This window comes from Solanum verrucosum, unplaced genomic scaffold (genome assembly GCF_900185275.1).
Source record: "Solanum verrucosum unplaced genomic scaffold, falcon-dt-bn FXZP01000085.1, whole genome shotgun sequence".
In the NCBI taxonomy this organism is placed as follows: Eukaryota; Viridiplantae; Streptophyta; class Magnoliopsida; order Solanales; family Solanaceae; genus Solanum; species Solanum verrucosum.
Genome location: NW_026019839.1, coordinates 839,270 through 1,127,627, shown reverse-complemented (window position 1 = coordinate 1,127,627; position 288,358 = coordinate 839,270). Strand labels below are relative to the sequence as shown.

At 35.4% G+C, this 288,358-nt stretch overlaps 10 protein-coding genes, 1 long non-coding RNA gene and 2 pseudogenes across 13 annotated transcripts; 6 read left to right on the top strand and 7 right to left on the bottom strand.

Moving 5' to 3' along the window:
* Nucleotides 1-20,471: 20,471 nt before the first annotated feature.
* LOC125815681 (endoglucanase 25-like) lies at nucleotides 20,472-29,172 on the top strand. 2 transcript variants are annotated; one of them, XM_049495226.1, is made up of 6 exons: nucleotides 20,472-21,060; nucleotides 21,143-21,453; nucleotides 21,681-22,136; nucleotides 22,235-22,370; nucleotides 22,454-22,626; nucleotides 28,506-29,172. In XM_049495226.1, the coding sequence occupies exons 1-6, from the start codon at nucleotides 20,688-20,690 to the stop codon at nucleotides 28,905-28,907; spliced, it is 1,851 nt and encodes a 616-aa protein (XP_049351183.1). In that variant the 5' UTR covers nucleotides 20,472-20,687; the 3' UTR covers nucleotides 28,908-29,172. The 2 variants fall into 2 exon arrangements, with proteins under 2 accessions (XP_049351183.1, XP_049351174.1); XM_049495217.1 differs by lacking the exon at nucleotides 28,506-29,172 and adding an exon at nucleotides 22,881-23,568.
* On the bottom strand, nucleotides 23,053-29,011 carry LOC125816022 (uncharacterized). The gene is made up of 2 exons (XR_007442202.1): nucleotides 28,882-29,011; nucleotides 23,053-23,256 (listed from the first exon to the last, which is right to left on the bottom strand). It is a non-coding gene; the product is annotated as an uncharacterized LOC125816022 (long non-coding RNA).
* Nucleotides 29,173-30,364: 1,192 nt separating the features above from the next.
* On the bottom strand, nucleotides 30,365-31,814 carry LOC125814215 (receptor-like protein kinase HERK 1). Its single transcript, XM_049493678.1, has one exon. The coding sequence runs from the start codon at nucleotides 31,812-31,814 to the stop codon at nucleotides 30,675-30,677; it is 1,140 nt and encodes a 379-aa protein (XP_049349635.1). The 3' UTR covers nucleotides 30,365-30,674.
* Nucleotides 31,815-93,146: 61,332 nt separating this feature from the next.
* On the bottom strand, nucleotides 93,147-93,692 carry LOC125814205 (uncharacterized). Its single transcript, XM_049493666.1, has one exon. The coding sequence runs from the start codon at nucleotides 93,690-93,692 to the stop codon at nucleotides 93,147-93,149; it is 546 nt and encodes a 181-aa protein (XP_049349623.1).
* Nucleotides 93,693-117,954: 24,262 nt separating this feature from the next.
* LOC125814197 (uncharacterized) lies at nucleotides 117,955-120,860 on the bottom strand (annotated as a pseudogene).
* Nucleotides 120,861-139,228: 18,368 nt separating this feature from the next.
* Nucleotides 139,229-144,308, top strand: LOC125814186 (putative late blight resistance protein homolog R1A-4; annotated as a pseudogene).
* A 958-nt stretch (nucleotides 144,309-145,266) lies between these two features.
* LOC125815932 (uncharacterized) lies at nucleotides 145,267-147,666 on the bottom strand. Of its 2 annotated transcripts, none has more exons than XM_049495509.1 (2): nucleotides 147,160-147,666; nucleotides 145,267-145,500 (listed from the first exon to the last, which is right to left on the bottom strand). In XM_049495509.1, the coding sequence occupies exon 1, from the start codon at nucleotides 147,647-147,649 to the stop codon at nucleotides 147,164-147,166; it is 486 nt and encodes a 161-aa protein (XP_049351466.1). In that variant the 5' UTR covers nucleotides 147,650-147,666; the 3' UTR covers nucleotides 145,267-145,500; nucleotides 147,160-147,163. The 2 variants fall into 2 exon arrangements, with proteins under 2 accessions (XP_049351466.1, XP_049351472.1); XM_049495515.1 differs by lacking the exon at nucleotides 145,267-145,500 and adding an exon at nucleotides 146,204-146,232.
* On the bottom strand, nucleotides 145,267-270,660 carry LOC125815944 (uncharacterized). Its single transcript, XM_049495527.1, has 3 exons — nucleotides 270,154-270,660; nucleotides 268,262-268,364; nucleotides 145,267-145,372 (listed from the first exon to the last, which is right to left on the bottom strand). The coding sequence occupies exon 1, from the start codon at nucleotides 270,641-270,643 to the stop codon at nucleotides 270,158-270,160; it is 486 nt and encodes a 161-aa protein (XP_049351484.1). The 5' UTR covers nucleotides 270,644-270,660; the 3' UTR covers nucleotides 145,267-145,372; nucleotides 268,262-268,364; nucleotides 270,154-270,157.
* Nucleotides 164,385-167,248, top strand: LOC125814177 (uncharacterized). The gene is given in 2 exon segments (XM_049493634.1): nucleotides 164,385-167,082; nucleotides 167,085-167,248. Coding segments are annotated over 2 exon segments (2,862 nt in total).
* Nucleotides 180,064-181,200, top strand: LOC125814166 (F-box/kelch-repeat protein At3g23880-like). Its single transcript, XM_049493625.1, has one exon. It carries the CDS (start codon nucleotides 180,064-180,066, stop codon nucleotides 181,198-181,200), a length of 1,137 nt encoding a protein of 378 aa, XP_049349582.1.
* On the bottom strand, nucleotides 212,735-234,509 carry LOC125814156 (homeobox protein knotted-1-like 2). The gene is made up of 3 exons (XM_049493616.1): nucleotides 234,104-234,509; nucleotides 213,668-213,897; nucleotides 212,735-212,896 (listed from the first exon to the last, which is right to left on the bottom strand). The coding sequence occupies exons 1-3, from the start codon at nucleotides 234,507-234,509 to the stop codon at nucleotides 212,735-212,737; spliced, it is 798 nt and encodes a 265-aa protein (XP_049349573.1).
* On the top strand, nucleotides 249,048-254,379 carry LOC125814131 (putative late blight resistance protein homolog R1A-4). Its single transcript, XM_049493584.1, has 3 exons — nucleotides 249,048-252,994; nucleotides 253,070-254,245; nucleotides 254,343-254,379. The coding sequence occupies exons 1-2, from the start codon at nucleotides 249,048-249,050 to the stop codon at nucleotides 254,232-254,234; spliced, it is 5,112 nt and encodes a 1,703-aa protein (XP_049349541.1). The 3' UTR covers nucleotides 254,235-254,245; nucleotides 254,343-254,379.
* A 9,590-nt stretch (nucleotides 270,661-280,250) lies between the features above and the next one.
* LOC125814120 (F-box/kelch-repeat protein At3g23880-like) lies at nucleotides 280,251-284,592 on the top strand. Its single transcript, XM_049493575.1, has 2 exons — nucleotides 280,251-281,095; nucleotides 284,332-284,592. The coding sequence occupies exon 1, from the start codon at nucleotides 280,251-280,253 to the stop codon at nucleotides 281,046-281,048; it is 798 nt and encodes a 265-aa protein (XP_049349532.1). The 3' UTR covers nucleotides 281,049-281,095; nucleotides 284,332-284,592.
* Nucleotides 284,593-288,358: the final 3,766 nt, after the last annotated feature.

The following is a 288,358-nucleotide window of genomic DNA, read 5'->3' as shown; positions in this document are numbered from 1 at the left end:
CTACAATAATTCAAGATTTCTAAAGTTCACAACCTAATTAAAGTTCTAAAATCCTACAAAAATTCAAGTTTATATCTAATTTCTAGAATTTCTAAGTTGAAGAATTTCCAAGTTCAAGATTTTCTAAGTTCAAGAATATAATTCAAGTAACCCAATTTTCAACAACAATATAATACATATAAACACAAATACAATGGCAAATTAAAAAATTCAACTAATCTCTAACTTCTAGCTAGCTTCTAATTATTTGTTAGTTCTAACTTCTAATACTTAATTTACAATCATATTTAAAAATCCTCAATTTTTCTAACTTCAACTTTCAAACTTACTAAATTCAAGAACTTCTAAGTTGGAAATTTCTACTAATCTAATTTCAACTTTAACTTCAAAGTAATCTAACTTTCATATACAATTGAATGTTTTTCTAAACAGTCAAACATACTAAATTCAAGAATTTCAAAGTTGGAAAATGCAACTAATCTAACTTCCAACTTCTAATTATTTGTTAGTTCTATCTTCTAATACTCAATTCACAATCATATTTAAAAAACCCCAATTTAGAAGAAAACACTAAAATAAAAAATTTCTAATTCTCTACCTAACTAACAATAATCAAATATACAAATTAACAATTGAATAACACAATCCATCAAACTAAAACAATATACTAATTTATAACAAATCAAATATTACTAGAATTGAAAAAAAATAATTAAAACCCTAACCTTAACAAGCTAAGGAAAAGAGGCAGTGGGGACGACGGGTCGTGCGCGGCGCCGACGGGACTAATGCTCAAGGAGAGAAGGGCGACGACGGTGTGGGGTAGCAGCGGCGGCGGCGCAACAGTTTGGTTTTAGAGAGAAGGGAGAGAAGAGAGAGAAAGAGAGATGGGAAAATGGGGGAAAACCCTCTTTTTGGTTCCACATAATTTAAAAAAAGCGACGGACAACGTCTCTTTGTCTGTCGCTTTTTTAAAAATATTTGACTAAAAAGCGACGGACTAAGAGACATTGTCCGTTGCTTTTTAAAAATGTTTGACTAGATATTTTGACCAAAAAGCAACGGACTAAGAGAAGCCGTCCGTCGCTTTTTAAAAAAACTAATTAATAAAATAAAATGAATTAAAAACGACGGACAATGTGGTTATTTTTTAATTTATAAATAATTATTTTTATTAAAAAGCGACGGACGGCGTCTCTATGTATATTAAATAAATAATTATTAATTATATATATATATTTAGCGCAAAAATCTGTGAAAAAAGCGACGGACTAAGAGATGCCGTCTGCCGCTTTTTGTAAAATAATTTTAAAAATAATTATTTTTATTAAAAAATGACGGACAATGTGGCAAATGGCATCGCTTTTTTGGAGCGACGCAATCCGTCGTTTTTTGGCAGTTTTTTAGTAGTGTTATGATTAAAATCTGTGGTTACTTTTTAGTTTTTACTTCTTATTTTTTTTAATTCACTTCAATTTGCATTAATCATGTTTTAATATTGACTTTGTAAGATTGTCTTCAATTCTTTGAGGAGTTTCCTTAGGCATTTCAACCTCAAACTAATTAAATTATCGAATAATTAAATTTTAAAAGACATTGTCTTAACTTTGAATGTTTTCTAAATAGTAACAACCACTACAATATTGATGATTTAAACCTATTTTTGTAATTAAAAGTAATATGAAATATTACACAAGTAAAAATGATAAATATTTTTACTATCTTTGATAGTTTGTGTAACAATTGAACATGTTTTCAAAAATTATATAAGATCTTATCTAAGATATAAATATTTGTGGTGTTATGTAACGTACAATAATTTATATATGTCTATTCGTGTCTTACGCATTATTATAACATATATTATAAAGTAAATTTTAAAAAAATAATGGGGTTATATATATATATATATATATATATATATATATATATATATATATATTAAAAAATCTAAATATAACATAAAATCTCTTTTTTAAAATTTGGCTTTAGGCTTTCCTATTCGCTTGAGTCCGGTTAACATTATTCGTGGAGTTTAGTCCACAATTTTCAAAAATTAAATTCCTATATTCCTGACCACAATTGTGGAGGATAGGGTTTAGTCTAAATTTTCAAGAATTAATTCCTTTATTGGTAACCACAATTGTGGAAATTCAAGAATTAATTCTTGTACGTAAATCACAAGTAGTTCATGGAAGCTACTAGAAGAAGAAGAAGAGAGATTCTATTATTGAGCTTAAGGTCTAAAAAATACAATGAAGAAGAGCATGTATTTATAGCTGCTTCTATAACTAATTATTGGAAGAGTTGGTTACAACAAACTTTAACAAAAAAGTCTATTTTGCCCTTAATGCTCTTAACCACCTTTTAACTACTTAATCAACTAGCTAATCTGCTAATCTAATAAAGTCTCATTACTCCCCTTCAAGCTAGGAGGGGTAAAGATGTTCAACACACCTAGCTTTGATAACAAATACTCATGTTAACTTTTGGACAGCCCCTTTGTCAAGACATCTGTTGGTTGTTCTTGTGTTGGTATATAGTTCACTTTGATTTAGCCCTGTTGTATGCTTTCTCTTATAAAATGGCAATATATTTCTATGTGCTTTGTCCTATCATGGTAGACTGTATTTGCAGCAATTTGTATGGCTGTCTTACTATCACTATATACTTGTATTGGCAACTGCACTTCAACTCCTACTTCTTTTAGCATTCCAAGTAACCATACTAGCTCAGACACAGTAGAGGTAAGACTCTTATACTCATCTTTAGCTGAGCTCTTGGAGACTGTGGTCTGTTTTTTTGCTTTCCAAGACACCAAAGAATTGCCTATCTTAACCATGTAGCCTGTTACAGATCTTCTGGTGAGTGGACAAGAGGCCCAATCTGCATCACAAAATGCAATGACTACCTCATCTGAAGAATTAGTCAATAGTAGACCCTGTCTAGGTTGCTTCTTAAGATATCTAACTACCCTTAATGCAGCATCCATGTGTGACTTCTTTGGTTGCTGCAAGAATTGACTTAGAGTCTTGAGTACTGAATGATATGTCTTGTTTTGTCATGTTTAGATATAATAATTTCCCAATCAGTTTTTGATATGTTGTCTGATCTACCAACTGACCTTTAGAAGTCTTCTTGTTTTTCATTTGCTCATCATACTGTTTTGATGTTAGTTTGACATTAACATCAATAGGAGTTCCTGCAAGTTTGGCTGCTGACATTCCTACTTCATCTATAAGTTTCAAAGTGTATTTTCTCTAATGCATACGTATACCTTCTGCTGATCTAGTGAACTCAATACCTAAGAAGTATTTTAGCTCCCCTAGATCCTTCTTCTTAAAGGCCTTTTGCAACGCCTATTTTGTCTCCTCTATCAACTTAAGGCTGCTACGAGTGATCAACATATCATCTACATATACAAACACAATTACTATTCCAGCCTCTAATTTGTTAATAAACAAGGAGTAGTCATATTGACTCTGTATGAACTTGAGATTAACAAGAGCTTCAGTCAACTTGTGGTCCCATTGTCTTGGTGCTTGTTTAAGTCCATACAAAGACTTTGTCAGTCTACATACCTTTTCCCCTTGACTGACAAAACCTTGAGGAAGTTGCATATAAATCTCATCCTCCAGATCACCCTGGAGAAAAGCATTAAAAACATCCATCTGATGGATATGTCACTGCCTTGAGGCTGCAAGTGACACTATGAACCTACAATCACTATTTTAACAACTGGAGAGAAAGTCTTCTTATAATCAATACCCTCGTGTTGACTATATCCTTTGGCAACCAACTTTGCTTTGAATCTTTCTAATTCACCTTAGACTTGTACTTAATTCTGTATACCCATCTGCATCCTATAGGCTTCTTGCCTTGTGGTAGATCAGTAACTACTCAAGTATTGTTGCTCTCTAATGCCTGAATCTCAGCTTGCATAACATCTATCCATCTTTGATCTTTAATAGCCTTTGAATATGTAGCAGATTTCTTTAGAGAGGAAGTAGCTGCAATGTAACACTGATAAGGAGGTGAAAGGTGACTATAACTCATATAATTGCACATAGGATACTACACCTTTTTCTGAGTAACAAAAGCATTCATCCATGTAGGTGTTTTCTTATGTCTAGTAGACCTTCTGATGTCAGTTGATACAACAACTTCTTGACCCTCCTGACTAGGACTTATACATGTGTTATTATCAGTAGATGAACCTCTTAACTCATGTACCTCTGAAAACTCACCTTCTACATTTGTAGAATCACTTGAATTCTTAACAAGATGTGATACAATTACATGATCTTGGCTCCTCCCTCATAGCCAATTGATACATGATTTAGGTGATACAACTCCTGAAAGCTTACATTTGACCTTTTCAATGCATCTGTGAATATTTGTTGCCTACCAGGTGATTTTTCCTTTGAGAAAGGAGATATATCTTACCTAAATAATACATATCTACTCACGAAGAAAACTTTGTTAGTAAGATCAAAGAGTATGTAGCCTTTTTGCGTTTCTGAGTATCCCATATGAACTGCAGACTTGGAATTAGACACAATTTATCATGTTCAGTAAGAATTTTGGCAAAGCATAGACAACCAATTGTCTTCAGATGAGACAACATTGGTTTGTTACCATATAATCTCTCAAAAGGAGTTTGATAGCCAATCACACTACTGGGAATTTTGTTGATAATGTAGGATGCAACTAGCACACAATGCCCCCAATATTTTAGAGGAATTTGTGCTTGAAACCTTAGGGCACTTGTAGACTCAAGTAGATGTCACTACTAAAAAACTGCCAAAAAGAGACGCAGTCCGTCGCTTTTTTGGCCAAAAGCGACGAAAATGCGATGCAATTACTTCCATCATTTTTTGGCTCGACGTTTCCAAAAGCAACGGACTGCGTCACATTTTATTTTTTTTTTGAATTTTTTTTAACAAAAGTGACGGACTCCGTTGCTAAATTTTAATTTTTTAAAAAAATTCCAAAAGGTGACGCATTCCGTCGCTTTTGGGGAATTTTATTTTTGAAAATCCTAGAAAAGCGACGGACAAAAGGACCCTAACCGTCACTTTTCTGGAATTTATTTTTTCTAAAATACAGAAAAGCGACGGACAAAACCACGTTGTCTGTCGCTTTTTCTGTAATTTCTTTGACAGCATGCTGCCCCACCTGCAAATTCAATTCAACTCGAATGTACACTATTCGGCACAATCAAACACACACAATTATAAAAATCTACACAAAACATAAAACAAGAAACTTAAAATAACATTCAAAAGCATCTAAATCAAAATTTAAAGACTTATAATTTGTTTCAAAATTTCAAAAAAATCATAAATGTCCAGAAATCTAAACTAGGGAGTGGGTTCTACACAATCATCCTCATCATCAGTACTGTCGTCGTCGGTGTCATTGGGAGCCGAAGTAGTAGGTCGACGAGTAAGGTTCATGGCTTGTTGTTTGATTTGTTGAACGGTCGCACTCATGCTTTCTTGTTCAACTACTCTTCTCCGCTCCGACTCTGCTAGTGCCGTGTAAGTTTAGCTATTTTATCCGACATAGCACTCATCTGAACATCTCAAGTGCCTCGGCTTGACGTGACGATCCAATTCCTTCTAAGCTTGACTGGAGTCGTCTTACATTGTTTCGAGAGCCTAGACCATAGCATCTATCCTTGTGTGTCCCCCCTACCACTTTTTCTTTCCAAATCTGGGTTGACAGTTCAGGTGTCAATTGGACCGAACTATCTAGATTTTAGCGACGTACTGGTGAAAGTCATTCTGCATATTAAATATAAAAATTGACATAAATATATATATACATATCATAAATATATTCACTATTAATATATATTATTCATATTAAATAACTTACAAAAGTTTGTTTAGCTCTTTCCTCCACCCACACATTCGAATCCGACTCATTTTCTTTCTTCCTGACATGAGTCTTATTGAAAACCTCCGATTCAATGGGAGTGCGTCCTAATTATTTTTCCTATAAATAAAAATGGAAATTTATAACGATATATATCAATCAATTAATTATTTATTTAAAAGTTTGAATTCAAACTTACTATCTCTCTTGCAATTGTTCCAACGGACTTTGCACCTCCGGTGTGCAACGAGCCACCCTTAAGACTGCCTCTAGCCTTATTGGCTTGGTCTGATATTGCCTTAAACTTATCTGTGTTCCAATACAGACCCAGTTCATCAAAAACATGATGTAACATCCAATCTGGACGTTCAACAGTATCCCGAACTTTCTTTAGCCAAGCAGACAGTCTGGCGGATGCCTTCCTCTCAAATGTGGTCGTAATGACATGATTGTGCCTCGGCTCCCAAGTACACATAGTCTGAATAAAAAAATTGAATAACGTTAATTAGATCGATAGTAAAAAAAAAGTAAAGTATACTAAACTTAACTAGAAAATATATACCTTAAAGTTATTAAACATCGTCTGGCGTATACTGTTTGGGATCTCGCTCCAAGAGTGATGAGCCTGTGTATAGAGTCTTCTAACACAGTCTTTTAAAGCCCGAACAACATCATTTGCCGGATGCCACCTGCAAAACACATAATAAATATATTAGTTTATGAATAATATATTAAGTATAAGAAATAAATAAAATAAACTAACAAATAGATAACAAAATAAACTTACGATGATCCATCCGGCTCAATCATGACTCTACCAAGTCTGCCCTTCTGGCCAGGAACTAGATGAGGCATCTCATCTGGAGTAGCACTAGGTGTAGCTGTAGCTGAGGGTGATACATCAGGATGCACATAACGTTGAGTCAATGGAGGCGTATCGGCCATAGTATCTGACTGCTCGCTACTAGAATCTCTAATCCTCATGGCAGATAACTGAGGAGATGTACCTGTGGGATATGGAGTACTTGCCGATAAAGGTCGTCCTCGACGAATAGCCTATAAAGATAGGTCCTCGTAGCGTACTGAAGGCAATGCCTGTGAAGTAGAGGAAGCACCGACTGGTCGACGGTAATTAGGATAATATTGCCGAGGATCCACCGTACCAAATGAAACAGCAAGTATATAAGTATCATGGCTGATGCGCTCTAGCGCAGAAGAAATAGATCCTGCAATATCCTCAAGATCTATGGGTCTCCTAGACTTTTTCTTTTTAGCCTGTTTAGTTTGGTTAACTCCAAGTTACTCGCGATGTCTATCATTGTCATCGCCTGATGACATCTGTATGCAAATTTACATGTATAATATATATAAATTAATAAATTCAATAAAATTATCAAAATACAGTAACTTACATATATATACTAACTAGCTTTCATTCTACACTATTCCTCCTCACTTGTTTCAATTCTATCATTCTCCCATTCTTCCTCCTCAGTTGTTTCATTTACATTATCGTCCCATTTTTCGTCATCAAATGATTCATTTTTCTCATTCTCATATATTTCTTCCTCAACATTTAGTATCTCATCATCAAATACTTCTTCTAATATGTGTTGAGGATGTTGTAGTGTGGTTTCCAATTCAACATCAACTTGTTGTTGAACAATTGCAACATCATTTTGATACGCCACATCTAAGACATTGTCAATTTCTTCCCACATGCTTACTTTTTATAACAACTCACCAATTAGCTTTGTCTCTACGCAATGGATATAGAGCGTAATACACTTGTTTAGCATTTTGTGCAATGATAAAAGGATCATAACTTCTGTATTTCCTGGTGTGCTTAACTTCAATTATATTATGTTGATGGTCCACCTTTGTGCCTCTATGTGATGGGTCAAACCACTCACACCAAAACAATACAATCTTCTTCTTAGGCCAACCTAAATACCTCACTTCAATAATCTCATGAATGACACCATAATATTTAATAGTTTGACAAGTACCATCAACATCACCTTGTATGTAGACATCGCTATTATTTGTTTTCTTGTTCCTAGGAACTTCTTCAGTTTGAAACTTAAACCCATTGACACAATACTTATTCATTGTCAGTACTTGAGATTTCGGTCCAAGTGCTACTTCTTTCACTAATTGCAAATGTTGGACACTTGAGTATTCATCGTAAACTTACGTGATTTTATTTCAAGTAATATAATTTAGTATAACATGAATATATTATTAAATACTTAGTGATTGTACACTTACATAGTTGTATAGCCATTTGGAAAATTTTGTATAGATGGCTTCATTACCCCATGTGTTTACGAACAAGCCGATCAATTTATATTCAAGTATTTTGTTAGTTAATGATCACTTATTAGTATGTAATTTAATAACATATTTTTAACATTTACTTGACATATGGTTGAATCTCTAGACAATTAAGCAAAATATGTGTCACAACTGATTGCATTTCCATATCAGTGAAGCCTCGCTTTCCACGCTTTTTAGATCCTCGATCATTTTGATTAAAAATTGATATCGGTGGAAATAAAGGATCAATATCGCCTTCATCATTACGATTGGGCCTGTTTCTCCTACATGACACATCATCACCAAAGTAATAAGAATAAAAGTCACCAGTTTCTCTCCCAATATGACCTTGAACAAATGATTCTTCGATCCTTCCCCTTTGCTTAATTGTTTGCTTCGAATTGCCAATTTTTCTGCATGTATATATGTATATATATGTTGATATATAAAAGACTTGGCGAATATATATAACTTAGTGAATATTTCAAATGGATACCTCTCAAATGGATACATCCATCTTGTTTGAACCAGACCTTCGAGGCGGGCCTCTTGTACAAGGTGAATTGGAAGATGCTCCATCACATCAAAGAAATCACATGGAGATATCTTCTCCAACTTAGTAGTAGTAACAAGAATATTTTCCTCCATCCTGTCGAAACTACTCTCCAACAACTTTCCAGAACACAAATCTTTTAAAAAATGACTTATTTCTGTGATTGGTTTTCATATCCTTTCGGGTAGATGGCTAAAAGCGATAGGAATTAAAGTTTCCATGAACACATAACAATCATGACTTTTCATACCTATCAATTTTCCTTCATTCATATCTGCCACTTTCCTAAATTCGAAGCATAGCCCTCCGACATCCTCAAATTTTTAACCCACTCAATAATTTCACATTTCTCATCTAATGTGAATGAAAAGCTGGCTTTGGGCTTAACTATTTTACCATTCTATAATTCCTGCAGCCATAACTTTTTTCTCCTACAATATTCTTTTATGTCCATTCTAGCTTTTGGATTGTCTTTTGTCTTACCCTTAACATCCATCACTGTGTTAAACAAATTGTCAAAGTATTTTTTTCAATGTGCATCACATCAAGATTATGTCGTAGCAGATTGTCCTTCCAATACGGCAACTCCCAAAATATGCTTTGTTTGATCCAATTATGTTCAACACCATATCCAGGAAGTCTAGAAGGTGAAGCTTCTGTAACTTTAGGTAATTGAGAAACTCTCTCCCAAATTTGATGCCTTGTGAGTAATGGATATGGGGGGTCACTTTCAACCTTATTTTTCCTAAATGCATTTTTCATCTTTCTAAATTCAAGGTCCATTGGCAAGAACTAGCGCTGACAATCAAATCATGTATTTTTTCTGTCATGCTTTAAAGTGAATGCCTTACTATTTTCCATGCAATACAGAAATGTTAGCTTTCCAGCTGTCATCCAACCAGACAACATCTTATATGCAGGAAAATCATTAATTGTCCACATTAAAGAAGCACGCATAACGAAATTCTTCTTAGTTGATATATCATAAGTCAAAACGCCTTCAAACCACAATTGTTTGAGCTCATCTATTAATGATTGTAGATAAACATCAATCAAACTTTTTGGATTACGGGGCCTTGGAATAACACAACTTAGAAAGATGTAGGGACTGGTCATGCACATTTCAGGAGGAAGATTACACGGAGTAAGAAATATCGGCCAACATGAATAAGGCAAAGCATTATTAGAGAATGGTGTGAAGCTATCTGAACATAACCCCAATCTAACATTTCTTGGTTCACTTGCAAAATCAGGATATATATTATCAAAATGCTTCCATGCTTCACCATTAGATGAATGAGACAAGACACCCGGCGGCCTTCTATATTCACGATGCCATCTTATATGTGGGGCAGACCTCATCGATGCATACAACTTCTTTAACCTAGGAATGCGAGGTTGATAATGCATCGCCTGAACTAGGACCATCTTTCCAGCCGGAGTCCTCTTATAATGAGCATGTCTACAAAACTTACAATTTTCTAATTCACTATCAGTCTTGTAAAACAACATGCAACCATTAACACAACAATGAATTCTATCATACGTCAATCATAATTTGGACACCAAACGCTTTGCCTGATAGAAGTTCTTTGGTATGTTAAACTCCGGATTAACTAGTTCACCCAAAAGATCAACCATTGACTCCATAGCCGCATTAGAAACATTCCAATCTGATTTAATATTCATTAATCTAACCGCAACTGACAAGGCAGAATGCAGACTCCCTTCGCATAGTGGACAACTAGACTCTTCTAATTGATCATAGAAGTGTCTTACTTTTTCATTAGGAGTTTCATCAAAATATTATTCTGGTTCCATCCCACCTTGAACCCCGAAAGCATCATTGATCATTTCATGAACCCTAACCTGTTCAACCCTAATTTGGCCATATGGTGCAACCATATTATATACATCCACGGGCATCGAATTATAAAACATACCATCCAATCCATCACTTTCTCCATGATCAATCCATACAAAATATCTAGGCTTAAATCTATTACAGTATAAATGAACCATAATTATATCTGGTTTAAAAAATTTTAAGCACTTACATGCACTACAAGGACACCTAACCAATCCATTATTCTTGAAAATGTCAAGAGTCATTGTATGCTCAATAAAATTTTTAACACTGTCAATAAACTCATGTTTCAAACCAGCACCAGTTTCATAATGCATATTATACATCCACAAATGATGATCCAACTACAAAAATATAGATATTCAATTATATTATAAATAAAATTTAATAATAATTTTACTAGTAGAACTAGTTTAGTATTGACTTAACCACATTATTTATTTTAACTTATTTAAACAACTTAACAACTTTAACTAGTTTAGTTTAGACTTAATACAACAACTAAATCCACCAACTAAACCACATTATTTATTTTAACTTATTTAAACAACTTAACAACTTTTTAACTTGAACTAGTTTAGTTTTGACTTAATTCCAACAACTAAATCCATCAACAAAACCACATTATTTAATTTAACTTATTTAAATAACTTAACAACTTTATAACTTTAACAACTTAACAACTTAACAACTTTTTAAAGCTATGTGTCAACACTAGATGGACACAAATCGATCTTGCAAGAAAACCAATTTTGTCATCAATAGGATCAACTAGTGTTGGTACTTATGCTTAACAAATATATTATTTCTAAATTTAAAGCTAAGTGTCAACACTAGATGGACACAAAGCGATCTTGCAAAAAAATCAATTTTGTCATCAATAGGATCAACTAGTGTTGGTACTTATGCTTAACAAACACATTATTCCTAAATTAAAGCTTAATATCAACACTAGATGGACACAAATTGATCTTGCATGAAAATCAATTTTGTCATCAATAGGATCAACTAGTGTTGGTACTTATGCTTAACAAACACTCGATGGACACAAAAAAATTATCACAAAATTAAAGCCAAGTATCAATACTAAATGGACACAAACACATTATTGAAAACAATTGTACTTGAACTTTAGAAATTTAGAAGCACCAACCTTATCTCCAACTTTGATGAAAGAAGCAATATAGTCTTGTATCATCTTTTTTAGATGTTGAGCTTCCTCAGTTGCCTAGCATGAAGAGTTCTAAAATTAGTTAAATATATATTCAAGTTTTAATAAGTTGAAGTTTTCAATTCAAGTTCATATCTAATTTCTAAACTTAATTAGTTATATATTCAAGCTAATTAGTTCCAAGTTCAAGTTCTAATTTCAAGTTCAAGTCTAAGATCAACTTCAAATTCTAAGTTCACGTTCTAAGTTCAAGTTCAAGTTCTAATTTCAAGTTCAAGTTCTAAGTTCAAGTTCAAATTCTAATTTCAAGTTGAAGTTCTAAGTTCAAGTTCAAATTCTAAGTTCAAGTTCAAGTCTAAGTTCAACTTCAAAATATGCTTTGTTTGGTCTAATTAAGTTCAATTAGTTCAAGATCTACAAAGTTAAAGCTTAATTAATTAATTAATCAATACTAATTATTTAAGTTCAAATTAAGTTCAAGTTCTAGTTAATTAGTTGATCAAAATTAAGTTTATATTAATTCCTAATTAAGTTTTCAAGTTATTATAAATTAATTAAGTTTAATATAGTTCTAATTAATTATATTAAGTTTAAATTAATTAAGGTCAATAAGATTTTCAAGTACTACAAAATTCTAATTAAGCTTAAATAACATCCAAGTTCTAATAAGAGTAAAAATTAAGTTCTAATAAATTAAAGTCAACAACATTTCAAGTTCATATTCCTAATTAAGTTCAATTTATAGTAAATTCAAGTTATAATTAATTATCAGTTCTAATTAAGTTGTAATTCAAATCCCTAAAATTCCAAATTCAAACTATCTAGCTAGTGTCCCAAATTCAAACTATTAATTAGTCCTAAAATATCAAATATAATTCAAACTATTAGTCCTAAATTCCAAATTCAAACTATTCTTAAAATCACAAATTGAAAGTACTCCTAGAATTCAAAATCAAACTAGTTCTAAAATCCCATATTCAAACTATTAGTAGTCCTAAAATCTCAATAATAATTCAAACTAGTCCTAAATTCCAAATTCAAACTAGTCTTAAAAATCACAATTCCAAACTAGTCCTAAAATCCCAAAATCTAACTTGTGCTAAAATCCTAAATTCAAACTAGCTAGCTATTCCTAAATTCAAACTAATAGTTCTAAAATCTCAATAATAATTCAAACACTAGTTAGTCCTAAAATCCAAAAATCAAACTAACTCAAATAATACCCAAATTCAAACAACTCCTTAAATACCCTAATTCAAACTAATCTTACAATCCCAAAATCAAACTAATCTTACAATCCCAAAATCAAGAAATACCGAAATTCAAACAAATCCTAAGATACCCTAATTCAAACTAACCCTAACATTAAAATTTTCAATTCACAATCAAGAAACACAAACTAACAATCACATAATCCCTAATTCAAACTAACAATCAATAAATACAAAATCAACAAACAAATTACAATTAAATAACTAACAAAATCAAATAAATAAAAAATAATTGATTTTTTTCATAATAAATAAAACCCTAACCTTAAAGGAGAAGGAGAGAATGAAGAGAGAGGGGAAGGAGGCAGCGGCGGCAGCGACAGATCCTGACGGACGGATGGTGGCGGCAGCTCCTGACGGACGTCACGACAGCTGCAGCTCCTCACGGGCGGATCGACGGCGGAGTGGAGAGAATGAGAGGAGAGGATTTGAGAAATGAGAAATGGGGGAGAATGGAGGAAAATTGAGTCTGTATGTAGCAAATATTTAATGAAAAGCGACGGACAACGTCTCTAAGTCTGTCGCTTTTCATTAAATAGTTGACCAAACAATTTGACCAAAAAGCGACGGACATAGAGACGCGGTATGTCGCTTATTTAAAATATTTGACGAAATAATTTGACCAAGAAGCAACGGACATAAAGATGTTGTCCTTCGCTTCCATAAAAAAATAATTAGTAAAATAAAAAAATTCAGAAGCAACGGACGGCGTCACTATTGTTAAATTTATATATAATTATTTTTAATTAAAAGCGACAGACAACATCTATATTTATATTAAATAAATAATTATTAATTTTATATATATTTGGCGCAAAAGTCCGCGGAAAAAAGCGACGGACAGTGTGGCAAATGGCGTCGCTTTTTGGAGCGACGCCGTCCGTCACTTTTTAGCAATTTTTTAGTAGTGTGCCTGTGTTTCCTCTCAGCAACCCCATTTTGCTGAGGAGTATATGGACAAACCTCTGATGAACAACTCCTGATTTCTTAAGCATGGTTTCACAAGTAGAGTTCACAAACTCAGTACCATTATATGTCCTTATTAGTTTAACAGTCTTGGCAAATTGGTTTAGAACATATTGCATAAACATTTGTAAAGAAACACTAACATCATATTTATGCTTTAGAAGGAACAACCAAGTCATTCTTGAAAAATCATCCACTATAGTGAGAAAGTATTTATTGTCATCAAAAGTAGTTGTATTATATGGACCCTAAAGATCAACATGAATCAAATCAAAACAAGCACAACTTTTGATACTACTAATAGGAAAACTGAGTCTTGTTTGTTTGGATCAATATGGGCAGACTAGACACTTAGACACCTTACACTGGCTTTCTTTATTCATATCAAACATCTTAGCAAGTACTACAGAAGATACATGTCCAAGTCTTTGATGCCATAACTCTGTGTCTGTGGAAACTTGAGGAATAATCAGGGCTATATCTTTTTTATCACTGGCATGACCTTTTGTGTACAGACAACCTGCTTCTTCACCAATTTCCTTCACCTTCCCATTGTAAAGTTCCTGGAAAACACAGAAGTTAGAGAAGAAGGTGACTGAGCATCCTAATTCCTTAGTTAGTTTGCTGACAAACAACATGTTATACTTGAAGTTAGGTAGGTAGTACACATTGGAGATAATACTTTGAATAGATAAAGCATAAGAACCCATATGTGTTACTTGAGCAGTCTCCCCATTAGGTAAGTATACATCTCTAGGAATCTTTAGTTTTGATATAGAACCCTTGATAAACATATTTAGATGAGCAATCATATGATTGATAGCTCCAGTATCTACGATCCATACTTTACTAGCACCAGAAACAAGTAATTGTTTACCTGCATTATGAGCAGCAAGTGTGATACTATAGTCAGATGGGGCAAGGTCTATTTTCTGGAATATGATCATATTGGTCCTTTGTGAAAGTGAAACCCTTCAATAGCTGCTTAACATTCAATTCAGCTTGACTCACAGGCTTAGAGATACTAGAGTTGCCTATCACACCATGATCAACCTACTTCTTCCCCAAATTTGGGACATGCACATTAGTATTCATACCATATGAGAAATAAGCCTGACCAAAGTGAGATTGGCCAGAGTTGAAGTCTGATGAAGTACCTTCGACCTTCATTTTTTACTTGAAGGCAGCTGGATACCCTACAATCTTGTAACAGTACTCTTTGCTATGACCTTTACATTTGCGGAACTCACAAACTAAAACTGAATTCTTCTTGAACCTCTAACTCACACCTGAGGTAGTACCAGTTTTCGAATACATAGCCATAGAATCAATACCAATAGTGTTCATCCCCATGCTGCTGGTGTGAGACATCACAACTTTTTGACTCTCATCTCATACTATCATTGCATAAATATGATTAATAGTAGGTAAATGATCTAACATCAAAATTTGACTCCTGGATTGATGATAGGACTCATTTAATCCCATCAAAAATTGATACAACTTCTGCCTATTCATATGAGCTACAAAGTCTTTTGATCTATCACAGTTATAACAAGGATCAGGAACTAATACTTCAAACTCATCCCACAAGGATTTAAGCCCTGTATAATACACAGAAACTGAATGAGTACCCTGCTGCAGTGTCACAATATCTTTGTGAAGACTATATGTTTTAGAACTATCCACCCTATCAAATCTCTTCTTCATATCAGTCCAGACTTGCAAAGTAGTAGAAGCAAAGGCAATACCACTAAGAAGTTGTTTTGACACTGAATTCATCAGCCAAGATAACACAATGACATTTACTCTTTCCCATTGCCTCCACAGCTCTTCACCATAAACTTCTTTTCTACAAGATCCATCAACTAACCCTATCTTATTCCTTGCTAACAAGGCTACTGTAATAGATCGATTCCACAAGGTGTAATTCTCAACACCAAGCAATTGAAAAGGGATAAGACTGACTCCATTAATAGCAGTAGGACTCAGAAATAAAGGATGATTGTAGTCAATACCTTGAGAGGATACTGAATTTGAAGACAGGGGGGAACAACTAACAATTTCTCCATTGTTTAAACCTTGAGCCAGATCTACAACTGCTCGAACAGAAGACAGATCAATAGTACTTGTTGTGGAAGAAGATCAAAGACAATTGAACACAGATATGACTATAAATTTGCAAATCAACTGAAAATAAGATGAATCTGTGAATTGAACTAAGCAATTCTTTGATTCTTCAACTGAATCGCCTATCACAATTATCACTGTGTATGGCTCTGATACCATGTACGTAAATCACAAGTAGTTCCTGGAAGCTACTAGAAGAAGAAGAAGAGAGATTCCATTATTGAGCTTAAAGTCTAAAAAATACAATGAAGAAGAGCTTGTATTTATAGTTGCTTCTGTAACTAATTATTGAAAGAGTTGATTACAACAAACTTTAATAAAAAAGACTATTCTGCCCTTAATGCTTTTAACCACCTTTTAACTCCTTAATCAACTAGCTAATCTGCTAATCTGATAAAGTCTCATTAATTCCTTTATTCGTAACCACAATTGTTTTAATTGATAAGAAAAGATTTAAGAGAAAATTCTTCAATATGATCAACGCAAATAGAAAAATATATTCAAAAATCTAAATCATCATCACTATATTTTTCGTATTTACAAGAGACCACTCTAATTTGTAAAGAAATAATAAGAAATCAAAATCAGTATCAATAACATCATGTATTGATTTGACGTAATTATTAAAAGTGACATTTTTAAAAGTATACTATTATTCATGTCTACCATATATACTATTCTCATTGGAAGTTAAGATGTCCATTTTCCGTATAGGTATTGAGGTGATGAGACACCATCTTCCTTTCTTTAATATGACCCTTTTGGTTATTAATAATAATAATAGTTAATGGATAAAAAGAACAATCCCCCATGTGATTAACTTAAAAAAAATCTCAAAACCAACCACCATTAGGTGTGGAATATATCATACTAAAAATAAGTGCATGCATATGAAACGGATTCCATGATTCATTATTATGTGTAAATATATGGTGATTCTTTTTTACATCATATTTTTTAAAAGGAAATTGAGATGGTCATTTTCTTCGTATATACTCCCTCTGTTCTTAATTACTTGTCCATTTTTAAATGACACACCTATTAAGAAATCAATAATTGACATGGTGAGTTTCCTATTTTACCCCTATTAATTATGAAGTGGATGAATTAAAAACTTAGTATTTTCAAGAAGTTATACCTTTTTCAAAGTAATTAATTGAGGGTATAATAGGTAAAAAAAATGTTCTTTCTTGATTTGTCAAAATAGACAAGTAATTAGGGACAACTATAAAAGGAAGTGTGGACAAGTAATTAGGAACAGAGGGAGTAATAACTATTGAGAAGTAAGGCATCATCTCCTTTTCTTTGTGTCCTCTTTTAGTTTATTAAAAGAGTAGGTATGAGAGTTACTCCACAATTTTATATGCTAAGAAAAAGAAAATAACATCGCAGGTAGACATAATATCAATGATGATGACGATACTAATAAAATTTATCAGATATTTATATTATATCAAGTCATTTAGTTTTAGTCGTTAAAAAGTTTAAAGTGAAAACATATAAAAGTATATTAACCATTATCAAGTTATAAAAAGCCTCATGAATGAGGGTATAATTGTATTTTTCGTACACCCCAAACATTGTCATGTCCTTGTGTTTCTTTCCCATTTCCCTTTATATTCTTTAGGTTTTGTATTATATTGTATTATTTTAATAAATATAATATTTGAATAAATTATTTTAATTTTCATTGTTACATAATATTATAATCAATTATTTAAAAGACAAATCTACGAAAAAGAATAAGATATTGATTAGAATTATTATAAAAAGAAAGGATAAATTTCTTTTTTTAGATAATATTAAGTAAAAACAAAATGAAAAAAAAAAGTAATGACACAATTATATCAAATCAATAGTTACCTAAATTAAAACTTTTATCACTGTTATAATTAAAATAAATATTATATTTAAGTTAATAATATAATACAATAGGTAACCAGCATCCAAACAAGCTGTTAAAGTACTATATTACATTTTGAACCAATGAATTATATAGTTCCTGTACTGTCGGTGGAACAAGTTGCACCTAAACTAATAATGCAACCAAAAAAAAAAAAAACGTCTGCTAGTTCACCTGTAAATTTCCATTTTAGCCCTTCTCCTTACTGGCCCTTTCATATGTCGGCCAATAGTTAGGTATTGAGGTGCGATCGCTCCCGTGATAAATCTCACAGTTACGATCGCACCAGGTTCGCAACAACAAAAACAAGACAAATATGCTATTTAATTAAAAAATATATTTCAAATCTATTAAATTATTAAATTATTTATATAGAATTGTTTTAATTAAATGTTGACCGAAGTCAAATTTAAATTTCTTAAACTTTAAATTTTCCTCTTATTGTATCGAGAGCAGTTGAATTCCTTGATCCGCATGGTTTGAGATTGATTTGTGCATTTATTAGTGAAGCTTTATAAAGTTGTTTTGAAATTTATTTACACTTAAATATTTTATTTCAAATGTTAAAAATTGTGTATTAATTAATTTTTTTTTTTATAGATCAAGAGATACGTGCATGGATTTCTTAACAAATTTTTGTCCTAACAATACGTGCATTATTATTTGGTATAGAGGCTTCGTATATAGTGGTATGCCGGGTTGTAATAATGGAATTGTACATTGTTTAATTTTAAAGAGATACAGTTAAATTTGTACGCGAGATTTAAAGGACACATGGTTTGGATTGATTAAAATGTGAAATATATTTAAGCAAGAAAAGCTGTAAATAAGAAGTAACCTAAGATAAATTGTCTGAATTTAATAATATTGAACAAATGTGTTGCTTTAGCCTGAGTCTAAATGATATCTTCGATGGTAATATCTCCGAACAAGCTTGATAAATGTTCAAAATGGATGAACGAGTAATGATATTAATAAGTTCTACTAAAATGAAATTCAAGTATTCAATCAGAGAATTTAATGATTTACAATGTGGTGATTTTACTACTTTTATAGGGATGAATTAGCAGGAGTTGATGGCAAAGAATTATTCCCTCTTAACACATATTAAATAATTAATTAAATTATATTTAAGAATAAAAAGAATAACACCCGGCATTAATATGGGTTAATTTTGAGCAATTTTATCTCTAAAGTCGAATAAGCAAGTGGTGTATAAAAAGAAAACTGCAAGGATATTTGAAAGCAAAAGAGTAATAAAAATGTCGGAAGTACTGATAAGTTAATCAAACATTAATAAATATATATGTTAGTGAATCTCATGTATGAACTACTCAATACTTAATTAAACATAAGTTTTTTTATTTTATTTTAAAACTAGTTTTAAGAAAAGTGATGAAGTTGTGATTATACACATTATTTATAGTATATATTCTATTATATTATGTACTGTATTATTTAAAAAATTAATATTCCTTCAATTGCATTAATTTCAATTTATATAGCTTAATTTAAATACACAAAACTTAAAATGATTAAAATATTTTTCATATCTTAAATATTACTACTATATTTATATGATCGTAATTTTTTTGAAATTCAGATTATTTAATAGATGATAATATTTATGTTATTATTAATATTTGTACTTAAAATTGTATCATTAGATAAAGAGATAATATTGAAAAATACACTTAAAGTATCATGTTTTTGTATGTTTTATATCTAAACTACTAGATGTTTATTTTTTCTATCTAAATTATTACTATCAACTATCTATCAGAACACCCTGAAGTTTACTAGATCAAGTGTTTGGACACAATTGTCAAAATAATGTATGACAATTTACTTTGCCCATAGAACTTCATCCACGTGATAACTGAATCATTAATTCACATACATGTTTTAAAAAATAGTTGGTGACAGTTCAGATATGAAACATAAATACCTGATCATGTAAAAAAAAGTAATAATAATTTGTATATATGAGATAAATTTTAAAACATGATATTTTAGGTTTTTTCTTACCATTATCTCTAATTAAAAAGAATGAAAATTATTGATTGAATTTAAAATGGCATCATCCTATAAATGTACTCCTTCCATTCAATTTTACTTTATCTATTTTAAATTTTACACACCCTTTTAAGATATAATTAATGATCAGTATAAGTAATTTATTACAATATAATTGATGTGTTGCGATAAATCTAGAAAGTTTTTCATTCTTTATTTAACTTGCCAAATTAAAAGACCACAAATAAAATAATATTTTTTTTCTTACAAGTGAAAGATCATTGTTTTTAGTAGAGTGGAAACTGAATGAAGGGAATCTAAATTAATAGCTAATTTTACACTCCAATTAAAGTAGGAAGCAAAGAACCATCAAAGAGGGTCAGCTTAGCTATAGTGTCTTTGTCTACTAGCACAAGTGTCGGTGTCGGTGCCTTCAACTGTATATTTCCCACCAATATTCCAGCTTCATATACTCCACAACTCCATTATTACCCACTAACCTCACCCACTTTACTCTTCCTTTAATAATTTATCTCCCTCCCTTCACTACTGTTGAGCTCAAACAATCAACAATTCTCATTCTCTGAAAACTGTTTTTGTTTCTCAGTATGTACGGGAGGGATCCATGGGGAGGTGCATTAGAAATTAATGCAACAGATTCAGCTACTGATGATGATCGGAGCAGAAACTTACAGGATTTTGATAAAGCAGCTTTGTCACGAAATTTAGATGAAACGCAGCAAAGTTGGTTATTAGGTCCTACAGAGCAAAAGAAGAAGAAATATGTAGATCTGGGTTGTATTATTGTTAGTAGAAAAGTATTCAAATGGACTGTCGGTTGTATTATTGCAGCTGCACTTATTGCTGGATTTGTTACTCTTATTGTAAAAACTGTACCTAAGCACCGACACCATAATCCTCCACCAGATAACTACACTTTAGCTCTTCGTAAAGCTCTTATGTTCTTCAATGCACAGCGCTGTAAGTTTTTTCCCCAATTTTTTTACGTGATTTTAGTTATTTGTTGAGGTTTTGATTTGATTTTGTGTTTGATTTTTGACAGCGGGGAAACTTCCTAAGCATAATAATGTGTCATGGAGGGGGAGTTCAGCTCTGCAGGATGGCAAATCGGATGGTTCGACTACGTTTAAGAATTTGGTTGGGGGTTATTATGATGCAGGAGATGCGATAAAGTTTAATTTCCCTCAATCTTTTGCTTTAACTATGTTGAGTTGGAGTGTGATTGAGTATCCTGCAAAATATGAAGCTGCTGCAGAGCTCACTCATGTCAAGGATATTATTAAGTGGGGGACTGATTATCTCTTGAAAACATTCAATTCGTCAGCTGATACCATTGATCGAGTCGTTGCACAAGTAAATCTCATTCATTACATTGATTCATGATTTTATAATTGTTCTGTTTTCATCAATTGATAGACTAATTTATGCATGATGTTGATCACGCGTTTGGCATTTTGAAATACTATATTTAATTGACAAAACGAAATCAATGATTGCATGTGTGTTGTTTCTTTCAAAATCTTTGAAAAAATGATCATGCATACTTGATCTCATACAAGGATTTGTGCTCTGTTATATAGGTGGGGATAGGGGATACTTCAGGAGGACCAGATCCCAACGATCACTATTGTTGGGTGCGTCCAGAAGACATTGATTATCCACGACCTGTAACTGAATGTCACAGTTGCTCGGATCTTGCTGCCGAGATGGCTGCTGCTCTGGCTTCTGCTTCCATTGTATTTAAGGATAACAAGGTGTACTCACAAAAGCTTGTTCATGGTGCTAGAACTTTGTTCAAGTTTGCCAGAGAACAGCGTGGTAGATACAGTAGCGGAAATGAAGCTTCAATTTTCTACAATTCGACTAGTTATTGGGATGAGTTTGTGTGGGGTGCATCCTGGCTGTATTATGCTACAGGAAATACTTCATATCTTCAGCTTGCTACAACTCCTGGTATCGCCAAACACGCTGGTGCTTTCTGGGGAGGTCCTGATTATGGCGTGTTCAGCTGGGATAATAAGCTCTTTGGAGCACAAGTAAGAACATATAGTCTCTCTTTGTATTAAAGCAATGCTTTTCATTTTGTATGTTTTTGTATTGTATTGAACCAATGCTTTTCATTTTTTGTTATTAGGTGCTTCTAAGCCGTTTGAGATTGTTCTTGAGCCCTGGATATCCTTATGAAGAAATTTTGAGTACATTTCATAACCAGACAAGCATAGTCATGTGCTCTTTCTTGCCATTCTTCACTTCATTTAATCGAACGAAAGGTAAGCATCTTTAATCTAGTTAGCATGTAAATTGTTTTGCGGAGTTTGTGGGAAGTCAAATATAAATTGTTGGGTGTTTGCAGGTGGGCTGATAGAGTTAAACCATGGAAGGCCTCAGCCACTTCAGTATGTAGTCAATGCTGCCTTCCTGGCTACCTTGTATAGTGACTATCTTGCAGCTGCCGACACCCCTGGATGGTATTGTGGACCTCATTTCTACTCCACTGATGTCCTACGTGAATTTGCACAGACTCAGGTTAAATGAAATTCCCCTTTTTATTTTGGTTTTTTATTACCTCAGTTATGCTAATAGTTGTGTGAAATATTACCTATACATGTGAAAAAATTATTCCAAAACTAATTTTAATCCCTTTTGGCCCGTGGGAGATTAGTTGGAGATAAGTTTCTCCAACTCTATAGAGTGTAAGCATGTCCTTATTACCTAGCTAAATTTTGATGAATATTAAACCATTTCTGTCATTAACTTGGTTTTTCTTCTTTGACTTTTAGATCGACTATATCCTTGGCAAGAACCCCAGGAAAATGAGTTATGTTGTTGGCTTTGGCAATCACTATCCAAAACGTGTCCACCACCGAGGCGCATCAGTTCCTAAAAACAAGGTCAAGTATAATTGTAAAGGAGGATGGAAGTGGAGGGATTCATCTAAGCCTAATCCTAATACTCTTGTTGGAGCCATGGTTGCTGGGCCAGACAAGAATGATGGTTTCCATGATGTTCGTACTAATTACAATTATACCGAGCCAACACTTGCTGGAAATGCCGGTTTGGTTGCAGCCCTCGTAGCTCTATCTGGAGATAAGAGTGTTGGAATTGACAAGAACACGATATTCTCAGCAGTACCACCCATGTTCCCTACTCCACCACCTCCGCCAGCTGCCTGGAAACCATAATTTGCTGATCGTTGCTTTTATCAACCCCAGTCTTTTGTGTCCATAGATTCATTTTTCATAATGTGGTTGATAGGATTCTTGCTCAGAGAAGTTTGAAGCAATCCAAGAAACAGGATGAGCACCTCGAACGTACAAGCTTTGGCTCAGGCTGGTCTAGAATCTAGATGTAGAACTCCCTTTTTGAAGAAGTGCTCAACGGCTTGTTTGTTATTTGCAATGTATCAATATACACAGTTTGTATGTATGTAACAAAGCAAACCAATGATATACTCATTGTAAACTGGAACCTGAACGGCCTCAATATTTGTTGGATAAGTTTTCAATAAATGTGCCACAGTTATGTGATCTTGATCTAGTTACATTTGTGAACACATAATTTTTTATCCAATTTAAGATGTTGCACCATTTTTTAAAAAATAAAATGAGAATGCGGAGAGGAAGAAAAATACTGAAAGCAATTTTGGTAATAGATTGTAGCTGTTTTTGTTGTGAATCAATTTTCATAAAGGTAACACTCAATCTTTCTGTGTATAGTTTAATATCACGATTATAGTTTTGTGATCAATGCTACATATATACTTTGATTGCATTGTAAAAATAAAATAAAAATTACTACATACCTTGATTGGATCATCTATATTATGGTCCGGAGTGAGGATGATTTTGAACTGATGTTTTATTCCTATGATTTGGTAAATATTTGCTTACCACAGATTTGCTGAGAGGAAAAGGAATAGGAGACTGTATTTGCTATACCAGTTATATTTCTGCAGAGTATCAATTGAATCAAATCGTCATTTCTATGTAGAAAAGACATCTTTGAAAAAGCTGGAGATTAGAGCATTTTGCTAAGTTGCAAAGTTGAAATTGGTACTACAAAGGTTGGGAATTTGTCTTCTTTACAATGGGGTAGGCATCAGCAGGAGAGTATCACTTGCTAATGAGAGTAGTGTATAACGCGAGGGTTTCGTCAAATAAATGTACTTTTGCTTACCTGGTTCTTTGACAGATTAACCATTGCCATACTTTCAGATATCGTATGGCAATAAAGAGATCAAATAACAAGCTTTAATGTTACATTTTACTTTATTTCATAGCCACTAATTCTGCAGTATTACACAGTATCTCAAACACATCAAACATCTAGGGACATGTGAGGGACCGTCTCTAAGAGATCCCAGAAGAGGTACACAATGGCAACTTTCGTTTGCCTGTTTACAATAAGAGAATGGATCACCATGTTTTTGCTTCCGCAAGGTTGCAACATGATGAGGGAATATAGGTATCCCAGAGGCTCAAAATTGTTCCATGTTTTGAAAGTGTCTTTTTGCTGACAAGATATTAATAGAATGATTTTCTACGTACGAATAACTTATTAGAAACCATATACAACATGTGAAACAATCGAACACACACAATAGAATGAAGAGAGGATCCACAGGTAGAGCAATGCAGTTTTCAAAGTTTACTTTCTATATAAAACTCAGAAATTTGTAGAATAAATTGTTAGAAACACATTAAATCAATCTTCTTATGATGCATGAACAAACGTGGAATTAACGAACACTTAAGGATGGTATTTACCACTTTCACTTAGATATCCATCCTCGGACTTGATCAATTGTGAGAAAACCCTACTCATCCCCAGACTACTGTTTGATCATCAAAATTTGAATTCTCCATCTGAGCAGCAGATAAATTGGCATCAACATGACTGATACTGTTTTCTTGTGAAGAGCTCTCGCCAACAGAGATGGTACTGTTTTCTTACGAATCATCTTGAATGACAGGTTCTTGGAGATGGAGTGCATACTCTAGATTCCACACCACATGACCCATAGATGGCCTATCTACCTGATAACCAGCTAAGCATTTCTCCATTGTTTCTCCAAACTTCCTGAGGGAATCTGGTCTTATTTTGCCAATAAGATTGGGATCTATGATATGTTCCAGTTGTCCCTTCTTCTGCCACTTCAATGCCCATTCAGCCATGTGGACCTGATCCCTCGGAAGAGATGGAGTTACGACAGGCCTAGCAGAAAGAACTTCACATAAAACAACACCAAAAGAATAAACATCAGATTTTCCTGTCGGTTCTTGCCTCCTAAAATATTCGGGGTCAAGGTAGCCCATAGTTCCTTTCACGTTTGTGCTAATATGAGTATCAAATTGATCAAGCTCATGCATTGTCTTGGATATTCCAAAATCAGTAATTTTTGCCACAAAATTCTCATCAAGCAATATGTTTGTAGACTTGACATCACGATGTATAACTCCATTGGTATGAAGGTAGTGCAGACCTCTTGCTACCCCAATGCATATCTCCAGCCTCTGCTCCCAGCTCATACTGGGTAGACGTAGATCTGACCCATACAAGTGGCTCCTGAGGTTCCCATTCTCCATGTACTCATAAATTAGAATCATCTCATTACTTTCATCACAGTATCCCATCCATGAAACCAGATGCGGATGGCGGAGCTGTGAGAGCATTTCAGTTTCTGTTCGGAACTCTTCAATACCTTGTCGAGACTTAGGATTACCCCTTTTCAAGGCCACCCTTGTGCCATCACACAGAACACCCCTGTAAACCTTCCCAAAGCCACCCATTCCAATGAGAAATTTGTCATCGAAGTTGTTTGTTGCTTCCTGCAAAGCTACAAAAGGAATTCGACTACTTTCAACAGGAATCCGATGATTCAAGTTAGAAGCATCATTTATGGATGTTGTTTCCTTGGAATGCTTGCTTCCCATAAATAGATACAGGGAATCCAAATCTTTGAACTAGGCAAGCTACTCCTCACTGTTTTATTAAGCAAAAATCAACAACTCACAAGAAGTAAATCTCATAGTGTCAAAGTTGAAAACATATACATATACAAAAGAAATGAGCCCTAAGAAAGATCTAGAACAATTGCAACTATAATAGACTTTCACACGAAAATCACAAATATGTGAACACAACAAAAGCTTGAGGAAGCTGTAATTTTACCAGAATAGTGGAAATTTGGAGAAGACGAGAAACTGAGAAGTCTTTTCTGTGCAGCGGGTCTTGGATAGTTATTGTGCGTCTCTCTCTTGGCTAACTGTATAGTGACTATCTTGCAGCTGCCTTCCTGGCTACCTTGTATAGTGACTATCTTGCAGCTGCCGACACCCCTGGATGGTATTGTGGACCTCATTTCTACTCCACTGATGTCCTACGTGAATTTGCACAGACTCAGGTAAATGAAATTCCCTTTTTTTTTGGTGTTTTATTACATCAGTTATGCTAATAGTTGTGTGAAATATCATATATCATATATTATACTATAAGTGGGAAGCCACAAAAGTAAAAGTTGAAATACTATTTTACCCCTATCTTAATTCAAAATATTATAAAATATCTAAACAATTAAATAGTGAATAATAATTATATCATATCATATTATATTAAATACTAAAAATGAAAAGGTGTTTTACAAGGCATTTTAAGAATGTCTCTCCATTCTCCATAAGTGGTGTTTTACTGCTCCAAACCATTGAAGAATTCGAAAAGACTTGCAACAAATTCAATATGCTACATCCATTTAAAGGGTGATTTTTTAAAGTAAAAAAACGTAGTCTAGCTGCTTACATTCATAATTTTGAAAGCCCAAAAGTTTCTTCTTATTAAAATCACTTTGAAAACTGTAATCTATCAATTTATAATCAGTTTGAAAATTAATTACACCCCTCTACATTCTATTAAATCTCTACACCCCCCTTTATATCTTATGTTGTCACTGCTAAAAAGGAAAATGTTCTCTTCCAAAATTGAGAGAACTACTCCTCCAAGACTACACAATTTTAAAATGTAAAAAGGCCAACAGAAAATTGAAAAAGGTAACTTTCCTACTTCTTGTAGTGTTTATTTAAATTTGGCTTACTATTACTTCTTAAATTTTACAGTGCTTGATATATATATTTTTTTCCCTTTCTAAACAATTCTATATCGTTTCTTGAATAAATGTTGTTTTTTGCCAAGCTCATACTGTAGAAATGTTATGACAATTGCATTAATTTTATTTATTGATCAAATTTCATTGTAAGAATATATGATCTTTTTCTTTGTTTCCCTCATTCAGTTCATAGAGATGATCCATATTGTACTTGAAGTTTTAATTAATTATTGTAGCTATTTTATATTTCAATTTTATAAATATTGCCGAGTTTGTTTGGCCATAACATGATTTTACTAATAAAAAGCACAATATTGTGTTTCAGTATGAAGCTACTTTTATTTAACATTGACTTCTTTGATACAACAGTTTGGTTGAGTATAAAGCTTTTTCTTATTCTTTCGGATGCACTAATTTTTGCAGTGCAACGAGCCTGAGAATTTAGCATCACGAGATGGGCAAACTTTGAACTATAGAGAAGATGAAAACAAGTTTTATATACCTATTTCGGAAACCTTTTGGCTAAAAGAAAAAGTGTTACAAATTTGATGCCTTTGAAGTAGAAAAATTTATGCGAGTAAAGGTTCAATCTATTTTTTTGACATGAGTCGATCGAGAAAGAGAGCTGCCATCAAGCCTTTAAATTGTTATGACGTTGCATAGCTTCAATCAAGATGCATGAGTATTGACATACTAAAATATTTAGATTTTTCTATTCAAATATGTCTTTGTTGTGGTTTGCAATTTTCTATTTCTCTTTTAAACGGTGACATTCATTAGGGATTGAATCCCACAATAAGTAAATTTATATTTATTGGTAATTATAGATTAATGTATCAAATATATGAAATAAATTTGCTATACGAATGGATGGACCAAAATTATACATGCATCACATTTTTATTGGCTTGTGGTATATGTACACATCATGCTTAATTGTCTAGCTAAATTTAGTTATGTTATTTGACAATCTCAAACTGTATTTACAATCATGTCTGAGCTTGTATGTTTCAAATGAAATTTTGTGCAACTTACCAATATATGTGTTGCTTATATTACTTTAAAAAATGTGTATCAATGCATGGGATACACGTGCAGAGCACGTGTTCAGAAACTAGTTACATATATACATGTGAAAAAATTATTCCAAAACTACTTTTAGTCCCCTTTGGCCCGTGGGAGATTAGTTGGAGATAAGTTGCTCCAACTATATAGAGTGCAAGCATGTTCTTATTACCTAGCTAAATTTTGATGAATATTAAACCATTTCTGACATTAACTTGATTTTTTCTTCTTTGACTTTTAGATCGACTATATCCTTGGCAAGAACCCCAGGAAAATGAGTTATGTTGTTGGCTTTGGCAATCACTATCCAAAACGTGTCCACCACCGAGGCGCATCAGTTCCTAAAAACAAGGTCAAGTATAATTGTAAAGGAGGATGGAAGTGGAGGGATTCATCAAAGCCTAATCCTAATACTCTTGTTGGAGCCATGGTTGCTGGGCCAGACAAGAATGATGGTTTCCATGATGTTCGTACTAATTACAATTATACCGAGCCAACACTTGCCGGAAATGCCGGTTTGGTTGCAGCCCTTGTAGCTCTATCTGGAGATAAAAGTGTTGGAATTGACAAGAACACGATATTTTCTGCAGTACCACCGATGTTCCCTACTCCACCACCTCCGCCAGCTGCTTGGAAACCATAATTTGTTGATCGTTGCTTTTATCAACCCCAGTCTTGTGTGTCCATAGATTCATTTTTTCATAATGTGGTTGATATGGGATTCTGGCTCCGAGAAGTTTGAAGCAACCAAGAAACAGAATGAGCACCTTGAACGTACAAGCTTTGGCTCAGGCTGGTCTAGAATCTAGATGTAGAACTCCCTTTTTGAAGAAGTGCTCAACGGCTTGTTTGTTATTTGCAATGTATCAATATACACAGTTTGTATGTATGTAACAAACCAAACCAATGATATACTCATTGTAAACTGGAACATGAACTGCCTCAATATTTGTTGGATAATTTTCAATAAATGTGCCACAGTTATGTGATCTTGATCTAGTGACATTTGTGAACACATAGTTTTTTATCCAATTTAAGATGTTGCACCATTTTTTAAAAAATAAAATGAGAATGCGGAGAGGAAGAAAAATACTGAAAGCAATTTTGGTAATAGATTGTAGCTGTTTTTGTTGTGAATCAATTTTCATAAAGGTAACACTCAATCTTTCTTTGTATAGTTTAATATCACGATTATAGTTTTGTGATCAATGCTACATATATACTTTGATTGCATTGTAAAAATAAAATAAAAATTACTACATACCTTGATTGGATCACCTATATTATGGTCCGGAGTGAGGATGATTTTGAACTGATGTTTCATTCCTATGATTTGGTAAATATTTGCTTACCACAGATTTGCTGAGAGGAAAAGGAATAGGAGACTGTATTTGCTATACTAGTTATATTTCTGCAGAGTATCAATTGAATCAAATCGTCATTTCTATGTAGAAAAGTCATCTTTGAAAAAGCTGGAGATTAGAGCATTTTGCTAAGTTGCAAAGTTGAAATTGGTACTACAAAGGTTAGGAATTTGTCTTCTTTACAATGGGGTAGGCATCAGCTGGAGGGTATCACTTGTTAATGAGAGTAGTGTATAACGCAAGGGTTTCGTCAAATAAATGTACTGTAGCTTACGTGGTTCTTTGACGGATTCAACCATTGCCATATTTTCAGATATCGTATCGCAATAAAGGGATCAAATAACAAGCTTTAATGTTACATTTTACTTTATTTCGTAGCCACTAATTCTGCAGTATAACACAGTGTCTCAAACACATCAAACATCTAGGGATATGTGACGGACAGTCTCTTAGAGATCCTAGAAGAGGTACACAATGGCAACTTTCGTTTGCCTGTTTACAATAAGAGAATGGATCACCATGTTTTTGCTTCCGCAAGGTTGCAACATGATGAGGGAATATAGGTATCCCAGAGGCTCAAAATTGTTCCATGTTTTGAAAGTGTCTTTTTGCTGACAAGATATTAATAGAATGATTTTCTACGTACGAATAACTTATTAGAAACCATATACAACATGTGAAACAATCGAACACACACAATAGAATGAAGAGAGGATCCACAGGTAGAGCAATGCAGTTTTCAAAGTTTACTTTCTATATAAAACTCAGAAATTTGTAGAATAAATTGTTAGAAACACATAAAATCAATCGTCATATGATGCATGAACAAGCGTGGAATTAACAAACACTTAAGGATGGTATGTACCACTTTCACTTACATATCCATCCTTGGACTAAATTAATTGTGAGAAAACCTTACTCATCCCCAGACAATGAGAACCAACCATGTAGCATCTACATCGAGAATTCAAGTATTGTATACGTCATTAGTCCGATCCTTTGTAGGAACTACCCGTAATAACGAACTTGCAAAATGGATCTGTTTATCATAAAGAGATTCGTCGTTCCTGACCCTGCTTCACCGTGTGATCATCAAAATTTGAATTCTCGATCTGAGCCGCAGAAAAATTGGCATCAACATGACTGATAGCATTGACTTGTGAAGAGCTCTCGCCAACACAGCTGGTACTGTTTTCTTCCGAATCATCTTGAATGACAGGCTCTTGGAGATGAAGTGCATACTCTAGATTCCACAACACATGTCTCATAGATGGCCTATTTACGTCATAACCAGCTAAGCATTTCTCCACTGTTTCTCCAAACTTCCTGAGGGAATCTGGTCTTATTTTGCCAATAAGATTGGGATCTATGATTTGTTCCAGTTGTCCCTTCTTCTGCCACTTCAATGCCCATTCAGCTATGTGGACCTGATCCCTCGGAAGAGATGGAGTTACGACAGGCCTAGCACAAAGAACTTCACATAAAACAACACCAAAAGAATAAACATCAGATTTTTCTGTCAGTTGTTGCCTCCTAAAATATTCGGGGTCAAGGTAGCCCATAGTTCCTTTCACGTTTGTGCTAATATGCGTTTGAGTTTGATCAAGCTCAGTCCCTGTCCCTGTCTTGGATATTCCAAAATCAGTAATTTTTGCCACAAAATTCTCATCAAGCAATATGTTTGTAGACTTGACATCACGATGTATAACTGCACTGGTATGAAGGTAGTGCAGACCTCTGGCTATCCCAATGCATATCTCCAGCCTCTGCTCCCAGCTCATACTGGGTAGACGTAGATCTGACCCATACAAGTGGCTCCTGAGGTTCCCATTCTCCATGTACTCATAAATTAGAATCATCTCATTATTTTCATCACAGTATCCCATCCATGAAACCAGATGCGGATGGCGGAGCTGTGAGAGCATCTCAATTTCTGTTCGGAACTCTTCAATACCTTGTCGAGACTTAGGATTACCCCTTTTCAAGGCCACCTTTGTGCCATCACACAGAACACCCCTGTAAACCTTCCCAAAGCCACCCATTCCAATGAGAAACTTGTCATCGAAGTTGTTTGTTGCTTCCTGCAAAGCTACAAAAGGAATTCGACTACTTTCAACAGGAATCCGATGATTCAAGTTAGAAGCATCATTTATGGATGTTGTTTCCTTGGAATGCTTGCTTCCCATAAATAGATACAGGGAATCCAAATCTTTGAACTAGGCAAGCTACTCCTCACTGTTTTATTAAGCAAAAATCAACAACTCACAAGAAGTAAATCTCATAGTGTCAAAGTTGAAAACATATACAAAAGAAATGAGCCCTAAGAAAGATCTAGAATAATTGCAACTATAATAGAAGCTTCTACATGAAAATCACAAATATATGTAAACAAAACAAAAGCTAGAGGAAGCTGTAATTTTACCAGAACAGTGGAAATTTGGAGAAGACGAGAAACTGAGAAGTCTTTTCTGTGTTGCGGGTCTTGGATAGTTATTGTGCGTCTCTCTCTTGGCTAACTGTATTGTGAGAGAAGCCAAAAGACTTCCTTGTTCATCATTACTTTCTATATCTTTCGTTTATAAAATCAATAAATAATTTACTATTTTGTGTCAGTTTTATCCCTTTTACTAAATAGTATTTCATCTATTTCATATTAATTGAATTGTTAGATATTTTTTATTTTTTATTTTTCAAATTAACTTAATTGTTCAATTTTCAAGACTATTTTAAGATATTCTTCCAATTTTACCCTTCATTTGAATTTTCAATGTGTTGACTTCAATAAAATTTAATTAATGTTTAGTTATTTTAATTATGAATTTGACAATAATTAATAAGGGTAAAAATAAAAAATTGTGTTCAATTTATGTCTAATCTACTTTTCCTAAAAGGTGTAAAACACCTAAAAAATGATCTTACAATCAATACTTTGGTTCAAAAATTGTCCTTATAGTCAATATTTTGGTCCAGAATGCCCCATAATTACAAAATGGGTCAAAAATGTCCTTTTCCGAATAAATATATATATTTTTTCTTTTTAAACACGTCTTCTTGTTTTCTTTCTTCTAAAATCACTTTAACAAATAATAATGTAGGAAATAATTTTTTTCTTCTTAATCTCATTTTATCAATTAATTCTTTAATAACTCCATGTACCCTTTGGACATATAATATATATAAGATCATAATATATCCATCATTAATTTATATTTATATAATGATTAAAAAATAAGAAATTTTTTTATTTTTTATTTTTTCTGAATTGAAGTAAGATAAACATTTGCTAATTTAAAAAAAACATTATTAGAAAAAGAATGTGTTAGAAAAAAAGTAATAATATATTTATTTGAAAAATGAGCATTTTTGACCCATTAAATAACAATAAAGACATTTTTGGACAAAAGTATTGACGGCAAGGGCATTTTTTGATCAAATTACAAACGGAGGACATTTTTTAACTAAAGTATTGACGATAAGGACATTTTTGAGCCAAACTATAAACGGGGGGCATTTTTGTTCCTTTCACATAGTTTAAGGGCATTTTTTTTTACCCTTTTCCTACATTTAGTAAAGGTAATTTAGTAAAATTACTTATATAATTTACTACTTAATTTATGTATAAAGTCAATAATAAATAATCATTGTTGTAGGAGTACGTGAGATTATTATAGATACCTTTTCTCATATTTGGGTTCGAAACATTTAACTCCCTCATGATTTGTGGTATTATGGTTATCTTTTTTATTTAAATTTATTTATAACAATTTCTTAAACTTACTTATTACTAATAATGTATTTCCTCCGTTTAAAAAAGAGTGACCTGGTTTGACTTGACACGAAGTTTTAGAAAATAAAGAAGACTTTTGAATCTTGTGATCCTAAATTAAAGTTATGTCAAATGTACTAAATTGCCCTTCAATCTTGTGGCTTTAAACATGCCACGTGGAAAACTGAAATTAAAATGTTACCAAAAAAGGAAAGAGGTCATTCTTTTTTAAACAAACTAAAAGGGAAAGGAGGTCATTCTTTTTTAAATGGAGGGAGTATAAATATCACAATTGGAATAAATTATTACTCTTTGTTTGATTAATTTTATAAACATAGCAAAACACTGAGGGGTTGTTTGGTTATTGTATAAGAGACATCTTATTCATGAATAAAAAATTGCATTGCTTTACTATATTTGGTAGAAGTTTTGTATTAGGTATAAAAGTCAACATAACTTGTACCATGTTTGGTTGGTAATAATTTAAATATTGTATAAAAGTTATTCATGTATTAATTTATACGGTGTTTGGTTGCATTTTTTGTAGTCCTACATAATTAATACCAACATAACTTATGAGGGAATCTATGTAAAGTTATGCAGGGTAGAAGGTGAGATAAGTTATGTGGTATTAGTTATACATGTATTAAAATAATAAATTACATATTTACCCTATTAATTTATTTTATTTTTTAAAATTGGAAACTTTACTGCTTTCCTCTGTATGTTTGTTGTTTTTATTTCTTTTTATATAGACCATTTTCATTTCTTTTAATTTATTTTATTTTTTTTAATTGGAAACTTTACTGTTTTCCTATCCACGTTTGTTGTTTTTATTTCTTTTTATATATAGACCATTTTCATTTCCTTTTATATACTTACAGTTTTTATTTATTTATGCAAATATAAATATTTTTTTAATATTAGAAATTTGATTGTATATCTTTTGACGGTACATGTGCTAATCAAATATTAGCATTATATATTATTCAATATATTCCAGCATGTATTATTATTTTGTAAATAATATATATTAATAATTTACAGCAAGTTTAATATTCAATAGTTAATAATTCGTAATCTCTACATATAACTAAATAATACCTGCATAACTAATATTCGCATAGCTAATACCCGCATAATTAAACCCAACATAACTAAACCCTGCATAACTCTAACCAGTAACCAAACGGCCCCTCATTTTCCTTGATGAACTTAAAAGTTCAGCAGATTTATCACAGAATTTGTCCAATGTTGATGATGCAGAAATGGCTATGAACTTGAACTTAAGACGCAACTGAAAATGTGAGCCATTAAGGGTGTGTTTGGTAAATGTTTTCTAATTTTCTCATGTTTGGTTGGGTTAAATGTTTTGGAAAATGTTTTCCAAATCAACTCATTTTCCTCAATTTTAAGGAAAATGACTTCCCTTCAAAACTTAAGGAAAACATTTTCCAAAACTCTCTTCCAACTTCCAATTAAAAAAAAAATTGTTGAAAAAATCAATTTATTTGGTCCCTACCCTCAAACCAGCCCCCCCACCCCCACGCCCAACCACCCCCCAAAAAAAAAATTAAAGTTTGTTTTTAAATTCAATATTTTTACCCCACCCTCACCCCTACCACCACTCCTCCCAAAAAAAATATTAAAAGTTGTTTTTAAAAGATATTTCTAATTTCAATTTTTTATTTTTTTACACCCCCCACCTCCTACCCTCGCCCCCCCCCCCCCCCCCCCCCCAGCCTCCTATCAGCCCCCCACTCCTTTCAAAAAGAAAAAAATTTAAGTTTGTTTTAAAAAAATATTATTTCATTTTTTCACCCTTTCCCTTGACCCCCCTACCCAGCCCCCCTCCCCACTCCTCAAAAAAAATTTAAGTTTGTTTTTAAAAAATATTTTCGACTTCAAAATTTCATTTTTTCACTACCCTCGACCCCCCACTCACCCAACCCCTACCAGCCCCCCCAGCCCCCCAAAAAAAATAATTTAAGTTTGTTTTTAAAAAATATTTTTAACTTTAAAATTTCAATTTTTCACCCCTACCCTCGACCCCCCACCCACGCCCTACCAGCCCCCCCCCCCACCCCCTACCAGCTCCCCCACCCCCCAAAAAAAATTTTAAGTTTGTTTTTAAAAAATATTTTTAACTTCAAAATTTCAATTTTTCACCCCTACCCTTGACTCCCACCACCCCCTACCAGCCCCCACCCCCCAAAAAAAATTAAGTTTGTTTTTAAAAAATATTTTATTTCAACAATTATTTTCTACTCTAGTAAAAATAAAAGAAATTTTTTAAAAACATTTTTCATTCATAAATCAAACACTAAAAATATTTTTCGGAAAATATTTTCTACTCACCAACCAAACATGAGAAAATAAGTCAAAAATCAACTTGTTTTCCAAGAAAACATTTTCTAGGAAAACATTTTCCATGGAAAACATTTTCCTTCATACCAAACACACCCTAAAGAATGACTATGCTTGCTCTTTGTAGACCACAATAGCTGCCTTGATGGCCCGAGCTTCTATATGTGATTGAAAAGAATTGACTTCTTCGAGTGCAGACTAGGGGTTCTTCTAACCTAAAAAAACTAGAATAAGTTTTCTATACCACACTTGTCAACCAAGTATTGAGAAAGTTCGGTTGTACTGTAATTTTAACCACAGAAATGCAGTCTAACTTTGATTTGCTTGAAGGTATCTGCTCACGCGTCAATATGTATTTATCGAATTAAATTTTAATAAGTTATAAATTTGTTCTAACATAATCGTATAAGTTCTAGCATAAAAGTATTTGTTATCTAATATTCACGTAAGAAATATGTTTCTAAATTGCTTTCGATGTGCATATGTTTCCAACAGTATGTGATATATGTAGATGCACAAATCAGTTGAGCAAAGATTTTTTTAAGTTTGCTTTTGTTTTTCTACCTAAGAAAGATTGATATATACGCTAGAATCTTGAGAGCTTTCTTATAATTAGTACAAAGTAAAAGAAAAATATATGCATATAAAGTTATTTAAGGCTTAAGTCTTATGTAGCCCATTAAAGTTGTCCGCATAATTCATTTAAACATCTCAATAGACCCTATTTTCTATTAGGCACTCCAATCTTAAAAAATAAATACCTATTAAAAAATTTTCTGATACTTTTAGTCAAAAAAAGAAAGTGTGTGTAATACACATGTATATGATGTGGCAAAATAATAAATCAAATGAAAAGCACGTGACATTTTAATTTAAAATAATTATAAAAATGAATTTTTAATATAAACAAGTCAAAATTAAAAAAAAAAGATGATTTTCAACTTGAATTTTTTTTAGAAATTATACACCCCTCACCCCACCCCGACCCCAAGAGGCCCCTTTCTTCCTTTTTCCTAACACTCACCCTTCTTCACCATTGCTAATTCTTCATGTTATGTATGAACTTTACTATTTTTATTTTTCTTTATGCCTTATTTCTTATTCCCATTTAAATTGATAATGTTTCTTAAAAGATTTGTTCTTCCTTTGTTTATTTTTATTTTGCTTTTTTTTTTCTTTCTATTTTTGCTTCGATTTATGGGGAAGAGGGGCATGGGTCGGGGCTAGTGTGGGTGGGGGAGGTGAAGAAGGAGAGAGAAAATATTTGAATGATGATCTCCATTTTTTCGGTAAAGAAGATGTGGATGGTGATCTCTATTTTTTTGGCAAAGAAGTCGTAGGTAATAATCTCCATTTTTCCGGCAAAGAACTGTGGATGGTGAACACCATTTTCTTTCGGAAAAAAAATGACGGAAGTAGTTCTACATCTACAAAATTAATAATACAATGGTATTTAGGTGTCTCTGAGATTTCGGTCATAATCTAGGGGGTACTTGTGTCTTATCCCACAAACATTTGGTGGCATGTTGGACCGTTTTATTCAATATTAAAACAACATAAATCCACTAGTTTAGGTCTTAATTACTATTATTCACGATAGTTTCGATTATTACTTCTTGTACTACATTTCGTTGGTTGGATACATGTATCTTAACTCAACAAATACATGTATCCGAGGAATTGGCAAAGCATGATACATGTTTAATTAAAGATTGTAACTAGAATGCTTAATTTAAGGAGGAAATCACTTCTTTAACAACTTTTGAGTGTATCGATTCTAACAACGTTTTAAAAAAATTCTAATTTCTTCTATTTATTTTTCCTCTAAGTTTTGAGATTTTTTTCTTTAATTTTTCATATTTAGAGAACAATGTGTATCTCACACTCTAATTGATTGTTACTTTGTTGAATATTCTAATAAAAGTATATTGTTGTTTTTGAACTAGATACAAACCTTCATTTGAAAATCTTACATAAATCAAAATCATTAAGTATATGGATTAGGATACGTGTGCTTAAATAATGTATTTGATTCATGCACCTAATTTCATTAGCTGTATTTAATTTGTTATATACGTGTATTTGATACATACTTCGTGACTTAGATGAGTTAATTATGTAACAGCTACATGTAGCATATAGCATATACATGTATTTGAAACTTGTTATGTATCTGAAGTATGTATCCAATTATTCGATACTAATCTTTTCAATAAAATTTAAATTGATAAATGTGCATTTTGGATTTGGTGGGTCTTCGTTATGCTAACTGCGCCAACAATGAATTTGTGATTGTCGTAATTCCATAAAAGTGTGATATATCTACAACGATCTCATTAAAAATGACCAGATACATGACAAAAACGTCTCATATTCGGATCCAACTGATGACACTATGTTTTTCAATAGAAGTCTTTGTTAGATCCTCCTGGAGCACGGTGAACGTGCCTTAATTGATGCCAATGCCTGCAAAAAACTTGGATAAGATTGGGCAAAGACTAATTAAGATGAAGGTGCAGCTATGCTTCTATTGCAGGCATGCCCCCTTTCTCTCATGGAATCAAATTTTGCCAACTTCTATACATACATTTTCTGATATTCTAATATTTTCCTTCTCAAAGGTTTGAAGAGGCGGCCAATGCTTTCTATGGAGGCATCCAAATCAACCTTGTAAATAAGGATCTACGGCTTGACTAGAATTTGAAACTCTTCAACACGATCTTCTTTGGAGAAGACATAGTTAATCGATCGAGGAAGAAAACAAACCCTAGAAGTGATAAACAGAGAGAAAACGGTTGCGTTTGTAAAAGTTAAAGTAACATGTTAATTGTGGAGTTTAAATGTAAAGATAATTAATTCGTCCTAATTTTACACAATGTGGGTATTTGATTATATCTTTAATAATAAATAATTTAAAAGTAGAGATAAAATTAGTATATATGGTAGTGATGTATGTCTAATAAAGTAGTTTTTCGATTAATCAATCTACATATCAATCTAGCCAATCGGCCCAAAAAAATCAAAAAACAAGGAGCCCAGCCCACTCGAAACCTTCTATATATAATAAAGAAAGTAACCTAACAACATCCGCCTCTTTCTCATTTTCCTTTTTCAATCCTGTCTTCAAGATGTTTCCTTTCGATAGTCTCTGATGCCTCACACTTCGCCGCCTCCTTCTGTGGATCTGTTTTTGTCTTGTACTCCCTTTCTCCGTCTTCTGCAACTTACACAAGAGCATTAACTACTGAGAGGTAATCGTTCTTCCTTCCTTTCCTTCTTTTCTTGTTCATTCTGTGTCATTTTACCTTCCTCTGCCTTTGATTAGGAGGTAATGTGTTGTCCACCGATTCTTGGAGTTCATGGAGATATGGCTGTCAGAAGTTCACAATGTGATCATAAGTTTGTCTTCCTCCTTTTTGCTTATGCTTCTTACTCCATTTAGATTTGTCCCATCTCTGGACTGTGTGAGCGGTTTTTTTGCTGCATACCAATTCTACTTGGATTTCGTGTTGACCTTTATGCTTGAAAGTTAAAGATGACGTTGTAGCCTTGACTTTTTGGTGAAAGTTTTTGTGTGGTAATATAGATTAGCAAATTTTTTGTTAAAGCATAAGTAATGACCCCCTTCTAAGGGCGCACACGTGCACACACACGTTTGCTACTTGCCTTCCTTTCTTGTTTATATCCTAGCTTCTAGATCCTCATATGGCATAATCTGCTTAGCTGTTATTAAGGCTAGGCACCGGATCGAAATGAACCGGTATCGTACCAAAACGAGACGGTTAGATCGGGTTGTTGATCGGTATCTGGATGAATCGGACCGAAATTATCGGGATGGAGGGTCGGTTCCATCCCGTCCCACTATATACCGAGATAGAATCGGGATGGATCGGAATGGACCGGAACGGAACGGGATGGGACAAACGGGTCAACACATATAGCTATTTGAAAAAATAATTTTTTTTGAGTTATTTTGAATTACAAATTATGAATGTTTTTTTATTTTTCTAAGTTTAATAGTTTATAGTATTTAAGTTTTAAAATTTATAATGTAATTTTACTTAAGTTTATTTTAAAGATATATTTTTTTTAATTTTTACTTATATAAGTTTGTAAGTTAAGTTTAATAAAGTTTTTTATTAAAAGTTTTTGAGCTTATGTTATAAGTTTTCAAGATTTGAATTTTTGAAGTTTATAAGTCATTAAGTTATACTTATAACTTGTAATTTAAATACCTTAAGTTTGTAATTTTAAAAAATTAAAAAAACAAAAAAGAAATGCTAATAAAAGTATAAAACAATGACACAAATACTATTTTAAATTTTAATTAAAAATAATTTATCGGGATCGGACTGGACCGGAACGGAACCGGGATGAACCGGTACCGGTATATCATGATACCGTTTCGAGTACCGGTTCAATATATCCCATTCCATCCTGAATACTACCGGATCGGAACGGACCGGAATGGTACCGATACAACCTGGTCCGGTGCCCATTCTTAGTTTTTGTCCTGATGTTTGGATTATGTGCTTTGTCAGTATTAATGATGCGCGCGCACACACATGTTTGCTACTCGCCTTCCTTTCTTGTATATATCCTAGCTTCTGAATCCTCATATGGCATAATATGCTTAGTTTTTATCCTGATGTTTGGAATATGTGCTTTGTTAGTATTAATGATGCATTTTCCTATTGTTGGTAACCTTGTAAAATTTCGGAATTCTTATATGTCTATATGATTAATAACTAGATTTGCAGGAACTATTCAAGAAGTTGATAAAAATATATCCCCAATCTTTTAAATTGGTTTTTTTTCTCCTTATTCTTTTTTCCACTTGTCATCTTTAGAATATCTTTAAAAGTGATCAACTTTTAAAAGTGTTAACAATCCAAAATTTTAGATTGTATGATATCCTAAATGTTGACATAGATCTAGATCTATAAATCTATACCATATATGAAATTAAATGGTAATGACTTTTCCCTTTTAAATATTGTATGTTGTGATACAATATTTGACTTTAAGAAATGGACATTGTTCCATAGATTCCTTAGAACTCACAGTAGAACGAATTTGTAAAAAAATAAATACTAGAAGATAAAACAAGAGAAAAAAAAACATTTTTTGATTTATAAACTTTGACAAATAATTATAAGAAAATAAAAAGTGCCTCTCCATATACAACATAGAGTAATTATTTACGTACAATACAATGTTAAGTCGCACAAAGTTATACACTTTAAATAACAATCAATTCCAACACAAATCTATATAAAAACGAAAATAAAAATGTTAGAATATGTATATCAAGATACACCTAAATAAAGAAACACAGAATAAAAAAATTAGGACATAAGTATTAATATATTATAGAGAAATTTATTCATTCAAAAGATCATTAAAACCAATAGTATATGTAAAAAATTACAAAGGTTTTTTTATTTCATTATAGTTGTTACAAATATACAAAAATGATTTTTCTATTAGATTTGAGAGTGAATTATACAAATAAAATAAAGAAATAAAAAGATAAGGGTACTACGTTTGTTGACAACTTTTTTTCATTTGGAGATTTCTTGGTCCTATAAATATAGACATATTTGCTCCTTATTTTTTCACCATATCTCAAGATTCAAAGGTGCTTTTCTCTCTTTGTCCTTTCATTATTCACATATACTTTGTTAAAGGAAGTCTATCTTCCGTATAATATGAAAGGATAAAGAGAGAAAAACACCTTTGAGTCTTGAGATATGGTGAAAAAATAAGGAACAAATATGCTTATAATTATAAGACTATGAAATCTCCAAATGAAAAAATGGTCAATAAAATAGTACCCTTATCTTTTTATTTATATATTTTGTTTGTGTAACTCACCCTCCAATCTAATATAAAATTCATCTTTGTATATTTTGTAAGAACTATAATGAAGTAAAGAATAAATTATAATCTTTTACATATACTATAGGTTTTAATGATCTTTTGAATGAATACAATTTCTCCATATATATTGAAACCTACGTCTTAAATTATTTTATTTTGTGCTTCTTTATTTAGGTGTATCTTGATACATATGTTCTAACTTTTTTTATTTATTTTTTATATAGGTTCATGTTGAAATTGATTGTTATCTGAAAGTATATATTTTTGTGTGACTTTACGGTGTACGCAAATTATTACTTTTGTTGTGTATGTAGAGGCACTTTTATTTTCTTGTAATTATTTATCAAAGTTTATGATTCAAACATCATTTTTCTTCTCTTGTTTTATCTCTCTTTACTTTTTTCACCAAGGAGTCTATAGAATAATGACCATTTTTTAAATTCAAATATTATATTACAACATATAAAATAATGGAAAGGGAAAAATAATTAGCATTTAATTTCATACATGATATATATATTTATAGATCTTGATTACTTGATTACTTGATTTAATCTTTCTTTTATGGCATAGATCCATTAAAATTTGAGATATTATACCATTTGAAATTTAGTTTGTTAACACTTTAAAAAGTGAAAAATCACTTTCAAAGATAACCTAAAGAATAAAGGTTATTCTCTTTATTTTGTTTCGTATATTTATATTTAGTTTGTAAATAATATTAGTTATCATATAACCATGTTAAAAATTATAGATTAATTTTACTTGGACATTTTCAATTATAGCAAATCCTTAAATATATATTTTTTGAAATCATTTATGACGAGACAATTCAACTACCTAAAATCGAAATTACTTATTGTGAAAAAAAGGAAAGTCTTTAATCCTTTTTCTTAAGCCTAAAAAAGATTTTCAAATGTATACTTCCCCCTATTCATCTTTTTCTTTATCTTTATCTTCCTGTTCCTTTTTTTTTTTTTTTTGCATTTAATCAATTAAACATAATTTGGGTTCAAATTAAACTTTGTTATATGAGTAGGCAAGAGATGGACAACATTCTTAGATTTACTATATATTTAAATAGTAGAATATTTTGGGTCGAACTAATCATTTTTTAGTTCAAAACAATTATATATGTCAAAATATTTATCATAGAAAAATTAAACTGGGTCCTCTGCTAAGGTCTTAACGGACCTCCATGAAAAATTTCGGCCATATGGTTTCGGAAATTCTGCATCATAAAAAATCCATGGACTATAGCACACGAAAATTGGTAAAATCTGCATTTACCTGCTTTGGGGCTCATTGAACTTGAAAATGCGCACATTTTCCCCTCAAAACGAACAAGGTCCACTGCTAAGGTCTTAACAGACCTCCATGAAAATTTTTGGCCATTTTGTTTCGAAATTCCGCATCACAAAAAATCTATGGACTATGACACACAAAAATTGACAAAATCTGCGTTTAGCTGCTTTGGGGCTCGTTTGAACTTGAAAATAAGTCTGTTTTCCCCTCAAAACGAACTGGGTCCATTGCTAAGGTCTTAACAGACCTCCATGAAAAATGAACTGGGTCCTCTGCTAAGATCTTAATGGACCTCCATGAAAAATTTCGGCCATATGGTTTCAGAAATTCCGCATCATAAAAAATCCATGGACTATAGCACACGAAAATAGGCAAAATCTGTGTTTACATGCTTTAGGGCTTGATTGAACTTGATAATGCGCACGTTTTCCCCTCAAAACGAACAAGGTCCATTGCTAAGGTCTTAACAGACCTCCATGAAAAATTTCGGTCATTTAGTTTCGGGAATTTCGCATCACAAAATATTCATGGACTATAGCACACGAAAATTGGCAAAAACTGTGTTTACATGCTTTGGGGCATGTTTGAACTTGAAAATGCGCCCGTTTTACCCTAAAAAAGAACTAGGTCCATTGCTAAGATCTTAACGGACCTCCATGAAAAATTTCGGCCATTTGGTTTTAGGAATTTCGCATCACAAAAAAATCCATGGACTATAGCACGCGAAAATCATCAAAATCTGCGTTTACCTTCTTTAGGGCTTGTTTGAACTTGAAAATGCTCCTGTTTCCCCTCAAAAGTAACTGGGTCCATTGCTAAGGTCATAGCGGACCTCCATGAAATTTTTTGACCATTTTGTTTTGGGAATTCCGCTTCACAAAAATTCATGGGCTATAGCACATGAAAAATCGATAAAATTCGTGTTTACCTGCTTTGGGGCTCGTTTGAACTTGAAAATGCACCCGTTTTCCCCTCAAAACGAATTGGGTCCATTGCTAAGGTCTTAACGGACCTCCATGAAAAATTTCAGCCATTTTGTTTTGAGAATTCCGCATAAAAAAATGGACTATAGGACACAAAAATTGGCAAAATTTGCGTTTACCTGATTTGGGGCTCGTTTGAACTTGAAAATGCTCATGTTTTCCCCTCAAAACGAACTGGGTCTATTGCTAAGGTCTTAATGGACCTTCATGAAAAATTTCGGCCATATGGTTTTGTCACTCCCCGAGCCTATACCCTGGGCGGGACTGGCACTCGAAGACCATTGCTGGCCCCAAGCGAACCCTTGGTCTGGCTTACTTAACTCAGCGGAAGACTTAACTCATCACATACACATTCATGAAGCAACTAGAATGTTATAAAGGAACATTCACCTGGCCATAAAGGCAAACTCAAGTCTTTAACATATGAAATGAAAAGTAAAGACAATTGAATTGACTAACTGACTGCCTATCTGTCTATGAAGCTTCTAAACAATTGAGATGGATGTCAGGACAGGCCCACGACATCCTAATGAACTAATACTAAAACTGAAAATAATAAATAAGAGTCCTCTGGAATGCAAGAAGGCTCACCACCAGACTCTGAATTGTTCACTGGATCAACGATGCACCGGATGCCGATCCTAGTTACCTGTGTCTGCATTATAAGACGATGCAGACCAATTGGCATCAGTACATTGAATGTACGAGTATGCGAGTTGGAATGCTAAAATAATATAGGCTAGAAAGAATCTGAGAGAAACTGAAGAACTTACCTGGCTCAACTCAACCCAACATGACTGAACTAATTTCAATATAAAGCAATTTAAAAGCAAGTGCAATATAAAGAAAAGTTGTTTAAACACATGATATCAACTCTGTGTGTATGCAAAGATACAAATAACTCTGAGATGTATTTAAAAATATAATGAACTGATGTATATAAAAAATACAATAACCTCTGTGGGAGTTTCTCTAACCGATAACAATCACATAAGAGCTGTAGTGATGATATAACGATCTACCTCACGCTGCCAGCGCATCCTATACCCGGCCAAAGGTATAGGACCTGAACTGCCTAATGGATCCACTAGTCTATTGCGAAAAGAGTTCATCTAAAAGTATGACCCTTTTCTACCCATGGTGGCTACAAGGTTTTATGGTGACGTGAGTTATCTGAACTCATGCTCGTCCCCAATTCGGTGCTTAATACTACTCCCATAATATACTAGCTCTTATGTTTTAAAAATATACTTCTTCGGTGATTTAAGATTAGTGCTCAAAAACTTAGCTCAAAGGCTATCTTGGAAATCTCAATTTCCCTGCTTGCTTCATTTAGAAAACTATTACTCTTTTATGAAAACTTGCCCAAAAGCTCTTTGGAAATCTCAGTTTCCGTTCTTATTAAAATGTGAAAACATTTTTAAATCTCTTTGGGAATACATAGTCCACATATACTTCTTTGAAGAGAAGATCTTCAACTTTACATCTGTACTGAACTCAAAACTGAAGTCTTAAAACAAAGTTAAAACATTTGTGAAAAACTTTTGACAACTTTAAGAACTTATCTTAACTTGACTCTTGACTTTGACCTTAACTGCTCTTGACTTGACTCTTAATTGATCCTTGAATTGAATTATGGATTCAAGGATTAAGATTTGTGATTGGAAATATCTCATGTTGCTTAGGAGTGGTTTTAGATAGCTAAACATGAGAAAAGACCGAAAAATCAAAATACAAAAATGGGTCCGCGACGCGATGGTAACCTTGTTCAATTGATAGTAGTCTATACACATCCTAAGGGAATTATCTTTCTTTCTTACAAACAGGACCGGATCACCCCAAGGCGAGACACTTGGTTGAATAAAGCCTTTCTCTAAAAGGTCTTTCAACTGTTCTTTGAGCTCTTTCAACTCTGTTGGTGCCATTCTATATGGCGGAATAGATATAGGTAGCGTATCTGGAACAAGATCTATACCAAAGTCTATCTCTCTCTCAGGAGGGACACCGGGAAGATCATCTGGAAAGACTTCTGGAAACTCATTCACTACTGAAACTGACTGAATAAGAGGTATTTCAACACTTGAGTCATTAACTCAGACTAAGTGATAGATACACCCCTTAGAAACTAACTTCCTTGCCTTAAGGTACAAAATGAAACGACCCTTAGGCACTGCTGAATTGCTTTTCCACTCTAAGATTGACTCATTTGGAAACTGAAACTTGACTACGCGAGTTTTACAATCAACTGAGGAATAACATGCATAAAGCGAGTCCATACCAAGAATGACATCAAAGTCTACCATGTCTAACTCAATTAAATCAGCCATGATACTCTTGTGATTGACGAAAATGGGACAATCACGATAGACTCTCTCTGCTAGAATAGACTCACCAACAGGTGTGGAAACACTGAATGGTTTACTAAGTTTCTCAGGAATAACATCAAAATTTATAGCAACATAAGGAGTTACAAAAGACAAACTCACTCCTGGGTCTAGCAAAGCATAAACAGTAAAGTCAAAGACTTGAATCATACCAGTGACAACATATGGCGAAGAATACTCTTGCTCTTGGCGATTATTAAGAGCATACAAGCGGTTTGTTCCTCCGCCAGTACCAGAAATAGCTCTTCTAGATGCAGTCCTATCTAGTAGAGCGATTGAAGAAGACTGGGCTCTATTGCCCCCATTACCCTGCTTGTTCTTTGGACACTCTCGCATGAAATTCCCACTCTAACCACACTTGAAACAACCAGTGGAGCCCTCACGACAAACACCTGAATGGTTCCTACCACACTTGGCACAGGCAGGAGGCTTACTACCCCCTTGTGCCACACTGCCCTGAGAATAGACAGGCTTAGCTCTAGAATTCTGACCATAGTACTCACCCTTACTCTTAGGTGCAGGTGCACTAACAGATGATGGAGCAGGTCCCTTCTGCTTTTGTTGGAAAGACGACCGGTTGTCATTACTTTTCTGCTGCTCGGACTCATTCCCTGTCTTAGCCCTCTTGTTCTTGAACTCTTCTCTATCTCTCAGCTTTTCTTCCTCTACCTGCTGCACATAGACCATCAACCTCAAAATGTCCATGTCCCCAATAAGCATTGCTGCCCAGCCCTCTTTGCTCTATAAACGACCCAAACCAGCAACAAACAAACTCATCCTACCCCTCATGTCCGCAACCATTTCAGGAGCATAGCGAGACAGTTGGTTGAATTTCAACCCATACTCATACACACTCAAAGAATCTTGCTTAAGTGTGAGGAACTCACGTACCTTGACCTCTTTCAGTTCCCGGGTAAAGTAACTCCCCAAGAAAACCTCTTCAAAACATGCCCAACTCGCAGGTGGTGCATCCTCAGTTCTACCCCTTTTCCACTGATCAAACCAAGTCCTAGTAACATTCTTCATCTGATATGCAGCTAGCTCAACTCTCTCAGTATCAACAATATGCATCACATTGAACACCTTTTTCAGTTTCTCAATGAAGTTCTCTGGATCCTCTGCAGTGCTCGAACCAGTGAAACTTGGAGGGTTCATCCTCAAGAACTCACGAATCCTTGAAGTGTCAGCCCAGGCTTGTCAAGCACCTCTTGGCTGACCAACCTGGTTAGTCACAGCTTGACTCAGCATCCTAATTGCCTCTCTAAACTCAACATTGGTCACTTCCTTTGAGGTTGCACTTCAGGTGCATTGGGTAACTCTTGTTCCTCAACATTTCTCCTAGCTGGACGACCCCTGACTGCTCTTCATGGAGGCATAGTTATCTGAAACATGCGCAAGCACGAATTAGAGGGAAACTTTTAGAGATCAAACTCTACGCACGAAATGAGTGTGAAAGAAGTGAGATAGTTCCTAAATGTTGCAGCCTCTTAATTATAGATGTGGCGCGCTTCACACCGATAACTAGGACTTTACATGCACGACTTCACAGACTCCTTAGGACTCTTGAACTTTGTGCTCTGTCACCACCCGAGTCTACACCCTGGACGTGGCCAACACTCAAGAACCATTGCTGGTCCCCAAGCGAACCCTCATCCTGGCTGACTACAAGCGGAAGACTAACTTAAGCATGCAAACGCTTAAAAACTGAATAACTTCAAATACTCAACATTAAGAAAATCTGAACAATACTAAATAGATAACTTTGAATAAAAATAATATATTCAACTCGCCATAAAAAGGCAACTTAAGTCTTTAAAACATTTAATAAAATAAATGAAAAGACTTCTGAAACTCTACTGTCTATCTATAAAGCCTCTAAATGACAATAATGGAAGTCAGGACTAAACCTACGACCTCCTAACAACTGAAAGTAAATGAAATCCTCCGGAAACAAGGAGGCTCACCATAGCTAACTCAAACTCCCGGATGTATCACAGAAGCTTTTGTTGATGATCCTGAATACCTGTGTCTGCATCATGAGAAGATGCAGGCCGAATGGCTTAGTACGTGGAATGTACGAGCATGTAAGCGAAATTCTAAAACATAACATAAGCTTGAACTTCATAAAAAGGAAACATACTTACCTTTTTTCAAACTCACTCAACTCAAGGATTACTCAAAACTACTCAAACTTACTCAAATCAAGATATGATATTCAACTCTGGGTACTCAACTCTGGATACTCAACTCAATATGACTGAACTCATTTCAATATAAAGCAATTTAAAACATGTGCAATATAAAGAAACAAACTGTTTAAAAACATGCTGTCAATTCTGTGTGTATGCAAGGATACAACATAACTCTGAAATGTATGTAAAAATACAAATAATTGTGTATATAAGAATACAATAACTTCTGTGGGAGTTTCTCTAATCGACAACCATCACATAAGAGCTATTGCGATGATACAATGATCTTCCTCACGCTGCCAACAAATCCTATACCCGGCCAAAGGTATAGGACCTGAACTACTAAGTGGATCCACTAGTCTATTGTAAAAAGGATTCATCTAAAAAGTATGACCCTTTTCTACCCATGGTGGCTACATGGTTTATGGGGGCTGTGAGTTGTCTGAACTCTCCCCCATATCGGTGCTCAATACTACTCCCAAAAATATACTAGCTCTTATGTTTTTAAAACATACTTCTTTCTGCTGATTTGAGATAATTTCTCAAAAACTTAGCCCAAAGGCTATCTTGGAAATCTCAATTTCCTCTCTTGCTTCATTTAGAAAGCGATTACTCTTTTATGAAAACTAGCCCTAAATCTCTTTGGAAATCTCAGTTTCCGTTCTTATTTAAATATGAAAACATTTATAAACTCTTTGGGAATACTTAGTCCCCATATGCTTTTGAAGAAAAGGACTTCAAACTTTTCTCTTTACTCTTTACTGAACTCAAAGCTTTTAAGTCTTAAAACAAACTTTAAACATTTGTAAAAGACTTCTTAAGATATGGTTCATGCCGAATTATGGACATGAACGACTCAATGCAAGGTTTTCAATAACCATAAATAGAACTCAATACTTGGAACTCAAGAACTTTAATGATACTACTCATCTCAAGATTTTTCGACTTATAATGTTCATACGGAATTATGGGCTTGAAATATTCAACTCAAGTACTCAAAGATGCTTCTCAAAAGGGATTTGGAACTCAACACTTAATGGCTTAGAACTTGAAGATACCACTTCTCTGAAAGATGCTCAATTTACGAAGTTCATGCGAAATTATGGGCATGACACAACTCGACTCGATGATCTACATAACTATATGGAACTCATGTATACGACTCTTCTTATTCTTTGACTTACTTCCTCATGACTTAGTTCAACTTGATAGTTGATCTCAAAGGATTCACAATTAAACTCAAAGGCTTTCTTGAACTCTACTCTTAACTCTCTCTTGAATGTGAATTATGAATTCAAGAGTTATGTTTCATGATATGAAGGATCTCGTGATGACAAAATAGATCATGAATACATTCTCATCATTCTCGTACTCACTTGCTCGAGTCTTGCAACAAGTTACTAGAAGTTGTAGAAGACTACTCAAAAAGACAAACAAAGGGATTTATTGAAAAATGTTCGAAAGAACCCATAAGACTTGACTTTCAACCCTACATTGAATGTGATATATGAATTCAAGGTTGTGATTTGTGATAGGAAAGATCTCTTGATGCTTAGGAATGATATTAGATAGCTAAACATGAGGAAAAAAAAATTTGAAAATCAATATTTGATAGTGGGTCCGCGACGCGGAGAGTCTTTTAAAATTTGGTTTCAAAAACGTCTTTTGAGGCAGAACACCTCGTGTCAGCTCCGCGACGCGAAACAGAAATTCCCAAATCTAGGAAGTGTCTGCGCGACGCGGAGGGGGTTCCAGATTTCGAACGCCGAAATTTCTTCTTCATTTTCTAACCCCAATTTGCCTAACTTTGATTTTTTTTCTCAATCTCTCTTTAGATTTAGATACCCATCACAAGAACACAAGAATCTAACTCTAATAACTCTATAAATCGACACAATAACCTCAAGAACTCCTCAATCTCAGCCCAATTCAAGAATGAAAGCAATTTCATGAATACATAACAAGAACATCGAAGCTTCAACTTTGTAGAACGAATTTAACGCTAAAACTAACATGATTGACGTGTGGGTGAACAAACCGAACACTATGAAAGCTTACATACCTGAAAGAATTATCTTCTTGAAGCAACTTGAAGGAAAATCTGGAAAGAAGAACCCTAGCCCTTAGCTTTTCTTGAATTTCTTAAGCGTAGAATCTTTGGAGTGGAAGATAGGGTTTTGATTTGAGGAAACTGATTTTCTACACGTTTAGGGCAATTTAGATGACCTTCTAAGGGTTTTTAGGACTAAAATACCCCTAAAGAAATAATTAAAATGAGCTGGGAGCGGAATTATTTTTCACCGGGCAGTGAGGTCCGTGTTGGCTCCGCGTCGCGGAGCTATCGTGGAGCTGCTGCCCGGTTTGCGCAACGTTAGTAAATCCGTCATAACTTTTTACTCAGAGCTCAAAATTGAACAAACTTAGTGGCGTTGGAAAGAGGACTCGAAGGGCTTTAATTTAACATCTTATGGGTCTCCTAAATCATAGTGTAATAAAAGTTATGTCCATTTGAAGTTGACCCAAAACTTTAAGAAAACTTAGGAATGACTTGAATGCTTTTCTCTTTCATTCTTCTTGAAACTTAAGGTGCTACATCTAGTGACCTTACTACTCAAGAAATTTTATATTCCTTGCGAAATCTCACTCACTACGAAGAACGGTTCGAGTCTTAGTTCGAAAAAGTTTCTGGGGTGTTACAATATCTCCCCCTTAGGTCTAAAGCTAACACTTGAAAGTTATGGACCTATTCCACATTGAAAACTCAATTATGCTATCTAGGTACACCTGTAAAATCACTAACTTAATTGGAACCTCATATGATAATATACTATCCCGGCACACCTCTTAATGCTCTTGTTACTCTTGTGACTTAACCACACTTCACTGCCCTTATCTAAAGGTTAGGGTCTCTCACTTGCATCACTCATATCTATTGCAGCTAATCACCTCAATTTCTCACCTACTCTATGACAAGTCTTCTAGATCAAATCTCATGACTAACATCATCACCCTCATGTTACCATTCTTTTGATCATGACACTCATCTCAAATTCAAGCTTAAAGTTTATTACTAAACCCGAATATCAATATGATTGCTCGCCTTCTATACAAACTCACCACTACTATGCGCAAATTTTAGAATCACTCGTCCACTAGGACCTTATGACAAGTAGTTAATCGTCACCTCTTAGCCTTCATACTTACAATTACTATCACCTTCGACTTCGCAACATAAGTACTATTCACTCATTCACTATACATCAATGCCTAATTAGTTCCATAATACTTTGAATATTATGGGCTCTCGCTCAAAATCATAAGCCTAGATTAGATCTTTCACCTCATGAATACTCATGTTCTTATATTCAACATTTACACCTGGCCATTTTCTACACAATGACATTTCATCACCAACTCCTTTCTAGCTATAACACACTCTACCTCCTATGATGGAATCTTCACAACTCATCACTTCTTAGTCTACCCATAAGGGAAAACTCCTCATTACTAACTTACTAGGTGCATGACTATAATAACATAATATGCCCCATCACTATCTCCCTTTGCATAGATCTCTATACCTCTGCATACTTTCCTTTAACTCTGGGCTCTTTCACTACTACTGCTCATCATCTCGTAACTCATGCCATCTTTTTGGGTGAAAATACTACTTAAGCTCTAAGCATACCTCTTAAAAAGGATCTCAGCTGAAACAAGGCTTAGGGAAGAGAGTACAACTCACTTTTAGCTCAAACACACGATTCAAATGAATATGGGTGCATTCCTCTGAAATTGAATACTTAACTTACTCGTGGGCTTCTCTCAAGCCCCTCTAGAGTCTCATGACTTTCTCAAGACTCTTGCTAAGAACAACTCATCGACAAAGAACTGACTTTGCTTTTCAACCACCTTTAGTATGATGGGTAGTCGAAGGAATAAGAGAACACACAAGTTAGAATAAGTCTCTACGACATAGCTCTATTGCACGATTTAGTATATGAAAAAAAGGGAAACTTTTCTTAAATGTCTGTAGTCCCTCATTTATAGAAGTGGGGCCCTCACAACCATAAACAAGATCCTACCTGAACTGCTTAATGAATCCACTAGTCTATTGCGAAAATGGTTCATCTAAAAAGTATGACCCTTTTCTACCCATGGTGGCTACATGGTTTTATGGTGACGTGAGTTATCTGAACTCATGCTCGTCCCCAATTCGGTGCTCAATACTACTCCCAAAATATATTGGCTCTTATGTTTTATAAACATACTTTTCTGTGATTTGAGATTAGTGCTCTAAAACTTAGCTCAAAGTCTATCTTGGAAATCTTAGTTTCCCTGCTTTGCTTCATTTAGAAAGCTATTACTCTTTTCTGAAAACTAGCTCGAAAGCTCTTTGGAAATCTCAGTTTCCGTTCTTATTAAAATGTGAAAATATTTTTAAATCTCTTTGGGAATACATAGTCCCCATATACTTCTTTAAAGATAAGATCTTCAACTTTACATATTTACTGAACTCAAAACTAAAGTCTTAAAAGAAAGTTAAAACATTTGTGAAAGACTTTTGACAACTTTAAGAACTTATCTTAACTTGACTCTTGACTTTGACCTTAACTGCTCTTGACTTGACTCTTAACCAATCCTTGAATTGAATTATGGATTCAAGGATTAAGATTTGTCATTGGAAAGATCTCATGTTGTTTAGGAATGATTTTAGATAGCTAAACATGAGAAAAAATCGAAAAATCAAAATATGAAGGTGGGTCCGCGACGCGGAGGCATAATTTAATTTTGGCTCCGAAAACATCTTTTTGAGGCAAAACACCTCGCTGAAAATTCAAATCTGGGCACTAAGCGCGCGACGCGCGGCTACCCTCTTATTTCGTCCGACTAAATTTCTTCTTCGTTTTCCAGCCCCAATTCACCCAAACTCGATTCTTTTTCTTAAATTAATTTTAGATACAAATACCTAGCAATTGAACTTAAGAACCTAACTTGAAGCGACTCTATAATGCAACGTAATGAACTCAGAAACTTCCCAACTCAGGCAAATTCAAGAACAATATATGAATTCAAGAATATGCATCAAGATCATCAATATTCAAACACTTTTTAGGACGAATCCAAACGGAAATAATATGCTTAGCACGTTGGAGAACGATCCCAACGTTATGAGAACCTCACATACCTGATCGAAGCAAATCCTTAGCGAAAACACCAACGTTCTTGATGAAATTGCCCCTTTCTCCTTCCTCTTTTCTCTTCTCCTTTCTCCTTAGCCCTGTCGTGAAAATTCTGATTTTCTAAAACTAAGTTCTGAATTGACCCATATTAAACTCCAAAAATTGGATAAAAATATTAGGGCAATGAAAAGACTAAAATACCCCTTAAATTTCCGGATTGGACATTTCCTTAATCCAACAGCCCAACTTCCAAAGGTCATAACTTGCTCATACAAACTCGGAATCGCGTAAACTTTGTGGCGTTGAAAAGATCATTCCAACGGTTTTCCAACCATATCTGGAACTACACCTAACTCATCTTGAGCTAGAAGTTTTGGCCATCTGAAGTTGACCAAAAACTCAACTTTAACTTACTTACAATTTTCCAGATTTCCTTATACTTTCCAAAAATAACTATTTCTAGATTTTAAGCTTCTTTCTAGTTGCGGGATGTTACAGGTTTCAAAAATTCCGCATCACAAAAAATCCATTGACTATTAGCACACGAAAATTGGCAAAATCTGCGTTTACCTACTTTGGGGTTCGTTTGAACTTGAAAAATGCGAACGTTTTCCCCTAAAAAGGAACAAGGTCCATTGCTAAGGTTTTAACAAACCTCCATGAAATTTTTTGGCCATTTTGTTTCAGGAATTCCGCATTACAAAAAATTAATGGACTATAGCACACGAAAATCGACAAAATTTGTGTTTACCTGCTTTGGGGCTCGTTTTTGAACTTGAAAATGTGCCCGTTTTCCCGTCAAAATGAACTGGCTCCATTGTTAAGGTCTTAACGGACCTCCATGAAAAATTTCGGCCATTTTATTTTGGGAATTCCGCATCACAAAAAATTCATGGACTATATAACACAAGAAAATCGGCAAAATCTGTGTTTACCTGCTTTGGGGTTAGTTTGAACTTGAAAATGCACCTGTTTTCCCCTCAAAACAAACTGGGTCCATTGCTAAGGTCTTAACAGACCTCTATGAAAAATATTGGCCATTTTGTTACGGGAATTATGCATCACAAAAATTCCATAGAATATAGCACATGAAAATCGGTAAAATCTGTGTTTACCTGTTTTTGGGCTCGTTTGAACTTGAAAATGATCTCGTTTTCCCTCAAAATGAACTGGGTCAATTGCTAAGGTCTTAATGGACAACTATGAAATTTTTTGGCCATTTTGTTTCAGGAATTTCGCACCACAAAAAATCCATGGAATATATCAAGCGAAAATTGGAAAAATCTGCATTTACCTGCTTTGGCGCTCGTTTGAACTTGAAAATGTGCTCGTTTTCCCCCCAAAATGAATTGGGTCCAATGTTAAGGTCTTAATGGACCTCCATAAAAAATTTCAGCCATTTTGTTTTGGGAATTCTGCATCACAAAAAATCCATGGACTATAGCACACGAAAATTGGCAAAATCTGCGTTTACCTATTTTGGGGTTTGTTTGAACTTGAAAATGCGCACGTTTGCCCCTAAAAAAGAACAAGGTCCATTGCTAAGGTTTTAACAAACCTCCATGAAAAATTTCGGCCATTTTATTTCAGGGATTCCGCATTACAAAAAATTAATGGACTATAGCACACAAAAATCGATAAAATTTGCGTTTACCTGCTTTGGGGCTCGTTTGGACTTGAAAATGTGCCCGTTTGCCTCACAAAACGAATTGGGTCCATTGCTAAGGTCTTAACGGACCTTCATGAAAATTTTCAGTTGTTTTGTTTCCAGAATTACGCATCACAAAAAATTCATGGACTATATTACACGAAAATTGGCAAAATCTGCGTTTACCTACTTTGGAGCTTGTTTGATCTTGAAAATGTGCCCGTTTTCCCCTCCAAACGAACTGGCTCCATTGTTAAGGTCTTAACAAACCTCCATGAAAAAATTTGGCCATTTTATTTTGGAATTACGCATCACAAAAAATCTATGGTCTATAACATATGAAAATCGGAAAAAATCTGTGTTTACCTGCTTTGGGTATCATTTGAAATTGAAAATGCGCCCGCTTTTCCCTCAAAACGAACTGGGTCCATCTCTATGGTCTTACCGTACCTCCATGAAATATTTCGGCCATTTTGTTTTGGGAATTCCGCATCACAAAATATTCATGGACAATAGCACACCAAAATCGGCAAAATCTGTATTTACCTGCTTTGGAGCTCGTTTGAACTTGAAAATGCGCCTGTTTTCCCCTCAAAACGAATATGGTCCATTGTTAAGGTCTTAACCGATCTCCATGAAATTTTTTGACCATTTTGTTTCGGAAATTCCGCATCACAAAAAATTCATGCTCTAAAGCACGTGTAAATCAGCAAAATTTGCATTTACCTGCTTTGGGAATTGTTTGAACTTGAAAATATACCATTTTCCCTTCAAAACGAACTGGGTACATTTCAAAGGTCTTAACAAACATCCATGAAAAATTTCGGCCATTTTATTTCAGGACTCCACATCAGAAAAAATTCATGTAATATAGCACACGAAAATTGAAAAAATCTACATTTACCGACTTTGGGGATCGTATGAAGTAGAAAATGTACCCGTTTTCCCCTCAAAACGAACTAGGTCCATTGCTAAGGTCTTAACGGACCAACATGAAATTTTTTGACCATTTTGTTTCAGGAATTCAGCATCATAAAATCTCTATTGACTATAGCAAACGAAAATAGGCAAAAATCTGCGTTTACCTGCTTTGTGGCTCGTTTGAACTTGAAAATGCCCCCATTTTTCCTCAAAATGAACTGGGTCCATTGTGAAGGTCTTAATGGACAAGTATGAAAAATTTTGGCCATTTTTGTTTCGGGAATTTCGCACCATAAAAAATGCATGGACTAAATCAAACGAAAATTGGAAAAATCTGCATTTACCTGCTTTGGCACTCGTTTGAAGTTGAAAATGCGCTCGTTTTCCCCTAAAAATGAAATGGGTCCACTGCTAAGGTCTTAACGGACCTCCTTTAAAAATTTCGATCATTTTGTTTTAGGAATTCCGCATCACAAAAAGTCCATGGACTATAACTCACTAAAATTGGTAAAATCTGCATTTACCTGCTTTAAGGCTCATTTGAACTTGAAAATGCCCCCGTTTTCCGCTCAAAACAAACTGTGTCCATTCATAAAGTCTTAACGGATCTCAATGAAAAATTTTGGCCATTTTTTTTGGAAATTCGGCATCACAAAATATCCATGGACTATAGCACACCAAAATTGGCAAAAATCTGCGTTTAACTGCTTTTAGGATCGTTTGAACTTCAAAATACACCTGTTTTCCCCTCAAAATGAACTAGGTCAATTACTAAGGTCTTAACGGACCTGCATGAAATTATTTGGCTATTTTGTTTCGGAAATTCCGCATCACAAAAACTCCATGGACTATAACATATGAAAATCACCAAAAATCTGCATTTACTTGCTTTGGGGCTCGTTTGAACTTGAAAATGCGCCAATTTTTCGTCAAAATAAACTAGGTCCATTGCTAAGGTCTGAACGGACAACCATGAAATTTTTTGGCCATTTTGTTTCGGGAATTTCGCATCACAAAAAATCCATGGACTATAGTACACGAAAATCGGCAAAATCTGCATTTAACTTCTTTGGGGGAAGTTTGAACTTTAAAATGCTCATGTTTTCTCCTCAAAATGAATTGGGTCAATTGCTAAAGTCTTAATGGATCTCCATGAAAAATTTCGGCCATTTTATTTCGAGAATTTCATATCACAAAAAATCCATGGACTATAACACACACAAATCTGCAAAAATCCAGCTTTACCTGCTTTTTGGTTTGTTTGAACGTGCAAATGCGCCTGTTTTCCCCTCAAAACAAAGTGGTTCTATTGCTAAGTCTTAACGGACCTCAATGAAAAAATTTTGCCAATTTATTTCGGTGATTCCACATCACAAATAATCCATGGGCTTGAGCACACCAAAATTAGTAAAATCTAGATTTACCTTCTTTGGGATCGTTTGAGCTTGAAAATGTATCTGTTTTCCCCTAAAACAAACTAGGTCCATTGCTAATGTCTTAACGGACCTCAATAAAAAAAATTGGCCATTTTGTTTTGAGAATTCTGCATCATGAATAATTCATGGACTATAGAATAAAAAAATCGGTAAAATCTACATTTACCCGTTTTGGGGATCATTTAAATTTTTAAATGCACCTATTTTCCCCTCAAAATGAATTAGGTCCATTGCTAAGGTTTTATCGGACCTCCATGAAAATTTTTGGCCATTTTGTTTCGGGAATTCCGTATCACAAAAAATCCTTGGACTATAGCACACGAAAATTGACAAAATCTGCATTTACCTGCTTTGGGGCAAGTTTGAACTTTAAAATGCCCCTGTTTTCTCCTCAAAATGAACTGAGTCTATTGCTAAGGTCTTAATAAATCTCCATGAAAACTTTCGGCCATTTTGTTTCGAGAATTCCGCATCACAAAAAATTCATGGACTACAACACACAAAAATCTGCAAAAATCCATGTTTACCTGCTTTTGGGCTTGTTTAAACTTGCAAATGCGCTTGTTTTCACTCAAAACAAACTAGGTTTATTGCTAAGTCTTAACGGACCTCAATGAAATATTTCAGCCATTTTATTTTGGAAATTCCGCATTACAAATAATCCATGGGCTATAGCACACCAAAATCAGCAAAAATCTGCGTTTACTTGCTTTTGGGCTCGTTTGAACTTGAAAATGCATTTGTTTTCCCCTCAAAACAAACAGGGTCCATTTCTAAGGTCTTAGCGGAGCTCAATAAATTTTTTTGGCCATTTTGTTTTGAGAATTCCGCATCACGAAAAATCCATGGAGTAGAACACAAAAATTGGCAAAATCTGCGTTTACCTGCTTTGGGGATCGTTTAAACATGAAAATGTGCCCGTTTGCATCTCAAAATGAACTGGGTCCATTGCTAATGTCTTAACGAAACTCGATGAAATATTTCAGCCATTTTGTTTTGGAAATTCCGCATCACGAAAATTTCATGGATTATAGCGCACAAAAATTGGCAAACTCTGCGTTTACCTGCTTTGGGTTTTGTTTGAACGTGAAAATGCGCATGTTTTCTCCTCAAAACAAATTGGGTCCATTGCTTAGGTCTTAACGGACCTCCATGAAAATTTTTGGTCATTTTGTTTCGAGAATTTCGCATCACCAAAAATCCATGGCTTATAGTTCACGAAAATCGGCAAAATCTGCACTTACCTGCTATGGGGCTAGTTTGAACTTTAAAATGCACCCGTTTTCCTCTCAAAATAAACTGGGTCCATTTCTAAGGTTCTAACGGACCTGCATGAAAATTTTTGGCCATTTTGTTTCGAGAATTTCGCATAACAAAAAATTCATGGACTATAGCACACGAAAATTGGCAAAATCTGCATTTACCTGCTTTGGGGGAAGTTTGAACTGTAAAATGCGCCCGTTTTCTCTCCGAAATAAATTTGGTCCATTGCTAAGGTCTTAATGGATCTCCATGAAAAATTTCGGCCATTTGTTTCAAGAATTCCGTTTCACAAAAAATCCATGGTAGCACACAAAAATCCACATTTACCTACTTTTGGGCTTGTTTGAGCTTGCAAATGCGCCTGTTTTCCCCTCAAAACAAACAGGGTCTATTGCTAAGTTTTAACAGACCTCAATGAAATATTTTGGCCATTTTATTTCGGAAATTCCGCATCACAAATAATTCATGGGCTATAGCACACCAAAATCAGTAAAATCTGCGTTCACTTACTTTTGAGCTCGTTTGAACTTGAAAATGCATTTGTTTTCCCCTCAAAATAAACGTGGTCCATTTCTAAGGTCTTAGGACATCAATAAAAAATTTCGGCCATTTTGTTTTGAGAAATCCGCATCACAAAAAATCCATAGACTATAGAATACAAAAATGGGAAAAATCTGCGTTTACCTACTTTGTAGATCGTTTGAATATGAAAATGTGTCTGTTTTCCCATCAAAATGACTTGGGTACATTGCTAAAGTCGTAACAGATATCAATGAAAAATTTAGGCCATTTTGTTTCGAAAATTCCGCATCACAAAAAATCCATGACCTATAGAGCACAAAAATTGGCAAAATATGTGTTTACCTGCTTTTGACTCGTTTGAACATGAAAATGCGCTCGATTTCGTCGCAAAATGAAAAAGGTCCATTACTAAGGTCTTAACGGACCTTCATGAAAAATTTTGGCCATTTCGTTTTGGGAATTTCGTATCACAAAAAATGCATGGACTATAGCACACGAAAATAGGTAAAAATCTGCGTTTAACTACTTTCGGTCTCGTTTGAATTTGAAAATTTGCCCATTTTCCCTTCAAAATTAACTGGGTCCATTGCTAAGGTCTTAACGGACCTCAATGAAAATTTTTGGTCATTTTGTTTTAGTAATTCCGCATCACAAAAAATCGATGGAGTATAGCACCTTAAAATCGGTAAAATCTGTGTTTACCTGCTTTGGGGCTTGTTTGAACTTGAAAATGCGCCCGTTTTTCCTGCAAAACAAACTGGGTATATTGCTAAGGTCTTAATGAACCTTCATGAAAAATTTCAGCAATACAGTTTTGTGAATTCCGCATCACAAAATATTCATGGACTATAGTACGTCAAAATTGGTAAAATCTGCGTTTACCTGCTTTGGGGCTCATTTGTACTTGAAAATACGCTGTTATCCCTCAAAACGAACTGGGTCCATTGCTAAGGTCTTAACAAACCTTCATGAAAATTTTTGGTCATTTTTTTGGAAATTACGCATCACAAAAAATCCATGTATTATTAGCACACGAAAATCAGAAAAATCTGTGATTATGTTCTTTGGGGCACGTTTGAACTTGAAAATGCGTCCGTTTTCCCCTCAAAATGAATTGGGTCCATTTCTAAGGTCTTAACGAACCTTCATGAAAAATTTTGGCCATTTATTTTTGGTATTTCGCATCTCAAAAAATCCATGTCCTATGCACACGAATATTGGAAAAATCTGTGTTTACCTTCTTTGGGGGTCGTTTGGACATGAAAATGCGCCAGTTTTCCTCTCAAAATGATATGGGTCCATTGCTAAGGTCTTAACGAACCTCCATGAAATTTTTTGGCCATTTTGTTTCGGGAATTTTGCATCACGAAAAATCTAGGGTATAGTACATGAAAATTGACAAAATCTACATTTACCTGCTTTGGGGCACGTTTGAACTTGAAAATGCGCCCGTTTTACCCTTAAAATGAACTGGGTCCATTGCTAAGGTTTTAACGAACCTGCATGAAATTTTTTGGCCATTTTGTTTCGAAAATTTCGTATCACAGAAAATCCATGGACTATAGCACTTGAAAATTGGAAAAATTTGCATTTACCTGCTTATGAGCTCGTTTGAACATGAAAACGCACCCATTTTCCCGTCAAAATGAAGTAGGTCCATTACTAAGGTCTCAACGGACTTCCATAAAAAAATTTGGCCATTTTGTTTCTGAAATTCCGCATCCCAATAAATGCATGGACTATAACACACGAAAATAGGTAAAATGGGGATCGTTTGAACTTAAAAATGCGCCTGTTTTACCATCAAAACAAATTGGGTCCAGTGCTATGGTCTTAACGGACATCAATGAAATTTTTTGACCTATTTGTTTCGGTAATTTTGCATCATAAAAAATCAATGGACTATAGCACCTGAAAATTGGCAAAATCTGCGTTTACCTACTTTAGGGCTTGTTTGAACTTGAAAATGTGCCTGTTTTTCTTGAAAAATAAATTGGGTATATTGCTAAGGTCAGGAAATAAATTGGGTATATTGCTAAGGTCTTAACAGACCTCCATAAAAATTTTGGCCATTTAATTTTGAGAATTCTGCATCACAAAAATTGCATAGACTATAGCACACGAAAATCGACAAAATCTGCGTTTACCTGCTTTGGGGCTCGTTTGAACTTGAAAATGCGTCCGTTTTCCCCTCAAAATGAATTGGATCCATTGCTAAGGTCTTAACGAACCTCCATAAAAAAATTTGGCCATTTTTTTTGGAATTCCGCATCACCAAAAATCTACCTACTATAGCACACGAAAATGATAAAAATATGTGTTTACCTTCTTTAGGGATCGTTTGAACATGCAAATGCGCTCGTTATCCCCTCAAAACTAACAGGGTCCATTACTAAGGTCTTAACGGTTCTCCATGAAAAAAAATCGACCATTTGTGTCGAGAATTTTTCCTCACAAAAAATTCATGGACTATTGCACACGAAAATCGGTAAAAATTTGTGTTTAACTGCTTTGGCGATAGTTTGAACTTGAAAATATGCCTGTTTTCCTCTCAAAACGAACTGGGTCCATTGCTAAGGTCTTAACGGACCTCCATGAAATTTTTTGGCCATTTTGTTTCGGGAATTCCGCATCACAAAAAATCCATGGATATAGCACACGAAAATCGATAAAAATCTGCGTCAACTGCTTTGGTGATAGTTTGAACTTGAAAACGTGTCCATTTTCCCTTCAAAATGATTTGGGTCTATTGCTAAGGTATTAACGGACCTCAATGAAAAATTTCGGCCATTTTGTTTTGGGAAATCCATATCACAAAAAATTTATTATCTCTAGAACATGAAAATTGGCAAAATCTGCGTTTACCTGCTTTGGAGCCTGTTTGAACTTGAAAATGCACCCATTTTCCACTCAAAACGAACTGGATTTATTGGATCTTAACGGACCTGCATGAAAAGTTTTGATCATTTTGTTAACGTTTACCTACGTTGGGGATCATTTGAACTTGAAAATGCGCCTGTTTTTTCCTAAAAACGAACAAGGTATATTGCGAAGGTTTTAACGGACCTCCATGAAAGTTTTGGCCGTTTAGTTTCGGGAATTTCGTATCACAAAAATCCATGGACTATAGCACAGAAAAATCGGCAAAATCTGTGTTTTCTTGCTTTAGGGCTCGTTTGAACTTGAAAATGCACCTGTTTTCCCTTTAAACAGAATTGAGTCCATTTCAAAGGTCTTAACGGATATCCATGAAAAATTTCAGCCATTTCATTTCGAGAATTTTGCATCACAAAAAATCGATGGACTATAGCACACGAAAATCGGCAAAATATTCGTTCACCTACTTTGTGGCTCGTTTAAACTTGAAAATGCACTCGTTTTTCCATCAAAATGAACTGGGTCCATTGCTAAGGTCTTAAATCCATCGGTTATAACACACCAAAATCGGCAAAATCTTCGTTTACCTGCTTTTGGGCTCGTTTGAACTTTAAAATGCTCCCGTTTTCCCCTCCAAACAAACTGGTCCATTTATAAATCCCTAACGGATCTCCATGAAAATTTTGGTCATTTTGTTTCGGAAATTCCGCATCACAAAAAATTCATTGACTATAGCACACGAACATTGGCAAAATCTACATTAACCTATTGTGGGGATCGTTTAAACTTGAAAATGTTCCTGTTTTCCCCTCAAAATGAACTGGGTCCATTTCTAAGGTCTTAACAGACTTCCATGAAAAATTTTGATCATTTTCTTTCTGGAATTCCGTATTACAAAAAATCTATGTACTATAGCACACAAAAATTGGCTAAATCTGTGTTTACCTGCTTTGGGGGTCGATTGAAGATGAAAATACGTCCGTTTTCCCCTCAAAATGAATTGGGTCCACTGCTAAGGTTTTATCGGACCTCCATGAAAAATTTCGGCCATTTTGTTTCAGAAATTCCACATCACAAAAAATCCACGGACTATGCGCACGAAAATTTGCAAAATTTGCCTTTACCTGCTTTAGGGAATCGTTTGAACTTGAAAATGCGCTTGTTTCCCCTTAAAACGAATTGGGTCCATTGCTGAGGTCTTAACTAACCTCATAAAAAAATTCATCCATTTTGTTTTGAGAGTTCCGTATCACAAAAAATCCATGGTTTATAGTGCACGAAAATCGACAAAAGTTGCATTTAGCTGCTTTAAGGCTCGTTCGAACTTGCAAATGCTCCCGTTTTCTTCTCAAAACGAACATGGTCCATTTCAAAGCCTTTACAACCTTCATGAAAAATTTCAGCCATTTTGTTGTGCAAATTTCGCATCACAACAAATCCATGGACTATAGCTCACGAAAATCGGCAAAATCTGTGTTTACCGTCTTTGGGGCTCGTTAGAACTTGAAAATGCACTCGTTATCTCCTCAAAATGATCTAGGTCCTTTTCTATGGTCTTAACGGACCTCCATGAAAAGTTCGGCCATTTTGTTTTGGAAATTCCACATCACAAAAAATCCATTGACTATAGCCCAAGAAAATCGGCAAAAATCTATGTTTACCTGCTTTAGGGTTTGTTTGAACATGAAAATGCACCCGTTTTCCCCTCAAAATGAACTGGGTCCATTGCTAATGTCTTAATGGATCTCCATGAAAAATTTCGACCATTTTGTTTTTGATAATTCTGTATCACAAAAAATCCATGGACTATAGCACATGCAAATCAGTAAATACCTGCGTTTACCTTCTTTGGGGCTCGTTTGAACTTGAAAATGCACATGTTTTCCCCTAGAAACGAACTGGGTCCATTGCTAAGGTCTTAACGGACCTTCATGAAAAATTTCGGCCATTTTGTTTCGGGAATTTTGCATCACAAAAAATCCATGGACTATAGCACACCAAAATCGGCAAAATCTATGTTTACCTGCTTTGATGCTCATTTGAAATTGAAAAATGCGTCTATTTTGTAACAACCCAAAAAATTCGTAAGTTGAACTAGAGCCTAAACGTAAGGTCAAAAGCTATTAAATGGCTTCTCCTAGGTTAATAGACCATTTAAGCATGCTATGAATATTTTTGGAGTCAAGTGCCAAGCAAAAGGGGCAAGCCAAGGCCAAAGGCCAAGGCTGCCCCAAAATGGAGCACACTGCCTCAAGCTCCACGACTCGTGGTCACTTCCATGGCTCATGGAAGGCCTCGTGGGCATGAGGTAGCCTAGATACTACCTCAAAATCGACGAGCAAGACCACGTGGTGTGGTTCACTTCACGACTAGTTAAGGTGCTCGTGAAGTTACCTTGGCTCATGGGTATTGTGGCAATGTGGAGGAGCTACTGGTCAAGGGACCACAGATATCACAACGGGCAGTGGTCCCCTTGACGAGGGGGAGGGCGGCTTGTGAAGTAGCTCGCGAACATGCCTTAGCATTTGAAGGCAAGACTTGGGGAGCCTTGCCATGACCTCAAGACCACGACCTCTACCACGACTCGTGGTCATGAGGACGGATCGTCAGAGGTCTCGTGGTAATGCCTTGGCCTCATGGGGAGGTTGGCATGTTAGGGGAGGCACTTCCTAAGGGACCACGGGCACCACCACGAGCCGTGGTTCCCCAAACGGACCGTACAAGTGGTCGTGAACCTGGACGGGGTCCTTTAATGAAAGTCTTTTAGGTCATTTTCTTTTCAAGTCCAAATAAAATGGGGGTGTTTTGGGTATTTCTAGGGGTAGTATATATATATTGTTTTTAAGTCAAAATTCACAAGACTTGGTCATTATTCACAAACACCCAATTGAAATAAAAAACATCCCTCATCTCTAAAAATTTCTCTCCTTAGACTCAACATGAAGAAAAGGTATGGTGCATACTGACCATTCTGCATTGAGGTATTTGATGGCGAAAAAGGATGTCCGAACAAGAACTTCTTGCAGTGGTTTTTGCATTCAAAAAATTTCGTTCCTATTTGCTTGGTACTAAGGTCATCGTGCATACTGACCATTCTGCATTGAGGTATTTGATGGCGAAAAAGGATGCAAAACCACGATTGATTAGATGGGTATTGTTGCTGCAAGAGTTTGATTTTGTGGTAAAAGATAGAAAGGGAACCGAAAATCAAGTTGCCGACCACTTGTCCAGATTAGAGGAAGAGGCCATGCTAAAGCTTGGAGATAGGGCTGAAATTAATGATGCTTTTCCAGATGAACAGGTATTGGCTGCTTCTAATGATTTGATTCCTTTGTTCGCAGACTTTGCTAATTATTTGGCAAGCGACAGCCACCCGATTTGTCTTTTCACCAAAGAAAGAAATTTATGCATGATGTGAAGAAATTCTTTTGGGATGAACCTTATTTGTATCGTAGTTGTGCTGATGGGATTATTCGTCGCTGTGTGCCTGAGGTTGAAATGTTGAGTATACTTGAAGCATGCCATTCATCACCCGTTGGTGGGTATCATAGTGGTATTCGGACTGCACATAAGATTTTGCAGTGTGGATACTATTGGCCTATCATCCACCAAGATGCTCATGATTTCTCCAAGTCTTGTGATCGTTGCCAAAGAGATGGAGGGATTTCAAAGAGGCAAGAGCTCCCTATGAATCCCATACTGGTGATCGAATTGTTTGATGTATGGGGCATTGATTTCATGGGCCCATTTGTGAGTTCATATGAGATGAAGTATATTCTGATCGCGGTTGATTATTTATCGAAGTGGGTGGAAGCAGTAGCACTCCCCAACAACGAAGGTAAAAGTGTCACCGTATTCTTGAAAAAGAATATCTTCTCCAGATTTGGTACACCGAGGGCTATTATTAGCGATGGAGGCTCTCACTTTTGTAATAAGTTGTTCAAAACACTACTTGAGAAATATGGTGTCCGTCACAATGTAGCCACTCCTTATCATCCACAGACTAGCGGTCAAGTTGAGGTGTCCAACAGAGAAATAAAGCAGATATTGGCGAAGACTGTGAACGCCAATCGAACAGATTGGTCAAGGAAGCTTGATGATGCTCTATGGGCATATCGCACTGCATACAAGATCCCCATAGGTATGTCGCCTTACCAACTTGTATATGGGAAGTCTTGTCATTTACCATTAGAGCTAGAGCACAAGGCCATGTGGGCAATGAAGAAGTTAAATTTGGATTGGGGCACTGCATCTAATCAAAGGATGAATGACTTGAACGTGCTTGATGAGTTTCGCCTAAAAGCTTATGAAAGTTCAACCTTATACAAAGAGAAGATGAAGAGGTTTCATGATCAAAGAATTGAAAAGCGAGAATTTGTGGTTGGTGATCGTGTGCTGCTATTCAACTCTAGGTTGCGCTTGTTTCCAGGCAAACTCAAGTCCAAGTGGACTGGGCCATTTTTGCTCACAAAAGTGCTCTCGCATGGAGCGGTTGAGCTTGAAAATAAGGATGGAACAAGGTTTGTGGTGAACGGGCAAAGGATCAAGATCTATCTGGGAAATGCTGAAACTGTGCAAGAAGTGATCGAGGCCTGCAATCTTGATGAAGTCTGAGTAATCAAGATACCTGCGTCGTGCCGCGACGTTAAATCAAGCGCTGCTTGGGAGGCAACCCAAGATGTAAAATCTAGCCAACAATAGGGTTCTGTTTTCCATTATGTAGTTTAGCTTTCTTTGATTACTTGCGTCTTTGTATCAATGTAGGTAGGGGTTTCAGTATTTTAGTTCTTAGTGTTGGCTAGAAGTAATATAGGGTCCGTGTCTAAAAAGTGTCCAGAAAATGTAAAAAAAATAGCCTATTGGTTGCTACATGTGCAGGTACACTATGCAAGAAATCTGCAGAAAATGGTCTGGTGCAGAGGTCTACGGACCCCATCGACGGTCCGTCGATTGATCCACGGACCGTCAATGGTGTCGTAGATCCCAGGTAAGTCCTAAAATTGTCCTAGTATAATTGTGATCTACGGACCCGATCTACGGACCGTAGATCGACTCACGGACCGTAGACGGGGTCTCGTGAGTCCAAACCCTACAGTTGACTGACCCGACCCGGACCCCCATTACTTAAAACCCCCATTGTTTCAAATCATTTCCCTTCCCTCTATTACTCCCAAAACCGTTTCACCCACTCTTTAAACTCCCCAAATCACTCCATAACCACCACATAATATCCTCCCTTCCATATATTCCCAAAACCCTTCCATACCATAATCAACCCACTCCATAATCTGACAAAAAGGTCCGGTGTTTGGTTAGTGACGAATAGGTACTCCTTGGTCTTGCTAAATCATAGTATCATCACGCAATCACCCCATCCTTGTTGCTTGTAAGGTAATAGACTTTCTTTTCACTTTGAATTTTGATTTATAGATTGAATATAAGGGTCGGGAGTGGGTCTTGACCTTGGGTAATTGTTAGATGAAATTGCATGATAAACTTGAATAGTACAATGCCTTGGAACGATAGATAGTGATTGTATAGCATTAATTATAATGTGAGTTTATGTGATCGTAAATACTATATGCTAGTTTCGACTTAGGGTTCCACATCTAGTCTAAATTGTTGGGTATAATAACAGTCGGAATCTTAAGAATGACGAACTAGCATATTTTAAGTGTGTGTATGCATGATTAGGTTGTGTTAATGTTGAAACCAAAAGCCAAAAATGTATGATACCTGGCACTGATGGCTTCCACGATACCCCGTCTACGGACCGTAGATCCATCTACGGACCGTAGATGGGTTCGTCATTAGAGGCACCTGCAAATTGTCACCAAGTGTAAAACCACGGAGGTGGACCACGGTCCGTAGATCCATCTACGGACCGTTCTGCACTTTCGTGGTTTCCATCTGCGACCTACATTTCGACCCCCTGATCCACGGAAGAGATCCACGGACCGTAGATCAGTCTACGGACCGTAGGTCTCCTCCGTGGATGAATTATGTAGCATCTGTCATATTTTTTTGTGGACTTAGTTTAGGGTCGTTACCAACTCTAATAAGTTCTTTTGCTGCATATGGTTAGTTTTGGCACTAATGACGTTCCTGCAGGTACGATGGCACCCAAGAAGATGGTCACCTACTCGAAACGGGGCAAGTCCAAATCGGTTGCCCCTAGCTTCCGGTTGATTGATGAGGACACCGAGAACGACTCTGACCCGCATATGTGCCTCTCAACCCTAGGCCTCTCGCGCAGCACCCAGGAGCACCCCCCGGAAGGTGATCCCGACGTAGTCACTGTCTCCCAGTCTGATGAGGAGCACACACTGATCGGGTCACCAACTGGGGCTGCTTCCAGTTCGGAGGGACCTATGTCCGATCCGAGTCTACCATGCCTCAGGCTCCCAGTCTGCCCACTCTTCACAATCAGAGTTGTCCATGCTACAGGGTCCAACGCCAAATCGTCCACAGGGTCTGGAGAGAATGACCAAGCAGCCTCGTCTGATGAGGCAACTAGTTCAGAGGCCATTCCTGCACCAAGGAATGATGAACCCGCTCCGGTAGCAGGGGAGCTGAATAGGTGGTGTGTCGAGGGTCAATGGCAAATCTATCGGGATGCAAAGATGGTGAATGACAAACAAAAAATGGCCCGATTAATTCAAGAGGAGCGCAGAGTCCTCACGGGGAGCTTGCATACTGTGCCAGATATTCACCGGCTGTTCAAACTTCACAAGTGTGACTGGATGGCTCGAGACCCAGGGACGTATAGCGAGGAGATTGTCCGGGAGTTCTATGCTTCCTATGCTGCCACTCTCCGCGGTCCATTTCCAAGCGGTCAAAGCCACTAGCTCAGGCCCCGCTCACTTCCACCTTGGTTCGAGGGTGTCCGGTGGACATATCACCCGCCACCATTAGCCGTTTTCTCTATGGTCCTACCACGGGCCACTCTTGGTCTCCTAACACGTCAGAGTTTGATTACCGCTGGGACATCGTGCGGAGTGGCACTTTCCAGAGGAATGCTGAGCAGCGAGAGGCTGTGATACTATGGCTGGCCAGGTACATTGCTGCAGATGGCGAGCGAGCGGAATGGGTCGCTGCTCCACGGTTGGGCATCCGGAAGGCCACATTGAATTTTGTAGAAAAATTCTTCTGACTGTTGGTACGCAACAGAGTGTCGCCCACAAAAGCTGACAATCAGGTCACTTGGGACAGAGCGGTGATGGTTGCTGCATTGGTGGCGGGAGTAGAGATCGACTTTGCCCGAATGCTGCTGGCAGAGATCCACGAGAGAGCTTTCAGGACCTCCACTACTTACCCTTTCCCCTGTCTGATCTTTCACTTGTGCAGGGACTCTGGAGTGCCGATCTGGCATTGTGACAGGCTAGTCCACCCTACAGGGGCATTGGACATCGGCCTTATTCGGGATGACGCGAATGTGGCAGCACCTCGCAGAGAGCCCCAGATTGAGGTACCCCCCTTGGGCTCCGATCTTGCAGACACTGTGGGGCGGCACAGGGCGGTGACCCATTATCCCAGACCACACCGACACTGTCCAGGCTCCTCTTCTCAGGCAGCTAGTGTTGCTCCTAGTTCTTCCCGGTCCACACCACAGTTAGGAGCGACGGTTGTCCCGATGGCCAGAGTACAAAAGTTAGAGGCGCAGATGGCCACACTGCTGCATCACATCCAGCCTTGGATGCAAAAGTGATTGCCGAGTCCGAGGCTAGAATGGAGCGCAGGATGGAGGGGATGATGGACCGTAAGGTCCTGGCGGTTAATAAGCGGCTTGACGCCTTTGAGTTGCGAGTCCTCGAGCGATCAGTTCCGGCTACAGACTTATCTGCTTTGCAGGCTGACATAGCCAGCCTCCGGACTGATGTTGATGTCATTCTTGCTGCACCTTCAGTTGAGACTCAGGCTGCCCCTACTGCGCTGGCTGATGATACAGTGCTAGATGCTCTATTCAGTGGCATCACCGAGGAGGGTCCTGCACCGACACATGCCAAGGGCAAGCGGCACCGCTCTCATCGCACGGAGGAAGAGAAAGCTCAGAAAAGACAGCGTCGGCAGGAGAAGGAGGCTGGAGGGCTTCGATCGCAGACGAAGAGTTGCGCCAGCAGAGGGTGCGTGAGAGAGCTGCAGGGGCATGAGCTCTGCCCCAGTTGCAGAGGATCAGCCTATTTTGAGAGGCGTTGCGAGCCCACTGATGGTGCAGAGCGTTTGATAAAGAGCACTATTGAGGGTGCTAGGATTACTGAGGTGGGCACTACTGAGGGTGCCCCCACTGATGTTCCAGAGGGCTCCGGGAAACCGGACCCCCTGCTTGTTGATGATTCGCCGGCGCTTTGCGCCACAGGTTTGCTTCACTCAAATCCATTCACTTTTACTGTCTATGTATGCATTGTGGACAATTGCATCTATTCTTGTTGGGGGTGGGGTAAATGGATCGTGAGTGATAGGGTGAAGTCTGAGTAACCCAACTCATGAATCCTCTCTTAGGGTTTTCTTGCCTGTGTTCTTTTACCCCAAGAGACTGTTTAATTTTTGTTGAACCGGCATGTCTTAGGATTGTGTGTAGAAGCATGATACAGAACGAAGCATGATGGCTTAGGAAAAATGATACCCGTCAGATTCTGGGTTGTATGCTAGAAGTAGGCTACGATTTGTTGATTGTGTTGGCTCTGAGTATGACATAGTAACAATCGACCTGATTGCATGATTAAACCTGAAACTTGAACTGGGTAATCTGATAATCTGATAATGAAACTTGTGCCAAGAGTGGGTGAGAATCATTGACTGTTCAAACAGTTTTGTGCAAAACTAGAACTTGCCCAGTTAGTCCTGCTAAGACAATTCAATCTAGAGGATAGGAAGTGATCATAGGCCGTTGTTCTGAAAAATCCATAAATTGCCTAGAAGGATTCAACCAAATGAAATAACTGTTCCCTTTGATCCAACTTTGAGCCTAAAAATAAACCATTTCTTTCTAAAACCCTGAACCACTTTCCCATAATCTACTATGTTGGCCCCGGTCCCTCCTTGGACATGTGCACTTTGACTTAGGCCAAAAGCCTAAGTTGAGGGTGGCTAATGTAAAAAGTAACTTCAATCTTGGCCCTGAGCTGACATCGGGTATTGTGCACCTCAACTAACGGAAAATCCATAAGTTGAGGGTGGCTATGAAAGAGGAAACTGAAAGAAAAATGGGGATGAAAAAAATAAAAAAAAAAAAAAAAAAAAATGGGGGAAACGTAAGGAAAGGATGTGAATTATTCAAAGAGAAAGGAGCAATAAAATAAAAGGAAATTGAGCTACAAAGTTTAAAGTCATTCCGTGGTTGAAGAAAATCAAGGGAAAGCGGTAAAGCAATAATATGACAAAAATAGGGCAAAAAGAGGTTAAAAGCCTAGTGAATGACAAGGAGGGCAGAAAGTCACTAAACATACCCAAATGTACCACACCTGACCCTGAGCCTACGTTACAAGCCAATAAAGTCCTATAGTGATCCTGGAGTCTAGTTTGAAGAGTCTGAGCAGTGAAAATAAGGGCAACTTATGGCAGTAAGCACTCACTGTATTTGAAACTTACTTCTGAGCGTGAGTGTTGAATAAATCCTTGTACCATGAATGAAATCAAATTTTGCGAACAGAGGATTTCGTTTGAAGTAAGGGCACTAGTTCATTGTTGGAAAGTTGGTACCTGGGTGACACTGAGAAGGTGTCTGTTGTGTGTCAGTTGGTTGGTCTGTGTCATGATGTGATCCACATGAGTTGGCTTGTCGAGTCTAAGAGAACGAATGTGCACCCGAACAATGAGGAGGTAGAGAGCCATGTGATTGCTTGAGTTAGAAATGCTTGCTTCTATACAAGTGTCGTTTAGAGTTCTAGTGCGTCGCTTGAGGACAAACAACAATTTAAGTTGAGGGTGTTGATATACCGTGAGTTTACGGTATTTCTAATACATTTCACTTACAAGTTGTGTGTGTCTAGGGCCTTTTTATATTGGTTTTTATGTGTTTTATCATGTTTTGCAGGAAAGGTGTTCAGGCGCGGAAGTTTAGAGACAACTGAAGGAAATGCAGAAAAAGGCATCCACGGAGGTCATCTACGGACCGTAGGTCCATTCACGGTCAGTAGGTGATGACCGTAGATCAGCAGGCATGGTGTTGAGGACAAATTAGGGAAATCTGACCAAGTGTGGAACCACGGTGCCCATTGACGGTCCGTAGATTGATCTACGGACCGTACTGTTACTCCGTAGAATGAGACTGCGAGGGTTCCAGTACCTGATTTTTGAAGATTCTAAGTATGGAGCTACGGAAGGGATTGACTGACCGTAGGTCGATCTATGGTCCGTGCTGTTGGTCCGTCGTTTGCTTCAGAGAAGCTGATTGTTGGATGCTGAAATATTTTCTAAGTCCCGAGTGACGGAAGGGACTTACGGACCGTAGATCCATCGACGGTCCGTAAGCAGTCTCGTGGATCGAAGACGCGTACCTGAACAAAACTTTCCTTAATTTGTTTCCTTTTTTATTTAGGATTTGTTTTCTATAAATAGGACATGTAAACCTCGTTTTTAGGGGTTAGACGCTTTTATTCTATTTTTGCTTTGTAACTTTGGAGATTAATTTGCAACCCTGGCAATTACTGATTTCCCAAGTTCGTTTTGAAGATTTTGGCTTTGCAATTCAAGTTAATTTTCTGGGTTTATTATTCTCTTTACGTAAGTTTATGATTTCTTCATCTACAATTATGAATTGTGTTCTTGCCAATATGAGTAACTAAATCCACAACTAGGGTTGTGGGAACCATGATCAATTAACAAAGTATGACTAGTAAATAAGCAATTCTTGACTAGTATTTTGCATGCATTGATAATTCTTTCGTTTAGAAGTCTTTTTAACGGTGGCCAACATTAGAACTCGCCTTGTTACTACTTGCCGGACCAAGGAGGTAATTAACAAGAAAAGAATTATCAACATAGATTTAGTGTGATACTATCTAATAGGCTAGTGTCGATTGGTGCAAAGTAATAACTAAGCCAAACATCGATTATGATGTCTAATATGAGGTAACGGTAAGGGTTAGTAAATTATACACACGTAGCCGGACCAAGGTGTGGGGTGAAATTCTCTAGATGCCGGACCAAGGATTTAGAGATACCTAACTTATCACTTTGCATGTAATACACTAGAAAATGATTGCTATTACTAGGATTACTGCGTTATGAGATTATGGGGAACACGTGTACCCTAGTTATTTCTCTTATCTTGATAACAACCAAAGTTGAGTTTAATTATTGATTACTTATTAAGTTCTTACTATTTGTTTCACACAAGCACAACTCCCATTTTTATTACCTGTTTCTGGAGATAATTTGACTAATTGAATATAATTGTTGGTTAAAAGTAAAGTCTAAACCATTTTCCTCGTGGGATCGATCCCAACCTACAAGTTGGGTTCTTTACTTGATAACGATCGCTTATGCTTCTGAAAGGAGGTGTAATTTGAGCGTATCACTAGGTTAGTTGACCATTTAAGCATGCTATGAAGGTTTTAGGAGTCAAGTGCCAAGCAAAAGGGGCAAGCCAAGGCCAAAGGCCAAGGCTGCCCTAAACTTGAGCACACTGCCTCAAGTTCCACGGCCACCACCACGACTCGTGGGAGGCCTCGTGGAGTGGTCTTGGGGGCATGAGGTAGCCCAGCTACTGCCTCAAACTCCACGAGCAAGACCACGGGGTGTGGTCCACTTCATGACTCGTGAAGGTCCTCGTGAAGTTGCCTTGGCCTCATGGGAATTAGGGCAATTTGGAGGAGCAACTGGTCAAGGGACCACGGACACCACAACGGGCCATGGTGCCATTGACGAGGGGGAGGGTGGTTTGTGAAGTAGCTCGTGAATATGCCTTAGCATGTGGAGGCAAGACTTTGGGAGCCTTGCCATGACCTCAAGACCACGACTCATGGTCAGGGCCACAGATCGTAAGAGGTCTTGTAGTAATGCCTTGGCCTTATTGGGAGGTTGGCATGTTGGGGGAGGCTACTGCCTAAGGGACTATGGGCACCACTACGGGCCGTGGTCCCCCAAATGGACCGTACAAGTGGTTGTGAACCTGGACGAGGGTCCTTTAATGAAGGTCTTTTAGGTCTTTTTCTTTTCAAGTCCAAATAAAGTGGTAGTGTTTTGGGTATTTCTAGGGGTAGTATATATATTGTTTTTAAGTCAAAATTCACAAGACTTTGTCATTATTCACAAACACCCAATTGAAATAAAAAACCTCCCTCATCTCTCAAAAATTCTCTCTCTAGACTCAACAAGAAGAAGAGGCCATTGGAGCTAGGGTTGCTAGATTTTCAAAGTTCTTCCTTGAATTTCTTGAAGGTTCTTAGATAAGGAATGGTTGATTTTCATCCTTGGGTAGCTTTCACCCAAGGAGTCCCTTCAAATGATGTTTTCAAGATATCAAATCCCCCAAATTCTAAGGTTTTCAATCTATAACATGGGTCTTCTTTCCTAAACGTTTTCATTGCTTAATTATGATTGTTTATGGATGTTTATGATGACTCATTAATATATTGATGGAGAATTGATGTTTATAATGAGAATTCCCCATAGACCTATGTGTTCCCCATATTGATAAATCTTGAATTGATATTGTTAGGTTGGTTGATATTATGAATATGTCAATTGAATATGTTTATGTTGATTAAGCTATTGAATCATGAGTTCCTCCTATACTATGTAGTAATCGTATATGGTTGGGTTGATTGCGATTCCAAGACCTTGAAGGGTAAAGATATGAATGTCATGTCTTTTTATGAGAATGATGTATGAGATTGTAATTTACTTAGATAGTAATGATCTTATATCTATTGTGTAGTTGTGGTATTAATGCAAGATCCTTTTTCCCTACACTCCTACACTTGAATTATGCATGAAGTATGTATGTATGTTTATCATAAGCTTTTAGTGTTGATTGAAAGGTCATTCTCATGAATACACTATTGGTAAGGTGTGAAAGGTTTACTCACATGTTGATGGTTCAAAGGGTGAAAGGACATTCTCATCCAAAGAATCTTTGAGCTCTTATGATATAATGTTGTCCATGAAATTTTTTGGCTATTTTGTTTCGGGAATTCCGCATCACAAAAAATCCAGACTCTAGCACACGAAAATTGACAAATTCTGCATTTACCTGCTTTGGGGCTCGTTTGAACATGAAAATGCGCCCATTTTCCCCTCGAAACAAACCAGGTCCATTGCTAAGGTCTTAACGAACCTCCATGACAAATTTCGGCCATTTTGTTTCAGATATTCCATATCACAAAAAATTCATAGACTATAGCGCACGAAAAATTGGCAAAATCAGCGTTTACCTGCTGTGGGGCTCATTTTTACTTGAAAATGCATCCGTTTTCCCCTCAAAATGAACTGGGTCTATTGCTAAGGTCTTAACGAACTTCCATGAAAAATTTCGGCAATTTTGTTTTGAGAAATCTGCATAACAAAAAATCCATGGAGTATAGAACAAAAAAAATTGACAAAAACTGCGTTTACCCGCATTGGGCTCATTTGAACTTGAAAATGCACCCGTTTTCCTCTCAAAATGAACAGGGTCCATTGCTAAGGTCTTAACGGACTTCCATGAAAAATTTCAGCCATTTAGTTTTGGGAATTCCGCATCACAAAAAATCCATGGACTATAACACTTAAAAATTGGCAAAATCTGTGTTTACCTACTTTGGGGGTCGTTTAAACTTGTAAATGCACCCATTTTCCCCTCAAAATGAACTGGGTCCATTGCTAAGGTCTTAACGGACCTCCATGAAAAAATTTCGACCATTTTGTTTCAAGAATTCCACATCACAAAATATCCATTGAATATAGAACACAAAAATTGGCAAAATCTGCGTTTACCTGCTTTGGGGCTCGTTTGAATATAAAAATGTGCTTGTTTTCCCATCAAAATGAACTGGGTCCATTGCTAAGGTCTTAACGGACCTCAATGAAAAATTTCGGCCATTTTGTTTCAGGAATTTCGCATCAGAAAAAATCTATGGACTATAACGCATGAAAACCAGCAAAATCTGCATTTACCTTCTTTGGGTCCATTGTTTTCCGCATTACCAAAAATCCATGGACAATACATGAAATTGGAAAAATCGGCATTTACATGCTTTGATGCTCGATGCCCCATTTCCTCCACAAAACGAACTGGGTCAATTGCTAAGGTCTTAACGGACCTCCTTGAAAAATTCAAGCCATTTTGTTTCAGGAATTCCACATCACAATAAATCCATGGACTATAGCATACGAAAATTGGCAAAATCTGCATTAACCTCCTTTGGGGCTCGTTTGAACTTGAAAATGTGCCCGTTTTCCTCCTAAAATGAACTGAGTCTATTGCTAAGGTCTTAATTGATCTCCATGAATATTTTTGGCCATTTTTTTTCAGGATTCCGCATCACATAAAATCAATGGACTATAGCACATAAAAATCGTCAAAATCTGCATTTACCTGCTTTTGGGCTCGTTTGAAGTTGTAAATGCGTCTATTTCCCCTCAAAATGAACTGGGTCCAATTCTAACATCTTAACGGACCTCCATGAAAAATTTCGGCCATTTTGTTTTGAAAAATCCGCATCTCAAAAAATCTATGGACTATAACGCACGAAAATTGGCAAAATCTGCATTTACTTGCTTTGAGGCTTGTTTGAACTTGAAAAATGCGCTTTTCTTCCCCTCAAAAGGAACTGGTCCATTGCTAATGACTTAATGGACCTCCATGAAATATTTCAGCCATTTTGTTTTGGGAATCCACATCACAAAAAATCAATGGGCTATAGCACACGAAAATCGACAAAATCTGCATTTACCAGCTGTGGGGCACATTTGAATTTGAAAATGCACCCGTTTTCCCCTCAAAATGAACTTGGTTGATTATTAAGGTCTTAATAGACCTCCATGAAAAAATTTCGACCATTTTGTTTTGGGAATTCCCCATCACAAAAAATCAATGGACATTAACACACGAAAGTTGGCAAAATCTGTGTTTAGCTGCTTTAGACTCCTTTGAACTTGAAAATGCGTCTGTTTTTCCCCTCAAAACGAACTGGATCCATTGTTAAGGTCTTAATAGGTATTCAAGAAAAATTTCGGCCATTTTGTTTCGAGATTTTCACATCACAAAAAATACATGAACTATAACATACAAAATTGGCAAAATCTGCATTTACTTGCGTTGGTGATCGTTTGAACTTGAAAATGCTCCCATTTTGCCCTCAAAATGAACTAGGTCCATTGCTAACGTCTTAATGGACCTCCATGAAAAATTTCGGCCATTTTATTTTGGGAATTTCGCATCACAAAAAATTCATGGACTATAGCACACGAAAATCAACAAAATTTGCGTTTACCTGCTTTGGCGCTTGTTTGAACATTAAAATGTGCCAGTTTTTTCCTCAAAACGAACTGGGATGTATTACTAAGGTCTTAACGGACCTCCATGAAAAATTTTGACCATTTAGTTTTGGAAATTCCGTATCACAAAAAATTCATGGACTACAACACACAAAAATAGGTAAAATCTGTGATTACTTGCTTTCGAGCTCGGTTGAACATGAAAATGCACCTGTATTCCCCTTAAAATGAAATAGGTCCATTAATAAGGTCTTAATGGACCTCCATGAAAAAATTCAGCTATTTTATTTCGGAAATTCTGCATCGCAAATATTCCATAGACTATAAGACACGAAAATTGGCAAAATTTGCGTTTACCTGCTTTGGGGATCGTTTGAACTTGAAAATGCGCATGTTTTCCCCTCAAAATGAACAGGTCCATTGCTAAGGTCTTAACGGTCCTCCTTGAAATTTTTTGGCTATTTTATTTCAAGAATTCTGCATCACAAAATATACATGGTCTATAGAACACAAAAATTGACAAAATCTACGTTTACCTTCTTTAGGACTCGTTTGAACTTGAAAATGCGCCCATTTTCCTCTTAAAATGAACTGGGTCCATTTCTGAAGTCTTAACGGACCTCCATGAAAAATTTCGGCCATTTTGTTTTGGGAATTCTACATCACAAAAAATTCATGGATTATAGCACACGAAAATTGGGCAAATCTGCATTTACCTTCTTTGGTGCTCGTTCGAACTTGAAAATGCACCCGTTTTCCCCTCAAAATGAACTGGGTCCATTGCTAAGGTCTTAACGGACCTCCATGAAAAATTTCCGCCATTTTTTTTGACAATTCCACATCACAAAAATTCATGGACTATATAGAGCACACGAAAATCAGCAAAAATATGTGTTTACCTTCTTTGGAGCTAGTTTAAACTCGAAATTGATCCTGTTTTCCCCTCAAAATGATATGGGTCCATTGCTAATGTCTTAATGGATCTCCATGAATTTTTTTGACCATTTGGTTTTGAGAATTCTGCATCACAAAAAATCCATAGACTAGAGCACACGAAAATAGGCAAGAATCTGCATTTACCTGCTTTAGGGCTCGTTTGAACTTGAAAATGCGTCTATTTTCCCCTCAAAATGAACTGGGTCCATTGCTAAGTCCTTAATGGATCTCCATGAAAAATTTCGGCCATTTTGTTTCGTGAATTCCACATCACAAAAAATTCATGAACAATAACACATGGAATTCGGCAAAATCTGCATTTACCTGTTTTGGGGCTCGTTTGAACTTGAAAATTCACCCGTTTTTCCATCAAAATGAACTGGGTCCATTGCTAAGGTCTTAACGAACCTCCATAAAATTTTTTGGCCATTTTGTTTTGGAAATTCCGCATCACAGAAAATCCATGGAGTATAGCACACGAAAATTGGCAAAATTTGTGTTTGCCTGCTTTGGGGATCGTTTGAACGTGAAAATGCGTCTGTTTTCCCCTCAAAATGAACTGGTCCATTGATAAGGTCTTAACGGATCTCTATGAAAAGTTTCGGCCATTTTGTTTCGGGAATTCCGCATCACAAAACATCCATGGACTATAGAAAAATTAGCAAAATCTTTGTTTACCTGCTTTGGGGATTGTTTGAAGTTGAAAATGCACCTGCTTTCCCATCAAAATGATTTGGGTCCATTGCTAAGGTGTTAACGGACCTCCATGAAAAATTTTGGCCATTTTGTTTTGGGAATTCCGCATCACAAAAAATTCATGGACTATAGCACACGAAATCGACCAAATCTGCAATTACCTGCTTTGGGGCTCGTTTGAACATGATATTGCACCCGTTTTCCCCTCAAAACAAACTGAGTGTATTGCTAAGGTCTTAATGTACCTCCATGAATAATTTCATCCATTTTGTTTCGTAAATTCCGCATCTAAAAAAATCCATGGTCTATAACGCACGAAAAATGGAAAAATCAGCGTTTACTTGCTTTGGGAACTTGCTTGAACTTGCAAAATGCGCTTGTTTTCCCCTCAAAACAAACTGGGTCCATTGCTATGGTTTTAACAGACTGCTATGACAAATTTCGGCCATGTTTTTGAGAATTTCGCATCACGAAAAATCCATTGACTATAACACACGAAAATTGGCAAAATATGCGTTTACTTGTTGTGGGGCTCGTTTGAACTTGAAAATGCACCTGGTTTCCCCTCAAAATGAACTGGGTCCATTGCAAAACTCTTAACGGACCTCTATTAAAATATTTGGCCATTTTGTTTTAGGAATTCTGCATCACAAAAAATCTATAGAGTATAGTAGACAAAAATCGGCAAAGTCTATGTTTACCTGCTTTGGAGCTTGTTTGAACATTAAAATATGCTTGTTTTCCCCTCAAAATGAACTTGGTACATTGCTAAGGTCTTAACGGACCTCCATGAAAAATTTCAGCCATTTTGTTTCGAAAATTTCTCATTACAAAAAATTCATGGTCTATAGCATACGAAAATATGCAAAATCTATGTGCACCTGCTTTGGGCTTGTTTGAACTTTAAAATGAGCTTGTTTTCCCCTCAAAACGAACTGGGTCCATTTTTAAGGTTTTAGAAGACATCCAGGAAAAATTTCGGCCATTTTGATTTTCGAATTTCGTATCACAAAATATTCATTCACTATAGCACATGAAAATTGAGAAAATCAGCATTTACCTGCTTTGGGGCTCGTTTGAATTTGAAAATGTGCTCGTTTTCCCCTTAAAACAAACTTGGTCCATTTTTAAGGTCTTAACGGACCTCCATGAAAACTTTCGGCATTCCGCATCACAAAAAATTCATGGACTATAGCACACGAAAATCAGCAAAAATCTGCGTTTACCTGCTTTGGAGCAAGGTTGAAGTTTAAAATGCGCCCGTTTTCCCCTCAAAACAAAATTGGTCCATTGCTAAGGTCTTAATGGATCTCCATGGAAATATTTGGCTATTTTGTTGACAGAATTTCGCATCACAAAAAATCAATGGACTATAGCAAACGAAAATCGGCAAAAATCTGCATTTACATGCTTTAGGGCTTGTTTAAACTTGAAAATACGTCTGTATTCCCCTCAAAACGAACTGGGTCCATTGCTGAGTTCCTAACAGACCTCCATGAAAATTTTTGACCATTTTGTTTCGGAGATTCCGCATCTTAAAGAATCCATGCATTAAAGCACACCAAAACCGGCAAAATTTGCATTTACCTGCTTTGGAGCTCGTTTGAACTTGAAAATATGCCCGTTTTCCCCTCAAAACGAACTGGGTCCATTGCTAAAGTCTTAACGGACCTCCATGAAAAATTTCAGCCATTTTGTTTCAGAAATTCCGTATCACAAAAAATCCATGGACTATAGCACACGAAAATCGACAAAATCTGCGTTTACCTGCTTTGGGGATCGTTTGAACTTGAAAATGCACTTGTTTTCCCTTAAAATGAACTGGGTCGATTGCTAAGGTCTTAACGGACCTACATGAAAGTTTTTGGCCATTTTGTTTAGGAAATTCCGGATCACAAACAATCCATGGTCTATTGCATACGAAAATCGGCAAAATTTGCGCTTACCTTCTTTAGGATTTGTTTGAACTTGAAAATGCACTCATTTTCCCTTCAAAATGAACTGGGTCCATTTCTAAGGTTTCAACGGACCTCCATGAAAAATTTCATCCATTTTGTTTCAGAAATTCTGCATCACAAAAAATCCATGGACTTATAGCACAAGAAAATCGGCAAAATCTACCTTTACCGGCTTTGGGGCTCCTTTGAACTTGAAAAATGCGCTTCTCTTCCCCTCAAATATAACTAGTCCATTGCTAATGTCTTAATGGACCTCCATGAAATATTTTGGCCATTTTGTTTTGAAAATTTTGCATCACAAGAAATCAATGGACTATAGCACACGAAAATAATCAAAATTTTATGTTTACCTGCTTTGCGGATAGTTTGAACTTGAAAATGTGCCCATTTTCACATCAAAACGAACGGAGTCCATTGCTAAAGTCTTAATGGACCTCCATGAAAAATTTCGGCCATTTTGTTTTGGGAATTCCGCATCACAAATAATTCATGGACAATAACACACCAAAATTGGCAAAATATGTGTTTACTTACTTTGGGGCTCGTTTGAACTTGGAAATGCGTCTGTTTTCCCCTCAAAACAAACTAGATCCATTGTTAAGCTCTTAATGGACCTCCATGAAAAATTTCGGCCATTTTGTTTCGGCAATTTCGCATAAAAAAAATCCATGGACTAGCAAACGAAAATTGGCAAAATCTACGTTAGCCTGCTTTCGGGCTTGTTTGAACATGAAAATGCGCCTGTTTTCCACTCAAAACGAACTAGGTCCATTGCTAAGGTCTTAACGAACCTCTATAAAAAATTTCAGCCATTTTGTTTCGAAAATTCTGAATCACAAAAAATCCATAGACTATAGCGCACGAAAATTGGCAAAATCTGCGTTTACCTGCTTTGGTTCTCATTTGAACTTGAAAATGCTCATGTTTTCCCCTTTAAACAAAATAGGTTTATATCTAAGGTCTTAACGGACCTCCATGAAAATTTTTGACCATTTTGTTTGGGGAATTCCGCATCACAAAAAATCCAAGGACTATAGCACCCCAAAATCATCAAAATCTAGGTTTAACTGCTTTGGGGCTCGTTTGTACTTGAAAAGGCGCTCGTTTGAACTTGAAAATGTGCTCATTTTCCCCTCAAAACGAACTGGGTCCATTGCTAAGGTCTTACTAGACCTCAATGAAAAATTTTGGCCATTTTATTTCGGGAATTCCGCATCACAAAAAATCCATGGACCATAGCACACGCAGGGGGTGGAGTCGGGTATTGTATTGTATTGCTGCTAATGGGATGCTGGGTTATTTGGTATTAAGTTGGGCTCTGATTTGTAATTGTTGTAGGCCTGAGAATTGGATTGGAATGCTAAAGAATTGGAATTTGAGGAGGAAAATGGCCCCAAAATCGAAATAAAATTGGATGTAAGGATTGGCTAAAATTGCAATTGAGAAAAGGACCAATGAATTGCAATTATAGCCAATTGAAGTTAAGGACCTAACTGAATTGATCAAATTTAGTAAACTCGGCTAATAGTTAAATAAGATGAATTAGTATAAATTAATTAGTAAGCTTCTTAATCTTAACGAAATAAAATAATTAATTTACTTGTAAACAAATTTACTCAAAAATATAAACATAATTTAAACTAATCAAACAAATACTTAATTAAAGCAAAAAAAAATTGAGATGATTTTTGAATATTCTTAAAATATACTAATTATATACATAATTATGTACAACACATATATTATTTAAAAATTATAAAAATGATACAACTATTTAAAATTACTTGCAATCTATATTATATTTTTTTTGAAATTGTATAAAACTAATTATTTTAAATCATTTGAAATTGAACAAAACTCGATGATTAATCTAAAATGTGGAGGTCCGAAATTCGGTGTCAACACCTACTGAGTTGCGACATTTGTTCTTAGGTGACAACAAAGAATCTCAACATTTTCCCACTTACAGTAGAGCCTACAATAATATATTTACATTCACTTTACTTGGAGTACATTATGATAGAGGATTAACAAAGAGAATGCTTTAGGGCTCGTTTGAACTTGAAAATACGCCTGTGTTCCCATCAAAATGAACTGGGTCGATTGCTAAGGTCTTAACGGACCTCCATGAAAAAATTTGGCCATTTTATTTTAGGAATTCCGCATCACAAAAAATCCATGGACTAGCACCTTAAAATTTGCAAAATCTGCGTTTACCTGCTTTGGGGCTCGTTTGAACTTGAAAATGTGTCTGTTTTCCCTCAAAAGGAACTGGGTCCATTTCTAAGGTCTTAACGGACCTCCATAAAAAAATTTGGCCATTTTGTTTCAGGAATTCCGCATCACAAAAAATCAATGGACTATAGCACACGAAAATCGACAAAATCTGCGCTTACCTGCTTTGGGGCTCGTTTGAACTTGAAAATGAGCCATTTTCCCCCTCAAAACGAACTAGGTCCATTGCTAAGGTCTTAACGGACCTGTATTAAAAATTTTGGTCATTTTGTTTCAGGAATTCCGCATCACATAAAATTCATGGACTATAGCACACGAAAATTTGTAAAATCTGCATTTACCTGCTTTGGGGCTCCTTTGAACTTTAAAATGTACCCGTTTTCCCTTCAAAACAAACTGGGTCCATTGCTAAGGTCTTACCGGACCTCCATGAAAAATTTCAGCCATTTTGTTTTGGGAATTCCGCATCACAAAAAATTCATGGACTATACCACACGAAAATTAGCAAAATCTGCGTGTACCTGATGTGGGGCTCTTTTGAACTTGAATATGTGCCCGTTTTCCCCTCAAAATGAACTGGGTCCATTTCTAAGGTCTTAACGGACCTCCATGAAAAATTTCAGCCATTTTGTTTCAGAATTCCGCATCACAAAAAATCCATGAAAATTGGCAAAATCTGCGTTTGCCTGCTTTGGGGCTTGTAAATGCGGAAGTGGGCGTGAAAAAATGGTGTGAGTATACGTGGTAGTTCTCGAACTAGTTAATGTGTCCATGTTCAAGTGCATACATGAAGCACATGAACGCTTATAACGTGTAGCCTATACAATTAAAGATCACATTTTTAAAAGAATAAAATATGTACGGGGTATCACTTTATAATTAAAAAATAATAATTTTAAATAAAAAAAATTATTTAGAACAAAAAATTACGATGTGAATATTCATCTATATAAATAAAAGTTGAACAAGACATAAAGGCAAACCAAATGAAATAGTGAACCTAGAATAACTAGTTGTAAACTAGTGAAATTTGAAATAGTCATTACTTTTGCCTCGGTTGTCCGTTTGAGGTGATTTTTTTTTAAATTCTGATATTTTTTTAAATCTAGGCAGTTTGACCGAGCCGATTTTTTGAGAAACGTCTTTTAACCCATTCAATTTTGAATTTCCCCCATTTTTGAAGAAAATTGTAATTCTTTATTGCTAAGAATCTAATAAAACAAAATTTATTTTTGAGTTCGAAATACCTTGGTTATACATATGTGAATGTCAATTTTAATGCTAGATAATCAATGTTCTGATAAATAGCTTTTATCCCATTCAATTTAAATTTCCCCCAATTTTGCATAAGGATTTTGTTTCCTAAACAGATATGTGAAAGAGATTTGATTAAAAAAATGGATTTGGTGTTGGAAATACCATTTTAGTACATAAGTGAATGTCCATTTTAATACCAGGCATCAGCCAAGGCCTGCGCCTATTCGTCATATGATATCGGCCGCCTCGGTCGACATTAGACGATATTGGCTGAGGACTGCGTGAATTGATCGAGGCATACCCGCATCAATTAGTCATCATCGAGTCTTTGAACTCAAATTGTGCCCAAATCCATTAGGTCGAGGGCACGCATGTCGGGCTCATCGGTCGAGGCCTAGGGGTATCCCTTCGCGGCTAGCTTCTTAGATGGACTACAGACTTTTAGGCCGTGGAAGTTTGAGGCAATAATAGGTCTGTGATGCCCTTAGATGTTCTGGATCATACGCGCACTACACTGATGTATTCAACGAGCTTATATCCTTGCTGACAGGCCCAGGTAATCTTTCAGAATTTCATCATGATGGGGATAGATGTGCCGCCCTAGACATGCCGCCCCAGCCAAACTCCCAACCTAACAATATCTTCCACCCGAATTAGCCCGTAAAGCGAGCCTTGCGTCCAAAAATAGGGGCAATGCCCCGCTTCCGATTCAAAGAATAAGTAAAATAACGTTAAAGTAGTGGTATTTCACTTTTGCCTTTCGGCTCCCACTTATACTACAGCTCCCACTTCGGTCTCGTCTCGTCTCGTCCTTTGCATGCGTCGGCCACGCGACATCGATCGTGGCCTGCGTGCATCGGTCAGGTAACATAGGCCGTGGCTTGCATGCATCGACCATGCGACATAGGCTGTGGCATGGGGGCATCGTCTGTGGCTTGCACTCGTTAGATGAGTGACATCACTCGGGGTGACATTAGCCGGCATCTGCTGCGACCTGCACACATCGGTCAACCGATGTCGAACGTGGCTTGGCCATGTTGGACGTGGCCTTGCCTAGCCACGTCAGTCGTGGCGTAGCCTAGCCGTGTCGGACGTGGTCTGGCCACGTCGAACGTGGATAGGCCACTTCGGACATGGCCCGGCCTAGTTGTATCTGACGTGGCCTGGCCAGGCATGGTCGCGCGAACGTGGAATGGTTGTGTCGTACGTGGCCTGCACACATCGGTCAGCCAACGTCGGACATGGCTTACCCGCATCGTCCATGGGCTGCACACATCGGTTAGCCGACGTCGAACGTGGCCTGGCCGCGTCATCTGTGGCATGCACATTGGTAAATCGACGTCGAATGTGGCTGACCCGCATCGTCTGTGGCCTACACACATCGACAGCCGACGTCGGATGTGGCCTGGCTCCATCGTCCATGGCCTGCTCACATGGTCAGCCGATGTCGAACGTGGTCGACCCACATCATCCGTGGCTTGCACTCATTAGATGAGCGACATCGCCATCAACCGAGGTTTACTCGATAACATCAATTCAGTAATTTTTTGAGGTGTTTGAGGTACATTTCTTAATTTTTTATAATTTTTGAACATTTACGAGGAAAAACATATTTTTTTTGTTATTTTTCAGACAGTTACGAAAAAGAGTAAAATTTTGTCATTTTTTTCGTTTCAATATTCTAAGGTTAAAATTTGAGCTGATTTTAGGTACTTTTCTTGATTTTTATATATTCGGACATTTACGAGGAAATAATTAATTTTTTTGTTATTCTTCGGACAGTTATGAAAAAGAGTAAAAGTTTTATTTTTTTTCGTTTCGATATCCTTAGGTCATTGGTGCAATTCAGAATTTTTTGTCGGACATGGTCTGCCCGCATCACCCGTGGCTTGCATACATTGATCAGTCGACGTCGGGTTTAGGGTTCAGGGTTTAGGGTTTAGGGTCACGATCCAAGGGTACCCCATAGACGTAACATGGTGTGTAGAACCCTGAAGGACCCCATACAAGCCACTTAGTCCTCATAACATAAGCAATAAAACAATAAGAGTAAAAACACATTTCAATGTCTAAAATTTTCATAAAAGAAAATTGGAAATCTAGACTAGACACTAAGTATAAACATAGCCATCTATTACAATGTTTGAATGAAATAGGGCCTAGCCCATACAATATGTCTAAAAAGGGAAACACATGAAACGAAACTTCAACATAGGAAAAAGCCGTCCTTGAACCATGAGGACTCACCAACAAGCTAGGAAGATACTCAAGTCCAAGCTCTAGCCACTAGAATGATCACTTCGAGAATCAGACCCTACACTTGGGGAAAATGTAGGAAAAGTAGGCGTTAGTACAAAAATGCACCAAGTATGATAGCCATGCATAAAAAACATTGAAGACATGCTAAAAGGGACATTTCATTTGAAAGTATGAAATTTATCAATTTAAACATGATTTAAGAGTTTAGAGAGCATAAGTCATAAAATATAACCAACATAATCATCATTATTTTAAGAGCCTTTGAAAACTCATATACAAAGCTTATTGAGTAACCATATTTCATAATTCATATTCTTGTTCTTGTTGTGGGAATAAGACTTACCCAACATGAGACCATGTGAGCCATAACATGATCCCCCAGTGTTACCCACACCAAAAATAGGTGTCTTACTTGCCTAAGGTAGAACCATATTTTTAGCTTAGGTGGATCCATTAGCTAACTAACCTATGGTGGAACATAGTTTATGGGATAAGGAGGTTGCTACTAGAAACCTATCCTCTACTATTGTAAGGGCTTCCATCCCAAGAGATTGTTTCTAAGAACCCGGGCTCTCATATCTCATATCAATATCCACTCGGTGCTAAGAATTTATTCCCACGAAATACCTATTAAGTCATAACTTAATTCATAGTCATGGAAGAATGTTTTGAAACTCAATGCATGCTTAATTCATAATATAGCTCTTAGATCAGGCGGGAGAATAACCTTTCACCGTCTATGTCTACATATAGTTTTAGATTCAATTAGGTGAGAAAGCCTTTCAACCTTATAATCTTCATTATGTGAGAAAACCTTTCACATCATATCATATTCATTCATAGTGTGTATATAAGAATATCCTTTCAACAACACAACAACTACATCATAATCATAGACAATTCACTCTTAAATTGTTCTAAAAGCAATTACATAGATTTCATAAAAACATGCATACATCTCATACTTTGCCCTTTCAAGGTTCAAAGATCACATTCAATCAATACATCTAGAATTCAGTACATTAGACATGAATATCATCATAATTAAAGTAACCCAATCACTACATGCATAATTTCATAACATTCTTCTTTCATCAACAAAGACCCTCACCACAAGATCACAATTGGGAAAATTGGGGATTTCATGGGTTGTTGGGAGATACAACATAAAAACCATAAGAAATCATCAATTCATACATAATATAACATAATCCAATCATTATAAACGATGTTGAAAGGAACCCATGACTTTGGAATCAAGCCCTAACATTTAGGGATTTCTATCTTTGAAATTGGGATTTGAAGGGGCTCCATGGATGAATTATATCCATGGATGAAAGCTACCATACCTTAATAACAATGCCCAATGAATTTTATGTGAAGAACCTTGCTCATGAACCCTAGATCCAACTTTCTTCCTTCTTCTTCTTCAACAAGTTCTACAGAGATAATATTTGGAGAGGATGAACTTTGGGAATTATTTTGGGTTTTGGAATAAATGACTTAATTGGGGTGGTTAAAGGGTTAAATAGCTTATATATGTGTACAAAGTCTAAACTAAATGACCTCACTTAATAACCACCTAATTAGGAATTTCCTAAAAAGCCCCTCACTAGGAAGCCATGTGCGTGGCACCACGGCAGGCTCCACGAGCCGTGGTCCCTTCCACGAGCCGTGTTCCTACCCGTGGTCCTTGGGCAGTGGCTTGGCTATGAGGCTTTAGCCTCCACAATACTAAGGCATCTTCACGAGCCTTCCCACGAGTCGTGGTCTTCACCATTGGCCGTAAAATTGCTCGTGAAGGTGAGACATTTTGAGGCAGCTCCATCCTAGCTACTTCCTTAGCCACCACGAGCCGGGTGGTGGTCGTGAAGTGGTGCAGTGCTTTGAGGCCCTGGGGCAGCCTTGGCCCTTGGCTTGGGCCTTTACCTTTGGTCTTGACTCTTGTTGTCCACACACTTAGCCCTAGTTGGCCTACTAAACTACGGGGTGTTACAACCATGAGCCGTGGTGTCTCTCGTGGTCATGGTCCAGTAGTGAGGAAACCTTCCCCTTAACCCCTAAAAACTAAGTCATCTCCACGTCCCCTCCCATGAGTCGTCTAAGCCTTCACGAGCCGTGAAGTGGCTCGTGTGGAGGAGCCCAGCTTGGGGATGCCTTGGAGAGCTACTGCCTCACCACCACGGGTGGCACCATGGGGTGTGGTGGCCACCTCGAGCCGTGAAGGCTAACGTGGTCATGGGCAGGGCCTTGGGAGAATGGGGCAGCCTTGGCTCCTTTCCCTTGGCTCTTGCCCTTTGCCTTGCCCTTGGCTTGTTGCCTTCTCACTTGGCCCTAGCTAACTTACTAGACTAAGGGGTGTTACAATATCTCCCCCTTGGGAATATTCGTCCTCAAATGACGATTTAGACACCTTGCAGAAGTAAAGACTCAAGACTAGCAGCCCATCATGCATACAACTCATCAAATGCACATAAACAAGAGGAAGACATTAACTCCAACTCAATAATACTCGATGCATCACAAGGAAGTAGGAACTATATCTAACAACCCATTATGCATGAAATTGAACATTTCTCATGTTCTTAGGAGGAATTACCTTCTCCAGGCTAAAAGCATGCTCAACAAAATCTCATGGAGTCTTTATGCAATTTACTCTAAAAAAATAATTAAAGCATGTTCAACAATTCATCTCATGAAGCACATAGGCAACTCTTACTCAATACACAACAACATAAGGAAAATCAATCATGTAAACTCATTTTCTTGCTAAAAATAAATTTCTCATGAACATGCATAACATAGGGAAATCATGGAGAACTTATATAACACACATGACTCCCAAAACAAGACAACACTCAAGAGAGACTACTTACCTCAAGCTAGAATAGGAGTAGAAGGAAAAAGATGAGGATAATGGGACATCATATCGGCATCGGCCTCCCAAGTAGCACCCTCAACTAAATGATTCCTCCACAACATCTTTACTGAAGCAATTTCCTTGTTTCTCAACTTGTTAACTTGCCGGTCTAAGATCTCAATCAGAACTTCCTCATAAGAAAATTTTCATCAAACCCCAACCCTTCTAAGCGGATTATGGATGATGGATCTTGATACGTCCAAACTTACATTTCGAACAATAAGTGTAAATGGTCGTTGTCAATTTACAGAATTCAACTAGAGTTGAGGTCGATCCCACAGAGAATTTCTTTGCAGATAAAGTTTTACTGTCGTGATTATCCGAATGGGCTTGGTTGAAATGTTCTAATTACCAACACTTGTCGTCCAAATCCAGAATTATGATTAATAGACTATCTTGTTGTAAAGTTAATTCAGTTAATTAAGAGAAACCAGGATTGTGTTCACCATAACATTAGTTCTAGTGTTCCCCCGTAATTTGAGTGTCAGGCAAATCAATGTTTACAAAATCTTTGCGAGTTAAATTTATCTAATGTTTCTCAGCCTAATCAGATAACTACTACTCATGTTCTCTCGACCTTAGAGTGTTACCAACATTGAACCTCGCTTGAAATGATATGGTGTTAAAGATCTTTTCTCTCGAACTCAAGCTTTAACTCCAATTTGTTAATTTAGTTCAGCTTTCTTCCTAACTAGTATTTTTCTCTCGAACAAATACAAGATACAGGCTCGTCTAATGCGTGCACTCACTAGACTACAATGATATTGAAAGCTAAAAACTACAAGTTGTAAACATAGACTGCCTTTTACTCGTTTTATGGGATCGCAACTAAAATATCATCATAGATTCCACAACCCCAATAGAGGTATTTAGTCAATCATGCTTTCACATAAACAATCAATAATTAAGGATGAAGGCATATTGAAAAAGACTTACAAATTAATTGGCAAAACAACAATCACTTTGATACGCTGATAATCTCAATCCGAATTCCCAATTGATAACAATAATCAACAATCCAAAAATCGAAAGCTAAGAGGAATGCTCTGTTCTGAGTTGTCAAACGTAAGATAATGCCTGATAATTTCAAAACGACCTAAAGTAATTCAAAATAGAATGTTTAAAATGAGTCCTAATCGAATTAGGACTGAGTTGTCGGGACTTTTCACGGCCACTACCATGACCCGTCAAGGGCTTCACAGTCTGTGAAGCCCTCCGTGGTTTTGCCTTAGAGGTTCCCCAGAGTGGGTCTTCAAACTTGGTCACTGGAAAATGCATCACGGAGCTACCACGATCCGTTGTGAGGACCATGGCCTCTGAAGTCGCCCGTGGTCTTCACTTGGGTTTCAACCTTCTTTCAACTCTTTCTTGCTTTCATACTGGTTCAGCTTCACAACAGGTACCACGGTCAGTGGTGAGGAAAACGACTCGTATAACCCTCCATGATCTTCACTTGGTTATTCTTGCTCTTCATCTTCTCAAGGCCTAGCACTGCCTCACTTTCATGAGCTCAACCACGGACCATAAGGAAGTTAACGATCCGTGAAGTTGGCAGTGAACTTCACTTGGTCAACATCAGTTCTGCTTCTTTTTGTACTTTTCTATACAACCCAGATTCTGCCTACACATTTAACAAACCCATCAAATAATCCCAAAATTTCACTTAATTCCAGTATTAGTTCATAGTTATTAAGCATCAAATGTGCCACAATTTCGCGGCACATCAGATCGCCAACACACTTCTTAAGCATTGAGTTATGAAACACCGGATGCACCGAAGCCAATTCATTTGGCAATTCTAACTCATAGTCAACTTTATCAATACACCTCAAAATTTGGTATGGGCCTACAAACCGGTGACTAAGCTTCCCTTCCTTACCAATCTCATAACACCCTTCATAGGTGAAATTTCCAAGTGGATCAAATCATGAACATTAGGGACACTCAACAACTTACTATCTAAGCACCCCATCTCCCCCTTGGGAGAAAGCCTCAACTAATTCCTTAAACACTGCTTCTTTTCAAGTCAACCATAATTGGATCAAGCCCTTGCTTAGCTTTCACATCCTTCACAAAAGACGGTTTGGACCCATTGTGAACCACGATACCACCCTTGGTGGAGTCCACTAATTGAACACTTAATCGGGCCAACCCATGAATATCCCGAACTAACTCTTTCTTATCATCATCTACATGAGCAATACTTCTCATAGACAACCTACTAAGAGCATCCGCTACCACATTTGCCTTGCCGAGGTGTTAAAGAACATTCATGTCATAATCTTTCAATAGTTCAAGCTACCTCCTTTGGCGAAGATTCAAATCCTTTTGACTAAACACGTATTGTAAACTCTTGTGATCGGCAAACACATCAACATGAACCCCATATAAATAATGCCTCCAAATATTTAAGGGAAAAACAACCGCCGCTAATTCAAGGTCAATCTGCCTTCCAATATAACCTCAAAATCTGATCAAACACGACTCGAGACAACTAGCAGGAGTGGTAAATGGTAATTTTCTAGAGAATTTCAAAATGACCTTCAGGATCATAACATTTGAATACAAATGACTCATAAATAAGACAAGATATTTGGCAGATTTTGTACTTGATTATGAATTCTCCTGAATAATGATGAATCACACACTTGAGAGTCTAATTTGAAATGAGAAAATTTTTAGATAATGATTTATTCTAATTTATCATATAAAAAACGATGACTCACACACACTCGAAAGACAAATTTGAAACAAGGGTGTGTGTAGAGAATGATTTATTCTAATTTACCATATCAGAAAAGATGTCCTCTGTCTTTTACTCAATTAAGTTAAATTATTTTTGTATGAAAAAAAATACGATGAATACAGCATATAAAAAATAAAAAAATATAATTGTGGATTGTAAATATTGAAACTGTAGTTAATGAGTCTTATTAATGCCCAATTTTAGTTGTTTCTGAAAATTTCCCTTTCATATTTCACTAAAATGGCAACAATAACATAAATATATTAATAATGAGCAACAAACTTATAACTAGGAGATCTACTAAAATACAAGATGGAAAATTAGGTAATGGAAAAATAAAAAGATTAAATGCCCAATTAACACTTTAATTAGGATGCCCATCATTCTCTTCTCCAGCATTGTTGTCATTAGCACCGATTTCATTTGCAACATTTCCACTGAGTTGCATCTCCATTTGGTCTAGTTTAGCCCTCTTATCGTTAAATAAATTTAACAACCCTTTGATGTCACAAACATCAAATTCATCAAACTTTTTTCTTCCCTCAACAAGTTGGTTGAAGAGGTTCTCCATTTCCTTCTCCTTAGCCATTTTCTCTAATTCCCTGATTTCTTTTTCCCTATCATTCACTATAGATTGAAGGTAGGCTTCATGTTCAACTAACTTGTATTGTCTTTGTTTCTCTGGGCAAGCTAGATAATTAGTTACTATTTCATTAGCCTCAGTTAAAGACGGCCAAGTAAAATTATCAGTTTCTCCAGGAGTAAAAGATATTATACTAACCTTTACAACACATAGAATAGACGACTCATATGCTTTCTTACACAATGATGCTAATCTTTCCTCAGTAATTTTTTTTCTCTTTCCTTCATCAAGATTTCTAGTGGTCCAACATACCCCCTTTCCAGTCATATTTTGGTACACAAAAAGTGAAAGAGTAAAATATGTAAGTGAGTATCTATCTCTGAATATAAAATAAGAGTTTTTGAGTTATATTTATAGTTGTCTGATATGACGACATAATTAAATAATTGAAAGTTGACTGAGATAATCTGACAAAATTTAGAAATAAATTAATTGCACAAGCCAATCTTGAAGTTGGAGTTTAAATAATTATATTTCCATATTTTAATGAGTTTATGGAAGGTTAATATTGTTGAAATTTACTTTCCTTCTGTTCTATGATCTACATTAATGGTAGAATATTTTCATTTTATCCTTTTTAGTCTAAAAATATTCTATACTATTTAGTTTCTTTTCATATTTAAATTTACGTTAATGGAAAAATATTTACTTTCCATGGAAAAATATTTACTTTCCTAATAATATTTAATTGCTTATAAATATTGATGTGCTCTTCTCTTTGAATGAATGCAAATATGGGGTGTACATGTCAAACCATCAAGCCAAACTAAATTGGCGAACCAAGTCAAATCGACAAACAAACTCGATTTGTGGTTTGATTTGATTGGTTTATCATTGAAATAAAAATCCTAACCGTTCTTGGTTTGATATGGTATTAATAAAATAAAAAAAAGTCAAATAGAATTCAAACCAAACAGACATAATACATTTATAATTTTAATCTTTTATTAAAAAAAATATTTATAATAATCTACTTTACAAGTATTTTTCAAATTAGTTTTGTAACACTCCGACTTTCCGAAACGTCTAAACTTACTCGTATCTCCATGGAAAGACAAGGAGGGTGGGTAATAAACTAAGAATGATGTGGTATGTCCTATTTTAAGTGTTCAAGTGTTGCATCTCAAGTTTTGAAGTTAGGTAAGTGGCAAAATAAAAGTTGGCGGAAGTTATCGTAAGTTCGTTCTTAAAGATTTCTCTGAAATTTGGGTCAAATGTCTTGGAGGTTTTCTCCCAATATATAAAGAGTTATGGGGCCCACAAACTATCGAATCGAAGGTCTACAAGTCTAGTTTCCAACTCATCAAACCATTTGTTCGTACGACTTCAGAATAGAGAGATATTAGCGTTTTCGTAGGACTGCGCAAGCAAGCACGTGAGGTGGGGCCCTAGGTCGGTGGAAAGTTGCATATATCGTCTTCTTCGAATTTTTTGTTCATTTTTAAGCTAATAACCAGAGAAATTAGAGAAACCCATTTCTAGGATCAAGTGAAGTACAAATTTTCTCGACTTAAGTCCTTGACGAAAGTTGTTCTACGCGTTGGGTTCATCATCGTGGTATAATTTGTTTTATCGATTTCGTAGCATATCACATTTTAGTGTTGTGACAGTAAGGGTTTGAATATATTTGAAGGTTTTGAGGCGTATTACGAACCTAAGATCGAGGTAAGACCCTTCTTTCATCGACTCTAGCTTTTATAAGCAGCAAATAGCAATTTGCGACGGAAATACATATCTTTTATCGTATTGTCATGGTATCTTTTATTTTGTGTGTTGATTATGGTCCTACCTTGTTGTAGTATCGAGGGAGTTATGAGTAAAAGTCATTAGCCACGTGAATTTAGCGAAAAAGGTATGTTAAGGTTATTCCCTACTTACGACATGTTCCTTATTATACTTGATATACTTGTAGCGTCATTGTTGATTATTGGCTGCTCGAGTTGATCTAATCCTCCCTTGTCGGGATTCTTATTCATTTAGTAGTGTCCCTATGTTGGACACGACTTAGAGGCTACTTGTATAAGTTTCTTATAACTAGATTGCTCGCTTTTAACGATTTGATTGTTATTGTTGCCCTTGAGGCTATTGTGGTTAGCTGCAGGAATGTGATTTATGCCTAGAAAGGCTATGTTCTGCCTATGGGGCCATATGGATAACTAAAAGGGCTATATGTTTCCTACGGGGCTATATTGATGCCTAAGAAGGCTATGGACTTCCTACATGGCTATGTTGTTGCCTAAGAGGGCTATGAGTTGTCTATAAGCTATGTTGATACCTAAGAGAACTATGTGCTGCTATGGTGTTCTATTAATGCCTAAGAGGGATAGGCGATTGCCTACAGGGCTAGGGGACTATCGATAGGGGTATATAGACTGATTGGCACCTTCCGGGCTTATGAGGGTCTGAGTAGGTTGTCTTGTGTGATGTTTGTACCTGCCGAGCTTATGGGGGCTCTGTTAGGTTGTTGTTTTATTAATTTTGATAAATTTAGATTTATGAGCAGGTCAGTACACTTATCTTATCCTTGATTTATTTATCGGATTATTCCAGTATATTAAGATACTTGATCATAGCCTATTGTCTTTCATACTCTGTACATTATTTTGTACTGACGCCCCATTGCCTGTTGGCGCTGCATTCATGCATGCAGGTCCTGACAGACGACTGAGTAGACCTCCTCAGCGGCAGGATTGACTTCTATTCCGTTGGCTATCTCCTTTCCTCCAGAGCTGCCAGTGTTTGGAGGTTTGTTAGATTTTGTTGTACATATTTCTATGGGTAGGCTGGGGCCTGTCCCGCCAATCATTAATACTCTTAGAGGCTTGCAGACTAGTGTGTGGGGTTTATAACTACGTTATGGCCATGCTGGCCTAGTTTGTTGGTTTGCTGAAGCTTGTTGGTTGTGTGATGCATTGTCTTGTTATATGCATGCTTTCAGTTTTGGTATAGAGATCATGGTGGCCTTGACGGCCCAATCAGGACTTCTGTGCTAGTTGACAATTTCTTTATATGAACTCTTGGGAGTAGTTGTTTCTTTTGTAGATCTGTTGACAGGGGCCTTGCCGGCCGAGGGATTAGTTTTAAGCCGAGATATACTTGTTTGTTTTCTTAATTGCATGTGACTTCCATGCGCTAGTAGCAAATGGTTCAGCAGGGTCAGCTCGGGCCTGAGTTTTGGCATTAGGAGTCAGTTGTGCCCCTTGAGTTTGGGGCGTGACAAGTTTATAGCTTTCAATGTTTATATATATTATTTCATATTTGGGCTTTTAAAATGACTTTAAATATTGGCATGCATTGTGTCTTTTCGTGAATTTTTTTATATATTTTCCTAACACAATGTCTCAGATATTCTATTGTATACTTATTTTTTCTAATTTTATTTATTCAAGTGTCCTTTTGATTCCATTAAACAATATAATCACTCACTCATTTGCCAATGGTATCATATGTCTCTTCAATTGGGAACTTCACATGTTGAATGAAATACACGGTCAAGATAATACCCTTTCAATCTGATATATTTTTCATTCATGGTGTAATTATAAGAAATAAATTTTTTTTTGAGAAAATCGGACGAAACGACTACTAAGATAAAAAAAAATTGACTTTTTGTTGGTTTGATTTGGTTTATAGATTTAATAAACCACTATAACTAATTTAGTTATTTGCTTAATGAAAAAATCAAATCAAATCGACCTAGGTTGTCATGACCAAAGTCTCAACCCTAATTGAGACACAGTATTTTGAACCACAAATGATCCCAAGCTAACCTTGGCATAACATATCTAAGCATATCACATTAGAACTAAATGGAAGCTATAAATAAATATCATAACTGAAATAGATTTAAGAAATAAATCTTTTACATACTAATGTCTGAAAGCCGCTAAACTAAATGAGATAATTTGCTAGGACAACACACTGGGCAGCCAAAAAGCTAACACAATTGAAGTGAATAACATATACTGACTCATAGTTGAAGTCCTATGAATGCGAGGAGGACTCACCACAATAAGTAGATGAACTTAGTGGAACATCTGGCCGCAAATCTGAATCAGGGTTCTGAAATCAACATCATAAAATGAAGTAGCATTAATACATGAAATGTATTGGTATGCAAGGTAAGTGATGAGATCAACAATTAAACAAACAACTAAAAGAATTATAAATATGAGCATGAGTATGTCATGACCCAAAAATGGACGTGATGACACTTGTCTTTTTCCACCAAAACAAGTCAGCCTCAACCCAATGAAAACTAAAGAAAAGAAAAATAACATCAAAAACAAGAATAAGATAAAGCAAAAAAAATATTCTTTTGTTAAAACCCCCAAAATTTGGTTGTCACGTGTACAAGAAACTAAATACATAAGTACGGAATTAAGAAATAATTACAAGTCTCAGTCTTTGTTTCTCAAATAGAATAAAGTGTAAGAAAAGGAAAAAAGAGGGTCCGTCGAATGACAAGCAACTACTTCTTTAAGTTCTTGACAAACCTCGAGATCGAAGAAAAGAGGAAGAGATCACGCAGGTACAGGCTCAAAACCTACACAAGTATAGAAGCAAGGGGTGAATACCAACAACACGGTACCCAACAAGCAACCTACTAAACAAAGCAACTAGCTAGAAATCAAATACCTCTTACACTCAAACCGAACCTCCTCAAACTACAACCTTCATAAACATCAGTCCAACCTAGCAATTCTGCAATACACGGCTCACAAGCTCAATATTCACAGTTCAAACTTCACAATTCAACAATCATACGTATCAAATAAGTTAATCTCAATGACAAGAAATTCAATCACACACAACAAGTACATCAATCTCAAGTCTTAAGCAATTTACGCATAATCATTTATACACCCATTCACAATAATCAATCTCTGGCCGAAACTATTTCCCATCGTCTGTATATCACTAGCCAGAATCATTTCCCATAAGCTTTATAACCATTGCCGAAAATGACTTCAGCATATTAACACTCGCCGGTAATGACCTCGGCCAAATCATACTAACGCTGGCAAAGATCTCGGCATGATAACACTTGTCGGTAAAACTTTGGCCTCATAATCATCACATGTCTCATCACGGTGTTCAACGATCAATGCACGCAAGCAATATCACACCACATATATAGAAGAGACAATAGTTACATAATTCAAGTCCATAATCACGCTTTCAAGCATATCATCAATCAATCAATAAGGGTTACATTAAGGCAAAACAGCATCATGTTCAACACATAGCCTTTTTCATTTCAAACCCTTTTTTGTTCATTTAGACATAACAAGTGGTCAATTTAACCATTCATCTCATTCTCATTACTCTCAACACACAAGAAACAACGGAAGCATACGAATTCAATTAGATTACAAGGTTTAGGAAGTCACTTGCCTTAAATCAATCAACAATCACTCCAATAGTTGAGTCTTCCTCTTCCGAACAACTTCCAAAGCCACACAATTTATGCACAAGCAAGTACAACAATACCCATATCAATCCTCTTGAAAGGTGGGTCAATCAACTAAAAACCCCATTCTAAAATTAAGGTAAAATGATGCTTAAGTCTTTAAAAACTTATTAGTGAAAATCATTCCGGACAAGGAATTAACTCCCCTTCAAAATCACAGTTTTAGTTAAGAACTTGGGTTCTTGAAAACCTTGACATTAGACCACAAAAATCTCACATTTTAATGTTCAAACTCATAATTAATTAATGAAAAATGAAGGTTTAGGATCAAGATCACTTATCCAAAAGATCTAGCACAAAATTTCCTTTCAAAATTGCCACCATGGATCCCCAAAGCTAAAAAATGATGAAATGGAGCTTAAATCTCGAAAATGGCTGCAAAATCCCTTTTGATGTCAAAAAAGCGACCACCCAAATAAAAAGGCGGGCATCTCTTAAGCGACATATGCAAATAAATTATACTCAACGTTTCAGACTTAAGGGAACCGTCAAAGCACGAATCTGATGTCTCTTTGACCTGACATCCATGAAAACCACAAAAAAACTAATTCAACGTCTAAAAAGGCTAAAACAAGCTCAGAACCTCTCAAAAATCAACCAAGACCTCACATAGGCTTAAAATCATCCTCTGAATATAGCGGAACTCTTGGAATTCCGATCCAAGCATCCAAACCCCAAATAGTGACCAAAGTCAATTGAAAGACTAAAATTCCACAATTTCACAACTTGGGATCTCAAATCCTAAAAATGACTCAAAATCTAAAACCAACACGGATCAAATTTCACATTTCAAGACTGATGGAATCGACAAAATTCCATTCCGACACTCAAAACTCCAAAAGACCCCAAAAACCTTTTTCTTAACAAATTAGTCTTTAAAACTCACTAACTTACCAAATCAACTTTTAAAACAAAGTTCAAAACCAACTTTTCAAACTCAAATAAAAAATGACGCGGGATCGATAACGGGAGGGGTAAAATGGTAAATTTATAAAACTTTTCAAAAATGTATGATCGGGTCATTACAGAGTAATACATAAAACAATAACTAAAGGATTTAGACTTAAAATTGAGACATATGTCATAATAATACAGAAACAAAAATAAATATTTGAGATCGTATTTTCTGAAATCATATCTGAAAGGATGCACATTTGAAAATCTTATAATGTTAATATCAAGAAAATATAAAATAAATGAACTAAATATTTTATGTGGAAGTTTCTCTTAATCGACATAGACAATGTGAGATCACAATGCACCAATGAATGCCCTAGTTGGGAGGGTCCCCTATATCTTGCTAGAGTATAAAACATGCATGTATAGTGCGGATCCACTAATCTAAGGCTCTCAGGGAGAAATGATCAACCAAAAAAGTGGTGAAACATAAACCTACGGAGGCATTTAGTTTTGGAACTTGGGCTATCTAGAACCGTCATTCAATCGCTGCTAAATACTACTCCCAAAACATACTATTCATATAGCTGATAAATATATTTGTTAAGCTTATCATGAGTCTTGCTCAAATTCTCTTTCTAAAATATATCTTGAGACTATGCTCAAATCTATGAGAAACTCAATTCTTTCTTTTTAAAATTAATTGTTGAAATCTCTTTCTAAAGCATATCTCTCAAATCATGAGAAATTTTTCTTGAACATGCATAATTTGTAGATCCTCGTAATAGATTTCATAATAATATAAAGGCTCTAAAAGCATGTTTTAAAATATAAGCTTTTAGAGTCACACACAATATCATGTAAAAAACTAGTAAGTATGACAATGGAAAACCTTGATAAACATAAAAGGGAAATACAGCAGTTAAAATCCATAATCATGAGTAAGTAAGTTCAAGAAAACATGCAATTGGATATTAAAAATCGGTGAAGTGGGAAGTCGGTTTGTAAACCCTAACTATGCGATTAAATTTATAAAAACTTAGAAATTTGTACATGAGAATGAAAGGAATTCCTCATTGAAGTCCTACATACTTGAATCTAAGGAATTATTGGAGAAAAGTTTTGAGCTTGAACCTTATATCTTGAACTTGAGAAATCCTTCTACGGATTTCTTGGAGATGAAGGTTGGGGAAGAATCTTGATAGAAAACCTTAGGATTCTTGAAGAGAATCTAGAACGTTGAGCCTTTAGATCTTGCAAAATTGAAAAAATAAAACTTTTCTTGAAGTTTTTGATCTTTGGGAAAAGGAGAGAGTTACTATATGTATACGGATGTTATTTGGTTATAAGATAAGACTTATGAAAGTTTCAAGTTGACCCTTATATAAACTGATGTGAGAACTAAGTCGATAAAAATGCTTTGAACTTGACTTGGTATTTGAGGTACCTTAGGACCCTAAAACACATATGATACACTTATTACATTCAGTATAGGACCTTAATATATATGTACACTTAGAAATCATCGAGTTCGAGTCTACATGCATATGAAGAATAATTCAGATTTTTACTTTGAAGTTGCGGGGTGTGTGTGTATATATATATATTAAAAGTGGAAAGGTTTTATGTTCAAAATTGGATTATAGAACTGCCCTTCACTAATTTTTTTAATTAAAAAGATACCTTTAACTAACTTCTAAAATCAAATCAATAATGACAACTAAACTAGACCAAATACATGATTAGATGTTACAACTTATCATTTTCCATTTTTTTTTTAATGAGTTTTAATTGTTAATCCTTTTAGATTTAAACCCCATGAAATATTGAATAATTCTTTTGTCCTTCAAGCAAATATTATTTTAAGAAATTTAAGTGTAACATATAAATATACATTCTATAAACATAATAAATAAATAAAAGTTAGTAATAAAAAATAGAAGTGTGGGAGACGTATAGCCATAGTAGCCATAGTAGGTGAGAAGGCAAACCAATTGACTTCCCTCATTTCCTTTATATTTATTTGAATTGATTATGAAATAAATGACTTTTCTTTTCCGTGTTCAATAGTACTCTCTCCATTTCAAATTAATTGAATTGTTGTGACATTTTTTATTTTTAAAATTAACTTAATTGTTCAGTTTTCAAGACTACATTTAGACTGTTCTTCCAATTTTACCCTTCATTAGTTAGTATTGGAATTAGTGATTAATTAATATTTAGTTATTTTAATTATAAATTTGACAATAATTAATAAGGGTAAAAATGGAAAGTTATGCCTCATTTATATCTTAATCTTCTTTTCTTAAAGAGTGTGAAACACCTCAACAATTCAATTAATTTGAAATAGAGGGAGTAACTTCTTATGTTCTTCATTCTTTATCTATTAGTTAAAAATTAGGCGGAAAATTTATTAACAATTTTTTTGTTCATTTTGTCAACACAACCATATTCATCTACAATATCAGGTATTTATCTTCTTTTTTCTCTATTATTTTTATATTAATTTACAACTTTTGAGGTAAACAATTTCTCTTTTTATAAATTAGACATAAAAGTTAGTCCACTGCAGTTTTGTGTTTTATCATCATATAATTCTTATGTATTTTTTAAATTTATTTATTAGTTATTCTTTCTTATTCGGGTTAATATATTGCTTTAGTTTTATTTTTTTTCATTTTTTATGATAATATATATATATATATATGTTTATTAATTGGGTTGATGTTACAAATATTTTTATACATGAGATAAGCTTATATAAATTTTATACGGTAATAAAGGTCAAACGTGCAATGCATGTTCCCAAAACTAGTATTATTAAAAGTAGGAAGTTCCAAAGTACAAAGTTAGATTATCATTTGACTCCTATAGTAAATAAAATTGTTATAAATATTTAATTAATAAAATGTTACCTAATAATCATATCATATTATACTAAATACTAAAAGTGGAAAAGTGGTCAAAAATTAATATTAATAATAATAAAAAAACTAATGGAAAGGCCAAAGGTTCACTCATTTACATTAAACTAGTTTTTCGACACGTGCGTTGCACGTGATTATCAATTCAAAAAATTTAAGCGAAGATTTGAATAATAAGCTTTGCACAAAATAATATTGCAGTTTCTTTTGAGAATGTTCAATGTGGATCATCATATGTATCTCTTATTCACACGAACCTATGAAGATAGTCAGTAAAAAAATTTATTAGTCAAATGCAATAATGTATATATTTATTTCAATTTGATGAGGTTCAATCATGTAATTAGTTGTATCTCACTAATATTACCTTAGAGACGATATTTGTTGTGTATTTTTCTTGTCATATATCCAGATGTGTTTTGCACGTGTATTTCACTTAATCTGTTTAGATGTCATATGAACATGTGGGAACAACTACATTTTATTTTTTAGAACTATGTTTATAATTTTTATTTTATAAGTTATAACATACGCCCTCCGTTTCACAAAGAATGACCTCCTTTCCTTTTTAGTCAGTTTCAAAAAGAATGACCTCTTTCCTTTTTTGGTAACATTTTACTTTTTGCTTTCCACGTGGCATGTTTAAGACCACAAGATTAAGGGCAATTTTGTACATTTGACATAACTTTAATTTAGGACCACAAGATTCAAAAGTCTTCTTTATTTACTTAAACTCCGTGCCAAGTCAAACCAGGTCATTCTTTAAGAAACGGAGGGAGTAATAGATGACGTTCTTTTTGTTGGCTCTCATATTTGACTTTTCGATTGATTGTGTACATAAATCAAATATAGTTATTTGACTGCCCATAATTAACTGAGAAAAGTTTCCTTTTTTTACTGAAAAAACTAAAATTAAAATTAAAGAATATATTCTATCTATGAAATCATATATATAATCACATGTTTATCCTACCAACAAAGATATAGTTCATAAACTTGTAAATAATTTTCAATTTATTCAACCAAGCATGATTCGTCCAAGGAAAAATAACAACACCGTGTTATCACATATATATGGGCGGTATAATAATAGGAAAAATTATTGGTCAAAAGTTAATATAAGGAAAGATAAAGATAGAATAATTAATTCAATAACTATGAAAATTCATAATGTTATAACTAAAGAGTGTAAAAGAGTGAATAACATTTGCAATAATTAGTAATAACTAAGAGAGTTTATAATGTTACAACTAAAGAATTATAGATGAATTTCTAATAAATTTTATACTGACAAAAATAAATAGGACTTTTAATTAATGTTACTAATTTTTTTTATAGTTATTAGATTTTAATTTAGTGTAGGGACAAAATGAAAATGTTTATTCCATATTACTAAATATAAAATTTATTGTGTTAATGATAAATTTTAAATGATTCATATATATTCACATATTTTCACATTTATTGTGAGTTATTTTTCTCTAAAAAAAAGGAACTCGGAAAATTTTAAAATAATATATTTTGAAGTTAGAAGATCTTGTTAACTTGATAATACATTCGTGATATATATAAATACCTACCCAAATATATATATATGTTTGCATTAATGAAAATATATATCTCATAAAAATTAGCTATTAAATAACTAAAAATTAAACTAATACAGACTTCAACTGGTGTTATTAGAAGGCATATGAACTTTTCTTCGTCAAAAATACTGAAATATTAAGAAATAGTATTTTAGTAAAACAAAAGGGCAATGTTTACATAGTAACAACTATTTTGAAGCAAACTTCCGGACAATCTAAATCACATAAGTAACATTGATAAATAAAGTCATTATTTTGTCTTGAGCATAAAAAAAAATCATGACAATTCTCTAACGCTTGAGAAGTTTAATAATTTAGGAAAAAGATATTCAGAAACATATATCTACATCACAAGAGAAATTGTTAACAAAAACAAATGAATTTATACTATAATAAAAATTAAACTAATACAAACTTCAACTGGCGTTATTACAAGTCATATGAACTTTTATTCGTTGAAATTACTGAAATATTAAGAAATAGTAAATTGGTAGATCGAAAGAGCAATGTTTATATAGTAATAACTATTTTGAAGCAAACTTCCTGACAATCTAAATCACATAAGTAGCATTGATAAATAAATTCATTCTCTTGTCTTGGGCATTAGAAAAACAAATCATGACAGTTCTCTAACTTTTGAGAAGTTGAATAATTTTTAAAAAGATATTCAGAAGCATATATCTATATCACAAGAGAAATTGTTAACAATAACGAATAAATTTAGACTACAATAAAAATTAAACTAATACAAACTTCAAATGGCGTTATTACTGTCACGACCCAGACCATCGTGATTGGCACCCACACTAACCCTCCGATGGAGACCACTACTACAACCCAAACTAAGCAACTAAAGCATTTAAGGATAAGAAAACAGGAATAATAGCTAAAATTGAAGTTTCCATAAACTTCCAAAAGATCTATTAACTAACAATGCGGAAAAATACACCTAGAACCTGAGAGTCAATGTACCAAAATATCTAAAGTTCAACAAGTCTAAACAAGAAGGGATACAACCCCAAACTGATGAACTAATCAACTAATTAGAAAAGTCTAAGTCCGAAATATGGACATAGACGAAAGGAGAATTCATGGCAGCCTGGAAGAACTGGCTCACCCTTGAATTCGAACAATGATCACTGATCTTCTAAGCAAGTTCTGTTAATAGACGCCTGAAGATGCCATGTACTCAACAAAGAAAGAGCAAGTGCAGTATCAATACACAACCACAGTGTACTGGTAGGATCATGCGGCTATACCACTAAGTGCAACATACATAAGTCAATACAACAATATAATCACATGCATATATCGAACATATACAATATTATCAATATTTACGAACAACGAACAACTTCACATTTCTTAAGATATACAATTATGACAAGGCATTGGTCCTCTTATGGAACCCAAACCCAAACAGTTAGCATACCGGAACGTGGTACCTGATTCAATGATTATGTCGAAACGTGGCAATCGATCCCATAATTATGCCAAAATATGGCAATCGATCTAGGTTAGTGTGTCAAATCGCAACACCCGATCCATTCAACAAGCCATAATCACAATCACAAAGTACATTCTCATAATCATACAATCAAGTCATGATTCATGACATTCATCATTCATATATCCTCATTTACAACAAGTGTGATCAATAATGCAACATTCACATACATAAATGTATCATAATGAAGCAAAAACAAACATACATCACACAATCATAGAATCACAACCATCACCTACCTCGAAATAAGCTTGAAACCCTAAGAAACTTGATCCTTCCCTTTCCGGATTCGTTCCTCTTGTTCTTGGTCTACAAACAATCAATATAATACGGGAATCAATAAAAAATCACTAATTATCCGAATTACTAACATTTCTAACAACCCTAGATCATACCCATGATCCCAAGTATCCAAATTAGGGCTTTTTCCACCATAGTTTCTAGATCAAAACCCTCCCCCATCGATAATTTGGAGAGTTAAAATCTTACCTTTAGCCTTAAGAATGGTGGAAAACTGTCAAGAATCGCCTGGGGTTCGTTCCTTAGCTCTAAAAACTGAAAGGTACATAATAAAGACGTTTTGGGTTTATTTACAACTTTAAGTCGCGTCTGGACCGCCACAACGGTCATCACCCCGCTACAGCGACCTCGATAAAGCGATAAAAATCACCGCTAAAGCGGCTTGCACGAAACAATGAGCTATTTTAATAATTCTAAGACCTCTATTTCACAACACACCTTCCACCAACGACACTCTGAAAATACCCGTTCAAGCTAAGATCAATTTCGGGAGTTCTACTCACCCGAATTCAATTCCGTAAGGTTGTATGGATTCCTTAACGACTTATTTAACTACTCATGTAATCAAAATCATAATTGCATCACCCAATTGCTACAAGGTTTCTCTAGCCTTTAATGACTCTGATTTCATCCAAATCTGGACTAGGTTGAGAAATTCCAAGTTACTATGAAAAAGTTTGTCGACCCAAAATTTTTCCCCGTTGGCTTTTCTATAACGATGAAACCTGGTCGTTACAATAGATACCAATTTACCCATCACACGTCCCCGAGTGACAAACTTAGGAAAAATAGGCTAAAGAAGGAATGAAGTAGTACATGAATCGATGAACAATTAGGGATACTTGTCTCGCATTCTCCTCTTGGTTTCCCGAGTAGCTTTCTCAACTGGACGATGCTTTCATTGAACTTTCACGGACTTAATCTCTTTGGTCCTCAGCTTACGTACATCATGATCAAGAATTGCAACCGGTTTCTCCTCATATTGGAGGTGTTTGTCTAACACAATTGAGTCTCACTTAATTATATAATCCCCGTCACTATGATACCTCTTCAACATGGACACATGAAATACCAGATGAACTCCCAATAAATTAGGAGGTAAAGCCAATCTATACGCCACTGGTCCTACACATTCAATAACCTCAAAGGGACCAATGTATCACGGACTTAGCTTACCTTTCTTGCCAAATCTCATTACCCATTTCATGGGTGATACCTTAAGAAGAACATTCTCACCAGTTTGAAACGCCATGTCTCTTACCTTATGATCCGCATACTTCTTCTGTTTACTTTGGGCTGCTAAAAACTTAGATTGAATACTCATCACCTTATCTTGAGATTCCTTCACTAAATCAACCCCAAAGATTTCACATCTCCAGTCTCAAACAAACCTATGGGTGATCTACATCCCCTCCCATAAAGTGCCTCAAACGGTGCCATATATATGTTGGAGTGATAACTATTATTATAAGAGAACTCACACAAAGGTATGAATTTATCCCAATGTCCTCCAAAATCAATCACACATGCCCTCAACATGTCTTCTCACACTTGAATAGTCCTCTTTGACTGTCCGTCCGTCTGCAAATAAAAATCTATACTAAAAGTGAGTTGTGTGCCCAATTCATCATGTAATTTCCTCCAAAACTTGGACGTAAACTGCGTACTACGATCTGAGATAATAGAAAGGGGCACCCCATGCAACCTCACTATCTCTTTCACATAAACTTTAGCCAATTGTTCACCGGAATAAAATGGGCTGACTTAGTCAATCTATCAACCACTACCCAAATAGAATCAAACTTCCCCAAAGTCTTGGGAAGACCAACCACGAAATTCATGGCTATCATTTCCCACTTCCATTCCGTAATTAGCATTCTTTGAAGCAACCTTGAAGGCCTTTGGTGTTCATACTTCACTTGTTGACAATTTTGACACTTAGCCACAAACTCCACTATATCCTTCTTCATGCCCGGCCACCAATAAATTCGCTTCAAATCTCTGTACATCTTGGTCACACCCGGATGAATAAAATATCGCGAACCATGAGACTTTGCCAATAATTTCTGAATCAAGTCATCTACTCTAGGAACACAAATTCTTCCTTTAAAATTGAGCACACCTTCCGCATCAAGAGTGGTCTCTTGTGCCTTACCAATCGCAGTTTTCTTTCTACAATTTTCCCAATTCTCATCCTCTAACTTTTTGTCCTTGCTCTCCTCAATGAATGTGGCCTTCACTTCAATGCTAGTTAACACCCCCACCTCTTTCATAGATGCCCAACTGCATGAATTTAGACTCTAAGGTTTGATTTCCTTAGCCAAGGGTCTCTTGGATACACTCAAGCAAGCTAAACTATCTATACTCACCGCTTTCCGGCTCAAAGCGTCTGCCACCACATTAGCCTTGTCCGGATGGTATTGAATGGTGACATTATAATTTTTAAGTAACTCCATTCACCTTCGTTGTCTCAAATTCAGATTTTTTTGAGTGAACACATGCTGCAAACTACAATGATCAGTAAATAGCCAACACGTAACACCATACAGATAATGTCGCCAGATCTTAAGAGAAAACACTATTGCTGCCAACTCCAAATCATGTGTTGGGTAATTCCTCTCATGCACCTTCAATTGACGCGATGCATAAGCTATAACATTCTTATCCTGCATCAGCACAACACCCAAACCAGAATGTGAAGCATCACAATAAACAATAAAATATTTACCTTCAACTGGTAACGCTAGAATAGGTGCGGTGGTCAAGAGAGTCTTGAGCTTTTGAAAGCTCTCCTCACATTTTTCAGTCCATTTAAATGGTATCTCCTTTTTGGTCAAATTTGTCAAGTGAGTGGTAATACAAGCAAAGTTCTTCACAAACCGACGATAGTAGCTAGCGAGCCCCACAAAACTTCTAACTTTCGTCACAGAACTAGGCTGAACCCAATTCTTAACTGCCTCAATATTTTGAGGATCTACCATTACCCCTTCTTTTGAAACTACATACCCCAAAAATGCAACTGAAGTCAACCAAAATTCACACTTAAAGAATTTCACATATAAACTTTGTTTCCCAAGAACACCCAGAACAATACGAAGATGGTCGACATGCTCTTCCTCACTTTTCGAATAGACCAAAATATCATCAATAAGTACTATGACGAACAAATCAAGAAATGGTTTGAACATCCCATTCATCAAACTCATGAAAGCTGCAGGCGCATTAGTCAAACCAAAATATATAACTAGAAACTCATAGTGCCCATAGCGGGTTCTAAACGCCGTTTTGGGCACATCCTCAGGCCTAATTTTCAATTGATGGTAGCCAGACCTTAGATCAATCTTGGAGAAAACTGATGCACCTTGTAATTGGTAAAAAAAATCATTTATTCGAGGCAAAGATACTTGTTTCGAATAGTGACCCTATTCAATTGTCAGTAATCTATACACATTCTTATACTACCATCATTTTTCTTAACAAACAAAACTGGAACACCCCATGGGGAAGCACTAGGACGAATAAATCTCTTATTAAAAAGCTCTTGGATTTGAGCCTTAAGGTCTCTTAATTCTGCTGGAGCCATGCGATATGGAGGGATAGAAATGGGACGAGTACCAGGTTCTAAATCAATGCATAAATCTCTATCTCTATCCGGAGGCATACCAGGCTAGTCATTAGGAAACACTTTTCTAAATTCTGACACCACACAGATAGACTCAATAGATGGAGTCTCAACCTCAACATCCCTAATATGAGCCAAATAAGTCAAACAACCCTGCCCTACCAATTTACAGGCACGAATAGAGGATATGATGTTAGCTTGCTTAGGCTTGTACACCCTTTCCCACTCTAACTTTTCCTATCCCAGAATTTCTAGAGTTACAAACTTAGTGTTAAAATTAAGCACAACATAATATGGGGACAACCAAGTCATGCCTAAGATTACATCAAAGTCAGTCATATCCAAAATCACCTAATCATCCCAAGTCTGAAAACCCTTAAACAATATAGGACAAGCACAATAGACATGGGTGACTATGACAGACTTTCCAACTAGGGTAGAAATATGGATGGGGGCATCAAGTATATCACAAATCATAGCAAATTCAGAGGCAAATCGCACGGATACTAAGTAGAACCCAAATCAAATAACACATTAGCCATCTGGTCACAGATAAAAAATGTACTTGTGATCACTGCGTCAGATGCCTCTGCCTCATTCTTGCCAAAAAAGGCATAATACTGAGCCTTATCATCTTGATGAGCTCATTCCCTGCTTATTGCGTGTTACCCCTGCATGTGTTACCATTTTCTCTACCTCTACGACCTCACTGATTACCTCATCGCCCACCTTGTAGACATCCTCTACCATTATTACCATTTCCCGCGGGTACCACTGCTCTAGTCTGCTGCTGCGCGGAATCTAACACTCGTGAGTGGGGACAATCTCTCATCATATGCCCAGGTTCTCCAAGATTATAGCAAGTACGATCAAAAGATGGTCTGTCGGCCGTCAAAGGTGCGACTCCCTAGCTATCATGAATCAAATTATGAGATGTCACGACCCGAGTAGAGACCTCGGATGCGACATGGTGTATTCGACCCTTAAGAGGTCTTATATAAGCCTCACAGCATGTCATTGCATAAGATACTTAGAAACAGTACGGAATTAAAACTTTTATTTAAAACCATATAATCTAAAACATTTAAAAATACTTGAAACACAATGGAAGTCTATTGTCTCACATGGCCATCTAAAAACAATATCCAAAACAAAAGTAAGGTCACGGCCCTTTACAATCGAAAGTCTAACAATAGTCTTTTACATGAAAGAAAATGAAACATCAAGTAACTTGTCCTCGATCTATGAGGACATACCACTTAGTCTTGGACAATCTCAAATCCAAGCTTCAACTAGAGAGAAACAAGTCAAAAGCCGAAACCTACACTTGTAGTAAACCTGAAAGAAATATGAGTTAGCACAATTAAGTGCTAAGTATGATAGCCATGCATGCAAAAACCATGCTTTAAAACAGACATTTTATTTGACAGTCATGCTTTTATGACAATTTGAGAAAACTTCATGAACATGAGTATAAGAGGCATAATATACAACATAACCAATCATACAAGTCATTTCTTCACATTAGAACATAATCAACCATATAAACCATTACCTTCACATTAGGCCTTCACCTCAAGTAACCCTCAAGCTATACTTTGTGCAATGTATGAATAGTGTCCCATACCACCATCCACACTAAAGTACCACATTAAGGTTACCAAAAGTGAACTTATCATTCAACCTTTCCATATGTTATGCCATAATTTTCCTAACATTTAGAAAAATCACTTTTGAAATGTTCCAAGTATAAAACAATTTGAGAAAAATACTTAGAAAAGAGTCGCCACTTAATTTTTTAAAGAAATTAAGAAAACTTATAATTCTCAAAGACTTAAACAGAAAAAATCATTTGAAAATGCCAGAGAGGGTTCGGGGTTCAATTTACACTTCGAGAAGGGGTTAAGCATTTGAAGTGCCCGCTAACATGCGGTTGACCTGTGACTTGACAAAATATATTTGACTATTTTAAGGAAAATAATGATTTAACATAAAAAATAATAACTTACAATATTTGATTAACTTTGAGAAAATAATTAAATAAGTGACACATTTTATTTTGATCTTTTAGAGAAAAGGATTCAAAATGGAACAATTAACTCGAAATACAAGTGATTAGAATATTAATACAACAAGATTAATTAGAATTTATTTTATTCACTTTGAAATAATAATTTAAACCAATTTAATAAATTCAGGCATAAAAATCATTTTTTAATTAATTGAAGAATGAAAGCAAAGTTTTGACTAATCCTTTTTTTTTTTTTTTGAGAAAGATGACCAAGTAAAGAATATATATATATATATATATATATATTATTTTTACTTTTTTTTAGTTTACTTGAGGAATAAATACTTTGACCTTTAAACCAATTTTAAACGAGTAAAAAGTGATTGAGTGGGAGACATTAAAAAATATGTTAGTTGTTTTATTTTTATTTGTTATTTTTTAGAACAAAAGATTTAACTTAAAACTGTATAATTTGGCCAACATATTTAATTAATAAAATAGATAAAATAGATATTAAAAGTTAATCAACACAAAGGAAATAACTTATCTTTTGGGGAATCTAATTAAGTTAATTAAAAATTATAAAGTTAGAGTTAAATAACAAACAATAAATAATCACAATTAAATAATTAAAGAGTAAGAGAGAAATTGAATTTGGGCCTCTTTTTGGGCCAAATTTGTTGGAATTTTGGGGCTTAACCCAATTCCCGTTTTTGGTATACGGCTGATGTATATCAGTGTATATCAGCGTGTGCATAGGTGTTTTTCATGTATATCTTGCTTCCAAACACCTGTGTTTCACCTCATCTCCGTATTCTCCCACTTTTCGGTCTGTATATGAGTGTATACCGATGTATATCAATGTATACAGGCTGCATATCAGTCTGTTTTCAGCTTCCTGAGACTTGTACATCAACTCCAAAGACTCATTCTTCGATTTATCAAATTTGGCTGACTCGATAAAAGAATCTTGGACCTTTATGGCCCTATCATCGAATGGCAAGGAAAAGAGATAGAGTCCGTGAGGACTCGGGTCGGGTTTTCACATGCATAAACAAATGAAAAAGGATATAAGTAGCGCTCACAATAGTTCATAAGAGAGAATGAAGCCATATGACATCTAAAATAATAATAAAAAATCCAAAGAGGAATTTTCACATAATAAAATAAAATTAACACATAACTTGCCTATTTTTAAGAGTGTCAAAATAAAATATTCAAACTCACATGGCAAATTGAAACTAGGCCAATATAATTATTCTCACAAAATTCAATCACCCTAACAAGAACATATTACTGCATCATTTCTTAACATTACAGATAAGCTACTATCAAAATTTCCTTCACTAATCAAGTGAAAACATTCCAAGTGACATCCAATAAATGCACAGTGCTAAGAAATTGTTTTATGGACCAAAGGAAAAGCGGATCACTCTCCAAAAGAAATAGTAATACAACTAAGTAGATGTTTTCGAGTAAGAAGGGGTGGGAAAATGCATTAGAAAGGTTACATTTAAGAAGCTCACCAAGACCCATTTTTAAGACAAAAGCATAGTTCAACTCCTTAACTCAATTTATGAACACACATATAATCAGGGAACTTGATAAGAAAAATTAAAAGAAGTACGACCCTGCCACATAAGCTCATTAAATAATGCTACTAATTTTTAATATTAAGACTCACCGTAGCTACTCCCAAATATTCTCAATCCAACCAAGAACTAAACAAACTACTAGCTTGACCAAATTGATAATTAAACTCGAGAGCTCAAAGCAATACAATAGAAGGAAATACATGATGACTAAATTACAAGACACATGAAGAGATATGCTGAGAACACATTTGTTTAACTTAAGCCAACATGAAATTGTATTCCCTTGATACTATAGCAGACCACAGATTGTGAAGAGAGTACACTTATCATATGAACAACTACAACATTGAATAAAATTTCCAGATTTTTGATTAATGAATAACACCAAAACGGATCAAACCACACTCAGAAAGCAATGGAACAATCAGATTCTCGGCCACATTTTCGAAAGCGATTTTTTTTTTTTTTTGATATGAAATGCAAGATACATAATTAGGAATAGATTAACTACGAACGAATGATCCGGGTTAAAATAAGACTAAAGTGAATTGTAAACATGATATCACGAGTTGAAGACGCAAAACTGACATGAACAGTATTCGAGTTAAACAAGAACATAGATAAATACTACGGGAATAGACTAGCGATGGTGGTAATCTATAACGATGAATCAGACAACAGAGAAAAAAAAAATAGAATTCGGCTAAACGATGAAAAGACAGAACTATATAGCTTAATGCATTCGAAGTCGAAACTAAATGAACCGCAAAAGAACTTCACTGATATTTACTTCATGCTCACAGTCCCAAGAACTCACAGGAGAAAACGAAACTGAAAGCAAAAGACTAAAACAGAGAAATCAACTAATTCTAATAATTGGACTCCACTAGATATTGAACACATAACACACACTACATAGAAAACATAATGCAAGAAAGGGCGAGTTTACCTCAATTGGAGCAGCGAACCGGGACAGCGAGCTAGACCAGGAAGCTTTTACACCACTGTGACCTTAACTCGAGCAAGAAGAAAATTGATACAAAAATAGCTCTCGATTTTTCGTCCTCTTGATAAAAATAAACATATATATATTATTTTTTTTAGAATGTAAAATCTTCCCCCATCACAGTGGAAGGATAGGGGTATATATAGGGGAGATTCGAATTGAGAAAGGTGGGAAAACAAGTGGAAAGGAAGAATTTGAATTCGAAATTCAAGTTCTCTTTTCGAAGCAACAGTGGAAGGAATGGGAAATCCCTGAAAATGGGGAAAAGGGAACGTGAGGGGTTATGGGTTCGCAGAGTAGTTGGGATTTTCCGCTGGATTTCTGGGTTTGCGTCTGGAAGAAGAAGAAGACGCGTACTGGGTCGGGTCGAGGTACTGTTTTCGCGTGAAAAGGAAGAAGAACGAAGAGTACAGGGGTTGGGGGTACTGTATGTACATATTGCTACTGTATTGTATTGGAGGGTTTTGGATTAAAATTAGTGGGCTGGTTTCTTTTGTAAGGGATTTGAAAATGGGCTGCAGGAGTTGGAGATTGAAGAAGTGGTATTGGGCCGGTTGAAGGGTAATGGAAAAAGGCCCAAATTTGATTTCTTAAAGGTTTTAAAGGAGGTAAAATAAAAATGACTAAAATCATAAAAAAGAAATATAGCCAAATTGATTTTAATTTGCAAAAGGCTAAAAGCTAAATAAGACGAATTAATATAATTAATTAACGAGTTTCTTGATCTTAACAAAAAAAAATTAAAATTAATTAGATTATAAACTAATTAATTTAATTACAAAACTAATTAACTCGAAATTATAACTATAACTTAAATTAAATTAAACTAATAAAATATTTAACTAAAAATTGTAAAATCCTTTTTGATGATTTTCAAATATTTATAAAATAACATGATTGTAGAAATATACATATTCAATATTTAAAATGATTACAAAAAGACAAAACTACTTTTTAAAAATAACTTGCAAGTATTTTGAATTTCATAAAATTCATTAATTCAAAATTACAACCATCACTAATAAATATTAAAATATAAAATCTTTTTGAGATTCATAAAATTCATTAATTCAAAATTACAACCATCACTAATAAATATTAGACTATAAAATCATTTTGAGATTCATAAAATTCATTAATTCAAAATTACAACCATCACTAATAAATATTAGAATATAAAATCTTTTTGAGATGATTTTTAAATATTCATAAAATACATTAATCATATACACAATTATATAAAACATATATATTATTTAAAAATTACAAGAGTGACAAAACTATTTAAACTAATTTGTAAACTATATATATTTTTTTTTAAGTTTTTATAAAACTAATTATTTTAAATCATTTGAAATTGAAGAAGCTCGATAATTAATTTATATTGTGGAGGGTCAAAATTGGCTGTCAACAGCTGTCCCTCGTTTGACTTGGATTGATGAAAGGAATTCGAGGCAAATGAAATTGACGAATCCAATTTTGACCGACCACATTCGTCTTTAGGAAAAGGATTTTGGTACGGACTTTAGGAATTATGGCTGAACCTCGGTATCAGGTTTCCTACATACCTCAGGCTATGTGAGAATTCAGGCCACTTGTAGTTTAATATGCTTGGTTTGACGCACGATTTTGAGAAAATTCAAAAGTCATCCCAATATCCAATTTTGAAGAGATCCAAATGCTCGAGAATAAGATTTCAGAAAGGATGTCGGAATACAGCCGAGTTTTCAACATTGAGCCCCGCCTACATATCCTTAAACCTTAGGAATCAGGCTGTTTGTAGTTCGACTCGATCGATTGAAAAGGAAATCTATTATGCTAGATAACCTTTGTTTCTAGAAGAGTGACAAGTAAGTCAAGTATGGAAAGGAGGCTTGCAATCTCTTAGCCATGAATGTGGCGCGCTTCACATCCATAATTAAGAACTTACATGGACATAATTTCCAAATCTCTTGGTGTATTGTCACTTAGATTGGAAAGTTGCTTCCGGAGGAAACAAAAAAAATAAAAATAAAATTCGGATGTAAAACTGAAACCGACAAACTCAAAGATAAACCCACATGCCTTCTGATAGGGGTGTGGTTTGATTGTGGTGGAAGTCGCTCCTCAGTTCGCGTCCTAAGAGTTGGGTACACCTCCTTGGACTATGTCCCAGTTCGCTGCTAAGAAAAAGTTCCACGTTGTGCTGCATCTTTTTTTTTTATGTCGTCCGCACATGTGGTTTGATTTGAGTATTCATCTTCTCGGATGCTCTCGACAAAGACTGACATGAAACTCATTAGTGTAAAATATAATTCAAATGGAGAGACAGTGTCATTTACCATGTTGGCACTTAATTGTTCTCCTTGAATATTTAACGTCAACTTCTTTCAGTCTGACATAAAGCAAATAAAGCATGTGTCTCATATTTGCGACATGACTCTTCACTGTACTCTTCTTTTAATATAGAAGTAGCAAAATAGACTAATGTAATATGTTGATGGTTCTCTTGGTGGTTGAATATGAATGGCTCTCTCGGCAATTTAAATATGAATGGCCCTCTCGGTAATTTGAATATAAATAGCCTTCTCGGCAATTTGAATATGAATGGCCTTCTCGGTAATTTGAATACGAATGTCCTTCTTGGCAATTTGAATATGAATGACCCTTTTGGCAATTTGAATATGAATGGCCTTCTCGGCAATTTGAATATGAATGGCCTTCTCGGCAATTTGAATATGAATGGCCCTCTCGGCAATTTGAATATGAATGGCCTTCTCGGCAATTTGAATATGAATGGCCTTCTTGGCAATTTGGATACGAATGGCCCTCTCGGTAATTTGAATATGAACGGCCCTCTCGGCAATTTAAATATGAATGGCCCTCTCGGCAATTTGAATATGAATGGCCTTCTTGGCAATTTGAATATGAATGGCCCTCTCGACAATTTAAATATGAATGGCCCTCTCGGCAATTTAAATATGAATGGCTCTTTCGGCAATTTGAATACGAATGGCCTTCTCGGCAATTTGAATATGAATGGCCTTCTTGGCAATTTGAATATGAATGGCCCTATCGGCAATTTAAATATGAATGGCCCTCTCGGCAATTTAAATATGAATGGCCTTCTTGGCAATTTGAATATGAATAGCCTTCTCGGCAATTTGAATATGAAATGACTATGAACGTCGTCTTTCATCAATATTTGATATGATGATAGGTACTTTTCACAACATCATTTCCATCGGTATCTCACAACTAATTGATATTTGCTGGATATGTTCTCCTGAACTAGTTGGTTGATAAATATAACTCCTTTGATGATCTTATTATATCCTGCATCCACAAAAACATGTTAGTTTTGGAACACTGATCTGTGTTGAAGTCACCTTGCTCCTGGTCCTGTTATCTCTGGAACTTTGTCTGGTAGATCCAATGAATCGCAGTAGACAAAAGACAAGATCATATTAAAACATTTGCTAGGTATGAAGTTTTTTGAAAAATAGTTTTAAAGAAAATCTCTGCCAATTAATTGTCACGACATGCACGACACGAACAAAACCCTTTGTCTCAGATTTTGATATGACAGGTAGCTTGCTGGCAACTTAAAACCCTTTAAGAATACGTCAATTTGATGCAATTGAAGTTGACTTCGAAGGTCCGAGTATCCTTGATGGAATTTTTGAGGTCCTTCTCAAAAATTCTGTCCCAGTTAGATGTTTCAAAAACAAATCTGATGATGATCACGGGAGTCTTGCATTTGAGATCTCCTCAAAATTATCCGTAGTTGCACATTTTGATATGATATTTGACTCTTGTTAGTAGGAAATGACTCTTCTTGTAGAATTTTTGAGGTTCTCTCAAAAATTCTGTCCCAATTTCCATTGTAACGAGAAATGGAAATCTTATTGGGAATATGACCGAACCCTTGTGGCGCCTACGTATCCCGTTGAGGCAGGAATCAGGTCAAACGTAGTTCCCATCTCGAGAAGTGACAAAAAATTTTTTTTATAAGGAAATGACCGAGGCCGACATAGGCCGCCTACGTATCTCATTCTCGAGAATTCAGGTCGAACGTAGTTCAAGTACTAAGAAAACATTACAAATTGATAAATGGGTGACCGAGGCCGACTTAGGCCACCTACGTATCTCATTTTTGAGAATTCAGGTCGAACGTAGTTCATTGCAAGAGGGATAAAATCTAAAACGGCGCGATTACAAACAAATAGAACGATTACAAGGAAATGACAAGAAAATACAAACTGAAGTTTCAGACATAGTATCTCTTAACGACATCTGAATTGATAGCTTTGCGCCACACCTGACCGTCCATCTCCGCTAGAACCAAAGCTCCTCTTGATAGTACTTTGTGGACAACATACGGTCCTTGCCAGTTAGGTGCAAACTTTCCTTTGTATTCGTCTTGATGAGGGAAAATGCGTTTCAACACCAATTGGCCTACCTCAAATGTTCGAACTCTTACTTTCTTATTGAAAGCACGAGTCATTCTCTGTTGATACAGCTGGCCATGACAAACGGCACTCATTCTTTTCTCATCAATCAATGCCAATTGCTCATATCGGTCACGAATCCATTCGGCATCGCTCACTCCAGCTTCCTGAATAATCCTTAAAGATGGTATCTCAACTTCAGCTGGTATCACTGCTTCTGTTCCGTATACCAATAGGTAAGGAGTTGCTCCAGTTGAGGTTCGGATTGTGGTGCGATAGCCTAGCAAAGCATAAGGCAAATTTTCATGCCAACATTTGTAGTTGTCAATCATCTTCCTCAGTATCCTCTTGATATTCTTATTAGCAGCTTCTACAGCTCCATTCATCTGAGGACGATATGCAGTTGAATTACGGTGGGTAATTTTGAATTGTTCACATATCTCTTTCATCAAGTGACTATTCAGATTTGCTCCATTGTCTGTGATGATAGACTCTGGAACTCCAAAACGACATATCAAATTGTTGCGAACAAAATCGGCCACAACTTTCTTTGTCACAGCTTTGTAGGAAGCAGCTTCAACCCACTTTGTGAAGTAATCAATGGCGACCAAAATGAACCTATGACCATTGGAGGCGGCAGGCTCAATAGGTCCAATAACATCCATGCCCCAGGCTGCAAATGGCCAAGGGGAACTCATCGCATTGAGCTCGTGGGGTGGTACTTTGATCAGATCTCCGTGTACCTGGCATTTATGACATTTTTGGACAAACCGGCCACAATCATTTTCCATAGTCATCCAGAAGTATCCCGCCCTTAAGATTTTCTTTGCTAATGTAAGCCCATTCATGTGCGTCCCACACATTCCAGCGTGCACTTCTTCAAGCAATTTTGTGGCTTCTGCAGCATCCACACATCTCAGTAATCCCAGATCGGGTGTCCTCTTATAAAGAACTTCTCCATTCAAAAAGAAGTTGTTTGCAATTCTTCGGATTGTCTTCTTTTGAATACTTGTTGCTTTTCCCGGATATTCGCCAGCTTCTAAGTACTTTTTCACATCGATATACCATGGATTCCCGTCCCATTCTGCTTCCACATGTGAACAATGTGCTGGTTGTTCTTTTAAAATTATCTCAATTGGATCGATATAACTTTTTTCTGGATGTTGTATCATGGACGATATGGTTGCAAGGGCGTCAGCAAGCTCGTTCTGTATTCTCGGTGTGTGTCTGAACTCGGTCTTCCTAAATCTTTTGCATAATCTCTGTACCAATTGTACGTATGGTAAGATTTTAGGATTCTTCACTGCCCATTCTCCTTGAACTTGATGAATAAACAAGTCTGAATCACCAATTATTAGTAATTCTTGAACATTCATGTCAAGAGCCATTCTAATGCCAAGAATACACGCTTCATACTCAGCCATGTTATTAGTGCATCGGAATCTAAGCTTTGCTGTTGCTGGATAATGTTGCCCCGATTCAGATATCAACACTGCTCCAATTCCTGATCCTATAGAGTTTACTGCTCCATCAAAGAACATTCTCCACCCAGGATATGATTCTGATATGTCTTCCCCTACAAACAATACTTCTTCATCTGGGAAATATGTTCTAAGTGGTTCATATCCTTCATCTACTGGGTTTTCAGCAAAGTGATCTGCCAAAGCTTGTCCCTTGATTGCTTTCTGAGTCATGTACACAATATCAAACTCACTCAACAACATTTGCCACTTTGCTAGCTTTCCTGTGGGCATTGCTTTTTGAAATATGTACTTGAGCGGGTCCATCCTCGAAATGAGATGTGTTGTATAAGCTGATAGATAATGTCTCAATTTCTGAGCAACCCAAGTCAAAGCACAACAAGTTCTCTCTAAAAGGGTGTAACGGGCCTCATATGACGTGAACTTCTTGCTCAAATAGTATATAGCTTTCTCCTTTCTTCCGGTCTCATCATGTTGTCCCAACACACACCCGAATGCATTGTCAGAGACGGATAAATACAATAGCAAAGGACTGCCTGCACGTGGTGGGACCAACACTGGTGAATTCGAAAGGTAACTCTTGATGGTGTCAAAAGCCATCTGACATTCTTCGGTCCATTTGGTTGGCGCATCTTTTCGTAGTAACTTGAATATGGGTTCACATATCACCGTCGATTGAGCTATGAATCGACTGATGTAATTCAGTCTCCCCAGAAAACTCATTACTTCTTTCTTAGTCTTTGGAGGAGGTAAGTAGCGCTCCAAATGAAAAAGGATATAAGTAGCGCTCACAATAGTTCATAAGAGAGAATGAAGCCATATGACATCTAAAATAATAATAAAAAATCCAAAGAGGAATTTTCACATAATAAAATAAAATTAACACATAACTTGCCTATTTTTAAGAGTGTCAAAATAAAATATTCTAACTCACATGGCAAATTGAAACTAGGCCAATATAATTATTCTCACAAAATTCAATCACCCTAACAAGAACATATTACTGCATCATTTCTTAACATTACAGATAAGCTACTATCAAAATTTCCTTCACTAATCAAGTGAAAACATTCCAAGTGACATCCAATAAATGCACAGTGCTAAGAAATTGTTTTATGGACCAAAGGAAAAGCGGATCACTCTCCAAAAGAAATAGTAATACAACTAAGTAGATGTTTTCGAGTAAGAAGGGGTGGGAAAATGCATTAGAAAGGTTACATTTAAGAAGCTCACCAAGACCCATTTTTAAGACAAAAGCATAGTTCAACTCCTTAACTCAATTTATGAACACACATATAATCAGGGAACTTGATAAGAAAAATTAAAAGAAGTACGACCCTGCCACATAAGCTCATTAAATAATGCTACTAATTTTTAATATTAAGACTCACCGTAGCTACTCCCAAATATTCTCAATCCAACCAAGAACTAAACAAACTACTAGCTTGACCAAATTGATAATTAAACTCGAGAGCTCAAAGCAATACAATAGAAGGAAATACATGATGACTAAATTACAAGACACATGAAGAGATATGCTGAGAACACATTTGTTTAACTTAAGCCAACATGAAATTGTATTCCCTTGATACTATAGCAGACCACAGATTGTGAAGAGAGTACACTTATCATATGAACAACTACAACATTGAATAAAATTTCCAGATTTTTGATTAATGAATAACACCAAAACGGATCAAACCACACTCAGAAAGCAATGGAACAATCAGATTCTCGGCCACATTTTCGAAAGCGATTTTTTTTTTTTTTTTTTGATATGAAATGCAAGATACATAATTAGGAATAGATTAACTACGAGCGAATGATCCGGGTTAAAATAAGACTAAAGTGAATTGTAAACATGATATCACGAGTTGAAGACGCAAAACTGACATGAACAGTATTCGAGTTAAACAAGAACATAGATAAATACTACGGGATTAGACTAGTGATGGTGGTAATCTATAACGATGAATCAGACAACAGAGAAAAAAAAAATAGAATTCGGCTAAACGATGAAAAGACAGAACTATATAGCTTAATGCATTCGAAGTCGAAACTAAAAGAACCGCAAAAGAACTTCACTGATATTTACTTCATGCTCACAGTCCCAAGAACTCACAGGAGAAAACGAAACTGAAAGCAAAAGACTAAAACAGAGAAATCAACTAATTCTAATAATTGGACTCCACTAGATATTGAACACATAACACACACTACATAGAAAACATAATGCAAGAAAGGGCGAGATTACCTCAATTGGAGCAGCGAACCGGGACAGCGAGCTAGACCAGGAAGCTTTTACACCACTGTGACCTTAACTCGAGCAAGAAGAAAACTGATACAAAAATAGCTCTCGATTTTTCGTCCTCTTGATAAAAATAAACATATATATATATATTTTATTTTTTTTAGAATGTAAAATCTTCCCCCATCACAGTGGAAGGATAGGGGTATATATAGGGGAGATTCGAATTGAGAAAGGTGGGAAAACAAGTGGAAAGGAAGAATTTGAATTCGAAATTCAAGTTCTCTTTTCGAAGCAACAGTGGAAGGAATGGGAAATCCCTGAAAATGGGGAAAAGGGAACGTGAGGGGTTATGGGTTCGCAGAGTAGTTGGGATTTTCCGCTGGATTTCTGGGTTTGCGTCTGGAAGAAGAAGAAGACGCGTACTGGGTCGGGTCGAGGTACTGTTTTCGCGTGAAAAGGAAGAAGAACGAAGAGTACAGGGGTTGGGGGTACTGTATGTACATATTGCTACTGTATTGTATTGGAGGGTTTTGGATTAAAATTAGTGGGCTGGTTTCTTTTGTAAGGGATTTGAAAATGGGCTGCAGGAGTTGGAGATTGAAGAAGTGGTATTGGGCCGGTTGAAGGGTAATGGAAAAAGGCCCAAATTTGATTTCTTAAAGGTTTTAAAGGAGGTAAAATAAAAATGACTAAAATCATAAAAAAGAAATATAGCCAAATTGATTTTAATTTGCAAAAGGCTAAAAGCTAAATAAGACGAATTAATATAATTAATTAACGAGTTTCTTGATCTTAACAAAAAAAAATTAAAATTAATTAGATTATAAACTAATTAATTTAATTACAAAACTAATTAACTCGAAATTATAACTATAACTTAAATTAAATTAAACTAATAAAATATTTAACTAAAAATTGTAAAATCCTTTTTGATGATTTTCAAATATTTATAAAATAACATGATTGTAGAAATATACATATTCAATATTTAAAATGATTACAAAAAGACAAAACTACTTTTTAAAAATAACTTGCAAGTATTTTGAATTTCATAAAATTCATTAATTCAAAATTACAACCATCACTAATAAATATTAAAATATAAAATCTTTTTGAGATTCATAAAATTCATTAATTCAAAATTACAACCATCACTAATAAATATTAGACTATAAAATCTTTTTGAGATTCATAAAATTCATTAATTCAAAATTACAACCATCACTAATAAATATTAGAATATAAAATCTTTTTGAGATGATTTTTAAATATTCATAAAATACATTAATCATATACACAATTATATAAAACATATATATTATTTAAAAATTACAAGAGTGACAAAACTATTTAAAATAATTTGTAAACTATATATATATTTTTTTTAAGTTTTTATAAAACTAATTATTTTAAATCGTTTGAAATTGAAGAAGCTCGATAATTAATTTATATTGTGGAGGGTCAAAATTGGCTGTCAACACCATATATACACCATACTCATACATACGATACATAAACATTTCATTAGTCATATCAACACATAAGGACCATTATCTAGGGCAACTCTAAGTCATACTTGTGCAATGTATGAGTAGCATCCCATATTACTACTCACACTAAGTACTCCTTTGAAGCCATCATAGACAAGGCACATTCATACTCAATAAGTCATGACAAGGAAGTAACTCATAATATAATCCAAGTATAGCATGCATCATTACATTTAAGCAAATAAGTCAACCTTCTTCATTAACTTCATTTAGAGCACATTCATGTCATCATAAGACATTAGAGAACTCACTAAAGCTCTCTCAAAGCCTACTCGTGCAATGCATGGATAGCATCCCATACTACAACTCATACTTCATAGAACCTCATAAGTAACTATAGTGCACATCTCACATGATGGGAATAAGCGTTTAACCGATATAGACCATGAGAGCTAAATCATGGAATCTGGTGTCTTGCCCTACACCGTAAAGAGGTGGTCTTACTTGCCTAAGGTAGGACCGGTACATGTTAGCTTAAGTGGATCCACTATCTACGACCTATGTGGGCACATAGTTTATGGAATAGGAAGATGTTCATTGAAATCCGGCCTAACGTAGAGAGAATCTCAATCTTACCATATCTTCTCGGTACTTAGCCTTCATTCCCATAGAGTAGTTTCATTCACATTACATTATCATACTTGAGGGGGCCACCAACATTAGGCCTACCGACCCAAAGTACATTACACATGAAAGGGCCACCAACATTAGGCCTACCAATTCAAGGTTCATTTTAAGGATAGCTCATTGACTCCTCAAGAAAGGGCCACCACCATTAGGTCTACCGTTTCAAGGTTCATCATTTCACACAAGAAAGAGCCACCAATATAAGGTCTACTGCTTCAAGGTTTAACATCACATTGATTTCTAGACTCATCATGAAAGGCCACTAACATTAGGTCTACCGGTTCAAGACATAGTCTAAAATACCTCATTTATCATTTATGAAAGGCTACCTACATTAGGTCTACCAATTCAAGACATTAGGACATGATACATTCATTATACAAGAAAAGGATGCTTAAGCCTACCAATTCAAGATTCAACAATAAACATGTCTTTCATTTATCAAGAAGAGGGAACCTAAGCCTACCAATCCAAGATACAACATTATATTATAGAAACCCTTTACATTCCATCATCATCATTCATGAGTGTTAATTGAGGATATGCTATCAACAATAACACAAATACATTCTATACATGTTCATAATTCTATCATTGAATTCACGTACAAAGACATCACATTATAGTCATACATTTACCTTCATACCTTGCCTTTCAAGGCCATGGATCACATTCACCCACACACCTCAAAATACTACAATTAGGCATGAGTAATAGCATAATTTCAACAATTTAAATCAATATAAATACAAAAAATTCAACATACTTTCATGAACAATCAATTCTCAATCACAATTCACAATTTAAGAATTTGGGGAAAAACATGGGTTCATAGGAGGAATCATCTTAATTCATCAATAATTCAACATTATATTCATAATTCATCATGTAAAAGCTGTAGAAATCATTTTGGAATTGAACTCATGCATAGATTGAAAACTAGGGTTTTTGGGGAAACATTGGAGACTTGAAATCAACTTTTAAATTGGCTCCTTGAAAGATACTAAGTCAAGGATGAAGACTACCATACCTTCTATGGAAGAACGCCAAAAAAATACCTTGAAAAACTTGAAGATTTGACCTTGAGAGCTTGAATCCTTCACCTCCAATGGAGGTTTCTAGAGAGAGAACTATAGAGGGGAGGGGAGGTTTTGATTTTGGGTTTTGAAAATATTGAGTTGTAAATGTGTTTTAATACTTTAAAAGCCCTTAAAATATGTTAATAAACCAATAATAACCGTCCATTAACTCAACTAACCAAGGGAGGAATTTAGTAAGTTGTCCTTCCACTTGGCCGAAAATTACAGCAACACAGTGGTGATCCACGAACCCCCACCTACGGACTGTAGGTGGGTCCACGCTCTGTGCTGGTGAGTCGTGGTTTGATTTTGTGGCTCACCATTTGGGACCTTGACCCATGAAGGCCATCCACGGGGCGTGGATGGACCTACGGGTCGTAGGTCCCATCCGTGGTTCACTAAATTTTGGGCAGTTTTTGGTTTCCTTGGGGCCTTAAGGGTTAGGCTTTAGGGTCCCCCTCAAGGATCCTTGGTTGGTCTTTGAGGGGTTGTACTTTGACGTTCAACCCCTAAAATTCTCAACCTAAGCCCGGGACAACATTTTTCAACATGAAACCCCATAACAACTCAAAGGCACATTAGTTAGGCTCTAGTTTCACATATTCATTTTCCGAGTCGTTACATTATCCCCCACTTGGAAACATTCGTCCTCGAATGACACTTTAAAAATATTAAGGGGTTAATGACTCAAGACTAGAAGCCCATCATGCATGCAACATCATAAACAATGCACAAACTTAGGAGGAAACATGAACTCCATCTCAACATATTCAATGCAACACAAGAAAGTATGAACTACATCTACAAACTCATCATACACCAAAGCATCAACATTTCTCATTTCATTGGAGGCATTACCTTTTCCAACTCATATCATGCTCATCACAACATCATTAGGCACATTATGCAATTACTCTCAAAAGCACAATTAGGCATGTTCAACATTTCACCTCATGAAGCATATCGACAACTCATACTAGATGCAAATCAACATGAGGAACATAAATCATAAAAACTCATTTTCTCATTTAAACATAAACTCATCAAGAACATACATAACATAAGGAGACCATGGAAACTCATAATCACACATGACTCCAAAACATGAAATAAACTACAAGGAACTCTTGGTCTCAAGCTTGAAGAGGAATAGATTGAAAGAGATAAGGATATCGGAACTCTCAACAACCTTACTATTCAATCATATTATCCCCCACTTAGGAGTAAACCCAACTAAGGCTTAACATGACAACAACATAGGAACCTTAACAAGACATTCACACTATAAGGAACTACCACATACCAGTGCCTTCATCCAGATGAGCTCATTTGTCATTGTTAGCTTGAAGCACATAGAAACGGTTCTTTTTTGGAACATTGGGATCCGGGCCATCATAAGAAGCTTGTTTGGCCTCCCTTCTTTTAGCGGTATGAGTAGGACAATTTCTCACTTGGTGATCATGCTTTCCACAACCATAGCACGCACTAGTACCGACTAAGCACTTCCCATGATGCCTCTTCCTACAAGTGGTGCAAAGAGGTTTAGAAAATGAAGGTCCACCATCTTTCTCTTCATTAACCTTAGGAGCACTTGAAGAATCTTGGTTTAGAGCTCTCTTCTTGAACCTAGGTTGCCCTTGCTCATCGGACCTAGACCTCTTCATCTCTTTAATCTTCCTCTTAAGTTTGGACTCCTCAATAGATTGAGCATACACCATAAGCCTAGAAATATTCATATTATCATGGAACATTGTCATACGACACTCTTCCTCAACTAGTTGGATATACCCATCACATACCTACTCATCTAATCCCTAGGTTTTGACACAAAAAATGGACCATACTTAGACAAGAGGGTAAATTTCAAGGAGTAATCTTCCACACTCATGCTACCTTGCTTAAGATTGATAAACTCCTCAACCTTACACTTCCTCTTCTCACGGGGAAAGTACCTACCAAGGAATGCTTTCTTAAACTCTTCCGATTCTATAGGACCCGCTCCTACCGGCCCATTGCTTTTCCATTGAGTAAACCAAACTTGGGCAACATCCTTCAATTGGTAAGCGGTTAGTTCCACTTTTTCTATAGAAGTCACCTCCATAGCATTCACTACCTTATACACCTCATCCAAAAACTCTTGGGGATCCTCTCACACCTTGGAACCAAGAACGACCGGAGGATTCATCCTCACAAAGTCTCTCAACCTAGAAGCCATAGTGCTCATAATGGGGTTCACGTTAGTCTCAACACCGCTAGTAGTTTGAGCCGTCATGGCTTGAGCTTGAATAGTTACAACTTGAGCCATCATCAAAAGAGTCGAACTAACTTCTTCATTGGTCATAGCCGGAGCATTTACCAGAACTTCATTTCTTTGAGGAACTTGGTCACCTAGAGACCTTGAGGACCTTGGGGAGGAACTCCCTTATTCACAATCTCCTCTTCCACTCTCCTTGCAGTAGTCCTTCTTGTATTCATATCCTATAAACACAAGAGAATGATTAGGAAAATGACACTTATAGAGCTAAACTCTAAGCCACGACTTCAAAAATAATGAAACAAGTGTAACTTCCTAATGTCCTATAGCCTCTCGCTCATAGATGTGTCGCGACTCCCACTGATAAACATGACCCTACTAGACGTGGCTTGTGAGACATAAACCTAAAAAACATTCCCAAAACCTTGTGCTTTGATAATATGTTTGTCACGACCCGAGTCTAGACCCATGATGTGACACGGCTTACTCGACCCCGAAGGGGTCTTATACAAGCCTCATAGCATGTCATTGCTTAAGATACTTAGAAACAGTATGGAATTAAAACTTTAATTTAAAACCATACAATCTTAAACATTTTAAAATACTTGAAATACAGCGGAAATCTATTGTCTCACATGGCCATCTAAAATAAATATTCGAAACAAAATTAGGGTCACGGCCATTTACAATCGGAAGTCTAAGAAGAGTCTTTTACATGAAAGAAAATGAAACATCAAGTACTTGTCCTCGATCTAAGAGGACATACCACTTAGTCTTGGACAATCACAAATCCAAGCTTCAACTAGAGAAAAACAAGTCAAATGTCGGAACCTACACTTGTAGTAAACATGAAAGAAATATGGGTTAGCACAATTAAGTACCAAGTATGATAGACATGCAAAAACCATGCTTTAAAACAGACATTTTACTTGAAAGTCATGCTTTTATGCCAATTTGAGAAAACTTCATGAACATGAGTATAAGAGGCATAATATACAACACAACCAATCGTACAAGTCATTTCTTCACATTAGAACATAATCAACCATATAAACCATTACCTTCACTTCAGGCCTTCATCTCAAGTAACCCTCAAACTATACTTTGTGCAATGTATGAATAGTGTCCCATACCACCATCCACACTAAAGTACCACATTAAGGTCACCAAAAGTGAACTTACCATTCAACTTATCCATCTTTACACCATACTCATACATAGGAGACATAAATCTTTCATAATTCACACCAACACATAAGGACAATCATCTAGGGAAACTCTAAGTCATACTTGTGCAATGTATGAGTAGAATCCCATACTACTACTCACACTAAGTATTCCTTTGAAGCCACCAAAGAGAAGGCACATTCATACTCAATAAGTCATGTCAAGGAAGTAACTCATAATACAATCCAAGTATAACATGCATCATTACATTTAAGCAAATAAGTCAACCTTATTCATTAACTTCATTTAGAGCACATGCATGTCATCATAAGACATTAGAGAACTCACTAAAGCTCTCTCAAAGCCTACTCGTGCAATGCATTTATGGCATCCCATACTACAACTCATACTTCATAAAACCTCATAAGTAACTATAGTGCACATCACATGATGGGAATAAGCGTTTAACCGACATAGACCATGAGAGCTAAATCATGGAATCTGGTGTCTTGCCCTACACCGTAAAGATGTGGTCTTACTTGCCTAAGGTAGGACCGGTACATGTTAGCTTAAGTGGATCCACTATCTACGACCTATGTGGGCACATAGTTTATGGGATAAGAAGATGTTCATTGAAATCCGGCCTAACGTAGAAAGAATCTCAATCTTACCATATCCTCTCGGTACTTAGCCTCCATTCCCATAGAGTAGTTTCATTCACATTACATTATCATACTTGAGAGGGCCACCAACATTAGGCCTACCGACCCAAAGTACATTACACATGAAAGGGCCACCAACATTAGGCCTACCGATTCAAGGTTCATTTTAAGGATAGCTCATTGACTCCTCAAGAAAGGGCCACTACCATTAGGTCTACCGTTTCAAGGTTTATCATTTCACACAAGAAAGGGCCACCAACATTAGGTCTACCGGTTCAAGACATAGCCTAAAATACCTCATTTATCATTTATGAAAGGCTACCAACATTAGGTCTACCAATTCAAGATATTAGGAAATGATATATTCATTATACAAGAAAAGGATGCCTAAGCCTACCTATTCAAGATTCAACAATCAATATGGCTTTCATTTATCAAGAAGAGGGTACCTAATTAAGCCTACCAATCCAAGATACAACATTACATTATAGAAACCCTTCACATTCCATCATCATCATTCATGAGTGCTAATTGAAGATATGCTATCAACAATAACACAATTACATTCTATACATGATCATAATACTATCATTGAATTCACATGCGTAAACTTCACATTATAGTCATACATTTACCTTCATACCTTGCCTTTCAAGGCCATAGATCACATTCACCCACACACCTCAAAATACTACAATTAGGCATGAGTAATAGCATAATTTCAACAATCTAAATCAATATAAACATAAAAAATTTAACATACTTTCATGATCAATTAATTCCCAATCAAAATTCTCAACTTAAGAATTTGGGGGGAAAACATGGGTTCATAGGAGGAATCATCTTAATTCATCAATAATTCAACATTCTATTCATAATTCATCATGTAAAAGCTGTAGAAATCGTTTTGGAATTGAACTCATGCATAGATTGAAAACTAGGGTTTTTGGGGAAACATTGGAGACTTGAAATCAACTTTGAAATTGGCTCCTTAAAAGATACTAAGTCAAGGATGAATACTACCATACCTTCTATGGAAGAAATCCACAAAAATCCCTTAAAAAACTTGAAGATTTGACCTTGAGAGCTTGAATCCTTCACCTCCAATGGAGGTTTCTAGAGAGAGAACTTTGGAGGGGAGGGGAGGTTTTGATTTTGGGTTTTGAAAATAATGAGTTGGAAATGTATTTTAATACTTTAAAAACCCTTAAAATATGTTAATAAACCAATAATAACTATCCATTAACTCAACTAACCAAGGGAGGAATTTACTAAGTTGCCCCTCCACTTGGCCGAAAATTACAACAACACATTGGTGATCCACGAATCCCCACCTACGGACTGTAGGTGGGTCCATGCTCCGTGATGCTGAGTCGTGGTTTGGTTCTGTGGCTCACCATTTGAGACCTCGACCCACGAAGTCCATCTACGGGGTGCGGATGGACCTACGGGGTGTAAGTCCCATCCGTGGTTCACTAAATTTTGGGCAGTTTTTGGTTTCCTTGGGGTCTTGGGGTTTAGGCTTTAGGGTCCCCCTCAAGGACCCTTGGTTGGTGTTTGAGGGGTCGTACCTTGACATTTAACCCCTAAACTCCTCAAGATAATCCCGAGACAACATTTTTAAACATGAAACCCCATAACAACTCAAAGACACACTAGTTACGCTCTAGTTTCACCTATTTATTTTACGAATCGTTACATGAGATGGAGTTCTCGAAATAATTACCAGTAGAGGCAGGTATTTCGGACTGAATTGACTTGGCTGAAAACGTTGGCCTTCTGGACCCCTTGGAGTAAGAACCTTGAAAGTTACCCTAGTTCTTAGCCCTTTTTGCCAATGCCTTAGCCTGACCATCTCGCCTCACCCCCACCAATTTCTTAACAAAGTTTCTTACCTCATTAAAGCTCCTCCCTGCAGAGATCATGTGAACAGATAATATCTACAACTCATAAATTAGTCCCCTAATAAATAAACAGATCCTCTCCTCCTCAATAGTCACCAATTGAGTAGCATATCTAGACAATGCATGGAACTTGGTCTCATAAGTAGCCACAGACATACCACCTTGCTCCAAAGCCTTAAACTCATCCTTCTTGCGATCTCTCAAAGTCCTAGGCATATATTTCTCTAAAAACAGAGCATGAAACTGGGTCCAAGAGAGTGGGGGTAAAGTTGAAGATTTGCATTTCATACAAGCTTTCAGCCACTGCTTAGCCTCACCTTGAAGCTGGAAAGTCACGAACTCAACCCCATGTTGATGGACAATTCCCAACTTATGAAGTCTCTCATAGCAGTCTAAGATAAACTCATAAGCATCCTCACTCTCAAAACCAAGAAATACAGGAGGCTTTGGCTTCAAAAACTTAGTCAACATCTCATGTACATTACCAGTCATAACAGAACCCAACAAAGGACAGAAGAAAGTATCATTACCTCCAGTCCCACCCACCTTAGGCGCAGTGATAGCCATAGTGGGATTAGTAAGAGCTTGAGTTGCTTGAACAGAGGGAAGCACTCCAGGACCAACCAACCCTTTCAAGAATGACATGATCTGCTGAGCTAACACTGGTTCCAAAAGAGGAATACATGTAGTTTTTGCTTGCACCTCTTCTTCTTGTCCATCCTCCTCAACATTTCCAACCTCAACATTCTCATCTATCTCTTCATGATGTACGGGAGGGGCCTCATTTTGGGGAGTATTTTCGACCGGTACCCCATCTCTAGCAGGTGTCACTCTTCCTCGGCCTTTACCCCTGCCTTGACCGCAACCTCTCGCTGCAATTCCTTAGTTGGAGCATTGACGGGAGCTACGAGTCTAACGTCATTGAATCTAGTGTTAACTATGTGCGGACAGAAGAGTGAATGAGGTTACATACTAATTTGAATCGCCAGATACCAATTGGAATCAAGTTATAGCACGAAAGGAGACAAGAAAAAATAGAGAGATTTCCTAAAGTTCTATAGCCTCTCGAAGAAAAGTAAAGGCGTCCCCGTACCTTTACGCAAGACTCTACTAGACTTTTTTTAGTACATCGAGATCAACGAACCAAGGCTCTGATACCAACTTTGTCACGACTCAGACTATCGTGATTAGCACCCACATTAACCCTCCGGTAGGAGAACCACTACTACAACCCAAACCAAAAACTAAAGCATTTAAGGATACGAAAACATGAATAATAGCTAAAATTGAAGTTCCCATAAACTTCCAAAAGATATAACAACTAACATTGCTGAAAATACACCTAGAACCTGAAAGTCAATGTACCAAAACATCTAAAGTTCAACAAGTCTAAACAAGAAGGGATACAACCCAAACTAATGAACTAATCAACTAACTATAAAAGTCTAAGTCCAAAATGTGGACATAGACAAAAGGAGAACTCATTGCAGCCTGGATGAACTGGCTCACTCTTGAATTCGAACGATGATTACTGATCTTCTAAGCGAGGTCTGTCAATAGTCGTCTGAAGATGCTCTATACTCAACAAAGAAATAGCAAGTACAGTATCAGTATAAAACCATAGTGTACTGGTAGGATCACGCGGCTATCCCACTAAGTACAACATACATAAGTCAATACAACAATATAATTATATGCATATATCGAACATATACAATATTATCAATATTTACGAACAACGAACAAATTCACATTTCTCAAGATACACAATTATGACAAGTCATTGGTCCTCTCATAGAACCCAAACCCAAACAGTTAGCATATCGGAACGTGCTACCTGATCCAATGATTATACCAGAATGTGGTACCTGATCCAATGATTATGCTGGAACGTGGCAACTGATCCCATAATTATGCCAAAAAGTGGCAACCGATCCAAGTTAGTGTGTCGGAACGCAACACCCGATCCATTCAACAAGCCATAATCACAATCACAAAGTACATTTTCATAATCATACAATCAAGTCATGATTTATGGCATTCATCATTCATATATCCTAATTTACAACAAGTGTGATCAATAATGCAACATTCACATACATACATGTATCATAATGTAGCAAGAACAAACATACATCACACAACTATCACTTACCTAGAAACAAGCTTAAAACCCTAAGAAACTTGATCCTTCCCTTTCCGGATTCGTTCCGCTTGTTCTTGGTCTACAAACAATCAATATAATACGGGAATCAATAAACAATCACTAATTACCCAAATTACTAACAATTCTAACAACCCTAGATCATACCCATGATCCCAAGTATCCAAATTAGGGCTTTATCCACCATAGTTTCTAAATCAAAACCATCCCCCATCGATAATTAGCCATTAGATTACGTTCTACGAATCGAAAAATGGATTCAGGGAGTTAAAATCTTACCTTTAGCCTTAAGAATGGTGGAAAACTGTCAAGAATCGCCTAGGGTTCGTTCCTTAGGTCTAAAAACTAAAAAGTGCAGAATAAAGACGTTTTGGGGTTCATTTACAACTTTAAGTCGCATCTGGCCAGCCACAGTGGTCATCACCCCGCTAGAGCGACAAACATCACCGCTAAAGCGGCTTACACGAAATAGTGAGCTATTTTAATAATTCCAAGACCTCCATTTCACAACACACCTTCCACCAACGACACTCAGAAAATACTCGTTCACGCTAAGATCAATTTCGTGAGTTCTACTCACTCGAATTTAATTCTGTAAAGTCGTACGGATTTCTTAACGACTTATTTAATTACTCATGTAATCAAAATCATAATTGGATCACCCAATTGCTATCATATTTCTCTAGCCTTTAATGACTCTGATTTCGTCCAAATCTGACCTAAAAATTTTCCCCGTTGTTTTTCTATAACGAAGGAACCCGATCGTTACAATCACAAGTCATATAAACTTTTCTTCGTCGAAAATACTTACATATTAAGAAATAATAAATCAATAAAACAAAAGGACAATGTTTATATTAACAAAAAGGCAATGTTTATATAGTAATAACTATTTTGAAGCAAACTTCCTGACAATCTAAATCACATAAGTATCATTGATAAATAAAGTCATTCTTTTGTCTTGAGCATCATAAAACAAATTGTGACAATTTTCTAACTCCTGAGAATTTTAATAATATTTGAAAAAGATATTCAGAAGCATTTATCAACATCACAAGATAAATTGTTAACAAAGACAAATGAGTTTAGACTACATCATGTTAACTTCATATATTGGAACATTATATACTATCTAAGCAAAAAAATAATTCTTATATCATTAGAATTATTTTACTCAAGTACTCGAGGTTAAGAAATATACTCTCTTACGATAGAACAATTTACTTAATCAAAATAGTGGTATATCATATTCCGCTAAACTTTGAACTCACTCAACGACAATAAATCACATGAAATTTTTTAAAATGCCAGAAGAAGAAGAGTAGAAGATTAAAAAAAATTGTGGTCGAAAAATGAGAGGAAACCCCTATATTTATAGTCAAAAAAGGGCAGTATGAACAAGTATTATTTGTGTCTTATCTGAAAAGTCATGACCTTCCCAAGAAGTCACAACCCTTTGGAAAAGTCACAACTTATTAAAAAAGTCACAACTATTTGGAAAAGTCACAACTCATCGAAAAACCACAACCCTATATCTATATATAATAAGCCACAATGCAACTATCATTGTAACTATCTTGTTAGCTTTCAATCAAAAGCTAACAAGATTTTTAGTTACATATTTATTATTTAGTTAAATAATAAATATGTCATTGTACGAGCTATTTATTACTCATTCCTTTTAAATTTGTTAATTTGATTTTGATCTGACACATAGTTTACGAAAGTAAATTAGATTTTGAGAAAAAACACTAAGTGATACTTGAAGTTGTCCCAGATTTTCAAAAAGACACCTTAACTTTGCGTGCGTCCTATTACCCCACAAAACATTCAAAATCACAATAAATACACATTTTTTACACAATATTTCCACTTTGGACAAAAATATCCTTCGAATGTGCAATTTCTTAAAAACAAAAAGTTGGACCCATTATTGATGTATTGAAGGATGCTTTGGTAATTTCCTATGATGAATTCGTTTTGTTTGTTTCTTTTAAATTTATTTTACTATACTAAATAATTATATAAAATATTATGAATCACGATAATTAATTACTTAAATATTTAAAAGATATAAAAATATATAAAAGATCTGATTGACTCTTCAAATTTTACCGGTGACACATAAATTGGGACAAATGAAATAATATACATTATTTGAAAATTTCTTAGAAAGTAGTATAAATTACAGTAATTAACAACTAGAAATATTTCAAAAACAAAAAAAATTGATTGAATCTCAAATTTTTTTTAGTACTACATAAATTGAGAAAGAAGAAATGACCTCTATTATTTGAAAATGGCGTAAAAGTATTACAAATCATACAATAAGAATTAACAATTTAAAATTTTAAAAGACTTTAATGTTTTATACTTATTCTATTTCCACTTTGAACAAAAATATCCTCCCAATATGCATATTTTTTTAAACAAAAAGTGGGACCCATTATTGATGTATTCAAAGATGCTTTGGTAATTTCCTATGATGAATTCGTTTTGTTTGTTGTTTAATTTTTTTAAAATAATTGTATAAAATATTATAAATCACAATAATTATTTACTTAAATATTCAAAAGATATAAAAATATGTAAAAGATCTGATTAACTCTTCAAATTTTATCGGTGACACATAAATTGAACAAATGAAATAATATATATTATTTGAAAATTACTTAGAAAGTACAATAATTTACAGTAATTAACAATAGAATATTTTAAAGACAAAAAAATTTGATTGAATCTCGAAATTTTATTAGTACCACATAAATTGAGAAAGAAGAAATAACCTTTATTATTTCAAAATTGCGTAAAAGATATTACAAATCATACAACAATAATTAGCAATTTAGAATGTTAAAAGAAATAAATAAAAAATTTACCATAGTTAACAATAATTAAAAATTTAAACTATTTTAAATTAATATTAAAGTTTGATTAACTCTTTAATTTTGTCTTTGTCACATAAATTGAAACAAAAAATGATACATATTGGGCCCGTGCTAGCACGGGCTCCGATGTCTAGTATATATATATATGAAAAACCAAAGGTTCACTCGTTTACATTTTAGTTTTCTTCCATTCATCTTTTTAAATGCTTTATTTTATATAGTTTTATATAAATTAACCTGAGAAATACGTGCAACGCAGCAACTAATCAAACGGGAAACACACTGGTATGTGCGTTATCATTATGTTATTTGCCTTAACTTCAACTCTTCGAATATTCTAGATTCCTCTTTGAAATACCTTAAATTAAGTAGTAGATAAATGTTTAACACTTCTTACGAGTTTTAACTAAAGGGTCTGTTGGTCAGACTAAAATAACAAAAAAAAATAAAAAATCAATGGATCATGTTGACATTCAATTCAAGATATGTTGGATTGGCTCTACTAATAGTAAATTTCTAAAATTGACAAACAATACCATGTAGAATTTGAAACAAGTAGAAGGTACACATCTTGCGCAGTGAACTGCTTCAAGAAGACAATTTGATACATTTGGAGAGGATTTCTGATTCAACTTCTTCTATTCCACAAATCGAGAAAAATAAAGAGGTTGTTTTCAATAGACTCCAAACTTCTTTTGTTTATTAATGTCTAAAATACAGTAAGTCAGTAACAAAATAAATTAGCACGAACTTAGCTCTGCACAGAACTCAGATGCAACATATATTATTTTTTTCTGTTATTTTCATGAAACCACTAGTTGATGCTGACTCTAAACTCCACATAAGAAAGTAATAATTTCAATGCTTAAAAAGACAAATAAAGTTAATATAAATAATTATTCTACAATATCTCCTTTAGCATCTTTGTTTTGTGGCAAATATTTTATTAATCCTCCATCTGTGGTCCATTAGAGGAAAAAACAAGAAAAATAATTGATAAGTCTTTCTTTATCATTGTTTATTAGTACCTACTTTTTTTCCTTCCAATGAAAAATGAAGAGAAGAACATTTAGTACTCAATTGAAAGAAACTATAGACAGAGTTTATCAATACTAGCTCTTTTTCTCTATATTTTTAACTAGTATGCTTTGAAGAGAAGAAAAAAATTGCATAGTGAATGTAATTATTGAAGATGAAAGAGATTATTGGAGGATGAATTTTGACTACAACAACAAAAAAAAAAGAATCGCTGCATGTTTTTGGTTAGAGTGTAGATCACAGGTATGCTTACTCACTTGAAAGTATTTCATGCACAGGATTACTCTTCATCTCCCTGGACTTTATGAATGGTCTAAATTTGTCCTTTGGGGTTGGTATAACGGACCAATTACCATCTTGCGCAGGCATATTGGTGATGTCTTTAGGTTGATATTTAGTTTTTATTCTGATTAGGAGAAGATTTTTTTTTTTTTTTTTTGGTTTTCCACGCTGTGTCCGGAGTCCACATTGGAACCCCGACTATATTCGAATCGCGCACTATTGGGCCCATTCAGGGGTGATGATCCCAACAAGTATTTCTTTATACCCATGGCTCGAACTTGAGACATCTGGTTAAGGAAAATGGTATCCTATCTTTTTTTGGTATATACTTACAATGTCTATGCCCTTGATGCACTTGTCAAGAATAATATGCATGGTAGAACTAGAAGTTGTAAATAGTGGAGTACTTATTCTTAGTTTTTAGTGGTAGTCTAATCTGTATTGGGGGAAAATAGTTTGTATACATGGTAGTATTGGAAATGAGGTTGTGGCATATAAGATTGGGAAAAAGTATCCATGATGATTCCATTGGTCAAAGGCCGGACCAGTTTTCTTGGCCTCAGGCCATTACTATGATTACAGGGAGGTCGTTATCGGAGAATTTCTATTGGACATAAGCACCTTAGGGCTCGAGTGGAGCCTTCTATTGGCTAATGTATTATCTTTGTTGCTTATAAATAGTAGTCTTTACATACTTTATAAGGGGTTGGATTCTGAACAATAAAAAAAGCAATGCACTGATATTCTTGTGCTGCACGCTTTCTATATTTTACTAGGTCTTAGCTCTCAAGTATTTCTATATTCAATCGTCTCTGGATCTGTGACCAGTTATACTATCATCTCCGTACCTGGTTGAAACATCAAGCAATAAAGCTCTATTGTTCCAGTTGATTTGTTTTCTTGCAAACATATTTAATAGCTAATACACCAATCAACGAGTCAAATTGATACGCGTGTTCTTGACCTCATAACCAATTTAACTGTACAGCTTTCCCAATAAACATAATGGAATATGTTTGTGTCATGCCCTGAATTAAGATATTGATTTTATTACTTGCAGGATTTATCAACAATTAGAGGAAAGTGAAAAACAGGGAAGTAGATGGCCCAGGAGTGTGGCGCAGTGATAGGTTCCATAGACCTTCTGAAGGGAAGGCATTTAGATAGTTCCACGATTAATCACTTGGACGATGCAAGAAATCAACTAGAGTGTGTATCTCTATTTCTCGCAAAACTGGAGGAGGTTCGCCCTGAGAACACGATATCCACACAACTAGAGGCCTTATTTCAACAAGCTCATGATGGCTTTTCTGAGATATGTACTTACATGGATCAACGTTACACCAGCAGAATGACAAAAATGCTGAAAATAATTAAACTGGAGAACATTGCTGAGCGACTCACAGCAGCTTCAAAGCCATCAACATCAACTAGAGGAATGATATCAGAGGTGCTGAAAATTCTTAAACCCGAGAATATTGCTAAAAGAATCAAAGCTTCAAAGCCATCAACATCATCTAGCCGAATCACTACTATGGAGATGGTGAGATTTGTCAATTTTTTGCTTGATTATGTAAAGGATTGTGCCCCTGTGAAGCTGCGATATCTATAAGCTTTCTTCATATTAACTTCAAGTCGGTGCATTGAGCATGAGAGTATGCAGTATCTCTTCACCCATGTTGAGGATGTAGCTTATACTGCACTACAACAATATTTCCTACAGGCGGCCTACAAAATCAATTCAAAAATTGAGTTGCATAAATTAGTTAGTCCTTTTAAGACTGATTTGAGGCAGATATATATAAGCCTCTTGACAGCGTCAAAGTCATCAAGACCAGAGACTACAATGAAGTCGGGATGTATGCTTGATTTTGTTAATGGTCTACAAGAGGATCTGGGGGAGACGCCTCTAGGCCGTGATGAAATTCGGTGTCTCGGAAGAGGACTTTATAGCCTTTCCATATTTTTAAAGGACTTAGAATATACAGGCACTCCACTCAAAGAATTCAGTTCTCTTCAATCACTTATTGAAGCTCTGGCCTTTGAGGCAGCATTTGTGATCTACTCCTGTGATAATAAGGATCTTCTTTTTGTTTTGCAGCCAAAGTTTAATCATGTCAGTGTAGTAATCAACATGATACAGCTACTAAACAGTCGAGCAACCATGACAGCTCCACTGAAAGATCTGATTGACTATGCTTGGGAAGAGCTGATAGTCGTGAGAACTTTTCTCATTGATTCATTGGAGCAGTGCAAACAGCAACCTAAGATAACTGATTTTTTAACTCTTATCCAATCTGTGACTCACAAAGCATTTTTAGTTTTGTATAACCTTTTAGGTTATACAAAACAAGAAGACTTGGCCTGGGAAATGAATCGCGAAGACTTGGCCTGGGAAATAAATCGCTCACATTTTAAATTGCTTCTTAGGTTCAACTTTATTAAGGCAGCAATTAGACAAATGTGTCCCACCATTTCTGCTTCATCATCAACTGAGATATATCTGCTGAACTTTCTTCCTATTAGATTTGAGGTCATTGATTCTTATTTCTTGTCATCCTCTGGTCACGACAACATGGATTTAGTTATGATGGGGTTTCATGAATATATTATTGACAATCTGCTACTGAAGGATGAAACTGATTTGTCATTTACAGTTGGACATGACGTTAAAAAGTTCTACTATGGATTGTTGCTCCTGGTAACATCTCTTGTTGATCCTCTAGCTCAGTGCAGTGGATTTGCAATTGAGGCCGAATCTGTGAATAGCAACAAAAGCAATCTTGTTCTTCAGTTTTTGACTGTGGCTTTCAAGCTTATCGAATCTGAGCACAGTCTACACAAAGCCACTTTGGAAGCTCATGAAGAGCTTATTTATCTTAGAGTTCTTCTCATAAATGTTCTCTGGGAACACACACAGCTTAATGAATTGCATCATGTCTTAATGCATGCAGAAGTGACTGCCAACAAGATCGCACAAAATATCAAGGGAATACACATTGAGGATATTGGGCTTTTATTATCTGAGATTAAATCTGTCAAAGTAGAGGTCAGAAAAGTATGCTTTCAGTTTCTGGATGCATCACCTTACATCATAACAGATGGAGAAGGCCTTATTAATTTCTTATTGAAATGCCAGGACGGGCTGCTCAACTATGATGCTTGTTCAATTCCTTTTCAGAAGAACCAAATCCCAGTAATCAAAGACAAACTAGTTTATTTGGGTTCTTTTATTGCAGATATTGTACAGCATCGTGATATGCATCAAGAGCTCAAAGACCTTATGAAACGTGTTCAAGATATAATGTTTGTCTGTCTCTTCCCCATCAGAGATTCTGCACCTTCTTGGTATTACAGGCTACATCTCTATGATGTCAGGCAATTGCTTAAGTTTGTTGAGAAAGAGGTCAAAATGATTTGTCTCAAAGTTTCAGGTTCTTCAAGTTATAGCTTCCCCAGATAAATGAACTAGGATTTCTTGATTGCTTCCTGGGAAAACTGGATGAGATGTTAAGTTCTAAGCTCGAGTCAGTCATCGACTTAAAACGTCAAATTGAGCCATTGAAGGAGGGCTTATTGTGTCTAAGAACATTGACTGATCATTTCCCAGAATCTACGATGAGCATGATGAAGTTTATAGTCTTATAACAAGAGTTACTGACATGGCATACAAGGCAGAGTATGTCATGGACTCGTGCTTGACCTATTCTTATCCACTCTGGTACAAAGTTCTTTGGATTTCTGAAGCTGCTGAGAATATTAAACTTCTAAATAAAGTTGTTAGGGAAACATGTGAAAGAAAAAAGATAGATGTGGCAGTGCTCAAAGTTAGAAAGACCTCAACTCATCTTGTGCCGTCTCTATCAGCTAATACTCCAGGATCAAATGAAGAAATGGAGAGTTTCCAGGAGGCGATGGACCAAATGAAGAAGCAGCTACTTGGAGGTTCGCGTGAGCTAGATGTCATCTCATTGGTTGGCATGCCGGGAATTGGTAAGACTACTCTTGCCGAGAAGATTTACAATGATCCAGTAATCACCTCTCGCTTTAAAGTCCGTGCTCAGTGTCGCGTGACTCAAGTATATTCATGGAGAGATTTGTTGCTTGCCATTTTGAATGGTGTGCTTGAGCCTATTGATCGCAATGAAAAAGAAGATGCTGAATTAGCTGATGAGCTGCGGCGATTTTTGTGGACCAAGAGATTCTTAATTCTCATTGATGATGTTTGGGATGATAAAGTGTGGGACAATCTACATATGTGCTTCAAAGATGCTCGGAATGGGAGTAGAATTATTCTAACAACACGTTTGAGTAAAGTTGCCAATTATGCTTAATGTGAAAGTGAACCTCATCATCTTCGCTTGTTCAGAGATGATGAGAGTTGGACATTATTACAGCAAGAGTTGTTTCAAGGGAAGAGCTGTCCTCCTGAAATTGTTGATGTGGGGTTCCGAATAGCTAAAAAATGTGGAGGGTTGCCTCTCTTCATTGTTTTAGTTGCTGGTGTTCTCAAAGAGAAAAAGATAATAAAAGCAGAATTGTGGAAGGAAATAGAAGAAAGTCTAGGTTTGCTGAATATTGGTAGCTTGGAAGAGAGCATGTCTATAATTGGATTCAGTTATAGGAATTTACCGCACAAGTTGAAGCCTTGTTTTCTCTATTTTGGAGGACTTTTAAAGGGAAAGGATATTCAGGTCTCAAAATTGACTCGGTTGTGGGTTGCTGAGGGTTTTGTACAAGCAAATGAGGAAAACGGACTAGAAGATGCTGCAGAAGGTCTCTTGGAAGATCTTATTAGTAGAAATTTAGTGATGGATGTGGAGAAGAGACCCAACGGGAAGCTTAAAACATGTCGTGTTCATGATCTGTTGCATAAATTCTGCTTGGAGAAGTCCAAACAGGAGAATTTCCTTCTTCAGATCAATGGGTATAAAGAACTATACTGATTTTATTGTATTATTATTTATATCAACTCTCATTTTCATTATTTTCTCTTTAAACAGACTATTAACTGGTGGGGATACATTTCCTGAAATGTCTATGGAATACCGGTTGTTTGTTCATACTTCTGACTATCAGATTGATCTGTGGCAGCCATCTCGCTCGAATGTTCGCTCTTTGTTGGTCAATGTGATTGATTCAGAGAACTTATTCTGGCCGTGTAACATCTCCTTCATCTTTGATAGCTTCAAACTTGTTAAGGTGTTGGATTTGGAATCCTTCAACATTGGTGGTACTTTTCCCAGTGAAATACAATTTCTAATTCATTTGAAGTATTTTGCTGCTAAAACTGGTGGAAATTCAATTCCTTCATGTTTAGCTAAGCTTTGGAATCTCGAAACTTTTGTGATAAGAGGATTGGGAGTAGAAGTGATATTACCCATTTCACTTCTAAAGATGGTTAAAATGAGGAATATACATGTAAACCATCGTGCTTCATTTAGTTTGCCTGAGAACATGAGTGAATCACTTTCTGACTCTCAATTAGATAATTTGGAAACCTTTTCCACTCCACATCTCTCTTACGGTGAAGATACAGAGCTGATATTGAGAAAGATGCCAAAATTGAGAAAGCTGAGTTGCATATTTTCAGGGACATTTGGTTATTCAGAGAAAATGAAGGGAAGGTGTGTTCTCTTTCCCAGATTAGAGTTTCTAATTCACCTTGAATCCCTCAAACTTGCCTCCAACAGCTATCCAGCCAAACTTCCACATGTCTTCAGTTTTCCCTCAAGACTTGGGGAATTGACTCTGTCAAAGTTTCGTCTACCATGGAGCCAAATCTTGAGTATAGGAGAGCTTCCTAACTTGAAGATTCTAAAGTTACTTCTCAGAGCCTTTGAAGGGGATGAATGGGAAGTGAATGATTCAAAGTTCTGTGAACTCAAATACTTAGAATTGGAGGACCTCAACATTGCACAGTGGTCTGTCTCTGAGGATGCTTTTCCTTTGCTTGAACGTTTGGTTTTAACCAAATGTAAGCGGCTTGAGAAAATTCCTTCTCATTTTGATGATGCTGTATTGTTAAAAAGCATTGAAGTAAACTGGTGCAGCTGGGATGTTGCTAATTCAGCCAAGGAAATTCAAGAAATTCAGCATGATGAAATGGCAAATGATGCGTTCAAAGTTACAATACAGCCTCCAGATTGGGATAGAAATTCATCTCCTTGACTCATTATCTGGTATGTTCTTGTCATGTTCATTTTTCTTTTACACCGCATCATGCTTATTATTACTTATTCAGTGAATGTTCCATTCAGGCTTGCAAACATGGAGGAGGACCTCAGCTAGTTGAAGGATCTTCAGCAATAAGTGAAGTGTTCGATTAAATTTCAACTCTTAGTGATTTGTGTGAAACTAGTAATGAATTTATGAGCAACAGCTCACATCCGTTTTCTAAACTTTCTGGAACTATTGGAAATGTGAAATTATTGTTATCAGTGTGCTACATTCCTTTTAAATCAGTATATTGAAATTGTCCTCTTGGCATGTGTAGGACTTGTTTTTCGAGGTTAAGATGATTGAATATATATCATGTGTACCTACAATTATGAACCATCAAAGTTTGATTAGATGTACATGTGATCTTTTTACTTATTTTTATTTATGAGGTACAAGCATGTGCATGGATGGAAAAACACCTAGTTTTTCTCTCATTTCACTCATTTCAAGCTTTGTAACTCCCGAAAACTAGTATGAGAATTGAGATCATGAGCAACAGAGGAGAACAAGCAAATGAGAGATCGTTGAAAGCATTGAGGAGGGATGGCCTTCTTGATATCACCAATTGCAAAAGAGGGCTTTGAAATTGGCACGCTTTGGAGAGGATTTCTCTTTTGTTTAGTTTTAGTTTTTGGAACAGACATATTGCCTCTGGCTCCAATTCTTGATAGGGATTTGCCTATTTACTGAAATGAATATATATATTTTCTAACTGACAGAAGTAGAAGGAACTTTTAACTAGAACCCGAGGCCTCTAGTTGAGGTGGAAGCATTGCATCCATCCCAGATGCCTCTTGGTGTCGGAGACCTCCTATTTCTGCCAGAAAAATATGTTCAATAATTAATGACTAAAACCATTTTAGTCACCACAGAAAAATATGTTCAGCCCTAATCGATTTGTTTATAGATTTGTGATCAGTGATCAAAAGATTATTATAAATCGAAATGTGCTATTTCGTTTGTTTATAGATGTGTGAGAATTGAGAAGGAAATATTGAACCAAGAAGAACAGCCACCAAAGATAGAAGTCCCTTCTTCTGTTTCTGTTAAGGAAGAATTTCATAGACTCCAAATACTGACTATTTCTCAAGCCGAGTCGACATTTCATTCTTCACAAGAAGCATAACAGTACCTCTGAGAGCTCCATTTGTCCTGCAAGACGATTAAATGGATCAGCAACCTCATTTTGAAAGCAATGAATCATGATCAATATATACAAGAAATATATTACTTATTTTGAAAGCACCATATAGTGATTAGCAACAAATACATATATCCCAATATTTTATATCTGCGATCTACTGTTTGTAACCCAAAGTTCTAACTCAGCACTAGCAAGTTTATCATTACTCTTTCTGGACTTATATTCTCTCTTTTCTCCAAGCATTTTTTGTCTTTTCATTATTAACTACAAATATGTCCAATTTAGCCTGAAGATGTATTCTTATAAGTTCTTGATGAGCTGCGCTTGTACAATGATATCGTCTTTGTCAGTTTATGCCATTTGGCTAATTTATTGTGGTAACCTACTGTAGCCCGAATACCAGAGACATAATTAAGTAACCTCTCCATAACCCAATTCCCCTTTAACTTTCTTTTCATAGTAAACAAGATGATATTTGATAATTGAGAAACTCCAATGGTCATCTGGCACATGGTTTGGAACTTGGTGGATGACGGGCTCATACCTCTACCCTTCTCCTCTTAAATACAAGATTTTTGTTTGCGACAAGGTTCAAACTCGTGTGAGTTTAATGGTAAAAGAATTGTCTTTGCGAGAAAGACAACTCGGATTTAGTAGCACCTGATGCCTTATTCTTTTCTACTCAAAGAATATATATATCGAATAATTTTCACATACAATACTAGATTGCACACACGAATCTGAAAACATCAATGGACTCAAATTACTAGGAGTATTATATATATACATAAAATCAGATTGACAACATTAAAGATGGAAACAGTATCTGGTACTGGAGGAAGATAAACTCCATCAAATTGCATGGCAAGGACAGAATGGTATAATAATAGCTCTTATTGTTTTACTGATAATGGAAAACTATTCTGTGAGTAGGAGCTATAACAAACTACTAGGAAGGCTGCAGAAAGTACAGAAGTTGCGCTGATATGAAATTCTATCATGCTGCCTAGACATAGGGAAATTTCTGACTAAGGAGAGGATGATCAGACTTCATAAACCAACGGAGGATGGAATTTGCTGTTTACGACAATAAAATTGAATTCCAGCTACATCTATTTGTGGAATGTAGTTGAACAACCAAGCTGCATAAATAATTGAAGACCTGTACAGTATATATGAAATAAGAAGGGGATGACGCAATGTTTAATTGGATTCTTTTTTTTGTTTGACGCTGTAGTTATTCGACCAGACTTCCTCGAAGATGGCTTAAATCTCTAGAGTGCTTTTTAGGTGTAACTATTTGGTTGTTATGGTAATTCCTCACAGTTTACCAAAAAATCAACAAAAAAAACACTAACCATGCTTATAAAGATTGGAACTTCAGTTTATACTAAAGCAAAGCAAGGATGTATCTTAGCACCCTTTATTTATTCTAACAAGTGGGAATTGCCTCAAACTCCTTAGGCAAAGGATAACCGAACATCGATGAACTCCTCAATAGATATCCATAAAGAAAACTTCTCTTGATAACACAGATCTGTCTTTGGGAGAAAGACAATTTCTTTTCAGCAGTTCAGAACAGAACAACACATGAATTTTTTTGCAATTTATACAAAGTTTGCATTCATTGACTCAAACTACAAGTATTATTGGATTTAGAAGTTGACCTCATCATATTGAAGCAAAGGCAGAATGTTGGCAGCCCTTAATCTTATTAGTACAAGTAGGAATATTTTCAAATTCCTTAGCTGGTAACTTTTCAGACAAAAATCCAACATGAAATTCAATCATCTGAGACTCTTCATCAACACTAATCCCAGTTACAGATACCCATACAAACAACTTTTTTGCTTGTATTCCAGTGACATCAGAGACAGATCCATAACTCAACTTCCCTTTAATATCTTTTTGGTAGTAAACAAGCTGATCTTGAAACTGTACATAACATGGATGTGTGAGTTGGACAGTAAAAGAACCGTCTTTTGTGGAAATAGTGTAGGATTTCACATTGTTTGGGAGAAGACCCTTTGGAAGATTGTAAGAAGGAAGGAGATCATGAACATCATCATCTTTATTTGAACGGCTAAGATTGAAGGATAGACAAAAGATGAAGAAGAACAAGAACAAAAGCTCTGACTTTGGAGAGAATAAGGCCATTATTGAAGCAGAGAGAGAGAGAGAGGCAGAGGAAGACAATTAATAATGGGACAATCAAGAGGCAAAATAGAATTTCATTACGTAGTTAGAATGTCATTTTCCCAAGGAATATGAATAATGCATTGAATCAAATAATCCTATTGGCACATAATGACTCAACGGTGTTAGCTAATGTTAGTTAGTTCAGTTTATTTAGGATACTGCAGTAATTATTTTAACAATCATGGTTTATTTAGATTATGTTATTAGTGTTTGTTTAGGAGTTCTCTTAGTATATTCTTCAGTACTTATTCAATATTTATAAGTAAACCCAAATAATGTTTAGTTATTTATTATGTAGAAGTTGAGTGTTTTTTCCCCTCTCTTTTTGGAGGAACTAAAGTTTTATAGAAGTTTAAATGCTTTATTGAAAGGCAGGTACATAAAATATTATGTTGTATTTGGAGTGTGAGGTAGACAACTTATTTAATTCACTTATTTTGAACTATGAAAAAAAATTCCAACAATTCAATCAATATGGACAGGCTAGAGGAAGTAAAAATATTAATGATTGCTTTCACGGTTCAAGCTCAAAGACAACCTACCCTACTCTATCACTTGCTTCTATTTCTTTCTTAAAATAAATTGAAGACGATTAAATTTTAATTAGAAAATTGAATTATTATAAATAGATTTAAATAAGTGGAAATTATTGATTTTATCTTTTTTACAACGAGATAACAATACTATATATTCTTGAAAGTCTGCTAAATAAATATATATTAAACAATAGTAACTCAAATAGTAGAAAAGAAAACTACAAAATTGTATAAAAACATTTAACCTTTTAACAATAAACAGTAAGTTAAACTAACATCATTGCTTTATGAATGTGTACGAAATTTTTTTCTTGGAGGCTACTTTCTAAATCTCAGTTCATGCCTATATAAATGATATTATATTCTCTGGCATTTCAAATATTCCGCAAATTCATGAAATATTCATAGAGAGATCAAAATCAAAAGCATCTAAATTTGAGAAATACGCCACTAACTATCCTTGAATCATGGAAAAATCAACTAACAGATTTGTACTCACAATCTTGATGAATAAAATGATAAAAAGAAAACACAACAAAAACATTATAATAGTACAAACATATAATATTATAACAATGATTAGAGTATAACATTACTTTGAAGGCTCTGTTCTTGAAATCTACAACCAAATACATTAGATTAGGCTGATAAAGAATACACCTAAAAGATGCATATAAATCAATTGCTTGCAGAAACATACTCTCCCCTATACATGAGACCTATTCTTAATTAACACATCCATCCACCTACCATGGACTTGCAGTGGTGCACCGTAAGCCAGATATTTTTACAAAAAATGATGTTCAAGATTTGGATAGTAAATAAACAAAAAAAATCGATCATTGGATGCACCGAAAAAATTAAAATCAAAATACGCAGATAGTTCCTCTAGCGAATAAAGAGAAATAAATGAGACAAATTTTAATCAATTATCTAGACTTTCTAAAGATTGAAACTGTATAGGAATGAACCAAAGGCAAAAACAAGCAATCAAGAAGGCTGGAAGTTGGAAATTATACAAATAGACTTAGTTCATACTACTTATAGGGTCAAATAGTACAAGGTACACATTTTTCTGGCAGCTTCAGATATGTAGTTAGTTCAATAAGACAATTTGAATACATCATAATGGATATTTTCATCTCTCATTTGCTCTTTGAAAATTAGATGGGAAAATGGTATCCCATCGATCTTTGTTTGGTGTATTCGCTTTCATGAACGCTTTCATCTACTAATCAGGAGTAAAGGTGCAGAGCCAAGTATAAACCTTACAAAGAGCAATTCGGTTTTTAAACCACGGAATGTCACTATTTTCAATTTGTGTTCTGATAAAACAAAAATGGGGAAAAAAAGAAGTTAGAATAATTCAGTTTCTTCGAGATAATAATTAACAATACGTATTACACTATTAGAATTCACACCAAAGAGAGGATAAAAGAAAAACCTACTGTTAGATGAATGCTATGGGAAATGACATGAAATATAGGACTTCCAACATAATTTGCACAAAATAAGCCAAAAATATTTGACGAAATATGACCTAAAAATAATTGGAAAAAAAACAACCTATTAAAAAAGGAAGCTCTATCCAACAAGGCTAAGACTAACCCAAAATTTACCGACTAAAATCATACTATAAAATAAGAGAATTTCAGAAATAGCAAAGATAATAACAAATAGCTAGGGTAAGCATATACAAATTCTGGATTTATACAATCAAGAACAGAATTATACAAATTCTGGATTTATACAATCAGGGACCAAATTATACAAATTCTGAATTTATACAATTAGGAAACCAAATAACAATTTTTTGCGAAACTGTAGCCACAAATTAAAAATAATCGAAACTTATAGCTATATTACATAATATACTCTAGATGTTTGTCATTTTCGTGTAATTTACCCAAAGAAGCTATAATATTATTTTAATAGTAAATTTACACAGTTTTACCTAATTCCCTATTTCACGTATAAATAGAAATTGTATCTGACTATTTTTTTTTCTCACATTTCTCTCATTTATATTATCTCTATTTCTCTCCACTTCTTAACTCCACCAATTTAACACGATTCATTTCAATTTCTTCTAGTTTAAACTAGATATTTTTTAAATTCGCATTTTTGTGATTATTCATATCATGTAAAAAAATTATTTCACAGTAAATACATCTACACATTTGTTCTTCCAATTCTTTTTTTCCAAGTACAATTTTCAATTATCTTTTTAGGATTTGTGCTAAGCTTTCACAAATTCTCTATCAATATTGGAGTTTAGTATACAAAAAATTACAATGCTGGGGTGATTGTACTAGCGTTATTAATAAGAGTATTGAAAAAAGCAATATTGTTGTTGAAGAGAAGTCTTCCCGAAAGATATCATGATGCACCATGTGTTCGAAAAAGTATCATGATATATCATGTATTCAAAAGGTATCTTTGATACATTATGTATAAGTATTATGACACATCATGTATTCGAAAGGTATCATTAATACCTCATGTATCCTAAATGTATCATGATACATCATGTATCCTAATTAAACGTATCATGATATACATCATATATCCTAATCATATCATGATACGTTATGAATCTTAAACTTATCATGATACATCAGACATAGTTATCAATTACTCAGATTATGCAAGATCTTTTTATGAACACCAAGTGTATCATGATATACATCACGTATCCTAAACATATCATGATACATTATGTATCCTAAACTTATCATAATAATTGATACATCATACATAGTTATCAATTACTCAGATTATGCGAGATTTTTTGCTCATTAATGATTTGAAATAGGATAATTTCCCCATATTTGAATTCTTCTTTTGACTTGTACAAATATGGGGTTTTGCTTAAGCAACTCAAGAGAAAATTTTAATATCCACTTCATTTCAACTTGAATATTTTATTTATTTATTTTGTATGCAGTCACAATCAGGGCCGACCTACGTAGGGACTCCCGGGTGCTCGAGCACCTATTAATTTTGTATCGAATTATATATATTTTTATAGAAATTAAGAGGAATAGTATAAAATTGAGCAACGAGCACCTATAGAATAAATTGTTTGATTGGCACAGTGGCTATTTGTGGGTGCCTAAGGTCCTTTGAATGGTTTTGCGTCTGGGTTTGATTCCCAATTTTGCTACCTTTTTTTTTTTTTTACCTAAAATAAGTTTTGTTCTAGATTTTTTATAAATTACCATACTCATTTTACAAATCTTGCAGATTTGGCTGATTATTAGACTTTCCTAGCTTGATCTTCAGGGAACCCCAAACATGGATCTCCTAAATAATTTGTTGTACCATGATTCCCGCCTTTTTCTGGGGTTCGAAAAACACCCTGGAGTTCCTCTCAAGCCAAATATGCTATATAATTCCAGTTGAACTCATCTGGTATATCTCTGTTTGTATGTTCTGTTCAGTTTCATGTGTAATTGTTCATTGTTTCTCCTCTCAACAAGTACGAGGACCTCTAGGAATACCCTGTCATTGTAGCAGTTTGCTCCAAATCCACCCTGAGTAAGTACATTCAAAGAACAACTGATTATGATTCTCATTAACCTAGTTTCATAGAGGACATGAAGCTGAATCTAATGCACCCCACTGCATTAATCGATCTCTGGTAAACAACCTCTCCAAGATAGCAATTTGTACTATGAATATCCACTTTAGACATCCGAATGTCTAAATTGTTACATATAAGTCTCCTCCAATAAATTTAATATCGATTAAAAAAGAACTAAAAGGAAAACCTAAATTTAGCCAAAAAGAGAAATAGATATCATCATATCAAATATGTATTGTCAATTTAAATTTAAATATTTAGAATGATTTTTTTTTTAAAAACCTACATTACAAACAAAAAAAGAAAGAAAATATATATAAGAGCAATATAACCAGCGGCAAAACTGATGTAAACGGCTCTGCAAATAAGTGAAGCTTTCGATAGAAGCAATAAGCAGAGCTCAAATTTTGTGCAAACTCTTTTTGTTGAATTATACGTCAAAGAATGAAGCTTTCGATGAAACGTTTGCTGACCAAAATGAAATCTGAAGCTTCTCATCGATGCCCAAAACGGAGGAGACTGAGAAAGCGTACTGAAATTCCAAGCAAAGATTCAATGTGTTTTACAGTTTTTAATATAATAAAAAAGTGTTTGCCAGAAGAACTGATCGAAGCAATTCTTGTAAGGGTTCCAGTTGTCTGTTTCCGTTCCCTGGGACTGATCTTCCCGTTGGAGAGCTAACGAACTGGATTCTCTAAAGCTTAACCCGATAGGAATCTTCTCGATTTAAGAAGGAATTGACGTATAGACGTATATAAGTATATAAAAAGTCAGAATGGGAATCTTACAGTTCAAATGTGTTTCCAAATATTGGTTTAATTTGATTTCCAGTCCTCATCTTAATTTTTCTGCTAATGATTACACCCGCCATATATCTCTGTTATAATTTCGGGAAGATACTAAATATTGTTCTGTTAGCTCTTTATTTCATAACTCTGTTAATGAGGCACTTGATTTGGATTGTCCCATGAAAAATCCACCTCAATGTGTCTATATTTCGGGTTCTGTTAATGGGTTGGTTCGTCTTGCCGATGGGTTTAGTGGGTTGGTGCTATGGAATCCATCAATTAGAAAGCTCAAGAAAGTGTTCGGCTTTGTGCCTACTCATATGCGAGAACTCACTCTGATGTGTGGGTAATGAAGGAATATGGAGTTAAAGCGTCTTGGACAAAACTGTTTACCATCAGGTATCCTGAGAACTATGAGCTTTCTCCGCCCCTTTTCACGTATAATAAAGGTGAAATTCTGCTCGCGTTTAAATCAACTTTAGTGATATACGATCCAAAGAATGACTCTCTCACATATACAGAGGTTCCTAATGTTGAGGTTACTGGTTTTTACAACAGAATTGAGGCGGAACTTTGCATCGAAAGCCTAGTTTGTCCGGATTTACCAAACGAAGATTGAAAGATGTCAGAACTCAGGTGAATGACTGTTGTAATAGTTAACAACCTGTAAGTATTCTTTCGCTGCATTTTTCACGTGTTTTAAAATTCTGCTTATTTTGTCAAATATTGGATGTTGCATATTCAAGGACCATTTTTACACCATATCTACTTAGATATCTTGGTTCTTTTCTGTTTTTGCCTATACCCAAGGAACAATAACGTTTTGCAGGAACATTGGGCGTTCTTTTGTCCTTTAAAGCCGTGTTTTAGGGGTACATGTTGTTTCACTAGACAAAGTAAGAGTAAAGATCACCGAGGCACAAGTGAATATGCCAATAATCATTGGCATAGTCCTTGGGCAGAATCAAAGCCTAAACATGTTTAGTGATCGTTTTTAGTGACACTTATTAAGGAGATAGATGAATTACAGAGATCATAAAATAACAGTTAATTAACTTCTGATTTTATAAAGTTTGGTTGTTTTCCTTGCTGCTAATAGCTTCCTGTTAGTTTTCTATAGTTAATTAAAAGGAGGAATCTTCTTTCACTTTAGTGATATCGTTGACTTGCGTAAAGTGATTGAAGTGCTTAACTGCTATAATCTTGACTCTTGAGTGTATCAGGCTCTTCTTCACTAGTCATTCTCTCTATTTCCTAAGCTTTACTTGAATGTTTTACACATGTCCCATTTAATGGCCTGACCATAGTTGAGAAAGTAGTACTGATGGCAATCGGGCAAGGCTGTTGCGATGCGGGTTTGGTCTAAACCCGCAAAGGCTTCACCCTCTGCCCACCCCACATAGCATTTTTTTGTATTTTCAACCCGCCCCGCATAGCAAAGAAACTTACTTTTAAAATTATTTTATTATTTAAGCTTAAACAAAATAGATTGACATTTCTGCTTTTCTAAAAATGGAGAGATAGATGAAAACAGATATGAAAGATGAATGCTTTAGACCTGATATTGGCTTCAATCAAACAACATTGTTTCTGATCATTTTGTTATACAATACGTTGCTCAAAATTTTACCGATTCCCAAAATGTCTTTCTTAATTATTATTTTTGCAAGACTAAATTTTGAATGTTACCCAAAATGTTCAAAATAAACACCCCAGATATTCCTACTTAAAATGATTTATCAATTCTAATCTTGGAATATTACTCAAAATATTCAAAATAAATATATCTTTTTCCTTTTCACAAATAGGAAGATCAATTTCTTTTTCTTTTTCAACCTATATGCTAGTGAATTAATTTTTTTTCATTTTTGTGACCTTACTACCTGATGCTTTGGCAACTACTTAGGAGAAGCAGATGAAAGCTTTTTCTTTCAATAGCCAGCCAAATGACTACAGGATCATCAGTCTACTCTACCTTAGTTCACCATATCAAAGTTTATACAAAAGCTTTTTCTGTACTAGGAAGTAAGATTATGTCGTTGCAGGTTGTAAAAACTCTATGATGCTACTTAATTTTGTTGAAGGAAGCAAGAAACGCTCATAAATTGAACAACATAAAATCTGAACTTGTTAGTTGGAACGTAATCATACAAGTTTATGCTCTTGTTTTTTGTTTTCGCTTTTAAGATTCTGCTTGCTGTACACAATTAGATGTTTGATAAATTATGGGTTTGATAGAGAGAATATATGCTTTGTTTCAGATAAAAATAAAAATATATGAAATGATACTACCGCAGTTGAAAATAAAATAGACGATTTAACAAAATCAATAAAATATCTGTATATGACCTTGTAATTTATATTTATATTAGAAATATTTGATTCTTAATATTTTTGGATTGTCTTATTACCTACTGGCTACTATCATTTTATATATTATATAATTACTGATATTTTTTTCTGCGCTATGTGCGAAGAATTGTGATTTGATTTAGTTATGCATATTTGATTATATTTAATATCATGTATAAAATGTAATTTTATATCCCAATATTATGTGATTGAGGAGAAGTTGAAAATTTCTTCCTATTAAGAATTATAAGCAAAAAAAAAGAAGGAAAAAAGACAAAACTATCACCATTTATACATATTTATCAATATATCTCTTGTTAATTAATAAACATATCTCATAAGTTTAGTTTAGTTGTATTTTAGAATTTTATCCTCCATTTTTATTTAAACTGTTTTATTTTGTTTTACGTTTTGTATATTATTATTTTATAATTTAATTTATGGATGATTCTTAATTTTGTTGTTTGATATTTTAACTATATCAAAATTATTATGTTAATATTATATCAATATTTAATTTTTTTATTCAATTGATCTATGTATAATATTTAATTTTTATTTAAATAAAATTTTAAATAATTTATTTAATATATATGTAAAATAGTTTGTCTCTATAAAATAATTTTAGTATTTAATCAAAAACAAATAGATTTTTTTTCAAAAATAGTTTTCTGAAAAGCTATTTTATTAAAAGTGCTTATAAATATGTATTTTTTAATCACTTGGCCAAACATGTATCATTGTCTTACTCTTTTTTGACTATATCGTAGACATATTTTTAATATTATCAATATTTTTTAATTTATTAATCAATTATTACCGCTCCTCAAATTTTTCTTTTCGTGCCTGGCTTAGGACAAGCAAACTTAAAGTTGACATATGGATTTTGCCGAATTCAATAATTTGAAATCAATTTTATGTTTGTCTTAATTAATTTCCTTAATACACTCATATAGATATATTCAAAACTAAATACTAGTATTACCTAATGTCGCTATCTTAAAATTTAAAATTTAAAAATTTAAAATCAATAAAATTTATATTATAGCTCCATCATTAATTGACTTTATGCCAATTATACATGCCAACTTGGATGAAATAATTAACTACTTAATTACCAATTAAATACTCACACGTCAATTGAATAATAATTATTCTAAATTGTACAATATTTATATACTAATAGAATTCTACAACATAATTATTTCATGATCATGATAATATCAAATGAATGTATTCGTGGAGAAATATCTTTATAGTAATTTGGAAATCAAGAAAGAGAATTCAAATGTATCATTTCTTGGTGATCCAGAGCCAAAGCCTGAGGACAAAATGATGAATTAAAAACATGTTGGAGTCACGTTTTGACACAATTTTAAGAAACAAATGCAAATGAAAAGTCAAATAGTAAATTATTATTTTTCAATAACAAAAATAAAATAAAATTATCATTTGATTTTTCTTTGCATTTTGTTTCTATAAATTGTAATTCGTTGATGGAAAGAAGATAATAGTTGCTCTCAAGGCCCCTACCTTATACTACATATGAATTTTTATCATCTGTGCGAAGACAGTTTCACTCAACAATGTTGAGTAGACAGTTTTTCATTTGTGGGAGAAAACAAAATAATTGTGATAGTGCTAATAGGAGTTCAGGAATTTTGTAACTACATATTTTTATTATTTTTATTTTTGAAAAAGCACAACTAATTGTGATTTTGAATTTGATTAAAGTACAAATAGAAATTCACCTGTTCACAGATACCGATATTGTTTGGTGTATTCTTGGCACATTTTGACAGTGGAATTGTTTGTTGGGTATAGCAAGAGTTAATGGAAAATGGAGGGAAGATGAAAAGAGGAATTAAAAAAGATTCTCTTATGCTTTAAGAAAAGGCATTTCTCCCTCATTGATGGTGGAAAGAAAAATAGAAGTGTTTAAATAGAGAAACACTTCTATTAGTTATTAAAAGGGTTGGAAGGAGGGACCCCCTCGCGCCGTCGTCGTCACTCGCTTGGCTTCGGCTTCAGAAAATGATCGAGAGATTATTTTTTGGACAAAGTTTTATTTTAATTATTTAGTTATTTATTTATTAAATTAAATGGTCAAAATGTTTCAATTATTTAGTTAATAAACCGAAATGTTCCGACCCGACTCGGATCTACGCGACCCGTTTTATTTAAAATATTTTCCCGTTTTATTTGAATTTCCCGCCGTTGGAGATGACTGTTCTAAAAGGTTGCAACTTTCAGGAACAGTCATAATCATTTGAAAGGTTGCAAACTTTCATGAATGGTCGTGTGGTTGCAACCTTTCGGAATCAGTTCCTCTTGGCTACAAATACCCGTAATTCTTCAGACTTTTTACTTACGAAAATTTCTAATTTCTTCTTCTTCTTCTGCACAAACTTTCTTCGTGTAATTTACTGTCGTTGAGTGGCTTGCTGACACCAGCGTTTTGGGTATCAATACATTGGTGATTGAGATCATTCTATCCTGAGAGGACATATTCCAAATCAAACCTCGGATACTAGAGGGGAATAATTTCCTTAAGAGGACATTGTGCATTCAGTGGGCTTGATCTTCTTTCCATTCTATTTTTTCCGATTCTGGTACGTTTTTACAGATTTAGTTTTGTGAATTAATTGATGTTCTTCTTGTTCTTCATTGGTTCATTAAACTTTGGTAACTTCGTGTTTGTACAAAATTTGTTGTAATCAGTATTATTGTTTTAAACCCAAATTGTGTAACAATCTTAAGGAAATTATTTTATTTTTTTTAATCTGTGTTTCTAGTGGAGACAAAAACCTTCATGGTTTTATACTCCTATTAAGTTTGTAATTTAAGTTATTGCTTACTGAGCCATTTGTATCGATTTCTGTTTATTACAGATTCTGACTCTGAAATGGCAAACAATAATGTTACGGTGGCTGTTGTTGCACCAACCCGAACTGTTGTACCACTAACAAAGAAACCGAGAAAATTCTCTGGTGTGAATTTCAAAGGATGGCAGCAACGAGTATTTTTCTGGCTTACCACTCTTGGTCTGCAGAAATTTACCAATGAAGAAACTCCAGTGCCTGCTGTTGATATGTTAGACAGAGAAAAGTTCATGATTATTGAAGCATGAAAACCGGCAAACTTCCTGTGTAAAGGCTACATTCTAAGTGTTTTAGAGGATGACTTATATAATGTTTATAGTGTAATGACAACTTCGAAAGAATTGTGGGATGCATTTGAGAAGAAATATAAGACAGAAGATGCATGCTTGAAAAAGTTTGTGGTCGCAAAGTTTTTAGACTATAAAATGTCAAATAGTAAAACTGTTGGATCACAAGTGCAGGAACTTTAACTTATTTTCCATAATCTGATTGTTGAGGACATGTCAGTTAATGAAGTGTTTCAAGTGGCTGCAATGATTGAAAAGTTACCTCTTTCGTGGAACGACTTCAAGAACTATCTAAAGCACAAACGTAAGGAAATGAATCTTGAAGATCTTATGATTCGGCTCAAGATTGAGGAAGATAAAGCACCGCCGAAAAGAAGTCTCATAAGAGTTCGACAATAATTGGAGTTAATATTGTTGAAGAAGCTCCTACCAAAGGCAAGAACAGAAAGAAGTCCAACTGACAGAAGTTAAAGCAGGCCAAGAAGAAATTCAAGGGCAAATGTTACAACTGTGGTAAGGCTGGTCATAAGTCTTTTGACTGTCGTGCTCCAAGAAAGGACAAAGGCAAAAGCCAAGCAAACATCGTGGAAGAGATGGAAGATGCAGATGACCTCTGTGCAATGATCTCGGAGTGCAACTTAGTTGGAAAATCCCAAAGAGTGGTTTATCGACTCAGGTGCCACTCGACATATTTGCTTTGCAAAAGAAGTCTTTGCAACGTACACTGCTACTGAGTTCAATGAAGATTTGTTCATGGGAACACAACAACAGCAATGATTGCAGGAACTGGGAAAGTAATGTTGAAAATGACATCCGGCAAGGTGTTGAATTTGAACAATGTTCTGCACGTTTCTACTATTAGGAAGAATTTAGTTTCTATTGCACTGCTTGTTAAGAACGGGTTTAAGTGTGCCCTAGTTAGTGACAAAGTTGTAATAAGTAAGAATGAGATGTTCTTAGGAAAGGGCTACCTCACTGAGGGCCTCTTCAAACTGTGGTTGTTGACAGTATTAATAAGAATTCTGCTTCTGTTTACTTATTGGAGTCAAATGATTTATGGCATGCCCGTTTGGTACATGTAAATTACAAAGCCTTGCAAAAATTGATTACTTTAGAAGTATTGCCTCATTTCAAATGTGATATCTCGAAATGTGAAATTTGTGTGGAAAGTAAATTTGTTAAACATCCTTATAAGTCTGTTGACAAGAATTCAAAACCTTTAGACTTAATTCACATAGATATATGCGTTATGAAGTCAATACCATCTCGTGGTGGAAAAAAGTATTTTATAACTTTTATTGACTATTGCACTCGATTCTGTTATGTATATTTTCTTAATAGTAATGATGAAGCAATTGATGCATTTAAGCAATACAAAAATGAACTGGAAAATCAATTGAATCTAAAGATAAAAATGATTCGGAGTGATAGGGGTGGAGAATACGAATCTCTTTTTTGCAGAGATATGTTTGAAATATGGTATTATTCATCAAACTACTGCACCATATACGCCACAGTCAAATGGTTTGGCGGAATGTAAGAACAGAACATTAAAGGAAATGATGAATGCCTTGATAATCAGTTCTGGTTCACCGCGAAACCTGTGGGGGGAAGCCATTCTTATGGCTAACAAGATACTCAATAGGGTACCCCGTAGCAAAACACAATCGATTCCATATGAGTTATGAAAATGAAGGAAATCCAACTTGAAATATTTCAAAGTGTGGGGTGTCTAGCCAAGGTAGAGGTTCGATCAAAGTGGATCTTTAAAAGGAAAATGAAAGCCGGTGGGACTATTGACAAGTATAAGGCTAGACTTGTAGTCAAAGGATACATACAAAAGGAAGGTCTAGATTACTTTGATACATACTCTCCAGTAACAATGATAACATCAATCAGGATGTTAATAGCACTAGCGGCAGTGCATGATCTTAAACTCCACCAAATGGATGTAAAGACAGCCTTCTTAAATGAAGATTTGGAGGAAGAAATTTCCATGGAACAACCTGAAGGGTTTGTAGTTCATGGTAAAGGAGAGAAAGTGTGCAGGCTTGTGAATTCGCTTTATAGGCTCAAGCAAGCACCCAAACAATGACATGCTAAATTTGACCAAACAATGTTGGCAAATGGATTCAAAATTAACGAATGTGATAAGTGTGTCTACATTAAAAATGTTCCGAATCATGAAGTCATTGTTTGTCGGAATGTTGATGTCATGTTATTAATGAGTAAATATATTGACGATATAAATGCTACTAAGCGCATGTTGTACAACAAGTTCGATATGAAGGACTTAGGAGCTGCTGATTTGATCTTAGGGATCAGGATTTTCAAAACTCCTCAGGGACTAGCATTATCCCAATCTCATTATATTGAAAGAGTATTGGATAAGTTCAAGTACTTGAATTTCAACGTTGTCAAAACTCCAATTGATTTAAGATTATATTTCAAAAGAATGAAGGTGAAAACGAATCTCAATTGGAATATGCCAAAGTGTTGGGAAGTTTGATGTATATTATGAATTGTACGCGACCAAATATAACATGTGTTATTAGCAAACTGAGTCGGTTCACTAGTAATCCTAATCAAACTCACTGGATGGCAATGAAACGTGTGTTGGGGTATCTGAAACATACACAACACTATGTTTTGCATTATAATAAATATCCTGCCGTGATTGAAGGATATAGTGATACAAATTGGATCACCGGGTCAAATGAAGTAAAATCCACAATTGGTTATGTGTTTACACTTGGTGGATGAGCAGTCTGTTGAAAATCGTCCAAACAGACATTTATCACTTGCTCTACAATGGAATCTGAAGTTATTACTTTAGATAAGGCCGATGAAGAAGTTAAATGGCTTCGGAATTTCTTAGAGGATATTCCATTCTAGCCCAAACCCGTGGGACCTATTTTCATACATTGTGATAGTCAAGCAGCAATAGGTAGGGCAAGGAGGGTCATGTACAATGGGAAGTCTCGTCATATACAACGGAGACATAACATCGTAAGACAACTGCTCTCTAGTGGAATCATCACAATTGACTATGTGAAGTCAAGCGATAATGTGTCAGATCCACTAACGAAAGGCCTAGTAAGAGAGGCAGTTGAAAGATCATCTAAGGGAATGGGTTTACGGCTTAGGACAAGTCATCATGACGGTAACTCTATCTAGCAGACTGGAGATCTCAAGAGCTAGATTCAAGGAGAAAAACAAAGTTGTGACTGACGGTTCGACATATTGTCAATCGACTCAATCCATTCTCATGATGAAGACAATGTTCAGGAACGAGGTTAAAACATTAAGGCTTGTTAATGAAGTCAATAAAGCTTAAAGTTTTTAATGATTTGCAAAGTTTGGCAGATTTGACCAAATAGTGTATCTACGAGATGACACGGTTAGAATCACCTATGTGAGTGTGAAGTGTAAGCCGCTTCAAAGAGAATTTTTTGTCAAAAGCCTATTCTTTGACTCATGAAACCAGGAGATGTTCATGGATGAAACGAACACAACCGTAAGAACCATAAACGGTAAAGGGTTAATTGTGTGACATATGGTTGTCTAGGTATACACCAAAGCTCGACGGTTCAAAGATATCGCATCTACCGATTAACTGAGTATATCTGACAGATGTTCACTACGAAAAGTCCAAGGGGAAACCTACTTATCCAGATGCAATTGATCCTTGCTTGTAAAGTACACACTCGTCCGTACATTCCTTTATGTTATGACCATTCCCCACTAATGTGGGGGATTGTTGGGTATAGTAAGAGTTAATGGGAAATAGAGGGAAGATGAAAAGAGGAATTGGAAAAGATTCTCTTATGCTTTAAGAAAAGACATTTCTTCCTCATTGGTGGTGGAAAGAAAAATAGAAGTATTTAAATAGAGAAACACTTCTATTAGTTGTTAAAAGGGCTGGAAGGAGGGACCCCCCTCGCGCCATCATTGTCGCCGCTCGCTCGAAATGACTTCGGCTTTAGCTTTGGAGAATGATCGATCGAGAGATTATTTTTTGGACAAAGTTTTGTTTTAATTATTTAGTTAATTATTTAATTAATTAATTAAATTAAATTAAATGGCCAAAACATTTCAATTATTTAGTTAATTAACCAAAACGTTCCGACCCGACTCGGATCCGCACGACCCATTTTATTTAAAATACTTTCCCGTTTTATTTGAATTTCCCACCGTTGGAGATGACAGTTCTGAAAGGTTGCAACTTTCAAGCACAGCATGACCGTTTGAAAGGTTGCAAACTTTCATGAATGGTCATGTGGATTCTGAAAGGTTGCAACTTTTGGAATTAGTTCCTCTTCGCTATAAATACCCGTAATTCTTCTAACTTTTTACTTACAAAAATTTCTGATTTCTTATTCTTCTTCCACACAAATTTTCTTCGTATACTTTACTGTCGTTGAGTGGCTCGCTGACACCAGCGTTTTGGGGATCAATACACTGGTCATTGAGATCATTCTATCCTGGGTTGACATATTCCAAATCAAACCTCGGATACTAGAGGGGAATAATTTCCTTAAGGGGACACTGTGCATTCAGTGGACTTGATTTTCTTTCCATTCTGTTTTTTCCGATTCTGATACGTTTTTACAGATTTTAGTTTTGTGAATTAATTTATGTTCTTCTGTTCTTCACTGGTTCATTAAACTTTGGTAACTTCGTGTTTCTGCAAAGTTTGTTGTAATCAGTAGTACTGTTTTAAACACAGATTGTGTAACACTGTTGATGATTGTGATAGTGAAACTTGTGATGATCGTGATTCGGTGATGAGTCTGCTAATACAACCTGACGGAACATATAAAGCCTCCCTAACAAAAGTGACTCCTGAGCAGGGGAGGGGGATGGTGGTACCAATCCAGACCGTTAATCCCTTAAATTCATCCAAGTCAACAGGGTCTCCTCCTTTTTCAAGCAGGGATTGTATAATTTATTATTTTATGACACAATGATGAAGGTAGATAAATTTAAAATTGAACTACAAAATAGTCAACTTTTTTTTTGGCTGAAATGCTGGCCTTTAAAGGTTGCAATGAGCTATTGACAAAAGATGACAAAAGGGAATCAAATAATTTATAGAAGAATAATCAAGAAAATACTAAGCTAGTCGATCAACTGTTTTTTTATTCACATAATAAAGAAGTAGAATTGTTCAATGCACAAGCTAATGAGCACATCACATATGATCAAGTTTTCCTTCAAATGGTGTTTTCTTTCTCATCAAAATCCATAAAGGCGTTAGGGGCATTTGTCAACTCAAAAGATATGACGAAAAACTCCTTATCAGGCCCTAAAAGTTGTTTTAGGAATGTCCTCTTCCCTAATTATCATCTTCTATCCTGATCTCAAATCGATCTTAGCAAAGACCTTTGTGAACTTCATCAGATTTGGATAACTCAGCACTGGGCTTTAGTTTCCTGCCAAATCAAAGTAAGATTTTTGTAGTATTGCATTGTCTTTTTTTTCCTTCTTCTGCTTCGACTACAATAAAAATAGCTTTTAGCGGCAACAAATATGCACATTAACAAAGAGTGTTAAAATGTTTTTTTAGTGGCAATTAAGCTATTGCCGTTAATATCATTTTTGGTGTAGTGTTCTTATCATTATTATGATGCAATCATCCAATCTCAAGTGATGATGCTTTTTTCTTTCTCTGTCATGGTTCACCTGTATTTTGTTTATGAGAAGAGCATAGTACACTATATACTACAAAACGTGGTCCAAAATAGAGGGCCGAAACGAAACTAATAGACCATATCGGTTAAACCAAGGGATGTCCGTCGATTATGAGGTTCTTGTACAGGTTTCCTTTCCTCCTGCCAGCAATTTTTGTCATAACTACCAGTTATAGTTAACCGATTACTGTTCTGTTGAGTTGAGTTACTGTTCATTGAGTTAGTCAACTTTATCCATTGGTGTATTACTTTTATATCGGAAAATATTTTCCTGCACAAAATTGAGTGAACTCTGTCCCTCGGTTTTGACCGTGTTTTTAGTAGTAATAAAGCTAGAGAAGAAGAATGAGTGATTGTTATTAACAAAAGGGATGAGCTATTTAGTGTATGAGTGATTGTTTTTAACAAAAGGGATGAGCTATTTAGTGTATGAGTGATTGTTTTTAACAAAAGGGATGAGCTATTTAGTGTATTTCTAGACTTCTGTAAAATGGATGAAATATGTTTGTATCAATCTCTGAAGATATTCGATTATTACGTGCAGTAAATTGTTATGAATCAACAATTCGATGGCCAGAGAATCTTGCATTGATGTGAGAAGAACCATCAGTTGCTGTGTGGAGACAGGACATTTAGACAATTCAACCAAGGATCAATTGGAATATGCTAGTAGTCAACTAGTTCCTTTACTTCTGTTTCTACGTGTTCTGGAGAAGGATAACTTTGAGAATGTGATATCTAAAAATCTTAGGCCCTTATTCAGAGAAGCTGACCATGGCTTTTCTGAGATACATTCTCACATGAAGGATCAAGGCCTGACGAGTGATACTAGAAGAATGATTTCAGAGGCGTTAAAAATAATTGAACTCGGAAACGTTGCTGAGCAAATCAAAGCTTCAAAGACATTCAGACCATCTATCCCAATCACTGTGGATATGGTGAAGCACGTAGTAGCGTGCCTTGATGGTGCTTTTCAACTGGCAAACATCGTAAATGTTGATCCAATTCCACAGGAAAAGCTGGAAAACTTGGAAAATCTAGGATGCTTTCTCATGGTTACTGCAAAGTGGTGCATTGAACATGAGAAAATGAAGGATCTCTTCAACATCGCTGAGGACGTAGCTTATACTGCCGCCTGCACAGCTATCACATTTCATACGAGTGCTAAGAAATCTCAACATCGGGAATGCTTTCTTAAGTTTTCAGAATTGCTGGAAAGGATAAACCCTATTATTAAGCCTGAGTTTAGGCACCTTTATATCAGTGTCTTGAAAGCATCATATTCATCCAGATCAAAAATTCCAATGAGAGGTGATAGTCTTCGGTATCTATCCGATGATGTGCTTGTGACTTGGAAGTTTACTCATTTTATCAGAAACAATCTGGAAACGCTACGACGTCATAAAGCCATCTTAACTCATGTTGCCTTTTCTGGTCGATTTCAATGGCTCCTTCTTGGACAACATAAGCTTTGTCAATTTCTCTCTCACTTGAAAGACAAAAAGATTCAGTATGAAGAATTACTTTCTTTTTTACTATCTTATATGGAATCTCTAGCCATTGAGGCAGCAAGTGAAATCTACTCCTTGTATGAAGTGGATTTGGAGAAAAATATTGAAATAGACAGTATGCTTCTTCCCTTGCGGGTGAAGTTTAATCATTTCAAATTAGAGAGAATTCTTTTTGAGAAACTATCAAAAACCATGATAGATCTTCCATATCTACTGACTTTCTTTAGAACTTTTCTCATGGATACATTGGAGCAGTGCAAAGATCAAGCTCAGCTAACTGATGTTTTGACCCTAATTCAATCTGCCACTACTGTAACAAGGGAACTTGTCGATTCTCTTTCTGGACAATTGTTATGGGAAACTAATCTCGTGCAGCATCACTTGCATATAAAGTATAAATTTTATAGGACAGCAATTAGACAGATATGTCCCGTCTTTTCATCATCAACACCAGAGCATCCTACAATAAATCTGCTGAACTTTCTTCCTGTTAACTTTGAGGACATTGATTTATATTTAACCATTCTGAGATTCCCAGCAACATCATCCCTCCCAAATAACCTGGATTTTAATGAGTATTTCATGGGGTTGCAGGGATATATTCTCGAAAAGCTACTACTCAACGATGAAGTCAATCTAAAACTTACTAATACAGATATGGTCAAAAGGCTACACAACGGGTTGTTGGTCCTGGTAACATTTCTTCATGATCCCACTACTGAGTACATCGAATACAAGAACCAAAATGATCTCTCGACAGAAATTGGAACCATAGTACTTGAGGCCGAAGCTGCTATCCGTTTATCTTACGAGGATGATTTTGATAGCAGCAAAAGTATGAAGCTCAATCTTGTGCTTCAGCATTTGACTATTGCTTTCAGCCTAATCAAGTCCGAGGGAATCTTCATGGATCTACTAAAGCACAAATACACTTTGGAAAGTCAAGTTCAGGATCTGATAGAAAATACTCACGAAGAGCTTATGTTCTTTAGAGCCTTTCTTATAGATCTTCTTAGGCAACAAAAAGAGCTTGAGAAATTGGATGATCTCATAAAGCATGCTGAAGTTGCTGCCCGCAAGGCAGCATTAATTAGCCGTTGTAGCTATGGAAGTTTCATGGATGGAAGCAGCTCCGGGAAAATATCTGATTTCCTAGAGGAGATCGAGTCTGTCAAGGTAGTGGTCAGAGAAATATGCTTTGAAATTCTTGATACTTCACCTTGCAATACGGCATTAATAGATGTTGAAGGCCTTATCAACTTTTTATTAGACCACCTGGACAGAATGCTTGACTGTGATGTTGTTTCAGTCTCTTGTTTGAAGAACAGAATCCCAGTAATCAAAGAGAGACTAGTGTACTGGGGATCTTTTCTTGCAGATATTGTACAGTACCGCAACATGCATCAAGAACTCCAACACCTTGTCAAACGTGTTCAGGATGTTGCTAATGGTACAAGGTACGTCTTTAACTTCTCTTTCAAGGGCTATGTACCTGCTTGGTTTAACATGCTATGTCTCTCCGATGTCAAGCAATTGCTCAAGTATGTCGAGGAAGAGATCAAAATGGTTTGTTTTGAAGTTCCCGATTTGTCAAGTTATACCTTCCCCAAGACAAATGGATTAGGATTTATTGAAATTTTTTTGGAAAAACTGGAGGAGCTTTTATCTTCTAAGATCAATTCGATCATTGAATTGAAGCATCAGATTAGATCAGTCAAAGAGGGCTTATTGTCACTGAGAGTTCATTTTGCAGCAAACATAATGAGCATGATGAAGTTTATTGTCTTGTGACAAGTGTTACTGAAATGGCGTACAAAGCAGAGTATGTCATTGACTCCTGCTTAGTCAGTTCTCATTGTTTATGTTTTCCTGCAAAGAAGGGATGCTTATTTCCCTTTCTGCAAAGAATAAAATTCAGATAATCGATGGTACTTTTCCTGAACCTAACTCTAATTCACAACTTTTTCGACACTGAGAAAGGTGTAACAATATGGTGAAGGCTTGGATACTGAATGCCCTTTCCAAAGACATTGCTAAGACTGTTCTCTACTATAAGACTGCAAAGGAAGCTTGGAATAATTTGGTAGACAGATATGGTGTTGCTAACATTCTCAATATTACAAAATTCAAAGAGCCATCTCATCAACTGCTCAAGGTTCTTTTGACATTGTTCATTATTACACTAAGCTCAAAGGATACTGGGATGAGCTACATTCTTTGTCTATTGGCAATCCATGCACTTGTGGAGCTATGCATGAGTCTAATGAGACACATAAATTGATACAGTTTCTCTCTGGTTTGAATGAATCTTATTCCACTATTCGCAGTAGCATCCTCATGATGGTTCCTGTCCCTTCTGTTTAAAAGGCATACTCTATTCTGATTAGGGATGAAAAACAGAAGGAAGTCTATTCGGATTGCCCTGTTTTCTCCCCTGATTCAGTGTCGTGTTCTGCATGCTCCAGTTCTAATTCCAGAATCCACCCTTCTTCTCAATCTACTAACAGATCTTTCAATCAGAGGGTCAATTTTGATTTTAAACGGAATGATTTTGTCTGCAAATATTGCAAGAAGTTCGGTCATACTATTGACAAGTGTTTTAAACTTCATGGTTTCCTACCTGAGTTCAAGTTCAGCAAAGGTAAACGGATCGCTACATGCACTCAAGTGGAGACTCCTGCCGATCCTACTTCCTCACTTGATTTTTCTCCGGTTGATCCACCTCCACATGGTTTTTCTAAGGAACAATATGATCTTATCATGAAGCTCTTCCATAATGTTCAGATCTCTAAGACAAATCCAGGACCATCCTCACAGGCTTATGCAAATTTTGCAGGTTGGCACTCAGTTCCTGTTAGTAAATCTTCTGGTCACACTGCTTGTCATGCTTCTCTTGAGGATTTTAGCTCTTAGATCTTAGATTCTGGAGCCACAAATCACATGACCCCCCACAAACATCTCTTACATAACATTCAACCTTTACTCTCCCCGTCTCTTGTCACCCTGCCTAATGGTTACAAAGTGAGAGTGACTTCCTTTGGTTCTCTGCTTCTTTTTTCTGATATTATCTTACACAACGTGCTATTAGTGCCTTCTTTCCATTACAACTTAATTTCTATTCATCAACTTCTTACCCAGCTTAATACTTATGTTCTCTTTACTAATTCAACTTGTTATATGAAGGGGCCTTCTCTGAAGAGCCCACTGGTGATTGGTAAGGTTGACCATGGCCTCTACATCCTGCGGATCCCCTCCGTTGCTGCAGTTCTTCCTAATGACTCTGATTCATCCCGTGGTGGTTCTCTTACTTTAGCTGCATCTATTTCTACTGATTCTTCTTCTACTTTCATTGTTCCTTGTAATGTTTTTCCTATTTTTTCTCTCGAATGTAATACTTTGTCTCACATGAATAAAACTGATATTTTTTGGCATCAACGGATGGGTCATTTACCTTTTGTAAAAATGATTTCTATTCCTCATATTTCATGCAAATTCTCCCCTAAACAATCTTTCACTTGCCCTATTTGTCCTATGGCACGCCAACAACTGTTGCCTTTCCCTGAGAGATCCACCCAGTCCACTTCCATTTTCCAGCTTGTTCATATTGATCTTTGGGGCCCTTATCACACTTCTACATATAATGGTTTTCGGTATTTTCTCACTTTTGTGGATGATAAGAGTCGCATGACATGGACTCATCTCCTATCTTGTAAAGGCAATGCCTTTACTATAATCAAAGCTTTCATTGCCATGGTTTCTACTCAATTTCGCACTTCTGTTCAAACTATTCGAACAGATAATGCTTTCGAGTTGGGTTCCGCCTCTACTCATGCTCAGTACCTTTCTTCTCTTGGCATTCTGCACCAAACTTCTTGCCCTCACACTCCTCAACAAAATGGAGTGGTTGAACATAAACACAAACACCTTTTAGAAACTTCTCGGACCCTTCTTTTCCAATCCAAGCTTCCTACCAAGTATTAGAAGGAATGTGTGCTTACTGCTACCTACTTAATTAATAGGTTTCCTTCCAAAATTCTCTCTCATAAATCACCCTATGAAGTTTTGTATGGTCGAGCTCCTCTTATGCTCATTTGCAATTTTTTGGCTGTTTATCACATACTACTGTTCCTCTCCCTCTCCGAGACAAACTCAAACCTAGGGTCATCCCCTCTGATTTTTTAGGCTATGCTTTTGGTAAGAAAGCATACAAACTTCTCAATCTCCAGTCCAAATCCATTTTCTACTCTAGGGATGTTTCATTTGTGGAACACATTTTTCCTTCCACCACTTCTCCTTCCCTATCTTTCCCTCCTTCCACGACCCCTTCTTCTCACTATTCTGATCATTCTCCCGTGTTTTCTTCTCCTCCTCCTACTGTTTCCCCTTCTTCTTCGCTACCATGCTACAGGAATTCCAGGCCCTGGAGGCGAATCGGACCTGGGATATCGTACCATTGCCTCCTCATATGAAAGTAATCTCTTGTAAGTGGGTTTATAAGATAAAAAAGAAGTCTGATGACAGCATTGAACGTTATAAGGCCAGGTTTGTTGTTTGAGGGGATACTCAGAAGGCTGGGTTGGACTATACTGAGACTTTTTCTCTTGTGGTGAAGTTTACCACTAACAAATGCCTTCTTGCCCTTGCTGTCAAGTTTTCTTGGACTGTTTACCAACTTGACATCAATAATGCTTTTTTACACGTGGATCTTGATGAAGAAGTCTACATGAAAATTCCCCATTGCCTTGATGTTTCTTCTTCATCTCCTTCCAACTCCCCTCTTGTTTGTCTACTCAAAAAGTCTTTATATGGTCTCAAGCAGGCATCCCGACAGTGGTTTGCCAAACTATCTAGTGCTTTGATATCCAAAGGTTTTTCATCTAGTCTCAATGACTATTCTTTGTTCACTAAGTGTTCTGGCAACTCCATTGTTATCATTGTGGTTTATGTTGATGATATCTTACTTGTTGGGAATGATGTGCCTGAATTAAACTCTCTCAAGTCTTTTCTAGACTCCCAGTTCAGGATCAAAGATCTCGGAGACGTACATTATTTTTTGGGTTTTGAGGTGTCCACAGTTTCTCAGGGTGTTGTTCTCCACTAACACAAATACACCAAGGAGCTTCTAGCTGAGTTCCATTGTTCATCTGTGTCTTCTGTTGTTGCTCCACTTGAACTCAACCACAGGTTATCTCCTGACTCTGGCTACTTATTATCTGATCCTTCCACTTATAGGCGACTTGTTGGGAAACTGAATTTTCTTCAACACACGCAACCAGACATTTCTTTTGCTGTCCAACATCTCAGTTAATTTCTGAATGCTCCACGTTCTGCACACTTTCATGCTGGGTTCTCTATCTTTACCACTTTCACCGACTTAGAGAACTAGGGTTTCGCCATGGATAACTATCGAGTTCTTTCTCTATTTCTTTACAAATTAACATCTCTTCTATAAATATTTCCTCTGTTTTTAGTCATAGGGGGAGAAGAATTTTGGTTGATAAGAAAAATCACTCAACAAGCTCTTACACTCACAAGAACATCACTTTTATATTTGAATATTGGTTACAAAGGATTTTTGAATCTCCTCTCTATTACGCTTGACTTTATTTGAGAAACGGGTGTAGATTCGAGGCATGTAACTTCCCCGTTCACAGCTCCACAAGAGTCAAAGAGTTTCACTTTAAGACTCAACGCTTTGCTTGCGGAGTCTACCTATCATTTACCCACCTATATGCTCGGTATTCGCATATCATCTACTCGTCTCGACTACCTAAGCATGAATTGCAGATTTCTCGTGTAAGCCAAAATGGCTTTTAATATTTTATAATGTTGTTGTTTAATCCTTAGTGTGATTAAGATATCTCGTGTGATTAATGTTTATTTTTATTTATTGTGTGTGGTTGACTCTTAAGAAATAGATTATTATAGCTAAAGCTCTTTTAAATGTTCTTTAGGTAATAATAGGTTATTATTTTTTTCACATGGTTAGAAAAGGATCAAAAATACTCCTGAACTATTAGAAATGGATCATATATACCCTCCGTTTGATTTTGGGATCAAAAATACCCCTGAACTATTAGAAATGGATCATATATACCCTCCGTTTGATTTTGGGGTCAAAAATACCCTTACCGTTAATGTATTGGCTCACATTTACCCTTCAAAACTAACAGATGTCATGTCACTTAAAGAATCACATAAAATAATATTTTTTTGCTGACTTGGAAATTCAAATGGACAAAACTCTCAACATGGCAGCAACAATCCACAAGTGGGGTGGGTGTAATACACCCTTGGCTCAATAAAAGTCCCAAAATGACAAAATTACAGCGAAATCAACACAACATTTTGATACCAAATCTTTATTAAAAAAAATACAAACTTTAATCACTTTTCAGTTTCTTCTATAGCAAAATCAATTCAATCAACAATTAAATAAGCAGGCATGAAGATATAAATCATAAAAGGTATTAAAAAAACAACTTTTTTGAACAATGCTGATAGATCCCCTGACTTTCTCCGTTCACATTGTCTACCATTTGATAGATCGGTGTGAAATGCAGATATATACGTATGGAGAATTGACGGGTCGGGTCAGAACAATGGAGCTTTGGCCGACAAATTGATAAAGAATAGAGAGAAGAAATCTGGTGTGATTTTTCCTATTTTATTTATAAACTTTCGTCGAGTTTTATCAGTGGTGTCTACATCATTTTCGGTTAGGAGAACGGCAATGGCAACATCGATCTTGTAGATTACTTTTGGTTGTATTTGCATCTCTGCATTCAGTGATTTCTTTTGTGGATCTATGATTGTTCCACTACAATTTACACATCAGGTCTTTTTGTCCGTTTGAATTTCCAAGTCAGCAAAAAAATATTGTTTTATGTGATTCTTTAGGTGACATGACATCTGTTAGTTTTGAGGGGTAAAAGTGAGCCAATACACTAACGGTAAGGGTATTTTTTATCCCAAAATCAAACGGAGGGTATATTTAATCCATTTCCAATAGTTCAGGGGTATTTTTTACCCTTTTCCGTAATTTTGGAGTTTGGTTAAATGTTCTTTTTTTCATAAAAAATGAATGTGCTTGCAAAATAACTTTTGTTGTTTTCCTAACAAATCTAATCTTTCTTTGAATATGAACGGGTCTTTATCACATGTGCTCCCTTTTTCAATCAACAATAAAAATAAATGTTTTCAAAAACTTTTAATTACAATTTGTTTTTTGAAGGAATTTTTATAAAATATTTTTTAAATTACCTTTATTAAAGCTATATGATATTTAACATTTATATTGTAATTTTTACTTTCTCACACTTAGCCTATTTAATTAATTAGGTTTGGTCACTTAACCATTTTAATGGATTTTAAAGTATGTCTCACCTCTTTTCTTTAAATTAGTTGAATCCTTACCTAGAATCTTATGTTTAGTGGATCTTAAAATGAAGTTAACTTTAGGCAATGACTTAAATCAATTTAGGTATCCTAATTCACCGTAATAATTAGGTAGCGACTTCTTAAGTTAATTATTAATTTGGAAATCACCAAAATTTTGTACACTATTTTGATCCGGTTAAAATAGGGTATAACAGCTTGGCGACTCCATTGGGGAGTTAATAGATTCTAACCATAACGGACTTTGTTTAATTAGACTTTTATGTGTTTACTTTAATTACATTATTTGTCCTCAACTGTTTTACATGTTATTGATTGTTTGTTTACTTTGAATTATTTTCTCATGATATCAATTATTCATATAAATTACTTTTACATATTATCAATTGTTTATTTGCTATAACTGTTTATGTGTTAATGTTTTTCTTAACTGTCATTTTGTTCATATTTCTCCACTTCTTGGAAGTTCACTGTCACGCTCCGAGCCTACACCCTGGACGTGCCGGCACTCGAAGACCATTGCTGGCCCCAAGCGAACCCTTGGCCTGGCTTTCTTAACTCAGCAGAAACCTAATTCAACAGAATAACTCCATGCAATGCAAGGACATAAAACAACTTAACTGATAAAATCTGGCCTAAAAGGCAACTCGAGTCCCAAAATAGAATATTTACATATATATATATGGATGAGAGACTCAAAACTAACTAACTGACTGACTGTCTATGAAGCCTCTATAACACTGAGATGGATGTTGGGACAGACCCCGCAACATCCTAATAAAACAAAACTAAAAGAACAAAATAACCGAGTCCTCCGGAATGCAAAAAGGCTCACCCCTGACTCTGGAGTGCTTAGCTGGATCAACGGCGTGCTGGATGCTAATCCTGGGTACCTGCGTCTGCATCGTCATAAGATGTAGGCCAACTGGCATCAGTACATTGAATGTACGAGTATGCGAGCTGGAAAGCTAAACCACAACTTAAGCTTGAAAAGAGTGCAAGAGAACACTTACCTTGGCTCTGTTCGACTCATGAATAACTGAACTCAATATATAAAGCAATAAGACGCATGCAATATATAAAGCTTGTAAAATATTGTAAACAACTTAGCTCGTTAATGATAAAACAATAACAAACTCAACTTTACTTATATAAAAGTAATATAACTTTAGTGGGAGATTCTTTAACCGATAACCACCACTATGAGCCTTAGTGATGATACAACGTTTTACCTCACGTTGCCCAAGGACCATCCTATACCTTGCCGTGATATAGGACCTTACTTAACTTAGTGGATCCACTAGCTTAATCTTACGTGATCATCTAAAAAGAATGACCCGTCAAGTCCCATGTTGGCTCATGGTTCTTATGGAGAGTTGAGTTAATATGAACTCGTGTCCCCAACTCGGTGCTCAATACTACTCCCAAAATACTTTAGCTCATAAGTGTTTAAAACACATCTTTCTTCAGTTTGAGATAATTGCTCAAAATCTAGCCTAAAGGCTCACTTGGAATCGATGTTCCCTTTTCTTGAAAACTAGCCCAAAGGCTCTTTTGGAATCATAGTTCCTCTCTTACTCAAATGTAAAAACATTTATAAACTTCTTTGGGAATACTTAGTTCCCTAATAGCTTTTGAGAAATGAACTCAACTTTAAACTCTTGACTTAACTTGAAACTCGATACTCTTTACTCAACTTGAAACTTGAGCCTTAAAACGAAGTTAAAACGTTCAACAAAGACTCTTGAAAAAAAAATTGAAGACTTGCTTTGACTTACTTCTTAACTTCTAGACTTGACTCTAACTTCACTTGACTTTGATCCGAACTTTCCTCGAATTGGATTATGAATTCAAGGATAACAATCTCATGTTTATGGATGAGTTCGGGATGTCTAGATGTACCTTAGAGTGTTGAAAACAACTATAAAACATAGGTACATCACCAAGGAACATGCATGAAAAAGTGGGGAACGAATGGGAAAGGTTGGTGTCCTTGGCGCTCTGAGAGGCGCGGGGCGCCAGACCACAAAGCTCATAAGGGACCTGCTGGCGCTCTGCTAGGCACGCCGCCCCAAAGGCTGGACTTCAGAGTCCCTTTTGGGGCGCGCTGGCAGGCGCGACGCGCCACCCCTTTTCCCCAAAAACTCATCTTTTCTTCCTCCTTTGACCAACTCTAAACCACCCTAACTTCAAGGGTTTCAACTCCAAACACTAAGAATCATAAAAATCCCTCAACATACAAGAGATTCGTTTCAAAAACACAACCAAATCATGTACTAAACCAACAAGAACTTCAACAACTTCAACAACACAACCAATCTTTTCTCGGAAATAAAACGAGTTGGGCGTGTGGGGAAAAGAGCCAACCCAACACTATGAACTCACATACCTAGTAGGGATCACCCCCGACGATATCCACGACGATCTTTGACGAAACCTTGCTTGATCTTCTCTTTCTCCTCTTCACTCACAAACCCTCACTCTCACTCTTTTAAAAAGGGAAGAACTGATCAAAAAATCAGTCTAACACACTAATATAACCAAAAGAATTGGTTAGGGAAAAGACCAAAATAGCCTTAAAATTTTCGGACTAATTTCCCTGCCAACTGCCCAACTTCCAAAGGGCATAACTCACTCATACGAACTTGGAATCGAGCAAACTCGGTGGCGTTGGAAAGATCATTCCATGAGATTCGCAAACAGAACTGGAACTACACCTAATTCAGCCTGAGCTAGGAGTTATGACTGTTCAAAGTTGGCCAAAAACTCTTTTTTTTCCCATACTTGACAAATTTCCAGATTTTTGAATTTTTTCCAAGAATGACTATTTCCACTTCTAAGCCTCTTCATAGATATTTCAAATTGCTGGATGTTACATTCACACTATCACACGTACACGTGAGGTGTGTTTTGCGCACCCACAAATTTCTTTCAAAATTCCAAAATTTAGGAGAGTTGACATATGCATGGGGTGTCCGGATCTTTTTCCGTGTGACCTCATAACCTTCTCACTCGAGTAGTCTACTCGGGAACCTTGTGTCTAATAAACTCACTCCTAGTTTACCTAGAGTAGAGCTAAACCAACACACTTTACAAAGAGCATACATCATTTCATGACCTAAGAGGCTTTATACCCTTGGTGTATTAAGTCCATTAGTTGACTTTACCTTAAATGTCCAAGTGGGTTTCCGACCCCAAGTGACGACCTATCATTATTTATGTGCATATTTGAGGAATATTTATGTCTAAATATGGACCATTTTATCTAATTAATTAAACTTTAGGAGGTGGTATGAATAACCTTCCCGTGACAGCTATGAAGACTTAACGTTGGAGTACAAGAAGTGGTGATATCACCAAAGGAACCAAGAAGGGTGGACATAACAAAATTTCTTTTACTTTATTTCAGTACTTTACGTTGTATTCATTCGACATGTAATTAAAAAAAATTCACTATTTTTGTACCTTATTCTGAAAAAATAATAATTTTCTTTAATTAATCAAGAGCAATGGAATGACATATTATGGCAAATATGCTACTCGAATCTACGTTAGGCCTGCCTCTGGCACAAAGAGGTCACAAGCATATTAGGACGCGTTTATATGTTATCTTTACAATATATTTGGCTTTACTTGATGACTTGTTTACATGTTATTCTTACAACTTATTTGACTCTACTTGATGACTTGCATGCTTTGTGATTTATTTGAATTTCGTGGGTATATCTTTACTTTTTCATTTAAAACTAACATTATTTTTTTCTTATTCCCAACCAAAAGTTGATTCGTGTTAACAATCGGGCTGGCCAACCATCCTTACTTCACAAGGTCCAAATCATCAGCATTACCTCGGCGTAATTGGGCTATTCAAGGAAGAAAAATCACTATGACTAATCCAACTGCATCTGATCCAATTGGTCCAGGACATATCATGGTTCCTAATGACTCCCTCGAGACTTCTGAAGATTGAACTACTATAAAACATGTTGAACACATCGCCCGCTTGACTCAAGAGATTGAGGATCTACGTAGCAAACTAACCCGGGTTAGAGACTTAACCAATTTATCCATCACACTCCAAAGTCCACTTCCTGAACTAGGAGTACTACACCAAACCCACCTCGTTTTCCATCACTTGATTCACCAGTTCCTGAACACTTTCCCCCACAACAACCTCTACCTACCAACAATAACGTTCCTCCAACTACTCCCACAAATCCACCAAATTTGACACCCATCTACACTCCTCCACAAAGTCAACCACCTGCCTACATTACCTATGCTACTCCTCCTAATCCACCACCTGTCAACCCACAAAATCAACCTACAACTCACACTTCTTACGTTTCTCCACCCACTAACACCTATTCAGTGACTATAACTACTCCCATAAACCCATCGAATCCCGCCCCTCCAATCCAAAATACGCCCATTGTCCAAACATATCCAGCTCAGAATGTACAAGGGGCACTTATTGCCACTCCTTATATGCAACATGTTCCTCCAGTATATGCGGTGGAAACTCAAGCCTTTACCACTGCAATATCGGTCAAGTATAAACCTTATAAAGAGCAATTCAGTTTTTAAACCACGGAATGTCACTATTTTCAATTTGTGTTCTGATAAAACAAAAATGGGGGAAAAAAGAAGTTAGAATAATTCAGTTTCTTCGACATAATAATTAACAATACATATTACACTATTAGAATTCACACCAAAGAGAGGATAAAAGAAAATCCTACTGTTAGATGAATGCTCTGGGAATTAACATGAATATAGAACTTCCAACATAATTTGCACAAAATAAGCCAAAAATATTTGACGAAATATGACCTAAAAATAATTGGAAAAAAAACAACTTATTAAAAAAGGAAACTCTATCCAACAAGACTAAGACTAACCCAAAATTTACTAATTAAAATCATACTATAAAATAAGAGAATTTCAGAAATAGGAAAGATAATAACAAGTAGCTAGTGTAAGCATATATAAATTCTGGATTTATACAATCAGGAACAGAATTATACAAATTCTGAATTTATACAATTAGGGACCAAATTATCAAATTTTGAATTTATACAATTAGCAAACCGAATAGTAATTTTTTTGCGAAACTGTAGCCACAAATTAAAAATAATTGAAACTTACAGCTATATTACATAATATACTCTAGATGTTTGTCATTTTCGTGTAATTTACCCAAAGAAGCTATAATATTATTTAATAGTAAATTTACATGATTTTACCTAATTCCCTATTTCACGTATAAATAGAAATTGCATCTGGCAATTTTTTTTCTCACATTTCCCTCATTTATATTATCTCTATTTCTCTCCCGCGTCTTAACTCCACCAATTTAACACGATTCATTTCAATTTCTTCTAGTTTAAACTAGATATTTTTTAAATTCACATTTTTGTGATTATTCATATCATGTAAAAAAATTATTTCACAGTAAATACATCTACATATTTGTTCTTCCAATTCTTTTTTTCCAAGTACAATTTTCAATTATCTTTTTAGGATTTGTGTTAAGCTTTCACAAATTCTCTATCAATATTGGAGTTTAGTATACAAAAATTTACAATGCGGGGTGATTGTACTAGCGCTATTGATAAGAGTATTGAAAAAAGCAATATTGTTGTTGAAGAGAAGTCTTCCCGAAAGATATCATGATGCACCAAGTGTTCGAAAAAGTATCATGATACATCATGTATTCGAAAGGTATCTTTCATACATTATGTATAAGTATTATGACACATCATGTATTCGAAAGGTATCATTAATACCTCATGTATCCTAAATGTATCATGTATCCTAATTAAACGTATCATGATATACATCATATATCCTAAACATATCATGATATGTTATGTATCTTAAACTTATCATGATACATCAAACATAATTATCAATTACTCAGATTATGCAAGATTTTTTTATGAACACCAAGTGTATCATGATATACATCACATATCCTAAACATATCATGATACATTATGTATCCTAAACTTATCATGATAATTGATACATCATACATAGTTATCAATTACTCAGATTATGTGAGATTTTTTGCTCATTAATTATTTGAAATGGGATAATTTCCCCATATTTGAATTCTTCGTTTGACTTGTATAAATATGGGCTTTTGCTTAAGCAACTCAAGAGAAAATTTTAATATCCACTTCATTTCAACTTGAATAATTTTTTATTTATTTTGTATGCAGTCACAATCAGGGCCGGACCTACGTAGAGACTCTCGGGTGCTCAAGCACCTATTAATTTGGTATCGAATTATATATATTTATATAGAAATTATGAGGAATAGTATAAAATTGAACAACGAGCACCTATAGAATAAATTGTTTGATTTGCACAGTGGCTATTTGTGGGTGCCTAAGGTCCTTCGAATGGTTTTGCGTCTGGGTTTGATTTCCAATTTTGCTACTTTTTTTTTTTACCTAAAATAAGTTTTGTTCTAGACTTTTTATAAATTACCATACTCATTTTGCAAATCTTGCAGATTTGACTGGTTATTAGACTTTCCTAGCTTGATCTTCGAGAAACCTCAAACATGGATCTCTTAAATAATTTGTTGTACCATGATTCCCGCCTTTTTCTGGCCTTCGAAAAATACCCAGGAGTTCCTCTCAAACCAAATATGGTATATAATTCCAGCTGAACTCATCTGGTATATCTCTGTTTGTATGTTCTGTCCAGTTTCATCTGTAATTGTTCATTGTTTCTCCTCTCAGCAAGTACGAGGACCTCTAGGAATACCCTGTCATTGTAGCAGTTTGCTCCAAATCCACCCTGAGTAAGTACATTCAAAGAACAACTGATTATGATTCTCATTAACCTAGTTACGTAGAGGACATGAAGCTAAATCTAATGAACACCGCTGTATTAATCGATCTCGGGTAAACAACCTCTCCAAGATAGCAATTTGTAATATGAATATCCACTTTAGACATCCGAATGTCTAAATTGTTACATATAAATCTCCTCCAATAATTTAATACCGATTAAAAAAGAACTAAAAGGAAAACCTAAATTTAGCCAAAAAGAGAAATAGATATCATCATATCAAATATGTATTGTCAATTTAAATTTAAATATGTAGAATGATTTAAAAAAGACCTATATTACAAACAAAAAAAGAAAGAAAGAAAATATATATAAGAGCAATATAACCAGCGGCAAAACGGATGTAAACGGCTCTGCAAATAAGTGAAGCTTTCGATAGAAACAATAAGCAGAGCTCAAATTTTGTGCATACTCTTTTTGTTGAATTATACGTCAAAGAATGAAGCTTTCGATGAAATGTTTGCTAACCAAAATGAAATCTGAAGCTTCTCATCGACGCCCAAAACGGAGGAGACTGAGAAAGCGTACTGAAATTTCAAGCAAAGATTCAATGGGGTGTTTGCCAGAAGAACTGATCGAAGCAATTCTTGTAAGGGTTCCAGTTAAATACCTCTTACAGTTCAAATGTGTTTCCAAAAATTGGTTTAATTTGATTTCTAGTCCTGAATTTGTGAAAACTCATCGTAGTTTTTCTGCTAATGATTACACCCGCCATATATCTCTGTTACAATTTCGGGAAGATATTAAATATTGTTATGTTAGCTCTTTATTTCATAACTCTGTTAATGAGGCACTTGATTTGGATTGCCCCATGAAAAATCCACCTCAACGTGTCTATATTTCGGGTTCTGTTAATGGGTTGGTTTGTCTTGCCGATGGGTTTAGTGGGTTGGTGCTATGGAATCCATCAATTAGAAAGTTCAAGAAAGTGTTCGGCTTTGTGCCTACTCAGATGCGTGAATGCTGGTCCAAGTGTGGATTTGAATATGATGAGGTTCACGACGATTATAAGGTAGTGGGTATTTTTAGTAGCATGATTAAGGCCAATTTCGAGGCCGCGATATATAGTTTAAAGAGTGATTCTTGGAGAACACTTGAAGATTTTAAACCTGGGGTGAGTTACTGTGGTGAGGCTAAATTTGTGAATCATAAGCTTCATTGGATTACATTTCGTAGACGTCGTATGCGCATCACGTCTATTGATTTGGTTGATGAGAAATGGGGAAAGTTGGAGCTGCCCAGCTACAACAAAGGACGAGATTTGAAGCTTGGAGTGTTGGGAAGTGATCTTTTGGTCCTCTGTAATAATGATGAGAGAACTCACTCGGATGTGTGGGTAATGAAGGAATATGGAGTTAAAGCGTCTTGGACAAAACTGTATACCATCAGCTATCCTGAGAACTATGAGCTTTCTCCGCCCCTTTTCACATATAATAAAGGTGAAATTCTGCTCGCGTTTAAATCAACTTTTGCGATATACGATCCAAAGAATGACTCTCTCACATATCCAGAGGTTCCTAATGTTGAGGTTGCTGGTTTTTACAACAGAATTGAGGCGGAACTTTGCATCGAAAGCTTAGTTTGTCCGGATTTACCAAACGAAGATTGAAAGATGTCAGAACTCAGGTGAATGACTGTTGTAATAGTTAACAACCTGTAAGTATTCTTTCGCTGCATTTTCACGTGTTTTAATATTCTGCTTATTTTGTCAAATATTGGATGTTGCATATTCAAGGACCATTTTTACACCATATCTGCTTAGATATCTTGGTTGTCCTTTTCTGTTTTTGCCTACACCCAAGGAACAATAACGTTTTGCAGGAACATTGGGCGTTCTTGTCCTTTTAAGCTGTGTTTTAGGGGAACATGTTGTTTCACTAGACAAAGTAAGAGTAAAGATCACCAAGGCACAAGTGAATATGCCAATAATCGTTGGCATAGTCCTTGGGCAGGATCAAAGCCTAAACATGTTTAATGATCGTTTTTAGTGACACGGTTAAAGATATAGATGAATTACAGAGATCATTAAATAACAGTTAAGCCTATAATCTTGACTCTTGAGTGTATCAGGCTCTTCTTCACTAGTCATTCTCTCTATTTCCTAAGCTTTACACATTTCCCATTTAAATTTTAATAGCCCAGAATTGCTGAACTAAACAACTGACGTGACCATAGTTGAGAAGGTAGTAGGGATGGCAATGGGGCAGGGCTGTTGCGGTGCGGGTTTGGTCTAAACCCGAAAAGGCTTCAACCCGCCCCACGTAGCATTTTCTTTTTCTATTTTCAACCCGCCTTTATAGCAAAAAAAACTTACTTTTTAAAATTGTTTTATTATTAAAGCTTAAACTAACCATATTATTAGCATTTCAATTTTTCTGAAAACGGAGAGTTTAACAATTATTTCTTACTTAGAAAGTTTAATTTGTTCTTTTCTCTTTCTTTTTATTCTTTTTTACCTTAGAAGAAAATGTTGACTCTAAACAATAACACCGTAGACCAGATATGGAAAAAGATGAATACTCTAGACCTGATATTGGCTTCAATCAAACAACAATGTTTCTGATCATTCTGTTGTATAAAACTTTGCAAAAATATATATATTGGAAAAATGTCTTTCTTAACTTTTTTCCTGTATAGTAGACTATATTTAGAATGTTGCCCAAAATGTTCAAAATAAATACACCAGATATTCCTACTTAAATTGATTCTAATCTTGGAAAGTTACACAAATATTCAAAATAATAAATACTTCATGTATTCCTACCAACTCCAAAATTTATATGATTTCTACTCAACTGGTTATCCCCCAAGGTGTTAAACACTTTAAGTCATCCAGATTGAAATTAGGAGCTAAGAAGCATTGCAGAAGATGGAGCAATTCTATCCTAGCAGCAAGACTTAAACATAAAATCTGCAACCCACCCTGCTGCGCATCAATTTAAAATAAAATTACCTCAACCCACCCCACAAGGCACAACTTTAAACCGGCGCCCCACCCAATTGCCATCATTTAAAGTTAACAAAATATGTCCTACTTGAGTAAGAAATACTCACTTTTCAAAAGTTTGAATCATTTCGGGTTGAGCATAGGCACAGTTGGAAGTGTTGATTTGCAGTGTCCAAGACACTCTAAAACTAACTTCTTTCTTTTCATTTTATCTTTTTCCCCTTTACAAATAGGAATATCAATTTCTTTTTCTTTTTTCAGCCTATATGCTAGTGAATTAATTTTTTTATTTTTTGTGACCTTCATTGCTTCCATTTATTCAACTGCCTATAGAACATTGCTCACTTCTAGATGTCGGCAGCAACGTTAGCTCTTCCCTCTCAATTTTAAAAATCTTGTTTAGGGGTCAGGATATCCTATTCTTCGTGCGATCTATCACTCAAATTAAATCTCAATTTGATGTAACCAAAAGTACACAACATTTTACCAACATTTAGGGCCTTAAACTGGTATTTAGCTCTTAAACTTTGCCTCGTCAATAAGGAGAACAACTTATACCTGCTACAAGGCCCACAACCAAACTCATATTCAACACCATCATAGTACCCTTAGTTTCCCCTTCAACTACATCTTCTCTGGTAGGCTCAAAGAATTCTTCTTTCATCTGTATTGGATGCCTCTGAAATGATCAATAGGTTAAGTTGCCTAATTTTACAACGATGATTGAGTCCAAATTTTTCATCACATCTGAAACATAACACTGGCTCTCTTTTTCGTGCAAATTTTGAATCATACAACCTTTTGAATTGTCCCTCTAATTTTGCTACTGAAGTCGCGTTGAAGCTAGTGGACCTTTCGGTCGTATGCGATGGTGAATCAGTGTTAAGCCTTCTTCTCCAGCTCTATTGTCATGTGTTTCAAGTATGTTTGCGACTCGAGGATAATTGGGTCTGAACTCAACTGATTTATTGCTTGAACTTCCTCTACTTGGTTCAAATTTAAAACCCTGAACTTGCTCCAAAACAGAATTTTGATCCTCCCCGTTTTAGCCATCTCCATTATCTCCCTCAAAGTTTCATCCCATAAAAGCATCAATTCTGCTTGAATTTCCTCTTTCAGCCCATTCAAAAACACTCCAGATAACTCTCCATTAGGTACCTCCTTCCTCTTTCATAGATGCCGGCACCTTTTCAAATTCTTCACGGAACACTGTAACCATAGTAACCTGCTAAACGAAGTAAGAGTAAAGAGCACCAAGGCGCAAGTGAATATGTGAATGATTATTGGCGTAGCCCTTGGCAGAATCAAAGCTTAAACTGTTAAACATGTTTAATGATCTTTTTTAGTGACACTTGTTGAGATCTTTGAATAACAGTAAACAAACACTGTCTAACTTTACTAAGAAATCCTCATTTTTCAAAAGTTTGAAATCATTTTGGGTTGAGCATAGGCACAGTTGGAAGTGCTGCTTAGCAGTGTCCAAAAGACTCTAAAACTTGTGAGTTAATTTTTTCATTTTCTTTGACCTTCTTTGTGTCCTTTTATTCAACTGCTGATAAAACATTGCTCACTTCTAGATGTAGGCAGCAACGCTATCCTATTCCTTGCGTGAACTTTCTTTCTCTGAAATTAAATCTCTTTGTGATGTAACAAAAGGCACGCAACTCGCAAGCAAACTGAGAGGATTTACATGGAAATTTCTCTTGGTTATGTCGTAGCTCATAAATTTCGCACATCAATAAGAACAACTTATACTCACATATTGTTGATGATTGCAGGTTGTTGTAGAATCATACATGTGTTCAGGAGAACATATATATATATATATATATACTTACTAGCTGATGCTTTGGAAACTACTTAGGAGAAGCAGATGCAAGCTTTTTCTATCAATAGCCGGCCAAATGAGTACAGGATCATTGGTCTACTCTACCTCACTCAATTCACCATTTCGAACCTTATACAAAAGGTTTTTCTGTACTAGGAAGTAAGATTATATCGTTGCAGGTTGTAAAAACTCTATGATGCTACTTAATTTTGTTGAAGGATGCAAGAAATGCTCATAAATTGAATAACAAAAAGTAAAAACTTGTTAGTAGGAACATAATCATACAAGTTTATGCTCTTGTTTTTTGTTTTCGTTTTTAAGATTCTACTTGCTGTACACAATTTGATGTTTGATAACTTGCTGTACGTCTGAAGTAAAATAAATGCAGCAATAGGTAGTAGTAAAAATGAAAGAAAAATACTATCAGAGAACAAAATAATACTACTAAACAAGGAGAAGATGAGATTAGCCTCCTGCCACATAAAGTGTGTCAACACTCATCTATCGACTAACATATTATTCTAATCTTCCATCTAAGATCATATCCTCAGTCAAAAAAATTATGCCTTCTCCTATCTAATCTTCTCCTGTTCTTCTTCGACCTACCTCTAAATAGCTATAAAGAAAGTTAAACTTGTTGAAATTAATTGTATTTTGAAATACTTTACGTTTCATTCTCGATATTACGAGGTAAGTTTTGATAATATTTCAGCAATTTCTTGGTAGAATTTCAAAATATGTTATATTTAACTAAAATACATTAATAAAATTTGAACACAAAAAGCATATTCAATTTTTCAAAAGATATATACGTCCGGTTTTCTTTTAAAATTTGATTTAGGCACCTTGTTCAACCTAAAAAAAAATTAAAAATTGAAATCTCATCTTCAAAATTACTATCATGCAGGTACTTCTTCGAATCAACAATTATAACATCTTTCTCCTTACTGTTTCTTTTCGTCCTTTTGGGATAACAACGAGAAGATTTTCACTTGCATGTTTTTTCTTACCTTTTTTCTTTTGACGAATATTTGGATTTAGGGTAACATAGATAGGGATTTTAGTATTGGTGACATGATTTTCTCTTCCACATTCACTCATATAAGATGAAGTGAATGCATTCAACTCAAAATTCAATTTTAAACATATACAAGGGTATTAATATTGTTATTAGTCTGCTTTAACATGAAGCTCTTTCTAAGAGCTGAATTCATAGAAATTTTCTGCTCATAATAGTAGAAGCAAATAAATTATTTTGTCTCAAATTAGAAGCGATTTAGAAAACAAACAAAACAGAAATGAAAAGGAACTAAAATTCTTACCCAAGTAAAATTAAAAGTTTTACCTAAAAACTAACAAGGGAAAAGAAGAGAGAGTAAAAAAAATTAAATGGTGCAAATTTTCATTGAATACAAAAATTAAAAGAGAGAGGGAAAAAAAAAGGACATCCCACCATAATTGTAATTGATACTCCCTCCGTCCCAGTTTATATGTCACATTTTTATTTTGCATTTGCATTAAGAAAATATGTAATTTTACCCTTCTACCCTTATTTAATTTTCTTAAGTCAACTTTATAATAAATGATGAATACATTTTCAAGATTAATTAGCTACTCCATCAAGGATATAATAAGCAAAATATGGTAATTTATGCATAAATTTTATAAAATGACAATTATTATAGTCCAGCTATTTATAGAAAGGGATGGCCTATAAAATGGGACGGAGGGAGTAATTCAAAAAGTAGAACAAGAAGTTGTCTGTTTAAAAAAAAAAATAGTATACTAATATGTCACAATCCAGACCGTCGTAATTGGCACCCACACTAACTCTCCGGTGGGAGAACCACTACTACAATCCAAACCAAGCAACTAACCCAAAACTAAGGCATTTAAGTTACGGAAGCAAGTTAAATACTAAGGAAATAAATAGAGTTCCCATAAACTTTAACAAAAGTCTAACAATAATAAACTAACATTGTGGAAGTAAAGCCTAGAACTTGAAAGTCAATGTACCAAAACATCTAAAGTTCAACAAGTCTAAACAAGAAGGGATGCAACCCTAATCTAATGAACTAGAACATAGTCTAAGTCCGGAATAGTGGACATAGACGAAAGAGAACTCATGGCAGCCCGGAAGAATTGGTTCACCCTTGAATTCGAACGATCACTGATCTCCTAAGCGAGATCTGTCTGTAGCTGCTTGAAGATGCCATGTACTCAATAAAAATAAGAGCAAGTGCAGAATCAATACACAACCACAGTGTACTAGTAGGATCATGCGACTATCCCACTAAGTGCAACATACATAAGTCAAAAAATAATATAATCACATGCATATATCGAACATATACAATATCATCAACATTACGAACAACGAACAACTTCACATGTCTCAAAATACACAATTATTACAAGTCATTGGTCCTCTCATGGAACTCAAACCCAAATAGTTAGCATACCGGAAAGTGGTACCCGATCCAATGATTATGCCAGAACGTGGCAACTGATCCAAGTTAGTTATGCCAGAACGTGGCAACCGATCCATTCAACACACCACAATCACAATCAATAGTATACCCTCAAGATCATACAATTAAGTCATGATTTCATGGTAACCATCATTCATCTACCTCATTTACAACAAGTGTGATCAATAATGCTGTTGACACCCAATTTTAACCCTCCCCGATAGCGATTAATCATCGAGCTTCCTAAATTCTAAATGATTTAATATAATTGGCTTTATAAAACTCAAAATAATTTTCAAGTCATTTTAAGTAATTTTGTCATTTTTATAAATTTTAAAATAATAAATATGATATTTTATATAATTATGTGTCTAGTTGGTATATTTTATGAGATGTTCGAAAATTGTCTCAAAAGGATTTTAGTTTTATTTAAATATTTGGTTATTTAGTTTAAATTAATTAATAGCTTATATTTTGAGTTAATTAGTTTATAATTAAGTTAATTATTGTATAATTATGTGTCTAATTAAAATATTTTACGAATGTTCGAAAATTGTCTCAAGAAGATTTTAGCTTTATTTAAATATTTTGTTATTTAGTCGTTTATAATGTTAAATTAATTAGTTTATAATTAAGTTAATTATTTTATTTTGTTAAGATTAAGAAGCTCGTTAATTAATGAATATCAATTTGTCTTGTTTAATTACTAGCCGAAACTATCTTAACTAAATTGAATTGGCTAAGTTTTTCTAATTCCCTTTCAACCGACCCCACCCTTATTTATTTTCTTTACAATTAATACCATATCCATACAATTACAATACATGCTCTACTCCACCAGCAGCCCAAAACCCCATCCCAGCCAGCCCATATCCCTTCAGAAAACCAAAACTTTAATCCAATTCCCAGCCCACCTTTTCCCCTATAGACCCGACCCAAATCCTTGTCCAATTCGAAGAAGAACCCAGAACTTCTTCAACATCAATTAACAGCGAAAAATGACAAATTCCAGTAGTCCAATGTCCCTCTCACTTCTCTTTTGGTTTATTGTTGAAGTCTAATAATGATGGGTCTGGTTTATGAGTTGGTAAATTTTAGTTCACTGAGATTTGAGGTGTATCCCTTGGGTATGTTTTAAGCATAAAGCTCTCCGATTGGGAGTCGTGATCTCTTGTTGATTTTTGTATCCAATTTTCTGCTTCTGCATCAGGTTCCCTATGGACCGATACTTGTTAGGATGAGGAGAATGTCATCTCTATGTTTGTTAAAGTGATAGTTGTTTGTCGTTTGTCCACTGTGTTGTTGTTGTAGTAGCTTGTTTCCCTCATTTTCAACTCCCCTGATCTTTCTACTGTCTAACAGGTTGTATTTGAATCAAATTTATGTTTCCATTTGTTTGAATTTTAGTCAAACAAGCTCACCATTTTAGTTAAGCTCATGAGGTGTGAAGTCGTGTCATTGTCCGGATTGTAGTTTGCTTCCATTCCTGTTTTCGCTTTCAAAGTTATTGCCTATTTTTATTTTTGGGTCGTCTCATCTTTTAAAGTTTGCTTTTATTCGACTGCTTTACTTTCAAGCATCTGTTTTCCTCTTCATCTTCTTCTTCTTCTTCTTTTTTTCACTTTAGTCGTCATGCGTTAGGTGTATTTTATATTAATAACCAATGCCTCTTTTGTGCTACTTGAAGCTTCGTTACATTTCTTTAGTAAAATATATGACACAATTCTCAATTTCTTTCTTCATTTTTGCTAAGTTTGAGATTTGACTGGCAATATCTCTTTCAATGTGAATTTCATGCTCCTCTTTCTATTTAGGATTATGTCTTATGCTTAAGTGTATGTTTCTGCCTGAATGATAATTTCTCGTTCAATTCATCGTGCTTCTTTAAGTTCTATTGATATAGGATATAGACATATGTGTTGTGTTTATTGCTAGTTATCCTACTTCCAAGTTTAAAAATGTCTTCTGTTTGCTTGATATTGTTGAAGGTTTATACCTCTGTGACTTAATTGTTAGTTGCTATTATTGTGTGATCTCATTTAAAAATCGTGTCCTCTTTTGTTTGAAGTGGGAACTTTGTTGGAATTTTATTTATTTATTTTTGCTTACTATAATGTTTCTGTAAAATTTTTGAGCCCGGATTGATGGGTAATGTGTGCTTCATGGTTAAGTTTATTTGAACTTTACATTTGGGCTAGTATGAGTGAACTTCATATTATCTCTTGCACTTTTAATATGATTTAGGCTACCGCTAATTCTTATCTTTTTTCTATGTATGTGTATTAAATTCCCAATCGAGTCCGATGGATTCAACTATCTATCTCATTGCATTTCCTAATGGGCCATAAAGGCCTGAAGCTTTATATCTCGAGTCAGCCAACAGGGAGTCGTTAAACAGGTCAAACTTGGAGCGGTACAGGGGTTGAAAATTGAAACATGTTTCGGAAGATTAACAACAGGAGATATGGCATGTATACACTGATATACATGATGTATACAGATGCATACATGGTCCAAAATATCGATAATGCAAGTTGAAATTTAGAATTACAGGAAAAAGAAGTAAAAAAATGCAAGATTTTGGAGAAATTGGGTTGATATACAGCCTGATGTGCGTAGTTGCACCCTTTTTGCATCTATCCAGGCAAAATTGAGCTCAAAGGCCCAAATGAAAACAACCAGCAACCATTTGGATTTAAATGTGCCTAGACCTATTTTGGCAATTTGGATTAGGACAGATTACAGGAAGTTGTGCCTGATAGCCCAATAATTCTAAAATGTGGGAGGAGGCCCAAGTTTATAATCTCCCTTTCCCCTTTGTTATATTTGACTATTTCTTGTTTAACTAACATTCTGTTTTATGGTTTAATTTAATTCAATTTCCACAGATAGCCATTTCATTTTTATCATGTTTAAATTAAAATATCTATATATTTGGCTCTATTTTTATTAATCTTGTCAACTCTTGGGGTCACTTCCCTTTAGAATGACCCTCCTTTAACTTATTTTTCCTTAAAATAATTAATTAGAAAAATAATAGTAAGACCCCCCCCCCCCTTTAATTTATTTCCCCTTAATATAATTAATATGAAAAATAATAGTAATAAGTAAATAAAGAATAAAAAAATAATAATAAAAAAATGAGTTCTTTACTAAGTTAAAATAAAGAAAATAATAATAATAATAATAAATAAATAAAAAGCAATTTTATTTTTACTTAGTTAATATTTTCTCAAAATTAGTCAAAGTTGTTAGGAGTTCTTCTACTTAGTTAAAATTTCAAAGTTAGTCAAAATCATTTTTAGTCAAATCGTTCGTCAACCGCGAGTTAGCGAGCATTCTAAGGGCCTAACACCTTCTTGGAATGTACATTGAATTTCAAACCTTTTTATTTTCAATTGATTTTATCTGTTTAAATCTTTTGAAAACCTTTAATTTTTTCTTGATTTTTACTAAATATTAAGTGGCAACTCTGTTCTTTTGGAAATTCCATTTCTCTTAAATCATAAGTTTAATCAATTTTTCAAAAACTTAGTCATTTTTCTTTTATTTACATTTTCAAGTAAAACATAAATGACGACTCTGCTGGGGATTTAATTAAGTTCTAACCATAAGATTTGGCTTATTTGACTGATTGTTATTAATTGTTGATTGTTTATTTGCGCTAAACGTATTTAAATTGATATAACTGTCATTGCATTTAATGACATATTCTCTCGTATGTATAATATATTAAAGGATGGTTTTGCGGAACCACAACTAGACTTTTTTATACTCAACCCTTTTTCGGAACGATTGACAATTTATTGGTTCGTCATACGTCCAATGGTTGTCGTGAGTTCCAGCCTAGGTTGTCCACTTGGGTTTTTGATCTTTCAAAACCACTCTTAGTCAACTAGTGTAGAGCGAAACCAAATTCTGAATTTAGAGCATTTTGAACTAAGTTGACCCAACACCCAAGGCGTGTTGGGCCCATTAGAAGCCTACCTTGTGTTAATTGAAAGATGGGCCCATTTCAACTAGTCTATTTGGCTCATTTGTCAATAAAAAGACAATCATATTTATGTGTTAATTGAAAGATGTATATGTATTTTTAAAACAAATCAATTATCTATGGGGTGGTGGTAGCTTACCTTTGTCTATTTTTCCTGTAGGATGAATCCAGTACATGAGCCTCTGAGGACCCGGATGGTGACCATACCACATCCCTACTTACAAATTTGGTGGAAATTCATGAACACAGAAGAAAGAAGATAGTTCAAAGACACATAGGTCATCTCCCGTCATTAATGGAAATGGTGGCATATCCCGACATGATTGGAACAATGGTTAAATTTTGGGACAGCAACAACATGGTGTTTTGGTTCGAGGAAGTGGAAATAACGCCGACTATTGAAGAAATCCTTGCAGGTTACGAAAGTGTCAGTATGTGCAACAAAGGGAGGTTCAAACCCGATATGGATCTCCTTTTCCCAAAAACATGAGATTTTGCCGAAATTAGAGAAAAATTATCACTCGTTAAAGCCGATTGGATGGAAAGAATGCCCGGGCCAAACATTCCTCTTCGAAAACTTTATTACCGATTCAGGCGTGCAAGAGCCTATGAAAAATTCAAAGAAAAGTTTGTCTCACAAGAAAAATGGAAGGAGACACGTCCTCTTGCCTTTGCAATATGCCTACTCGGGACGATGGTATTTCCCCAAAGACCAAACTACACTATCCATCCAAGTGTAGTAATGGTCGCCCATGCCATCTTTTATGAAGTGGATTACGGGTCGGCAACCAAGTACTACACTCTGGCGCCCATGATTTTGGTCGACATTTATAAGGTTTTGGACAAGTGTCAAAGTTGAGAACGTTTCTTTCAGGGATACAACCTGATACTGCAATGGTGGATGATGAGACACTTGATCAAAGCTCATGAGCCAACAGAACCAGATCCCTTGGAAAGACTGAACAGACTCAAAAGTCACGATTAGTGGGTACAACGTAATCGTTTCAACAGGGTTGGAGGCCAAGAATTTTGGTACCCGAGACTTCAGGGTTGGAGGCCAAGAATTAGTGGTCAATCTAATGCTTGGTAGTAACAAAACAAATGGTGATTCGAGCGGGAAAGACCCCTTACTTGATATTTGTCGGGTTAAGAGGGACTTGAACCATACGCTCCCGGTCGAGTCCTTAGACAACTGGGAGGGAAACAGGAGATTCCCCATATTGCGGACATGAACAAATTTGCAACCGATCATGAAAATAGACGAGTCTCTTATGCTGAAGACATACGTAGAGCATGGAAGACCCGAAGGGTATTGGGTGAACCGATACCAAACAGGTTCCATCCCGAATGTTCTAAGGATTACAAAGCATGGTTAAAGAAGAGCCTCGCCGGAACCATCGAGCCTGGTCCAAATGTTCCCCATGTTATTGCAGATGTTGAGGCCAAACATCAAATTCGACTTCATCGACTCCAAGAGAAGTATGAGAAGAACGAGTTGGATCATTAGCGCCGACATTCGGAAGACGCCAGGGTCATAGCTCAGTTGAAGCAAGACTTACGAAAGGCCAGGAAATGCATGTCAGAATTGGACGATAGCATGGAACATCATATTCACTCGGTAGAGAGGTTCAGACATCAAAAATGGGCTCGGTTGGTGAGGGATCACCTATGGGCGAACAAATATGCTATGTGGGAAGAGGTCGGCATCGCCAAGAGGACCAGACTTGGAGAAGAATCAGGATGAGCTTGAAGTTTGTTATCATCCCCTGCGTGGGATTGCTTTATTTGTACTTTGTTTTGTAATTTACTTTCCGAACTCATTTCCCAAATTTTATGTTTGTCAAACATTTTTTAATGTTATTAATGAAATACTTTGGGGATAATGAATTGGCTTAAAAGACATATACATCCTTCAATTCGCTAGACCTACCCTTGGCACAAAAGGGTCACATGCATGTTTAGGACGCGATACTTGTATGTTTTCTTGTATGCTTTAACTGTTTATGTGATGCGTTGCTTTGAACGAGGACATTTTAGCCCACTCCTTGTCAAAATTTTCTGGAAAAAAAATCTTTACGATACTGAATACAAGTCACTACCGCAAAATGTCCGATCAAATTTCCTGAGTTCAAATTTCCTGAGTCTTGAGTTTCTCACCTAAAAAATAAAATCCTACTACCAAAGTCCTAAAACACTATCCTATTATCTCAGGAAAGGTAAAATTGTTGCAAAGATGGAAAAGGGCAAGGGTATCGACGTAGAGCTAACTGATGAGGATTTGAGGATTAAATTGCAACGGCTCAGGCGAGAGATCCAAGAAACTAGAGAAAGGAGAATAGAATTGGAGTTTGCCACCGCGGTCACACAAGCAGCAAATGCGGCACTAGACGCGGAATTGGCAGCAAAGAGGACAAAGTGTGATGTTATAAGTAAAAGGACAATTGTTGTGCGGAAGGAACATGACGCCTTCAAGAATGACATAACTATGAGACTTCAGAAGATACGCGAGAAATGCTCTTTCTTCAATCAAGAAGCAAATAGTGGTCCCGAATACACTCACCCTGGAGCTACTCAAGAAGATGTCGATGAGGAAATCATCTATATGCCTCTTTTCCTGGGACGTCTAAAAGGAGGAGACCAAAAGATCACTATCCCAGCTTATGAGCGGACACATACCATGGGGGCAAGAGACATGTCGTGTGCTCTCATTTACGAGCACCTTAAGGCGTCAGGTATGCTGAAGCCTCTCGAAGGAACCACTTTTGGGTTTGGGCATAGAAGCTCTCAAAAGACATGTGCCAACCACCCGAACCAAAGAGGACACACTATAGAGGAATATGTGGAGCTTAAGGCAGCAATCTGCAACCTGATCAACATTGGGGAGATCCCATATATGTGGGGTGAGAACACCGTTCTTACCTGTGACCAACCGGAGCCCAATATGTCGGTCACTAAGCACACTTTGTTTTATTGTCACTAATTCACGCCTTTCAAGAAAATGTTGTTGAATATCTACAGTCTGTTAGTTCAAAAAGGAGTTTTGGCCTCTATCAGAAATGATGACGAAGCAATCGATCCCGTTGGAATTAAGATTTGGAAACCCTGCCCTTATCATGATGCCATCGATCACAACATTGGAAGGTGCCTCACGTTTCGCTATGACATGGAATCCCTAGTCCACATGGGAAAGATTCAAGTTGAGTTTGTCCCCCGTGGCTAATGCAGCAGTCAGAAGAAGAAGCTTGATGAATGCACCACCTATCTTTAAGAGCTTTATTGTATGTCTCTACTTTCCTTGTAATCTTCAAGAAATGAATGAATGGAAATGAGAATTTTTCCTTTGTATTCGAACTACTTAGGGACTGAATTCTCCTTAGGAGATATGTAGGCAGCCTTTCAAGGACCTGCCTCTATTTTTTTTCAAATTTTCTTTCCCCCCTCTTTCATTCTACAAGAAAACATTGAGTTCAGATCAACAAATGCTGAAGATGCAGCAAGAAGACCTTAGCTCAACGCAATTTAACCTTCCTGAGTCACTAGCCTCAAAATAAAACGAGCAAATTCCTGCATGTTCAAGAGTCAGTCCCCACTATTCGTGGGTTAACATGTCCTCAAATGAAGCAATTTTTATGTGTTTATCTGCTTTCTATGTGATATCTTGCAATATTCATCCAAAACTAATACTGACATATTTGCCTTTGAGTTGTTTTTCTCTACAGGTAGTTAGAGCTGATCTTTGTTGATACACTGGCCGATCATCCTTATTTCACTAGATCCAAAGGTCCTACGGATTCCTTCCCCAGTCAAAGTTCACAAAAGGGAAAAGCTGCAATGGGTGATAACAACGAAGAAACCAGCCTTACTGATGTCGTGGTGGCTCAGCCCACTCTTGCTGATCAGAATGAACTAATTCTACAGATAATGCAACAAATTGCTGAAATGAGGGTCGAGATGCAGAGAAAACAAGATTTTCCTCCTTCGATTTTTGGTGTCAATGCTCAACCAGGTGGAAGACCTCCAGCTCAAATTCCCCCTCCTAACGTGGAACAAGCTCAAAACCCGTCTTCAAGTCCTGCTCGTAATCCCTCCATCATTGACCCTAACAAAGTGGCCTACCCCCTCACAGCCAAAATGCTAATAACCCACGCACTTCCCTCCTTCACCAAAACCAGTATACTAGCCCCCAGACTTTCCCCCAAAACTATCACGCCCCTTTAAATGGCCAGAGTCCATCCATTGCTCCACCCCTACCGCAAAAAGCCACTTTCCAAATACCGGTCCCCAACTAGCATGACTCCCATGGTTCGGGGCTCGACCACTATGAGAAAAGGGAGAGGAAGTGGAGGTCAAAGGAAGATACCGCCAAGATAGATATGAAAGAGGAAATTAGAAAGGCCATGAAGGAGTTGAACTGCATTCCTGAGGTCGCCGGGTTGAGTTACGAAGACCTGTGCATTCATCTGAATTTGGACCTCCCGAAAGGGTTCAAGGTGCGAAAATTCGACATCTTAGGAGGAACGGAAAACCCCTTAGCACACTTGAGGGCCTACTGTGACCAACTCGTGGGAGTTGGAAAAGGCGAAGCTTTGTTAATACGGCTTTTTAGCCGAAGTTTGAGCGGAGAGGCTCGATAATGGTTTACGTCTCATGAAACGAGATAGTAGTCTAGCTGGAACGCTTTAGCTAAGGGCTTCATCGAATGATTCGCCTACAATGTGGAGATCGTTCCTGATCGTTACTCTTTGGAGAAGATGAAGCAAAAGTCGACCGAAAGGTACAGAGAATTCGCATATATATGGCAAAAGGAGGCAGCTAGAGCTAGACCTCACATGTCAGAAAAGGAAATTGTCAAAGTGTTTGTGCAGGTGCAGGAGCCCGAATATTATGACAGAATTATATTTCTCGTTGGAGCAAAATTTGCTGATATAGTCAAGGTAGGTGAGACTATCAAAGATGGATTGAGGACTGGGAAGATTGCTCGTGTTGCTGCCTCACCCGGATCTTCGGTCTTGTTGAAGAAGAAAAGAGAGGATGTATCCTCTATCTCTTATGAGGGGAAGAAGACCCCAAGGAAATCTTCATTATACCAAGGTCGTTCTCGACCTTCACAGAGTTCATACCCGGCTTGTTATGCACATGCTAATTACCAGAATACCCCTCCCCCAGTTACCAAAATACCCCCCTCCCAATTATCAAAATACTCCCCCTCTTAACTACCAAACTCCCCCCCCTATCTACCAAACTCCCCCTCCAGTTTACCAGACTCCATCTCATCACTACCGAAATGTCGCCCCCAACTGTGCCAACGTTCAGACGAATTACCAAACGCCTCCCCCAATGTACCAAACTCCAGCTCTACTTTACCAAAATGCCCCCTCGAACTATCAAGCTCCACAACCAAATTATCAAACTAACTCATATCCTATAAATCAAGCCCCCCACCCAAACGCTCCAATTTATCGTCAAATGCCTCCCCCTCAACAAGGAAATTACAATCCATCCCGTCCTAGATTTGAGAAGAAACCTGCTAGAATTTTCACTCCGCTTATTGAAATCCGAACAAAGTTGTTCGAGCGATTAACTACAGCAGGATATATTCATCCAGTGGGGCCCAAGCCGGTTGACACTAGCTCAAAGTTTTACAGACTTGATCAGAGGTGCGCGTATCACGCCAATAGTGTTGGACATGATACCGAGGACTGTATCAACCTGAAGCATAAGATCCAAAACCTGATAGACCAGAATGTGGTCTCTCTTCAGACAGTTGCGCCCAATGTCAATAGTAATCCTTTGCCAAATCATGGAGGCGCCACTATCAATATGATAGAGATAGATATAGATAATGATTGGTGCATGACGAAGGCAATAGTTCTGATTGCTCCTGATGAACTGGAAATGGCAGTAGCTTCGTTGAGCATCAGAGAGAAGAAAGAGTTTGTGATTTTGACAGCCGAGAAGGTTGTTGCCTTGGTGCCGAGAGAAACTCTTACCCGACCAAAATTTGTGATTGAAACGGCTGTTACTCAAGGCATGACCAGATCTGGCAGGTGCTACACACCAGAAGAATTGGCCCAAGGGGGGCAGAAAAAGGATCAGACTAAAAGGCCGATTAGTGAAGCTGAAGCCGAAGAGTTCTGGAGGAAAATGCAGCCGATAGATTATTCAATTGTGAAGCATTTGGAGAAGACACCAGCTCATATTTCTGTATGGGCTTTGTTGATGGGTTCACAACTGCATAGGCAAACGTTGATGAAGGCTTTGGATGATACTTATGTGCCCGTGGGTACCAGCATTGACAATCTAGCAGCCATGATAAACCAGGTCATCCGAGGACACCGAATTAGTTTTTGTGACGAAGAGCTGCTCTTTGAAGGCAAGATGCACAATAAAGCTCTGCACGTCACCACCATGTGTCGAGACAAGATAATAAATCGTGTCCTGGTCGATGACGGATCCGGTCTTAATATTTGCCCACTTTCGAGTCTGAGGCAGCTAAAATTTTATTTGGGAAAGGTTCACTAGAACCAAGTCAATGTGAGGGCTTTTGATGGAGTGCAAAGAGACACATTCGGTGCGGTGAACTTGGATATTCAGGTGGGTCCTGCAGAATTCAACGTCGAGTTCCAGGTGTTGGATATCAACACCAGTTACAACTTGCTTCTAGGATGGCCATTCATTCATACGGCTGGGGCTGTGTCGTCTCCCATTCACCAACTAATGAAGCTTGTTTGGAAGGACCAAGAATTGGTCATTTATGGTGAAGGGAGACATTCCAATGGGTATGCACCGATCGTTGATGATGTCTTTCGAGGTTGTGATTTCTACACGATGGAGCTGGTAAATGCCATCGGTGATGACTTGGCTTCACAGCCTCCTATGCCTACCGTGTACAAGATGATTGCTACTGTCATGCTCCAGAATGGTTTCAAACCAGGTTTCGGATTGGGGAAGCACTTTTAATGAATCGTCGAGCCTATCTAAATTCCTGCCAAAGAAGCAAAGTTTGGTTTGGGGTATGTCCCCACAAATGCTGACGAAGCAGAGATGAAGAACAAGTGTATTGATCAAGCATTGGCCAGGCCAATTCCTCATCTGTACCAGTCATTTCCGGTATGAGCAAATGTCAACGATATTGGTCTAGGGGAAGAAATCTGGGGCCTTTTTGAGGAGATTGATGCGGTCCTCGAGGAAGAGGCTGGGACATCAGGCATGTGTGATGCAGAGCCTGAGGAGCGATTACAGAACTGGACCTCTACACCACTCCTGATTTCCCGCTCATCTGGGTAGAAAAGACATGTGTTTTTATTTGTTTTAAAATTGGTGGTAGTTCGAAAGAGGCCTGAGACCCACCCTTTATGCAATTGTTATTTGTTTGAAGCTTTTAAATTCCCTTGTGATGTTTAAAAAGACAAAATGACCCTCGGCCATGGCCAAAGTTTATGCTTGTCTTTCCATTTAAATGAAAAGCCTCTTTTATCTAAATTTATTTGTTTACTTATCTGTTTATATTTTACTTTCCTAACTTTGTTTGTTTATGATTTCAGTAATATTAATTTAAAACCTGTCAATGTCATGTCATGTCATGAACCGAGTGAACAAAATGAGGCAGGTGATGATGAGTGTGAGGAATATAAAGGAGAAAATGAGGTACCCTAACATATTGTTGTGGAGTTTCGACAATTCGAGAATCAACACAAGTCAAATCTTGAAGAAACTGAAATTGTGAATCACAGAGATGAGGAATGTGTCAAAGAAATCAGAATAAGTGTCCATCTGACTGAAGCCTAAATCAGAGACCTGGTCTGTTTGCTCAGGGGGTACATTGATGTGTTTGCCTGGTCTTACAGAGATATGCCAGGATTGAGTACGAATATGGTGTCCCATAAGTTATCGATTAACCCAGATTTCAGTCCAGTAAAACAAAAGACTCGGAAGTTCAAGCCTGAGTTGAGTTTGAAGATCAAAAAGGAGATTACAAAACAGATCGAGTCTCAAGTAGTGGAAGTGACGCAATATCCGACTTGGTTAGCCAATGTTGTTCCGATTGCCAAGAAAGACGGAAAAATCAGAATTTGTGTCGACTACAGAGATCTCAACAAAGCTAGTCCGAAAGATAATTTTCCATTGCCAAATATTCACATTCTTATTGATAAATGTGCTAAGCATAAGATGCAGTCGTTCGTGGATTGTAATGCGGGCTATCACCAGATCCTGATGGATGAAGAAGATGCAGAGAAGATAGTTTTCATCACGCCCTGGGGCGTATATCATTATCGGGTGATGCTTTTTGGTCTCAAAAATGTTGGTGCTACTTATAAGAGGGCTATGACGACCATTTTTCACGATATGATTCACAAGGAAATCGAGGTATATGTAAATGATGTCATAATCAAGTCCCGCGTGAGTTCGGATCACTTGACTCACTTGAGAAAATTCTTTGATCGTCTGCATCGATACAATTTGAAAGTTAAATCCCGCCAAATGTGCTTTTAGGGTGCCAGCTGGAAAGTTGTTGGGATTTATAGTCAGCAGGGGGGGCATTGAACTTGACCCTACTAAGATCAAGGCGATCCAGGAATTAACTCCTCTGAAGACCAAAAAGGAGGTGATGAGCTTTTAGGAAGGTTGAACTATATCAGTCGGTTCATAGCTCAATCTACCGTGGTGTGTGAGCCCATCTTTATGTTATTGAAAAAAAATGTCTCGACCAAGTGGACCGGAGAATGTCAAACTGTTTTTGATGCCATCAAGAACTATTTGTCCAATATGTCGGTGTTGGTCCCTCTGCGATAAGAGAATCCGTTATTGCTATATTTGTCTGTCTTAGATAACGCATTGGGATGCGTGCTTGGTCAACATGACAAAATTGAGAAGAAAGAGCAAGCCAATTATTACTTGAGCAAAAAGTTCACTCCATATGAGGCTCGTTACACTCTTTTGGAGAGAACATGTTGTGCTTTGACTTGGATCGCTCAAAAGTTGAGACACTATTTGTCTTCTTATACCACATACCTTATTTCCAGGATGGACCCGTTAAAGTATATTTTCCAGAAAGCAATGCCGATCGGGAAGTTGGCTAAATGGCAAATGCTTTTGAGTGAGTTTGACATTGTGTATGTGACTCAGAATAGGATAAAGGCACAAGCCTTGGCTGATTATCTTGCAGAGAATCCAGTTGATGAAGAGTATGAACCACTTAAGATTTATTTTCCCGATGAAGAAATAGCATTTGTGGGAGAGGATATTTCTGAAGCGTACCCTGGTTGGATGGTGTTCTTTGATGGAGCGGCGAATCATCAAGGGAAAGGAATCGGAGCGGTCTTAGTGTTGGAATCTGGTTAGCATTATCCTATGGCGGCTAAACTCCGATTTGATTGCACAAACAACATGGCTGAGTATGAAGCTTGCATCCTAGGTCTGAGGATGGCTATTGATATGAATGTTCACGAGTTGCTGGTTATTGGAGACTCGGATTTGCTGATCCATCAGGTTCAAGGTGAATGGGCCGTAAAGAACCCAAAGATCACACCGTACATGCAGTATATGCAGAAGTTGTGCAAAAGATTTTGCAAGATTGAGTTTAGACAAACTCCCAGGACGCAGAATGAGTTGGCTGATGCTCTTGCCACCATTGCCTCAATGATTATACATCCAGATACAAGTTATATTGATCCTGTGGATATAGAGGTAAAAGAGCAGCATGTCCATTGTTCGCATGTTGAAGCGGAACCAAATGGTCTCCCTTGGTATTTTGACATCAAGAAGTATTTAGGGAACGAGACTTATCCTGAGAATGCATCGTTCAACAAGAAGAAGTCGATATGCCGCATGACCCTCAATTTCTTAGGAAGTGGGGAAATCCTTTATAGGAGGACTCCAGATTTGGGTCTTCTCAAATGCTTTGATGCTAGTGAAGCTGCAAAGCTTCTGAAACAAATACATGCCGGAGTTTGTGGTACTCACATGAATAGACTCACTTTGGCAAGAAAGATCCTCCGAGCCAGTTATTTTTGGATGAATATGGAGCATGATTGTTGCAAGTTTGTGCAGAAATGTCACAAATGTCAGTGCATGGATATTTGATTCGAGTGCCGCCTCATGAACTTAATGCTATGAGTTCACCTTGGCCATTTGTAGTTTGGGGCATAGATGTTATTGGTCCAATAGAGCCAGCCGCCTCTAACGGACACAGATTTATTTTGGTTGCCATTGACTACTTCACCAAATGGGTAAAAGCAGCTTCGTACAAAATGGTAACTAAGAAAGTTGTAGTTGATTTTGTTCGCAACAACCTGATATGTAGGTTTGGAGTACCAGAATCCATCATTGCTGATAATGGAGCGAATCTCAACAATCACTTGATGAGAGAGGTATGTGAACAATTCAAGATTACTCACCGAAACTCAACCGCCTATCGTCCCCAAATGAATGGAGCAGTAGAAGCCGCCAACAAGAACATAAAGAAGATTTTAAGGAAAATGATTGACAATCGCAGAGGTTGGCATGAGATGTTTCCATATGCTTTGTTAGGTTACCGAACGACTATCAGAACATCAGTTGGAGCTACTCCATATTCGCTAGTATATGGAACGGAAGCAGTTATACCTGCTGAAGTTGAGATACCTTCATTGAGAATCATCCAAGAAGCTGAATTAAGTGATGCTAATTGGGTTCGCAAGCAGATTGATCAGTTAACACTGATTGATGAGAAGAAAATGGTTGATGTTTGCCATGGTCAATTGTATCGTCAGAGAATGATTCGTGCCAAGAAAGTAAGAGCCAGAATGTTTGAGGTTGATCAGTTGGTTCTCAAACGTATTTTCCCTCACCAGGATGAATATAAAGGGAAATTTGCACCAAATTGGCAAGGACCCTACATGGTTCGTAAAGTGTTATCTGGAGGTGCCTTAGTCCTGTCGGAGATGGATGGCACCAAATGGCCGAAATCGATCAACTCAGATGCTGTCAAGAGATACTATGTGTGAAGTTTCAGTTTGTATTTCTGTTATTTCCTTGTAATCGTTCTACTTGCTTGTATTCGCATTATTTAGAATCTATCCCTATGTAATGAACTACGTCTAACCTGAATTCTCAAGAATGAGATATGTAGGCGGCCTATGTCGGCCTCGGTCACCCCTTTATCCCCTTTTAATTTTTTTCTTGCATTTGAACTACGTCTGACCTGAATTCTCTAGAATGAAATACATAGGCGGCCTATGTCGGCCCCAGTCACTCTTTTATCCCCTTTTAATATTTCTTTGTATTTGAACTACGTCTGACCTGAATTCTATAGAATGAGATATGTAGGCAGCCTATGTCGGCCTCCCGTAAGGTTTTTATTTCTCTATACAATAGAAACTGGGACAGAATTTTTGGGAGGAACTCAAAAATTCTCAAGAAGAAGATCTCTCCAACAAAGTTGAGACTGAAGTTACTTTGAGATTTGCAACTGGATAGAATTTTTGAGAAGATCTCAAAAATTCCATGATTTGCTCACCAACAGTTGGAGATAAGTCAAGACAGTTAACTGGGACAGAAATTTTTGAGGATGACCTCAAAAATTTCAATATGGTTCAGCGCGAGTTTAGAGCAACTTTGAATATTTTCCAACAAGTGATCAGACAGATCTCAAAACACCAACTCCGAATGACGTTCATTAAACTTGACATGACATGACACTTGGCAGTGACTTTTTTCAAACATTACTTTTGAAAATCTATTTTCCTTAGAAACTTATCCTTTATGTTTCAATTATATTTGCAAAAAAAAATGTTTTGTATTATCTATCAAGAAGCAGGAGATAGAAGAAATCAACCGAAGATAGCAAGACAAGGAGCAGACAACCAAAGAGATCGACACAGATCAGTTCATTTTTTTGAAAACTAACAATTTTTCAGTGGACGCAGGTCTATAGGCTTGCCTCAAGATTAACATATTCCACCATTCAATGAATATGGAGAAGTCAAAAGAGCGAATAGCTCCCCAAAATTGATAATTTTTCTGTGGATGTAGGAAATATTTTATGCTGCTTATATCAAATATCTTGGAATATGAATAACATTATTTCGTTCAATTCCTAATAAGGCGAAGTCCATAATGAACGTACAACTATGTTCAGAGATGGAATGAACGAAAGCCACAAAGAGAGCAATATTATTATTTTTCAACAACTAAAAATACCTGGAAGACATTTATCTGCATTATATTATCAGATATGATAATCTTCCTACCCTGAAGGTTATTTATATCGTATTGTCGAATGAGACGATATCACTACCCGGAGAGTCATTCATATCGTATTGTCAAATGAGATGATACCGCTACTCCGTAGGTCATTTTTATTTATATTCTCAATTGAGACGATATCACTACCCGGAGAGTCATTTATATCGTATTGTCAAATGAGATGACACCACTACTCCGAAGGTCATTTTTATTTATATTATCGATTGAGACGATATCACTACCCGGAGAGTCATTTATTATCGTATTGTCAAATGAGATGATACCACTACTCCGATGGTCATTTTTATTTATATTGTCGATAGAGACGATATCACTACCCGGAGAGGCATTTATATCGTATTGTCAAATGAGATGATACCACTACTCCGATGGTCATTTTTATTTATATTGTCGATTGAGACGATATCACTATCCGGAGAGTCATTTATATCGTATTGTCAAATGAGATGATACCACTACTCCGAGGGTCATTTTTATTTCTATTGTCGATTGAGACGATACCGCCACCCAAAAAATACCCCAGAAGATCACATATGTTGCTCGATGAAGCATTATCTTCGTTCGGTATCGGGGACGGCGTCATCAAAAGAAATCATGTATTGCAAGAGAAAGATTCATGCATCGCGAGAAAAGAGATTCATGCATTGCAAGAGAAAGAAATGATGCATCATAAGAGAAGGAAATCATGCATCGCGGAGAAGTCATGCATAGCAAGAGGAAATCATGCACAACAGAGAAATAAATCATGCATCGCAGAAAAGTCATGCATAGCAAGAGAAGGAAATCATGTATTGCAAGAGAAAGAAATGATGCATCACAAGAGAAGAAAATCATGCATCGCGGAAAAGTCATGCATAGCAAGAGAAAATCATGCACAACAGAGAAATAAATCATGCATCGCAGAAAAGTCATGCATTGCAAGAGAAAGAAGTCATGTATTACAAATTAAAGAAATCATGCATTGGAAGAGAAGAAAGTCATGCATTGCAAGAGAAAGAAGTCATGCATTGCAAGAGAAGAAATCATGCATTGCAAGAGAAAGAAGTCATGCATTGTAAGAGAAGAAAACCATGTATTGCAAGAGGAATAAGTCATGCATTGTAAGAGGAAGGGATTCATACATTGTAAAAGAAGATTCATGCATCGCGAGAAAGGAATTTATGCATCGTAAGAGAAAGATTTACCCATTACAAGAAAAATCAACATCGACTGCATCATTTTCTTTGCAAAAACGACATCAAGAGAATCATCAACAACGACATCAATAGAATTATCAACATATTACATCAACCTGTTTTATTACTTTGACATCAGAAGAAGAGCACATTGAAGATTATATTACAAATATGAGACACAAGCTTTATTTGTTTTACGTCGAACCCGATGAAGTTGACGTAAATGTTCAAAGAGGGCAATTAAGTGTCAATATAGTAAAAGACAATATCCCTCCATTTGAATTGCATTTTTATGCTAATGAGTTTTATCTCAGTCTTTGCCGAGAGCATCCAAGAAGATGAATTCTCAAAATAAATCACATGTGCGGACGACATCAATTAGAATGCAGCACAACGTGGAACTTTTTCTTAGCAGCGAACTGTGACATAGTCCAAAGAGGAGTGTCAAACTCTTAGGACGCGAGCAGAGGAGCGACTTCCACCACAATCAAACCACACCCCTATCAGAAGGCATGTGGGTTTATCTTTGGGTTTGTTGGTTTCAGTTTCGCACCCATAAATTTTTGGGTCTCTACCGAAAGCAGCTTTCCAATCTGAATGACAATGCACCAAGAGCTTTGAAAATTATGTCCATGTAAATTCTCGGTTATGGGTGTGAAGCGCGCCACATTCATGGCTAAGAGGTTGCAAGTCTCATTCTCATACTCGACTTACTTTATCATTTTTTTCCAGAACCAAAGGTGATCTAGCATAATAGATTTCCGTTTCAACCGTTCGAGTCAAACTACAAGTGGCCTGATTCCCTAAGTTAAGGGATATGTAGGCAGGATCGATGTTGAAACTCGACTGTAATCCAACATTCGCTTTTAAATCTTATTATCGAGCATTCCGATATCGAGATGGCTTTTGAATTCTTTCGAAATCGTGTGTTAAATCAAGCGCATCGAGCTACACGTGGCCTGAATTTTCATATAGCCCGAGATATGTAGGAAACCCACTTCCGGGGTTCGGCCATAATTCCTAATGTCCGTACCAAAATCCCTTTACAGAAAAGATGAATATGTGGTCGGTCAAAATTGGATTCGTCAATTTTATTTTCCTCGAATTTCTTGCATCAATCCAAGTAAAATGAGGGACAGTTGTTGACCCCCAATTTTGACCCTACCCGATAGCGATTAATCATCGAGCTTCCTAAATTCTAAATGATTTAATATAATTGGCTTTATAAAACTCAAAATAATTTTCAAGTCATTTTAAGTAATTTTGTCATTTTTATAAATTTTAAAATAATAAATATGATATTTTATATAATTATGTGTCTAGTTGGTATATTTTATGAGATGTTCGAAAATTGTCTCAAAATGATTTTAGTTTTATTTAAATATTTTTTATTTAGTTTAAATTAATTAATAGCTTATATTTTGATTTAATTAGTTTATAATTAAGTTAATTATTGTATAATTATGTGTCTAATTAAAATATTTTACGAATGTTCGAAAATTGTCTCAAGAAGATTTTAGCTTTATTTAAATATTTTGTTATTTAGTCGTTTATATTGTTAAATTAATTAGTTTATAATTAAGTTAATTATTTTATTTTGTTAAGATTAAGAAGCTCGTTAATTAATTAATATCATTTTGTCTTGTTTAATTACTAGCCGAATCTATCTTAACTAAATTGAATTGGCTATGTTTTTCTAATTCCCTTTCAACCGACCCCGCCCCTATTTATTTTCTTTACAATTAATATCATACCCATACAATTACAATACATGCTCTACTCCACCAACAGTCCAAAACCCCATCCCAGCCAGCCCATATCCCTTCAGAAATCCAACACTTTAATCCAATTCCCAGCCCACCTTTTCCCCTATAGACCCAGAACTTCTTCAGCATCAATTAACAGCGGAAAATGACAAATTCCAGCAGTCCAACGTCCCTCTCACTTCGTCTTTGCAGCCACGGAAATCATCTTTGTGGCCACGAGATCCTGCCACGTAGCACTCCAAGGACGAGTCAATCAATTGAGCTCGTCCATCTCTCCTTTCCTCTTTTGGAATGGGGTGAAATTTCAGAAAAAGCATGCCCTTCAATGGTCAAACCTTTTTCTTTTTGAATTTGAATTTCGATTTGGTCCTCGTTCATCCGGATTTGGATCTTTTTCCCCTCATTTTTCCAAAAACCTAATTCATCCCCTATATATATATATATATTTCCTTATTCACTGTAAATGGGTGGAATTGGATAGAAAAAAAAAGAATTACTAGTTACAAAGGTCATACAGCAAATACACCTTAAATATATTTCTCATTGTTTCTTTGTGGATTGTTGGAAACTTGCCGAAATCGTCGGAGTTTTTCGGAGTTGTTGGTGGGAACTTATTGTCTCCAAGCCCGTTCGCGTCTCAGGTCGTTGCCCATAGGGAGGTAAATTTTCTTTTGGCTTTAACTCGTCTTGATAGATGTTTGTTTGTGAGTCGAGCTCTTCTATCGTTGTTTCTTTTTACTCTTTCAAATGATTGTATTCTCTTTTGGTTTATTGTTGAAGTCTGATAATGATGGGTCTGGTTTATGAGTTGGTAAATTTTAGTTCACTGAGATTTGAGGTGTATCCCTTGGGTATGTTTTAAGCATAAAGCTCTCCGATTGGGAGTCGTGATCTCTTGTTGATTTTTGTATCCAATTTTCTGCTTCTGCATCAGGTTCCCTATGGACCAATACTTGTTAGGATGAGGAGAATGTCATCTCTATGTTTGTTAAAGTGATAGTTGTTTGTCGTTTGTCCACTGTGTTGTTGTTGTAGTAGCTTGTTTCCCTCATTTTCAACTCCCCTGATCTTTCTACTGTCTAACAGGTTGTATTTGAATCAAATTTATGTTTCCATTTGTTTGAATTTTAGTCAAACAAGCTCACCATTTTAGTTAAGCTCATGAGGTGTGAAGTCGTGTCATTGTCCGGATTGTAGTTTGCTTTTATTTCTGTTTTCGCTTTCAAAGTTATTGCCTATTTTTATTTTCGGGTCGTCTCATCTTTTTAAGTTTTTCTTTTATTCGACTGCTTTACTTTCAAGCATCTGTTTTCCTCTTCATCTTCTTCTTCTTCTTTTTTTCACTTTAGTCGTCATGCGTTAGGTGTACTTTATATTAATAACCAATGCCTCTTTTGTGCTACTTGAAGCTTCGTTACATTTCTTTAGTAAAATATATGACACAATTCTCAATTTCTTTCTTCATTTTTGCTAAGTTTGAGATTTGACTAGCAATATCTCTTTCAATGTGAATTCCATGCTCCTCTTTCTATTTAGGATTATGTCTTATGCTTAAGTGTATGTTTCTGCCTGAATGATAATTTCTCGTTCAATTCATCGTGCTTCTTTAAGTTCTATTGATATAGGATATAGACATATGTGTTGTGTTTATTGCTAGTTATCCTACTTCCAAGTTTAAAAATGTCTTCTGTTTGCTTGATATTGTCGAAGGTTTATACCTCTGTGACTTAATTGTTAGTTGTTATTATTGTGTGATCTCATTTAAAAATCGTGCCCTCTTTTGTTTGAAGTGGGAACTTTGTTGGCATTTTATTTATTTATTTTTGCTTACTACAATGTTTCTATAAAATTTTTGAGCCCGGATTGATGGGTAATGTGTGCTTCATGGTTAAGTTTATTTGAACTTTAGATTTGGGCTAGTATGAGTGAACTTCATATTATCTCTTGCACTTTTAATATGATTTAGGCTACCGCTAATTCTTATCTTTTTTCTATGTATGTGTATTAAATTCCCGATCGAGTCCGATGGATTCAACTATCTATCTCATTGCATTTCCTAATGGGCCATAAAGGCCTGAAGCTTTATATCTCGAGTCAGCCAACATGGAGTCGTTAAACAGGTCAAACTTGGAGCGGTACAGGGGTTGAAAATTGAAACATGTTTCGGAAGATTAACAACAGGAGATATGGCATGTATACACTGATATACATGATGAATACAGATGCATACATGGTCCAAAATATCGATAATGCAAGTTGAAATTTAGAATTACAGGAAAAAGAAGTAAAAAATGCAAGATTTTAGAGAAATTGGGTTGATATACAGCCTGATGTGCGTAGTTGCACCCTTTTTGCATATATCCAGGCAAAATTGAGCTCAAAGGCCCAAATGAAAACAACCAGCAACCATTTGGATTCAAATGTGCCTAGACCTATTTTGGCAATTTGGATTAGGACAGGTTACAGGAAGTTGGGTCTGATAGCCCAATAATTCTAAAATGTGGGAGGAGGCCCAAGTTTATAATCTCCCTTTCCCCTTTGTTATATTTGACTATTTCTTGTTTAACTAACATTCTATTTTATGGTTTAATTTAATTCAATTTCCACAGATAGCCATTTCATTTTTATCATGTTTAAATTAAAATATCTATATATTTGGCTCTATTTTTATTAATCTTGTCAACTCTTGGGGTCACTTCCCTTTAGAATGACCCTCCTTTAACTTATTTTTCCTTAAAATAATTAATTAGAAAAATAATAGTAAGACCCCCCACCCCTTTAATTTATTTCCCATTAATATAATTAATATGAAAAATAATAGTAATAAGTAAATAAAGAATAAAAAAATAATTAAAAAAAATGAGTTCTTTACTAAGTTAAAATAAAGAAAATAATAATAATAATAATAAATAAATAAAAAGCAATTTTATTTTTACTTAGTTAATATTTTCTCAAAATTAGTCAAAGTCGTTAGGAGTTCTTCTACTTAGTTAAAATTTCAAAGTTAGTCAAAATCATTTTTAGTCAAATCGTTCGTCAACCGCGAGTTAGCGAGCATTCCAAGGGCCTAACACCTTCTTGGAATGTACATTGAACTTCGAACCTTTTTATTTTCAATTGATTTTATCTGTTTAAATCTTTTGAAAACCTTTAATTTTTTCTTGATTTTTACTAAAGATTAAGTGGCGACTCTGTTCTTTTGGAAATTCGATTTTTCGAAAACTTGGTCATTTTTCTTTTATTTACATTTTCAAGTAAAACAAATGCAACATTCATATACATACATGTATCATAATGAAGCAAGAACAATAATACATCACACAATCATAGAATCACAACCATCACCTACCTCGAAACAAGCTTGAAACCCTAAGAAACTTGATCCTTCCCTTTCGGATTCGTTCATGTCACGACCCAGACCGTCGTGACTGGCACCCACTCTAACACTCCGGTGCGAGAACCAGTACTACAACTCAAACAAACAAATTTTATGAAAATTAAGGCATTCAAAAATAGGGAAGCATGTTTAAATGACTATAAAAATGGAGTCCCCATAAACTCCAAGGTTTAAACAAATAACTTAATCAAACTAATGCGGAAGAACAACCCATAGAATCTGAAAGTCATTGTACCAAAACTCTACTAATGACAAGTCTAAGAACAAGGGGCATAACCCCGAAACTAAACAAATATCTTAAACAAATAGTCTGAGTCCGAAAAGAATGGACTTAAACAAGAGAGATCCATGGCAGCCTAAAAGAATTAGTTCATCCTCGAATCCAGTCTAGCTCAATAGTCACTTAGCTGAGGTCTATTAATAGTCGCTTGAAGATGCCCTGTACTCAATAAAGAACAAGCAAATGCAGTATCAGTAAACAACCACAGTATACTGGTAGGACCACGCGGCTATCCCAATAAGTGAAACACATGCAAGTAACCACAATCATTATAAAAACAGGCATATACCGAACATTTACAATATTAGTCAACTATTACGAACAACGAACAGTTTCACGATTCTCACATATCACAGTTATATCAATTTAGAGCAACATACCGTCTTCCAATATCAATCATCATTAGATATGAACGAAATCATCACAAGTAGATACACAACACATTTCAATGGTCCTCTCACGGAACCCAATTCAATGGTCCTCTCATGGAACTCACACTCAAACTGTTAGCATATCGGAACGTGGTACCCGATCCAATGTTTATGCCGGAACGTGGCAACCGATTCCATGTTTATGTCGAAACGTGGCAATCGATCCCATATTTATGCCGAAACGTGAACCGATCCAAGTTAGTGTCGAAACGCAACACCCGATCCATTCAACAAACCACAATCACAATCACATTGTATATTCTCACAATTATACAACAAGAGGTGATTCATGACATACAATTATTCAATTATCCTCAATTATGATTAGGGTGATCAATAATGCAACATTCGCATACATACATGCATTATAATGAGCAATTATAAACATCTATCACACCAACATGAAATCACAACCATCACCTACCTCTAATCCAAGCTTGAATCCTCTAAGGCACTTGAATCTTCCCTTTGCGGATTCTTCCCGCTTGTTTGTGGTCTAAAAACATACAATTAACGCAAAGATCAATAAACGAGGCCTAATTACTTAGATTATAATCAACATTATTAACCCTAGAACAACCCAAGATCCCAATACCCAAATTAGGGTTTTTTTTCCACCATTAACTTCAGATCAAAACCTTTCCATAATGATAATTACCCAAGAAACTACGTTCTACGGATTGAAAAACGGATTCGAGGAGTTAAAACCTTACCTTTAGACTCAAGAATGATGAAAAACAGTCAAGAACTCGTCTGGGGTCGTTCATTAGCTCTCAATGCTGAAAAGTGCATAATAAAGACGTTTTGGGGTTTATTAACGACCTTAAGTCGCGTCGAACCCGCCATAGCAGTCCTTACCCTGCTACTGGCGGTAGAAATCCCGCCCCAACGGCTTGCACGGAACTAGTGAGCTATTTTAATAATTCCAAGACCCCCATTTCACAACACACATTTAACCAACGACGCTAAAAAATATCGTTCATGCTAAGATCGATTTCTGTAGTTCTACTCACCTGAATTCAATTTCATAAAGTCGTGCAGATTTCTTAACGTCTTAGCTTTCTACTCATGTGATCAAAATCATAATTAGATCACCCAATTACTACCAGATTTTCCTAGACCTTACTGACTCCGATTTCGTCAAAATCTGGACTAGGCTAGGAAATCCCAAGTTACTACCAAAAAGTTTTCTGACCCCAATTCTTTCCCCATTAGATTTTCTCTAACGACGGAATCTGGTCGTTACAGTTTCACTTGTTCTTGGTCTTCAAGCAATCATAATAACACGGGAATCAATAAACAATCACTAATTACACGAACTACCAACAATTTTATGAACCCTAGATCAAACTCATGATCCCAATTATCCAAAATAGGGATGTTTTCACCATAGAATCTAGATCAAAACCCTCCCCTGTCGATAATTACCCATTCTATTACGTTCTACGGATCGAAAAACGGATTCGAAGAGTGAAAAGCTTACCTTTAGCCTCAAGAATGGTGGAAAACTGTTAGGGGTCGCCTGAGGTTTGTTCCTCAGCTCTAAAAATTGAAAAGTGCAGAATGAGGTCGTTTAGGGGTTTATTTACGACTTTAAATCGCGTCGAACCCGCCACAGCGACCCTCATCCCGCTCTAGTGGCCCCGCCAAAGCGGCCAAAACCCCCGCCAAGGCGGCTTGCACGAACGAGTGAGCTATTTAAAGAATTCCAAAATCTCCATTTCACAACACACCTCTAACCCACGACGCTCAGAAAATACCCTTCACGCTAAGATCAATTCCGGAAGTTCTACTCTTCCGAATTCAATTCCGAAAAGTCGTACAGATTCCTTAACGAGTTATCTAACCACTCATGTAATCAAAATCATAAATAAATCACCCGATTGTTATCAGATTTTCCTACACCTTAAAGACTCTGATTTCGTCCAAATCTAGACAAGGTTAGGAAATTCCAAGTTACTACAAAAAAGTTTTCCGACCCAAAAAATTTTCCCATTGGCTTTTCTATAACGACAAAACATGATCGTTACATAATCAAAAAATTAGCAAATAAATACATGTATTTTCTATATTGTTATGTTTTGTAATTAAAATTTTATTTTGTAAATAAAAAAATAGATATATTTATTATAAATTAAGATCTTAAACACAATATTTTTGTTATTGTTCATATTATAAAAAAAACATTATTTATTTCAGAAATAGTTTTAAAACATCACAATTTTTCCTCATATTTCTTTAAACTTCGTAATTGATCAAAACTAACTCAAATAAATTGAAACAAAAAAGCAATTACTATGTAACAAACACTCATGACCACAAAATGTCGATAGTATTATAAGCATAGAAAATCCAAAAGGAGCTCTAACCACATATTATTAAAAGAGTAGACATTTTTGTGATATTAGGTAAGCATTAATTTTGACAATTAGCTAGATTGAATATTTACATGATCAAGAAGAATTCAACATAAATTAATCTCTACAATTATTTATAGAGACTTTGATTAATAAAATAACTTCTTTCTTTCCCAAAAATATACTATTTATATATTATATATAATAAAAAGAGAAATGATGAGCAGTGTTTTCACAATTTCAAGTCAGACTCAATCATCTGATGAGAAGAACTGAGAACTTAGATTATCCATAACAGCTAACTGCATATTCTCTGATGGTTTCCAATGTCTCTTCCTTTGATTTATAAACCAATTGTTGATCTGCTTTGGATCAAGTCCTGTTGAATCTGCTAGTGAATTCTTATCAGCCTCCTATAATCAAAATTTCAACACAACATTCTTTATCATCTCACGTAACTAAAATATGTATTAAGTTATGAGTCTATTCACGTAATAATTTATCCAAGATAAAAGATCAAATAACTGATTAATGAACTAACAGTTGCATAACCCTAATTTATATGTACACGTCCATACACTAAATTGTGGATAAAACCAATGTTATGAATGGTTAGAAGTTTTGGAAAAGATCAGAAGTGCACCAATATTGCGAACATAAGAAACTATTAGTATATCTTGGGAAAAACAACGATGACTTTAAATCTCAACCCAAAAATAAGGGATTATTTTAGGTTTAATCTCAAATAATCAATGCAGAACCTAGTAAACATAAAAATTATAATCTACAATCCATAAATTTAAAATCTTTAAACCACCTCTCTATGAAAGAACCTAAAAAGTATTACACCCTCCATCTCAATTTATGTTACACATTTCAAATTTCGAGATTCAAACTGATCTATTTTTTGCTGTAAAATTTCGTATATCTTTTATATATTTTGGATTGTCAATTATTGCAACCTATAGTACTTTTTACGTACTTTACAAATATATAAATTTCATGTGCAAATTTCCGATCATAGTTAAACTGTTTGACTCTCGACAAACGAAATGTGTCACATAAATTGGGATAAAATAAGTATAAATACAAAGTTTTAAACCAAGATTTTAAATGAAACAAGAAGAATAAGCATTATTTGAGTTGTATGAAAATGCAAAATAGAGAGGTAAAGAAGTACAAACCGTAGGGTAAGGCCATCTAAAGTGATCATCCCACCATGCAAGTAACATTTGCCTTGCCTCTTTTGGTAGCTTCCCTTTCTTCTTTTTCTTTGAAAATTCCAACTTTAGACTACTTAAATGACTCCCAAACTTACGTAGGAGTCTATCTTTGAGTTCATTATCTTCACTTCTCATTGATGCATCTGCCTCACCACAACTTAACTCCTCATCTGATGATACACCACCATCATCTGCCACAATTAATTTACTCCACTTTAGATCAAGATATATAAAGAGAGAGTTTGTTATAAGTTCCTATGTTGCTCGAATTGTTAAAAAATATCAATGAGTGCGTGTCAAATTCTTCAAAAATAATGTATTCCTAAAGTATCCGACACGAGTGTGATAATATTTTTGAAAAGTCCCAGCAACTTAGATAAGCTCTATAAGTGACAGGAGTGACCGCTTTCAAGTCTTAGTTGGTACCACCCCTAGTAAACTTCAGCTTTGAAGGAACACGTTCAAGAAGAATCTAAATTATTTCCAAAGAGCTTGTACACGTGTAAGCTCATTATTCATCTTTTCAATGGAAAGAACTATGTCAATGGGTGCATCACTTAAAAAAATGAGAAAAAGTTCTAAGCGAGAATTGATCCTGGTAGCTAAATAACTCAACATACCATTAATTGCATCATTTAGCCATTTAGAAATATGGATACCATCATATAATATAAGATCAGTTCTAAAAAATATATACATATAATATCTAATTAAATAGAAAGATCATGGTTCACGTGCAACGCAAAATAGGCTATACAATCGCCCCTGATTAATGCAATAGTGGGTTTATTTACTGAGTCATTTGTTTAAAGATTAATGCTATCTTAAAGTTGTAAAGCTTGATATAAAAAATCCATCGACCTGGATGTTGGAGATTACCGCACAAAATTGAAAAAGGAAAGTAGCACATCAAGCACCGCGTCTTTTCAAGTCAACCATAATTGGATCGAGCCCTTGCTTAGCTTTCACATCCGCCACAAAAGATGGTTCGGACCCATTGTGAACCACGATACCACCCTTGGTGGAGTCCACTAATTGAACATTTAATCGGGCCAACCTATGAATATCCCGAACTAAATCTTTCTTATCATTATCTACATGAGCAATACTTCCCATATACAACCTACTTAGAGCATCTGCTACCACATTTGCCTTGTCAGGGTGATAAAGAACACTCATGTCATAATCTTTCAATAGTTCAAGCCACCTCCTTTGGCGAAGATTCAAATCCTTTTGACTAAACATGTATTGTAAACTCTTTTGATCGGTAAACACATCAACATGAACCTCATATAAATAATGCCTCCAAATCTTTAAGGGAAAAACAATCACCACTAATTCAAGATCAATCTGATTTTCAATATAACCTCAAAATCTGATCAAACACGACTCGGGACGACTAGCAGGAGTGGTAAATGGTAATTTCCTAGAAAATTTCAAAATGACCTTCAGGGGCATAACATTTGGCAACATTTGAATACAAATGATTCATAAATAAGACAAGATATTTGGCAAATTTTGTACTTGAGTATGAATTCTCCAGAATAACGATGAATCACAGACTTGAGAGTCCAATTTGAAATGAGAAAATTTTTAGAGAGTGATTTATTCTAATTTATCATATCAAAAACGACGAATCACACACACTCGAGAGTCAAATTTGAAACAAGAGTATGTGTAGAGAGTGATTTATTCTAATTTACCATATCAGAAAAGATCTCCTCTGTCTTTTACTCAATTAAGTTAAATTATATTTGTATTTTTGTATGAAAATAAAAAAAATACGATGAATACAACATATAGAAAATAAAAATATATAGTTGCGGATTGTAAATATTGAAACTGTAGTTAATGGGTCTTAATTAATGCCCAATGTTAGTTGTTTCTGAAAATTTCCATTTCATATTTCACTAAAATGGCAACAATAACATAAATATATCAATAATGAGCAACAAATTTATAACTAGGAGATCTATTAAATGCCCAATTAACACTCTAATTAGGATGCCCATCATTCTCTTCTCCAGCATTGTTGTCATTAGCACCGATATCATTTGCAACATTTCCACTGAGTTGCATCTCCATTTGGTCTAGTTTAGCCCTCTTATCGTTAAATAAATTTAACAACCCTTTGATGTCACAAACATCAAATTCATCAAACTTTTTTTCTTCCCTCAGCAAGTTGGTTGAAGAGGTTCTCCATTTCCTTCTCTTCAGCAATTTTCTCTAATTCCCTGATTTCTTTTTCCCTATTATTCACTATAGATTGAAGGTAGGCTTCATGTTCAACTAACTTGTATTGTCTTTGTTTCTCTGGGCAAGCTAGATAATTAGTTAGTATTTCATTAGCCTCAGTTAAAGACGGCCAAGTAAAATTATCAGTTTCTCCAGGAGTAAAAGATATTATACTAACCTTTACATCATATAGAATAGACAACTCATGTGCTTTCTTACACAATGATGCTAATCTTTCCTCAAGAATTTTTTTTTCTTTCCCTCATCAAGATTTCTAGTGGTCCAACATACCCCCTTTCCAGACATATTTTCTTACACAAAAAGTAAAAGAGTAAAATATGTAAGTGAGTGTCTATCTTTGAATATAAAATAAGAGTTTTTGTGTCACGCCCTGAGCCTACACCTTGGGCGGGACCGGCACTCGGAGACCATTGCTGGCCCCAAGAGAACCCTTGGTCTGGCTGTCTTAACTCAGTGGAAACCTAACTCAACAGAATAACTCAATACAATGAAAGGTCATAAAACAACTCAACTGATAAAATCTGGCACTAAAGGCAACTTGAGTCTCAAAATAGAATATTTATATATATACATAGATGAGAGACTCAATACTTACTGACTAACTGACTGTCTATGAAGCCTCTATAACACTGAGATGGATGTTGGGACAGACCCCGCAACATCCTAATAAAACAAAACTAGGAACACAAAATAACAGAGTCCTCCGAAAAGCAAGGAGGCTCACCACTGACTCTAGAGTGCTCAGCTGGATCAACGGCGAGCTGGATGCTGATCCTGGGTACCTGCGTCTGCATCATAATAAGATGCAGGCCAACTGACATCAGTACACTGAATGTACGAGTATGTGAGCTGGAAAGCTAAACAACAACTTAAGCTTGAAGGAGTACAAATGAATTATTACCTTGGCTCTATTCGACTCATGAATAACTGAACTCAATATATAAAGCAATAAGACACATGCAATACATAAAGCTTGTAAAACAGTGTAAACAACTTAGTTCGTTAAAGATAAAGCAATAACAAACTCAACTTTACTTATATAAAATTAATATAACTTTAGCAGGAGATTCTTTAAACGACAACCACCACTATGAGCCCTAGTGATGATACAACGTTTTACCTCACGTTGCCTAAGGACCATCCTATACCTTGCCGTGATATAGGACCTTACTTTAACTTAGTGGATCCACTAGCTTAACTTACGTGATCATCTAAAAAGAATAACCCATCAAGTCCCTTGTTGGCTACATGGCTCTTATGGAGAGTTGAGTTAATATGAACTCGCGTCCCCAATTCGGTGCTCAATACTACTCCCAAAAATACTTTGGCTCATAAGTGTTTTTAAACACATCTTTCTTTAATTTGAGATAATTGCTCAAAGCTTAGCTTAAAATCTCTTTTTGGAATAGATGTTCCCTTTCTTGCTCAAATGTGAAAACATTTAAAAGCTTCTTTGGGAATACTTAGTTCCCTAATGACTTTTGAGAAATGAACTTGACTCTATTCTCTTGGCTTAACTTGAAACTCTATACTCTTTACTCAACTTGAAACTTGAGCCTTAAAATGAAGTTAAAACGTTCAATAAAGACTCTTTGAAAAACTTTAAAGACTTGCTTTTTAACTTCTAAACTTGACTCTAACTTCACTTGACTTTGATCCGAACCTTCCTCGAATTGGATTATGAATTCAAGGGTAATGATCTCATGTTTATGGATGAGTTCTTGATGTTTAGATGTACCTTAGAGTGTTGAAAACAACTATAAAACATAGGTACATTACCAAGGAACATGCATGAAAAAGTGGGGAGTGAATAGGAAAGATTGGCGTCCTTGGCGCTCTGAGAGGCGCGGGACGCCAGCCTTCAGACTTCAGAGGGGCCTGCTAGGCGCGCCGCCCCAAGGGCTGGACGTCAGAGTCCCTTTCGGGGCGCGCTAGCTGGCGCGACGCCCCAGCCCTGTCCCAGGAAAACTCAACTTTTCTCCTTCATTTTTCCAACTCTAAACCACCTTAACTTCAAAGGTTCTAGCCCCAAACACTTAGAATCATAAAACCCCTCAACAAACAATAGATTAAACTCAAAATCACAACCGGAAACATGTCCCAAATCAACAAGAAACTTCAACACAACCACAAGATTTCAACATGCCACAACCAATCTTTTCTTTGAAATTAAAACGAGTTTGGTGGGTGGGGGGAATGAACCAACCCAACACTATGATCTCACATACCTTAATAGGGATCACCCCCGACGATATCCACAACGATCTTGACGAGCCTTGCTAAATCTCCTCTTTCTCCTCTTCTTTCTCTCTTATCTCCCAAGCCCTAACTCTCACTTTTAAAAGGGAAAAACTGATCTAAAAGCAGTCTAACACCTTAATATAACCAAAAGAATTGGTTAGGGAAAAGACTAAAATACCCTTACAAATTCGGGCTGACTTCCCTGTACCAATAGCCCAACTTCCAAAGGGCATAACTCACTCATACAAACTCGAAATCGAGCAAACTCGGCGGCGTTGGAAAGATCATTCCACAAGCTTCGCAAAAATAATTGTAACTACACCTTACTCATCCTGAGCTGGGAGTTATGATTGTTCAAAGTTGGCCAAAAACTCATTTTTTCCCATACTTAACCAATTTCCCAGATTTTTAAATTCTTTTCAAAATGACTATTTCCAATTCTAAGCCTCTTCATAGTTATTTCAAATTGCCGGATGTCACAATATCTCCCCCTTGGGAACATTCGTCCTCGAATGAGATTACTCTTACTAGAATAAAGGTGTAACATCAAACTCAAACACCCAACAAGCAATCATGCAAACAACAACAACAACATGCTCACTACAATTTAAAGAGCACTAAGAAGGAGATTAATACCTTAATTTGCATTTTCGCCGGATTCAAAGAGATGTGGATATCTCTTCTTCATTTCCTCTTCGGCTTCCCAAGTAGCTTCCTCAACAAATTGGTTCCTCCAAAGGACCTTGACTGATGCTACATCTTTTGTTCTCAACCTACGAACTTGGCGATCTAAAATATGAACATGAATCTCCTCATAAGATAAGCTATCCTTGATCCTAATACTTTCAGTCGGTAGGATCACTGAAGGATCGCCTATGCACTTCTTCAACATGGAGATGTGAAATACCGAATGAACCGTTGCTAATTCCTGTGGTAGCTCCAACTCAATAAGCAACATTGCCAATCCTCTTGGCTATGCGGTAAGGTCCAATATACCGGGGACTAAGTTTCCCCTTCTTACCAAACCTCATAACCCCCTTCATGGGTGAAACTTTTAAATATACCCAATCACCTACTTCAAATTCTAACGCCCTTCTCCTAACATCAGTATAGGATTTATGACGACTCTGTGCCGTTTTCAACCTCTCTTGAATCACTTTCACCTTCTCCATAGCTTGGTGAACTAAATCTGGTCCTATCAACCCTGCTTCACCAACTTCAAACCATCCAATAGGAGATCTACATCTTCCCCCATAGAGAGCTTCATATGGAGCCATCTGGATGCTAGAGTGATAACTGCTGTTGTAGGCAAACTCAATGAGGGGTAGGTGATCATCCCAATTACCTTTGAAATCGATCACACAAGCCCTCAACATATCTTCTAAAGTCTGAATAGTGCGCTCTGCTTGCCCATCAATCTGAGGATGAAAGGCAATACTTAAGTTCACCTTTGAACCCAAGCCTTTCTGAAAAGATTTCCAGAACTATGCAGTAAACTGTGCACCTCTATCTGAAATAATGGAGACTAGGACTCCATAAAGTCTCACTATCTCTTGAATATATAACTTGACATAATCTTCTGCTGAATTGGTAGTCTTTATTGGCAGAAAATGGGCTGATTTTGTCATTTTGTTGACAATTACCCAAATAGAATCATGCTGTCTACGAAACTTTGGCAACCCTGTGATGAAATCCATATTGATCATCTCCCACTTCCATTCCGGAAGTTCTATCTTCTGAGCCAAACCACTGGGCCTTTGGTGTTCAACTTTCACTTGCTGGCAATTTGGACATTTAGCCACAAATTCAGCAATGCCTTTCTTCATGCCATTCCACCAATAAACTTCTCTCAAGTCACGATACATCTTTGCGGAACCCGGATGAATGGAATATCTGGAGCTATGAGTTTCCTCCATAATCCTCTCTTGGAGTCCATCTATCATAGGTACACACAATCTAACACGATGTCTCGGATATTATATTGTATACTTATTTTTTCAAATTTTATTTATTCAAATGTCCTTTCGATTCCATTAAATTATATATTAACTCACTCATTTGCCAATGGTATCATATGTCTCTTCAATTGGGAACTTCACATGTTGAATGAAATACACGGTCAAGAGAATACCCTTTCACTCTGATATATTTTTCATTCATGGTGTAATTATACGAAATCAAAAAAATTAGAAGATTGAGAAAATCGGACGAAACGACTAATAAGATAAAAAAAATTGACTTTATGTTGGTTTGACTTGGTTTATAGATTTAATAAACCACTATAACTAATTTAGTTATTTGCTTAATGAAAAAATCAAATAAAACCGACCTAGGTTGTTATGACCGAAGTCTCAACCCTAACTGAGACACAGTGTTTTGAACTACAAATGATCTCAAGCTAACTCTTGGCATAACATATCTAAGCATATTACATTAGAACTAAAGTGGAAGCTATAAATAAATATCATAACTGAAATAGTGAAAAATAAATCTATTACCACTAAATACTAATGTCTGAAAGCCGCTAAACTAAATAAGAAAATTTGCTAGGACAACACATTGGGCTGCCTAAAAGCTAACACAATTGAAGTGAATAACATATACTGACTCATAGTTGAAGTCCTGCGAATGCGAGGAGGACTCACCACAATGTTGCAAGTAGATCAACTTAGTGGAACATCTGGCCGCAAATCTGAATCAAGGTGCTAAATCAACATCATAAAATGAAGTAGCACAATGTAACATTAATACATGAAATGTATTGGTATGCAAGGTGAGTGATGAGATCAACAATTAAACAAACAACTGAAAGAACTATAAATCCGAGCATGAGTATGTCATGACCCAAAAATGGACGTGATAACACTTGTCTTTTCCCACCAAGACAAGTCAGCCTCAACCCAACGAAAACGAAAGAAAAGCGAAATAACATCAAAAACAAGAATAAGATAAAGCAAAAAACTTATTCTTCTGTTAAAACCCCCAAAATCTGGTTGTCACGTGTACAACACACTAAATACATAAGTACGGAATTAAGAAATAAATACAAGTCTCAGTCTTTGTTTCTCAAATAGAATGAAGTGTAAGAAAAGGAAAAAAGAGGGTCCATCGAATGACAAACAACTACTTCTTCAAATCTTGACAAGCCTCAAGATCGAAGAAAAGAGGAAGAGATCACGCAGGTACAGGCTCGAAACCTACACAAGTATAGAAGCAAAAGGCGAATACCAACAACACGGTACCCAACAAGCAACCTACTAAGCAAAGCAACTAGCTAGAAATCAAATATCTCTTACACTCTAACCAAACCTCCTCAAACTACAACCTGCATAGACATCAGTCCAACCTAGCAATTCTACAATACACGGCTCACAAGCTCAATATTCATAGTTCAAACTTCACAATTCAACAATCATACGAATCAAATAAGTCAATCTCAATGACAAGTAATTCAATCACACACAACAAGTATATCAATCTGAAGTCTTAAGCAATTCACGCATAATCATTTATACACCCATTCACAATAATCAATCTTTTGCTGAAACTATTTCCCATCGGTTTTATATCACTAGTCGGAATCATTTCCCATCAACTTTATAATCATTGCCGGAAATGACTTTGGCATATTAACACTCGTTGGTAATAACCTCGGTCAAATCATACTAACGCTGACAAAGACCTCAGCATGATAACACTTGTCGGTAAGACTTTGGCCTCATAATCATCACATGTCTCATCACGGTGTTCAACGATCAATGCAAGCAAGCAATATCACACCACATATATAGAAGAGACAATAGTTACACAATTCAAGTCCATAATCATGCTTTCAAGCATATCATCAATCAATCAATAAGGGTTACATTAAGGAAAAACACATCATCATGTTCAACACATAGCCTTTTTCATTTCAAACATTTTTTGTTCATTTAGAAATAACAAGTTGTCAATTTAACCATTCATCTCATTCTTATTACTCTCAACACACAAGAAACAAAGGAAGCATACGAATTCAATTAGATTACAAGGTTTAGGAAGTCACTTGCCTTAAATCAATCAAAAATCACTCCAATAGTTGAGTATTCCCCTTCTGATCAACTTCCAAAGCCACACAATCTATGCACAAGCAAGTACAACAATACCCACATCAATCATCTTGAAAGGTGGGTCAATCAACTAAAAACCCCATTCTAAAATTAAGGTTTGAATCCGAAATTTAACACTTGAAAATGATGTTTAAGTCTTTACAAAGTTATTAGTGAAAATCATTTCGGACAAGGAATCAACGGCCCTTCGAAATCACTGTTTTAGTTAAGAACTTGGGCTCTTGAAAAGCCTTGACATTAGCCCACAAAAATCTCACATTTTAATGTTCAAAATCATAATTAATTAATGGAAAATGAAGGTTTAGGATCAAGAACACCTATCCAAAAGATCTAGCACAAATTTCCTTTCAAAATCGCCACCATGGATCCCCAAAGCTCAAAAATGATGAAATGGGGCTTAAATATAAAAAATGGCAGCAAAAACCCTCTTGATGTCACAAAAGCGACCACCCAAATAAAAGATGGGAGCCGCTTAAGCAACATATGCAAATAAATTATAATCAACGTTTCAGACTTAAGGGAACCGTCAAAGCACGAATCTGATGTCTCCTTGACCCGATATCCATGAAAAGCACAAAAAAAATAATTCAACTCCTAAAGAGGCTAAAACAAGCTCAGAACCTCTCAAAAATCAACCAAGACCTCACCTAGGCTTAAAATCATCCCCTGAATCCAGCGAAACTCTCGGAATTCCGATTCGAGTATTCGAACCCCATAAGTTGACCAAAGTCAATTCAAAGACTAAAATTCCACAATTTCACAACTTGGGACCTCACATCCTAAAAAAGACTCATAATCTAAAACTGACAACTCTCACGGATCAAATTTCACATTTCGAGACTGATGGAATCGACAAAATTCCATTCGGACACTCAAAACTCCAAAAGACCCCAAAAACCTTTTTCTTAACAAATTAGTCTTTAAAACTCACTAACTTACCAAATCAACTTTTAAAACAAAGTTCAAAACCAACTTTTCAAACTCAAATAAAAAGTGACGCGGGGTCGATAACGGGAGGGGAAAAATGGTGAATTTATAAAACTTTTCAAAAATGTATGATCGGGTCATTACAGAGTAATACATAAAACAATAACTAAAGGATTGAGACTTAAAATTGGGACATATGTCATAATATTACAGAAACAAAAATAAATATTTGAAATCATATTTTCTGAAATCATATCTGAAAGGATGCATATCTAAAAATCTTATAATGATAATAAGAAAATATAAAATAAATGAACTAAATCTTTTATGTGGAAGTTTCTCTTAATTGACATACACAATATGAGATCACAATGCACCAATGAATGCCCTAGTTGGGAGAGTGCTCTATATCTTGCTAGAGTATAAAACATGCATGTCTAATGCGGATCCACTAATCTAAGGCTCTCAGGGATAAATGATCAACCAAAAAAGTGGTGAAACATAAACCTACGGAGGCATTTAGTTCTGGAACTTGGGCTATCTAGAACCCTCATTCAATCGCTGCTAAATACTACTCCCAAAACATACTATTCATATAGCTGATAAATATATTTGTTAATCTTATCATGAGTCTTGTTCAAAATCTCTTTCTAAAATATATCTTGAGACTATGCTCAAATCTATGAGAAACTCAATTCTTTCTTTCTAAAATTAATTGTTGAAATCTCTTTCTAAAATATATCTCTCAAATCACGAGAAAGTTTTCTAGAACATGCATAATTTATAGATCCTCGTAATAGCTTTCATAATAATATAAAGGTTTTAAAAGCATGTTTTAAAATATAAGCTTCAAGAGTCACACACAATATCATGTAAAAAACTAATAAGGATGACAATGGAAAACCTTGCTAAACATAAAAGGGAAATACAACAGTTAAAATCCATAATCATGAGTAAGTAAGTTCAAGAAAATATGCAATTGGCTATTAAAAATCGGTGAAGTGGGAAGTCGATTTGTAAACCCTAACTATGAAATTAAATTTATAAAAACTTAGAACTTTGTACATGAGAATGAAAGGAAATCCTCATTGAAGTCCTACATACTTGAATCTTATGAATTATTGGAGAAAATATTTGAGCTTGAACCTTATAGCTTGAACTTGAGAAATCCTTCTATGGATTTCTTGGAGATGAAGGTTGGGGAGGAAACTTGATAGAAAACCTTAGGATTCTTGAAGAGAATCTAGAACGTTGAGCCTTTAGATCTTGAAAAATTGAAAAAATAAAACTTTTCTAGAAGTTTTTGATCTTTGGGAAAAGGAGAGAGTTAGAGCCTGTTGGATTGTCTTAGTGCTTTTGGCTTATAAGTAAAAAGTCATAAGTTAAGATTTCTAACTTATGGCTTTTGACTTATTTTTGTTATTTTGGCTTAGAAACAAGTGCTTATAAGCACTTCTTAATTTTATCCAAACACTTCAAAAGTACTTGAAAGGTATTTTAGCTCAAAAGCACCTGAAATAAGGCGGTCCAAACAGGCTCTTACTATATGTATAAGGATGTTATTAGGTTATAAGATAGACTTATGAAAGTTAATTGACAGTAAAAGGTCAAGAATACTCTTCTAAGAACATAAGAAGACGAAAAAAAATCGAAGAAAATGACCTTTCAAAGAATTTCGTCGGTCAAATTGGCTATTTGGAGGTACCATCGCCAAAATGAATAGTTTCTGCAAGTTTTCGGACCATTTCTACAATGTAATTCAGCGATAGGCAAAACCACTCAGCGATTCACCGAATGTACATATTTCATCCTCGAATTTCCCAGTCCAAACGTAGACAATCATAAATTTCTACTCTAAACTCTGACTGATGTAAATTTTATGGCGTTGGAAAGAAGACTTATAGTATTTTAATTTGATAGGTCATGGCCACCTAAATCTTTATATGCTGGGAGATATGGTCGTTTCAAGTTGACTCTTATATGAACTCATGTGAGAACTAACTCGATAAAAATGTTTTGAACTTGACTTGGTATTTGAGGTACCTTAGGACCCTAAAACACATATGATACACTTATTACATTCAGTATAGGACCTTAATATATATGTACACTTAGAAATCATCGAGTTCGAGCCTATATGCATATGAAGAATGATTCAGATTTCTACTATGAAGTTGCGGTGTGTGTGTGTTTATATATATATATATATATATATATATATATATATATATATATATATATATATATATTAAAAGTGGGAATGTTTTATGTTCAAAGTTGGATTATAAAACTGCCCTTCACTAATTTTTTTAATTAAAAAAATACCTTTAACTAACTTCTAAAATCAAATCAATAATGACAACTAAACTAGACCAAATACATGATTAGATGTTATAACTTATCATTTTCCACTTTTTTAATGAGTTTTAATTGTTAATTCTTTTAGATTTAAACCCCATGAAATATTGAATAATTCTTTTGTCCTTCAAGCAAATATTATTTTAAGAAATTTAAGTGTAACATATAAATATACATTCTATAAACATAATAAATAAATAAAAGTTAGTAATAAAAAATAGAAGTGTGGGAGACGTATAGCCATAGTAGCCATAGTAGGTGAGAAGGCAAACCAATTGACTTCCCTCATTTCCTTTATATTCATTTGAATTGATTATGAAATAAATGACTTTTCTTTTCCGTGGTCACTACATTCTTAGTACTCCCTCCATTTCAAATTAATTGAATTGTTGAGACATTTTTTATTTTTCAAATTAACTTAATTGTTCAATTTTCAAGAATACATTTAGAGTGTTTTTCCAATTTTACCCTTCATTAGTTATTATTGAAATTAGTGATTAACTAATATTTAGTTATTTTAATTATAAAATTGACAATAATTAATAAAGGTAAAATTGGAAAGTTATGCCTCATTTATGTCTTAATCTTCTTTTCTTAAAGGGTGTGAAACACCTCAACAATTCAATTAATTTGAAATGGAGGGAGCAACTTCTTATGTTCTTCATTCTTTATCTATTAGTTAAAAATTAGGCGGAAAATTTATTAATAATTTTTTTGTTTCATTTTGTCAACAAAACCATATTCATCTACAAAATCAGGTATTTATCTTCTTTTTTCTCTATTATTTTTATATTAATTCACAACTTTTGAGGTAAAAAATTTCTCTTTTTATAAATTGGACATAAAAAGTTAGTCCACTGCAGTTTTGTGTTTTATCATCATATAATTCTTATGTATTTTTTATTTATTTATTGGTTTTTCTTTCTTATTCGAGTTAATATATTACTTTAGTTTAACTCTCTTCATTTTGTATGATATGATATTATTATTATTATTATGATGATATGATATTATTATTATTATTATGATATGATATTATTATTATTATTATTATGATATGATATGATATTATTATTATGATATGATATGATATTATTATTATGATATGATATGATATTATTATTATGATATGATATGATATTATTATTATTATATGATATTATTATTATTATTATTATTATTATTATATGATATTATTATTATTATTATTATTATTATGATACGATATTATTATTATGATATGATATTATTATTATGATATGATATTATTATTATTATTATTATTATTATGATACGATATTATTATTATTATTATTATTATTATGATACGATATTATTATTATTATTATTATTATTATGATACGATATTATTATTATTATGATACGATATTATTATTATTATGATACGATATTATTATTATTATGATACAATATTATTATTATTATTATTATTATTATTATGATACGATATTATTATTATGATACGATATTATTATTATGATACGATATTATTATTATTATTATTATTCACGTTAATTGGGTTGATGTTACAAATGTTTTTATACATGAGATAAGCTTATATAAATTTTATACGGTAATAAATACGACTAGTATTATTAAAAGTAGGAAGTTCCAAAGTACAAAGTTAGATTATGTTCTTTTTGTTGGCTCTCATATTTGACTTTTCGATTTATTGTGTACATAAATCAAAGATAGTTATCTGACTGTCCATAATTAACTGAGAAAAGTTTCCTTTTTTTGCCAAAGAAACTAAAAATTAAAATTAAAGAATATATTATATCCGTGAAATCATATATATAATCACATGTTTATCTTACACCCAACAAAGATATAGTTCATATACTTGTAAACAATTTTCAATTTATTCAACCAAGCATGATTCATCCAAGAAAAAATAACAACACCGTGTTATCACATATATATGGGTGGTATAATAATAGGAAAAATTATTGGTCAAAAGTTAATATAAGGAAAGATGAAAGATAGAAAAATTAATGCAATAACTATGAAAATTCATAATATTATAACTTACGAGTGTAAAAGAGTGAATAACATTTGCAATAATTAGTAATAACTAAAAGAATTTATAATGTTACAACTAAAGAATCATAGATGAATTTCTATTTATACTTACATAAATAAATAGGACTTTTAATTAATGTTACTATTTTTTTTAGAGTTATTAGATTTTAATTTAGTGTAGGGACAAAATGAAAATGTTTATTCCATATTACTAAATATAAAATTTATTTTGTTAATGATAAATTTTAAATGATTCATATATATTCACATATTTTCACATTTGTTGTGAGTTATTTTTCTTTAAAAAAAGGAACTCGGAAATTTGAAAATAATATATTTTGAAGTTAGAAGATCTTGTTAACTTGATAATACATTCGTTACATATATAAATACCTACCCACATATATATATATATATATGCATTAATAAAAATATATATCTCATAAATATTAGCTATTCAATAAATAATAATAAAAATAAACTAATACAGACTTCAACTGGCGTTGTTAGAAGGCCTATGAACTTTTCTTCATCGAAAATACTGAAATATAAAAAAATAGTATTTTAGTAAAACAAAAGGGCAATGTTTACATAGTAACAACTATTTTGAAGCAAACTTCCTGACAATCTAAATCACATAAGTAGCATTGATAAATAAAGTAATTATTTTGTCTTGAGCATCAAAAAAACAAATCATGACAATTATCTAACTTTTGAGAAGTTTAATAATTTAGGAAAAAGATATTCAGAAACAAATATCTACATCACAAGATAAATTGTTAACAAAAACAAATGAATTTATACTACAATAAAAATTAAACTAATACAAACTTCAACTGCGTTAATACAAGTCATATGAACTTTTATTCATTAAAAATACTGAAATATAAAGAAATAGTAAATTGGTAAATCAAAAGAGCAATGTTTATATAGTAATAACTATTTTGAAGCAAACTTCCTGACAATCTAAATCACATAAGTAGTATTGATAAATAAAGTCATTCTCTTGTCTTGGGCATCAGAAAAACAAATCATGACAGTTCTCTAACTCTTGAGAAGTCGAATAATTTTGGAAAAGATATTGAGAAGCATATATCTATATCACAAGAGAAATTGTTAACAATAACAAACGAATTTAGACTACAATAAAAATTAAACTAATACAAACTTCAATTGGCGTTATTACTGTCACGACCCAGACCATCGTGATTGGCACCCACACTAACCCTCCGGTGGGAGAACCACTACTACAACCCAAATCAAGCAACTAAACCAAAAAACTAAAGCATTTAAGGATACAAAAACAAGAATAATAGCTAAAACTTAAGTTCCCATAAACTTCCAAAAGATCTAACAACTAACAATGCAAAAAATACACCTAGAACCTGAAAGTCAATGTACCAAAACATGTAAAGTTCAACAAGTCTAAATAAGAAGGGATACAACCCCAAACTGATGAACTAATCAACTAACTAGAAAAGTCTAAGTCTGAAATGTGGATATAGACGAAAGGAGAACTCATGGCGGCCTGGAAGAACTGACTCACCCTTGAATTCGAACTATGATCATTGATCTTCTAAGCGAGGTCTATCAATAGCCGCCTGAAGATACCCTGCACTCAACAAAGAAAGAGCAAGTGCAGTATCAGTACACAACCACAGTGTACTGGTTGGATCATGCAGCTATCCCACTAAGTGCAACATATATAAATCAATACAACAATATAATCACATGCATATATCGAACATATACAATAATATCAACATTTACGAACAACGAACAACTTCACATTTCTCAAGATACACAATTATGACAAGTCATTGGTCCTCTCATGGAACCCAAACCCAAACAATTAGCATACCGGAACGTGGTATCCGATCCAATGATTATGCCAAAACATGGCAACCGATCCCATAATTATGTCGGAACGTGGCAACCGATCCAAGTTAGTGTGTCGAAACGCAACACTCAATCCATTCAACAAGCCACAATCACAATCACAAAGTACATTCTCATAATCATGCAATCAAGTCATAATTCATGACATTCATCATTCATATATCCTCATTTACAGCAAGTGTGATCAATAATGCAACATTCGCATACATACATGTATCATAATGAAGCAAGAACAAACATACATCACACAATAATAGAATCACAATCATCACCTACCTCGAAACAAGCTTGAAACCCAAAGAAATTTGATCTTTCACTTTCGGATTCGTTCTGCTTGTCCTTGGTCTACAAACAATCAATATAATACGGGAATCAATAAACAATCACAAACTACACTGATTACTAACAATTCTAACAACCCTAGATCATACCCATGATCCCAAGTATCTAAATTAGGGCTTTTTCCACCATAGTTTCTAGATCAAAACCCTCCCCCATCAATAATTACCCATTAGATTACGTTCAACGGATCGAAAAATGGATTCGGGGAGTTAAAATCTTACCTTTAGCCTTAAGAATGGTGGAAAACTGTCAAAAATCGCCTGGGGTTCGTTCCTTAGCTCTAAAAATAAAAAAAGTGCAGAATAAAGACGTTTTGGGGTTTATTTATGACTTTAAGTTGCGTCTGGCCCGCCACAGCGGTCATCACCCCTCTAAAGCGACCCCGCAAAAGCGAAAAAAATCATCGCTAAATAGGCTTGCATGAAACAGTGAGTTATTTTAATAATTCCAAGACCCCCATTTCACAACACACCTTCCACCAATTACACTCAAAAAATACCCATTCACGCTAAGATCAATTTCGGGAGTTCTACTCACTCGAATTCAATTCCATAAAGTCATACGGATTCCTTAACAACTTACCTAACTACTCATGTAATCAAAATCATAATTGGATCATTGAATTGCTACCAGGTTTCTCTAGCTTTTAATGACTACGATTTCGTCCAAATCTGGACTAGGTTGAGAAATTCCAAGTTACTACGAAAAAGTTTCCGACCCAAATTTTTTCTATAACGACAGAACCCATTCATTACAATAGATACCAATTTACCCATCACACGTCCCCGAGTGACAAACTTAGGAAAAACAGGCTAAAAAAGGAATGAAGTAGTACCTGAATCAACGAACAATTGGGGATACTTGTCTCGCATGTACCTCTCGGTTTCCCAAGTAGCTTCCTCAACTGGACGATGCTTCCATTGAACTTTCACGGACTTAATCTCTTTGGTCCTCATCTTATCCACATTACGATCAAGAATTGCAACTGGTTCCTCCTCATATTGGAGGTTTTTGTATAACACAATTGAGTCCCACTTAATGATATAATCCCCATCACCACGATACCTCTTCAACATGGACACATGAAATACCGTATGAACTCCCATTAAATTAGGAGGTAAAGCCAATCTATACGCCACTGGTCCTACACATTCAAGAACCTCAAAGGGACCAATGTATCGCGGACTTAGCTTACTTTTCTTGTCAAATCTCATCACCCCTTTCATGGGTGATACCTTAAGAAGAACATTCTCACCGGTTTGAAATGTCATGTCTCTTACCTTATGAACTGCATATTTCTTCTATCTACTCTGGGCTGCTAAAAGCTTAGCTTGAATACTCCTCACCTTATCTTGAAATCCTTCACTAAATCAACCCCCAAAGGTTTCACATCTCCAGCCTCAAACAAACATATGGGTGATCTACATCCCCTCCCATAAAGTGCCTCAAACGGTGTTATATCTATTCTAGAGTGATAACTATTATTATAAGAGAACTCACACAAAGGTATGAACTTATCCCAATGTCCTCCAAAATCAATCACACATGCCCTCAACATGTCTTCTAACACTTAAATAGTCCTCTCTGACTGTCCGTCCGTCTGTGGATGAAAAGTTGTACTAAAAGTGAGTTGTGTGCCCAATTCATCATGTAATTTCCTCCAAAACTTGGACGTAAACTGTGTACCACGATCTGAGATGATAGAAAAGGGCACCCCATGCAACCTCACTATCTCTTTCATATAAACTTTATCCAATTGTTCAGCATTATAAACTATTCTTACCGAAATAAAATGGGTTGACTTAGTCAATCTATCAACCACTACCCAAATAGAATCAAACTTCTGCAAAGTCTTGGGAAGACCAACCACGAAATCCATGGCTGTCATTTCCCACTTCCATTCCGGAATTGGCATTCTTTGAAGCAAACCTGCAGGTCTTTGGTGTTCATACTTCACTTGTTGACAATGTTGACACTTAGCCACAAACTCCGCTGTATCCTTCTTCATGCCCAGCCACCAATAAATTCGCCTCAAATCTCTGTACATCTTGGTCACACCCGGATGAATAAAATATCGCGAACCATGAAACTCTGCCAATAATTTCTGAATCAAGTCATCTACTCTAGGAACATAAATTCTTCCTTTAAAACTGAGCACACCTTCCGCATCAAGAGTGGTCTTTTGTGCCTTACCAATCGCAGTCTTCTTTCTAAGCTCTTCCAAATTCTCATTCTCAAACTGTTTGACTTTGATCTCCTCAATGAATGTGGCCCTCACTTCAATTCTAGCTAACACCCCACCTTCTTCAGATATGCCCAACTGCATGAATTTAGACTCCCAAGTCTTAATTTCCTTAGCCAAGGGTCGCTTGGATACACTCAAGCAAGTTTAACTACTCATACTCACCGCTTTCCGACTCAGAGCATATGCCACCACATTAGCCTTGCTCAGATGGTAGTGAATGGTGACATCATAATCTTTAAGTAACTACATCCACCTTTGTTGTCTCAAATTCAGATCCTTTTGAGTGAACACATGTTACAAACTACGATGATTGGTAAATACCTCACACTTAACACCATATAGATAATGTCGCCAGATCTCAAGAGCAAACACTATCGCTGCCAACTCTAAATCATGTGTTGGGCAATTCCTCTCATGCACCTTCAATTAACGCGATGCATACGCTATAACATTCTTATACTGCATCAGCACAACACCAAAACCAAAATGTGAAGCATCACAATAAATAATAAAATCTTTACCTTCAATTGGTAACACTAGAATAGGTGTGGTGGTCAAGAGAGTCTTGAGCTTTTGAAAGCTCTCCTCACATTTTTCAGTCCATTCAAATGGTATCTCTTTTTTGGTCAAATTTGTCAAATGAGTGGCAATAGAAGCAAAGTTCTTCACAAATCGACGATAGTAGCTAGCGAGCCCCACAAAACTCCTAACTTCTGTCACAGAGCTAGGCCGAACCCAATTTTTAACCGCCTTAATCTTTTGAGGATCTACCATTACCCCTTATTTTGAAACTACATGCCCCAAAAATGTAACCGAAGTCAACCAAAATTCACACTTAGAGAATTTCGCATATAACTTTTGTTTCCCAAGAACACCCAGAACAATACGAAGATGGTCGGCATGCTCTTCCTCACTTTTCGAATAGACCAAGATATCCACAATAAAGACTATGACGAACAAATCAAGAAATGGTTTGAACACCCCATTCATCAAACTCATGAAAGTTGCAGGCACATTTGTCAAACCAAAAGACATAAATAGAAACTCATAGTACCCATAGCAGGTTCTAAACGTCGTTTTGGGCACATCCTCAAGGCCTAATTTTCAATTGATGGTAGCCAGACCTTAGATCAATCTTGGAGAAAACTGATGTACCTTACAATTGGTCAAAGGATCATTTATTCGAGGCAAAGGATACTTGTTTCGAATAGTGACCATATTTAATTCGGTAATCTATACACATTCTCATACTACCATCTTTTTTCTTAACAAAAAAAATTGGAGCACCCTATGGGGAAGCACTAGGATGAATAAATCCCTTATCAAGAAGCTCTTGGATTTGAGCATTAAGCTCTCTTAATTCTGTTGGAGCCATGAGATATGGAGGGATAGAAATGGGACGAGTACCAAGTTCTAAATCAATGCAGAAATCTATATCTCTATCCGGAGGCATACCAGGCAAGTCATTAGGAAATAATTTTCTAAAATATGACACCACAGGGATAGACTCAATAGATGGAGTCTCAACCTCTACATCCCTAATATGAGCCAAATAAGCCAAACAACCCTGCCCTACCAATTTACTAGCCCGAATGGAGGATATGATCTTAGCTTGCTTAGGCTTGTACACCCCTTCCCACTCTATCTTTTCCCTTCCCAGAATTTGTAGAATTACAGACTTAGTATTACAATTATGCACAACATAATAGGGGGACAACCAAGTCATGCCTAAGATTACATCGAAGTCAGTCATATCCAAAATCATCCCAAGTCTAAAAACCCTTAAACAAAATAGGACAAGCACGATAGACATGGGTGACTATGACAAATTTTCCAACTGGGTAGAAATATGGATAGGGGCATCAAGTATATCACAAATCATAGCAAATTCTGAGGCAAATCTCACGGATACATATGAATAAGTAGAACCCGGATCAAATAACACATTAGCCATCCGGTCACAGACAAGAATAGTACATGTGATCACTGCTTCAGACGTCTCTGCCTCATTCTTACTCGGAAAGCCATAATACTGAGCCTTATCATCTTGACGAGCTACTTTCCTGCCTGGTTGCGTGTTACCTCTGCCTGCGTTACCATTTTCTCTACCTCTACAGCCTCGCTGATTACCTCCTCGCCCACTTTGTGGACGTCCCATACCATTATTACTATTTCCCACTGGTACCACTGCTCTAGTCTGTTGCTGCACGGAATCTAACACTCCTAGATGGGGACAATCTCTCTTCATATTCCTAGGTTCTCCAAGATTGTAGAAAGTATGATCAAAAGATGGTCTGCCGCCCGTCGAAGGCGTAACTCCCTGGCTATCCTGGATCAAATTATGAGATGAACTTCCCGAATAATTATCTGTAGAGGCAGGCATAGCGGACTAAATTGGCTTGGCTGCAAGTGTTGACCTTCCGAACCCCTTGGAGTAAGAACCTTGAAAGTTACCCGAGTTCTTGGCCCTTTTTGCCAATGCCTTAGCCTGACTGTCTCGACTCACCCCCTCCACTTTCTTAACAAAGTTTGTTACCTCATTAAAGCTCCTCCCTACAGAGGTCATGTGAATAGATAATACCTGCAACTCAGAATTTAGTCCCTTAATAAATAAACGGATCCTCTCATCCTCAGTAGTCACCAATTGAGTAGCATATCTAGACAACACATGGAACTTGGCCTCATACTCCAAAGTCATAAACTCATCCTTCTTGCGATCTCTCAAAGTCCTGGGCACATATTTCTCTAAAAACAGAGCATGAAACTGGGTCCAATAGAGTGGAGGTAAAGTTGAAGATCTGCATTCCATATAAGCTCTCCACCACTGTTTTGCCTTACCTTGAAAATGGAAAGTCACGAACTCAACCCCATGATGATGGACAATTCCCAACTTATGAAGCCTCTCATAGCAATCTAAGATAAACTCAAAAGCATCCTCACTCTCAGAACCAAGAAATACAGGAGTATTTAGCTTCAAAAACTTAGTCAACATCTCATGTTCATTACCAGTCATAACAGAACTCAACAAAGGACGGAGGAAAGCATCATTACCTCCAGTCCCACCCACCTTGGGCGTAGTGATAACCACAGGGGGATTAGTAGGAGCTTGAGTTGCTTGAACAGAGGGAAACACTCCAGGACCAACCAACCCTTTCAAGAATGGCATAATCTACTGAGCTAACACTGGGTCCAAAGGAGGAATACCTCTAGTTTCAGCCTGCACCTCTTCCTCTTGTCCACCCTCCTCAATATTTCCAACCTCAACATTCTACTCTATCTCTTCATGATGTACGGGATGGGCTTCATTTTAGGGAGCATTTTCGATCGGTACCCCATCTCTAGCAGGCGCCACTCTTCTTCGGCCTCTACCCCTGCCTCGATCGCGACCTCTCGTTGTAGATTCCTCAGTTGGAGCACTGACAGGAGTTACGGGCCTGACGCCATTGAATCTAGTGTTAACCATCTGCGGACAGAAGAGTGAATGAGGTTAGATACCAATTTGAATCGCCAGATACCAATTGGAATCAAGTTATAGCACGAAAGGAGACAAGAGAAAACAGAGAGATTTCCAAAAGTCCTATATCCTCTCGAAGAAAAGTAAAGGTGTCCCCGTACCGTTCTGCAAGACTCTACTAGACTTGTTTTGGTACATCGAGATCAACGAACCTAGGCTCTGATACCAACTTTGTCACGACCCAGACCATCGTGATTGACACCCACACTAACCCTCTGGTGGGAGAACCACTACTACAACCCAAACCAAGAAACTAACCCAAAAACTAAAGCATTTAAGGATACGAAAACAGGAATAGTAGCTAAAATTGAAGTTCCCATAAACTTCCAAAAGATCTAACAAGTAACAATGCATAAAATATACCTAGAACCTGAAAGTCAATGTACCAAAACATCTAAAGTTCAACAAGTCTAAACAAGAAGGAATACAACTCCAAACTAATGAACTAATAAACTAACTAGAAAAGTCTAAGTCCGAAATGTGGACATAGAGGAAAGGAGAACTCATGGCAGCCTGGAAGAACGCTCACCCTTGAATTCGAACGATGATCACTGATCTTCTAAGCAAGGTATGTCAATAGCCACCTGAAGATGCCCTGTACTCAACAAAGAAATAGCAAGTGCAGTATCATTACACAACCACAGTGTACTGGTAGGATCACACGGCTATCCCACTAAGTGCAACATAGATAAGTCAATACAATAATATAATCACATGCATATATAAAACATATACAATATTATCAACATTTACGAACAACGAACAACTTCACATTTCTCAAGATACACAATTATGACAAGTCATTGGTCCTCTAATGGAACTCAAACCCAAACAATTAGTATACCAGAACGTGGTACCCGATCCAATGATTATGCCGAAATGTGGCAACCGATCCCATATTTATGCCAGAACGTGTCAATTGATCTAAGTTAGTGTGTCGGAATGCAACACCCGATCCATTCAACAAACCATAATCACAATCACAAAGTACATTCTCATAATCATACAATCAAGTCATGGTTCATGACATTCATCATTCATATATCCTCATTTACAACAAGTGTGATCAATAATGTAACATTCTCATACATACATGTATCATAATGAAGCAAGAACAAACATACATCACACAATCATAAAATCACAACCATCACCTACCTCGAAACAAGCTCGAAACCCTAAGAAATTTGATCCTTCCCTTTTCGGATTCGTTCCGCTTGTTCTTGGTTTACAAACAATCAATATAATACGGGAATCAATAAACAATCACTAATTATTCGAATTACTAACAATTCTAACAACCCTAGATCATACCCATGATCCCAAGTATCCAAATTAGGGGTTTTTCCACCATAGTTTCTAGATCAAAACCCTCCCCCATCGATAATTACCCATTAGATTGCGTTCTACAGATCGAAAAATGGATTTGGGGAGTTAAAATCTTACCTTTAGCCTTAAAAATTGTGGAAAACTGTCAAGAATCGTCTGGTGTTCGTTCCATAGCTCTAAAAACCAAAAAGTGCAGAATAAAGACGTTTTGGGGTTTATTTACGACTTTAAGTCTCATCTGGCCCGCCACAGCGGTCATCACCCCGCTACAGCGGCCTTGCCAGAGCGACAAAATTCACTGCTAAAGCGGCTTGCACGAAATAGTGAGCTATTTTAATAATTCCAAGACCCCCATTTCACAACACACCTTCCACCAACGACACTCAGAAAACACTCGTTCACGCTAAGATCAATTTCAGGAGTTCTACTCACCCGAATTCAATTTCGTAAAGTCGTATGGATTCCTTAACGTCTTATCTAACTACTCATGTAATCGAAATCATAATTGGATCACCCAAATGCTACCAGCTTTCTCTAGCCTTTAATACTCCGATTTCGTCCAAATCTGGACTAGGTTGAGAAATTCCAAGTTACTACGAAAAAGTTTTCCGACCCAAAAAATTTCCCCGTTGGCTTTTCTATAACGACGGAACCCGGTCGTTACAATTACAAGTCATATAAATTTTTCTTAGTCGAAAATACTTACATATTAAGAAATAATAAATCAATAAAACAAAAGGACAATGTTTATATAGTAATAACTATTTTGAAGCAAACTTTCTGACAATCAAAATCACATAAGTAGCATTGATAAAAAAAATCATTCTTTTGTCTTGAGCATCAAAAAATAAATCGTGACAATTCTCTAACTCTTGAGAAGTTTAATAATATTTGAAAAAGATATTCAGAAGCATATATTTGCATCACAAGAGAAATTGTTAACAAAGATAAATGAGTTTAGACTACTTCATGTTAACTTCATATATTGGAACATTATATACTATCTAAGCAAAAAAATAATTCTTATATCATCAGAATTATTTTACTCAAGTACTCGAGGTTAAGGCGTAATAATTTACTTAATCAAAATAGTGGTATATCATATTCCGCTAAACTTTGAACTCACTCAATGACAATAAATCACACGAAATTTTTTAAAATGCCAGAAGAAGAAGAAGAAGAAGAAGAAGAAGAGTAGAAGATTAAAAAAAAAATTGTGGTCGAAAAATGAGAGGAAACCCCTATATTTATAGTCAAAAAAGGGTAGTATAAACAATTGTTAATTGTGTCTTATCTGAAAAGTCATGACCTTTCGAAGAAGTCACAACCCTTTGGAAAAGTCACAACAATTTGAATAAGTCACAACGCTTTGGAAAAGTCACAACTCATGGAAAAATCACAACCCTATGGAAAAAGTCACAACTCATCGAAAAAGTCGAAAAGTCATGACCTTTCCAAGAAGTCACAACCCTTTGGAAAAGTCACAACTCATCGAAAAATCACAACCCTATGGAAAAAGTCACAACTTATCAGAAAAGTCACAACTCATCAAAAAGTCAAAAAGTCATGACCTTTCCAAGAAGTCACAACCCTTTGGAAAAGTCACAACTATTTGGAATAGTCACAACTCATCGAAAAATCACAACCCTATGAAAAAAGTCGCAACTTATCAGAAAAGTCACAACTCATCGAAAGAGTCATATCCTTTTCTTTTTTTTTTAAATCAAAAGATTGGGTCGAGCCCATTTATTATAAAGAGAGCCAAACTTAAAGACTTGAGTCCAAAAGTGACTCCAGCCCAACTCTCAAAAGCAATTACTAAAAACAAAAAGAAAAACAAAAATAGACCAGCAAAACAGAATAAGAAAGGCAGCCAAGAAGCAGTTCTTGCGACTTTGAAATATTTCCATGGGAGAGATATGCAAACTGAATCGATGGTGAAAACACAATCATGCGGTCGAGTAGAGATCCACCTAGGGCATTCACAAGTCCTACGAACACCGTGAATTCATACTCAATGAAGACTTCTTCAACCACTAGACCGGGGGTTCCATGTCACCGATGGACAGCATCAATCTCTCGCATAAACTAATCGATCTTCTTAACTACGAAACGACCATAGGTAGTATCCATTTCTTCATCCCTAACAGGTTGAGCTCTATCGAAGCTAAAACCACTGTTTAAGACTCCGATTTGGAACGTATCCATTGCCAAAATTGATTCTCAGATTCAGGTAATATTTTCTTCAGCTTGCAAATCTGAGTTGTTGGTTTGTTGTATTGATTCCACCTGCAATTTACTCATCGTTAGGTATCCTTTTCTTCATCCCTAACAGGTTGAGCTCCGTCGAAGCTAATACCACTGTTTAAAGACTCCAAATCGGTACCTTACGAGTGTTAACTTCGCAGAACGAGGTAACATTTTATTCAGTTGATTGTATTTGCATAACTGAGTTGTAGTTGTTGTTCGGTTGAATCCCCCTGCTATTTTGACATTTCCTTAACCTTATATGTGGTACCCCCAATTTTTCCAGTTGTAGCATCGCCCTTCCAGTATTTGGTATCTCTAACAATGAATTAAAATATTTCACCTGTGTACCTGCAAAACTAAAAATTATGTTAGTAAAAAAATCTGCGACTTGATTGCCCTCTCTGTATATGTGTTTGACTTGTATGCCATTTTCTGCCAACATCTTTCTTATGTATGTTGTATCTACTGAAACAATCCATGGGGTTTCCCAATCTCCATCTAAAACCCTTTTACAGACTAGAGAGTCTGTTTCCAACACTACAGGTAAAACATTATGAGTACAACAATACTCTAAACCAAATCTTAAGGCTTTCATTTCAGCAACAAGAACTGATTCCCTCCCGATGTTTCTTGTCTCAGCATACACAAATCTCCCTTCAACATCCCTAATACAGAAAGCACTAGAAAAGTTGTCTGTATTTACATCAAAGCCTCCATCAGAATTACATTTAAAGCCTTTAACAGGACATGCCCATCTCACTACCTTACAAGAGATCAATGGCCTGTAATTTTCAAAAAATTGGACCATTAAAGGCCATGTATCAGGAATATCTGCTAACCAGGGGTATAAAACCTTAGCCAACAATGATAAATTTCTGTTGATTTCCCCCACCATTCCAACAAAAGACATCCTGCCTCCATGTCTTATTTTGTTCCTTCTTTTCCATAATTGCCATCCAATAAGACTAGGTACAGCAACAATCAAAGGTTTGAGGGGCACACTCAAACTTCCACCAAGTATCAAAGATTTGATTCATTTGCACTACAGGACATTCAATACCAGCAGCACCTGCAAACAAAGTCCATAGTTTTCCAGCATCAGGACATTGAACAAATAAATGTTCAAAAGATTCATGTTGATTACTATTGCAGCAACCACACTTCATTTCATTTACAATTTTGATTCTCACTAGTACTTCACCAATAGGAATTCTTTTTTTCCACAACCTCCACATGAAAAAGGAAATTTTAACAGGAAGACCTTTCTGCCATATGTATTTCACCACCTCTTGATTTGGACCTCTCTTTCTTAATGCCTCCCAAACAGATTTAACAGTGAATTTGCCTGTACTACTTAGCATCCACCAGGCCTTATCCCATTCATCATGTTGTCTAAGTGGCCCCAGTGCTTTGTGAATCTGATTCACTACTTCTTCATTAAAAATTTGCCCCAATAAGTCATTATTCCACCTTTCATGTATCATCAATTGATTGACATCTTCATAAGAATAATAGTGGTGATCTGAGATGGGAAAATAGTAAAATAATGCCCCTAATTGAGTCCAGTTATCAAACCAAATGCTTGAGTGACCACACTTAGGTTCCCACCATATATCTTGATCAATAACATCTCTAGTTTCCAACATATATTTCCATATTTGAGTACCCCTTTGCCAATTTACCACTTGTGGTCTATGTGATTTACAATATTTGTTCCATAAAAAATTAGCCCACAAAGACTTTTTGGTCCTAAAGTTCCACTACAGTTTTGCAAATAAAGCCTTGGACACATCAAACATAGACCTGAACCCCAATCCACCTTCATTTTTGGGCAGACAACAATCTCCCCAAACCACCCAGTGCTTATTTCTCCCATCTTCCTTGAAATTCCATAGAAACTTTGCAAAAATTCTATGTAAATCATGAATCACACACTTGGGAGGAACAAGAGAGGATAGAAGGTAGACTGGGATACTTTGTAGGACACTGTTAATAAGAACAATTTCCCCCCCAAATGATAACAGCTTGCTCTTCCACAGTTGAAGCTTAGATTGTACCTTTTTGATAAGTTCAGCAAAGTGAACTTTTCTCTTTCTTGCATGTCCAATGGGACATCCCAAGTATATGAGAGGAAACTTTCCTCTAGCAAATCCTGTAATGTCTTCCACCCTTTGTATGACTCCTCTAGCAGCCTTGCTATACATAAAAAACTGACTCTTCTGCTTATTAATCAATTGACCAGACTCTTTTTCATATCTTCCAAGAGTCTGCATAATCAATCCCAATGAAACAGGGTCAGCAGATGTGAAGATAATAGTATCATCAGCATATGCAAGGTGATTGATGTTGTCACTCCACTTAGGCATGCCAAAACTCTTGAACTTGTTATCCTCAAAAAGATTATTTAAAGCCCTTGACAACACTTCAGCAGATAGGATAAAAATAGCAGGAGATAAGGGATCCCCTTGTTTCACCCCTTTAGTAGAATGAAAAAAACCATGAGATTGTCCATTAATAATAATGGAATACCAGTTATTTGCAATTAACCTCCAGACTTTATCTAACATCATACTGTTAAATCCCATTCTTCCTAAAACTTGAATTAAAAAACCTCCAATCAACTCTATCATAAGCTTTAGCCATATCCAGCTTAATAACAACATTTGCAGGCTTTCCCCTCTTCCTTATATCTGCAATTATCTCCTGGGCTAACAATACATTCTCAGTGATACTTCTTCCCTTAATAAATCCAGATTGATTCTGAGAAATAATCTTAGGCAGCAATACCTCAAACCTGTCATGAATAATTCTAGAAATTACCTTGTTCAAGAAATTACTCAAACTAATTGGTCTTAAGTCTGAGAAAGTCTGAATAATGTCTTTCTTGGGAAGCAAGATCAAATTAGTATGAGTAATAGATTTAGGTAAAGTTTTACCTTCAAAGAAAGCCTGAACTATTCTGATAACATCAGGGCCCACAATATCCCAACAGGTCTGATAGAACAGCCCAGAAAAACCGTCAGGCCCACTTGTACTATCCCCATTTAGAGTAAATACTACTCCTTTAATCTCATCCTCTGTAGGTAAAATATTCAAAGATTTATTATCAGCTTCTGACACCAGCCTAGGAATATTTTGAAGAAGTGAATAATCCTCATCACTATTAGTAGCTGTAAATTGAGCTTGGTAGAACTTTATAGCTTCAGCAGTTAATTGGTTATCCCCCTCAGTCCAGCTACCATCCTCCAGTAACACCTTTTTCAACCCTAACCTCTTCCTTCTACCTTTTACCAAGCACTGAAAGAACTTGGTATTTCTGTCTCCTTTTGAAAACCATAGTATATTAGCTTTTTGTTTCCAGAACTCCTCTTCATAATGTAAATATTTCTTATACTCAGCCTGCGCTCGTTGAAGGACCACCCTATTGGATGCAGTAGGGTATTCTTCAAACAAATTTTCCTTCATTTTCATAATTTCCTCTCTAATATGAAGTTGTTTGAAAATATCACCAAATTTTTCCCTACTCCATTTAGTCAAAGCCTGTCTAGTTCTCCTTTGCTTAATTTTCAGATCCGTAAAGACATCACATGAATCAGCCACCCAATTGCTCCTAACAACTTCTTTAAAGTCCTCTCTACTAGTCCAAAATCTCAGAAACTTAAATGGTTTATGGACATGTTGAGTATCACCTCCACAAGTAACTAATAAAGGTGCATGATCCGATCCAGTTCTAGCCAAATGTTGGACTTCCGCATTCCCAATGGCATCCACCAGAGTCTGATTTATCACCACCCTATCTAGTCTTTTAAAAATACAGGCTTCATCAGCCCTCCCATTCCACCATGTGAAAGGACTTCCACTAAAATGAACATCAAACAAGTCACAAGAATTTATGCAAAAGGCAAAGTCCTCAACCTCTTGAGGATATACAGGCAGACCCCCAATTTTCTCTTCATCCCCCATGATAACATTAAAATCACCCCCTACAAGCCAGGGGAGAGTCAAACTCTGTCTTATTGAGGAAAGATCATCCCACAAGCTTAATCTTTCCAGAGCAGAACATTTTGCATAAACTAGAGTAGTAACTAATTGTATATCATCTTCCAAAGTTAACTGTAATGTTAATTGTTGTTCAGAATCAGCAATCACCCCAACATGAATATGGTCTTGTATAAATACCCATATCTTGCCATTTACATTATAATTGACATAGTTCATCCCCAACTTCCTTTTGAAGTTTTGAATATTCCTTGTATCCTGAAAGGGCTCCAGTAGTGCAATCATGAAGAACTTGTGGTGCCTATTTAACATTTGGACTCTGTGAAAAGCCTTATGAGTTCTCACAGATCTAATGTTCCATACAAGAGCTTTGTACTTCATTTAACACCTGATTTTGCCCCTCTCTTCAGTGGGGTTCTTGTTATCATACCAATGTTTTCTGCTTTGATGTTCTCCCCTTTATTTTTGCCTTTTTTACTTTTTGTAACTACATGAGGAGACAACCCTGCCTCCACTTCAACCATTCTGGAATTTACATCATTATTGACCTCTTCCTGATCCTCCACCCCATCTATACTACTTTGCAAAGAGTTACTCATTCTATCCTCAAACATGATGTGCTACAATTTCATGCAGGACCTGCATAGGAGAATCTTTCCCTGAATAAGGAGTCAAAGCAAGATGTTCTTTGCAATTCCCATTTGCATCCATTGACATATCTAAAGGACTTGCAGGTACCATCTGAAGTGGTATATGATATTCAACATCAACTATCTCCTTCATTAAAACAATCTCAGTTGATACATTTGTAAATGATGATTGTTCCCCTTCATTTCTTTCTCCTTTTTCTGTATTCCCAATAGATGATTGATCTACATCATGACGAGTAGTGTGACTGCCATTATTTGCCAATTTTGCTGAGCATTGCTATTTGTGTTCTTTTCCACCTCATCTTGTCTTGTGTGTGTGCATTGTCCATCCTCTAGAGTACTACACGTATTGCTACAAATATTGCTGCTATTAACATCATTAGAACCAGGCTTTTCTTGATCAGTCGTTGTCACATCCCTCCTTGTATCAACTTCGCTCTTTGATGAGAGATTAAAATTACTTTGTTGGACTCCCTCCTTATTTGATTGTTGCATTATAACATGTTTTGACTTGTCTACCTCAGGATGATCTTGTTGTGCCTCTTCTGCCAGACAGTCAAAAGGATTACCAGTCATCACCACTGTTGTCCCCTTGGAATTTGTAGCCTGTTCACCATGTTTATCTCCAGTCCTATCCATGATGAAAGTCTTTTGAGTCGGACACCACCTTTTGACAAACCTTTTATAACTTTTCTGATTGTATCTCCCTTGTACCTGGTGCTGAGGTATTTCACCTTCCTCTTGATCCTTTTGTGCTTTCTCATGCTTTAATTCTGGATGGATAACTCTACATTCTCCTTCATTGTGTCCTAGCAGCATACAAGTGCGACAATATTTAGGCAGGAAATCATACTGGATCTTGATCTGCTCAATCCTTGCGGATCCTGGGCTGACTACTGCATTCTCCACCCACTCAGGAAGTTCGGCAAGAAGATCCACTTGAACCTTTACTCTCGCACAACTTGGACGAGTCTTGTTAATGGTTGCCGAGTCCAGCTGCACTGGCTTCCCCACAGCCGATGCTAGTGAGAACAAGGCTTCTTTACCATAAAAGGTGGGTAACAAATGTGGGAAAGAAATCCAGGCCATAGCTTGAGTGGTTTCCTCATCTGGTTTGAATTTGGTATCGTAAATTAGCGGGCGCATTTGAAATGCATATCCATCTTTATCAATAATGTAATAGGCATTTTTCGACATTATATTAACGAAATCATCCATTCTGTTTAATCGAATTAATATATGTCTATTCCTTAGAAAGCCAATAGTACATTCTCCTTTGATATGTAATTGTTTAGGAATTTGAACTCTCAGATCATCTAGTTCTGGCCAACCATATGAAAATTTTCCAATCACTGCAAATTGTAAATTTTCAGTCACATTCATTATGTCCACTTCCTCCTCCGTCCATGTGATTCTTGGTACACCCTCTACATATTGAATATGTTTAATTGGGATGGGATCTACCTCATTGGGTTGTTGATGCTTTGGACCTTTCAACAGATCCGCATATTGTACTTTCTCCGTAGGCAAACTATTTGGAATGTTAGGTAACTGTGCATTGATCTTAATGGCATTAGGATGTTGAAGAATTGGGAATAAAGAATCAGAGAGGGCCTGACCAGCAGTAGGTGGCTGGCCGCCGGCCATATTGGCCATTCCGGTAGCTATAAGTAAGATTTTAGGGTTTACGCATGAGAGAGAAGAGAGCTCAATCGCTTAAAAAAAAAGGGTTTGATTGTCAGGATTTAAGTCTGCGAAAAAGTCATATCCTAAGTTAGGGATATTATAGTAATTTAAAATTCAAGTTAGGAGTTCATGCTTTTAAGGTAATATATATATATATATATATATATATATATATATATATATATATATATATATAAGTCATCCAATTCAATTACACAAATATATATATATATATAAAGGTTCACTCGTTTACATTTTAGTTTTTCTTCCATTCATCTCCACGTTATACACAAATATAAATTTATCTACAATTATATTTCTGTTTTCCCCTTACATCTTCCCCTAATATTGAAGACTGAAGTGTTATGTTTTTCATCTTTCTATGAACAAATAATATTTTTACAATCTTTTTAAATGCTTTATTTTATATAGTTTTATATAAATTTGCCTGAGATATATGTGCAACGCAGCAAGTAATCAAACACACTGGTATGTGCATTATCATTATGTTATTTGCCATAGCTTCAACTCTTCGAATATTCTAGATTCCTCTTTGAAATACCTTTAATTAAGTAGATAAATGTTTTAACACTTCTTACGAGTTTTAACTGTTCTAAAGGGTCTGTTGGTCAGACTAAAATAACAAAAAAAATAAAAAATCAATGGATCATGTTGACATTCAATTCAAGATATGTTGGATTGGCTCTACTAATAGTAGATTTCTAAAATTAATTGACAAACAATACCATGTAGAATTTGAAACAACAAGTAGAAGGTACACATCTTGCGCAGTGAACTGCTTCAAGAAGACAATTTGATACATTTGGAGAGGATTTCTGATTCAACTTCTTCTATTCCACAAATCAAGAAAAATAAAGAGATATGTTTTCGATAGACTCCAAACATCTTTTGTTTATTAATGTCTAAAATACAGTAAGTCAGCAACAAAATAAATTAGCACTTAATAATTGAACTTAGCTTTGCACAGAACTCAGAAGCAACATATATATTTTTTTCTATTATTTTGGTGAAACCACTAGTTGATGCTGACTCTATACTCCACGTAAGAAAATAATAATTTCAATGCTTAAAAAGACAAATAAAGTTGATATAAATAATTATTCTACAATATCTCCTTTAGCATCTTTGTTTTGTAGCAAATATTTTATTAATCTTCCATCTGTGGTGCATTAGAGGAAAAGACAAGAAAAAGAATTGATAAGTCTTTCTTTATCATTGTTTATTAGTACCTACTTTTTTTCCTTCCACATGAAAAGAATTAAGTGCAATTAAAAGTGAAGAAAAGAACATTTAGTACTCAATTGAAAGAAACTATAGACAGAGTTTATCAATACTAGCTCTTTTTCTCTATATTTTTAACTAGTATGCTTTGAAGAGAAGAAAAAAAATTGCATAGTTAAAGTAATTATTGAAGATGAAAGAGATTATTGGAGGATGAATTTTTGACAAAAAAAAAATTGCTCATTTTGGTTAGAGTGTAGATCACAGGTATGCTCACTCACTTGCATCTCTAACCATTAATTAAAATTATTCGATACACATCTATTCTGATTAGGAGAAGATCATTATTCTTTAATAGTTGATTCTTTCTTTATTAACTATTATGATTAGGAGAAGATCATTCATTGTTCTTTATTAGCAGGTTTGATCATGTGTATACACATATTCATATTATATAATCACTTTCGACTTTCGAGTTAATCTTTTGTATGGTCACTTAATGATAATTCACTTCTTTTCTTTTCTTTTTGGTTATAATGATAGTTCACTTAGAAAGTCATTTTTCTTTTTAAACCAAACTAGTAACAGAGGGCAAAGTTAGACCATATTGCATAGCTCAGGAGCTCGTATTTACCCAAAAACATACAAATAATCTACCATCTTGCGCAGGCGTATTAGTGATATCTTTTAATTGATCTTTCATATCTTTCAATTTTCTCATGTTTGGTTGGGTTAAATGTTTTGGAAAATGTTTTCCAAATCAACTCATTTTCCTCAAATTTAAGGAAAATGACTTCCCTTCAAAACTTAAAGAAAACATTTTCCAAAACTCTCTTCCAACTTCCAATTAAAAAAAAAATTGTTGAAAAAATCAATTTATTTTGTCCCTACCCTCAAACCAGCCCTCCAACCAACCCCCCCAAAAAAATAAATTTAAGTTTGTTTTTAAAAATATTTTCAATTTCAAAATTTCATTTTTTCACCCCAACCCTCGACCCCCTACCAGCCCCCTCCCCCCAAAAAAAAAAATTTAAGTTTGTTTTTAAAAATATTTTCAATTTCAAAATTTCATTTTTTCACCCCAACCCTCGACCCCCTACCAGCCCCCTCCCCCAAAAAAAAAATTTAAGTTTATTTTTAAAAAATATCTTCAATTTCAAAATTTCATTTTTTCACCTTACCTTGACCCCCCCTCACGCACCTCCTACCCAGCCCCCCACCCACCCCACCCCTACCAGCCCCCTCCCCCAAAAGAAAAAATTTAAGTTTATTTTTAAAAAATATTTTCAACTTCAAAATTTTATTTTTTCACCCTACCCTTGACCCCCCCACCCACCTCCTACCCAGCCCCCCTACCAGCCCCCCACCCCCCAAAAAAAAATAAGTTTGTTTTTAAAAATATTTTCAATTTCAAAATTTCATTTTTTCACCCACCCACGCCCTACCAGCCCTCCCCCCCCCCCAAAAAAAAAATAAAAAATTTAAGTTTGTTTTTAAAAAATATTTTCAATTTCAAAATTTCATTTTTTTCACCCGTACCCTCGACCCCCCACCCCCCTACGACCCCCCCCCCCGGCCACCACCACCACCACCCCAAAAATAATTTTAAGTTTGTTTTTCAAAAATATTTTCAATTTCAAAATTTCATTTTTTTCACCCCACTCCACCCACCCACCCCCTACCAGCACCCTCCCCCCCCCCACCACCCCCAAAAAAAAATTTAAGTTTGTTTTTCAAAAATATTTTCAACTTCAAAATTTTATTTTTTCACCCCAACCCTCGACCCCCCCACCCACCCCCTACTAGCCCCCCACCCCACCCACCCCCTACCAGCCCCCATCCCCAAAAAAAAATTTAAGTTTGTTTTTAAAAAATATTTTCAACTTCAAAAATTCAATTTTTCACCCCTACCCTCAATCCACCCCCTACCACCCCCCACCCCACCCCCAAAAAAATTTAAATTTGTTTTAAAAAATATTTTTAATTTCAAAAATTATTTTCTACCCTAGTAAAAATAAAAGATATTTCTCAAAAAAAAACATAAATCAAACACTAAAAAATTTTTTCGGAAAATATTTTCTACTCACCAACCAAACATAAGAAAATAAGTCAAAAATCAACTTGTTTTCCAGGAAAACATTTTCCTTCATACCAAACACACCCTTAATATCTTTATCTTGTGTTTTATTCTGACTAGGAGAAGATCATTTATTTATCAACAATTAGAGGAAACTGAAAAAGTGGGAAGTCGATGGCTCAGGAGTGTCTCGCGGTGAGAGGTGCTATACACCGTCTGAAGGGCAGGCATTTAGATAGTTCCATAATTGACGAACTGGAAAATGCTAGATATCGACTAAAATGTGTGTCTCGATTTCTCGTGAAACTGGAGGAGGTTCACCCTGAGAACACGATATCTACACAACTAGGGACCTTATTTCAACAAGCTCATGATGGATTTTCTGAGATATGTACTCACATGGATCAACATTACACCATCAAAATGACAAAGGCGCTGAAAAAAATTAAGCTGGAGAACATTGCTGAGCGACTCAAAGCAGCTTCAAAGCCATCAACATCAACTAGAGGAATGATATCAGAGGTGCTGAAAATACTTAAACCCGAGAATATTGCTGAAAGAATGAAAGCTTCAAAGCCATCAGCATCATCTAGCCGAATCACTACTATGGAGATGGTGAGGTTTGTCGATTTTTTGCTTGATTATGTAAAGGATTGTGCCCCTGTGAAGCTGCGATATCTACACGCTTTCTTCATATTAACTTCAAGTCGGTGCATTGAGCATGAGAGTATGCAGTATTTCTTCATCCATATTCAGAATGTAGCTTATACTGCACTACAACTACATTTCAAATCGATGGGCGGATATACAGATTTGCGCTATGAGTTGTACAGTTTGATAAGTTCTTTCAGTCCTGATTTGAGGCAGATATATAAGAACCTCTTGACAGCGTTAAAATCATCAAGATCAGAGACTACATTGAAGCCCGGATGTATGCTTGATTTTGTTAATGCTCTACAAGAGTATCCTGAGGTGAATCGACACCGTGGTAAAATTCGGGGGCTCAAAGAAGGACTTCTTAACAGTTTTCAATTACTAAAGTGCATAGAATATGGAGGCACTCAACTCAGAATATTCAGTTCTCTTCAGTCACTTATTGAAGCTCTGGCCTTTGAGGCAGCAGCATTAGTGATCAACTCCTATGATGAGGATCTTCTTTTTGTTTTGCAGCCGAAGCTTAATCATGTCAATGTAGTAATCGAACTGATTCAACTACGAAACAGTCAAGAAACCTTTCTCCTGAGAGCTGATAGTCTTCAACTGATTGACTATGCTTTGGAAGAGCTGATAGTCGTGACAAATTTTCTCATGGATTCATTGGAGCAGTGCAAACAGCAACCTAAGATAACTGATCTTTTAACTCTTATCCAATCTGTGACTAACGAAGCATGTTCAGCTGTTAATAATCTTTTATGTTATGCAAGACGAGAAGACTTGGTCTGGGAAATGAATCGCTCACATTTTCAATTGCTTCTTAAGTTCAACTTTATTAAGGCAGCAATTAGACAGATGTGTTCCACCATTTGTGCTTCATCAACTGAGATACATCTGCTGAACTTTCTTCCTATTAATTTTGAGGTCATTGGTTCTTACTTAAATTCCTCAAAGAAATCATCCTCTGGTCACCACAACATGGATTTACTTATGATGGGGTTTCATGAATATATTATTGACAATCTGCTACTGAAGCATGAAACTGATTTGTCATTTACAGTTGCAGATGATGTTAAAAAGTGGTTTCATGAATATATTATTGACAATCTGCTACTGAAGCATGAAACTGATTTGTCATTTACAGTTGCAGATGATGTTAAAAAGTTCTACGATGGATTGTTGCTCCTGTTAACATATCTTCTTGATCCTCTATCTCAGAGCAGTGGATTTGGAACTATTGCAATTGAGGCCGAATCTGTGAATAGCAACAAAAGCAATCTAGTTCTTCAGTTTTTGACTGTGGCTTTCAAGCTTATCGAATGTGAGAGAAGCTTGATGGATCTACAGAAGCACAAAGCCACTTTGGAAGCTCACATTCTGGATCTGATTAAAAGTTCTCATGAAGAGCTTATTTATCTTAGACTTCTTCTCATAGATGTTCTCAGGAAACACACAGTCCTTAATGAATTCCATAATGTCTTAATGCATGCTGAAGTGACTGCCAACAAGATAGCACAAATCATCAAGGGAAGAAGCACTGAGGAAATTGGGCTTTTATTATCTGAGATTGAGTCTGTCAAGGTAGAGGTCAGAAAAGTATGCCTTCAATTTCTGGATGCATCACCTTACAACATGACGGATGGCGAAGACCTTATTAGATTCTTATTGAAACACCAGGACTGGCTGCTCAACTTTGATGCTTGTTCAATTCCTTTTCTGAAGAACCAGATCCCAGTAATCAAAGACAAACTATTTTATTTGGGTTCTTTTATTGCAGATATTGTACAGCATCGTGATATGCATCAAGAGCTCAAAGATCTTGTGAAACATGTTCAAGATATAAAGTTTGTCTGTCTCTTTCCCATCAGGGATTCTGCACCTTCTTGGTGCTACAGGCTATATCTCTCTGATGTCAAGCAATTGCTTAAGTTTGTCGAGACAGAGGTCGAAATGATTTGTCTCAAAGTTCCAGATTCTTCAAGTCATAGCTTCCCCAAGATAAATGAACTAGGATTTCTCTATTGTTTCTTGGGAAAATTGGATGAGATTCTAAGTTCTAAGATCGATTCAGTTATTGACTTAAAACTTCAAATTGGGTTAGTGAAGGAGGGTTTATTGTGTCTAAGAACATTGACTGATCATTTCCCAAAAATCAATGATGAGCATGATGAAGTTTATAGTCTTATAACAAGAGTTACTGCAATGGCATACGAGGCAGAGTATGTCATGGACTCGTGCTTGACCTATTCTTATCCACTCTGGTACAAAGTTCTTTGGATTTCTGAAGCTGTTGAGAATATTAAGCTTGTAAATGAAGTTGTTAGAGAAACATGTGAAAGAAAGAAGATAGATGCGACAGTGCACAAAGTTAAAAAGACCTCAACTTATCGTGTGCCGTCTTTATCAACTAATACTCCAGGATCATCAAATGAAGATATGGGAAGTTTCCAGGAGGCGATGGACCAAATGAAGAAGCAGCTACTTGGAGGTTCGCGTCAGCTAGATGTCATCTCATTGGTCGGCATGCCGGGAATTGGTAAGACTACTCTTGCCGAGAAGATTTACAATGATCCAGTAATTACCTCTCACTTTGATGTCCGTGCTCAGTGTCGCGTGACTCAAGTATATTCACGGCGAGATTTGTTGCTTGCCATTTTGAATGGTGTGCTTGAGCCTATTGATCGCAATGAAAAAGATGATGGTGAATTAGCTGATGAACTGCGTCGATTCTTGTTGACCAAGAGATTCTTAATCCTCATTGATGATGTATGGGATGATAAAGTGTGGGACAATCTACATATGTGCTTAGAAAATGATCGGAATGGGAGTAGAATTATTCTAACAACCCGTCTGAGTAACGTTGCCAATTATGCTAAATGTGAAAGTGAACCTCATCATCTTCGCTTGTTCAAAGATGATGAGAGTTGGACATTATTACAGCAAGAGTTGTTTCAAGGAAAGAGCTGTCCGCCTGAAATTGATGATGTGGGGTTTCGAATAGCCAAAAAATGTGGAGGGTTGCCTCTCTTCATTGTATTAGTTGCTGGTGTTCTCAAAGAGAAAAATATAAAAGCAGAATTGTGGAAGGAAATAGAAGAAAGTCTAGGTTTGCTGAATATTGGTAGCTTGGAAGAGAGCATGTCTATAATTGGATTCAGTTATAGGAATTTACCACAACAGCTGAAGTCTTGTTTTCTCTATTTTGGAGGACTTTTAAAGGGGAAGGATATTCATGTCTCAAAGTTGACTCGGTTGTGGGTAGCTGAGGGTTTTGTACAAGCAAATGAAAAAAACGGACTAGAAGATGCTGCAGAATGTCTCTTGGAAGATCTTATTAGTAGAAATTTAGTCATGGGCATAGAGAAGAGACCCAATGGAAAGCTCAAAACATGTCGTGTTCATGATCTGTTGCATAAGTTCTGCTTGGAGAAGTCCAAACAGGAGAATTTCCTTCTTCAGATCAATGGGTAAAAAAACTATACTGATTTTATCATATTATTGTTTATATCAACTCTTATTTTCATTATTTTCTCTTTGAACAGATTCACTGGAGAGGATACATTTCCTGAAGTGTCTCTGGAATACCGGTTGTTTGTTCATTCTTCTGAGGATCATATTGATCTGTGGCAGCCATCTCACTCAAATGTTCGCTCTTTGTTGTTCAATGTTATTGATTCAGATAACTCATTCTTTCCGCATAATAGCTCGTTCATCTTTGACAGATTCAAACTTGTTAAGGTGTTGGATTTGGAATCCGTCAACATTGGTGGTACTTTTCCTAGTGAAATACAATTTCTAATTCATTTGAAGTATTTTGCTGCTAAAACTGGTGGAAATTCAATTCCTTCATGTATAGCTAATCTTTGGAATCTCGAAACTTTTGTGATAAGAGGATTGGGAGGAGAGGTGATACTACCTAGTTCACTTCTAAAGATGGTTAAAATAAGGAATATACATGTAACTCATCGTGCTTCATTTAGTTTGCATGAGAATATGGGTGAATCACTTGCGGACTCTCAATTAGATAATTTGGAAACCTTTTCCACTCCACATTTCTCTCACGGTCAAGATACAGTGATGATATTGAGAAAGATGCCAAAATTGAGAAAGCTGAGTTGCGTATTTTCGGGGACATTTGGCTATTCAGAGAAAGTGGAGGGAAGGTGTGTTCTCTATCCCAGATTAGAGTTTCTATGTCAGCTTGAATCCCTTAAGGTTGTCTCCAACAGCTATCCAGGTAAACTTCCACATGTCTTCAGTTTTCCCTCAAGACTTGGGGAATTGACTCTGTCAAAGTTTCGTCTACCATGGAGCCAAATCTTGAGTATTGGAGAACTTCCTAACTTGAAGATTCTAAAGTTACTTCTCAGAGCCTTTGAAGGGAAAGAATGGGAAGTGAAAGATTCAGAGTTCCGTGAACTCAAATACTTAGAATTGGAGGACCTCAACATTGCACAGTGGTCTGTCTCTGAGGATTCTTTTCCTATGCTTGAACGTTTGGTTTTAACCAAATGTAAGCGGCTTGAGGAAATCCCTTCTCATTTTGATGATGCTTTATCACTAAAAAGCATTGAAGTAAAGTGGTGCAATTTGGATGTTGCTAATTCAGCCAAGGAAATTCTAGCATTTCGGCATGATGAAATGTCAAATGATGCGTTCAAAGTTACAATACAGCCTCCAGATTGGGATAGAAATTCATCTCCTTGACTCATTATCTGGTATGCTCTTGTCATGTTCATTTTTATTTTTAAACCACATCATGCTTTTTCCAATTACTTGAATCTGAGTTCCTTTCTCAGTGAATGTTTCATTCAGGCTTGCAAACAAAAGATGGAGGAGGACCTCAGCTAGTTGACGGATCTTCAGCAATAAGTATTTGAATTAATTTCAATTCTTAGTGGTTTGTGTGAAACTTGTAATGAATTTATGAGCAAGAGCTACATTTTTTCTTAATCAGTATATTGAAAACTTGTCCTCTCGGCACGTTAAAGGCTTATTTGTCGAGGTCAAGATGATTGAACATATATCGTGTGTACCTACAAAGATGAACCATCAAAGTTTGATTAGATGTACAAGTGTTCTTTTTATTTATGAGGTACAAGCATGTGCATGGATAAAAAAACATCTAGTTTTTCTCTCATTTCAAGCTATGTTTTGTTATCTCCTGTATTCAGATTAGCAAACCAGAAATAATAAAAGAAGAAAAGAAAAACACAAAGAACTATCTGAGTCCACAGAACCCACTGTGTGTCCTTAAGAAATTTAATCCCCTCAAGTACCCGAGGTTGCAGATTAATTCCTCCCAAGATAAAACGGATTAATCATTAAAGAAGTAGTGGTACCTCAAACTTCTATAATTTCAACGAACTCAAAATGACAGCAACGAATCACACACACAGACAATCGATCGATTTTATTTTGTAAGAAATGTATGCAAAAGAAGGGAAGAATTCGATACAGAAAAATGAGAGAAAACCTCTCTATTTATAGCCAACAAAGGGTAGAGGTCACAACCCTTTGGAAAGAAGACAACCTTTCAGAAAGGTCACAACACTTTGGAAAAGGCATAACCTTTCAAACGGTCAAAATCCTTTAGAAAGGACACAACCTTTCATAAAGTTCACAACCCTTCGGCATAGTCACAACTCTTCAGGAGAGTTACAACCCTTCATTTCCTGTTCACACCTTTAAAACCCAACAATCCCCCACATGAATAGGAAATGGCTATTGTTAAAACATATGCATGAAAAACTGTGTGATTCATAATTAAGGATTGATTGCCTCTGGATAAGTGGGTTTCCCTTTGAACTTTCCGTAGTGAACATATATCGGATATACTCAGTCAATCGGTAGATTTGATATCTTTGAACCGTCGAGCTTTGGTGTATACCTAGAGAACATAAGTCACACAATCAACCCTTGAACTGTTTTTGGTTCTCATTGTTTTGTTCGTTTCAGCCATGAACACGTCTCGGTTTATAAGTGCGTAGAGAACTGGCCTTACCGGATTCTCCTTGAAGCGGCTTACACTTCACACTTACATAGGTGATTTCTAAATGTGTTATCCCGTAGATACACCATTTGATATACCTTGTATCAAACTTAGAAATCATTAAAAAGTCCTAATGCCTTTATCTTTGTTACTGAACATTGTCTTATCATGAGAATGGACCATAAAAAAAAAATTGACAATGTTGAACCGTCATCAATGACTTTGTTTGATCTCCTTGAACCTAGATCTTGGGATCTCCAGTCTTCTAGGTAGAGTTACCGCCACAATGACTTGTTCTCGGCCATAGTACCATTCCCTTTGATAATCTATCAACTCCCTCTCTAGTTAGGCCTTTTATAAGTGGATCCGACACATTATCCTTTGACTTTCCATAGTCAATTATGATAATTCCACTAGAGAGTAGTTCTCTAACGATATTATGTCTATGTCATATATGACGAGACTTTCCGTTATACATCATGCTACATGCCCTACCTATTGCAAATTAACTCTCACTGTGTATGCATACTGGAGCTAAAAGGTTTGGGCCTAAAATCTTTCAAGAAATTTTGGAGTCCTTTAACTTCTTTACCGGCCTTATCTAGAGTGATAAACTCAGATTTCACAGTAGAGCGAGCGATACATCTCTGTTTGGAAGATTTCCAAGAGACTGCTCCTCCACCAAGAGTAAATACATATCCACTCGTGGATTTTACTTCATTTGACCTGCTGATTCAATTTGCATCACTATATTCTTCCAATACTATTGAATATTAGTTATAATTAAGGCTGGCAACGGAACCGGGAGGTCCGGTACCGGTTTCGGTCCGTTCCAGTCCGTTACCGGTTCCGTCTCGGTTTTGGATATTACCGGTTTGATCCGGTATTATACCGGTCCGGGAGGGGTAACGGGACGGAAACCGGGATTTACCGGTCCGTCCCGGTCCGGTTAGTCCCGGTTCCTTTGTCACGCCCCGAGCCTACACCCTGGGCGGGACCGGCACCCGGAGACCATTTCTAGCCCCAAGCGAACCCTTGGCCTGGCTTTCTTAACTCAGCGGAAACCTCAACAGAATAACTCAATGCAATGCAATATTACAAAACAACTTAACTTATAAAATATGGCCATAAAGGCAACTCGAATCTCAAAATAGAATATTTACATATATATATAGATGAGAGACTCAAAACTAACTGACTGACTGTCTGTCTATGAAGCCTCTAAAATACTGAGATGGATGTTGGGACAGACCCCGCAACATCCTAATAAAACAAAAACTAAGAACACAAAATAATTGAGTCCTCCGGAATGCAAGGAGGCTCACCACTGACTCTGGAGTGCTCAGCTGGATCAACGACGTGCAGGATGCTGATCCGGGGTACCTGAATCTGCATCATCAAACGATGCAGGCCAACTGGCATCAGTACATGGAATGTACGAGTATGCAAGCTGGAAAACTAAGCAACAAAGGCTAGAAGGAAAACTGGAAGAAACTGAATAGCTTACCTGGCTCAACTTAACTCAACCTGACTGACTTCTTTCAATATAAGGCAATTTAAAACAAGTGCGATATAAAGAAAGATTGCTTAAAACATGCTATGAACTCTGTGTGTATACAAGGATACAATAAGCCTGAAATGTGTATAAAAATACAATGAACTGATGTATATAAAAATACAATAATCTCTGTGTATGAAAAATACAATAACTGCTGTGGGAGTTTCTCTAACCGACAACCATCACATAAGAGCTATAGTGATGATACAGCGATCGACCTCACGCTGCCAGAGCATCTTATACCCGGCCAAAGGTATAAGACCTGAACTGCCTAATGGATCCACTAGTCTAATCTGAAAAGGATTCATCTAAAAAGTATGATCCTTTTCTACCCATGGTGGCTAACATGGTTCTATGGGGGCTGTGGGTTCTTTGAACGCTCCCCCAATTCGGTGCTCGATACTACTCCCAAAAATGTACTGGCTCTTATGTTTTTAAAACATATTTCTTCCTGCTGATATGAGATAATTACTCAAAAACTAGCCCGAAGGCTTTTTGGAAATCTCAGTTTCCAACCTTGTTTAAATGTAAAAACATTTCTTTAAAACTTCTTTGGGAATACATAGTTCCCTAATAACTTTGAGAAAAGAACTCAACTTTAAACTCTTTACTTTACTTGAACTCTTGGCTTGATGTGAAACTCTTAACTTTTGACTTGACTTGAAACTCAATACTTAACTTGGAACTTGAGCCTTAGAATGAAGTTAAAACGCTCAATGAAGACTCTTGGAAAACCTTAAAGACTTGCTTTGACTTACTTACTTCTAAGCTTGACTTCACTTGACTTGGAAACTAACTTCACTTGAATTGGAAACTAACTTCACTTGACTTGTAGTTTTACTTGACTTTTGGAAGTACCTTGGAGTGTTGGAAACAACTAGGAAACATAGGTATAATACCTAGGAACATGTATAAAAAAAGAAATGGTGAATGAAAGGGAAGGATTGGTGTCCTTGGCACTAGGAGAGGTGCAACAGCCCAGCCCCTTTTTCCCCAAAAATTCGACTTTTTCCCCTTGTTTCTTTCCAATTCTAAACCCTCTCAACCTCAAGGTTTCAGCAGCAACACTTAGAATCATAAAGACCCTTATTATACAATAGATTCAACTCAAAAATCACAGCCAGAAATCTGTACTAAATCAGCAAGAACTTCAACACAACACCACTACAACTTCAACAACCAATAAATCTTCTCTTGGAATTAAAAACGAGTTGGTGTGTGGGGGTATGAACCAACCAACACTAAGGATCATAAAATCCCTCAATATACAATAGGTCACAACTCAAATACACAGCCCAATCCTGTCCCACAACCAACAATAACTTCAACAACACAACTAACAACATCAACAACAACTAACAACTTCAACAACTTCAACAACAAATCCAATCTCTTCTCAAATCATAAAAACGAGCTTGGTATGTGGGGGGAAAGGATAAACCCACACTAAAGACTCACATACCTTGATAGGGATCACCCCCGACGAAAATCCACAATGATCTTGAAAAATCTTGTTGATCTCCTCTTTCTTCTCTTCTTCTTCTCCTTCTTCTCTTCTTCTTCTCTTGAACCCTAACTCTTTCTCTTTCAAAATGGGACAAAATGATCCAAATATCAGCCTAATACAACAATATAAGCTCAAAATAAATTATTTGTGAAAAGACCAAAATGCCCTTAAATTTCCGGAACGGAATCCCTGCCAACTGCCCAACTTTCAAAGATCATAACTCGCTCATACGAACTCGGAATCGAGCAAACTCAGTGGCGTTGGAAAGATCGTTCCACAAGCTTCGAAACCATAACTGGAAATACTCCTAAATCATCCTGATATAGGAGTTATGACTGCTCAAAGTTGGCTAAAAACTCACTGATTTCCACACTTGGCCAAATTTTCCAGATTTTAATTTTTTCCAAAAATGACTATTTCCAAATTTCAAGCTTCTTCATATTCATTTTTAAATTGTCGGATGTTACATCCTTCCCGGTTCCAGTCCGGTTCGGAACATTTTTTTATTTTTTTTTAAATCTGAAATTTTAAATTTTATAGCCGTTGAGAGCCGTTGGGCAACGGGTTTTGGGCCCCACCTACGGGTCTTTCACCCCCATAACCCCATTTTACACCTCCCTACCCCCCAAACTTTTTTTAATACCCCAAACTTCTTAAAACTACATTTTCATCCTTTTTTTTAACTATAAATACCCCTAATCTTTCATTCTTTTTACTCACAAAAATATCTTCTAATCTCTCTACTCTCTACTCTCTAAATTCTCTTATTCTCGTTAAAATTACGAATTTGATCTTTGGAAATTGGAGCTTCAAAATTCAACTTTCAATTTTCGGCTTCCGGTCATACACGTCTACTTTTTCAAGTAGACGTTTGGTACATTCGTTCCAACTCACTTTTCATTTAGTTATTTATTTGTTTGCATTTAATTATTTATTTTGTGAGTAATTAATCTGTAGTCTCTACTTATTTAGTTATTTATTTGTTTAAAACTTTGCTAATCATTTTCGTATTATATATATAATTTGCTCACTTTTTATATTTGAATATGGATTTTGGAAAAAACATTATTGAAAAGGGTAAAACAACCATAGTTAATTCGTTCACTAATTTATCTAGCTCAAAATCCAAGAAAAATAAAAAAACCGGTAGTACTTCTCAATCTAAAACTAAAAAAATTTCTCAATTAAGAATAAATACGGATGATTATACGCATGTTGATGAAACTGCTTTTAATATTGATAGTAATAGTGGATTAGATCCTTATCATGAACATTTACAAAGAAGATTTGGTAATTTTGAAGAGGAATTACCTGAAGATGATGAATATGATGATGTTAATGCTTATGTTGATAGTTTTGATAATGATGTTGATGAAACTGAGCCACCGTCGGCTACTAGTCCCACTCCCAATCCCTCTTCCCCGGCTCCCGCTCCCTTTCGTTGTCCTGCTCCCGTTCCCCCCGTGCATCCTAGGACTAAGGTAGAACGCGCTAAAAAATCAGTTGTGTGGCAATTTATGACTCAGAATGAGGATAAAACACAAGCTATTTGTAATAAATGTAAACATAGAATGAATCATAAAACTGTAGGAAAATAGGGTGGGACGGGACATTTGAGTAATCATTTAATGTCATGTTGTAAAAATGAATTTTTGCATGCTAAAGCTGTAGCCAAAGCTAAAAAAATGGTACCACCCTTCCTGAAAATGTAGGAGTAGAAGGCTCTAATATGGTCCAAACACAATTAAATCCTTCTAATGTTTCTGGTTCTAGTATACAACGGTCATATAGTAGAGAAAAAGATCTTGAAGAATTAGCTAAAATGATTGTTGTTATGGGTTTGCCATTTAGTTTTGCTGAAAATCCCGGTTTTATTCATTATATTCAAATTGTGTATAATCCACATTTTAAAGGTTTTACTAGAAATACAATTAAAAAGGCTGTCTTTGATTATCAAGCTCAACATTTTCAATATCTTCGTTGTTTATTTTATTATAACAATTGTAAAATAGCTATTACTTCTGATATGGGTCGTAGTGTAAATGGTAATGATTATTTCACTATTATTGCGCATTGGATTGATGAAAATTGGACTTTGCAAAAAAGAATTTTAGGTTATAAATGTTGTGAAATGCATAAAACCGGTAGCTATATAGCTCAAACAATTATAGATGTTTTGCAAAACTATGGAATTTGTGATAAAATAAGTAGTGTCACATTAGATAATGCTTCTAATAATAGAACTGCTGTTGAAATACTAAAACCGTCTCTTTGCCCTATTTATATTGATGGTTTTCATATTAGGTGTGCTGCACACATATATAATTTGATTGTTAGAGATGGTATAGCAATGTATGATGATGGTTGCACAAAAGTTGAAACTACATGTCATTTTATTTTTAAATGTCAAGTTAAGTCTAGACGTAGAGATTTTGAAAATCGTTGTCGTGAATTTAATCTTCCACCTAGAAAAATTCCAAAATCAGTGTGTACTAGATGGAATTCTTTATTTGAAATGCTTGAAGTTGCATATTAATATAGAAAACCTTTACAAATGGTTTGGAATGCTCATAATTCAAATATGGCATATAGACTTGATGATAATGATTGGAATGACATAAAAGAACTTATAGAATTCTTAAAAGTTTTTTATTTAACTACAAAAAAAATATCTGCACTTTATTATCCAACTATTTGCTCTGTTTTACCTAATATTTGTGCTATTTCTAGTAAATTTTATAAATTCAAAAATAAACCAAGATTTGAAGAATCTATTAAGAAAATGATTGAAAAATTTTAAAAATATTTTATTCCTATTCCTCAAATTTATTTAACTGCTTGTTTGTTAAACCCACATTACAAAGATGAAGGTGCATCACGAATGGTTGATAAAATATATTTTAATTTGGGTATTGATAGTGAAGATGATGAAACACCTAGTTGTCAAGATGTTAAAGATAGTATAAAAATTGAAGCTAGAAAATTGTACGACTTGTATAATTCTAATATAAGAAATGTAGTACATAACGAAAAGCCTCAAAGTTCTAGGAGTAGATATAATAATGAAGATAATATTGATGATATGATAGATTGTATTATTGAACTTTCTCATAATGATAGAAATGATTTTGATGCATATATTAATCAAAATACAGAACCTACTACTATTGATCTTCTAGAATGGTGGAGCAATCGCGGCCAAGGATTTCCAAAACTTCAACCGGTTGCTCGAGATGTGTTAGCTATTCAAGCATCTTCAGTAGCTTCGGAAGGCGCTTTTAGTGCAGCAAGATTTCAAATTGGAGAGCATAGACATTCATTAGCAGCAGATAGCTTGGAGATATCCATACTATTTAGAGATTGGATTAATGGCGAGAGAAGGAGTTATGGTCGTCCACCTTTACCGACCAAATTTGAAAATGACGTTGATGAAATAATGCAAGATTTTAGTGATGACGACATTGATGCAATGGAAGAACTAGCTAATCAACCAATTCCAGAGCATGTTACTAGAGAAATGTTAAATGATTTAAAAAAAAGATTTTCTTGGTAGCATGAACTATTAAATTTAAATGTCTATTAGTATGAGTATAATAATTCGAGGTCTAATTCAAACAGAACCCTTCCTAGAAGGTGGCTGTGTAGATTAGATTTTTCAATACTCTACTAATATTTTGTAACTCAACTTGTACTATCTAATTAATATTAATAAAAGTATAGGCTATTCGCCTTAATTTTTTTTTATTATTGTCTTCAAAAGTTCAAATTTAACTTTTAAAGTGTGAAATTTCAACTTTTACAGTTTTAAAGTTTTAAATTTTCAAACTTTTAAAGTGTGAAATTTAAACTTTTATAGTTTTAAAGTTTGAATTTAAATTTTCAAACTTTTAAAATTTAAAGTGTGAAATTTAAACTAGTTTTATAGTTTTAAAGTTTGAATTTAAATTTTTAAACTTTTAAAATTTAAAGTGTGAAATTTATACTTTTATAGTTTTATAGTTTTAAAGTTTGAAATTTAAATTTAAATTTTCAAACTTTTAAAGTGTGAAATTTAAACTTTTTATAGTTTTAAAGTTTGAACTTTGAATTTAAATTTTCAAACTTTTAAAGGGTGAAAATTAAACTTTTATAGTTTTAAAGTTTGAATTTAAATTTTCAAACCTTTATAGTTTTATAGTTTTAAAGTTTGAATTTAAATTTTCAAAGTTTTAAATTGTGAAATTTAAACTTTTATACTTTTAAAAGTTTGAAAGTTTGTATTTAAAACTTTAAAAGTATAAATTTTTAAGTGTAATGTTCTTAATTTTTTAATTTTAATAAAAAAATTATAATTTATAAATTATAACCGTTGGGACCCGGTTTCCGGTCCGGTCCGGTCCGTTACCGGTCCGGGACGGGTACACTAATTTTTTCCCGGAATTACCGGTTCCGGTCCGTGCCGGTCCCGGTTCTGTTCCGGATCGTGGTGACCGGTTCCGTTCCGGTCCCGGTCCGATAGTCCCGGTTTCGGTCCCGTTGCCAGCCTTAGTTATAATGCAAAGTAATAGTTTTTTTTTAAGTATGTTTTAAATACTCCAAAACTCTTTTCATTGTCATCCAATGAGTTTGATTGAAATTACTCGTGAACCGACTTAGTTTATTAATAGCATATGCTATATCTGATCGCGTACACTTTATGATATTTATCATACTTCTCAATACTCTAGCACAATCCAATTGTGAGTCACTTTTGCCTTCATTCTTTTGAAGTACAAATCTCACATTTATTGGAGTCTTGACAATATTGAAATTCAAATGCTTGAACTTGTGAAGTACATTTTCAATCACATCAGTAACTTCAATGTCTTTCATATCGAAGTTACTTTCTAGCATATGCTTAGTAGCATTTATGTTAGAAATGTCTCTTTTGACTATCACAATGTCATCAACATAAAAACAAATAATGACCTTGTGATTTGGAGTGTCTTTAATGTAAAAACATTTATCACATTCATTAATCTTGAATTCATTTGCCAACATAGTTTGGTCAAACTTCGCATGTCATTATTTGGGCGCTTGATTTTAGTCCACAGAGTGACTTAACAAGTTTACAGACTTTCTTTTCTTTACCAGAACCACAAAGCCCTTGGGTTGTTCCATGTAAATTTCTTCCTCCAATTTTTCATTTAAAATAAAAATCTTTTCACATCCAATTTGATGAATTTGAAGGCAATATTTCGCAACTAGCGCAATTAACATCTGAATTGATGTAATCCTAGTTAGTGCTATTATCTGTCAAACAAAGTTTTCTTATTGTCTAAAGCCTATGACAACAAGTTTGTCTTTGTCTTTGTCAATAGTTTCATCAACTTTCTTTTCCTTTTGTAAATCCACTTTGAATCCAAAAATTTATTTCCTCAAGGAAGATCAACCAACTCTCAAGTATGGTTGCTCAAGATTGAATCTATCTTACTATTGACAAACTTTTCTGAAAGAGAATGAGTCCACAAAGGACATAACTTTTAGAATATATGAGACTCATTTTTAAGAAGAAATGTTACAAAATCAAACTCGTAGGAAGTAATTTGTCCATTGACATTTACTACTCCTCCGAATCTCTTTATTAAGTACATTCTCCTTTGGTTCTTTCCAAGGTCGTTTAGACCCTTCACTTGACTATCCAACAGTTCAGACTTATGAACCATAAATCGACATGCGTTACTATTTGTAGCATATCCAATGAACATACAATCCAAAGTCTTAGGTCCTATTTTGACCCGTTTGGGAATAGTTCCCTCATTTCCATTTCTCATATGAAATAGATTGTATTGGAAATTGTTTGATCACTATCTTTCAAGAGTTATTGCTTGTATAAACTTTAAGGGACGACAAACAATTCTCTATCAGAATACAACAAAGACTGAACAAACACAACTTTCTGTTGCTCCCTTTCTTAACAAACAAACGTTTTTTTTAATTATTTGTTACTCCCTTTACTAATAAACAAAACTTTTTGTTTCTCTCTTTATGAACAGACAAATTTTTTTGTTGTTCTCTTTTGCTATAATGATAGCACCCCCCATAAATTTTGTGGTAAACCTGAACTTATAAATAGGACATTCAACATTTCCTTCAAAGTTCAGTTTTTTCCTGTCAACAATTTCATTAGATTGAGGTGAGAATGTGCAGTAATTTGATGGATGATTCCATTTTCCAAATATATTTCTGCAAAAGAAAATTCATATTCTCTACATCTACCACTTCTAATCATGACAATCTTTTAATCCAACTGATTTTCAACTTCAGTTTTATATTGCCAATATGTTTCTATTGCTTCATCCTTACCATTCAGGAAATAAACATAACAATATCTAGTGCAATTGTCAATAAAATTTATGAAACACTTTTTCCCACCACGAGATGGTATTGACTTCATATCACAAATGTCAGAGTAAATTAATTCTAAGGTATTAAAATTCCTTTCAACAACACATACTTGACATTTTGATTTGTTGCACTAGAAGTTAGGCAAAACTTCTAAGTTGATCAGTTTTTGCAAGGTTTTGTAATTGATATGTCATAAGCATTTATGTCACAAACAATTTGATTCAAGCAAGTAAGAACAAACAGAAATACTAAGTTTGAAAAGACCTTCTGTGAGGTAACCTTTTCCCACAAATATTTTGTTCTTTACTTTTTATAACTTTCTCGACATTGCTTTAGAGTCAACACCTTGCCATATGTCCTTTTCAGAAGTACCTTTCCATAACATTCAATTTGTTATAGAATTACCCATGACCATAGTCTGTTCGGTCCAATAAGGGCAATATGACCCAAATGTTTGTTTTACAACACAAACATAACATATTACTTTTCACCAATGTTCATGTCTATACAAATAGACATATCTTTTTATGAAAAATCACAATATTTTAAGTGACACTTTTTCATCAAAGAATACAATTCTTTTGAACGAGTAATATAATGTTGTGGTTTATACTAGTCATATCATATACTAGTAAAGAGAGACTCAACGACCACAATATCAAATATACTCGAAGAATTTTGTGGCTCTAACATAATACAAGAATGTCATTAAATTTCATATCTTGTACTTTTAAATTTAAATTAGATAGTAAGTCTAATTTTGTCTTTATCATAAGTAAAGAACCCCCCACATTTTAAATATGTTCTCAAAAATATTTTTCAAGTATTTGAAATTATTTTCCACAAATTTTTTCCCATGCTTCAATATTGTATACCATCAAAATACATATTGGCAACACGAAGCCTTCTTTTGGAGATTTAATCAATATAAACACCCATTGCAGGCACAAAAATCACTAATTTTATGTCACTAGTGTTTTTTTTTTTTTCCTTTTTGTCACAACTAGACAAACCACTTAGTATTTAGAATACTAACAATAAAGATTCAATCTTTATACAAACTTGTTTCTAGTTTAACGATGAAGTTTTATATTCTTCTAATCGTTAACCGAATGAACCTTGAATTCTGATGAAGTTTTTATATTCTTTGCATCAATTTCACATTCAGACCGAGTAGTAAACCAAAAAGGTTTTAATCTCCAGAAACCTCAAATACAACAATGTTTCTAGCTAATGATGAAGATTTTATCTTTTTCAAATCATTTAGCCTTTAATATTCTTGACGAAGATTTTGTACTCTTCAAGTCAGATTACTCATTCAAACAGAGTATTTAAGAAATTGGTGAAGTTTCTATATTCTTCAAATCAATGCACAATCTGATTTGTTCGTGAAGTTCTTATATTCTTCAAACCAAAAGACTAAAAAAAAATCCAGAAGATTTTAGTCTCCAAAAGTCAAACACAATCAAATTTCACATGGAGTAGACAACTACAAAAGTTTTTCTTTTTTTTTTCTCCTCTAAAAAGAATACATATTAATATTAATAAAGATATATTCTAAGATCATCACATAATGATCATCTATCCTAACATTTATGAAATAAATCTCATAACTTATAAAGGATAGAAAGAAAAAATAATCAAGGGAAATAAAGATAAAACCTGATTATTAACCCCATTGAATCACATTCTATTTGTCATCAATGATTCCATACAAGTCACTTTTCTTGCTAATTTTTTCCTTCTTTTCCAGTTTCTATCATATTCCAGTTTTCCTCAGAAGACATTGAATTTCAACGAGAAACTAAACTCATGTTCAAATATTGTTAGGAGACAACATCTGTTCATTTACTTCTTCTTATAGTTATATAAAACCAAGAATATAGGAAAAATAATTAAAGTGCATTTTATGCACAAAATAACTTTTCTCATTGAAAAGAAAACTGAAGAGGTGCAATGCCTAAATGCACTTGGGAAGAAAATAATAATAATCTTACCCATCCAAGGAAAATTTACTACAAAAAATATACTCAAACATACTAAAGTAGTACTAATTCATCCCAAATCTCTTTTATCATATGATAAAATAATTCTCTTTTTCATCTTGTTCTTTCCCCAATAAAAAGAACACATAAAATAGAAGTAATTTCCTTACCACAGAAAATACCATCAATAAATTTCTTAAGCTTGTTTTCTCCTGTATTCAGATTAGCAAACCAGAAATAATAAAAGATGCAAAGAAAAACACAAAGAACTATCCGAGTCCACAGAACCCACTGTGTGTCCTTAAGAAATTTAATCTCCTAAGTACCGGAGGTTGCAGATTAATTCCTCCCAAGATAAAACAGATTAACCATTAAAGAAGTAGCGGTACCTCAAACTTCGATAATTTCAACAAACTCAAAATGACAGCAACGAATCACACACATAGACACGATCGATCGATTTTGTTTTGTAAGAAATGTATGCAAAAGAAGGGAAGAATTCGATACAGAAAAATGAGAGAAAACCTCTCTATTTATAGCCAACAAAGGATAAATGTCACAACCCTTTGGAAAGAAGACAGCATTTCAGAAAGGTCACAACACTTTGGAAAAGGCATAACCTTTCAAACGGTCACAATCCTTTAGAAAGGACACAACCTTTCATAAAGTTCACAACCCTTCGGCATAGTCATAACTCTTCAGGAGAGTCACAACCCTTCATTTCCTGTTCACACCTTTAAAACTCAACATGTTTTTCTCTCATTTCAAGCTTTTTAACTCCGGAAAACTAGAGTGATGAGAGATCATTGAAAGCAGTGATGAGAGATGGCCAGCTTCTTGATATCACCAATTGCAAAAGGGGCTTTGTAATTTGCACGCTTTGGAGAGGATTTCTCTTTTGTTTAGTTTTAGTTTTTGGAACAGACATATTGCCTCTGGCTCCCATTCTTGATAGGGATTTGCCTATTTACTGAAATAAATATATATATTTTCGAACTAACAGAAATAGAAGGAACTTTTTAATTAGAACCCGAGACCTCTAGTTGAGGTGGAAGGATTGCATCCATCCCAGATGCCTCTTGGTGTGGGAGACTTTCTATTTCTGCCAGAAAAATGTGTTCAATAATTAATGACTAAAACCATTTTAGTCACCACAGAAAAATATGTTCAGCCATCATCGATTTGTTAATAGATTTGTGATCAGTGATTATTATAAATCGAAATGTGCTATTTCGTTTCTTTATAGATGTGTGAGAATTGAGAAGGAAATATTGAACTAGGAAGAACAGCCACCAAAAATAGAAGTCCCTTCTTCTGTTTCTGTTAAGGAAGAATTTCATAGACTCCAAATACTGACTATTTCTCAAGCCGAGTCGACATTTCATTCTTCACAAGAAGCATAACAGTACCTCTGAGAGCTCCATTTGTCCTGCAAGACGATTAAATGGATCAGCAACCTCATTTTGAAAGCAATGATCAATACATACAAGAAATATATTACTTATTTTGAAAGCACCATCTAGCGACTAGCAACAAATACATATATTCCAATTTTATTTTAGATCTGCGATCTACTGTTTGTAACCCAAAGTTCTAACTCAGCACTAGCAAGTTGATCATTACTCTTTCTGGACTTACATTCTCTCATTTCTCCAACCATTTTTTGTCGTTTCATTATTAACTACAAATGTGTCCAATTTAGCCTGAAGATGTATTCTTATAAGTTCTTGATGAGCTGTACTTGTACAACAATATCGTCTTTGTCAGTTTATGCCATTTGGCTAATCTATTGTGGTAACCTACTGTAGCACAAATACCAGAGACATAATTAAGTAACCTCTCCATAACCCAATTCCCCTTTAACTTTCTTTTCATAGTAAACAAGATGATATTTGATAAGTGAGAAATTTCAATGGGTCATCTGGCACATGATTTGGAACTTGGTGGATGACAGGCTCATACCTCTACCCTTCTCCTCTTAAATACAAGATTTTTGTTTGCGACAAGGTTCAAACTCGTGACTGCACCTAACCCACACATCATGCGTTTGCGCTCTTATCACTAGACTAATCCTCCTTGGATCCAATCTTTGAACTATACATAACATGACTGTGTGAGTTTAATGGTAAAAGAATTGTCTTTGCGAGAAAGACAACTCGGATTTAATAGCACCTGATGCCTTATGCTCTTCTATTGAATAATTTTCACATACAATACTAGATCGCACACACAAATCTGAAACCATCAATGAACTCAAATTACTAGGAGTATTATATATATACATAAAAACAGATTGACAACATTAAAGATGGAGACAGTAGCTGGTACTGGAGGAAGATAAACTCCATCAAAGTGCATGGCAATGACAGAATGGTATAACAACTGCTCTTATTGTTTTACTGATAATGGAAAACAATTCTGTGAGTAGGAGCTATAACAAACTACTACGAAGGCTGCAGAAAGTACAGAAGTTGCGCTGATATGGAATTCTATCATGCTGCCTAGACATAGATTTATTGTATGGCTGGCCGTTCAAGGGAAATTTCTGACTAAGGAGAGGATGATCAGACTTCATAAACCAACAGAGGATGGAATTTGCTGTTTACGACAATAAAATTGAATTCCAGCTACATCTATTTGTGGAATGTAGTTGAACAACCAAGCTGAATAAATAATTGAAGACCTGGACAGTATATATGAAATAAGAAGGGGATGACGCAATGTTTAAGATGGATCAAAGGTAGGCGTGAGTATAGAAATTGGATTCTTTTTTTTGTTTGACGCTGTAGTTATTCGACCAGACTTCCTCGAAGATGGCTTAAATCTCTAGAGTGCTTTTTAGGTGTAACTATTTGGTTGTTATGGTAATTCCTCACAGTTTACCAAAAAATCAACAAAAAAACACTAACCATGCTTATAAAGATTGGAACTTCAGTTTATACTAAAGCAAAGCAAGGATGTATCTTAGCACCCTTTATTTATTCTAACAAGTGGGAATTGCCTCAAACTCCTTAGGCAAAGGATAACCGAACATCGATGAACTCCTCAATAGATATCCATAAAGAAAACTTCTCTTGATAACACAGATCTGTCTTTGGGAGAAAGACAATTTCTTTTCAGCAGTTCAGAACAGAACAACACATGAATTTTTTTGCAATTTATACAAAGTTTGCATTCATTGACTCAAACTACAAGTATTATTGGATTTAGAAGTTGACCTCATCATATTGAAGCAAAGGCAGAATGTTGGCAGCCCTTAATCTTATTAGTACAAGTAGGAATATTTTCAAATTCCTTAGCTGGTAACTTTTCAGACAAAAATCCAACATGAAATTCAATCATCTGAGACTCTTCATCAACACTAATCCCAGTTACAGATACCCATACAAACAACTTTTTTGCTTGTATTCCAGTGACATCAGAGACAGATCCATAACTCAACTTCCCTTTAATATCTTTTTGGTAGTAAACAAGCTGATCTTGAAACTGTACATAACATGGATGTGTGAGTTGGACAGTAAAAGAACCGTCTTTTGTGGAAATAGTGTAGGATTTCACATTGTTTGGGAGAAGACCCTTTGGAAGATTGTAAGAAGGAAGGAGATCATGAACATCATCATCTTTATTTGAACGGCTAAGATTGAAGGATAGACAAAAGATGAAGAAGAACAAGAACAAAAGCTCTGACTTTGGAGAGAATAAGGCCATTATTGAAGCAGAGAGAGAGAGAGAGGCAGAGGAAGACAATTAATAATGGGACAATCAAGAGGCAAAATAGAATTTCATTACGTAGTTAGAATGTCATTTTCCCAAGGAATATGAATAATGCATTGAATCAAATAATCCTATTGGCACATAATGACTCAACGGTGTTAGCTAATGTTAGTTCAATTTATTTAGGATACTGCATTAATTATTTTAACAATCATTGTTTATTTAGATTATGTTATTAGTGTTTGTTTAGGAGTTCTCTTAGTATTTCTTCAGTACTTATTCAATATTTATAAGTAAACCCAAATAATGTTTACTTATTTATTAGGTAGAAGTTGAGTGTTTTTTCCCCTCTCTTTTACTAGGAACTAAAGTTTTATAGAAGTTTAAATGCTTTATTAAAAGGCAGGTACATAAAATATTATGTTGTATTTAGAGTGTGAGGTAGACAACCTATTTAATTCACTTATTTTGAACTATGAAAAAAGTTTCAACAATTCACTCAATATGAATAGACTAGAGGAAGTAAAAATATTAGTGATTGTTTTCACGGTTCAAGCTCAAAGACAACCTACCCTACTCTATCACTTGCTTCTATTTCTTTCTTAAAATAAATTGAAGACGATTAAATGTTAATTAGAAAATTGAATTATTATAAATAGATTTAAATAAGTGGAAATTATTGATTTTATCTTTTTTACAACGAGATAACAATACTATATATTCTTGAAAGTCTGCTAAATAAATATATATTAAACAATAGTAACTCAAATAGTAGAAAAGATAAACCACAAAATTGTATTACATTCAATTTATTAAGCATTAATATAATTTTTCATCACACTAAATATAATATGATTTAATATTACATTCAATATATTAAGCATTAATTGTATTGCAAGAATAGAAAGAAAATTACCACTTATGGACAATAAAGGTTTAATTACAATTTTATTATAATTAAGGAAAGAGAAAGATTACAATAAACGTTTAGTTACAATTTTACTATAATTAAGGAAAGATAAAGATTAATTCAACATTCTATAATCACATCTAATATTCTAAATATTAATTGTATGGTTGGAAACGGAAGAAAGATCTCATTTCCGAAAAAAAATATATTCTAATATCCTAATCTGAAACTTCTGGCATTCTCTATAATATTAAAAATTATATATTTCATTTAGAATAATTATGTATTTATGGGATGAAACAATGAAATCATTTGCAACTTTTATTATTAACATAAATACATAATGATTAAAAAAATTGTGAGTATATAAAGAGAATCACCATTTAAGGAAAATAAAAAATTAATTACAATATATATTTTTATCTTTTTTTTTTAAACCCTCTAAATTTCTTTCTCTATTTTTTTACTTTTTTTAAACCCTTATGTTTCTTTTCTTTCTTTCACGTTCTTTCAAGTAAATAAGAGTGTAAACTTTTTTTTTATTATAGTCATTTATATCATTTTCTTATATTTCCATCTTCATTTCATTAAATTCATCTCTTTATTTTATTTGTGTATAAGTTGATTATCCTTTCATATTCTGCATTAATGTTATTTATTTAGATTAATTAAAAGTCATTATAATATTCTTTTAAATACGGTAGTAAAAGGAGCCCCAATTCAAATCCAATCATGATTTTTTTTTGCACAATGTTCTTTTCTAGCTTTTCAATATTGCTATTAGAAAATAATACATTGGAGAGACATAAGGTAATCTTAACTTCCTTACTATTTTTATGTTTATAGTATTATGGAAATATATATTTTTTCCATTTCATTAAATTATATAATCAACAAAAATATGATGATTATATTGTATATAACAATAAACGTTGAGGCATCTTTCATATTGTCAAATAATTGTTCCAGCAAATTGAGATTTATATTTTTATGAAATTGTTTCTTTGTTATAAAGGGGTTCATAATATGAATATTTGTATTAAATTAAATACAAATGCATTGTTCATATGTTTCCTCTCTCTTTTTTTCAATGAATTTGGAAGGCTTTATCAAGCTAAGGGCTTCCGGATACATCTTTTTTGTCTCTTTATTTTTTTTCATAGTTCACTTGTGAAATTACATTAAATATGTTATTATCGTTACATTATTAGAGAATATTTAATATTATTTTTTTATGAAAAATTGTAATTGTTTCTGTAAGTTATCATGACATGGTGTGATATTGGTGATTGTCAAGACATGTATGGAGGAGCAGACATGGAAAAGGTTCTTACCGAAGCATCTTGTCATTTGAGTATTTTCTCTATTTCATCTAACACCCAAAATAATAATAATAAATTATTGGATAATAAAGAGATGTCAAATGAAAAATTATCTCAATATATTATAATTGATTGATTTATTAGTTTCATTATTCATACATATTAGAGGTTTGGTATAATTTTTTGGAAAATAATATTAATTTTTTTAATTATATTGCTCAAAAGATATTGATTGTTGAATTCGAACTATTATGTTTTACTCGCGGGTTCAAAATTTATTTAAAAATGAAAAAGTGTTAGTTATATGTTTAAAACTTACTTCCAAATGAAAATGTGTTAACTAATAACTATATGTTCAAATAATTTTAAGCACGGATAAGTTTATTTTGTTACCATTATAATAGAATAGTTAAGATGAATTTATCATCAAATTAATAAGAAGTCTTGACTAAATTTGTACTTAATAATCTTAAATTTAACAAGTATAATGATCTTTAAATTTAAAATTGTGTTAAGAATTGAATTTTTTTATTGACGGATAGTCTTACTTAGATAAATTTTAAACTTTTTACTTAATTAACATGTCATATTCCTCTTGCTAAAATTTATTAAGTGGATATTTAATTTTTAGAAGGATTGTAAATTATTTATATATATACATGTTTCTTTTAAAATCTTTAGTAACTTATTGACTTGTGCTAAATAGTTATATCACCACAAAACAGTTAGGAAGAGAAAAAGTGAGGGTGATATTTTTCTTCCGTCAAGAAATACAATTATATTTTTTTTAGATTTCTTTTTTTATTTATGTGCTATATTAAAAGAATTTAAAAAATAATTAACTGTTAATTATATTAAATGTGCATTGCAAAGCAATTAAAAAGACATTTTTTAGAATATATTAAATGTAAAACTTAATTTGTCTCTATTTTCATTAATTACTCCACACAACTTTTTATTATTATGACCTATAAAATAATTAATAGTCATATTCATCATATTATTTGGTGTTTCATATAGTAGCTCTGTAAATAAAATCATTGTAAGATTTTATAGAAGATCACATTAGATTTTTAGGTTGTTATATTTTCTGTGCTTATTATATTCATATTTTAATTTGATTTGAAGAATAAGATGAAAAATGGTGATCGGCTTGTGGGATTGGACGTCCATAAGAACTCGAAAGATATGTGTACTCATTTCATATTTTTCCTTCTATTTTTTTAATGAGTAAGAAATTAAGAATAATGTTGCATTTTTATTGGTATGATTTATCTTTATTTTGCATCTTATGTGAATTTCTTATTGCAATTTTTTTGTTCAAAATAGTAAAATATTTAACAACTTTATTGAAAGTCAACTAAGTACTCATCAAACATTTTTCTCTTACAACAATATTATATTTAATAAAATTATCAAAATTTTATCACTCTTTATAGCCGAAATTCACTAGTTTAATTATAAATCTGGCTGCATCCATAGTTAAAAAAATGAATTGTGCACCCACTCTGTTGAAAAAAAATTATTCACTCTTCTTAAATATGAATACGTTGACTAAATTCGTAGCTCGGCCATTGCTTTAACAAATGCATCCACCTGCCAAGATTTACATAGCTCCGTCTAGTCCTGACTATGTCACAGCAATCCAAACCACCATCATAACAGACTTAGCTATATAGGGGCCAACCTATATAGCTAAAGCTCAAATTTGTGCGAACCAAAATGAAATCTGAAGCTTCTCATCAACTGAGGAAACTGAGAAAGCGTACAGAAATTCCAAGCAAAGATTCAATGGGGAGTTTGCCAGAAGAACTGATCGCAGCAATTCTTGTAAGGGTTCCAGTTAAATACCTCTTACAGTTCAAATGTGTTTCGACAAAATGGTTTGATTTGATTTCCAGCCCTGAATTTGTGAAAACCCATCTTAGTTTTTCTGCATTAGGATTATACCCGCCATATATCTCTGTTACAATTGGATACTCTAGACACTAATATTAAATCTTGCTCTGTTAGCTCTTTATTTCATAACTCTGTTACTGAGGCACTTGATTTGGATTGTCCCATGAAATATCCGCATCAAAGAGTTTATATTTCGGGTTCTGTTAATGGGTTGGTTTGTCTTACCGATAGGTTTGATGGGTTGGTGCTATGGAATCCATCAATTAGAAAGTTCAAGAAAGTGTTGGACTTTGTGCCTACACAGATGTGTCGGTGCTGGTCCATGTGTGGTTTTGGATATGATGAGGTTCACGATGATTATAAGGTAGTGGGTATTTTTAGTAGCATGATTAAGTCCTATTTCGAGGCCGTGATATATAGTTTAAAGAATGATTCTTGGAGAACACTTGAAGATTTTAAACCTGGGATGAGTTATTGTAGTTCGTCTAAGTTTGTGAATGGTAAGCTTCATTGGATTATTATGCGTAAAGGTCGTTGGGGCATCATGTCTATTGATTTGGTTGATGAGAAATGGGGAAAGGTGGAGCTACCCTGCTCCAACAAAGAAGGAGATTTAAAGCTTGGAGTGTTGGGAAATGATCTTTCGGTGGTCTGTAAGAATCATGAGAGAACTCACTCTGATGTGTGGGTCATGAAGGAGTATGGATTTAAAGAGTCTTGGACAAAACTGTATACCATCAGGTATCCTGAGAACTATAAGCTTTCTCCGCCACTTTTCATGTATACTAAAGGTGAAATTCTGCTCATGTTTGAATCAACTTTAGCAATATACAATCCAAAAAATGGCTCTATCACACATCCAGAGGTTATTAATGTTGACGGCAGTATTAAGGCGGCACTCTGCATCGAAAGCCTAGTTTGTCCAGATTTACCAAACGGAGATTGAAAGATGTCAGAACTCAGGTGAATGACCGTATTCCTTTGCTGCATTTTTCACGTGTTTTAAAATTCTGCTTATTTTGTCAAATATTGAACAAGATGTTGCATATTCAAGGACCATTTACACCATATCTACTTAGATATCTTGGTTGTCCTTTTTCTGTTTTTGCCTACACCCTAGGAACAACAGTGTTTTGCAAGAACATTTTTATATCTTTCTTAGTTATTATTTTTCTTGTATAGTAGACTAATTTTAGAATGTTATCCAAAATGTTCAAAATAAATACCCCAGATATTCCTACTTAAAATGATGTATCAATTCTAATAGTAGCCTGCTAAATAAAGTAAGAGTAAAGAGCACCAAGGCGCAAGTGAATATGCCAATGATTATTGGCATAGCCCTTGGAAGAATCAAAGCTTAAAGTTAAACATGTTTAATGATCATTTTTAGTGACACTTGTTGTGGAGATAGATGAATTAGAGAGATCTTTGAATAACAGTTAACTAACTTGTGGTATATTACAAAGTTTGGATGATTTCCCTTGCTGCTAATATCTTCCTTTTATTTCTTTAGTTAATCAAAAGGCGGAATCTTCTTTCACTTTAGTGATACCATTGAGTTGGGAAAAGTGAGTTGAAAGTGTTAAGCTGCTATAATCTTGAGTGTATCCGATTGGATATGTATTTTGCTGAGCTTTACTTGGATATGTATGAGACATATCCCATTTAAAACTTAATGGCCCAGACTTGCTTAACTAAATAACTGTCATGACCATAGTTGAGAAGGTAGATGTTACCATCATTTTAAGTTAACAAAAACTGTCTTAACGTATAAAGAAATCCTCATTTTTCTGAAGTTTGAATCATTTTGGGTTGAGCATAGGCTCAGTTGGAAGTGCTGATTTGCAATGCAGTGTCCAAAACACTCTGAAACTTACATCATTCTTTGTATTTCATCTTTTTCCCCTTTACAGATAGGAAGATCAGTTTCTTTTTCTTTTTCAACCTATATACTCGCGAGTTCAACTTTTTTCATTTTCTTTGACCTTCTTGTGTCCTTTTATTCAACTGCTGATACAACATAACTCACTTCTAGATGCAGGCAGCAACGTTATCTCTTCCCTGTCATTTTTAAATTAAAAGCTTTTTAATTTTAAAAAGGGGTCTGGATAGCCTATTCCTTGTGTGAACCTTCTTTCTCTGAAATAATCTTTTTGTGACGTAACCAAAGGCACACAACTCGCAAGCAAACCGGAAAGGAGAATGTACATGGATATTTCTTTGGTTATGTCTCCAAAAGAAATGAACATTTGACCTGGCAAATAGGTTGATGTGGGCTTTCTTTGAAACCAACCTTTAGGGGTTTAAACTGATATTTAGCTCATAAATTTCGCACATCAATAAGAACAACTTATACTCACATATTGTTGATGATTGCAGGTTTGTTGTAGAATCATACATGTATTCAGGGGAACATATATACTTACTACCTGATGCTTTAGCAACTACTTAGGAGAAGCAGACGCAAGCTTCTTCTTGCAATAGCCGGCCAAATGACTACAGGATCATCTGTCTACTCTACCTCAATCACCATATCGGACCTTACAGAAAAGGTTTTTCCATACTAGGAAGTAAGATGATATCCCTAGGGGTATTTTACGTGCAGAAGCTCTCTTGCTAGTAGAAGTAAGAGTAGCAAGGTTAGGATGCTAATGTATCATGTACTTTCTGTAATAGTGACGAGGAGGGGGCTAGTGTGTTATGATAAACCTCATCTTCGGATTTTGTTGTTCATTGATCAGGTCCCTAAGGACTCTTCAGGTACGCATTTTGTAGGAGAGTCGCGGGTTGTAAAAACTCTATGATGCTACTTAATTTTGTTGAAGGAAGCGAGAAACGCTCATAAATTGAACAGAAAGTTAAACTTGTTAGTAGGAACATAATCGTCCAAGTTTATGCTCTTGTTTTCTTTGTTTTTAAGATTCTACTTGCTGTACACAATTAGATGTTTGATAAACTATCCCCTGTAATTAAAACCCAACAAATTTGAACATCTATTGATTACATCTTTAAAAGATTGAGTAGATAATTTGCTAATATTTTGTATTTAAAATAATTTATGTGAAATGAATTATAGATTAGGAAATAAATTAATATATAGATAAAGATATATTTTTATTTTATTTAATCAATTATAGAAGATTATTTTATAACATATTCTATATGATAATATCACAAGTGGATTTGGGGATTTTTTCCAAAGTTCAAATTAGAGATTTTTCTAAATTCACATTTTTTATAATTATTCATATTAGGTAAAGATTTTCTTTCACAATAAGTGCATCTACATATTTATTCTTTCGATTCTTATTTTCCAAGTACATCATGTATCCAACATATCATGAAACATCATACTAACTATCAATTATACGAGATGTTTTAATGAACATCATGTGAAGATTTTGCCCATTAACCCTTTGAAATAGGATAAAATCCTCATATGTGAATTCTTCTAACTTGTACAAATATGGACTTTGGGACAAGGCACAAGTACTCTCCTAGATTATGATCGAAATCTCACCGACACATTTAAAAATAACTAGGGTCCTATTACCCCTTAAACTAATTTAAAATGGAATAAATACACTATAAACTCTGACATGGCATAGGGAATGTCCACTCTCTTAAAGGCTAGTAATGAGTGCACAAATTGGACACATGTCATTTTTTTATTGGTAACTTTAGAATTAGTTAGTACGCATATTTATTGATATATATATATTATTTTTTATTTTTTTATTTCATACTTTGTAAAATCTTTATTTTAATTTCTTTCTCACTTTAAACTTTTATTAAAATTAATTTATTGTCTTTCCACTTTTAAAATTAAGATTTTCAAGAAGTTCTACCTTTTTTCAAAGTGTAATAGGTAAAAAAAAATGTGTACTTTCTTGATTTGTCAAAATGAACAAGTAAAAAAGGAAAATTGTACAAGTAATTAGAGACAAAGTGAGTATATCAAATAACGACTCTCGATGAGTTAAATTTTGAAAACAGTATAATTAGGGACAAACTCTGTGTAGGTTTTTAAAAAACTACCATACTCATTTTGCGAATCTCGCAATTTTCGACTGATTATTTGACTAATGACTATAACTTCTGCTAATCATGGTATTTATTCCGTCTTTTTCATCCCGTGCCCGTACTGCATCAGAAAATCTTTGTTTTTAATTTCTCTTCGCAACACATTTTAAGGGCTAAAACTTTCTCTGGACATCTTTCTTTTATTTAAATCATTGATCGCATATCTATAAGCAGGAGGTTTTGCGTTCACTATAAAGCCTACACTCGTCCATTCCTTTCAAGCTTGATCCTTCCCTTAGATTCGTTACCTTGTTTGACAAAACTCATTGGTACCGCATTGATCGTAATTCGATTTGAGAACCTTCTCTCATATATTCCCTTCATCAAGTCTTCATCAACAATCAACTTAAACTAGAGAGAAACAGAATTATACATTGACTGAATTTACTGTAAAATATTGAGCAGCAACGAAAGAAAGAATAAAGAGAAAACTCGGCAGAAACAAATTTGATTCAAAATGAAAAAACTCCACAAGAACCCTAAAAAAGAAAAAGAACATAAAAAAAAATTCAAAAAATGAATGAGCAAAGGCGCAAAAGAGGAGCAACACTAACGTTAGCGCCAAAGATAATAATAATATAATCACAACTATATCAATAAAAGAACTGCATCACAAAAAAAATTCCACCGTAAGAATCTCAAAAATTTTAAAAAAAAAACATAACAATTAACATTGAGCGGAAACTTGATCAATTTGTAGCAAAATCAAGAGGTTAGTTCAAGAAAGATTTCCAAAGGAGAGAAAACCTTATTTAAAATGACGAATGCAATAAATATACTTAAAATTGATTAAAAAGTAAAATATATCACCTAAATTTAGATAAAAGAGAAATGTCCATATAAACTCTCTCTTGAATAAAGGTGTAGAACGATTAAAAAACACCCTATATTACCAACCAAAAAAAAAGGAGAGTTATATATAAAAGTAGTAAATATATAACGTGCGGCAAAAACTTCAGCTTTCGATAGAAACAATAAAGCAATGATCAAATTTTGTTGAATTATACTTCAAAGAATGAAGCTTTCGATGAAACGTTTGCTAACCGAAATGAAATCTGAAGCTTCTCATCGACGCCCAAAATGGAGGAGACTGAGAAAGCGTACTGAAATTTCAAGCAAAGATTCAATGGGGTGTTTGCCAGAAGAACTGATCGCAGCAATTCTTGTAAGAGTTCCCGTTAAATACCTCTTACAGTTCAAATGTGTTTCCAAAAATTGGTTTAATTTGATTTCCAGTCCTGAATTTGTGAAAACCCATCTTAGTTTTTCTGCTAATGATTACACCCGCCATATATCTCTGTTACAATTTCGGGAAGATATTAAATATTGTTCTGTTAGCTCTTTATTTCATAACTCTGTTAATGAGGCACTTGATTTGGATTGTCCCATGAAAAATCCACCTCAACGTGTCTATATTTCGGGTTCTGTCAATGGGTTGGTTTGTCTTGCCGATGGGTTTAGTGGGTTGGTGCTATGGAATCCATCAATTAGAAAGTTCAAGAAAGTGTTCGGCTTTGTGCCTACACAGATGCGTGAATGCTGGTCCAAGTGTGGTTTTGGATATGATGAGGTTCACGACGATTATAAGGTAGTGGGTATTTTTAGTAGCATGATTAAGGCCAATTTCGAGGCCGCGATATATAGTTTAAACAGTGATTCTTGGAGAACACTTGAAGATTTTAAACCTGGGGTGAGTTACTGTGGTGAGGCTAAATTTGTGAATCATAAGCTTCATTGGATTACATTTCGTAGACGTCGTATGCGCATCACGTCTATTGATTTGGTTGATGAGAAATGGGGAAAGTTGGAGCTGCCCAGCTACAACAAAGGACGAGATTTGAAGCTTGGAGTGTTGGGAAGTGATCTTTCGGTCCTCTGTAATAATGATGAGAGAACTCACTCGGATGTGTGGGTAATGAAGGAATATGGAGTTAAAGCGTCTTGGACAAAACTGTATACCATCAGGTATCCTGAGAACTATGAGCTTTCTCCGCCCCTTTTCACGTATAATAAAGGTGAAATTCTACTCGCATTTAAATCAACTTTAGCGATATACGATCCAAAGAATGACTCTCTCACATATCCAGAGGTTCCTAATGTTGAGGTTACTGGTTTTTACAACAGAATTGAGGCGGAACTTTGCATCGAAAGCCTAGTTTGTCCGGATTTACCAAACGAAGATTGAAAGATGTCAGAACTCAGTGGAATGACTGTTGTAATAGTTAACAACCTGTAAGTATTCTTTCACTGCATTTTTCACGTGTTTTAAAATTCTGCTTATTTTGTCAAATATTGGATGTTGCATATTCAAGGACCGTTTTTACACCATATCTGCCTAGATATCTTGGTTGTCCTTTTCTGTTTTTGCCTACACCCAAGGAACAATAATGTTTTGCAGGAACATTGGGCGTTCTTTTCTCCTTTTAAGCAGTGTTTTAGGGGTACATGTTGTTTCACTAGACATAGTAAGAGTAAAGATCACCACGGCACAAATGAATATGCCAACAATCATTGGCATAGTCCTTAGGCAGAATCAAAGCCTAATGATCGTTTTTAGTGACACTTATTAAGGATATAGATGAATTACAGAGATCATTAAATAACAGTTAATTAACCTCTGATTTTATAAAGATTGGATGATTTTCCTTGCTGCTAATAGCTTCCTGTTAGTTTTCTATAGTTAATCAAAAGACAGAATCTTCTTTCACTTGAGTGATACCGTTGACTTGCAAAAAGTGAGTTGTAGTGTTTAACTGATATAATCTGGACTCGAGTGTATCAGGCTCTTCTTCACTAGTCATTCTCTCTGTTTCCTAAGCTTTACTTGGATGTTTTACACATGTCCCATTTAAATTTTAATGGCCCAGATTTGTTTAACTAAACAACTGGCGTGACCATAGTTGAGAAAGTAGTAGAGATGGCAATGGACCAGGGCTGTTGCGGTGCGGGTTTGGTCTAAACCCGCAAAGGCTTCAACCCGCCCCACACCGCACCACATAACATTTTTTTTCTATTTTCAACCCGCCCCGCGTAGCAAAGAAACTTAGTTTTAAAATTATTTCAGTTTAAACAAAACAGATTAACATTTCAGTTTTTCTAAAAATGGAGAGATAGATGAAAACAGATATGAAAGATGAATACTTTAGACCTGATATTGGCTTCAATTAAGCAACATTGTTTCTGATCATTTTGTTATATAATACATTGCTCAAAATTTGACCAATTCCCAAAATGTCTTTCTTAATTTTTGTTCTTGTATAGTAGACTAAATTTATAATGTTACCCAAAATGTTCAAAATAAATACCCCAGATATTCCTACTTAAAATGATTTATCAATTCTAATCTTGGAATATTACTCAAAATATTCAAAATAAATATATTTTTTCCTCTTTACAATAGGAAGATCAATTTCTTTTTCTTTTTCAACCTTTATGCTAGTGAATTAATTTTTCATTTTCTGTGACCTTCGTTGCTTCCATTTATTCAACTGCCTTCAAAACATTGCTCACTTCTAGATGTTGGCAGCAACGTTAGCTCTTCCCTTTCAATTTTAAATTCTAAGCTTTTTATTGTAAAAAACTTGTTTAGGGGTCAGGAATTCCTATTCTTTGCGTGATCTGTCACTCTCAAGTTGAATCTCAATTTGATGTAACCAAAAGTACACAACATTTTACCATCCTTCAGGGGCTTAAACTGGTATTTTGCTCTTAAATTGCCTCGTCAATAAGGAGAACAACTTATACCTGCTGTAAGGCCCACAACTGAATTCATATTCAACACCATCGTAGTACCCTTAGTTTCCCCTTCAACTACATCTTCTCTGGTAGGCTCAAAGAATTCTTCTGTATCATTTTCATCTGTGTTGTGTTGGGTGCCTCTGAAATGATCAATAGGTTAAGTTGCCTATTTTTACAACGATGATTGAGGCCAAATATTTCATCACATCTGAAACATAACACTGGCTCTCTTTTTCGTGCAAATTTTAAATCATACAACCTTTTGAATTGTCCCTCAGATTTTGCTACTGAAGTCACCTTGAAGCTAGTCGAATTTGCAGTTATATGAATCAATGTTACGCCTTCTGCTCCAGCTCTTGAGTCACGTGTTTCAAGTATGTTTGCGATTCGAGGATAATTGGGTCTGAACCCAACTGATTTATTGTTTGAACTTCCTCTACTTGGTTCAAATTTAAAACCCTGAACTTGCTGCAAAACAGAATTTTGATCCTTCCCCTTTTAGCCATCTCCATAATCTCCCTCAATGTTTCATCCCATAAAAGCATCAGTTCTGCTCAAATTTCCTCTTTCAGCCCATTCAAAAACACTCCAGATAACTTTCCATCAGACACCTCCTTCCTCCTTCATAGATGCCGACACCTTTTCAAATTCTTCACGAAACGCGGTAACCATAGTAACCTACTAGACAAAGTAAGAGTAAAGAGCACCAAGGTGCAAGTAAATATGCCAATGATTATTGGAATAGCCCTTGGCAGAATCAAAACTTAAACATGTTTAATGTTCATTTTTAGTGACACTTGTTGAGGAGATAGATGAGTTACTGAGATCTTTGAATAATAGTTGATTAACTTCTGATATATTACAAAGTTTGGATGATTTTCCTTGCTGCTAATAGCTTCCTTTATTTCTGTAGTTAATCAAAAGGCGGAATCTTCTTTCACTTTAGTGATACCATTGAGTTGGGAAAAGTGAGTTGAAAGTGGTTAACTGCTATAATCTTGAGTGTATCAGGCTCATCTTCACTAGTCATTCTCTATTTCACTGAGCTTTACTTGGATATGTATGAGACATGTCCCATTTAATATTTAATGGCCCAGATTTGCTTAACTAAATTACTGACGTGACCATAGTTGAGAAGGTAGATGTTACCATCATTTTAAGTCAACAAAAACTGTCTAACTTTACTAAAAAATCCTCATTTTTCTGAAGTTCGAATCATTTTGGGTTGAGCATAGGCACAGTTGGAAGTGCTGCTTTGCAGTGTCCAAAACACTCTGAAACTTACATCTTTCTGTTTACTTCATATACTTGCGAGTAAATTTTTTCATTAGCTTTGACCTTCTCTGTGTCCTTTCATTCAACTACGGATAAAACATTGCTCACTTCTAGATGTAGGCAGCAACATTATCTCTGCCCTCTCAATTTTAAATCAGAAGCTTTTAATTTAAAAAAGGGGTCAGGATATCCTATCACTTGTGTGAACCTTCTTTCTCTGAATCGATCTCTTTATGATGTAACCCAAGGAACACAACTCGCCAGCAAACCGGAAAGAATTTACATGGATATTTCTTTTGGTTATGTCTCCATAAGAAATGAACATTTTACCTGGCAAATAGGTTGATGTGGGCTTACTTTAAGACCAACCTTTAGGGGTTTAAACTGATAGTTAGCTCATAAATTTCGCACATCAATAAGAACAACTTATACTCACATATTGTTTATAATTGCAGGTTGTTGTAGAATCATACATGTGTTCAGGGGAACATATATACTTACTTGCTGATGCTTTGGAAACTACTTGGGAGAAACAGATGCAAGCTTTTTCTTTCAATAGCTGGCCAAATGACTACAGGATCATCGGTCTACTCTACCTCAATTCACCAATCGAACCTTATACAAAAGGTTTTTCCATATTAGGAAGTAAGATGATATCCCTAGGGGTATTTTACGTGCAGAAGCTCTCTTGCTAGTAGAAGTAAGAGTAGCAAGATTAGGACTATACTACTATATGCAAATGTCTGTACTTGTTGTAATAGTGACGAGGAGGGAGCTAGTGTGTTATAGTGCACCTCACCTTCCGATTTGTTGTTTATCGATCAGAATTCAGGTCACTAAAGACTCTTCAGGTATGCGTTTGTAGGAGAACCGCGGGTTGTAAAAACTCTATGATGTTAGTTAATTTTGTTGAAGGATGCAAGAAGCGCTCATAAATTGAACAGAAAGTTAAACTTGTTAGTTGGAATGTAATCATACAAGTTTATGCTCGTTCTTTTTTTTTTTCGTTTTTAAGATTCTACTTGTTGCATACACAATTAGATGTTTGATAACTTGCTCTGTAAAATCTACAGTTCATGCTGTACGTTTGAAGTAAATTACTTGTAGTTAAAAGCCAAAAAAATTGAACATCTATGGATTACATCTTTAAAGGAGTGAGTAGATAATTTGCAAAATATTCTGTATTTTAAATAAAGTATGTGAAATGAATTATAGATTAGAAAACAATTTAATATATCGATAAAAATATATTTTTATATTATTTAATCAATTATAGAAGATTATTTTATAACTTGTTATATATGACAATGTCAAAACATACTTAGTATAATCTCACAAGTGAAGTTTGAGAAGTGTAAGATTTATATGTACAGATCTTATTTTTATCTTTATGGGGTAGCGAGACTATTTTTGATAGACTGTCGTTTAAAAAAAAAAGGTATAATCAAAACAAAATTGAAAGAAAAATAAGGATGATAAAATAAAACAAATGCAGCAATTTGAAGCTGTAGAAATGAAAAATAAAATACTACTATAACTATAAGAGAACTAAATAACACTACTAAACAAGGAGAAGATGAGATTACCTCATGTCACATTAAGTGCGACAACACTCATCTATCGATTACCATATTATTTTAATTTTTGACCTTCATAGCTTCAATCTAAGATCATATCATCAATCAAAAAAAATTATATCTAATCTTTTCCCGTGCTTCTTTGATCTACCCCTAAATAGTTATAGAGAAAGTTAAACTCTTTGAAAATATTAATCGTATTTTGAAATACTTTACGTTTCATTCTCGATATCATGATGTGAATTTTGATAATATTTCAGCAATTTATTGGTAGAATTTCGAAATATGTACATTTAACTAAAATACATTAATAAAATTTGAACACAAAAACATATTCAATTTGTTGAAAAATAACGTTCAATTTTCTTTTAAAATTTAATTTAGGCCCCCTTTATTTTTATTTTTTTTGATAAATTGTAAATACCAATAACAAATAAAGGGCCGATACACCTATAGAGCATAGGTTCTGTCTTTAAAGCCTCCAACTGGACAAGAGAACTAGTTACATGAAAAAAATGCTGAATTAATCTATGAGCTTTCTTGGATCCTCTAAACAATGCTATCCTCTCTTAAATTCTCTTTTTATCTGTGCAATTACTATCTCACTATTAACAGTTGTACTGCTAACCACATTATCATTCTATGCCTTGGTTGTGCTACAGATGTCCATATAAGAGCAGTTATTTTGTAGCCTATTCAGTTTACCTAGCTTTGCATTTTAACTGGTAGAAATTGAATATTGGCCTGAGTGGATCAAAGTATACCTCTCTTGTATGTACCATTTCTTCATATTGATCTTCAGTGCATTTAGTTCTTTTTCCCATACCTGATACCAGCTGCAATCTTGAGGCGGGGTATGTTCCCAAATGGAAACATCATTCCTCATATATAGCCCATGGACCCATTTTACCCACAGTATATCTTGTTTCTCTGATAACTGCCAGAGAAGATTGTCAACTGATGCAACATTCCAGTTGTTACATCCTTTCACATTCAGCCCTCCGAACTTTTTTGGAAAACAAATTTTCTCTCAAGCCAAAAGTGGCACTTTCCTCTTCTCTTCATTACTCCCCCAAATGTAGTTCCTACAAATCTTGTCAACCTCCTTGAGGAAGCTGAGTATAGAAAATAATACGGCAGTCACAACTTGAATTCTACCGGCATAAGATAGAAGTTAGGAATATTCGGTGCTAATTCAATTAGTGATCTTTGATTAACGTTTCAAGGACACTTCATCCAATTCTAAGCGTCAATGATCGCTAGTCAGCATATAACCCAACTAAATGAGTTGGGGTCGAATCCCACAGGGAGTGGTACGTGTTTAAGATTCAATAGGAAAGTACGAATATGATCAAGTCAGTCATAGGAATAGACATTATCGAATAAAAACATAATTCAAATCAGGGGGTGACACGAATGTCAAATAAGGGGGTTTTGGTTTTAATTATCAACTACAGCAGCAGCAAATCAACACGAAAATAACAATAATGAGATGGGTTCTTGGGATGTGATTCGATTGTAGGCTAATGTAGACAAATGGGTAATTGCAACAGTTAGGAAATAGCTGAATATTAGTGAATAAGCTAAACTATAGAGGAGGTAAACTTTCTCTCGAACAATTTACCTCGAATCAAGTCGATTTCTCTCTAACATCGACGAGCATGCAAAATAAGAACAACCTACGCCTTAGTCCATTCACTCTCTCGAGCTGAATGTGTAGAAAAGGGTTTAGGATTCATTTTCTCGAGCTGAACCCATGACAACCCAATACCCACAGACCATCAATCAATAATCTTGGTTTTTAAAACCTCTCTCTCGAGCAAGACAAAAACACAGAGGTAGAACTGCATTTGCAACTACAATTCTTTAAATTAAACCACAATTACGGATTGAAATCACTTCTAAACAGCATTTAAACTAACAATTAGCAATATCTATAAACTAAATCAACTCATAATCACACCCCAAGAATTGGAGTTTTAGCTAGACATTATAAAAAGATAAAAATCACTACCAAATTGAGTTTCCATCAACTGGGTAAGATTGATTTTGTCTTTACAAAGGTCCAAATTGAAGAATCTCAAAGACCCACTTCCAATTTCTCAAAAGTGAAAAACTGCAATTCTTCAAAGCTAAGGAAAACTTGTCTCAATACTCATAATTCGATATATTGAAAGTATGATACTTACTAATTGATAAAAGCTTCTAAACTAAATGTTCAAAAACGTATTTATAGTCGCCAATATGTTACGAAGGGCCATTCGGCGCAGTAAGTCGGGATCGCCGAGTTGCCTTTGGTCAATTCCATCACCTTTTTGCCTTGGCCTTCAGCATCCTCCAGGTCTGTAAATTTGGGTGATCTAACACTGCATCGTGGAACCACTCGGCGATCCACCGACTGCTCATTTCTCTCGCCAACTTGATTTTCTCCTTCAGGGCTTGGCACACTGGAGCTTTAGGAGGTTAAGAGGTTGTTCGGAGACTCGCCAAGTAGACTTGGCGATCACCAGGCGTACTTTTCTTCATTCTTTCTGCTCGCTTTGTTCCTTTTTCGCAAATTAGTGTCCTTGCTTTGTTCCTCAATCCAAATTCCTGAAAATCAAAGGTTTTACATTTGGCATAAAATAAGCATTTGAGGATACTAAATCATTATGAATAAAGCCCTAAATGAGTTCAAATCTCTGACTCATCAACTTTTTATTAATGTTTCAAGGACACTTCATCCAATTCTAAGTGTCAACGATAGCTAGTCAGTATATAACCCAACTAAATGAGTTGGGGTCGAATCCCACAGGGAGTGATACGTGTTTAAGATTCAATAGGAAAGTACAAATATGATCAAGTCAGTCATAGGAATAGACATTATCGAATAAAAACATAATTCAAATCAGGGGGTGACACGAAT

Excerpts from the sequence above, each read along its gene's own strand:
- LOC125815681 (XM_049495226.1), top strand. The coding sequence starts at position 20,688 with ATGTACGGGAGGGATCCATGGGGAGGTGCATTAGAAATTAATGCAACA. Across the intron at positions 21,061-21,142 it reads GTTCTTCAATGCACAGCGCT|CGGGGAAACTTCCTAAGCAT; the intron begins GTAAGTTTTTTC and ends GATTTTTGACAG. Across the intron at positions 21,454-21,680 it reads TTGATCGAGTCGTTGCACAA|GTGGGGATAGGGGATACTTC; the intron begins GTAAATCTCATT and ends TCTGTTATATAG.
- LOC125814215 (XM_049493678.1), bottom strand. The coding sequence starts at position 31,814 with ATGGGAAGCAAGCATTCCAAGGAAACAACATCCATAAATGATGCTTCT.
- LOC125814205 (XM_049493666.1), bottom strand. The coding sequence starts at position 93,692 with ATGACTGGAAAGGGGGTATGTTGGACCACTAGAAATCTTGATGAAGGA.
- LOC125815932 (XM_049495509.1), bottom strand. The coding sequence starts at position 147,649 with ATGGCCTTATTCTCTCCAAAGTCAGAGCTTTTGTTCTTGTTCTTCTTC.
- LOC125814166 (XM_049493625.1), top strand. The coding sequence starts at position 180,064 with ATGAAATCTGAAGCTTCTCATCGACGCCCAAAACGGAGGAGACTGAGA.
- LOC125814156 (XM_049493616.1), bottom strand. The coding sequence starts at position 234,509 with ATGCCTGCCTCTACAGATAATTATTCGGGAAGTTCATCTCATAATTTG. Across the intron at positions 213,898-234,103 it reads GTCTGAAGCAGTGATCACAT|ATGATGGTGGTGTATCATCA; the intron begins GTACTATTCTTG and ends TAATTGTGGCAG. Across the intron at positions 212,897-213,667 it reads TTAGATGGCCTTACCCTACG|GAGGCTGATAAGAATTCACT; the intron begins GTTTGTACTTCT and ends TTTTGATTATAG.
- LOC125814131 (XM_049493584.1), top strand. The coding sequence starts at position 249,048 with ATGGCTCAGGAGTGTCTCGCGGTGAGAGGTGCTATACACCGTCTGAAG. Across the intron at positions 252,995-253,069 it reads TTCCTTCTTCAGATCAATGG|ATTCACTGGAGAGGATACAT; the intron begins GTAAAAAAACTA and ends CTCTTTGAACAG.
- LOC125815944 (XM_049495527.1), bottom strand. The coding sequence starts at position 270,643 with ATGGCCTTATTCTCTCCAAAGTCAGAGCTTTTGTTCTTGTTCTTCTTC.
- LOC125814120 (XM_049493575.1), top strand. The coding sequence starts at position 280,251 with ATGAAAAATCCACCTCAACGTGTCTATATTTCGGGTTCTGTCAATGGG.